This window comes from Globicephala melas, chromosome 17 (genome assembly GCF_963455315.2).
Source record: "Globicephala melas chromosome 17, mGloMel1.2, whole genome shotgun sequence".
NCBI lineage: Eukaryota > Metazoa > Chordata > Mammalia > Artiodactyla > Delphinidae > Globicephala > Globicephala melas.
In genome coordinates this window covers 72,644,945-72,933,302 of record NC_083330.1, presented here as the reverse complement: position 1 = coordinate 72,933,302, position 288,358 = coordinate 72,644,945, and the positions used below count along the sequence as shown (strand labels likewise).

Sequence of the window (288,358 nt, the reverse complement as noted above, 5' to 3'; positions counted from 1 at the left end):
TGACAGTCCTTAGACCTTGGGTGTTCCCCTGAGTTTGTCACTCATTTTAATACATCTGTCATTATTACTGTCTGAGTATTCATAAATACCACCGTGTATATGGAACACCTGTTACGGTACAGGTACTTATTACTTTTGTAATGTTCTCATCTAACCCTTGCAGCAGCCCTTTAGGTTTAGGGTAAGTGTTATTAGTATACTTTACAGTTCAGGAAACTGGGGCTCAGGAAAGTTAAGTTGCTTATAATCACAGAGCAGTTAAAGTGATGGAGATCCCTGACCTCAGAACAAGTGTCCTGAGTACCATAAGTGGTTCATATATGCAGGCTGTGGGTCTCAGGCATTTGTGGAGATTAAAGAAATAAATGCATGGGAGAGATCTACTCTCAAATATACAGTCAATCTAGAAAGGAACATCTATAATTTTTTAAAGGCGTGTGATTAAATGTGTGATTCTAATTTTCATACCTTTCAGAACCAGTGTGTGCTGTGCTACCAAATAAATGCTCACTTTTGTCATTTTCTTATCAATAAGTTTGCTGATATTCTTTGACTCCTGTCAATTTTCATATTGTTATTATTGTAGAATCAATAGAATTTATAATTGGGTCTTCACTTTAAGGTGGGAAATAAACGCAGTAGTACCGGGAATGTTGCACATCCATTCTCTCCATCTGTATGTTGAACCTAAACCACAACAGGTTTACTGTGCTCATGCGCACTAGCCATGAGCAGAGTCATCTACATTAGAATTCCAGTCAGTCTTCGTTTTGTTTTTTTTTCCGAAGTCTTAATAGTCGTCCACCTTGAACCTTTAAAGTATATTTTAAAAACTGCACATATAATAAGAATGATAGAGTTTTATTATGACCCTAAGGAAGTTATTTCAGCTTTTTGTTTCCACACAAGCATTTAAAGTTTTCGTTTCAAACTAAACAATGAAAAGTTTGTACTGTTTACTTATGTTTAAAAAAATGATTGAACAGATCCCAGGCAGCTCAGACAGGGCAGGTAGAAGGCTCTGAGGGCTGACATTAGGAAAACTAATCCAAGTGCTTAGAAAACTTGATGTAGCCATGCCATACAGGAATGTGTACTGTACAGTTGTAGGTAGAGCTCTGGGTAGACCAGAGTACAAGTCTTTTCTGAAGTTTTCAGGATATCTGGGATTTGAATTCATGCCTTGTATTTGTTTTCGTATGTAATAGGTTGAGTATGTAAGAAGCAGTGTTCATAAAAGCTGGCAAACCTGTTTTACTTGTTTCTCAATCTTTTCAGATCATTGCTTATAAAACACTGACATTTACAGTAAATATTTTGTTTTAAATACAGGCTTACACTATCAAACCGTGTGTCCTTGCGCTGCACTCATTTAATGACCTCGCCCTTTGGTAAGTTGGCATGTGGTTTGAGGTGGCTTTCGGTGATGGAGAGTTTGAAGGAGTTAAAGGGAAAAGCAGGAAGAGAATAACATTTTCAGGGAAATGTGATCATACAATGGACAGGCCCTTGAGAGAATAAGAGATTATCTCTATCTTTATTATGTGACCTTTGGCTAATTCCTGAAGCATACTCACTTCATATGCCTTGTATGTAAATGATAACATTACAGTTTTATAAGTCCCTTTATCTCTGTGACTCCAGTGATCTGTTTTATTGTGTGTTTGCGTATGTCAGTAGCTCACAATATTTAGCAGATTGAGTTCTAGGTCAAACCACCTGGATTCATCTGTAAAATGGGGTTACCTATCTCCTAAATTGCAGTGATAATTTAATTAGATAATCCAGATAATCACTTAGCACACTATCCGGCACATACTAAGCCCTCAGGAAATAACTCACTCTTCAAAACTCAGTTCAAATGTCTTAATATTACCTGGATCTTGGACCTTCCAGGTAAAAGGGAGGGAGGGTTCTTATCTTTGTGTCATAAATATGTCTTTTACTATCTTCTAGTTTAGCACTATCACTGGTACTAAAATTATCACTAATTTATTTACATGTGTATTTCTCCTCTTAAATTATGAGCCCCTTGAAGACAGAAACAAGTTTATCTTTATAAATTCAGTGTCTGACATGATAAATTTTGTTGAAAGAAGAAAATTTTATTCTTGTTTTTCTTTTATTTTTATTATTATTATTATTTTTTAATTGCGGCATGCAGGATCTAGTTCCCGGACCAGGGATCGAACCCCGGCCCCCTCCATTGGGAGCGCAGACTCTTAACCACTGGGCCACCAGGTAAGTCCCTATTCTTGTTTTTAAATACGGTCCCCTCCCTCTCTCAATGGAAGATAAGCTTGGAGCAAAGGTGTCCAGTAGAAATGTTCTCAGAAATCCTGGGCATGTTCTCAAAACACTGTTTTTTTAACAGCTATTTAATTGCCACTGTACTGCCAAGGATTAAATCAGTTTTTTACTTTGCTTCTTCACAGTGTTTTCCTTATAAAAAATTAAAGTAAGAAAATGACTGCCAGGTGGAGAAAACTGTCCACTAAGGAATTGTATAAAGGCATCATAATGGCAGTATAAAAGAGTTGATCTTGGAATCAAGGCCTTGGGTTCATGTTATAGCATCTGCTACTTTCTAGCCATATGACAGTGATCAATGATTTTATCTCTCTGGCTCTACAAAGTGGGAGTACTTCATGTTACTTGTAATAGCAAGAAAAATAGACCATAGGGTGTGAGGGGTTACAGTTAGTCCTCTGGTAGTGCTCTGGTTTCACAAGTCTTTTCTAAAGTTCTTAGAATGATTAATAGGAGGTAATATTCATGCAGTACCAGCACTATGCCTGCTTAATAGAAGACACTCAATTATTTCTTGAGTGGAGTTAGTTTCAGTTGATACTATATATACCCTTTAAGTTTGAAAAAAGCCAACTTATTTTATCATGTACACAATTGTTCACTGTTAAAAGTGTTTAAATTAATTGTACCCTTGGTTACATGTTGAAAAACAGAACTGAAATGTTAAGTGGTGACCAAGTAACTATACTTCCATCATGCTAATGTTGTAGGGAGGAATAAACAAAAACAGCAAAGGCATACCCAAGAATTAAGTTGCACAATTAAAGGTTAATATTTTCTCAACACAAAAATGCAGGTCTCTACTTCATCCTACTCTCCTACAGTTAATTTTTGATAACTCGAGACACACACTGAAAACATTAAAGCCAACTAGGTCTTCACTGATTACATTTTCCTTAGAAAAGGTGGAAGTGTAGAGAGAATTATTCTTATTACTACTGATGCAGATAAAATTGGCTGGTTATTAGATGCCTTTCAGTGTAGTGGTTATGGTATATGAAGCTCTGTTGCCTGTGAAAGTTTTGTCCAAATCACTTCACAGTTGACTCAAAATCCCCCACTTGTAAGTTCTCCTTTCCCTGTTCTTACTGGTTTTCTACCTTCATACCTTTTTATGAAATAAACATTTTCTTCCAACTCTCAGTTTGTGTTTTCTTCATTTGTTCTGCTTTTCAAAGTGCACCAATTAGTGATTGAGTTTTACTGCAGTGTAATAGAAAACTGCAAATCAGTGGCTTCAAATGGTGGTTTATTGTTTTACCTTCTCACATAGTTTGTTTCCAGGAATCTTGGTGGCATGGCAGACTGAATTAACATAAACCTTGCTACCACCACCATCCCATAGCTCCAAACTCAGAAAGATGCCAAATAAAACATAACATATACACGCAGCTGACTGCAAAAGAAAAGAAAGGAAATACCAATTGCCAGAAGTGAAGAGAAGACAAAGCCAAAGTAGTAAATGGAGGCACTGAAAGCGGCTCTGACCTGCAGGGTTATCATCTTGGCTAAGAGCCTCCCCAGTGAACTCTGGGACTTTTAACAGTGAGACGTGACCTGACAATTCAGGGAAGGTGGGACTGAGACCTCTGCAGGAAGCCAAGACCCTAGAAGGCACTGCAGCCTCAGGAAGTGGGGCGCAGAGCTCTGCACAGCAGCCTGGGGGCTGCAAAGCAGCTTCTGAACCTAAGACTAGGTGGAGGGAAAGGAAGATTTCCGTGACAAAGAGCTGAAATGTCAGTTACAGTCTTGCTCTCACAGTATCCAGGCTTAGCTTAAAAATTATTGTGACCACCTCCTTAATGTGCAGGGCACAGTAAGGTTCTGGTGGTAAAGCAATAAATAAAACAAATTTCTGCCCTCTTGGGGCCTCTCTTCTAGTGTCACTGGGAAGAAATTTACTATTTCAGACACTTGATAATTTTTGAAATGACAGGAATAAGCTAGAATACAGCATAAAAGAGATGGGAAAAAAATGAAAGATTCACACAAGTAAGATCCAGTGTACATATATATTTTAGGAGTTTTAAGCAGGAGGAAATAATAGAACTGGGGGTGAGGCAGTTGTGAACTGACCTAAGGCAATGTATTCGTGTACAACCCTTGGTAGATAATAGTACCCACTGAATGCCCACCCACCCCAAACACACTCCTGCCCCCAGATTGCCCCCTAACAGCCAGGTTATAATGAAGGCAGTTTCTCACCAACTTCTGTCACCAATACAGATATTAAGTAAGACAAAAAAAAAAAAAAAAATCTTACTGCCTGTTCTGCAGGCTTAAGGAAGTTGTTCTCTGCCCTTTGAGATGCTCTAACCACCTTGCCTGAAAGTTCCCTTCAAGAAGCAGAATTCTGTTACCCTGAACAAAACCTGTGTTCATGGCCGGACACTGAGGACCTTTCAGGGGATTATATTAGGACATCTTCCCAAATGGTAAGGGCTACAGACCAAGCTGGATTCTTTGTCCTGCTCTTCCAGGGTGGGCGTGCAACTCTACTTTTAGCCAATCCGCATAATCTTGAAAACCTTTAACCATCAGGAGCCAATTTTTGCAGTTCATCATTCTAGTTAACAGGCCACTAATTACACCAATAAAAATTTCTGACCTTTAGTATGTAAATTAGCAAAGCATTATATGTTGGTCAAGAGACAGACAACAGTACCTAGGGAAGTTGCCTCTGGATTATGGTTTCTCTAATTAGAGTGTGAGCTGATCATCCTGGACCGTACTTTCTTGGTCAGAATACTAGCAGGACCTACGTGACAACTTTACATGAGTAACTCGTGCCACAAATGCTGGATTATTTAACTGTAAATTACAGATATCTTAACAGCTACATTGGAAGAGATAAGTGGCTAAGAAGCTTCCAGAATTGATTAAAGACATTGTATCAGGAATGATATTTGTCTTGTAACAGAACCAAAGTAAGAACGGTGCTTAAATTGTTAGGGTTTACTTTTCTTTCACATGTTGGCCGTCCAGGTGTCCAATACAGTAGCTCCACAAGATCAGTGGGACTCCAGGCTTTTTCTGTTCTTTCCTTATGACCCACCATCTTTAGTGCGTGGCTTCCGTCCTCGTGAAGAGATGGCAGCTGCAGTGCTCACATTCCAGATAAGAAAGAAGAGGCAAGGGCAAGATACACTGCAAATATGGCAAAATAAAGACTTTCCAGGAAAAATAAGAATTTGTCACCAGTAGGCATACACTGGAAGAAATGTTAAAGGATATTCTTCAGGCGGATGCAAAATGACCCCAGATAAAATCTAGAAGTGAGGGAATAAATGAAAAGCAATGGAAATGGTAGATGTGTAAATGTAAATATAACTAAAACTGTGGGATTTAAAATATCTGTAGAATTAAAATACATCATATAATAACAAAAGACACAGGGAGAGTAAATGGAGTTAGTTCTCTCAGGTTGTAGCAATTGGTAAGTGATAAAATTAATACTGTTATTAGACTGTAAAGTCAAGGAGGCATGTTATAATCTTGAGTTGAGCACTAAAAGTACAATAGAATGTGTATCTAACACTTTAATAGAGGATAAAATATAAGAAGGCAAGAATGGAAAAGGGAACATAAAACAGGTAAGTCAGATTTTTAAGTTGCAGAATGTAAACCCAAACACGTAAAGTGATTCATTACTTGAATTAAAGTTGAAAAATTATCAGCTGAATCAATATCCCACTACACACTTCTTACAAGAGACAAAACTCTAAGATCACATAAAACAACCAAATGGAAACAGTGTAACTATAGTTTTATCCCACACAGAGATTTAAGGCAAGAAGCATCTCTAGAGATAAAAAGGACATTTTAAAGTGGTAAAGGAATTAATGCACCCAAACCACACAATCCTAAATGTGTTTGTTCCTAGGACAAATGTAAAATATATAGAGCAAAAGTGATAGGAGAGGGGAAATAAGTAAATCCTGAATTATAGTTAGTAACTTTTACACAGCTTCTGCAATAGCTGATAGAATAATCAGACCAAAAGAAAAAAGAAAAAAAATCGGGATACAGAAGATCTGAACAATACCATTACTAAACTTCAACTAATTTATGTATGCTGAACACTTGATCAAAAAGGCATAATTCAGTTTCTTCAAGTAAACGTTGAACCATCTACCAAAGTTGACCCTTTGCTGAGTCTTAACACAAACCTCTACAAATTGTGAAAGATCAAAAGCCTTCATTCTGTATTCCCTAACATGGGAATTAAGCTAGAAACCAGTAACAAGAAGATGGCTAAAGAAACCCCAACTTGGGATTGGAAATTAAGTAATACATTTGAAAACAGTATCTGGGTCAAAAAATTTTTTTTAAATATGTTGAAGTGAACAGTAAGAAAGCTATCAAAACTTGTTTCAGCTAAAGCAGTGTTTGTAGGGAAATTTATAGCCCTAAGTGTGTATATTAGAAAAGAAAAAAGGTTGAAAATCAATGACCTAAACTATTTTCAGGAAGCTAGAAAAAGAAGAAGAATGAAAAATAAAAGGTGTAAGGTCAATGAAATAAATAGCATACAACAGAGAAAGTCAACAAAGCCGAAGTTTGGTTCATTGAAGTCTAATAGCAATAATAACCACTATTGTTTAACATTATATTCGAGATCCTAGCCAGTGAAGTGAGGCCTGAAATAACAGCATAGGTTTTGAAAGGAGGAAATAACACTATTTATAGACAACTGCTATTTGTGCATAGAAAATTCAAAGGAATTTATGAACAGAATAATTTAGCAAGGTCGCTGCATACAAAGTCAGTATACAGAGACCAATTGTATTTATGTCAGAAACAAAGAAATAGAAGTTGTTAAAATGATACAATTTACCCTAGCGTAAAATATCAAATACCTAAAAATAAAGTTTTGAAAGAAAATCATAATATTGAGAGAAATTTGAAAAGATCTAACTTCACAGTTATCAAAATCCCAGCAGGGTGTTGAGAAATCAACCAACTGACAGAAATGCAAAGGACAAGACTATCCAAGGTAAACGAACAACAACAAAACTGAAAATATTTCACCAACAGATATTAAGACCTGTTATAAAGCTATAGTTATAATTATGGCTGTAAAGTTGGTTGGCATAAGGATAGATAAATAGACCAATGTAACAGAAAGCCTAGGCACAAATCCACAAATATAGATGATCTGATTTATGACCAGGGGACATCATTGCAATGGGTGAAAAGATGGTGTTTTCAATAAATAGTGCAGAGTCAGATATCCATATGAGAGAAAAAAAAAATTATCTAGACCCCTTCCAGACACAAGGCAGAAAAATCAGTTCCATATGGAATATAGTCTAAATGTGAAAGGAGAAATAAAACATAGGAGAATATCTTAATGATTTGGGGCAGGCAACAATTAAAGTACATAGAAGCATAAAGGGAAAAAGGTTTTAAACTAATCTATGGTGAGTTACCACTACCCTGGCAAAAAAATTTTTTTTCAATAAAAAAGACAATATAGGCTTCCTTGCTGGCGCAGTGGTTGAGAGTCTGCCTGCCGATGCAGGGGACACGGGTTCGTGCCCCGGTCCAGGAAGATCCCACATGCCGCAGAGCGGCTGGGCCCGTGAGCCATGGCCGCTGAGCCTGCGCGTCCGGAGCCTGTGCTCCGCAACAGGAGAGGCCATAGCAGTGAGAGGCCCGCGTACCGCAAAAAAAAAAAAAAAAAAAAAAACAATATAAAAGAAATAAGATATGAATAAGGATATAGTTAAGATTCTTTTAATGACAAAACATGAATTTATGTGGATAAACTTGAAATTTTAGTTATTTTTTAAATGAGGATCGTTGTGTGTATATAAAATAACACTAAATCTGAATCTTTTTAAAAATCTACTCCCAAGTAATCCACGAGATCTAAATGGCTTATGATGTGGTCTGTTAAACCTTCAAGAAACAATCTTTTTAAATATAGCAGTAGACAATTTTTAGAAAGGGGGAAGGATGGGGGAAGCTCAACTATGATACTAAAGTCAAATGGGATATGTGAGGGAAAAAATACTGTACTTCAGTCTCTTATGAACATGGCTGAACTAGCCTGAATATTAGCATTTCAAATTCACCAATTAAAATTCACTCATTGTGACAAAGTAAAATTTATTGCCAAAGTGGGAGAATGGTATGCATTGGAAAAGCTTTTCATATAATATGCACATTAATAGATGAAAGAGAAAAATCATATTATCATCTCAATGAATGCAGGAGGAAACAACAAAGTGCAACACTCATTTTAAAAATCAACCAAATGGGGCTTCCCTGGTGGCGCAGTGGTTGAGAATCTGCCTGCCAGTGCAGGAGACACGGGTTCAAGCCCTGGTCTGGGAAGATCCCACATGCCGCGGAGCAACTAGAGCCCGTGAGCCACAACTACTGAGCCTGTGCGTCTGGAACCTGTGCTTCGCAACAAGAGAGGCTGCGATAGTGAGAGGCCCGCGCGTCGCGATGAAGAGTGGCGCCCGCTTGCCGCAACTAGAGAAAGCCCTCGCACAGAAACGAAGACCCAACACAGCCAAAAATAAATAAATAAATTCATTAATTAAAAAAAAATCAAATGAAACATCCGCTTGGTAGATTATGAATAGACAGAAGCTTCCTTAGTATGATAAACGATAACTAAAAACCCATGTTTAACATGACGAGTTAATGGTATAACTTCAGAGATGTTCCTTTAAAGTCAGCAGTAGGACAAGGATGGCTACTGTGCATCTGTTTCACATTGCACTGAGATCTTGTCCAGTGCAGTAAGATTAAAAGAAGAAATAGGCATATGGATTGGAAAGTAAGAAACAATTACTGTTAGTGGGCAAGAAAATTATTTGAAAGTTCAAGGGAAATTACAAAGTATTATAACTAATATGAAAGTTGAGGGTTTGGGGATATAAGACCAATATGCAAGAATAAGTAGTGCTCGTTTCCACTCGAAACAGTCTATTTAGGGTCTTCTCTGGTGGCGCAGTGGTTAAGAATCCGCCTACCAATGCAGGGGACACGGGTTCGAGCCAGGGTCTGGGAAGATCCCATATACCGCGGAGCAACTAAGCCTGCGCGCCACAACTACTGAGCCTGCGCTCTAGAGCCCGCGAGCCACAACTTTTTTTTCATTAGTAAAATTGAAATTACACATTGTTTATAACAATAGTTCCACATGTAAGTCTTTTTACAACACTAAAGTTCTGCATCATACTTAGGTTTAGAAATTATTGAACACTTGAAGCTTGTTATAGACATTTGTAGCGGGGAAGTAGAAGATTGAAGTGCTTTTTCCAAAATCTGGGAAATCACACTGATGTTTTCATTGATTAAAAAAAAAATACCTCTTGATAGAAAAAAGTCTAATATTTTTTGTTTTAAATCCAGCTACCTTTGAAGATATTAACAATAAATACAGTTTGTGAACTACCAGTGTCTCCTACATTGGTCATGCTTTGACTTTCCACAATTATGTAAGACATTGCATAACTTTGACATTCATTCAGACGAAGGTTCAGTTCAGATTAAGAGAAAATATGTGTACAAATTAATTTGACAAAAGAAGTTCCTTCACATTTAATAGCAGAATAACACAACAGAGCAACATGTTGCTTGTGATAAAATATGTATACTCAAATATAATATCTCTTTGAGACCTTTGCTTTAATCTGTTAGTATCTAACACAGATTTTATATTTAGTTCACTAGTTGTAAATTCACTTTCCTTATTAAGAAAAGCAGAGATTTTATAGTCCTACATCTAAATACATAATTTTTATTTTATTTATTTATTTTTTATAAATTTATTATTATTATTTTTTGGCTGCACTGGATCTCTGTTGCTGTGCACGGGCTTTCTCCAGTTGCGGCGAGCAGGGGCTACTCTTCGTTGCTGTGCGCAGGCTTCTCATTGTGGTGTCTTGTTGCAGAGCATGGGCTCTAGGCACGTGGGCTTCAATAGTTGAGGCACGCAGGCTCAGTAGTTGTGGCTAACGGACTCCAGAGTGCAGGCTCAGTAGTTGTGGCGCATGGGCTTAGTTGCTCCGCGGCATGTGGGATCTTCCCAGACCAGGGCTCGAACCCGTGTCCCCTGCATTGGCAGGCAGATTCTTAACCACTGTGCCACCAGGGAAGCCCTAATTACATAATTTTTAAGTCCAAGTGATAAGCATTATAGATTGATTTCCTTTTTAAAGAGAGTCACATATTTCTAATTTCATGTTTTTATTTCTGAAAGAAGTTACCTATGTCATTATTCCCACAATATGTTGTATACTTATACACTAAGACATCCATAGGGATGTTTCTTACAGCAATGTTTGAAGTAACAGGGGAAAAAAAAAGTAACTTACATGACCCTAGCACTAGAGTCTCCACTCAAATCAAGTCTATGGTATGGCCTGTAAGCTAAGAATGGTTTTACAGGTGTGCAGTGAAGGACTTAGCAAGTCTGGCTTACTCAAACCCTGCACATTCCAAAGATAAGTCTGCCCGTTGACCAAGTCCCTGGGGGATAACCTTTAAGCTCTTGGAATATCCTGCCTTCTGTGAGTGCCTGTGTTTACCTGGGGCCTTGAGCCACATCAGATAGATTATGCTAACAGTGATTTCTGGTGTGGGCATTGCAGTACGCAGGATCAGTTTGATCTCTGGAGGAGCTGGAAACTGAATAACTAAGGTCAGCCACGTGGATGCTCCATGCCTGTGAGACCTGACCCTCACTGAAAGCCCCAAGCATGAAGTCTCAGGTGAGTTTCCCCAGTTGACAAGAGTCTATATGTGTTGTCCCACGTCATTTCTGGGAGAATTAACTGCTGTCTGTCCACGCACCGTCTCCAGAGAGGACACCTGGAAGCTTGTGCCTGGTCTCCTGGACTCTTCCCTATGTGCCTTTTACATTCGCTGATTTTAACCTGTACCGTTTTGCTATAAATTGTATCTGTCAGCATAACCACTTTTCTGACTTCTGTGAGTCATTGAACTAGAGGGTGGTCTTGGAGACCTTGACACAACATTAATTAAAGGATTCCTTTTTACAAAACTAATATGCGGGGGTTTCCCTGGTGGTGCAGTGGTTAAGAATCCGCCTGCCAATGCAGGGGACACAGGTTCGAGCCCTGGTCCGGGAAGATCTTAGGATCTTAAGTAATCATCAAATAAGAAAATGGTTTTTTAAATGCTTTGTAAACTGTAAATTAGGGTAAAGAGGTACTAATGTGAACCACACTGAATTCAGATTTCTAGTATATAAAATTTAATGATACCTTCCCTACCAACATTCAGGGAGTTACTGGGAGAATCAAATGAGATAATAAATGTTAAGAAACCTTTTATAAATGTCAAAATACTATGTAAATGAGTCTTATAAAAAAGTATTACCACCACCCTGGCTGTGATGACACTCATGTGGGCTAATTATAATTGTGAAGGGGAAAAAAAAACAAAAACAAAACATGTTTTCTTGGTTTCCTGAGACCAGAGGTGAGCTGTCAGCTATGAATAAGGAAAAGTGATTAACATTCATCTAGCTCTGTCTTTGTAGTCCATACGAGGTTACATGAGAGATGAAAGAAGACTAAAACACAGCTCATGCCCTTCTTTTCAATTCAACATTTATTGAGCACCTACTATGTGTAGATGGGGGGGTAACCAAGAACTTGGTATATTAATTGTCCTCATATTTGCCTGACGAGGTATTATCCTTGTTTCTCACTGAGGCCCAGAGAAGTTAACTCAAAATCGAATAGATCCAGAGCTAGCATTTGAATCCATTGTTTCTGGCTTCAAAACACGTTTTGAAAAACAACCTACAAGGACTTCCCTGGTGGCGCAGTGGTTAAGAATCCACCTGCCAATGCAGCGGACACGGGTTCGAGCCCTGGTCCGGGAAGATCCCACATGCCGCTGAGCAACTAAGCCCATGTGCCGCAACTACTGAGCCTGCGCTCTAGAGCCCACGAGCCACAACTACTGAGCCCCCGTGCCGCAACTACTGAAGCCCGTGTGCGTAGAGCCCATGCTCCACAACAAGAGAAGCCACCGCAATGAGAAGCCCATGCGCTGCAACAAAGAGTAGCCCCTGCTTGCTACAACTAGAGGAATCCCGTGCATAGCAATGAAGACCCAATGCAGCTAAAAAATAAATTAATTAATTTAAAAAAGAGAAAAGAAAAAAACAACCTACAAGAAAGCTAGGATCCAAAAGTTAAATGGTCTGGGGAAGGGAAACAATAGTAGAGGAGATAAGTGAAAGAAGACACTAGTGTGGGCAGGGGAGCAGTTAGGAGAGGCTTCTCGAAACAGGTAGGACTTGTAGGTAGCCCTGGAGGATAGCTGGAAATAGGAAGGTGAAGAAGAATGAACATTGTCAGCAAGGGAAAGTGGTAACTATGGTGACCACTTACTGGGTTCCCTACCTAGTTGTGCCCAACAGTGTGCATCTTTGGGATGAGAACACTCACAAGGTGTGCTGACTCTGCGGTCAGTTGATTCCAGGACAAGAAATAGGCGTGGGTAAATGGGGGAGTTACTGAGGCAGCAGGGAGGAATGACGGAAGATTCTTCTCATTTCCAGAAGTCAAGAACAAGGCCTAGCCTCAAGGTCAGGACAGAGCCTATGCTGTAACTCTCATAATTTTGTAAACACACCACATCAGAGAACCATGTAAACATTTTGTGGATGGCAACCGACTTGAGTGTTTGCTTAAGTCTGTCATTTTATTTTTTAATTTATTTTTTCTTCCAGTTTTATTGAGGTATAATTGATGTCCTGCACTGTATGAGTTTAAGATGTACAGCATAATGACTTGACTTACATATACTGTGAAATGATAACGACAATAAGTTTAGTTAACATCCCTCGTATCCTATAAATACAAAAAACAAAAAAAACCAAGCTTTTTCCTTGAGAACTTTTAGGATCTACAGTCTTAGCAACTTTCAAATGTACCATACAGCAGCGTTAGCTATACACTGTACATTGTATCCCCAGTACTTATTCATCTCATAAGGGAAAGTTTATACCTTTTAGAAAATCCTTTATAAAGTAGTTATTGATGTGGGGTGGACAGGGGTTGGGGTTTGGAAATACTGGGGTAGAATTCAGTAGACTGGATACTATACCTTCTCCCTTAGCATGAGTCACTGATGATATGCATTTATTATATGAGTGTACTGAGCCTCAGTCACATGTCCTACCTTTTGGCTCATGAATGTAAAATAACCAACATATGAATACTTTGAAATATATGAAGTTTGATGGAGGTGTTGAGTTCCATGTTCCAGCAGCACTGACATCGTTCCTATTGCAAAGATGATAATAGGGCATTTATCGTAATGTGCTCTAATATGGTTTTAAAGGCTTTTCCCCCTAACTTTAAAAGGCTTATGGGGGGGCTTCCCTGGTGGCGCAGTGGTTAAGAACCTGCCTGCCAATGCAGGGGACACGGGTTCGAGCCCTGGTCTGGGAAGATCTCACATGCCGCAGAGCAACTAAACCCGTGCACCAAAACTACTGAGCCTGCACTCTAGAGCCCGCGAGCCACAACTGCTGAGCCCATGTGCCACAACTACTGAAGCCTGTGTGCCTAGAGCCTGTGCTCTGAAACAAGAGAAGCCACCGCAGTGAGAAGCCCACGCACCACAACAAAGACCCAGCGCAGCCTAAAATAAATAAATTTATTTTTTAAAAAGGCTTATAAAATAGGTATCTATATTTTTCATTTTGTTTGGCAACGACTTTTAAAGAGAACTAAATCATGTTCTGGCAGCCCGACTTTCCAAGTAAAAGTGGTACCTGGAGCCAAGGAAAACCTCACTTTGGACATAAGGCACTGTGAGTGTTACAACTGCTCAATTTTTAGGTTTTCAATGACCAGATTAATGAAAGTATAGATGGTAAATTCCCCCACCCTGCGTGTTCTCTGCTGGTTACCAGAGTCAGGAGGGTATGTGAGTTACCAAATGAGTAGATTCCTTCACCTACAGCGTACCCTGCACTGTGTTTACCTGTCTAGCAGTGCTTTGTTACATTTTAACCCATGTTCTACCAGCCAGCGTTCTTTATTTTTGTTGTTTTTGTTTGTTCGTTTTTTCCATCAGCCAGTTTTGTCAGATTTCACTTCTTGTAGTTTGTATTGTTAAAAACAGCCCATAGGTTTTTCATGATCTAAACTTGTGTTGAGACTCATTCCTGCTGAGATTCACTGTCCTGTGGGGAATGAGACAGAAACGAGACCGTCTCTGTCACTCAAGCTTCTGCACGTTGGAGGCGAAGGACCATACTTCTTGACTTAGCACAGACGCTTCATTATCTAGACCAGTGGTTTTCAAATATTTCTTATAACAGAACATATTCTTTAAAAAGAAATCTTTCACCAAAGCCCCAACATAAGGCACATGCCTGTGAGCCCACCTGCTAGGCTGCTTCCCCAGTCGTCCCTCGCAGCATGGGAAGGGCACGACTTGACCGCCATTAGTGTAAGGCCACCTTCCTCACTCTCTGCTTTGGCCACTGACCTCAACGATCTCTCCAATGCAGCCATTCTTAACCACGTCCACTCCTCCAGAGAGTCCTTCTGTTTTGCAGTCCTGTGCCTTTGCATATGCTGTTCTTCTACTGAGAGTGCTCCCACACCCTCCTGAATCTTTATTTTAATGGCATTTACTCATTCTTGATACGATCTTTTCCTAGAAGTCTTCCCTGATATCCTTGTCCGGGCATCCAGACCATTCACTTCATTCCTCTATCATAGAGGTTACTACACTGTAATAACAGTTCATTTATTTGTCCAACTCTCCCACATTTAAGGTGTGTTTTTTTTGCTTTTTTGTTTTTTAATTTTTGGCCACATCCCATGTGGGAGATCTTGGCATATGGGATCTTAGTTCCCCAACCGGGATCGAATCCGCACCCCCTGCACTGGAAGGTGGAGTCTTAACCACTGGACCACCTGGGAAGGCTCCCTGCAGGTGTGTCCTTTTTGAGGGCAGGAACACATTCTTATTTGATCTTCGGCCTCTTGCGTTAGCACGTGGTTGGTAAGGTAATGAATAATGTTTACTGGATGGATGGATGGATGGATGGGTGGATGGGTGGATGGGTGGATGGACAGCCAGGAGTATGGGCAGGTAGAAGAAGGAATTTACCAACAGACTAAGTGAAGTGTCCCAATACCTTGAACCAAGCAGGGGGAGTAGAAGGAACTGACAAGAGAATTCCCTTCATATGGCCAGCTGCTTTGGAATTTGTGTGTAGATTAAGAGTGGACCGGACACCACTTCCCAGAATACAGTCATCACTGGGTTAGCCCTAGGGAACAGTCCAGCATGAGTCACATGCCTTCTCTCCATATCTGGTGCCGTGTATTTATAGCTAATGATGGTGGTTTGTCACTTGTTAAACAGCACAAGAAAAATGACTGCATGAAAGCCAAGCAAAAGACTAATGGAAATGGTTTTAATAATTAATTTTTAAGAGGCATGCAAATGACAATTCAGCTGGGAAGCTATAGAAACATGTAAGCTGAAATTTCAGCCGAAGGATGCTACTCTTTGGATAGTTCTGAGGTTAAATGGGGATAATTTGAAAGCTGGCAGGAAGAAGGCCAGTGATACATCGTTTTGCCTGCTTTTTATTTTTTTTCCTTTTACACAGCAAATCATATCCTTGAAAGGAAGAGTGTTCTACATTTGAGTTCCAGAGGATGATGAGAGTCAATGAAACATGGAACGGCATGAATTGGAAGCTGTGTTACCTAATGTATATTATTATTTTATTGTATAACACAGTTTTCAAAATCACTCAGATAATATTTAAGCTTCCCTCTTGTTTTAGTCTAATTGGCACATTACTTCCCCCAGATAATTATCACAGAGCAGAAAGTTCTATGGAGGTTTTCTACTTGTTTTCCCCTTCCGTATGTAATTCCACTGATGGGCCTCAATGAACACTCAATAAAAGGTTAACACAATTAAATTTGTACATGCAGCAATTCCCCTCTAGAAAAGAGAGAATGGAACTTGAATTTATTGAGCATCTACATTGTCCAAAACACTGTTAGGTACTTTTTCATAAGGTGTCTCAGGAAATCTTCACAATTACCCTAAAAGGCTATCCCCATTTTATAGATACAGAGACAGTCTCGGAGAAGTTAGGCAGTTTTGGCACTCACACAACATGTGGCACAGATAGGGGTTGGACCAGGTCCATCTGGCTTAAATCTCCATTTTTTTCCCAATATTTTACAATGTTTCAATGAGCAGGCAGTCGGAAACCTGGTTATCAAATGTAAATATACTATAGGAAGCAAAAGAAGTGCCCTAAAATGTTCATTTCTTCTCTCTACCTCTTTCCTTTCCTTCCTTTGGAGAAGATGAGCAAACCTGCATCCCTGGCTACCCCTCCCACCCCTCACCCCCATCACTAATCTATTCAGTGTCTAGATGGATGTTATAAAACGATGAGAATTTACATTTGAAGAGTAATTCAAGAGTTTACTAAGAATCTGCAACATCTCATTTCATCCGCATTTTTCAATGGAGAAAATTAAAATCCAAATAAATCTGTGACTTAAAGTCACAAAGCTAATTAATAGCAGAGGACTAAATCCAGAATTCCTGATTCCAGATACTCCTTTCACTACATCCTCAAGTGAGAACATGCGTGATTTTTCTTTAAGGATGAAGAGGATTTCACTCTGCAGAGCTTCATTTGTTTCTTCTCTTAAGAAAACTTATCCTTCTAAGACATGAAATTTATTAGCCTCATCATATGCCTCACTCACAAGCCTGTCCATATGCTGCCGTAATTATCTGGATGTGTAGATACTATTCTCCGTCAAAAAATGTCAAAGCATTCCACAAATGGGCGTAGTGGAACACATGCAAATGGTTTAAACCATCATCATTCCAAAAGATATGAGGGTGGTCCTCCGCAGAGCAGAGAGAGGAGGTTTAGATTCGAATTCCAACCACCAAAAGAGAGTGTCCAGCCCACTTTTCTCCCTGAACTTCTTATGTAACTGCTACAAAAGTCCACCAGCTAAACAAGCCCAGGTCTTTTCCAGAAGGTATCAGAACAGGAGGGGGGACTGTAGTGGTTGCATTGTCTCCCCTTCACATTTTACTCTAAGAAAATAAGGAGGAGGGCTGGCCTTGAAATGACTTGCCCAAAATGAACAGGTGAAATGGCAGGGTGTGGAGAACACTGGATTTGGATCCAGGGGCTCGTGTTAGAGCAGTCTGCTTCTTTAAGGCTCATTTTCCATGTCTATCAAATGAGTACTCTAATGCCACACAACGGTGTCGAGCATGTTAAGTCAGATGATATATGGACAGAGGAGCTTGTGTTTGTACCCAAGAAGACTTAGGGGTAACAATTTGAAAAAGAGCTGGAAATAGCATTTATATAAATAAGGTCAAGAAGTGTGACCTATCCATAGGAAAGAAGGGGGGTAGTGTTAATAAAGTCCAGGAGTTGGTTTAAAGATTACCATTTTTATTGGAAAATATTTGTTAACCATAATGCTTTATTCAAGTCACAGCTTTTGCTATTTTATTATGATGATAAAGAAGGCAAAACAAGGCGAGTCTAAAAATCTCCTTTTGGACTTTCCCAGTGGTCCAGTGGTTAGGACTACGTGCTTCCACTGTAGGGAACACCGGTTCGATCCCTGGTCGGGGAACTAAGATCCCGCATGCTGTGCAGCCAAAATAAATGAATGAAATAAAATCTCCTTTCATTTCTCTTTGTTACTCTCAACATCAAAGATGCATGTTTTGATATATTATTAGAATAGAGAACAGTTCTTTATCCTTTCAAAGAATTTTAACCATTATGGGCTCTGGGAGGAGATAATAATAATAGAAGGATTTTCTCCTTCTGGTAAATGGAAAACTCAATGACTTATACCAATCTTCCCACAGAAGACAACCAAAAAACCTGGACCAAAATAATCCTTTAAGTCAAAAAAGAACTACTAATACAGTGAAGAATTTCCAGCTGAGATGAGAGCTAGGAAAAGGTACAAGCTTAGAATGGTAAACCCAGCATCCACAGCTGTTTTTTTTTTGTTTGTTTGTTTTTTTGGTCGTGCTGCGCAGCATGTGGGATCTTAGTTCCCCCAACCAGGGATGGAACCGGCACCCCCTGCAGTGGAAGCACGGTTTCCACATCATCTGAGAGAATCATTAGTCCACTGGACCACCAGGGAATTCCCCACAATCGCTTTTGTCTCCAATTTGCCAAACTAGGGAGGAAGCTAAGAGTCACAGCTGCATATTCATGGCACTTTGGGGCTATGGGTACAAAGTCCATGTTTAGGACTTGCCCAGGTGGGAACCTTCCTATAAATCCCCATTTTGGTCTGGAACTCAAAAGGTTAATGTCCTAGGAACTAGAGGGAACCAGAATTAAGCCACTCATCAATCTATTTAACCAGGCTTCATGTCACATGGGTCACTGAGAACACAAAAAATCTTGAAATTTGTAAGTACCCCAGATGTCTACAAGAAGCAAACAAAAATCCTCTTATGCATCAAATTATTTCTACAAATGAATTTGCAATTACAATGTATTGCATACAATCAGAAACACAAAACAGACCCACAGAGACTTCATTATTAGCATTATCAGACTCCAAAAAACAAGTGAACTAGGTTCTAAATAGAATTCTAGAAGTCATTGGAGGGGTTTAGCAGCAGATTAGCTATAGTTTAAGAGAGTTGGTGAATGAGAAGATAGATTAGAAGGAATCATACAGAATGAGGATCGGAAAGACAACCAAATGGGAGGTGGGGAATAAACAGAAGAGAGTGAGTGTCTTAAGGAATACAGTGAGAAGACCTGCGGTGTGTTTAATTGGAGTCCCAGAGGAGAGGAGACAATAGGGAGGAGTCTAATTTGTATGATGTAATACCTGGGAATTTTCCAGAAACGGAGAGAATCATTAGTCCACAGATTCAAGCAGACCATACACATGTGAAGCAAGATAAATAAATGGAAGTCCACAACGTACTGAAATTGTAGAAAACTAAAAACAATGAGAAAAATCTTAAAAGCTGACCAAAAGAAAAAAGGGGGTGGGTGGCAGCACTTACTTTTAAAAAAGTGAGAAATAAACTTCTCAGTAGCAATAGGAGAAGCCAAAAGACAGTGATGAAATGGGCTAAAAGAATGCCAAAGTTGGAATTCCCTGGCGGTCCAGTGGTTAGAACTCTGGGCTGTCACTTCTGGGGCCTGGGTTCGATCCCTCGTGGGGGAACTGAAATCCTGCAAGCCGTGCGGGGCAGCCAAAAAAAAAAAAGAATTCTACCCTTAACAAAAATATTTATGAAGAAGGAATAAAGACATTTTCAGATGACAAAATCACAGTTTATCACCAATAAACCTGCACAAAGGAAATTCTAGTGATGATCTTCAAGTTGATCGAAGTTTAGTGATGCAGGAATGATTGAAGACCAAAGAAAGTGGTAAACGTCTTGTGGAGTTAAAAATATTTAGAACTAAAATCCACTGCAATGCTAGCATACAAACCACAAAGCAGGTAAATGAAGTTCAAGTGTACTAAAGTCCTCACATCATCTGAGAAGAGGGTAAAGGTATTACTTCACGCTAGACTCTGGTATGTCAGCAATGCATGTTTTGCCTTGTGGGACCACTAAAAAGATAAAAATGTATTACTTTCAACTAATAGTCCAAAATAGAATGATTGAAAAAGACAAAAATCCAGGGGGTGGTGGGACATAGGCAAGACAGACAGGAAACACATTTCATAAGAGTGGATTTAAATCAAACTATATCTTTAAGATCAAGTGTAAATGGAATAAATGCTCCAATTAAAAGATAAGAATTGTGAAACTAAATTTTTAAAAGTCCAACATATGAATACCAATAGATTGAAATAATGGAATTAAGTTATCCCATGGTAGGTATTATCACATAAACTAGAATGTAAGGCAAAAAGCATTACTAAGAAGGTCACTTTATAATGATAAAAACACCAAATTACCAGCGAAATATTCTAATTCTAGATTCTGCTTATAATATGACTTCAAAACACATGAAGCAAACATTGATACCTCTACAAGGAGAAATATATAAATCCACAATCATAGTGAGAAATTTTAACACATAAACTCCCAGGGGCAACACTTACCTACTAGGGGATGAGAACCAGTAGAAAAATATTCACCACATCACCCTCAAGTGGCTGATTCTACATGAATCCTCAGATGGTCCCCAGAAATATAAAGCTGATCAGCAGTGATCAGCTCAATAAAACACCCTTGAATTGGATTGTCCTTCCTTGTTTTACTCTTCCAGACCCCATTCTTTTTTCTTGGAATCATATTCCAAAATAAACTCATGCATGCAAGTACTTCTCTGAACCTTGCTACTTTGGGAACCCAGGCTAAGACACTTGGTACCACAAGCAGCTCTACAAACAGACATTCCAGATGGAGTCTAGTATTGGACCAATTGGATAGTGATAAGTATCCCATTAATGTTGGTAAATGGGGTGATCTTAACCCCTGGCATGCAGCAGTATCACAGTCACTGAGATTTTCACCAGCAGTGAATTGGAATGATGAAGAAGGAAGATGAAGCATTGATTTATGTAGTCGCAGCTCATAAAAAAAATATGGTCAATGTTAATTATAAGGAATGTAGAACTGGCTGACTTTAGTTGCTGGTCTTTAGAAGTCTTGTTAAGGGAAAAGAAAGTGTCAGACTTGGTTAGCCGACTGTCAACCTCAAGGAGTGCTGTAAAACTGGGAATGCTGGGAGTACAGCACGGTTACCAAGGAGAACAAACACAGCCTTAACAGTCTCTGATATCAGTGTCAGGGCCCAGAAAAGGAAATGGTAGACCTTAAGACATGGGATAGGGATATTTGAATGGACAAACCTGAGGACCTTGAACCCCAGAAGCAGTGCCCTCCCTCTTCCTAAAGGACAGTGGGGTTTTCTGGGGGGCAGGGGGTTGTTTGTTTGCTGTTTTTTAATTTTTTGGCCTTGCCAAGTGGCATGCAGGATCTTAGTTCCGCAACCAGGGATCGAACCCACGCCCCCTGCAGTGGAAGTGCAGCGTCTTAACCGCTGGACGGCCAGGGAAGTCCCGACAGTGGTCTCTCTTGCCTGCAGACACTGCAGAGGCGCCACCAGCAACAGGAGCCTCACAAGATGATGTTTGTCCTAAGATTTGTCTCTACCTCCCTTATTTCCTCCAGATCAGCAGTCAGGTCAAGCACAGCCCAAGCGGGGCGATCCAACTCCTTCTCTAGGGAGAAATACTGTATACACCCAGAGAATTGCAAGCTTTGAGCAACATGCACTAGTGTGAACCAGGAGACCTCATGAATCAAGGGACCTCATGTTGGAGGGGATCTTAACGAACTGCTGAGCAGTAGGACCTCTTTGTAGTTCAGTTTCTTCATCTGTCAAATCTGATTAATAGAGCCTGTCCAACCTACTTTATATGGTTATCAGAGTAAATGAAGAAATTAATATTTATAGTGAACTCCGCTAGCCACTGTATTGGGCACTTCACATAAATTATTTAATTAGGATAAGATAAGTGTAAACACTTTTAAAATTAGTAATCTTGTTTAGAACACTTATAAATGTGTTATTTTAATAGCGTGCCCTAAGAGAAACTCAGTTCTAAGACTTGTGAAACCGTGATGGGTAATAGTTAAAGAAGAAGAAAAGGAAGCTAACATTTCAAAATTACAAATATATTAGAATATGGCTTTGAGTAAGTTGTTATTTTGTTTGGGGGAAGGTGGACCACCCAAAGAGTGTTTTAAGGACAGTTCTATTCATTGATCTTGGGAAAAGCAGGGCAGGAAGAATTTTAATGCAGAAGCTCTGGATAAGCAGTTCAGTGTCCAGTGGAGCAATGTAAATTCCTGTTGTGATACACTGTGGTGTCATGGCTAAAGGCACAGCCACCGAAACCAGACTGCCTGGGTTTGAATCTCAGCTCTGGTGCTTAACCCACTGGGGGATGTGCTTTAGTTCTTTCATCTGCAGAATGGTAGTATCTATTGAGTAGCATTATTGGAAGATTAAATGCCTTAACTTACAAAATGAATGGTGGCAATTACTATAGAAGCACCAGAAAGCCTGCTTGCTCTGGTGGAATCATGTACGTAGTACACTGTCTAGAATAGAGGATACGCTTAAGATATATATAAATGGGATAAATGAAATGCCCAGGTATTGGGGGGTATACGTGAAACACAATTGGCTGTGCGTTGAAAACAGTTGAGGCTTAGTAGTAGGTACACAGAGATTTCTTATACTATATTCTGTACTTTGGTGTACCCTTGAAATTTTCCTTACTAAAAATACTTAAAAATATATATATCAGCCTAGGAAATCCAGTTGTTTCATATCTATATGCCCTCACTTCAGTTCATCTTTGTACTTAACCATTTAGCGGTCTGGGAGGTTGAGAACTGATGTAATGATAAAAAAAAAAAGTAATGTTCATCTCATATTCATATTTCAGAGAGAATTTGATGCATAAAAGTGTTGAGCTGAGTCATGTTAGAAATAGTTTGCTCAACTTTCTGGTCTCAAGCTGTGGTTGACAGCTTGTTCTCCTCTCAAAGTCCTTTCTTTCCTTTTTCTTGGGCCTAGAGCACCCCAAGTCTCCCCTATAGCCAGGTATGGCATGTAATCAATGGAATGGAAGCAGAAAGGGTGTGTGCACATCCCTATGGCCTGAACACGGGCATGCCTGCAGCTCTTCTTCAACAAATAAGGCAACTCTCAGGAATGCCAGAACAGCAAGATGGAAGGAACCTATATCTCAGAATGACCTCACAGAGCAGTTATCCTGCCAACTGGGTTGGCCAGACTATTAGTGGAGAGAGAAATTTCCATTTTCTCGAAGCTACTGTATCTTTTTTTATAACAATCTAGCCTTCACTCTAACCAATACACAAGATGAAGAGTTTGAGTCCCAGATAGGGGAAATTTCTTCTTGTTCAAGGTCACACAGTAAGGAAGCAGCAGAGTCAGAAATTTAACCAGTGCCTACGAATATTCATTGCGTTGTACGCTTTCCCTTGCTTAATTGATAAATACGTAGTCTAATCTCTGCCAGAGTAAACCTCACTCAAGCTAGATGTTTCTATACTCGTTTCTTTGGTACAGGGCCCAAGTTACCATTTCCTTGGCCAAAGAGACCCAATACTGTCCTGAGGTTCAGTTTATACTATGAAATTAGTTATTCTATGCTATGGTCTGAATATTTGTGCTCTCCTCCCCAAATTCTTACATTGCAATTCTAACCCCCAAGGTGATGGTGACAGGAAGTGGGGCTTTTGGGAGGTGATTAGGTTACGAGAGCAGAGCCCTCATAAATGGGATTGGTACCCTTATGAAAGAGACCAGGGAGCTTGCTTGTCCCTTCCACCACGTGAAGACACAGAGAGAAGTCGGCAATCTGCCACCAGGAAGAGGGCCTTCACCAGAACCCAACTATGCCGGCACTTTGATCTTGGATTTGGCAGCCTCCGGAACTGTGAGGAATAAATGTCTGTTACTTACAAGCAGTCTGTAGTATTTTGTTATGGCAGCCCGAAGGGACTAAGACATTCCCATAGCCTTTGTATTTGCCTTTATCGTGGGCCTTTAATCACAGTTCCATGTTTAAAATGTATGTTTTTCATGCTGGACTGTTAGCTTCTGAAGGTCAGGGACATATTTTATTGATCCTTGTTTCCCCTGTGTTTTGTACATAACAGGGGCTTTATAAAGGTTCTTTGAGGGCTAACTGAATGACTAAATGAGGGAGGGAATAGATATTTGACAATGAGAACAAAATGTGGCTAAACTTCAAGTTGCTCTCCAAGGAAAATTTAGGAAGTAACTTTCACGTATGTAAACACACACCAACAGGCAGGGACAGGGTCAAGGCCTAAGGCCTCCAGTGTGCAGATAGTATTACTTAACAAATACTATAAGGTTAAACAGTAGCTAAAATAGCTTAACTGTGGTGTCCGAATGATTAGTTTATGCAGCTTCACAACACAAACATGAAGAGCAGCTCGTTTATTTTTCATCCGTACTGTTAGCAACAGCACCTGTGTTTTGGGACAGAGCTCTCACGTGAGCAGTTAATGACACCCACTTGGTAAAAGCACATGTTTCTAGAAACTCTGCTTTCCTTGATTTCACACTGTACCCAGATACTGGCAGCCAATAGTTTTTTTGTTTTGGTTTTAAACTAAAAATATAACTGCCCTGGTGGTGATAAGGTAAGAATTGTATAGTCCAGGGCTTCCCTGGTGGCGCAGTGGTTGAGAGTCCGCCTGCCGATGCAGGGGACACGGGTTCGTGCCCCGGTCCGGGAAGATCCCACATGCCGCGGAGCGGCTGGGCCCGTGAGCCATGGCCGCTGAGCTTGCGCGTCCGGAGCCTGTGCTCCGCAACAGGAGAGGCCACAACAATGAGAGGCCCGTGTAGTGCAAAAAAAAAAAAAAAAAAAAAAAAAAAGGTATAGTCTAAATGGTATAACTCACTTCTAATTTTCATCATAGTACAAAGTCTGAGACAGACCTGGGTCTGAATCCAGTCTCTCCTACTCAAAAGTTGTATGATTTGGGGCAAGTTTCATAACCTGTCTGAGCCTCATTTTCCTCATTTGGAAAGGAGAGATAATACCAGTCTGCAGTGAACTGGTAAATGTTTAACAAATGGCTCTCAGGGGAAAAAAAAAACAAAAAAAACCCTGGTTTTAGCGTTTGCTAATTTTCATGGTGTAATTATTACGACAGTGGCCTGTTTCATCCTGCCAATGTGATGTCCCTGAACACAGGGGAAGAGATGGACAGTTGAGTACAATATGATAAAGTATTTCCACCATACAGTAGATGTCATCACCTCTAGGGCCTAGATGACAGTCAGACAGTGACTGATAATAAAAAATTAGGAAGTGATGAATTTTAAGTACTTATTACCTTTGGTTTTAATATATATTTAGATATAACATATAATATTTATATAATTTGATTTTTAATAATGGCTGAATATAGACACCAGCTCATCAAATTCCTGAAAATTTAACAATTGTCCCTTGTGAGCTGCATACCAGTTTCCAGCACACAACTGCCCAGCTCCAGCTCTTGGATTTCATAAACAACACTGCAACAAACAGATTTCTCTATCGTACCTACCCACATCACAGGATGTATGACTGGCATGTGACCCAGTACTCTGCCAGATTGTTCTCCAGAATGGCCATAGCAGCTTACCTTCCTTCCCATCAGCAGTGCCCGAGGGCTTCCCCCTCGCAAGGTGCATCACTGCAGGGTGAGTAAAATGAGAATGGACACTGCTGCAACTCCATGCAGCGTTCCAAGAAACAGCCAAGCATCTGTCCTGGAACATGGACCCATCTTATACGCATAGTGCTTAGTGATAAAAAGTAAAAGCAGAAGGAGATCTATAGCACAATACTATTCATTTCAGTACATACAAAACAGCAGACTTTCTTTTCAAGAACAGACAAATAAAAAATGCACATCAGATATGTTTGAACTGTTGCCGGTGGAGGGCAGGGATTCACTATGTCAGCAATATTTATTGGGCATTATATGGGATTGTGTATCTACAAGCATCCGACATGGTACTTGCCACTTGGTCTCTTCCCTCACCCTGGCCGGCAAAAGCTATGCTGATTTTATGAGCCACGTCCTTTAATGAGCTGTGCAAGGTTGCACAATTAAAAAATTTTTCCAGAAAAATACATGGATCCTGTGTTTACTGTATTTCCACAGTTAAGCAATATTTTCAATATAGGAGGGACACATGGCAATCATCAAAGCGTAACAACATCATGGCCCATTTGTCTCTATGTGGCCGGCATTCATTTTAACAATTTCCGAGCAACAAGCAATTTCAACTCTGTCTTATGTATATTATCCCACTTAATCTTCCCAGAAAAGATTTGAAGCTCAGAGAAGCCACATTTTGCCCAAGATGAAAGAGCTAGCAAGAACAAGGGCCGCAGCTGTCTAGCTAATACAGGAGTGACCAGGTCCCCTGCCAGGGAGAACAAGAAGGCCCCTGTGGACTTTGCTGGTAAGTGTGGGACCACTGGGCTGCACCCTACATATCGATTACACTCTCTGTTCCAAGGCAGGAAGCAAATATAACAGCAATGATTAACTTACAAGTGTGAATTATTTGATATTGAAGTAAAGGTAAAGCTGGTAAGGACCTTGGAGGTTAAAAAAAAAACACCCCCACACAACAACCACCTTGCCTTTATTCACATGATTGGAATAACAAGGCTTAGAAAATTCAACTTCTCTAATTTGCCCAAGGTCATACAGAAAATTGTCCACATAGCCAGGAGAGGAAGCCCAGTTTCCTAACTCTTAGACTAAGTGTGATTTAATAGAATCAGATAGACGGGAAATCCTAGAAATCTACAGGGTGATTGATGAGCTATAGCTATAAAGCCTAGACGAGCTGCTGGATGTTCCCAAGCCACTGTTTCCTCAGTCATAAAAGGGGTGACACCTCATATGCTCGCATGACTCATATAGCTGTTGGCAAAGATCATTCATCCATCCATTTATGTATTCCATCAACAAGAGACACCTTCTCTGTGCCATGCACTGTTGTAGGCACAAGGATGCACTAGTGAGTATATCGAAATCCCTGCACTTGTCGAGCTTACATTCTAGTAAACGTATTAAAAAAATACTAAGAGTAAGGAGAGTGATGGAGAAGGTTAAGGAGGCCAGATATAAGATATGAACAGAGACCTAAGTGAAATGAGGGAGGAAGCCGTTCCAAAGTCTGGAGGTAGAACGTTCTAAGGAGACCAGCAAGAAAAAAGCTCCAAGAGAGTCATAAACTTGGCTTGTTCCCAGCCTCCCATGCAACTGAGGGTGACCATGCAACCTGATCCTGGCCAACGAGACTGGAGAACACATTTGCTGAAGAATATCGAGAAAAGCTGCCTCCAAATTAAAGAAGGGCCCTCTTTCCCACTCAATCTCTTTCTTTTCTTCCTGTCTTGAACACAGTTATGTGAAGACACGATGGCCAGAGCCGCGAAAAGCCATTTTGCAAATATAAGGCAACAAACAACTTCTACTCTCCTCCAAACAGAACCAAAGATTGGAGCCAGGAGTGTGAGATGCTTAAAGCTCTCTCCTAAACTGAGCACAGAGAGGTCAAGTAACTTGCCCAACATCACACAGCTTGTATGATGTAGAGCCAGGACTTGAACCCAAGTATTTTATCCCCAAATGGCTGCTTTTATTTTTTCCACTGCATCCTTTTCCTTGGCTACAGTCCTCCTCTCAGCCCTTTTCTCTTCCTACACTCTTCCTAGGCAATCATACCCAGGACCAAGCTGTCAACCATCACTTCTAGGAGAGAATTCAAAATCTACATTTTTAGTCCCGGGCTCTCTAATGAGAGCCAATCCCTCACCCTCAAATTTCTGCTAGATGGTCCCATCAGCTGTCTTATTTCAAGTTCCTTGTGCCTACAACTGAGCACATTTCCCCCTGTAGTGCCTTCCAACTATGTGTCCTCTCCTGGACTTAGTTCATTTTAGGTAATGAAAGCTCAGTCCTCCCAGTCACCACGAGGTGTTGAGGACAGAACATGGGTTTTGAAATCCAACAGGCTTGCGTTGGAATTGACCAGCCTTCAGTTGCAGAATCCTTGGGAGGGCTAAAGAAATAGATATGGCATGAACTTCCAGGAGCAATAACCAAAGCCACACTGTCAACCTGAGCTGCTCCAGAGCCTCAGTTGCCACTGTCCTGGTCGAGGGGGAAACCAGCATAATCAGGAAGCAGCCACTGCAGCTCCAGCCCCACAGCCTGTCTGCTGCAATTCACTCTGCAGAATAGGAGCCCTTCTCCTTATCTCATCCTGAAACTGTATCCTCTTTCCATCAAATCAGTGGTACTCTGTAGCAGCCAATTCCACTATCTTTCTAGTTACCATTTTCCTCATGCCTCTGTAGTGCCAGAAATATTATACCAGGAGTATGTCCCCTGTCACCGGTATCCCATCCCAATTCACGGCCAGTGTCAGTTTTCCCAACTTCTCCCTCCACCCGTTCCTGCCGTCGTTCCTTCCTTCCTTACAAACTTTCAACAGGCAACTCCCCATCTCAGAGTCTGTCTGCAGGGATCTCAGTCTGAGGCAGTTGGTACTGGAAGTGGTCCTGGGAAGCCGACTCTGAAATGGGATTTCCCTTAGCCATAAAAAAAAGAATGAAATAATGCCATTTGCAGAAACATAGATGGACCTAGAGATTATCATATGAAATGAAGTAAACCAGACAGAGAAAGACAAATATCATAGGATATCACCTATATGTGGAATCAAAAGAATGATACGAAGGAACTTATTTACAGAACAGGAACAGACTCACAGACGTAGAAAACAAACTTATGGTTACCAAAGGCGAAAGGAGGGTGGGGTGGAGGGGAGGGATAAAGTAGGAGTTTGGGATTAGCAGATACAAACTACTATATGTGAAATGAACAACAAGGACCTATTGTATAGCAGAGGGAACTATATTCAATATCTTGTAATAAACTATAATGGAAAAGAATCTGAAAAAATACGTAACTGAATCACTTTGCTGTACACCAGAAACTAACACATTTTAAATCAACTGGACATCAATTTAAAATAAAATAAAATGGCATTTTAGAGGTGGACCACTTGCTGTCCAGCTGGCAGTGAGGACCCCTTCACTGGTGGTAGGGGGAGGATGACAGCCCTTGACATATTGTGGTGGAGTTGTAGTTGGAGGGAGTGAATAATTAAAATAGCAAGAAAGCGGTGGTTCTGGAGTTTGAAACTCGGTCCCTGTGACTCTGAAGCCTGTGTTTCTTTTTTTTTTCTTTTTTTATGACAAATTGTATTCCAAAGTGGCTCTAGTAGTACCAGAGACATTGATGTAGAGTGTAAATATTGTTTCAGGTAAAGTGAAAATGGATAAAAGCGATATTTCTAGTTAATATATTTTTAGATAATGTGATTTTAAATATGAGTTAAAATGTAATAAATATTAATGAACTTATTTACAAGACAGAAACAGACTCACAGACATAGAAAACAAACCTACGGTTACCAAAGGGGAAAGGAGAGGGGAATAAATTAGGTAAACAACAAGGTCCTACTGTATAGCACAGGGCACTATATACTCAGTATCTTGTAATAACTATAATGGAAAAGAAAAAATGTAATAAATATTAAAAATAGATGTCTTACTATTTTATCTATTTTGAAAGGTTTATATATTCGGAATTACAGGGGAGTTTTTTTGTTTTGTTTTTTAAGGAGAACTACTTTATTTTGAGTAGTAAACAAAACTCCATTTATAACATAATAAAAAAATCTTCCATCAGTTTCTTCACAGTTAGTCCAAAGAATAAAACCTCTGACTTAGAGTTTACATTTAACCTTAAATATTCTGAAATCCATCCATGTCAACTTTGGAATTTTAGTCTTGCCTGATACTATGAAATAGGGCAAACCTTGATCAATGGGCAAATTCCTAATTTTTGCCGTTCAGCCACTTTTCTGGATCTTGCTCTCTGATTCCGTACATTCCAGAGTGTTCAATGGATTTGTAATGAACTTTCAAGATGAAGGGGAATCTCTTGCTCATTGTTTGCATGAAACCTCGGCTTGTGTTCATCTTTTTAAAGAAAAAATATGCTCCAAAAATGCCCACAAGTTCAGCTAGTAAAACTCCTTTAAAGATCTTCTTCTTTTTTTTTTTTTTTTTACTTCTATGAAGTATTTTTTTAACGTATTTATTGGAGTATAATTGCTCTACAGTGGTGCATTAGCTTCTGCTGTATAACAAAGTGAATCAGCTATATGTATACACATATCCCCATGTCCCCTCCCTCTTGTGTCTCTCTCCCACCCTCCCTATCCCACCCCTCTAGGTGATCACAAAGCACGGAGCTGATCTCCCTGTGCTATGCGGCTGCTTCCCACCAGGCATCCATTCTACATTTGGTAGTGTATATATGTCCATGCCACTCTCTCACCTCGTCCCAGCCCACCCACCCCTCCCCCTCCCCGTGTCCTCAACTCCCTTCTCTATGTCTACGTCTTTATTCCTGTCCTGCCACTAGGTTCTTCAGAACCTTTTTTTTTTTTTTAGATTCCATATATATGTGTTAGCGTAGGATATTTGTTTCTCTCTTTCTGACTTACTTCACTCAGTATGACAGACTCTAGGTCTGTCCACCTCACTACAAATAACTCAATTTCGTTTCTTTTTATGGCTGAGTAATATTCCATTGTATACATGTGCCACATCTTCTTTATCCATTCCTCTGTCGATGGACACTTAGGTTGCTTCCATGTCCTGGCTTTTGTAAATAGTGTCTTGGTGCTCCGGCCGGGTGTCAGGCCTGAGCCTCTGAGGTGGGAGAGGCGAGTTCAGGACATTGGTGCACCAGAGACCTCCCAGCCCCACGTAATATCAATCGGCGAGAGCTCTCCCAGAGATCTCCATCTCAACGCTAAGACCCAGCTCCATTCAACGACCAGCAAGCTCCAGTGCTGGACACCTTATGTCAAACAACTAGCAAGACATGAACACAACCCCACCCATTAGCAGAGAGACTGTGTTTCTATTTCAGTGTTAAACATCAACTGTGTGACTTTGGCTGAATCACCTAACCCCTTTTCTAGCTCTGAAATTCTACAGCTCTACCTTGAGGGAACGTATTACCCGATGAGCTATAATGGCACAATCCAGTAATGTCTTAACTAGTGCCAAGTATCTGGTTCTCTTTCTTTCCAGTGTTTGTTTCCAGGGAGGATAAGCACAGTTCTGCTCAGCCATCATACTGTTTAGGTTCCCTGTTTCTCATCCTGCTAATGGGAGATAGTGGATGATTTGTCCTGAAGCATGTAGTTCATTTAACAGCTCAAATCCTCTTCCTCCTTTACGCTGCTTCCCCCAGTTACCACGTTGTTCTGTGCTTCATTATAAAACACATCCTTCTTTCCACTATATTGACCCCAAGTATTTCATCAATTCACTTGTGTCACTGAAAGCCAAGTGTTTATTCAGGCTGGCTACGAACAAAGGCTACTCTGTGAGGTTGTGACTGCAGTCAAGCTGACCAGATTACCTTTCACAAGATGGGTTGCTTTTTATTTGTAAAATGGCAGTATCTTTTGTAGACATGATACGTCGGTGGTACCTAATTGCACCAACCTAACAAATAGGTTGATCTGTATTTATTCCTAGTTTTGTCCATCTTTTGTCACTGTATTTACAGAGTTGTACTATTGTGTAGTTATAATTTTATATTTTGTTTATTTGACCTACTTCAAGGGTTTTTCCATTCTGTTAACCTGGACTTCAGTGTTTTAATTGTCGCTTTATATTAGCAAGAATTTACTGGTTCACTCAACAAACATTTACTTAGTAACTACTTAAGTATTCCTTTGTGGATTTCTCTCAGTTTTTATTATTGTAAATAATGTGATAAATGTCTTTGTGTACATACCTCTCTTGATCTTCTGGTTTATTTTCTTAGGATAAATTCCCCAAAGTGGGGTCATTAGGATGAACATTTTTGTAGCTCTTAAAGCTAACAGCCAACCACGTGTGACTACATCATTGACTCTGTTTTTTCATGCTCCCAGTCATTCAGGAGATAAAATCCCTACATTTTGTAAACGCAGGAACCCCACCCCACCCCCAAACTGGCTTTTGCCTGTCCCTCTCCCTCATTTCTCAGCACTCCTCAATTTTGCATTTCCCTCGCTTCCACCCTTACAAAATGTACATAGATTTTTATGTGCAGGATACCTTGTTTTGAACATATTCCTGCTACTATAGGTGCTGTACTGGAGCAGAATGCTGGACAAATGGCCAAATAGTCATTATAAAACTTTATCCTCTTTGCTCAGAGCTATGGACTCAATTGTGTCTCCCAAAATTCATAGGCTGAAACCACACCCCCAGTGTGATTGTATTTGGAGATGGGCCCTTGAGAGCTGATTACTTTTTTTTTTTTGCGGGCCTCTCACTGCTGTGGCCCCTCCCGTTGCGGATCACGGGCTTCAGACGTGCAGGCTCAGCGGCCATGGCTCACGGGCCCAGCCGCTCCGCGGCATGTGGGATCTTCCCGGACCGGGGCACGAACCCGCGTCTCCTGCATCGGCAGGCGGACTCTCAACCACTGTACCACCAGGGAAGCCCGGTGACTACTTTTTAAAAAATTTTTTTTTATTGGAATGTAATTGCTTTACAATGTTGTGTTAGTTTCTGCTGTACAGTGAAGTGAATCAGCTATATGTATACATATATCCCCTCCCTCTTGCATCTCCCTCCCCCCTCATTCCTACCCAGCTGGGTCATCACAGAGCACTGAGTTGAGCTCCCTGTGCTATACAGCAAGTTCCCACTAACTATCTATTTTACACATAGTAGTGTATTTATGTCAAACCTAATCTCCCAATTCATCCAACCCTCCCCTTCCCCCTCTGTGTCCACATGTCCATTCTCTACGTCTGCGTTTCTATTCCTGCCCTGTAATAGGTTCATCTGTACCATTTTTCTAGATTCCACATATATGCATTAATACGATACTTGTTTTTCTCTTTCTGACTTAGTTCACTCTGTATGAGCTCATGCAGCTCAATATCAAAAAAGCAAACAACCCCATTAAAAAATAGGCAGAAGACCTAAATAGACATTTCACCAAAGAAGACGTACAGATGGCCAAGAGGCACATGAAAAGCTGCTCAACATCACTACTCATTAGAGAAATGCAAATGAAAACTACAATGAGGTATCACCTCACACCAGTCAGAATGGCCATCATCAAAAAATCTGCAAACCATAAATGCTGGAGAGGGTGTGGAGAAAAGGGAACCCTCTTGCACTGTTGGTGGGAATGTAAATTGATGCAGCCTCTGTGGAGAACAATATAGAAAAGCCTTAAAAAACTAAAAATAGTACTACCATATGATGGGGCCTTTGGGAGGTGATTACTTTTAGATGAGGTCGTGAGGATGGGGTCCTCATAATGGGATAGTGTCCTTATAAGGAGAGAACAAAGATCTCTCCCTGTCTCTCTCTCTCTCTCTCTCTCTGTCATGTGAGGACACAGCAAGAACACGGTCATAGGTAGAATATAGAGGGCACTCCTGGGGTGCAGAAGAGTCTGTTTCTTGGCCCAGGGGTGATTGCATGGGTGTTCACTTGACAATAATTTATTCAACTCTATATGTACATATTATGCTTTGTGTACATAATGTATTTTAAACTGCAAAATGCTTTAAAAACTACCTCAAATCCCAGATATTTTTAAGATGCAATGAAATATGATATTATAGTAAAATGGACAAATTTAACTATCCAAACACACCAGGCACATTCATTATCAGAAATAAGCTTTGATCATTGTCATCCGCCTTTCATTAATTCTGGACTTCATCCAGACTGAAGCCCAAGTGGCTTTCAACCAGCACCAGAGACCAGAAATGCTTCAGACTAATTTACATTTCCTTTGGTTTACTCAGAGCTTAATATAATGATGATGCCTCATTATGATAAAAAAGGAATTAAAAACACGAAATTCCAGGGCCCCAGAAAGAGTGCGGAAAAGATTATCTCAAAATAAGAAGTAAAACGAGTGGCCTAGATTCCATCCCTGCTGACCTGGAGGCTGTGATTTACCTGATTTGGTTCTTCACAGTTCTAAGTTCCATAACTGTATTTCATAAGCTTGGTATACTTAGCTATCTTTTGGAGGTATGTGTGTTATAAATAATAGTAGTCGGAAACCTTGTTAGGACTTTGTCGATTTGGTGTTTTGGAGAAGTGTTGAATTTTTTAGAAAATCTATTAGGAAAAATATTCATATAAGCCAATTATTTACATGAATGAAATTTCAGAAAGAATGCTTGAACAAGGTTTCCAAACAGTCTAATGATCTTTAGAAAAGTGAAGAAGGTATACTCCAGGAACAAATTATAATAGCATCAGTCCTCTAAAAGCAGTAGGCTATGAATGTTAGCAGATGGTTTGTGGTCATTAGTAATGATTAAAAATCAGCATGGTTTTTCTAGGGAAATTTTTTCTCATTAGTCTTATTTCCATTTTTAAGAGAGTTACTAGGTTCATGGATAAAGAGAATGTCACAGACATACCACATCTCAGTGTTCACAAGGCATGGGTGCTGGTTCCATTAAGCAGTTAATGTTTTTTAAAAGCTGTCAGGTTACTAAAATTGTCTTGCCAGCCTCAAAGAACTCAATGCTTCAGCCTGCCCATATGACACTTGATAAATATCTGGATTAAGAGGAAGAAAACGTACTTATCAACTGTACATGTGACCCAGAACTGGACGAAGAGTTTATACCTTGCACTGCAGACTCACACGTAGAAGGATTTAAACATGTTCCAAAAGAGGACTGAAACTGTTGAAAAACAGTAGGTTAGAAAAAGTTCAGCAACACAAGGTCAGCATTGAGACAATCTGACTTGACATCAGTGTAGTTGGAAAAGACCCAAAGTCTTAGCCAAGTGCAGTCTACATTTGAGCCAACAATGTGATGTGGCCACATGCAAAGCTAACGTGATTATAGGCTGTATTAATACAAGCATAGTGTCCACATCAAGTGGGTGATGTTCTCACAGTGTTCTAGACTCATTAGAGCAGAAATACTCTTCAATCTGGAGTGTCTCATTTTGAGAGGGAAATGATAAGCCAAGAAATGAGCAGAGGACAAGTGGGATTACGGGTGATCTGGAAATCAAGCCATGTGAGAAGACCTGACAATATTTCACCTTAGAGGGAATCTGGGAGCCGTCTTTAAATATTTGGATGGCTATCAGAAGGAGGAAGTTCTTTTCATTGGTTGGTTGGTTGCTTTTCCCACGTGCTGCAAAGGGTAGAATTCAGAGAAATTTCATAGAATGGTAGATTTCAAATTAAGAAAGAATTTCTACAGTTTGGGCCAATGCAGCATGGAAGGGGCATCCCTGTGAAGTATTGGACACAAGGGATCCAGAAGAGCACATGCACAGGGACTGAGGTAAGAACGAGGGATAATACCTCACGAATGGTAACTGGCAAGGGCTTTGGAACCATACAGACCTGCCATCAATCCTGTCTTTCTATACTTAATAGCTCTGTGATTTTGAGCACGTTACTTAACCTCTCTGAGCTTTGGTTTCCTTATTTATAAAATGGGAATAGTAACATACTCATCTCACAGGACGTTTTTTTTTTTTTTTTTTTTTTGCGGTACGCGGGCCTCTCACTGTTGTGGCCTCTCCCGTTGCGGAGCACAGGCTCCGGACGCGCTGGCTCAGCGGCCATGGCTCACGGGCCCAGCAGCTCCGCGGCATGTGGGATCTTCCCGGACCGGGGCACGAACCCGCCTCCCCTGCATCGGCAGGCGGACTCTCAACCACTGTGCCACCAGGGAAGCCCCGGGACTTTTTTTTAAATTGAAATGTAGTTGATTTACAATGTTGTGTTAATTTCTGTTGCACAGCAAAGTGATTTTTTATATATATATATATATAATACATACATATATTATTTTTTTAATATTCTTTTCCATTATGTTTCATCACCGAATATTGAATATAGGTCCCTGTGCTATACAGTAGGACCTTGTTGTATATCCATTTTCTATATAATTCAACAACTTTTTTGATGATTAAATAAGACAATGCTCTTATTGATAACCCTTGTGGACTTCAGTGGAATTACTTCAGATCCTCAAACCTGCAAGGCAGAAAGATTTTTATCCCCTGATAAAATCTCCTTTGCCTAGAAAGCACATTTGCCTATGGTGAATTTTTCTATAAAAATTGGGAGTACTTGGCACTTTTACTATCCAAATTAGGCAAAAAAGTTGTGATTTCATGTTATCATCAGCCCCCATTTTTGCCATTTCTGTTCTGAGACAGTAATAGGTTCAAAGCCATCTTTCACACTTACCTCGACCCTCTCCTTGCTGGAATATTTGCTCAGCTGTAGACTCAGGGCAGAATCTTTCTTCATCCATCTCCATAGCCAGGCAAGCTTGGCACATTGCACAACCCCTCGCAGCACAGTACAAGAGCAATGCAGGTGACACCCGGACATGACTTGGTATTGCATGTCATGGAGTAATTAAAATAGGGAGATGTGCTAGGCAGAATCCCAAAGTGGCTCAAGACTCTTGACCCCTGGGGTAAATCCTTGCAGAGTCCCCTTCCCTGGAGTGTGAATAGGATGGGTTTCATTTTGGTTATTAGGTAAAATGAGAAAGAGGTTTGGTGGATACAATGAAGGTCCCAAACCAGCTTGTCTTTGAGTTACTCCAAAGGAAGTTTATCCTGAGTGAGTCTGACCGAATGAGGTGAACCCTTTAAAGGGACCTGGCACTTCATAAGGAAGAGATTTAAAGTACAAAAGATTCTCCTGCTGGCTTTGAAGAATTAGTCTGCCACATGAGCCGGCCTAGAGAGGGAGCAACATGACAAGGAGCCGAGAGTGGGCCCCAGCCAACAGCCCCCAAGAAAATGGGGGTCTCAACCACACAATCACAAGGGGATGACTCCTGTCAACAACCAGTGAGCTTAGTGTAAGACCCCGAACCTCAGGTGGGACCCCAGCCCAGATGACACCTTGATGCTAGTCTGGTGAGACCCTGACCAGAGAACCCAGTTAACCCGTGTCCAGACTTCTGACCCACAGAAAGCGTGAGATAATAGATGTGTACAGCTTTAAGTCTCTAAATGTGCGGTAGTATGTTTCGCAATAACTACATGAATGCGAAGTGTGTGCAGGAGTGAGAAACCCGTTTGGCCATCCCTGTCGTTTTCTCTTGAGAGCCTGCATTTTCTGTGGCATTGCGGTAAAAAAAATCAGTGTCCTTCTTTGCTCAGAAGGGAAGGGAAGTGTAAATTTTGGCAGGGCCTCGTGGAGATATAGCTCCCCAGGTGCTTGGTGAGTAGAAAGAAGTAGATAAGTGGGTTCTATTATCTTCACTACCCTGCCGAGGCCAAGGAGGAGAAGCAGGCTCTGAGGTGTAGACCCACGTACCTCCCTACCAGTCTAGATCTGGAAGCTTCTGGGTCCAGAGCTAAGAAGAGAGGTCCAGACTGAATATGGCTTTAGGAGGCACCTGCATATGGATGGTAATGAATCTGCAGTGGATGTCTCCATTGCCAGAAAGATTGTGAATGGTGAGAACAGAAGATGTGGGGAAGAATCCTGGAAAACACCTACGCTTACATTTAAGAAACAGCCAGAAAAGAGCAGGCTGGCAAAGCCAACTGAAGTGGAGCCGTGCAGGGGCAGGAAGGCAATGGGGAGGGTGTGATGTCACAAGAGCCAAGGAAGAGAGGAGAGAAAAAGGGAGGATCAGAAGAACTAAACACGGCGGAGAGGCAGGTACGGTGCAGACCTGAGAAGGGCTTTACTCAACCTAAGGTTGACGAGGTTGTCAGAGATCTTGGCCAGAGCACTTTCAGAGGAGTATTGGGGCAGGAGCCAGAGCGAGGTGATGTGACGGGTAAATACAGTACGGAGTAAGGATGGAGCATCATTCTTTCAAGAACTTTGTCTGGGGCTTCCCTGGTGGCGCAGTGGATAAGAATCCGCCTGCCGATGCAGGGGACATGGGTTTGAGTCCCGGTCCAGGAAGATCCCACATGCAGCGGAGCAACTAAGCCCGTGTGCCACAACTACTGAAGCCCACGTGCCTAGAGCCCGTGCTCCACAACAAGAGAAGCCACCGCAATGAGAATAGCCCGTGCACCGCAACACAAAGAGTAGCCCCCACTCGCCGCAACTAGAGAAAGCCCGTGTGCAGCAACGAAGACCCAATGCAGCCAAAAATAAATAAAATTAAATCTTTAAAAAAAATTTTTAAAAAAAGAACTTTGTGCAGGGTGGGGAGAGACAGGAGGAGGAGGACAGTGAGGGACTGTGGGGGGAGCAAGAATTGGTTTGAATTCTGATGGGAAGGAGTCAATATAGATGGAGAAGCCTCCCACCAAGAAGGACTTTTGTTCCCTAAGCCCAGGTCTTTTACAATATCTGCAAGCCTTTTGAGACGATGGGGGAGAATTTGGGATTGGTAAAGGGATAGGTGGGCTCTAAATTGTTTCTAGAGCCACATTTCTGTTCTTGTGAAGACTTGATTTGTAAGACAGTACAGTTGTTTTTAATTCGTCAAAAAAAAAAAAAAAAAAAAACTGGGCTGCAACTTGAATGAAATAGGTGCTGACCCACTCATCCAACTACATATCTGAAATTTGCTTCTTTGTATCGGAGAGAAGGTCTTCAACTAAGATGGAAATCAAAAGAAAAAAAATAGAAACGTAACATATTTTTCTCTTACGTATTTATAAACTTTCCAGAGCACCTACTGTGTGTAAGGCCCCGGCTGCGTTGGATACTGTAGTTGGAGAGGGGTGGAGAAAGGTTGCAATTCGAGGTTAATAATTTTCCACCCTGTTCTTAGAAACATCTTCAAAGCCATGCTAACAGGTTGGCTCTGGTAGATAAAGTGCCATCAACCCTTGCCTCTGATGTTATTTGGTTCTCAGTCTTCCAGACATTGTTCCACTAATTGGCTTCCCAGAGCTGCTTGCTTGGCTCTGCCAAGGGGTGATTAACAGGCTATGCTGAGGCGGCTCCCAGCCCTCCTGAGGGGTAGCACGTGAGCTGGAGCCCTTGGAAAGCTGGGGGCCGGAGAGGGTCCTTCCTAAGGCCAGAGCATCCCATGGTTCCGGAGGCCTGAGGCTAAATTCCATGCAAGGCGCCCTTGTGCTTTATTTTTTCTCTGCGTTGACCTATCCTGGGAAAGACTTGGGACAAAGTACCGTTGTTTAGCTTGTGGACACAAGAAACAAACAAAAAGACATGGCTAAGAAGGGAATGGGGCATTCTAAGCTTGGGCTTCTCAAACTATCTGTATAAAGGTTTGTTTTGTTTAATTTCTTGGTGTAGACTCACTTCCTGTCATTGGACCCGTAACACATTGTTCATGGACATGCCTTGGTTCAACGACCTGGCTTTGCTCAATTTCTTCTTTTAATAGTGATGCTAATTTGGATGCCTTACCCGTGCCCGGGGGTTAGGGGTGGTCAACCGTATTTACCTTCAGAGCCCAGCGAGCTCAGGTCAGAGCCTTCATTCCAGAGACTCTGTCTCACCCCCCTTCCAGTGGGTTTCCAGGGAAACAGGCCCCCAGACAAGGATTTGAGTGCTAGGAGATTACTAGGTAATGACCCCAGAAAGAATTGTTAAAAGATTGGGAAAATGAAATGAGCCAGGGAAGGAGTCACTAAGAGGGGGCATGAAAAGCAAGTCATCATGGGGGCAACTGGCCTTGGTCCTGCTCGGGGAAGTTCTGAGAAATCGGGGGACACTCACCTCGCAGTCAGTCCACTCAGGGCACAGGGTTTGGTGTTAATGCAGGGCTGCCATGCACAGGTTGAGAGCTGCTGGTGGTAATCCTTCCTCACTTCCTGCCCCCAGGCTCTAGTGTGCAGAGAGCTTCCAGGCAAGAACAGGCAGGGAGCTCAGGCTGGAACAGCTGGACAAGGACGGAGTCAGCAGCCTGTGCTACGCGTGCAGCCTCCAGGTACAGTGCCACAATGCCTGCGTTTTCCTTTTGCTCCGTGCCCATCGCATTGTTTGGAATTATCTATTTCCTTGTTTCTTTCATAGAGTCTAGGACCTAGACTGTGAGCTCCTCTAAGGCAGAGGCTGTTCCCTCGATCTCTGAACCTCATCGTAGGGTGTGGTCTTTAGTACCCAGAAGATGAGGAATGCATAACTCTGACCCTCACAACACCCCAGGGTGGGATTGCTCTTATCCTCATTTTATAGATGAAGAGACCGAGGCCCTGACGGTGCTGTGACCTGCACAAGGTTATGTAGCTAACCAGTGGCAGACTCAGATCTCCCAATTCCAAATCCTGGTTCTTCTTTGTCTGATTACAGCTACCTAGAATTTTCATCTCCATTCCTTACCCCCATGCTACCCTAACATGCACACACCTACACACACTTTTGACTCCCAATCTGTACATACTTGATACCTTTTTTTTTTTTTTGGAAGCAGGCATGGCTTTCTTTGCAGAAGAGAAGCCATTTTTCACCTAAGCCATTTTGTGATCTAAGCCTGGCCACAGTGCTTGCCCTGGAACAGGTCTCAGTAATTCATGATCTTAAGGGAACAAAAGAATGCAGGAACAAACTGTTACCAGGCAAGAGAAGTAACAACAGCAAAGATAATGTATCCGGGGCAGGGGGGCAGGGGGCTTCCCTGGTGGCGCAGTGGTTGAGAGTCTGCCTGCCGATGCAGGGGACATGGGTTCGTGCCCCGGTCCGGGAGGATCCCGCATGCCGCTGAGCGGCTGGGCCCGTGACCCATGGCCGCTGGGTCTGCGCGTCCGGAGCCTGTGCTCCGCGACGGGAGAGGCCACGGCGGTGAGAAGCCCGTGTACCGCAAAAAAAAAAAAGAAAAAAGAAAAAAAAAAAAACACCTTCAGGAGATACAGGGTGGGTATGACTCCAGGGGACAGTTCCCGGTGAGCTTGAGGGAGATAGAGCTGAAGCCACTCTCCTTCCCTTCCTTTTATATTGTGAAGTCCATTGGGGGCCATCCTGAACGGCCTCAAGATGGACAACTCCATAGACCCTGGCCGGGTTTGCAACCTGTAAATATCTATCAAGAATATTCTTGTTACCCGAAAACTGGGTTCGCCTCTTGGTGGGTGTCGAGCCAAAAGACACAACCAAGCCAAAGAGTAGGAGAAGGAAGGATTTATTATTTTCAGCAAGTGAGGACAATATCGGGGGAACTTTCCCAAAGCCCTGTCTCTCCAAACAGCTGTATTGGGGAAGTTTTAAGCTTCATGCATGTTCATGTACATGCATGTTCATGAAGGAGCTGGGCTGTCAACAGAGTCAGAGCTTTAGTTGACTAAACTCAGGAGGGTCAGAAAAGGTCAACATCATCACCTCTTAGGTTCCAGTTGATCTGGGGTTGGGCGCTTCAGGCTAATCTTTACCATACCATTGAAACAGACTGAGAGTCTTCACAACTGATACATTATCTTTTTTTTTTTTTTTTTTTTTTGCATTACGCGGGCCTCTCACTGCTGTGGCCTCTCCCGTTGCAGAGCACAGGCTCCGGACGCGCGCAGGCTCAGCGGCCATGGCTCACGGGCACAGCCGCTCCGCGGCATGTGGGATCTTCCCGGACCGAGGCACGAACCCGCGTCCCCTGCATCGGCAGGCAGACTCTCAACCACTGCGCCACCAGGGAAGCCCCCTGCCCCCCTGCCCCGGATACATTATCTTTGCTGTTGTTACTTCTCTTGCCTGGTAACAGTTTGTTCCTGCATTCTTTTGTTCCCTTAAGATCATGAATTACTGAGACCTGTTCCAGGGCAAGCACTGTGGCCAGGCTTAGATCACAAAATGGCTTAGGTGAAAAATGGCTTCTCTTCTGCAAAGAAAGCCATGCCTGCTTCCAAAAAAAAAAAAAGGTATCAAGTATGTACAGATTGGGAGTCAAAAGTGTGTGTAGGTGTGTGCATGTTAGGGTAGCATGGGGGTAAGGAATGGAGATGAAAATTCTAGGTAGCTGTAATCAGACAAAGAAGAACCAGGATTTGGAATTGGGAGATCTGAGTCTGCCACTGGTTAGCTACATAACCTTGTGCAGGTCACAGCACCGTCAGGGCCTCGGTCTCTTCATCTATAAAATGAGGATAAGAGCAATCCCACCCTGGGGTGTTGTGAGGGTCAGAGTTATGCATTCCTCATCTTCTGGGTACTAAAGACCACACCCTACGATGAGGTTCAGAGATCGAGGGAACAGCCTCTGCCTTAGAGGAGCTCACAGTCTAGGTCCTAGACTCTATGAAAGAAACAAGGAAATAGATAATTCCAAACAATGCGATGGGCACGGAGCAAAAGGAAAACGCAGGCATTGTGGCACTGTACCTGGAGGCTGCACGCGTAGCACAGGCTGCTGACTCCGTCCTTGTCCAGCTGTTCCAGCCTGAGCTCCCTGCCTGTTCTTGCCTGGAAGCTCTCTGCACACTAGAGCCTGGGGGCAGGAAGTGAGGAAGGATTACCACCAGCAGCTCTCAACCTGTGCATGGCAGCCCTGCATTAACACCAAACCCTGTGCCCTGAGTGGACTGACTGCGAGGTGAGTGTCCCCCGATTTCTCAGAACTTCCCCGAGCAGGACCAAGGCCAGTTGCCCCCATGATGACTTGCTTTTCATGCCCCCTCTTAGTGACTCCTTCCCTGGCTCATTTCATTTTCCCAATCTTTTAACAATTCTTTCTGGGGTCATTACCTAGTAATCTCCTAGCACTCAAATCCTTGTCTGGGGGCCTGTTTCCCTGGAAACCCACTGGAAGGGGGGTGAGACAGAGTCTCTGGAATGAAGGCTCTGACCTGAGCTCGCTGGGCTCTGAAGGTAAATACGGTTGACCACCCCTAACCCCCGGGCACGGGTAAGGCATCCAAATTAGCATCACTATTAAAAGAAGAAATTGAGCAAAGCCAGGTCGTTGAACCAAGGCATGTCCATGAACAATGTGTTACGGGTCCAATGACAGGAAGTGAGTCTCTCAACCACCGCGCCACCAGGGAAGCCCCCTGAGGGAAGACTTCTTGCTCTGCACCCTTGCCGCCTTCACCCTCCACACCTGAGTGAGCCCTCTTACACTCCCTCACCTGGAAACTGTGCTACGTTCCTCTTGGCAATTATTCCAGCTTGAAAGTGGACTCTATTTATTGGCATCATCTGTGGGCAGGACAGCTTCCCCTTTTAGAGTCTAAATTCCCTGAGAAGAAGGGACAGTGGCTGGTTTTGCTCAGCACTTCATCTCCAGCTCAGAGCTGGTGTTCAAATATTTGGATTGCATGAATGGATTAATGATCAAATTAAAAGCTAATCCTCACCAGCTCCTCCCAAGATAGCCATTATTAATCTCATTTTATAGATAAGGAGACAGAAACTCAGAAGGTTTGGGCTTGCCTAAGGCCAAACAGCTTTTGAGGATGACAGCTCAGCCTTTGGATTTAGAGCTGCCTGATTTCAACAGCGTGGGGACCTTGGGGAGGAAGGCTGGATGGAGTCATTTAGGGAAATTTGAGTCCTACCTGTTTGTTTTCTTTGTTGATGCTCATGAAATTATTTAGTTCTCTGTGTTGATAGGAAACTGAGGTGCAAGCAACACTAGGCTGGAGGAACGAAGATCGTGACAAGGTGAGGCTCGGCCTCGGTCAGTCATGGGAATCAATGAAGTGGGGGGCCAGGTGTTTACCATTGTTCTACCAAGAGACCTGAACAGCAACACAATGCAGAGCGATTTCCTTGCCCCAAAATGGTTGTGTGCGTGTGTGTTGTGTTGTTTTGTTTTGCTCTTTTATCCTGAGGGAGCTGCATTCTTTGCTTGAATAATTGGTGGGATACCAAGTAAGCAGGCTGGGGACTTCCCTGGCGGTCCGGTCCAGTGGTTAAGACTCGGCACTTCCAATGCAGCGGGTGCTGGTTCGATCCCTGGTTGGGGAACTAAGATTCCACACGCCGCGTGGCGTGACCAAAAAAAAAAAAATAATAATAAAATAAATAAATACAAAGTAAGCAGGCAGGAAACTCACTGCTCTTGTAAGCAATTACTAGCCTAGGAGTTGAGAGATGGGGGCTCTGGGTGCAGCAGTGTCAGACCCCTCCTGTATCCACCACCCATCACCCTCGGTACGCATGTCCGACCCCAGACCCGTTCTGACTGGAAACTAAAATGAATTAATCAGCCTCAGCCCCTCACTGTCCTGCTCAGATTTACCCCACCTCCACCCCTGCCGCAGCTGGGCAGCCCCAACTTGCATGTGCGTAAAGAACCTAGATGATGAGCACTAAAAACCACGTGTCAGAAAGGGAGCTATTCCTTAAGGACTCATTACTTTGTAGACACAGTCTTTGACACCTCCCGCGCCCCAGCATTTTGTATCTGTTTAACTTTGTTGATCCCCGAAGACTGAACACACAGAGCCCTGGCTTAAGTCTGAAGAGTTGTCCCTATTGGGCTTAACAAGCCACTGCTTTTGACCGGCTTACTATGAGTGTCATTGCTTTCAGTGCCCCGTTCCACTGATCTTCACAGAATAATATTATGGAAAGATCAATAGAACTGTGTTTTTATTTTATTTATTTACTTATTTATATATTTTTAAAAGGTGGGTTTTTTTAAAATTAATTAATTTATTTTTGGCTGCATTGGGTCTTCGTTGCTGAGCGTGGGTTTTCTCTAGTTGCGGCGAGCGGGGGCTACTCTTCATTGCGGTGCGCAGGCTTCTCATTGCGGCAGCTTCTCTTGTTGCAGAGCACGGGCTCTAGGCACACAGGCTTCAGTAGTTGTGGCTTGTGGGCTCTAGAGCGCAGGCTCAGTAGTTGTGGCGCATGGGCTTAGTTGCTCCACGGCATGTGGGATCTTCCTGGACCAGGGCTCAAACCCGTGTCCCCTGCATTGGCAGACGGATTCTTAACCACTGTGCCACCAGGGAAGCCCTAGAACTATGTTTTCAAATTTAAAAAAAAAGTTGTTCTAACAGCAAAACCCTTTTTTTTTTTTTTTCCAAGTGATATCTTACAGGGAGCCTCAGTATAGAGGTCAATGTGGGCAGAACTGCTGATGTTGGAGGGTTTCAGGGGACCTGGAGGCCAGCCCAGGCCAATCCAGCCCTATGGAGCAGTGGAAAAGCCATCACTCTCAAATAATCACTCGAGTCCACTTGCAGCAAAGTTTGTAAACCAAAGGTATCGACTGTTGAAACTGAACTCTCATACAGCAGGCAGGGCCCCCATGTCCTGCCCTGAAATGTTTGTTTGTGATCCCCAAACCTTCTGATGTGTGAATATGTCTGCCTTTGCACATGGATAGTGGTCATGAGTGTCAGTGTGTAATTCATGAAAATGGACCCAGTGCTGGAAAGAACATACCAGCGAGGCCACCTGCAGTAGGTGGCCGGGGTGTGATAATTTTAAATTCTCAACCCGCATCCGTTCTTCTCTCCCTACCTACCATGTTCCCATTCTAATAACTGGGGTTCTGTGGCCATGGTCTTCACTCTCACCCTCATGGTGCTGTTAATGAATGTCAGTTCTAACATCTGGGGTCAGCTGAGCCCTGGTCCCTGCTTCTCAGTCTGCTTCTCAGCTGCCTGAGTCTCTCGGTTTCCGACTAAAACTGGAGGCTGGGCCTTATCTGTCTCTGCCCACCTCCTTGGATCCGATGCCTTGCCTCCTGAGATGGTTATAAAGTGCATAAATCAGGGATGGACTTATAGTCGGCATTCAATATCATTTGACATTTTTGTTGTTGTCGTTATTTTTACTTTTTAAAAATTCTGACTCCTATTTCGTGCAACCCTGGAACCAGTGAAAATCATGTTTCACCCTCTTGGGATCATGAGGTCAGCTTTACTTTACCAGTAATGGCATGACATGTCATGGTTGTATGCACTTAATCTCTATCACAGCCCTCATGAGGGATTTATTGATCTTATTTTATAGCAAACGAACAAACAAAACCCCACGCCCTCAGATTGCTCTGCTCCCTCAGTGTTTCATTTGCAGATTGGGTATGAGAGGAAATCCCTTAATAAGTAAAAAGGTAATACAATATGAAAACACACACAAATACATACGAAAAGGCCAATTAGAACTGCTATTATAATGGTTACACTAGATAGTCCAGCATTGTCAAAGATCACGTTTTATTTTGAATTTTAGTAAGCAAAGTGGTTTTTGAAGTACGTATTTATTTGATTGGACTTAGGATCAGCTACGCCCACTGTCCAACTTCAGTGCTGATCTCAACGCTGCTCCTCCTGTACTTACGTTCTTGGGAAAAAGCATCCACGGCTCTTGGGAGGTTTTGTTTGCCTTTTCCTCCAATGAAAAGGGCCTCAGAAGAAAGGGTCTCGTTTAACGCTCTGATAAAAGCTTGGGAGCCTTTCCCTGGGAAAAATGCCCATGCTAACACAATCTTGTACATAATTTCAGGATGTTGATACATTCCCCCAAAGCCATGGAACCAGATAAAAACTCCTGTTTTCCAGTCCGGACATTGGAAGATGACGATGAAGTTGATATATGAAGAAGCACAAATTGGACAGCTGACCTTAATAAATCATAGAGGAGGAACAGGTGACAAGCACACACTCGTACCCACGTGACTGTACTTCTCCCAGCTCGCTCCAGCACAGGACAAGCGGCAGGTGTGGCTCACCGCCCCTGTGGCAAGGCGCTGACACGGTGAGAAGGACAGAGCAGAGGCAGGACCGGGCTGTGCTGATCTGATAAGGGGATTAAGTTTCGGCTTCCCTCCCACCATCCCTAATGCCCTCGGACTAAGCAGCTGCCCCAGCTCAGCTCTTCCTCGGATGCAAAACGTCTCTCTGCCCAGGCAGTCGCTGCATGCTGGCCCCCAGAGGCACCAGCCTTTCCTGAAACATGGTGATGTTCTTTACACCTTTGCCCAGGCATGCCCTCTGTGGGCGATGCCCCGCCCCTCCGGTCAAGTACCCACTTGCTCTTCGAGACTGGCTCAGGTTTCACCTCTGAGCTGTTGCCCTAGTTCTGGGGGTGGGTTTAGCTGCTCCCTCCTGCGCTCTGCTCGCCCCACACCCACCCCTCTCTTTCCTGTGCTTACTATGCGGTAAGTGTGGGACTCCTACAGCAGTTACTTTTTCACATGATTGTCTTCTCCATCAAGAGGATGAGCTTCCTGAGGACAAAGACCAGCTTCTTCCAAGCGTCTGGCGCATAACAGTTACTTTATAAACATTTCTGGTCGGACTTCCCTGGCGGTCCAGCGGTTAGGACTCTGAGTTTCCACTGCTGGGGCCCAGGTTCGATCCCTGGTCGGGGAGATAAGATCCTGCAAACCCGGCAGCATGGCCAAAAAAGAAAAAGAGAAGTTTTGGGGATGCTATGACTGAGTGATATATATATGGTCAACCTATGAAAAGAAAGCAGTATGATACAGGACACGTGTAGGAGACAGACACACTGGAGAGGCAGCAAGTTCATGAAAACTTCTTTCCTAAAAGTAAAGACAAGTCACGAGGGTATATAAGAGCTGCCTGAAGCGGAGGGAGCAGTGTGATACGTGAGCAGCTCAAAGGGGACACAGACGGTGCACCTGGCAGGCCAGAGGCTCTGAACCTGGAGCCTGGACCCCAAGAGCCGCTTACAGCAGAGTCCCCGAAGGGCCTCCTGGAGCAGGAAGGTGCTGTGGGACTCCATCTGCCTTCCCCACACTCTGTAACAAGAGCAAGCGCTTTGTTTTGTTTGGTTTTGTTTTGTTTTATTTGGCTGCACCGTGGCTTGTGGGATCTTAGTTTCCTGACCAGGGAATCGAACCCGGACCCCCTGCAGCAAAAGTACCATGTCGTAACCACTGGACCGCCAGGGACTTCCCAAGAGCGAGCACACTGAAAGTTCATTTTCGTGCAGAGGTCTCATTTTCCTAGTGCATCTCACACACCTAATGTTTATCAGGCCCACATGCTTTCATTTTCTTTTAATAAAATCTCTGGGCCTTAACCCTGAATTGAGAGGGTGTGGGAGGAGCGGTGTGGCAGGAGGACGAAGCTGGTGCAGGAAACGAGGCAGTCCTGCACAGACGGGAAGGGATGTTCCATCAGCAGGAAACAGCCCTCAAAACCAGTCACATCAGAAATGGGTGACACCATGATGAACTGTTAGTGACGAGACATAAATGTAAATTGAGGGGTCTGACAGAGGGAACTTAAGAGAGACAAGAGATGTAACACCCCCTCCCCCCTGAGCAATCACCTTCAGCGGACACTGCCATTTGGAGCCTCAAAACCCTAGGCATCGGGTTAGCCCCGTGTTTGCACGTATGTTTAGCCACAGACCACTTTTCTGGAGTACATCCTATACAGTAAGTCCAACAGGTCCAGCAGATAAAGGAGAAGCAGCAGTGAGGGGGCCAGAGCCCGCACACTTCCCCCTCTCCTCCCCGAACCCAGTACCCCTGGAGGCAGGAAGGTCTCTGAGGAAGCCAGTTTGAAACCTATTGCACTAAATTACTGGTCTTAGTCTTGGCATCCCAAACTCCAATGACCCCAAAGTCCAGATGGACAACATAAAAAAGTGACACTGGCTTGTTTTGGCTTTGACAAAATTGGGGTGTCCTAATAGAGGGAACCCCAGAGGAAAAGCTGTGCTTCCTCCACGGGATTGATTGTTGCTAGACTCTGGCAGACCGAGGAATGCAGCCGGCTCTGTGTTCACAGACCAGATTTTTCCATTGAAGCCAGAAATCCAGATTTTCCCATGAACTCACCTGACTTTAAAAAAAAAAATTAATAGACTATTTTTTAGAGAAGTTTTAGGTTACAGAAAAAATGCATGGAAAGTACAGGGAGTTCCCATATACTCCCTCCCCCAGCCCCATTCCAGTTTCTCCTATTATTAGCATCTTGCCTTAGTGTGGTACATCGGTTACAATTGATGAACCAATATTGCTACATCATCACTAACTAAAGGCCATAGTTTACATTCATTCTTCGCGTTGTACATTCTATGGATTTAGACAAATGTATAATGGCGTGTATCTGCCAACACAGTACGAACCAGAGGCATTTCGTTGCCCTCAAACTTTTCTGTGCTCCACCTATTCATCCCTCTTCACTTACCCTCCCAGCAACCCCTGGCCACCACTGATCTTTTCACTGTCTCTGTTCTCTTCCAGAATGTTCATATCTTTGGAACTGTACAGTATGTAGCCTGTTCAGACAGGCCTCTTTCACTTTGGAAATATGCATTTAAGTTTCCTCCACGTAACTCCCGATTTTTAACTACTGAAAATAAATTGAAATAGTCACAAAATACTGAAAGGTAGACCTTCATCCTACACCTCTCTTGGTTGGATGAGGAGGTATGTTTCTCTCGCTTTTTACAACCGGTATTGGAGGTGGGGGATGGGGGAGAGGGAGAGGGTCATCTCAGAAATGGAGGCAAATGTGAGGGAGAAATGGTTCCTGAAGGAAGCATGGCTTCCAGTTTCCAGTTTTGCTTCTGCTTTCTGGTTCAAGCTCGCTCAGCTTGGGATGAGCCCCTCCACCTTCAGTGTGCCTGCCTCACCCAGAATCCCACCTGGTTCTCACTCCATCCTCTTTCTCCCCCACTCCCACCCACCCCACTTGATTCAGAGAGAGAGAGCACAGTGAAAATGCCCGTGGAGGCCCTATGTTCTCCCTCCCGGCTGTGTCCGTGGCCAGGGTTTGCCCAGAAGCATCCGGCAGAGCCATCCCCCAATAAGATTTAGCAGCCCTGGCTGCCGGCAGCCAAAGCCAGTGATACCTGGATAATATTTCTTAACATGAGGTTCACAGCTTGTTTTTATGCTCATGCAACATTCATATAAGAAGAACCATGTTTGCATTTAAAACTTGTGGAGCAGCTTAAGAACATGGGTCTGGAATCAGTCCTGGGCTCAGATGACATTTCTGCTGCTGCTAACTAGCTAAATCCATACCCACTCTGGGCCTCAGTTTTCTCATCTGCAAAAATGAGCACAATAATGCCTTCTCTGAGAGCTATTAAGAAGATTGAATGCTGCATGTGGCTTACACACAGAAATGTGCACTGAGCGTCAGTTCCTTGTCTGCTCCTTACGGGGAGCTAGAGACCTGGGTCTTAGTTCCAGCTTTGTTATCATCCAACTTTGTGTCTAGGAATTAGTCACAAATCGGAGACCACAAGCCAGCAGCTGCCCTGCTCCTATTTATTTTTTAACTTTTTAAAAATTGAAAACGCTTTTTTAAAATTGAAATATAGTTGCTATACAATATTATATGTTATAGGTGTACAATATAGTGATTCACAATTTTTAAAGGTTTTCCTCCATTTATAATTATTGTAAGATATTGGCTATATCCCCCGTGTTGTACAATATATCCTTGTAGCGTATTTTATGCCTAACATCAATAGTTTGTACCTCTTACTCCCCTACCCCTATATTGCCCCTACCCCCTTCCCTCTCCCCATTGGTAACCACTAGTTCTCTATATCTGTGAGTCAGCTTCTTTTTTGTTATATTCACTAGTTTGTTGTATTTTTTAGATTCCACATGTAAGTGATATCATACAGTACTTGTCTTTCTCTGACTTATTTCACTTAGCATAATACCCAAGTCCATCTATGTTGCTGCAAATGGCAAAATTTCATTCTTTTTTATGGCTGAGTAGTATTCTGTTGTGTGTATGTATGTGTGTGTGTGTGTGTATATATATATATATATAAAATATATATCACATCTTTTTTTTTTTTAGCGGTACGCGGGCCTCTCACTGTTGTGGCCTCTCCCGTTGCGGAGCACAGGCTCCGGATGCGCAGGCCCAGCGGCCATGGCTCACGGGCCCAGCCGCTCCGCGGCATGTGGGATCTTCCCGGACTGGGGCACGAACCCACGTCTCCTGCATCGGCAGGCGGACTCTCAACCACTGCGCCACCAGGGAAGCCCTCACATCTTTTTTAACTTTTTATTTTCTATTGGAGTATAGTTGGTTAACAATGTTTTGTTAATTTCAGGTGTGCAGCAAAGTGATTCAGTTATACATATACATGTATCTATTCTTTTTAAAATTCTTTTCCCATTTAGGTTGTTACATAATACTGAGCAGAGTTCCCTGTGCTATACAGTAGGTCCTGGTTGGTTATCCATTTTAAATACAGCAGTGTGCACATATCAATCCCACACTCCCAATCTATCCCTCCCCCCCACCCTTCCCCCCACCCCTGTAACTATAAGTTCATTCTTTAAGTCTATGAGTCTGTTTCCGTTTCGTAAATATGTTCATTTGTATCAATTTTTTTTTTTTAGATTCTGCATATAAGTGATATTTGTCTTTCTCTGTCTGACTGACTTAACTCGGTATGACGATATCTAGCTCTACCCATGTTGCTGAAACTGGCATTATTTCATTCTTTTTAATGGCTGAGTAATATTCCATTGTATATATACACCACAACTTCTTTATTCATGCATCTGTTTTTCTTTTTTTAACTACATGCATCCATTTATTTATTTATTTTTATTTTTTATTTTTTAATTTATTTTTGGCTGTGTTGGGTCTTCGTTGCTGCTTTCAGGCTTTCTCTAGTTGTGGCGAGTGGGGGCTACTCTTCGTTGTGGTGTGCGGGCTTCTCATTGTGGTGGCTTCTCTTGTTGCGGAGCACAGGCTCTAGGCACTTGGACTTCAGTAGTTGTGGCGTGCAGGCTTAGTTGCTCCGCGGCATGTGGGATCTTCCCAGACCAGGCATTGAACCCATGCCCCCTGCACTGGCAGGTGGATTCTTATCCACCGTGCCACCAGGGAAGTACCCATTCATCTGTTGATGGACACTTAGGTTGCTTCCATATCTTGGCAATTGTAAATAATGCTTCTATGAACATTAGGGTGCATGTGTCTTTTTTTTTTTTTTTTTAACATGTATCTTTTCTAATTCGTGGAAAACCTTTTTTTAATGGAACATCTTTTTATATACACTCAGAAAGTACACATATCAGGGCGTTCTCTGGTGGTCTAGTGGTTGAGATTTGATGCCTTCACTGCCGTGGCCCAGGTTCAATCCCTGGTCAGGGAACTGAGATCCCACAAGCTGTGCGGCGTCACAAAAAGAAAAAGAGAAAAGAAAGAAAGAAGGAAAATATACATATCATAACTCTGCACCTTGATGAATTTTCAAAAACTGAACACAGTATATACTCAGGGCCCAGATGGGAAATAGCATCCCCAGAACCTTCTCGCTCCCCCTTCTAGTCGCTCACCCTGCAAGAGCATGACTACCATCCTGACCTCCAGCACCCTCAATTGTAGCTCTGCCTGTGTTTGTACCTTATATAAATGGAATCCTGCAGTACGTGCTCCTGGGTCTGGTTTCTTTTGCTCAACACTGTTTGTGAGATTCATCCATATTGTTGGGTGTGGCTGTAGATTGTCCATTTTTATTACTGTATTGTAGGGCTGGCATTCTACGGCTGGCAGGCCAAATTCAACCTTCCATCTGTTTTCATAAATAAAGTTGTGGGGTTTTTTGTTTTTGTTTTTCTAAACATAGCCATGCCGATTAAGTTCTGTACATGTCTATGGCTGCATTCTGCACTGCACTACAGAGACAAAAGCTGAGAAGACCATAAGGTCCACAAAGCTGGAGATACTATCTGGCCCTTTATAGAGAAAGCTCTGGGACTTCTATATAGTATTCCATTGTGTGAATATACTAACATTTATTTATTCATTTCACTGTTAATGAGCAGTTGTGTAGTTTCCGAGTTGGGGCTATTAAGAGTAATGTGCTAAGAACATCTCTTAAATGTCTTTTGGTGAAACATGCGTGTGCACTTGTGTTGCGTCTGTTCCTGGGAGTGAATTTTTTAGATCATAGGGCAGAGGTGAGTTTAACCTTATCAGAAACCGTCCATCAGTTTTCCAAAGTGGTTGTGCCGTTACCTCTCCCGTGAGCAGTGTCCGGAGCTCCACTTGCCCCATACGCTCTCTGCACTGGTATTTCCTGCCCTTATCATTTTAGCCATTTTCCCTGCTCCCATTTTGATGCTTCTCCTCTTTCTATAAGTTATTTCTCAGTTTGTGGTTGGGCACCTCCAGGGTTAGAGCACTCACTGCATCTAGGGGGCAACTGTTTCATCTTTGGACACTTTGTTTTCTTAAGAAGCTCTTCTTCATTGGATCACCTTTTGGATATTTAAAGATCAACACATGTGTCCCCACTGAATGCTGTCTTCTCCCAGGGAAAGAACACTAAACATTTCCAGCTTCTTTAAAGTCACTTGGAAAATATGGTTTGCGTGCCCTCACCATCCTGGTTGCCTGGTGAACAACAGGCTTAGCATCTCTGGACCTCAGTTTACCCATCTGTAAAATAAGGTTTGATTCAAAGATCTTTAAAGTCATTTTAACTCCAACATTCTGTGCTAAACCTTAACTTGGGAACCCTTGCAGAGATACCCCTATACATTTCTAAACAGGGGCCACCCTCCCCTAAATGTTCCTGTTAATGTTTATCTGCTGACAGTAGCAAATGGAGACATTTATTCATTCCATTTCTCTTCCTTCCGACATAGTTTCTGAGAGCCAAGGATGTTCCAGTTGTGGCAGAAGGAGCTCATGGTGGTAAGACTGATGTGGGTTTCTCCTGTCACACACACGGCTCCAGCAGGAAGCAGGAAGGGAAAGTGGATTGTGTGCCAGAGGGACCCCGTATCGTCCATGGGAGGCTGTAAGTGTGCCAAGTGCACTTTAAGAAGGCGAGATCAGGGGAGATGTCGGCACTGATGAACTTCACCAGAGGCTGGAGGGTGACTGGGGGAGGGAGGAGTTGGTGCTTGCCTGAGCCTGGTCACTGGAGGACGGTAGACTGAGGCATCGGGGGAATGCAGGTTTCACCCTCAGCCTTCTCAGGATTTATTCGTTTGCAGCAAATGACTCCCAGGCCAGACTGCTCTCTGCTTTCTTTTTGACATAAGTGTCAGTGGTGTGTAAGGATGGAAGAATAGGTCAGCAAGTCTGGATGTCAGCCCCCTCTGATATTTGAATTTTGCAGAGACCAGCCTAATTTTTAAAAAATCAATTTATTTATTTTTGGCTATGTTGGGTCTTCGTTGCTACATGCAGGCTTTCTCTCGTTGTGGCGAGAGGAGGCTGCTCTTCGTTGCGGTGCGTGGGCTTCTCATTGCGGTGGCTTCTCTTGTTGCAGAGCATGGGCTCTAGGTGCATGGGCTTTATAGTTGTGGCCCGTGGGCTCAGTAGTTGTGGCGCATAGGCTTAGTTGCTCCACATCACTTGGGATCTTCCCGGACCAGGGCTCAAACCTGTGTCCCCTGCATTGGCAGGTGGATTCTTAACCACGGCGCCACCAGGGAAGTCCAAGACCAGCCTAATTTAACTGACCCAAACACTGTCAAAATGTGAAGGCAGGACAGAGAAGATGAAAATACTAATTAGGTTTGCAAGATATTAAATTCCGCAGTCTAATAGGAACACAGCTTTGAATTTTTAAAAAGAAAACCTAGCTGTCATGTGTTAATTCATTTAAGCCTCACAATTTAAGCCCATGCAGTGGAGAAGATCACCCTTGTTTTATGAATGGGGAAACTGAGACACTGAAAGCTTTAGAACTTGCCCAGTTTGTAAGGATGAAACCAGGATTACAAACTCAGGCTGTCTAGTTTTACAGGCATTGCTCATAATCACGATCCTTTTAAATACAAGTACAATCATAGCGCTTCATGTTTGCGAGGAAACCTTCACTTGCAGGTCAGAATTGGAGGCCTGGCAGCTTGGCTAACTGGTGTTGGAATGGTGAGCTGATGAGATCCCAGCGCGGGGAGCTACCTAATCTGACTCTCCCCCAGTTTTACTGATGGGCTTAGGAATGGATGTCTCAGGGTCACAGAGCTCACTAGTGTCAACTATACTGTCAATAATAATGACATAAAAAAAATTACTCCACGAGGGCAAGGAAGTTCCCAGAGGAAAGCTGGATGCTGTCACTGGGAGAAGGCAGGCCAGAAGAATGGACGTTTGCCATGGAGTGAGCATAACTTGTCCAAGGTCACACAGCCAACAAATGGCAGAATCAAACTTGAACTCAAATCCATCTTACATCGAAGCTTAAGGTAAAAATGATATCCCCCTTTTATACCAAACCTTGAATGACAGAATCTTCTCTTTTCTTTTCAGCCAAGCATGTGGTCAGCTGGTTGTTTAGAAAGTAAATTCTTGGGTACACTTTATGAGTATTTTCTTGTGGGCTCATGATGGAATGAATGGTAGATTTTATTAACGGTCCCAATTCTTCACTCTACCCTGTGGTAACACCCTTTGTCCTGGGAATTTATCTTCTCTTACCAAAAAGCTGAGTATATTTCCTTTACTGTTGATTCTGAATTTGGCCATGTAACTTGCTTTGGTCAATGGGATGGTAGAAGAGACTTGAAAAAGCACTTGACATTTCCACTTGCCCTTTTTGGCTTCTGCCATCACCATGAAAAGGACATACGTAGGCTAACTCGCTGTCCCAGGAGGAAGACGGAAGCCACATGGAGCAGAGCTGCCCCAGCTAAGGGGTCCCAGCCAAGCTCAGCAGAGTCCCAGTCCCCACTCAACCGGAACATACAGGTTCACCCCAACTTTCATCCCTTGATCCATCCTCCATCCTTCCACACTCTCCCTTCCTTTAATAACTGTTTATTGGGTCTCCAGATGGGCCTGACACCCTGCTAGGCTCTGGTAGTCCTCCTGTTTTTGTTTTTCTTTAAAATAAATTTATTTATTTTATTTATTTATTTTTGGCTGTGTTGGGTCTTTGCATGGGCTTTCTCTAGTTGTGATGAGCGGGGGCTACTCTTTGTTGCGGTGCGCGGGCTTCTTACTGCGGTGGCTTCTCTTGTTGCAGAGCACAGGCTCTAGGCACGCAGGCTTCAGTAGTTGCAGCACACGGCCTCAGTAGTTGTGGCTCGTGGGCTCTAGAGCGCAGGCTTAGTAGTTGTAGCGCACGGGGCTTAGTTGCTCTGCAGCATGTGGGATCTTCCAGGACCAGGGATCGAACCCGTGTCCCCTGCACTGGCAGGCGGATTCTCAACCACTGCGCCACCAGGGAAGCCCAGTCCTCCTGTTTTATCCTCCTTGTTGCTGGGCTCCAAGGCCACCCCTCCCCCCCACTTTTTGTTTACATTGCCCAGTTACTATTGCTTGCGGTTGGTTTACAGAATATTTATTGTACTTATAAATCTGTTCACTTTTTTTTGCAAACTATTTAAATGCAACTGATAAACTTAAAACCTTATGAATCAAATGTCCTTAAACATTTACACACTTGGTCAGATTATCCTGTTTCACTACAACTTTCAGTCTAATATAACTTCTCTTGAATGCTTCAAACACCTTAACAACACAAACGTTTTTACTGTACCCATACTTAAGCTTATTTGTAAAAATCAGAACTAAGGATTTGACCAATTTCTTTGTTAGCTATATAAAACATCTTTTCGTACTTTTCCAGGATTCTAATATCAGACCCAAAAGAGAAAGATTATCTCCTTCCCAGGTGCATGGAAATCACAGCCTCTGGATCAATGATTGATGGATTCTTAGCGGGAACACTGAATCCTTCAAGGTGAATCAGATGGCAGCAGGCATTTGCTGGTTGGGATGCCCTCTCTCAGATCAGGTTCAACTGCTAAGGCAACAGGACTTAGCAAGTTCTTGCAATCTTCACTTCTGTGTCTGTTGAATTTTGGGTACATGATGTTTGGCCTCAGTTTACAATTAACTTCATTATGCCTCATTAGCATTCATTATAATTAGCAGGGCCATAGAGCAGTTTAATCTATCAGCCATTCTCCTAGGACATCTGGCCAGTCCATTAACTTGCCACACCAATTATGAACGCTCTTTCTACTTGGTTATTTAGGAGACCACTGGTCTTGACCTGCCCTCCCTGGTTTGGGTACAGTTCCTACTCTTTCTGGAAATATTTGACTCACAGTAAACTTATCTGCTCTTCTCAACTTATATAGATATGCCATTTCATAAACAGATATACCGAACTTCAAGTAAGGAACAGATTCCCATATTATGCCGAACTTACCTACTTACTAAAACACTGCTTTTAGCCTTTCTTTGAGTTATAACTAGCTTTGTCATTACACATATTAACTTTTCATTTTTTAAAAAAAAAATCTATTTATTTATTTATTTTTGGCTGCGTTGGGTCTTTGTTGCTGCGCTCAGGCTTTCTCTGGTTGCAGTGCGAGGGGCTACTCTTCTTTGTGGTGTGCAGGCTTCTCATTGCGGTGGCTTCTCTTGTTATGGAGCACCGGCTCTAGGCTCATGGGCTTCAGTAGTTGTGGCACACGGGCTCAGTAGTTGTGGCTCGCAGGCTCTAGAGCACAGGCTCAGTAGTTGTGGTGCATGGGCTTAGTTACTCCGCAGCACGTGGGATCTTCCCGGATCAGGGCTCCAATCCATGTCCCCTGCACTGGCAGGCGGATTCTTAACCACTGCGCCACCAGGGAAGTCCCTAACTTTTCCTTTTTGATCGTTAAGGACCCATGGCTTTTCACAGATTCAACTTGTTCTGGTAAATCGACAACTGTAGACCTAGCTATTCTTTGTTATATCCAAGTTGTCACAACCTGACCAGAGGGACCCCGTTTCCTTTTCAGTCAACTCCTTTGTCCTTTCAGCAATAGCCCAGCACTTTTGACAGCAGCCTGGTTTTCTGGCAAGAGCAAGTTGTCTCAGGCCATTCTGACTTTCCCCTGCTTCCAGACGTGGACTCAGGTCCTTTGAAGGAGCCCTGGGTACCGCTAACGAAAAATGCTATTGAGATCAATGTGTGTGTGCTGAGGGTACACTATGTGCATGCTGGTGATGAGATGGCACACCATGGCCACTGAAAAGGAAGAACTAGAGAGGGTGTTGCTTCCTGAGGTCATAATTATGTTCTCAAATTGCTCAAATCATTCTACTATTACCACCTCTTCTTTTATACAGTTTTAAATATATTTTTCTCTATAACGTGCCTATTCAGATTTTAACACTTCACTCAGACTGTGATTATCCCAACCTCTGATTTTATCAACTTCTATGTGCCTCAAGGCCCATTATTTTGAGGTCACTTGTATGTATACTTTATCAGAACCTGCTTTCAAGAAAACATCTTATAAAATTATGTATCTAAATTTTTCTGTTGTCCTGTAAATGCTCATTTGTCATATACCTATTAGACATAACTATAAAATTATTGACACAAATATATTCAATTATGTTAATTTATTATTATATAACCAAATGCCATTTCATGGTGATACATTTCTGGCACAAATTCACTCCTGTGCTAGCCTTGAGAGGCTGATGGACACCAGAGGGCCAGCTGGGAAGCTCATCCCCTCTAGGAACTGTCGTTGAAGCAGGATGCCATTAATAATACAATTTTGAGGAATTTATATTTAATTCCACTAATGCGCCTTCATTAATTGAAGGCATTTGGGGATAGTACGCAAATGGAAAGAATAAAGGTTTTTGCTGACTGAAAATGTGCAAATCATTCAGCAAAGCCAGGGGTGGACTCTTCTCTCCATTTGCAGATCTGGTCCCATAGAAAGGGACTGGCTCTTCGTCATTTCTGTATGGCCGTGGCCAGGCCAGTTTTCAGTTATGATAGGTGCTCAGTGATTCTTCTTTGAATAGAGAAGGAAGAAAATGCCATGAGAATCACGGAGAAAATCATAACTGGCCAAATCATTAACCCGGGACTGTCATTCATAATCCACAATTTCTTTTTTTTTTAAATTTGACTTTATTAATATTCTGAGGCAATTGGGTTTTGAGACAAACTTTAAATTGCTTCATTTCCAAAATTTATTTTCGTCACAACATCCGGGAGCAATCCGTCTGCTAATCAATAACTAACATTTAAATGGCTGTTGCCAGAAAGGCAACCCAGCACAAAACCAGTACTGTCAGCAACTCAGAACAACTCTAATTTCCTGACAGAAATCGATTCACAGCAACATAGTGGTTACTGCAAATATTTATCGTTCTGAAAAGGAAAGTTCATCAGTGCAGCTTCTTGAGCAGTTCATTCACAAATGAAGGACTGTGATGGGCTCCACCTCGACATCTGTCTTGAGATGTAGGATGTGGTGGGTGGCAATAACCCTATGATTGCCTTGAAATTGGCCCTTTTGGGGGTGTAGTGGGTACTGTGGGCCCATCCCAGATGGCCATGTGGGGAGAATATTGGGCATGGAAAGTCCAGTTCCACAGCTGGGATTTCACTGGCTTGCTGTGTGATCTCAGAAAGCCAACTAACCTCTCTGAACATTCCTTTTCTCTTCAAGGAAAGCACGATAATCAGATCTGTCCAATTTAGCCCTCCAGTTGTTGTGAGGATGAAACAAAGGGGTTGGGGGAGGAGATATCCCTGAACATATATTTAATGGACTGGGTAAATTTGGGGTCTTATAATGACTCTATTTCCCAAGAACAGGATTAAGGAGCAAGGCAGAATATTCATGAGAAATCAGAGCGTCATCCTAAAGCTCAGTGTTCATGGGAGTTTTACTAACTGGAAAACAAGTGACAATGGGAACAAATGTGCTCACTGAGTGACACTTACTTCTGTGCAGTAGGAGCTGGGAAACAAGGATAAAAAAATCTGTGCTCATGAAGTTCATGGTCTAGCTCATGGGGAGGGGGCTGAGCAAACAGATAAACGCAACGGGTGTGGGGAGGATAAAGAGAGGTGTGAATGGGAGTGTGGGAACACACAGGCATGAACTGTGTCGAGTTCTCAAGTCGAGCAGCAATAGAGGGAAGGCTATTCCAGGAAAAGACAACAGGCGCAGATTAGCACTTCAAGAGAACCATAAAAATAAATCAGTATTTCCCAAATTTCTCACTTGAAGTTCACTTTTACATTTTTGGGGGCCTTGTCTCTGTACCACGTGCACCATTTTTTTTTCTTTTTTTAATTTATTGGCCATGCTACGTGACATGTGGGATCTTAGCTCCCTGACCAGGGAGCGAACCCACACCCCCTGCATTGGAAGCATGAAGTCTTTTTTTTTTTTTAATGCTTTTTTAAATAGTATTTAAAAAATTTTTAGTTTATTTATTTTTGGTTGCATTGGGGCTTCGTTACTGCGCGTGGGCTTTCTCTAGTTGCATCAAGTGGAGGCTACTCTTCGTTGCAGTGTGTGGGCTTCTCATTGCGGTAGCTTCTCTTGTTGTGGAGCACGGGCTCTAGGCACATGGGCTTCAGTAGTTGCGGCACGCGGGCTCAGTAGTTGTGGCTCACGGGCTTAGTTGCTCCGCGGCATGTGGGATCTTCCCGCTACAGGGCTTGAACCCGTGTCCCCTGCATTGGCAGGCGGATTCTTAACCACTGCGCACCAAGGAAGTCCTGGGAGCACTGAGTCTTAACCACTGGAACACCAGGGAGGTCCTGCACCATTTTAGGTTGACCAATTTTTAAAAATATAAGTTGGGTTTAAAAAGAAAACTTTATACATTACTACCATAAATGAAAAACATTGTTAAAACAAAAGCTAACCTTAAAAATACAGGCAACAGGAACTCAATTTATTCAATAAATTACTGTCAGGCTGTTCTAGTTTCTGGGACCAAAGGGGCGACAAAGACGAGATGGAGATAAATTAATGTCAGGCAGTAACTGATACTAGGGAGAAAACAGAAAGTGACTTAGGAGGGTCACTTTGGATGGGGTGGTCTGGGAGGGCCCACCAGGAGATATCGTTTGAGCAGAGATCTGAAGGAAGTGGTAGACCAAAAGGAAGACGAGGTCATTACATCTCAACCAGATACTGTTGCCTGCAGAAAGAAGACCGTGAACCAGATTCAGGGAGACGAGCAAGGGTTAGGGAGACGTGCTCACACCCAACTGAGACTTTCTGCAAGACAGGAGGACAGAGAGAAGGCAGTCAATTCTGTCGAGGCGGTTCCAGTTGTTTAATTCAGTATGGAAGACTAAATCAAGTCGGGTACTCCTAGCGGAAAGCATCCCACTTCAGGAAACACTGCAACCTTTGAGAGGGAGGCAAGCTGTTACCGCCCCGATTGACAAATTAGTAAACTAAAGCCAAGAAAAGTTAAATCGCTGGGAACTGGGACCGGAGCGCTGCCTTAACCTCGTACAGCCCGGTGGAGTGCAGGGGTGGGTTCAAGGATGGGCCGGCAGGTAGATGCTGGCTCTGGCAGCACTGTGAAGACTCCCAATCCTCCAATCTGCGTTCCACGCCTCTCGTTAGCCCCTTCCCAGGAGAGGCTCAAAACCCGGAGCTACGGAATCTGCGGAGCGGGACACAAAACACGACCGCCGGAGCCGAGCATGCGCAGTAGCCCGGCCCAGCCCGGCCGCTCTCGCCGCTGGGGGAGGGTCATCCAAGCCTGACGTCCGCGACGCCGTCGTCAGCGCCCTGGGAAGAGGAGGGCGAAGACTCCATCCGCCATGTTGGATGCCGCAGATTCGCCATAACCGCGCCGGCTCTTTTCTTAAAAAAATAAAAATAAAAAGCGAAGCATCAGCGGAGCGCCCCGCCTTCTCGGTCGGCGCGGGAGGGGGCCCAGAAGAGCCCGAGGCTTTTTTTTCCTCCGCGGTGGGGGCGTTGCCATGGAGACGCGGGCGGCAGGTGAGCCGGGCTGGGGGTTGGGGTGGGGATGAGGTGGGGGTGGGGCGCGGCGCGGCGCGCGGGAAGCCGTTTCGAGCTTGGAGTCGGGTAGAAGCGCGCAGGCCGCTGGGCGGCGGAGGGATCCGCGGCCCAGGGCGGAGAGCGGACGTAGCGGCGTCCTTCGACGGCACGTTAAATCGCTGGAAGTATCCCGCCGCCTTGGGTTTTTATTAAAAAAAAAGTAACGAGGGTGCTAGCGGAAGAACGAGCAAGGGAAAGCAGTGCACTCGCGCGTGCGGGGCCGTTTCCGGGGCAACGGGAGGGGTCGGAGCGCGCGCTAGCGACCCAGCGCAGGCGTCCTGGCGGGCGGGAGGTTCGAATCCGATGCTGCCGAGTCGGTGGCCGCGTGGGCCTTGGCTCGGCCTCCTTGTTGCCTGGTCTCAGTTTCCTCCTCTGTGAAATGGATAGTTCCTTTAGACCCATGTACTTGGCCAGGATGTTTTGGAGGGAAAGGGTTCCACCGAGCTGCTGAAGGAAAGTTTCTTTGTGTCCTGTAGAGGGAGCCATAAACACCAGGGATTAGCTCGTTACTGCTGGTAACCCAGTAATACCCCGTGGTAAATTGTGATTTATTTATTTATAAATTTATTTATTTTGGCTGCGTTGGGTCTTCATTGCTGTGCGCGGGCTTTATCTAGTTGCGATGAGCAGGGGCCACTCTTCGTTGCGGTGCGCGGGCTTCTCATTGCGGTGGCTTCTCTTGTTGCGGAGCACAGGCTCTAGGTGCGCGGGCTTCAGTAGTTGTGGCTCGCAGGCTCCAGAGCGCAGGTCTAGTAGTTGTGGCGTACGGGCTTAGTTGCTCCGGGGCATGTGGGATCTTCCCGGACCAGGGCTCGAACCCTTGTTCCCTGCATTGGCAGGTGGATTTTTAACCACTGCGCCACCAGGGAAGCCCTATAAATTGTAATTTAGCCTCTACCTGCCGCCTAGCTCTGTGGGCCCTTGTTCCTCACCCTTTAAAGTTAAGCTGACATGGCACCTCCTCCAGGCAGCTGTCCCTGGCTTCTTGGGCGACGCGGCCTTTCTGCTGGCTGGATGCAGGACCGCGATGGATCTTCCACTGAACACGTGGTCAAAGCCCTTAAACGTTGACCTTGGGGCTCCTTCCTCTGTAATTAACAGTAAGCATCCACACTGGGGCACTGACCTCATGCTTTTTGCTACTCAGTTTTCCCGACACCTCTAATTTGTGTGTCATTTACTGACGAGGAACAAAAGTTCAGAGAGGTCAACTTCATACAGTTTAGAAATGGCAGAGCTGAGGCTTTAAAAATCAACTTCCTCTGACTTGGGATGAAATCCAAACTTCTGGGTGACTGCCTGGCTTGTACTTCCAACCCCTGGATCGGTGCCTGGCCCCGGGTGGGTGCCCAGGGTGCCTTTATTGAATGGAAGAATGAATGAACTATCTGACCGCCTCCTGCCCCCTTCCAGCCTGGTTCCCTGGCAGAGCCCAGTGACTTCGGAAATATAAGCTTAGTGTTACAGGGCTTACCCTCCACAACTGCCCCTCCAGCTTCATCTTCTGAGCCTACGGGTTCATACCAAAGTAGCTATACTGAGTGTCCTGCATGCTGAGGGCTGCAGAAGACACCTAGAGCTTATGTTTGCCGGGTGTTCGGTGCCCAAACCCCGGGGGCACTTTTCTTGGCTTCTTCAGTTCAAGCCAACAGCTTTGCATGACACTCCTCTCGACATGCCAGGTAGGGATGGTAAAGAGGCCTTTGACCCTTGGTCCTGCCCTCATCCCATTGTTGTGTCAGATTCCTGCAAGTGAGTGTGTGTGTGTGTGTGTAGTGATGAAGCAGACCCAGAGCCAGAGTGGTGGGTCAGGAGCCCTGAACTATGCCAGGCATTCTTTCTGACAGTGATGATGTTACGAGTCCAAGCTCGTACTGTTTGCCGCACGACAGGTCAATAAATCGAGAGATGAGTCTTTTGGGCAAGGAATAGTGACTTTATTTGGAAAGCCAGCAGACCGAGAAGATGGTGGACTAGTGTCCCAAAGAACCATCTTACCTGAGTTAGAAGTCAGCCTTCTTTTATACCAAAAGTGGAGGGCGTTTGGTTGGTTGCTGCGAAGTTCTTGGTGCCGGAATCTGTTGTTCTCACAGCTGTGCACCTAGGTCTGGTCACAGTGTTCCTATAAACCTCCAAGACAAATGGTATCCTGTGTGTCGTGACTTTTTATCTTTGTGTGAATGGAGAAGTGTTGTACCTTTAAAAGTCAGAGCCTTGAGAATGGGCTAACCTGTATATTTTAGGCAACATTCTTAACTTGTAGCAAAAGCAATAGAATACAAAGTTTAAAGGAAAAAAAAACAGATCCAGTATGGAGCCAGATTTGTTCTTCCCTATTACACTCTCTTCTCTGTTTGGTGCCTTCCCTCTCCCAAGACATTGGGCTACTGCTGATGATACACGACATGCACTGCCCACCTCTCCTCTTCTGGAGTTTACTTAACAGTTTTGTTTTTGTTTTTTTTTTTAAACCTGGCACTCGTTGTAGTTTCCTTCAATTTTCAGCTGTGTAATCAGTGACCAAAAATCATGTTTTAAAATACGTTGCTGTTAACTTGCGGTCAGCTAATTCCTGAAAAGAGTCTCCTGTTTTGCTTGGTTGTTGGGTTAACGTAGGAGAGCCGGTAAAATAAATGACAAGATGGAGTCGCATTTGGTCTCTAAGGTCCAGCTTTTTGATGGTAAGCCAGCCACGATGGTCATTGCCGTGACCTGGAGATCTGTTACCGCACTGCTCCCTTCTCAGCCGGTTTCCCATTTACCTTGTAAAATGGTTTCTGTGTCTTTTCTCCCCTTACTTTACAATTTACATAACAACTTTTCAATGGCAGCTATCCTTCAGTAGAATTAAGTTTCTGCCTAGGGCAAGGGCAGTCAAGAATTGGGTATATTAAAAAGACTCTCCTTAATTGCATTTCCTTTGTAGACAGTTTCATGCATGCTGCTTCTGAAAACCTCCCCAGCAAGAGGGGCTGATTTAATTATGTAGAAGGGATTTAGCCTAGAGTTGTTTTCTCTTTGTTAGCAGCTGTTTATTCTGTTAAACTTTCACTGTCTTTGCCATTTCTCAAGGGCAGGTGTCAACTTTAAGGGCTGGAACAGTCTGGAGGGTGGAATGAACACGTGCTCTGGGGCCAGAGATCTGCTACTCACCAGATTCCTGACCTGAGGGAGTCACATAACTCGTGGAACCCACCGCTTCTTCTGCGGGAGACATGGTCCTGCCCACGACCTGGGTTATGGCGCACTGTAGATGCTGTGGGCACTGCTGTTTATCCCTTTCACCGAGACCCCAGTCTCTCTGCTGTGCAGCTTAGTGCATTGAGATCTACTTGCTCCTTGAAAACAGTTGTGGTTGGAAAATGTGATAGACTTTGATTGGTTAAAAAAAAAATTATTATTTATTTATTTATTGCTGCACTGTGCAGCTTGCAGGATCTTGATTCCCTGACAAGGGACTGAACCTGGGCCCCCGTAGTGAAAGCGCTGAGTCCTAACCACTGGACTGCCAGGGAATTCCCATTGATTGATTTCTTTTTAAAAGAAAGAAAAGTAATCTGGGGGTGAAACAAATTGTCATATTAAACAGCTATTGTAGGTTTGAAGTTACGTCTTTTTTTTCAAGGAACATAAAATATATCATTATATGCTTATAAACAGATTACGCTTGGCATGTTAATAGAAAAAGGATTTTAACTTGGGTAACAGATTTTTCTTCTTTTAAATCATGTAACAAATGGAGCCGCAAATTTTTGAACTCTGGAATCTGGCACGTTTGTGCCCCAGTTGGGTCTGGGCCGAGGCAGGATGGGAAGGGTGGGGACCGGACTTAAGAGTCAGCTGCTGGCCTTGCTGGTGTAGGGAGAGGAGGGGACCAAATCAGCCACCGCGTCTGGAGCCAAGGAGCGGGGGGCTTTGGGAGCCGCATTCTGGAAAAGGAGGGTCTTGGAGGTCCTGGCAACCTGGAGGACCTTGTAAGTCAGCCCCAAGCCTCCTTGTAGGGCCCTAGCTGGCTTCCTTCTTTCTGTTAGATATTTTTTTCCCATCTCTGCCAGCAGGCCTCTTTTTCTGAGGCCACCACCACTTCTCTGCCCCTTAGGATTCTCCCTTCCTCCCTCCCTTCCCAACTTCCCATCCTTCCTTCCTTCCTTCTTTCTTCCTTTTTTTTTTCTTCCAAGCAGATTCCTTGGTTCACCCAAATGTTTGTGCCAAAGTTTGTGCCGGAAAGTGAGAATGCAGTCAGATATGATTCGCTGTTTCCTCCTGAGGATCTCACACAGTCTTAGCCGTGGAACCGATCCTTTAGGAGATGGTGCCAGAGACTATGATGGAAGTAAGCCCTGAGAGTTGAAGGCTTGGGGGGGTGTGCTGCACCTAGCCCAGCCACTTAGTTACTGTGATCCTTTGTTGAAAATTACATGGGGGTCCATTTCTGAGCTCTCTGGTCTATTCCATTGATCTATTTGTTTATCCTTCATCAGCACCGCACTGTGAATTACTGTAGCTTTCTAGTAATTTCTGAAGTTATGAGGAATAAATAGGAGGACACTTTTTGGAGGGGCAGAGATGAGGCAGGAGCAAGACCCGGCATCAGGTGCTGTTACGGTGCACCCCAGAGATGATGACACTCACCCCACAGCAGTGGGTGTGGGAGTGGAGGTTTGGGGCAGATTTAGAGAAATGGGCCAGAGTAAAAACCCATAGGACTGGTGATCGAGTGGATTTTAGCTTAGAGACCAGCCAGCATTCATCTGTGTTTGGTTTCAGGGAAAGAGCAGTGATGAACCAAACAGGCACAGGGATATGAAACGTTCCAGGCTCCATACACACAGCTGGGGTCCATTATTCTCACATCCCTCCTGCAGTGGTAGAGAGAAGAGCTTTTGAATTCTGCTCCCTGTTTTTATTTCTGAGTTGGTGCAGGGCTTGCCGGGTTACTGGAAGCACCTCAGAGAGACCCTTCCTGGGGACTGAGGCCCTTCGCTCCACTCTGAAGAGGCCCCTGGAGCCGAAGTTCTGTGCAGCCCTGCCCCAGGACGGCCATGGGGCAGCTCTTACCCGTCGCTGGTCACGAGTCAGAGGACCAGAGAAGTTTTGGTTTTACCGGGATGTGGGTTGGCCGGCGGCTGACCCACCCTGAGCCACTCTTTCTTCCCCAGCCCTTAGTTTTGTCTGTTTCTCTGGGAAGTGTGAGTTGAACTGCCTTGGTTAACCTTAGCCTCGGGGGTTCTTACGTGAACGTTCTGGAAATGCTTTAGTCCTCACGACAAAGGAAATGCAGCATTTGTTAACCTTAAACATTGATCTCTTTAAGCTTTTTACTGTATTTTGAATTAAATGATATTGATATTTTTTGAGTTTACAGTCTTTTAGGAGGAACACGTTAAACAAATAAATACATCGTTAAATACATGATTACAGATTGCGGTAATTGCTTCAAAGCGGAGGATGGGGGGGGGGAGTGGGCAAGAGAAAATAATGGGGACCTAATTTATATTGAAGGGGATTTAAGAAAAGCCTCTCTGACAAACTGAGGTTGGAACTGAAACTTGAAGCATGAGGTTCTGGATTAAAAAAAAAAAAAGTTTGATAAGCAGAAAGCAGGCACTCGCCAGCCCTCTCCACTTTGCAGAATTTCAGGCAGCTCAGGACTAGCTCCCTGAGGCCGGAGTTCTCCTTTGCGCTTTATCGCCCCCTAGGGGACATGCATGGGAAAGGCCCTGCGGAAGTGGAGATAGCCTAGGAGACAGCTGTGCCTGCAGAGGGGGCGGCTGCACGTGGGGACTGGCCTGGCCACCGTGTAGGCGCTGTCCCAGCAGCGGGACCCGTCAGGTATGGCAGGGCATGGCTGAGACCGGGATGCTGGACCTGCAGGGAGGGAGGTCCAGGGGCCGCCGCTGGCTTGGTCAGAGGCAGTGGGAGGAGCTGGCCTCGCCAGGGTCACCTTAAGGCTGCACGAGCTGGAGCCGAGTCAGGGAGGAGGACAGGCTGCCTGACCTTCTAAAGGTCCCTGCCCTGTAAAAAGAGTGGTAGCTGTCCAAACCGGTGAGGGGCAGGTCGGGCACTGGCTGCAAGTCTGGACTCTCTGTCCTTTCCAAGGCAGCAGTCTATGAATTTGGGCCACGAATAAAACCACGGTCACTTTAAATTGTTTTCACGAGCAACATGGCATTATTTGTTTATGTTTCTGGAGTTTGTGTCTTACTCATTTCTAAATGTGCTTCGCTTACATAGTATGTGGTATATATTAGGCATTCATTAAATGTTGAATTGTGAGACTAAGTAAAAAACTACTTTTTTCCCTAGTGAAAAACCGAATAGCCCAGGTATGTGGAGAACACACCTAATGTTTACTTCATATATTGGTTACCAGGAAGAATGGACCAGATCATTCTGGTAGGCTGGAGCTGGGTGGCTGCTGGGGTTTGGAAAATTCTTCTTTTCCCTGTGGCTCTTGCTTAAATTTAAAGCTCTGTTCTGGAATTTGAACAGACCTTAGACACATCTGAATATTAGACAGCAGTTCTTTCTTCTTGAATTAATTTGCAAGTTCAAAATACTTTGTAACTGAGACGACTGGCAGGCTTTCATGATAAGTAAAGCAGGTATTTAAAATTTGATGGAAATTGGGCTTCCCTGGTGGCGCAGTGGTTAACAATCCGCCTGCCAATGCAGGGGACACGGGTTCGAGCCCTGGTCGGGGAAGATCCCACATGCCGCGGAGCAACTAAGCCTGTGCGTCACAACTACTGAGCCTGCGCTCTAGAGCCCGTGAGCCACAACTGCTGAGCCCGGGAGCCACAGCTACTGAAGCCCGTGCGCCTAGAGCCCGTGCTCCGCAACGAGAGAAGCCACTGCAGTGAGAAGCCCGCGCACCGCAACGAAGACCCAATGCAGCCAAAAATAAATAATAAATAAATGAATAAACTTATTAAAAAAATAATAAAATTTGAAGTTGTGTTTGCACGTTTCCCACATTTTCCTTCAGTTCCTGCCCAGGCTGTTATTTTATCTCCTTTGATTATGACCTCAGGAGCCTGGAGCAGACAGCCAGCGTCTAAAGCCTGTGATGGTAATAAATGGAAATGTCCTCATCTTCTGCCTCTTTTTCAACAGTGTGGACAGTAACTCTGGTCAGCAAGGTCTAAGCTTCCTAATTCCTTGTCTCCATTTTCCTAACTCTGTGGGTCCCAAAGATTTCGGGGTGCTGGAGGCCCTCTCCTGTCTCGCTGGCTGTCAGGGAGTGGCACCTGCAAACCACATTTCTCTGATCTGCAGTGAAAAAGTTGCCAGGTGTCCTGGAAATAATGTGAATACTGGATCTGTGTTCTACTCCAGACTGCAACGTGCTGGAAGTGGGAAATACACACCAGATTTTGAATACTTAGTACGACAGCAACATCAAAAGAATGTGAAATTTCTCATCTCTCTTTTAAAAATGGATTACAAGTGAAGCGATAATATTTTGGATATACTGGGGTAACAAAACATATTATTAAAATTAATTTTACTTGTTTCTTTTCATTTTAACGTGGCTGCTTGAAAATTTGAAATCACACCAGTGGTTCTATTTCTTTAAAAAAATTTTTTTTTAATTTAAATGTATTTATTTATTGTTATTTTTGGCTGCATTGGGTGTTTGTTGCTGCACGGGCTTTCTCTAGTTGCGGCGAGCAGGGGCTACTCTTCGTTGCGGTGCGCGGGCTTCTCATTGCGGTGGCTTCTCTTGTTGCGGAGCAGGGGCTCTAGGCACGTGGGCTTCAGTAGTTGTGGCACGCAGGCTCAGTAGTTGTGGCACGCGGGCTCAGTAGTTGTGGCTCACGGGCTCTAGAGCACAGCCTCAGTAGTTGTGGCGCATGGGCTTAGTTGCTCCGTGGCATGTGGGATCTTCCCAGACCGGGGCTCGAACCTGTGTCCCCTGCATTGACAGGGGGATTCTTAGCCACTGCGCCACCAGGGAAGTCCCAGTGGTTCTATTTCTGTGGGACAGCACTGGCCTGGATGGGGCGCTGGGCCTCTTGAGCCATGGTGGCTGCCCTCCCAGAGCTTCTGCAGAGAGCCACACGTGTGTGCGTCTCCCCATGCAGGGCAGTGACCCGTGCACAGGGACCCGCCTGCCATCTGCAGGAACTTGCCCAGTATGTACAGCAATGGTGTGCGTGCTGAGCTGCGTCCACCTGCCTGGTGGGCTGTGTTCACAAGCCCCTTTCACCCATTCTTCCCAGTTCTGCTCTGCACCTGCATCATGTGGAGCAGAGTCCACAAAGCCCTTTTCCCAGGATCCCTCCACATGGTGACCCCTGCCTCCACCGTCCTCATGAGGTCAGCAGGGCGGCTGCAGTTGCCACTGTGGGTTTCCAGCTAAGGACCTACGGGCTCGGGAAGGGAGAGGTCCCTCCAGCCAGGCAGATGTGGCCACGTGGGTGGGGTTTGACCCCGGAGCCTCTGTCCTGAGGCCCAGTGCTGAAGCCGGTTCAAGGCAGCCCTTTACCTTCTGAAGTTAGGACTAATGGTGCCTCCACCACAGAAAGGAACCAAAATAAACTTTAGAACAGCAAAAACCCCAAACCGGAAACTCAGAGGCCTGGTGATGTGGCAGCCCTGGGCATCGCAGTCCCCCTAAAATACATCGCAAAATGGGAGAGGATTTTGCACATTTTGTTTTTCCCATGGAAACGATCCCGGAGACTCGGTCGCTTTGGAGGCATGGCGTCAAGAGTTCTGGGGCCACCTCGGTGATTTGCACGAGGGGAGCTGTGGTGTCAGAAGCGTTCACGGGGGCTCCCACATCCTCAGAGCTTCCCACACATCTGCTGGGGCGGGGCGGTGCTGCCACTTAGACAACTGGGTGACGGGGGTGCAGTTTCTGTTTACGTAAAATTATTTGTTGTGCTTTCCGAAGGAAAGGGCCCTGGGGCTGCTCTTCAGCTATGATTATGTTAAATGTGAGTAGTAGACTCTACTGCCCGGGGCTCTCACTTGGAGAGTGCTTAAAAATAACTTAGAAAAATTACGTCAAGTTCCAACATGGAAGAAGTGCGTATGCATGAAATCATAATGCGGCTGCTGGCCCGGCCTTAAGTGTAGCTGCTGCTGAGCCTTCTCACTGTATTTTGTTAATCCTGTTTCAACAAAGGAACACCCATGGGCTTTCCCCTTTGCATTTAGTAGGAATGTTAACTGTGTGAGCTGTAGAAGGCACGCGCATCGCGCCTCATGAGCTGCGTGGTAATAAGACCACAAGTTAGGCTGTGCATTTATTGGGACTTCAGCTCACTGAACCTCAGGGCCGGGAGGGCACCTTGGAGGTGATCCACGAGTGGGGTAGCAGGCGGGAGGGCAGGTGCATAACGGCCCCCTCCAGGCCATGGGGGAGGCTGGAGCCGTGTGCACGCCCTGGCTTCTGTCCAGGCGGCTCTGTCTGTCTCCCTGTAAATTAGCCTCTGGGTGAGGCTCAGAGACCAGGTTCCACTTTAAACCATGCGAAGGCCACTTCCCACTGGGGCCTGGAGAGGTTCAGAGACTTACGCAGACTCCAGCACACTGGAGGTGGGGAGCTGGGGCTGGTTAGGGGCTGGGGACCCAGGTCCTGACCCAGACAGGTGCCCCTCTGTGGCTTTATGTGAGACAGTGCCTCAGAGGTGTCGGTCGCCGGGCTGGGAGTGTCCTGCAGTCCTCCTGCAGCCCCAGCAGATGTAGGAGCGGAAGCTCAGGAGGGAGGCCAAGAACACACGGCCAAGGTGGGTTCACGGCCAGGTCTGGGCTTCTCACCTCACTTCGTCATTTTAAATAAGAGATTCATTTGTGAATCAGAATCCCCTTTTCCCCCTATATCTTTCCCTTAAAAATTTGCTGTTTAAGTTTTAAAAAATTGATGTATAACCTACACATAGAAAGGTGTGTATCAAAGAGACGAACAGCTCTGTGAATGTTCACAGACTGAATTCACTGTGAGACCAAACGGAACTGGGGCAGAAGCCCCCGGCCCCAGCCCCGCCAGGGGAAACCCGGCCTGACTCAGGCAGTGCAGAGAAGTCGACCCTTTTGTGCATCAAGCGGTGACTTGTCACTTAGGACAGGCATCAGGCAGGCCTGGGCTGTGCTTGTGCTGTATGCTCACCTGCTCTGTGACCTTGCAGTCCCCTCCCTGGGCTCAGTTTACTCATTTGCAAATGGGGATAGCAGCCCCTCCCTCACTGGATTAATGTGAAGATTAAGTGGGTGGCTGGCAAAGCACAGCGTCGCAGCGTTACACCTCGGGGAACGGTAGCCGGATTTTCATTAGGGTCTGTCTGCTCAGTCTTGGGAATGGCTTCATCCTGGGAACGGAGGGTGTAGTGCTCAGACTGGCCACCAGGGGGTGCTGCTGGCACACGTATGGTGCCCACTCTTGCCTGAAGGCCCTGGGTTTACTGTGTGTGTTGGTACCCTTTTTTTTTTGGCCGAGAAAAGCTGATGCCCTGTATGTGGCGGTTCTCTGTCCCTAGTTCTGGATCTCTTGCCAGGCCGTGCAGGGGCACGCATACTAACTATGTGTTCCGGGTGGGCTGGTGGCCCTGCATCTGGCACTCTCATTTTCCAGCTTACGGCTCCCTGAAGTGAGGGCCCGTTGTAAATTATAATAGACACACAGAGAGGGTAGAGTTCCCTTTTTGGTGTAGTTACGCTTAGTTGTATCGAATCGTTCGGAATGTGTCTCTAGCCACGAGGCAGGGTGCAGAGTGGGGCCCAAGGCTCGTTGTGTCCCTCCCAGGGCCCCACTTCAGTACTCCCTCCTGGAGCAGCGCTGGACCCACGTGGGTGGGCAGATACCGAGGTCAACTTGGAAGGTCTTGGTCAGGTTTTGACTTTGTGTGTTGTCTGCCCGGGGCTCCTTGGCATCTCGCTAACTTCTCTGAGCCCTAGTTCTTTCCATTGTAAATGGGGACGACGATGATAGTGATGCTGATGGTCATGGTGGTGGTGGTGGTGGTGGTGGTGATGGTGTTGATGGTGGTGGTGGTGATGATGGTGGTGGTGATGGTGATGGTAGTGGTGCTGGTGGTGGTGATGATGGAGATGGTGGTGGTGGTGATGGTGCTGGTGGTGGTGGTGGTGATGATGGAGATGGTGGTGGTGGTGATGGTGCTGGTGGTGGTGGTGGTGATGGTGGTGATGATAGTGGTGATGGTGGTGGTGGTGGTGATGGTGGTGATGGTGGTGGTGGTGATGATAGTGGTGGTGATGGTGGTGGTGGTGGTGGTGGTGATGATGGTGGTGATGATGGAGATGGTGGTGGTGGTGATGATAGTGGTGATGATGGTGGTGATGATGGTGGTGGTGATGATGGAGATGGTGGTGGTGGTGATGGTGCTGGTAGTGGTGGTGATGGTGGTGATGGTGGTGGTGGTGGTGGTGGTGATGGTGCTGATGGTGGTGGTGCTGATGGTGGTGATGATAGTGGTGATGGTGCTGGTGATGGTGGTGGTGATGGTGGTGATGATAGTGGTGATGATGGTGGTGGTGGTGGTGGTGATGGTGGTGATGATAGTGGTGATGATGGTGGTGGTGGTGGTGGTGATGGTGGTGATGATAGTGATGGTGCTGGTGGTGGTGGTGGTGGTGATGTTAGTGGTGATGGTGCTGGTGGTGGTGGTGGTGATGGTGGTGATGATAGTGGTGATGATGGTGGTGGTGGTGGTGGTGGTGGTGGCACCATCTACTTGGTTACTCCAGGGATAGCGGGGAGGATCAAGCGCGGTCACTGACATGCAGATCTTTGTGAACAAAGCAGGCAGTCTAATGTTATTCTGCAGCTGGGGTGGGCAGGGAGGCCGGGGGTGCCGCTTCGGGCCATGTTGTCTTCATGCCCCCCCTCCCATGGCCGACACGTGGGAACTCTCTGAGGACACCCAGCTCTGGGAGCTCCTGTACCTTTCCATGCCTGGCCTCCCCTAATCCAAGGCCTTCTGTGCACCTGGGCCCTCTGTGCACCTGGGCGCCTGCTCACCTGGCCCACGCGTTCAAGCTCTGGACTTGGGCACTTCGAGGCTTGGCCGTCCTCACCTACCAGGTATCTTCTTGTAGCAAGTATTCTTGTGTCAAGAATGCCTTTTCCTCATCGATTCTAAATCTGTCACCTTTTCTTTTTTCTTTCTTTTTTGTTACCTGAACACTATGCACTTTTGGTGTCACCCTAATATATCCTTACGAGAGAACGACAGGGACAGGCGTAAGGTTTGATGTCCCCCCCACCTCACCCACACACACAAATGTCTAATCAGCCTCAGGGAGGAATATCAGAACACCGTCAGCTGGGAGACACGTTTTGTCTGTGACCAGAGTTTTCATCTCTGCCGAGTGTCGGCAGCTGTGGCCCTGCTGTCCTTCCTCAGCTGGTGTTTGGCCCAGAGCCTGTCAGACTGTCTGGGGCCCAGGGTGTCTGGGGATCAGTGTCTTTCTCCCCCAAGAGGGAGACCTTATTTTGTCACTTAGTGTGCCTCTATTTCTAATGTCAGTGTACATTTTTTAAATCTAATTTTTTCTTGGATCACACGTCAGCATCATTGTGGAAGATCTGAAAAACTCAGAGACTATGAAATAGGAAATAAGTAGCATTCAGAATCCGCCTACCCAGAGCCCAGCGCTTTGCTGGGTGCTGGGGAGCCAGAGGGGTGGGGAAGGGGTCTGGGGCCTCAGCTCTCTCTGTGTCTGTCCGTCTGTCTGTCTCTCTGTTTCTTCAGACCAGGCTCTCTGGCTTTCCTCCTGCCACTTAACAGTGGTCCTAGTCACCCAGGTGGAAAACCTTTTCTCAGAAGTTGCAAATTGGCAGCTCTCAGGATAGGTGTAACCTGAAGACTTGATTTGTTTGGCCCGCACAGTTTTTTGTTTTTTTTTTTCAGGAAAATCTCATTTAGTTGCCAAAATTTAAAAATCCACAGATTTCAAATACAGATTCAGCTTCTCAGCCCGCATCAGCGGGATGGGGGACTTCCCAATGGGGCCAGCTTCCTGGGTGCTGTGCCCCGTCCCCGGCCTTCTCGATGGGCCTCCTGCTCTGGAGGCTGGGTGCCCTTGCCTTTCTTGGGCAGGCTCCCGTGGTGGGTGTTCTGAGGACCAGACCTTGCTGCCCCCCGACCTTGACTTTGTCCCCACCTCTACACACTCAAGCCTCCCCGGGGTTGAGGCTCTCCCCTGTTCTGCTCGCCGCTCTCCTTACCTCCTGGATCCGTTCAGCTTCCCTCCCCTGAGAAGCCTACCCCAGCTGCCTCAGCCACGGGGTTTCTGCGTCCTCCCCATGCCCTCTGGTGGCATGTGTTTAGTATGTTCCTGTATAGACATCCCCACCGCCGCACACATGCATGAATACAACCTGTGTTTCTACCTGATTTTTAAGTCCCTTGTGAGCTGACCAGGTAGCTTTGAAACCATATAGGCCTGAACTTGATCCTCTTAGGCAAGTTATAGCTTCTTCATCTGTAACATGGGATAATAGTATCTTCGTGGCTGACTCATTAGGGCCACTGTGTACAGCTGTGCAGGTCGCACACTGCACAAGGGTACCGCCTCTAAGGGGACCATTTCACATCATAGATTTGTATATTCATTATGACAGTTTTCTGCAAATGGTAGTATCTTGTTCTGACAAAATCAGTATATTTGACCACTTTCTGACAGGGGGAACTAGTGTCTTAAGGAAAGGGTGCATTTTTCCTTTTCTCACAGAGGTGCCTTGCTAGCAGCTGCCCTGCCTGTCAGGGTTACGTGTGATAAGGAGTGTGAAAGTGCCTGGTACTCAGGAAACGTTTGTCTCCTTCTCTCTTGAAAGCAGGAGGTCATGGAGGTGAGCCCAGAGGCAGGGCCCCCCGGTGTGTTTGTTGTGGGTGCCGAGGGGGGAAATGGGGCCTTACAAGGAAAGAACGGGGGTTAGGAGTCCAGTCTCCCAGGCACTTTGGCCATGCCGCATCTCCATCGGAATCTGGAAATATTCCTGAGTTTCACTGATTCAAAGACTGATTTTAACATCCCTAAAATCAGGTGGTGTCTTACAATTGGTGTGATAAGAACCCAGTGTGTTTTAGTTTATTTGGTAGCATTTTAATCTTTTTCAGTGGTATGTAAAGTATCAGTGCCTCTTAAAATAGATGTTGTCTTAGATTTGAGGAGATACAATAAAGAAACCTATTTCATAGGATTGTTGTGAAGATTGAACGCTCTTAGCATGAGGCTTGCATGGTGCCAGCTCATGGTGAGGGTTTAATGGATTTCAGCTTCCTTTTCTTCTCCCTCTTCCTCTTTGAATGCCCTTATTTTGGTTACAGCAAGTTCTCAGTAAGTGTGATGGTGATGATGACGTTATACGGCATACCCACAGCTCATGAAAAGTTCTGCAAAATAAGCTAAATGGAAGGAAAGTGTTTTGTCCAAGCCCAGGCTTCTTTTCCTGAAGATAAAGGAAAAGCGTATTTTCGATGGTAGTAAGCTGCGCGATGCGTAGAGCTTCTCCATTACCTCGGTGTGACCGCGATCTGGCTGCATCTGCTAAAGTATTTCCACTCCTCTTGGGACGCTGCCAGCTCTTCTGAATTTAATAACTTAAGGGCAAGTGAACAACAAGAAAACAAAAACATAACTCCGAAAGCACTTGCCATCCTGTTCTTGTCATAAGGTAGGCAGTTTAATAGGGCCTTAATTTTGGCTCCTGAACTCTCTTTCAAGTTAATCAATCCAAGTAAAAGATGGTTGAAAAGCTGCGAAGGATGATGTATACTAATGAAGGAGAGGAAGGAAGAGTTGGTTTTACACTGTCACTTTTAAACAGAGGAAGTTAATAGTCTAGTAATGAGCATTTTGTCTTCTTACGGTTATTGATAAACGTTTAAGGCTATCTGTGATCGTCAGTTCCTCTAACACTGAGCGCCTACTGCGTCCCTAGCAGCAGCATCACTAAGAGGATGGATGACATTGGGCTGGGCGGGGCTCTGGCCGCAGGTAGTGAGTGCAGGTGGTATGGAAGGTGCTGGGGTGCAGAGCCCTGCTTCTCATGGAGGTGAGCACAGAGACCTGGACTGGGCCCTGGCTGCCCCCTGTGAGCTACCTTGCTCCACCTCTGTGGGACGTTTGGACCTCATAGGGTGGTTGGGATTCGACGGGATCATGGGTATGTCAAACAGTTATACCTGCCTCTCAAATTTAGTGCCTTTTCCAGAGACTCCAGGCTGGCAGCCGTTGGTATGTTTTGTTGGCTGGAGTATTTTTTTTTTTAACTTTGTATTTTGAAATAATAGTAGATTCACAGGAAGTTTCAAAGATTGTGCAGAGAGGTCTTATATACCCTTTTCCAGGCTTACTCCAATGGTTATGTTTTTGGGAGGGGAGTAAAAAAACATATATAACATAAAATTTGCCATTTTAACCATTTTTAGGTGTATCGTTTAGTGGCATAAGGACATTCACATTGTCGTGCAATCATCACCACCATGCATCTCCAGAACTCTTTTTTTTAAAAAAAAATAATTAAATTAATTAATTTATTTTTGGCCGTGTTGGGTCTTCGTTGCTGCGCACGGGCTTTCTCTAGTTGTGGCGAGTGGGGGCTACTCTTCATTGCAGTGCGCGGGCTTCTCATTGTGGTGGCTTCTCTTGTTGTGGAGCACAGGCTCTAGCACGCAGGCTACAGTAGTTGTGGCAAGTAGGCTCAGTAGTTGTGGCTCGCGGGCTCTAGAGCGCAGGCTCAGTAGTTGTGGCGCGTGGGCTTCGTTGCTCCGCGGCATGTGGGATCTTCCCAGACCAGGGCTTGAACCCTTGTCCCCTGCGTTGGCAGGCAGATTCTTAACCACTGCACCACCAGGGAAGCCCTTTCCAGAACTCTTTCATCATCCCAACCCAGTGGTTACATCTTGTGAAACTGTTGTGCAATATCAAAACCAAGAAATTAATGTTGGTACAATGGGCGTGTATGGTACATTTTTACCACGTGTGTAGATCTGTGTAACCACACCTGCAGTCAAGATGCCGAGCTGTTTGTTGACATTTTATCAGTTTGAGTGAAGTGGAGAAACCTTGTGTCCCTTTATTTATTTATTTATTTACTTTTTGGCCTTGGGGTACAGCTTGCAGGATCTTAGTTCCCCGACCAGGGGTCGACCCTGGGCCCTCAGCAGCGAGAGCACTGAGTCCTAACCACTGGACCACCAGGGAAGTCCCAGCCTTGTGTCCCTTTACCTCCCCTGTTTATAATTGTCATAAAAGTTTCTTCTGCAGACGTTGAGAACCGCATCAGACAGAGTTATACTTTTTGTTTAATGGTCAAACGTAATTTAGGAAATCAACAGGAAAAAGGAAATCTGATGTATTTGCCCATATTTTTACACTTTCCTTTGTTCATTTTACCTTTCTTGATGTCGCAGGAGTCATTGTTTTAGCATTTTCCTTCTGTTTAGAGAACTTCCTTTGGTCATTCTTGTAGGTTGGGTCTGCTGGTGACAACTTCTCTTTCTTTTCCTTCATCTGGGAATGTCTTGGTTTCTCCTTCATTCCTGAAGGATGGTTTTGCTGGGTGTAGGATTATGGGTGGACAGTTCTCTCCTTTTTGCACTTGAAAACTGTGCCACTTCCTTCTGGCCTCCATGTGTCTAAGGAGAAGTCTGCTGTCAATCGTATGGTTTTTCCACACAGGAAACTGGGTTTTTTGCTAATTTCAGGTTTCCTCTCTGTTTTTAGTTTTCAGAAGCTTGATTATAATGCGTCTTGTCATAGATTTCTCTGGGTTTACCCTGTTTGGACTTTGCTCACCTTCTTGACTGTGTGGCTTTATGTCTTTTGCCAACTTTGGGGAATTTTCAGTCACTATTTCTCTGAATACTTTCCCACCGCACTGTCCTTCTCCTTTCCTGGGACTCTAGTGACACAAATGTTAGACCTTTCTTTGGTTCCGGTCCCACAGGTCCTTGAGGCTGTCTTTGTTCTTTTTCAGTCTATTTTCTCTGTTATTCAGATTGTATGTTTTTTATTGTTCTATTTTCAAGGTCACTGATTCTTCTAGCAGGGGTGGGGATGGGCTGCAGTGTTGTCTGTGGGGTTTGAGTGTTGCAGGATGGCTATTGCCTAAAAGGTTTCTGTCTTGTGAGGCTGTCCCTTTCCTGGCCCGTTGGCCAGTGAGAGCAGGCTCTTGTTGGAGCTGTTTTTTCCTGTGCCTGTTGGTGCTTCTGCTTCTGAGTCCGAGCGGGTGAAAGGAAAGCCCCGGGCACTTACTGTCTCAGGTTGCAAGGTGGTGTGTTAGCTGCTCTGCCACCTTCTCTCTGACTTTCACAGTCTTATGTGTATTTTATCTGTGACGTCCAGGGTTTTGGTTGCACTTAGTGGGAAGAATAGGGAAAAGTGTATCTGCTCCATCTTTCTGGAACTTTTTGCCACAATATATAGTTTTAAAGACTTTATTTTTTGAAGGGAAGTTTTAAGTTTTCAGCAAAACTGAGAAGAAGGTACAGATCTCCTATATCCCCCCTGCCTACACGTAGGCACAGCCTCCCCTGTTATCAACATCCCTACCAGGGTGGTGCATTTGTTACGGTTGGAGAACCTACACTGCCACATTGTCATCACCCGAAGCCCACAGTTTACATTAGGGTTCACTCTTGCTGTTGTACATTCTGTGGGTTTGGGCAGATATGTAGTGACGTGTATCCACTATTATGGTATCATGCAGAATATTTTCACTACCCTAAAAATCTTGTGTGCTCTGCCTGTTCATCCCCTCCACCCCAAGTGTGGCCACCTTTTTACTGTCTTTTTACTGGAGATCTTTTTACTGTCTCCATAACTTTGCCTTTCCCAGAACGTCATATAGTTGGAATCATACAGTATGAAGCATTTTCAGATTGGCTTCTTCCGCTTAGTAATATGCATTTCAGGCTCTTCCATGTCTTTTCATAGTTTGATAGCTCATTTTTTTCTTTTTCTTTTAATTGAAGTATAGTTGCTGTACAGTATTATATAAGTTTCAGGTGTACAATGTAGTGATCACAATTTTTAAAGGTTATACTGCATTTATAGTTATTATAAAATATTGTCCATATTCCTGGTGTTGTACAATATATCCTTGGAGCTTATTTTATCCTTAATAGTTTGTACCTCCTACTCCCATACCCCTGTATGGCCCCTTCCCCCTTCCCAATAGCTCATTTCTTTTTAGTGCTGAATGATACTCCATTGTCTGGAGGTACCACAGTTTATCCATCTGCCTCCTGAGGGACATCTTGGCTGCTTCCAAGCTTTGGCAGTTAGGACAAAGCTGCTATAAATATTTGTTTGTAGCTTTTGGTGTGGACACACATTTTCAACTCCTTTGGGTAAACACCCAGGAGCACGACTGCAGGATTCTATTGTGAAGTACGTTTAGTTTTATAAAAAACTATCAAACTGTCTTCCAAAGTGGCCGTGCCGTTTTGCATCCCCATGAGCAACGTAGGAGAGATGTGTAACCACATCCGTGTACATTGGGAGCCTTCAGGCCACACAGGCCGCCACACCCCTCCATGCCCCGTTATCTAACCCCTGATGGCTTCTGCCATTTCTGCCAGTTGCTTTCCCACGTGGAGGGCCTTGCCGTGTATGACCTGTCCCTGGGGCTACCTTCCCGCCACTTCCTTTTCTTACCCCCATAATGCCCTGCTGGGTTTTTGTCAGCTTTCATTTGGATGAAGCACGTTTCAGGGTGTGGCTGGGAGTCCGTGTCTCTGAGTAGGTCCCCGCAGCTCTCCTCCCTCCTCCTGGTCTCCGATGGTCTGGCCTGGCCTCGGGTAGATGCGAGGGCCCTCGCTCTCTTGGTGCTTGGAAGGAGGAAGTTGGGATGTCGGGATCAGCTTACCTGTGCCATCTCCCTTCCCCAGAACCCTCTGATGCCTGTGTGTTTCCAGTGAATCTGGCTGCTGTGTTTGTGTCACGCCAGTGTCATTAAACCCAGACTGAAAAGCACCACAGGGCGGACTTCTGTCCTGGGCTACCTCTCCATCCCTTTATACTGTGAGTGAAGGAGTCAGTGCCGGGCCCACGGGTACGCAGCCATTCAGGGGCTGGGATCCCGGACCCTGCCCGCCCAGTCCCGGCTGTCCGCACAAGACCTCGCACACTTTGAGGCCACTTCTAACGTTGCTTCTGTCAGAAAACGTATTTTGAGTTTCTGCTCGGGGTCCCTGAGACCCCCAGGTCAGCGACACCAGATACCCCGTCCCTTTCTTATGTGTGGAGCTCAGCACTGGGGGGCGGTGGGAGGGAGGAGGGCCCAGGGCGTGGGGGGAGATGGGGCAGCGGGCAGCAGAGGCGTGTGCGTGGGGTGTCTCTGTCTCTTTCTGTTCCTGGACGCGCAGCAGAAGCTCTGTGCTCAATGACGCTGTTCTTCTCAGGGGGATGGGCAGGTGGTTGTCTCTGCTCCATGTGCTTCTGTGTTGCCTGTTACACAACGAGCACGGATTCGCCCTGCGACTTCTGTAATAATTAATAATAATAATTTACAAGGTGGCTTAAGGGCCGAGAGACCTGGAATGCCTGGATCGCGTCCTGCTCTGGTCGTCCCACCCTTGAGTCCCCGCAGGAGATGCACTTACAAAGGACAACAGCAAAAAGGAAAGGACGCCCTTGATTGTGTGCTGGGCCGGACGTCCTGTGAGCGGCCGGAGCACACGACTTCAGCTCAAGGCTGGACTGACCTTCTCGCCTGTTTACTCGAGGGCCTGAGAACGGGGAGGGGCCCCTCAGGAGCAGGCCAGCTCCAGCTGACGTGTGGGCTGCCCGTTGCCAAAGGAGGAGGGGGGAGGGAGGCCTGGCCACGCCATGCTGTGACCTGTCAGCTCCCGGTGGCCATTCCTAGGGTCAGAGGGGCCCAACCGCACTCCCAGGACCCACAGGCCCTCCAGTTCATGACCTTCCTCTGGGAGGAGTGGTCAGAGGCCCTTGTTCGTCTCTGGTTCCTAGGCAGGGGTGAGCAGGTAGGGGGTCAGAGGTTGCAGACAGGACCTGGCTGTTCCTGGCTGGGAGTGTTTGCAAATCAGAGTTCAGAAACGAGGACTTTATGCAGTTATTTTAAGATTTTTCCTTTTTAACAGTACAGAGTAGCTGATTAAAAACTGGCAAAAGTTCATGGAAATTGGATGCTCAGACCCCAAACCTCTGTGATTTTCCTTGTGCTGAACACGTCATTTTCCCTTTGAATCCTTTTGTTAAGGACGGGTACACAGTAATTGAACCTAAAGATGCATCCAAATTGTGGCATCTTCATCAGAATTTGCTGACAACATAATTATGATTATATTTCAGGGTATAAGATCCAGTTTTTTCATATTAGTCTACTATAAAGAAATGAAAAGAGCTGCTTTGTTGTTATTTTGGTAGGTTAACAATTCTTAATATTTGTGGGATGCGGCCTGATCCGACACTTTCCTTGCATGTTTTGGCATCTTGCTGATACACCGCTGTATGAACATATCTAAAGAGTGCACAGTTTCCCTCCTTGTCAGAGGCCTGGGGGCAGTTCGCAGAGGATGTTCCAGAGGGAACACTGCCGGGTCTTCTGAACAGGCCGCTCCTAGTACAAGACTGCACGGCTGGGAGCACAGCTGGCCCCCACTGGCCTGGTGCGGGAGGCTCCTGTAGTCCCGCTGGCTGTTGTGGGGCTGTGTTCCCTCCCAGCGCTGGCCCCGGAAGGACCGAGTGGCCCATCGGAGACGCTGGGCCTGGCTCAGGTAAAGCTGGGCTCTGCCTCGAGGTCAGCCTCTCCGAACCCCAGTCCTGCCCCTGTCGCGTGGGGACGAGAGTCCTGGCGGGCCGGGAGGTGGGGGAGTGCATGAGGTCATGTTGTGGGGTGTGGCCTGGAGCCGGAGTCAGGGCCGCTTTCACAGGCCATTCAGTGCCTCCTCCTGGAAGCCTTCCAGGCACTTTAGCCGAGGCTCCCTGCCTTCCCTCTTCCCACCGTGTCTGTTGTTTGCAGCACCCGTCTCGGCTGGCTTGCACATTCCTTGAACGCCTTTCCTGGCCGGGCTGGGGGACGTGGCCTTGAACAAGAGGCCGCCCTGCCTGAGCTGCTCAGCGCTCATCACTGAGCCGTGTCCTGACTCCTCTGTTTACCTGTTACCTCACTTCTCAGGAGGTCTAGCAACCTTCCTGAGTTTTAAAACTCATATAGGCTCATTGTGGAAAATCCATAAGTGCCTATAAAGAAGAGTCCGGCAGGCAGGATCTTGCTGTATTTCCTTTCAGCCTGGCCGTCTGTTCTTCCATCCATCTGCCCGTAAACCACGTCTCCCCATTGGGAACAAAGTCACGTACGTACCGAGTTGTGGTGTGTCCCACTCTGTAGAGCTGAACGTTTATTCTGAGCATTTTCCGTGTCACTCAGGTTCTTCGAAAATATGATTGTCAGCGGCTGCGTGGAATTTCTCTGGGCTGTGCCCTGACGTGCCCGCTGCAGAGCATGCGGGGGCTTCTGGGGCTTGACAGGGGCCTCCGTGCTGAGCATCTCTGCGCACAATCCTGTCCGCGTTGCGGATGCTCCTGAAGACTGCATCTCGAGAAGTGGAGCCGCTGCTCAGAAGACACGAGCGGGCGTCTTCGAGGGCTCCTGGCCCCTTCGCTGGTGGCAGGGCGTGTTCCTGTCAGCCATTCCGAGTGCGGGCCCCGCGGCGGGGCTGCTGAGCCGGGCTCCCCGGGAGCCGCTGGCTTCTGTGGTCTCAGTGCAGATGCCGGTCCCCCACGCTGTCTCCCTCGCATGCTCCTCTGTGACAGTTGTCCTTGCTCATGTGTGCTTGTCTCTGCCTGCACCTCGGGGACCCCAGGCCCAGCACTGGACGCACGGTGGGCATTCGGGAGATGTACTGATTGATGGCAGATGGCCAAGGCCAGGCGGCATTCCGGGCTGCTCAGGCCTCCAGGCTCTGTGGGACACGGGGCAGTAGGTTAGTTACAGCTGATGCCAACACTTGGTCACATGCAGATGCAAAAGTAGTTGTATTTGTTTGGTCTCCAGACAATGCCTGGTGTGCCTGGGAACTAAGGGACCCCTCACAGTAACCCTGTGGTCCCCGGCAGCGCTGCTCTGTTACGTGTCGCAGAATTCCCTTTCTCCTGAAAGCATAACGGGAATCAAGAATACGTCCTGGTCTGTAGGGAAATTGTTTCAGTAAAAACCCTAAAATGCCATTGTTCTGGGCATGTCTGTTTCCTCCGTGGGCTGGTGGCCTCCTCTGTGCAGGACCTCATGCCTGATTCATCTTTGTGTCCCTGGTGCCTGCACTGGGGCCCACCCTGTGGCCGCTGCTCTGTGGATGCCGAAATCACCAAGAAAGAACTTGATACGTGATTTGGGGATTATGCTCCGCTCTGTAATGATTTTCATTTCAGACTCAGTTGGCTACAGGGATAAGCGTTTTAGCTGTAACTTGGAGGCACTCAGCTCATGGTCTGTAGCCAAACAGAGTTCATGTCCACAGCAGGTGGCAGAGAGTCTGGGTTTGACCTGGGCAGGTTGCATCTCCTCCCCGTCTCAGTTTCCTCCGCTGTGGAACGGGGGTGACAGACCCCCTTTTGCCTAAATCATAGGGTCGTCATAGGATCAGCAGGGTGCACGTTGAAAACCACATGGCCTCTTATGAAGAAAAAAGCTATCACTTAGTCTCTTCCTGTTTTGGAAGCATTTTGGGTTCCTTAGGAATCAAGCATTTCTTGGAAAAAAATAAAATATCGATTGACGGTATTCATGAGAGATTTTCATTGACGAAGCAATGTTCTGCTTTGTTAAATTTCTGTTTCATGTGCCATTTGGTGGGAAAGAATTCTCGTAGGTCATTATCTCACCTGCTTGTTCATGGAGAAAACCCTTTCTCTGAAGGCAGAGAGGGCCTCATTTCTGCGACGGGGCCTCGCGGGCTCCATCCTCATTGTGGCGGCACCGTGTAGGTCCACTGCTTTGCCTCCTCGTCTCCTTTCTGGTCTTGCTGTAAAGAGGAGGAAAATGGGGTCGGGGAGATTGGGTGAGTGGCGATCAAGAGAGATTTTTGTTTGGTTTTGTGGTAAGATGGGAGCAGTCATGGCGTGCAGAGGGCAGCAGAGTATAATTGCTTTACAATGGTGTGTTAGTTTCTGCTTTATAACAAAGTGAATCAGTTATACATATACATATGTTCCGATATCTCTTGCCTCTTACGTCTCCCTCCCTCCCACCCTCCCTATCCCACCCCTCCAGGCGGTCACAAAGCACCGAGCTGATCTCCCTGTGCTATGCGGCTGCTTCCCACTAGCTATCTACCTTACGTTTGGTAGTGTATATATGTCCATGCCTCTCTCTCGCTTTGTCACAGCTTACCCTTCCCCCTCCCCATATCCTCAAGTCCATTCTCTAGTAGGTCTGTGTCTTTATTCCTGTCTTGCCCCTAGGTTCTTCATGACATTTTTTTTTCTTAAATTCCATATATATGTGTTAGCATACGGTATTTGTCTTTCTCTTTCTGACTTACTTCACTCTGTATGACAGACTCTAGGTCTATCCACCTCACTACAAATAGCTCAATTTCGTTTCTTTTTATGGCTGAGTAATATTCCATTGTATATATGTGCCACATCTTCTTTATCCATTCATCCGATGATGGACACTTAGGTTGTTTCCATCTCCGGGCTATTGTAAATAGAGCTGCAATGAACATTTTGGTACATGACTCTTTTTGAATTATGGTTTTCTCAGGGTATATGCCCAGTAGTGGGATTGCTGGGTCATACGGTAGTTCTATTTGTAGTTTTTTTAAGGAACCTCCATACTGTTCTTCACAGTGGCTGTATCAATTTACATTACCACCAACAGTGCAAGAGGGTTCCCTTTTCTCCACACCCTCTCCAGCATTTATTGTTTGTAGATTTTTTGATGATGGCCATTCTGACTGGTGTGAGATGATATCTCATTGTAGTTTTGATTTGCATTTCTCTAATGATTAATGAAGTTGAGCATTCTTTCATGTGTTTGTTGGCAGTCTGTATATCTTCTTTGGAGAAATGTTTAGTTAGGTCTTCTGCCCATTTTTGGATTGGGTTGTTTGGTTTTTTGTTATTGAGCTGCATGAGCTGCTTATAAATTTTGGAGATTAATCCTTTGTCGGTTGCTTCATTTGCAAATATTTTCTCTCATCCTGAGGGTTGTCTTTTGGTCTTGTTTATGGTTTCCTTTGCTGTGCAAAAGCTTTGAAGTTTCATTAGGTCTCATTTGTTTATTTTTGTTTTTATTTCCATTTCTCTAGGAGGTGGGTCAAAAGGATCTTGCTGTGATTTATGTCATAGAGTGTTCTCCCTATGTTTTCCTCTAAGAGTTTGATAGCTTCTGGCCTTACATTTAGGTCTTTAATCCATTTTGAGCTTATTTTTGTGTATGGTGTTAGGGAGTGATCTAATCTCATACTTTTACATGTACCTGTCCAGTTTTCCCAGCACCACTTATTGAAGAGGCTGTCCTTTCTCCACTGTACATTCCTGCCTCCTTTATCAAAGATAAGGTGACCATATGTGCCTGGGTTTATCTCTGGGCTTTCTGTCCTGTTCCATTGATCTATCTTTCTGTTTTTATGCCAGTACCATACTGTCTTGATTACTGTAGCTTTGTAGTATAGTCTGAAGTCAGGGAGCCTGATTCCTCCGGCTCCGTTTTTCGTTCTCAAGATTGCTTTGGCTATTCGGGGTCTTTTGTGTTTCCATACAAATTGTGAGGTTTTTTGTTCTATTTCTGTGAAAAATACCAGTGGTAGTTTGATAGGGATTGCATTGAATCTGTAGATTGCTTTGGGTAGTAGAGTCATTTTCACAATGTTGATTCTTCCAATCGAAGAACATGGTATATCTCTCCATCTGTTTGTATCATCTTTAATTTCTTTCATCAGTGTCTTATAATTTTCTGCATACAGGTCTTTTGTCTCCTTAGGTAGGTTTATTCCTAGATATTTTATTCTTTTTGTTGCAGTGGTAAATGGGAGTGTTTTCTTGATTTCACTTTCAGATTTTTCATCCTTAGTGTATAGGAATGTCAGAGATTTCTGTGCATTAATTTTGTATCCTGCTACTTTACCAAATTCATTGATTAGCTCTAGTAGTTTTCTGGTAGCATCTTTAGGATTCTCTATGTATAGTATCATGTCATCTGCAAACAGTGACAGCTTTACTTCTTCTTTTCCAATTTGGATTCCTTTTATTTCCTTTTCTTCTCTGATTGCTGTGGCTAAAACTTCCAAAACTATGTTGAATAAGAGTGGTGAGAGTGGGCAATCTTGTCTTGCTCCTGATCTTAGTGGAAGTGCTTTCAGTTTTTTCACCATTGAGGACGATGTTGGCTGTGGGTTTGTCATATATGGCCTTTATTTTGAGGAAAGTTCCCTCTATGCCTACTTTCTGCAGGGTTTTTATCATAAATCGGTGTTGAATTTTGTCGAAAGCTTTCTCTGCATCTATTGAAATGATCATATGGTTTTTCTCCTTCAATTTGTTAATATGGTTTATCACACTGATTGTTTTGCGTATATTGAAGAATCCTTGCATTCCTGGAATAAACCCCACTTGATCATGGTGTATGATCCTTTTAATGTGCTGCTGGATTCTGTTTGCTAGTATTTTGTTGAGGATTTTTGCATCTATGTTCATCAGTTATATTGACCTGTAGTTTTCTTTCTTTGTGACATCCTTGTCGGGTTTTGGTATCAAGGTGATGGTGACCTCATAGAATGAGTTTGGGAGTGTTCCTCCCTCTGCTATATTTTGGAAGAGTTTGAGAAGGATAGGTGTTAGCTCTTCTCTAAATGTTTGATAGAATTCGCCTGTGAAGCCATCTGGTCCTGGGCTTTTATTTGTTGGAAGATTTTTAATCACAGTTTCAATTTCAGTGCTTGTGATTGGTCTGTTCATATTTTCTATTTCTTCCTGATTCAGTCTTGGCAGGTTGTGCATTTCTAAGAATTTGTCCATTTCTTCCAGGTTGTCCATTTTATTGGCATAGAGTTGCTTGTAGTAATCTCTCATGATCTTTTGTATTTCTGCAGTGTCAGTTGTTACTTCTCCTTTTTCATTTCTAATTCCATTGAGTCTTCTCCCTTTTTTTCCTGATGAGTCTGGCTAATGGTTTATCAATTTTATCTTCTCAAAGAACCACTTTTAGTTTTATTGATCTTTGCTATCGTTTCCTTCATTTCTTTTTCATTTATTTCTGATCTGATTTTTATGATTTCTTTCCTTCCGCTAACTTTGGGGTTTTTTTGTTCTTCTTTCTCTACTTGCTTTAGGTGCAAGGTTAGGCTGTTTATTCGAGATGTTTCTTGTTTCTTAAGGTAGGATTGTATTGCTATAAACTTCCCTCTTAGAACTGCTTTTGCTGCATCCCATAGATTTTGGGTCATCGTGTCTCCATTGTCATTTGTTTCTAGGTATTTTTTTATTTCCTCTTTGATTTCTTCAGTGATCACTTCGTTATTAAGTAGTGTATTGTTTAGCCTCCATGTATTTGTATTTTTTACAGATCTTTTCCTGTAATTGATATCTCGTCTCATAGCGTTGTGGTTGTCAATTTTCTTAAATTTACCAAGGCTTGACTTATGACCCAAGATATGATCTATCCTGGAGAATGTTCCATGAGCACTTGAGAAAAATGTGTATTCTGTTGTTTTTGGATGGAATGTCCTATAAATATCAATTAAGTCCACCTTGTTTAATGTATCATTTAAAGCTTGTGTTTCCTTATTTATTTTCATTTTGGATGATCTGTCCATTGGTCAAAGTGGGGTGTTAAAGTCCCCTACTATGAATGTGTTACTGTTGATTTCCCCTTTTATGGCTGTTAGTATTTGCCTTATGTATTGAGGTGCTTCTATGTTGGCTGCATAAATATTTACAATTGTTATATCTTCTTCTAGGATCGATCCCTTGATCATTATGTAGTGTCCTTGTCTCTTCTAATAGTCTTTATTTTAAAGTCTATTTTGTCTGATATGAGAATTGCTACTCCAGCTTTCTTTTGGTTTCCATTTGCATGAAATATCTTTTTCCATCCCCTTACTTTCAGTCTGTATGTGTCTCTAGGTCTAAAGTGGGTCTCTTGTAGACAGTAAATATATGAGTCCATTTATATTTAAGGTAATTATTGATATGTATGTTCCTATTCCCATTGTGTTAATTGTTTTGGGTTCGTTATTGTAGGTCTTTTCCTTCTCTTGTGTTTCTTGCCTAGAGAAGTTGCTTTAGCAGTTGTTGTAAAGCTGGTTTGGTGGTGCTGAAATCTCTCAGCTTTTGCTTGTCTGTAAAGGTTTTAATTTCTCCATGAAATTTGAATGAGATCCTTGCTGGGTAAAGTCATCTTGGTTGCAGGTTTTTCTCCTTCATCACTTTAAATATGTCCTGCCAGTCCCTTCTGGCTTGCAGAGTTTCTGCTGAAAGATCAGCTGTTAACCTTATGGGGATTCCCTTGTGTGTTATTTGTTGTTTTTCCCTTGCTGCTTTTAATATGTTTTCTTTGTATTTAATTTTTGACAGTTTGATTAATATGTGTCTTGGCATATTTCTCCTTGGATTTATCCTGTATGGGACTCTCTGTGCTTCCTGGACTTGATTAACTATTTCCTTTCCCATATTAGGGAAGTTTTCAACTATAATCTCTTCAAATATTTTTTCAGTCCCTTTCTTTTTCTCTTCTTCTTCTGGAACCCCTATAATTCGAATGTTGGTGCATTTAATGTTGTCCCAGAGGTCTCTGAGACTGTCCTCAATACTTTTCATTCTTTTTTCTTTATTCTGCTCTGCAGTAGTTATTTCCACTATTTTATCTTCCAGGTCACTTATCCGTTCTTCTGCCTCAGTTATTCTGCTATTGATCCCATCTAGAGTATTTTTCATTTCATTTATTGTGTTGTTCATCGTTGTTTGTTTCATCTTTAGTTCTTCAAGGTCCTTGTTAAAGTTTCTTGCATTTTGTCCATTCTATTTCCAAAATTTTGGATCATCTTTACTATCATTATTCTGAATTCTTTTTCAGGTAGACTGCCTATTTCCTCTTCATTTGTTAGGTCTGGTGGGTTTTTATCTTGCTCCTTCATCTGCTGTGTGTTTTTCTGTCTTCTTATTTTGCTTATCTTACTGTATTTGTGGTCTCCTTTTTGCAGGCTTCAGGTTCGTAGTTCCCATTGTTTTTGGTGTCTGTCCCCAGTGGCTAAGGTTGGATCAGTGGGTTGTGTAGGCTTCCTGGTGGAGGGGACTAGTGCCTGTGTTCTGGTGGATAAGGCTGGATCTTGTCTTTCTGGTGGGCTGGTCCACATCTGGTGGTGTGTTTTGGAGTGTCTGTGGACGTATTATGATTTTAGGCAGCCTCTCTGCTAATGGGTGGGGTTGTGTTCCTGTTTTGCTAGTTGTTTGGCATAGGATGTCCAGCACTGTAGCTTGCTGGTCGTTGAGTGAAGCTGGGTGCTGGTGTTGAGATGGAGATCTCTGAGAGATTTTCGCCGTTTGATATTATGTGGAGCTGGGAGGTCTCTTGTTGACCAGTGTCCTGAAGTTGGCTCTCCCACCTCAGAGGCACAGCACTGACTCCTGACTGCAGCACCAAGAACCTTTCATCCACACGGCTCCTTAATTTGGGATGATTGGTTGTCTATTCAGGTATTCCACAGATGCAGGGTATATCAAGTTGATTGTGGAGCTTTAATCCGCTGCTCCTGAGGCTGCTGGGAGAGATTTCCCTTTCTCTTTGTTCGCACAGCTCCCGGGGCTCAGCTTTGGATCTGGCCCCGCCTCTGCATGTAGGTCTCCGGAGGGCGTCCTTTGCTTAGACAGGACGGGGTTAAAGGAGCAGGGGACTTGGGAGCTCTGGCTCACTCAGGCCGGGGCGGGGGGGGGGGGGGGGGGGGAGGGAGGGGCACGGAGTGCAGGGCGGGGCTGCGGCGGCAGAGGCCGGCGTGACGTTGCACGAGCCTGAGGCGTGCTGTGCCTTCTCCCAGGGAAGTTGTACCTGGATCCCGGGACCCTGGCAGTGGCGGGCTGCACAGGCTCCCGGGGAGGTGTGGAGAGTGACCTGTGCTCGCACACAGGCTTCTTGGTGGCGGCAGCAGCGGCCTTAGCGTCTCATGCCCGTCTCTGGGATCCGCGCTTTTAGCCGCGGCTCGGCCCGCCTCTGGAGCTCCTTTAAGCAGCGCTCTGAATCCCCTCTCCTCGCGCACCAGGAAACAAAGAGGGAAGAAAAAGTCTCTTGCATCTTCGGCAGCTCCAGGCTTTTCCCGGAGTCCCTCCCGGCCAGCCGTGGCGCACTAGCCCCCTGCAGGCTGTGTTCACGCCGCCAACCCCAGGCCTCTCCCTGCGCTCCGACCAAAGCCCGAGCCTCAGCTCCCAGGCCCTCCCGCCCCGGCGGGTGAGCAGAGAAGCCTCTCGGGCTGGTGAGTGCCGGTCGGCCCTGAGTCTCTGTGCGGGAATCTCCCCGCTTTTCCCTCCGCACCCCTGTTGCTGTGCTCTCCTCCGCGGCTCCGAAGCTTTCCTCCTCCGCCACCCGCAGTCTCCGCCCGCAAAGGGGCTTCTGGTGTGTGGAAACTTTCCTCCCTCACGGCTCCCTCCCACTGGTGCAGGTACCGTCCCTATCCTTTTGTCTCTGTTTTTTCTTTTCCCTACCCGGGTACGTGGGGAGTTTCTTGCCTTTTGGGAGGTCTGAGGTCTTCTGCCAGCGTTCAGTAGGTGTTCTGTAGGAGTTGTTCCACGTGTAGATGTATTTCTGGTGTATCTGTGGGGAGGAAGGTGATCTCCGCGTCCTACTCTTCCGCCATCTTCCCGGAAGCCCCCCTCTTCTGAATAACTAGGCTTTAAAGTGCTTAGGCCCTGGATTCTACCTCAGCAAGTTTCTGCCTAAAACTGAAGTGGATTTAGGCCCTAACCGGCTTCTGAATAACTAGGCTTTAAATGCTTGGGCCTTGAATTGTACCTTTGCCACATTCTGACTAAAACTGAAGAGAAGCAGAGTTTCGAGAACATGTCATTGAGGCGGTGGGAGAGGCTGGGGTTTGGAGCACATGGGACACGGCGTAGCCCTTTTTTTTTTTTTTTTTGGTACGCGGGCCTCTCACTGTTGTGGCCTCTCCCGTTGCGGAGCACAGGCTCCGGACGCGCAGGCTCAGCGGCCATGGCTCACGGGCCCAGCCGCTCCGCGGCATGTGGGATCCTCCCGGACCGGGGCACGAACCCGCGTCCCCTGCATCGGCAGGCGGACTCTCAACCACTGCGCCACCAGGGAAGCCCCGGCGTTGTCCTGTGCCTTCTCGGGTGAGGGCCGGCCGAGCAGTCTTCCAGGTGTAGGCGCTCGGGGTGCGTTGTATAAGTGAGAAAGCATCAGCAGCGTTTCCGTGCTGGTCTGCTTTCTCTCACCTCCGCGAGCTGCTGGAACGTGTTCGACATTCTGCCTGCCCCGGGGTGAACCACGCCGCATTCAGCCCCCTTCTGTGCCGCTGCTGGGCCCTCTCTCCTCCCGGCAGGAGCGGCAGGTGGGCGGCTGCTCCAGGAGGCTCTGGCACCGTCTTCTGGCCGCTTCAGTGAAATGGGAAAACAGTCGGCAGCTGGCTGTGAGCACGGGGCCGAGGAGGGAGGAAGAGGCGCGATAGACTTGTTCGCCATTGGCAGAGTCGGTGGCCTCGACGCCTTGCACGAGGCCGTGTTAACAGTCCCCGTGAGGCTGGCGGTGGTGCGTGTCGGGGGCCCGGCAGCGTGGGGTGGATTTTCAGCGGTTACAGCGGCCGGGCGAGAGCACTGGGTAGGTGGAGGCTTGCACTGAATCAGGGCGTGGCTTACTGAGCCTCCTGGGTTCCCGCTGCAGAGGAGACTTGTTACCTGCATGTCCTGTTCAGTGTTGCAACAGAGATCATTACTACCTCTCCGAGTTCATCCAGCTTTACAGCATTTAGGGTCTGGAGTTGGAAATTGAACCTTCAAAGCCATCATACCAATTCTTCCTTTCAGTGTGAATGTGGGAAAACAATCTAGCTTTTGTTATTGGATCCTAAAGTTAATATTCCTATATGTGCCTGTAATTATTTTATTGGACTCAAAAATGAGTTGCTTTCCCCATATGTCTTCCAGCCTAGTATAATGGGATGAACCATAATGGACTGTTAATAAATATTTGTGAACGGTGGTAATGCTTTAAATAGGAATCAAATGGCTTAAGCAAGCAACAGCTTCCCATTCTCCTTGTTCTTAGTTCCTGTGCCCGCCAGTGAAAGGTGCTTGGCTCTTCAGAAGTGCTGTTTTGATCATTTTCTCCTTGCACCTAATTTGAGTGAGTCTCACTAGAATACTTCATTGTTGTCAGTGTGGTTCATTCATTTGAAGGTTGCATTAATTTTCAAGTTCCATATTCATTTCTTACTTTGCTATGTGAATCCCGAACCTAGGCTCTTGAGTGGATTAGGGTAACAGGGAGGTCCATATTAGACCCGGTCCAGAAGGACTGAGGTTTTGGAATATTGAAAAAAGAATTTTCTGGCAACCGGGGCCACCTGAAGTTAGAAGTGAGCTGCCTGGCTGTGCAGCGTCCACCAGAGGGACACACCTGTTGGTGCCTGGCGATTGCTCAGAAGAGCAACCTTCAGTATTTTTCTTTGGCATTTGGATGTAGTCACTGTTTTGGTGAAGATGAAATAACATATTTTGCTTTCTTTTTCCTTACAGAAAACCCAGCCATCTTCATGTGTAAATGTTGTAACCTTTTCTCACCAAGTCAATCGGAACTCCTCTCCCACGTTTCTGAGAAGCACGCAGAAGAGGGGGTTAATGTGGATGAGATCATCATTCCCCTGAGGCCTCTGAGTACCCCTGAACCCACCAACCCAGGCAAAACTGGAGATGGTAAGGGGGCTGGGGTGCTGGGCGAGAGCGGCACGCCCATGGTGTGCCTGAGGGCGATGATGATGCTTATTTGCTCTCAAATACTTTGATTCTCAGTTTCTGTCTGGTGGGCATAGGGTCTCATAAAAATCCAAATCTCCAACCGGAGGTCACAATAATTTCCATTTGTAGATCTGCTCAAGTAAGATTGTGTGTTTGAATTCCCTGTACCCAGGCTCTGTAGGTGCTTCTCCAATGCCTGGTTGGTAGATGGAGGGATGAATGAGTGAATGAATGAATGAATAAATGAAAGGAATTGACACCATCCAGCCGGGTAAAAAGCACGAGCTTATTGTCAGACAAGCGTGCTTAACCCAGCGCCAGCACCTGCTACTGCATTACCTGAAGCAAATGATGTTACTCCTCTGAGCCTCACTTTGCTCATCTGAAAAATGAAGACAAATCTGCCTGTCGCAAGGGGGTCTGTGAGGATGAAGTCAAAGATATGGTGACAGCACCAAGGATGATGCCTGGAACAAAGAAGATGAGAGGGAATCTGTTATGATAACATACATCATGAATGAATAAGGATATATAATCTTCGAAACAGCACGGCTGGACTGCTCATGTGTACCTGCAACAGGGATTCCCATCGCAGAGCTTTGATTCGCAGAATCCTTCAGGTTCATAGTCAGTGTCAGAAGTGAGACACATCTTGTTTGCAGTGTCCAGACACTTCCTACTGAATGGCATCAGATGCAGCAGGTGGATGGATTAGAGAAACCATCCAGGCACTGTAATTAGGTCCCTGCAGACGAAGAAATATATAGTATAGGAGGAGCAGCTGAAAACCAGAGTCAGAAAAAGTCCCCACAAAACTATTTTCATACGATGAGAGATGATGGCCAGTCTCCTGTGCAGAAGCTCGATCTGTGGCAGTAAACGTCCCGTCGCAGGATTCGTTAGTCACACTAATAATCCAATTGCTCTTTCTTGGGAATATTTAGACTGGCATTTCTGAAGAGGCTGGCTTACTGATCATCTGTCTGACACCGTTAACAAGGAGAGACTCCAGACACAAAATGTTTTGTTTGAGTCCCTCTGGCCGTTCCCAGGGTACTCAGAGAAACATGCCTGACAGAAGATTGAGTTGTTGAGAAGTTAGGAGAAATTCTACTTGTTACTGTTAGTGGCATAAGGTGAAAACTCTCCATTCTCAACATCTCGGCACTCACGGGAGTTTCCTCCATCTCCTGGCTGCTCCTTCAATTGTTGGGCTGCATCCTGCAGGCCTACAGGGCCTGTGCTTGCCCAGCTTCAAGGCCGAAGAAAGAGCCCAGAGTCAGCAACAGAGGCATCAGGGTTTTAATGGGTGGGGGAGCTTACAGGTCTGAAGCAAAGTCCGGGAGGGACACCCCACCGTGTGCGGGGCGTGGAGGGCAGGACATGGGGCAGTCTTTGCTCCCGGGGGAAGGGGAGGTTACCAGGTACAGGGGAATTGATGTCAGCTGGGCTCATTAGTTAGGAGGGAAACCAGTCGAGGGGCACGCCCCTCACCACCCCTTTGATAAGCTATCACTAGCTGGGGCCTGGGGCAAGACAGAGGAAGGGCAGTCATGTGAGTAGGGTGTAGGTGAACCAGGCCCTGACCGGGCAGGGGATGGACAGAACAAAAGAACAGCCATCTGAGGGGCCTGGTCATACCCTCCACCCTGCGTACCCTGCACGACCCTTACAGTCTTGGTCCGCTCATCTTCCTTGATATCCCTGGGGTCAGGTATGTAGGGGACACTGCAACCAGACACCACAGTACAATACGGCCAAAGTATCATGAGTAAGATACCTAGAACTGTATGCTCAGAGCAGTCATTTGCCACGATGTGGGCAAATTTTGGAGCCAAGTGCGTATAAGGTCAATGGAGAGGGAGTCAATGGCAGCAGTGCCCTGTCCAGTTATGAGGAAGGTAAGGCCATGTCTGGTTTTCACAAACCCAGAGCCACCCCATGGGGAGGGGAAGGCCCGGCTTTAAGGGGAACATTCTGGTGGCCTAGCCAGGAGTCAGCAGTCACAGTACAGGTCTGCCACCCATGTTATGTTGGGTGCAGTGAGGGGTGGACCCATTAGGTCTTTCTAACCAAAAAGCAGTTAATCCCACTAGTTGGACTTGTGTGTCCAGAAGCCAGCCTATTCCACTCCACCCAGCGTAGCCCGGGGGGGGCTCATAGGCAGTCAGTTGTACAGTAATGTTTACCGATGGGGGTCCTTCTGATGTACTGGCACATGGGACCAGAAGAGGTGAGTCGTCTTCCCCCATGGTCGGTAGTCCCCACATAGTCGCGTTAGCCAGGTCGATTTTTCATGGAAGCCTGGGGGAGGGCGGCAGCGGCATCTCGCTGGACACTCAGCAACTAGACTCATTTCCTTCGCTCAGGCTAGGGACGCAATGTAAGACATCTAACAGGCACAACGCAGGGGAGATCATGACAATTTAGCACAATACGAGCAGTAACCACATCTGAGATACAGTTCAGAAAACTCTCCAGTAATAGGAGAACGTGTCTAAAATCGTATATACAATGGCCACCTAGTTTTACCTTGGATGTCTGAACCGTTTTGGCTTTCCATTGCATCCCCTTCCTCAATGGCCAAAGCAGATGTACAATGCCTGTCTGAAAGGCCAAAAGACAGGCTGCTCTGGTCAGTAAAGTTTAAGTTAAACCATGTATAAGCCGGAATGACTTCCCCATACTGCAGTATGTGCAGATTTTTCCATCATTTCCCCTTTTGATTGCACATCTTCCAGTAGAAAGCACTGATGATCAAAACATTTGTCCCGAGATGCTGGGGTGCTTTCTCCTACCCCAGGTTCAGATCATGTGGGTGCTAGGCCTCCTGTATATTCACCTAGTCGTTCACATTGGGGGAAAACTAATCAGATCTCGTGAACAGGCTCAGGTATGTTAATGGGGGAAACACTTTATAGGTTATACATTTTATTACTTATACCCAATTGTCACACAAGCATTGTACATGTGCTTTTAGCAGCAGACTTAAAGCAAGCAGTGTCGTACTTCATGAGTGATTATACTCTGTGACAGTTTCACTAGATCATTTTCTTTCAATCCAGAACATCAGGGCAAAAGTATGGCTAACACAATAACTTTCATAAATACAGACCTCAATTAACAGAACTAGAATTTAACATCCACTGAAACATAATATTGTTCTTTCTAAAATTACCCTCATCTCCACCAAACTCAGCCAATCAAAATTAATTTGTTGGCAATATAAGTCTGGTCAGTTGACCACATAGGCTCCTCCAAACTGGCTGAGGGGGAACTCCTCAGGAGGCTCAGACTGAATTCCCAAAAGGCCTCTCAGGGCCAGGAAAACAGTGCCAAAGGCCTGCCGTCAGGCTCTGCCTCGATGGATTTCTCGGTCCCTAAAACATTGAGATTCCTGTACATGCCAGGAGACGGTCTTTCCCATTCATCTGATAAGGCTGCTCAGAACCCTAGAGTTCCCAATTTCTGGAGGGACCAGGCAGAGAGAAAAGAAAAATGTTTCAATTCTACAGGTGTAATTTACCCAGTTGCTGTAAGTCATAACCAGCTTGAGGGGAAGGGTTTCTCTCTATCTGCAAAACAGATCAAACCAGGAACATTCCAGACAAAACCCATAAAAATTATAACCATATTGACCAGTTCACTCAGTAAGCAATCTTTCTGTTAACTTTTAATGAAGCCATCAGGTTTTCCATTAGGATTCTTTAATTTCTTACCCAGTTCAGCAGTATATTCTAAAGTTTATCAGAGACCTGTTACTGTCAAAATGTGCTTAACTGTGAATCTTCTTGAAGATGAAACACTTTTGCAAAAGCATCAGAGTAAAACAATAACTGTCTATAAAAGATGAAAGACTTAAAAAGTCATGGTTAAACACCTGATTACAATGTAATCGATAAACTTGGTTACAATAACTAGAATTATGACTGATTATAATTTTATCCCTTGAAAACCATAACCTCTGGCAAAAACCAATAAGCAAGTCATTCTGCATTTCCTGATTGGAAAATTTAATGCTTTAGTCTTCCTCTCCTAAGCAGGCATAGGTAGATAAGCTTAGACCCACCCAGCAATTAATGTTCTAATATTTTATCCTATTTGAAATGACCCATGAATTTTTTTCTTTTAACTTAGTTTCCAAGTTACCGAAATCTGGAGAGACTATTTTAGACAGACATTCCCAAAACATAATTATTTCTATAGAGTTTACCTAGAGGCTCTTTTTTCTCCTTTACTCTTAGAGATCACAAAAGATGAAAGTTCCCGGGAGCCTAGGTAGATCATTTCTCAAAGGCACAAGAGAAATACCAGTTCCTTCTAGAGAGCTAGCTTAACCAATTACAAAAGGCTCACTTAGATACAATAGCAGAGCCATTAGAGGGCACTGTGCTCCAGATCTCTCGGCAGCCTTCGCTCAGCAAGGACAGCCACCCTGGGATTTCCCTGCAACTTTGGAGCCCACGTGTTAGTGGACACCTGTCCCGAGATTACGCCCGCAGTTTTCGGGCCCCGCATGCTAGTGGACGGCCTCCGCAGCTTTCCATTCCCGACATTTCGGCGCTCACGGGAGTCTCCTCCAGTTGTTGGGCTGCATCCTGCAGGCCTACAGGGCCTGTGCTTGCCCAGCTTCAGGGCGGAAGAAAGAGCCCAGAGTCAGCAACAGAGGCATCAGGGGTTTAATGGGTGGGGGAGCTTACAGGTCTGAAGCAAAGTCCGGGAGGGACACCCCACCGTGTGCGGGGCGTGGAGGGCAGGACATGTTGGTAGCCCTCGTCCCCGGGGGGAAGGGGAGATTACCAGTTACAGGGAAATTGATGTCAGCTGGGCTCATTAGTTAGGAGGGAAACGAGTCGAGGGGCACGCCCTTCACTGCCCCTTTGACAAGCTATCACTAGCTGGGGCCTGGGTCAAGTACACAGGAAGGTCAGTCGTGTGAGTAGGGTGCAGGTGAAGCAGCCCTGGTCAGGCAGGAGATGGACAGAGAGCAAGAGTACAGCCATCTTGAGTGGCCTGACCGTGCGGTGCTCTTGTGGTGCTCTTGGTATGATCAGGTTCTTACCTTTGAACTTCTTTTAAAAGTTATTTTCCTTTATTAACTAATTTACTTTTCACTTAAATTCTTCCTGAATACATTTTCTTTGGGTGTGTGGGTGCGTGTATATACTGGAAGATTAGTTGCCTGTGTAATTTAATTTTAAAAAGTATTTCTTAAGACTTTAATTAGACTTAGACTGTTAATATGAGAAAATTTCTTCAAAAGTCTTTCATTAAGAACCGCAAGTCCTTTCTCTCCTCTTTGTCCAAGTCTATAAAGTTTGAGATTTCCAGAATCTTAGTTTCTCTCTAATGATTTCCATTCAGGTTTAACCTTCACAGTTCATTTCAAGTTGAGAGATGCTTGAAATGGTTTAATTAAACCTTTAACTGAGTAGTAATTGATTTATTATTTTGGCCTCCCTTTATAACATGAAGGTTCCTAAATCCTCTGGTTTATTTTATAGCCTTTTAATCTCTTTTGCTCGTGTTGGCAAAGGTCTGCAGAAGAGCCTTTTATTTTTCTCCCTTCTTGCTAATCAAATCTCTGGCTCTGGTCCAAGGAAAAAATTCCTTAATGGACCAAGTTCATTCTCCCTCTTGTATGTATGCATGAGTGTGTAAAAGAGAATGTGTGCATGTGTATCTGTGAATGTGTGTTAGTGATGGGTGAGTGTGCACTGGGTGTGTGTGTGTGTGATGGGTGAGTGTGTGCACACACTTGCTCATCCTGATGGAGGCGGGGACACTGGGCTTACCTGAGCAGGAATTTACGTGGGTCTGCTGAGAGCCGGGTTTTGGTTCTTCCATCATCTTCCCCTTTCATACTTCCAATAGGAACTCTGCGTTTCTCCTTTTGCTCTCTCCCTTCTCTCCCCTTCCCCTTCCCTCCTTCTTAATTTATTCCTTAATTGCACCTGCTGTATGCCTGGGTGCTGTGCTAGGTGCTGGGAGCACAGAGCAGGCCCAGGCACTGTCCTGCTGGTGCTGCCTCCTGGCTGGTGGGTGGCATTTGGACAAAGAGGAGGTTTCAGTGCAGTGGGGAAGGTGCTCCTCTGGGATTAGGTTTGGGCTGCTAAAGAGGGGGGACGCGTGGTCTAGTTGGAGGGTGAAAGGAGGCTTCGCAGGGGAGGTTGCCGTCTAAGTTTAAATCTGTGTTGTCTCTTCTGGGCACTTACCACGAATAAAGTCACTCTGAGTGTGTAGGCATCTTGGACTCGCTGTCCCAGGAGCCTCTGAGCCCCGAGCCCTCTTGTCTGCTCTGGCAGGCAGCCTGGGGGCAGCGGGCTCCGATGGACTCAGGTTTCAGTGCTGGGGCTTTCATGGGATGCTGCGGCTGCGCTGGCGCACCTGCTGCTTTTGTGGGGATTACAAAAAGGTGTCTCCATCCTGGGCTGATGAGTTAGCAGTGGGTGTTCTTTCTGGGTGGCTGAGGATAGAGTGCTCAGGGCTGACGCAGGCAGTGCAGGGCGCTCCGCCTGCTGGTGGAGCCTGACCTGGGACAGGGACAGGGATGGGGACAGGCCCCCGCCTGCCCTCTGTGGCCCTCACGCAGGGGTCAGTCTGCACCACAGCCGCGGAGGGGCTGCTGGTGGCTTAGGCAAGTGGCTTTTGTTATCTGTTAAAGGGGGATAAGATATTAGCCTTTTAAAAAACGGATTCTGAGACAAATGCATGTTAGTACCTAACGTCTTAGAACCTGGTGTGTGCACGGTGCCCTTCTAGCCCTCCCACCCACTGTGTATCCATCGGCTGTTCAGGTCGGGAGTTGGGTCACACTGAAGCTTGAGGCTGGGTGAACTATCATCGTTTTCCCGCAGAACTCAGAGTAGAGGTCAAAATGTGCTATTTCTATGCTCCGATATTAACCTAACTGGCGTGGATGTGAGGTTCACGGACTGAGGCAAACAGATCTGGGTTCAAATCCTAGCTTGGCTACTTCTGGGTCTTGGGGCAGACTGATTCATTTTCTTTTTTTTTTTCTTTCAGTTTTTTTTAGAATAATTAATTTATTTTTGGCTGCATTAGGTCTTCGTTGCTGCGCGCGGGCTTTCTCTAGTTGCGGCGAGCGGGGCTACTCTTTGTTGCGGTGCACGGGCTTCTCATTGCGGTGGCTTCTCTTGTTGCAGAGCATGGGCTCTAGGTGCGCGGGCTCAGTCGTTGTGGCACGTGGCTCAGTAGTTGTGGCTCACGGGCTCTAGAGCACAGGCTCAGTAGTTGTGGCGCACGGGCTTAGTTGCTCCGCAGCCTGTGGGATCTTCCTGGACCAGGGCTGGAACCCACATCCCCTGCCTTGGCAGGCGGATTCTTAACCACTGCACCACCAGGGAAGCCCTGATTAATTTTCTTAAGCCTCAGTGTCCTCTGTAGAATGGGAAATCCTCAGGGATTTGCTGGGCAATGCACGTGAAGGGCTTAGCATGTGCCTGAGACATATGTGCCTAGTGATTGTTAATTGTTGCTGTTATTTATGTGGCATTTCCACATGATCGCTGCTAAAACCACAGGGAGCAGTCTTGGGGTGCCCTCTGCCTCCCTGGAGCTTTGCATTATAGGGCAGGCTGCAGCCTGTCCTGTAGAGGGGTGCTGCGTCCCTGAAAACCTAAATGCCCCTAAAAGACCCACGGTCCCTTGCTTCTGACATCATTCACTGTCCCTCTGTTGCTGCCTGGGCTCCTGGGAGCTAAATGTTGGGGAGGCTGACTGTCAGGGCCTGGCAGTGTTAGTGGTTCAGGATATTCCTAAATTCTCGAGTTGGTGTGGCTGGAGGCTGAGCTGCAAAGTGGGAGTTGGAAGGCTGGCTTTATCCTTGGTCTTAGGCAGAGTGGAATTTATACACCTCTAATTCTATATTGGCTTTCTCGGTGTGTGAGACGTTTTAAAATGAAGAAATCGAGTCAAAAGTGCCTTAATGAACAAGAACGGGTGTACGTCGAGGAATCACACGATCTAACAGCGGACGGACTGGGAAGGTAATAGTGTCTTCAGAGAGACAGTCCAAGTCAGAACACGCACGCCTGTAGCCATAACAATGCGCAGTCACCATATGTCGATCACCTTCTAAGTGCTGTGCTCAGCATTTCAATGGACTGCTGTTTATCAATGGTGACTGTATAGAATAGAGGCAGTTTTGTGTTTATTTTTCCTGTTAGAAACTGAGGCTGGCGGGGATTTGAACTTAGGCCTGCCCAACTCCCAGCTGCTGTTCTCTGCAGTGCACCCCTTGGCTCCACTACCATGTCCAGAACTGACCCGAGGGCCACCAGACTCAGCAGAAAGATCTGGGCGGTGAAGAAGGAACCCAGATCCTGGGTCTGCCAGCTCAGTGGAAGGTCCTGGAAAATGTGCCAAGTCCCTTCAACCTTTGGGTCGGTCCTTCGTTTCTTTTCCTATTGAGGAGTTAGATTTGCTGCATCCATCTCTGAAGGTTTTTATGAGGATAAAATGTGATAGTAGCTGCGAAAGTGCCTCACGAACTTGAGTGATGTACACATAAAGGGCTTATGTTATTAGATTTTTGATAATGTTGAGGTTTCTTTCATGATGCTCGTGTCATCTTTTGGGCTGATTCTTTCCGTCCCTTGCTAGGTCAGGTCTTGGCTCTACAAGGATAATTTTCTGCCTGTGAGGAAGTTGTCCCCAGTAGTGGATTTGGGACGGGGTCGAGATGCACCGTGGCTTGCCCCTTTCTTCCTGTTGGAAACTTGGGACCTAGGAAATGCCTTGTTTTCGAAATGCATCTTTTCCTATTAAGCAGCCGATCAACGTGTGTATTTCTGTATTAAGTATCTGCTACGTCTCCAGCTCTGCCCGAGATCCTGTGGGACCTCAGGGTGTATGATGGAAGGTGGGGAGAGAGCAACACAGTCAGGAAATGGTGTGGGTGAGCTTGCACACGTGTGTGCCTTACACGCAACTGCGGGGCCAGCCAGGGTCGGCCGAGCTGCCTCACAGAGGAGGTACTGAGATGTGAACTGGGCCTGGAGTTAGGGTTCTGATTGGGGTGCAGGAGGGCGCACAGCACAAGGAAGCAAAAAAGAGGCAGGTGTTCCCTCTGCATATTTAGGGAGGCCTAGAACACTGCCCTGAGTGGTTGAGAGAGAGAGCGAGCACGCATGCGCGTGTGTGTGTTTCTGTGTGTTTGTGCACGCGTGCGCACGTGTGTAGGGTGAACTGTGCGATAAAGGGCCTGGAAAGCCAGGTCTCAGAGTCGTGGGGCAAAGTCCTCAAGAACAATGGAAAGTTCTAGAGCAAGAGAGTGGCAGTGAGACGGGGTGGAGGCTGAGAGAGACCAGAGCAGAAAGCTGGACTCTGAGATGCCGTGCAGGGGTCTAGGTGAGCGGAGACGGGGTGTACGGGCAGGTGTCTTCAGGACAAAATCCACAGAGTTCAGTGATGCCTGAGTAGAGGAATTCAGGGAACAGGAGCAGGAACTGAAATTTCCTCCATTCAGACGCCATTAAAATGTGTCAATTTAGAGGCGACAGGATTTTCCTCGCCCCGTTTTGCCTTCTCCGCTCTTCTGTACCGTGGGGGTAGTTGACAGCAGCAACTCGTTTTCGGGGCTTAAATGGTGCCAAGTGCATCTATGCCTGTTTCATGTTTAGCTAACTAATTGGTCTTGAGGATCTGGACTATGGATGCAGCAAGATGTAAGCTTAGTTTTGTCACCGTCGTGTTAGAGGTTTTCCAGAGCTTTCAGGGCTGATTTTATGTTTCTTCCTTGACGGCAGATTGCACCCTGCTTGTTGGGGTGCAGTCACCACGATTTACGGGGTGCCCACTGGGTGGGACACCGGGTCACATGCTGGGGCATAAAAAGCCATCGGGACAGGACTCAGTCTTCAGGGGGTCCTGCCTGTGGAGAGGCACATGCATGACTCTTGGGTCCGGCCGGCCGTGCTGCACTCCCGCTGTGTGGGGAGAGGGGTCGCACCCGTGGGCACCGCGGCTGCCGCCTGCTCTGGGCGTCCCCAGGGAGAGGGCGCTGGGTACCCTGCTGCCATGAGTGCCGAATCTGAACCTGAGGGGAAGGGCACGGTTTCTGCAAGACTTTGACGTCTGCCCAGGATTGCTGACGCCAGCCACAAATTTGAGGGTTCCCAGGGCCACCCACGCTTCTGCAGCTAGGTACGAGCTTGAGGCACCCAAAGGACTCCCTCAGGTTGGATAATTTTCTAGAATGACTCACAGAACTCAGGAAAGCACTGTACTTGTGATGACAGTTCTAAACAAAAAGGGTACAGGTCAGAACGAGCCAAAGGGGGAGATGCCTGGGTGAGGTCGGGATGGGGGAGGGGGTTCTAGACAAGGGGCTTTCGGTCCCCCTCCCACACCCGTGGTGTCCTGGACGCCGCTGCCTTCTTCTGGCTACATTACATGACAGGACTCGAGTATTTCCAACCAGGGATGCTCACCCGAGCCTTTGGTGTCCAGAGATGTTTGGGGCTCGATGACACACTGCTCACGTGGCTGTCCCCCAGTCTCCAGCTTCTCCTGGGGGTCAGACTAAGACCTCTCTTCTCCAGTTCATCCAGAGGTCGGAACTGATCTGACCTGTTGCAGAGCCCCTGAAACAAGTCACAGCGTTAGTCCTGTGGCTAAAGCCCCTGTGCACATGGGCACTGCTGTCAGGCAGGGCCTTCCAGGGGCCTAGAGCTCACCCTCAGTGGCTGAGGGCAGACCTCTCTACGGGTAAAGCCCCTTCTTCACTACACAGCTGCATCCTCAGGACATTTCAGAGGAGGACCTCAGTCTGCGTGGCGGGGTGCGGAGTCTGGCATCAGGGTTGGGACCACGGTCTCCTACAAACTGTTAAGCAACACGTTTCTGCAGCTCAGCGGATGGGACACGAGGTGGGCGTTTTGTAGCCTCTTCGCGAACTCTGCTCCTCTATTAACTGCTGCTTCAGTAAGTTGCTGTTGTAAAGAGTAATAAGGAGGAGAATTTTAATGACTTCGAGGTGAAGAGTTTGTCCTCACTGCACCTCCCTTTCCTCACCTCCCCCTCCAGCCTCCCTTCCACATTGGCTGGGCCTCCTGTCCACACAGCTGACATTCTCCTTGGTAAAATTTCAGTGTGGCCAGAGGGATCCAAGGGGCTTGTGCCCTTGCTCATTTGTTCTGGTCTCTTCGTTTGCTTTCTTGTTGTTTAGTACTTTTTTCTCCCCTGTTCCTGACCACCCCCATCCTCGTCTCCGACATGTCCGGTGAGATAGAAGGAAGGCAGTGACTGTGTGTTGGGCTGGGCTGCCCTGGCCACGGAAGGCCCTGGTTCGGAGCTCTAGGTCAAGGGGGAGCCATGCTTAGCACTGCAGCTCAGTGGAAACTCTGCTCTGCAGGGAGCTCCCCGTCTCAGCTCCTCCCCCATGCTGGTGCCTGATCCCTCTGAGCTCTTGGGGACCCCACGTCACAGCAGGCTTCTCTGTCCAGAGCCCTCATTGTCATGCTGCTCTTTCCCTGCAGACTTTGCTCAGGAACCTTCCTGCCCTCTTCGCCCGCCCCATGGCTTTCCTGTCTGATTTGGGAGCACAAGTGACCCACTTAAGGGGTCCTCACGGTGGTAGCAGTGGGCACTGTGGCTGACGTTTTCTGGGCAGAACCGTAGCCTTGGGGAGAGCAGGAGGGACCTTGAACGTATCATAATTCCGCAGATGACATTCCCTCAAGATGGTGCTAGAAGCTAGGACCCTTCCTCTGCCCTGATGTTCAGATGCAAAGAGGGCTGCTGACATGCCGTGCCTTAGCCAGACAGGTGGCTCTCCAAAGATGGCATGGCGGCCAGGCTGTGCTGGCCCCCTGCTTGGCCTTCTCTGGGTACCCCTCAAGTCACATCACCTAAGACACACCACTCCACCTTCACACAACGGCACGATGCCTCCTGACCCCACTCACCCATCTTAATTCCCACCTTCCCTTGGAGACAAGTGCCTTAACAATGAATGCTAATTAAGAAGAAATACAAGATGAAAAATGATTTGAAACTTACTCTGAAGCAGCTCTGATCATGACATTTAAATCATTTTGTTTCTAGGAAACTTGAAAAATATTGTCTTCAGTCCTGTAATTGGTGGCTTTAGATTGTAATTATTTTTTCTCTTTTTCATCAGAACAATTTGCATCTAATAATTATGATGCCTTGAAATAGTCTGAATAGTTGTGTAGCTCATTAAGAGCATGAAAAGCCAAGCAGCCTTTGAGAACGCTTTGCAAAGAAGTCCTTAGCAAGTTTCTGAGAACTGGATTTCAGTGGAAATGGTGGGTCATAAGGAGCCTGGTTTGTGAACTGGGGGCTGATGGTCACAACTTAAAATCCTCCCCGGGACTTCCCTGGCGGTCCAGTGGCTAGGACTCCACACTTCCACTGCAGGGGGCATAGGTTTGATCCCTGGTCGGGGAGCTAAGATCCCACAGGCTGCTCGGCCAAAACAAAAACAAAAACAGAAACGTCCTCCCCGCCTTACAGAAGAAGCACGTGCAAAGGTTCTGATAAAGTGATGTTCTTTTTTTTTTTTTTTAAATTAATTTATTTTAGCCGTGTTGGGTCTTCGTTTCTGTGCGAGGGCCTTCTCCAGTTGCGGCGAGCGGGGGCCACTCTTCATCGCAGTGCGCGGGCCTCTCACTGTCGCGGCCTCTCTTGTTGCGGAGCACAGACTCCAGATGCGCAGGCTCAGTAGTTGTGGCTCACGGGCCCAGTTGCTCCGCGGCATGTGGGATCTTCCCAGACCAGGGCTCGAACCCGTGTCCCCCGTGTTGGCAGGCAGATTCTCAACCACTGCGCCACCAGAGAAGCCCTAAAGTGATATTCTTAAGTCACATTATTACAGAATTGATTATATAGTAGCATAGAGGTGCAGAGATATTAGCAGTAAAGATTGTTTGCAGCTGTTCATTTCTGGAACTGCTTTAGACTTTCCTCTTTTAATAAAACGTGGAACCAAACGTATTTCCACACTTGGAAATTGAGTGCATGCCCTGCACTGTCGCCTCCTGTGACTACATGGTGCCCTCTTGCTTCCTTCATAGAGTTTTCGGTCATGAAGAGGAAGAGAGGCAGGCCAAAGGGGTCCACGAAGAAGGCCAGCCCCGAAGAGGAACTGGCGGAAAACAACGTTATTCCCAGCGGGGACAGCCCGCGGGCCCCCGAGGGAGGGGGCAGCCTGACTCCCAGCAGCCTGGAGTGCAGCAAGTGCTGCCGGAAGTTCTCCAACCCACGCCAGCTGCGGAAGCATATCTGCATCATCGTGCTGGACCTGGGCGAGGAGGAGGGAGAGGCCGGTGAGTGCTGCCCGAGGGCCGACCGCGTCACCTGATAACTCACACGGATGTCGCTACTCACATCCGTGCTTCCGTGTTCACTTGTTACTTGGAAATCACACATATTTAGACATGTCCCACCTATCTGGAAAGTGCTCATTTTTGCAATGATTACTGACTGTTACTGTACATCATCTTGGAATCGAGTGTATCACCTGGTAGCTGATGCCCCCAGAGCGCAGGTCACGGTGGGTACTTGAGTTAGACGCTTGCGGGGGCGTTGCAGAGAGGGTCAGACAGTCTCTGTGCTCTCGAGCTTATGTTTGGGGTAAGACAATGGGCTTTTAAAATGCAAAGTGTTACAGGATAATAAATCAGGAGTTGAGAAAGTGTTCTGATGGGAATTCCGGACTGAGCCTGGTGTCGCAGTTTGGGTGGCATTTGGAGTAAAGGAGGGAGGGTGTCTCAGTGGATGAGTGGGACCATGTGAACAGAAGAGCAGACACTGGGATGCTCGAGGCCCCAGTGAGTGATCTTGATGGCCTAGATTGTGGCAGGTATTCTTGAAGAAAGTAAAGAATACCAGGTGCTTCCTCCAGGTAAGTACTTAGCAAGGCTTCAGCTCTGAAATAACTTCTAAAAGAGGCCGAAGGACATGTGAGTGTGAGTAGGGAACGTCACCTAGACGGCTTTCTAGGAGGACCGAAACGGCAAGATTGCACCAGAGAGCTGAGGGCCTCTGCTGTCGTGCTGCTGTTTTTGTTTGATTCTTGCACCATTTTTGAAGTTTTCAAACCACGTCTGAGAATTTAGGAAGTTCTTACTGTGTTTTGTATCACGCTAAGCATGCAGTTCTGGTTACGGATTTGGGCTTTGGACTATGGCTGCCTGGGTTTGAATCCTAGCTCTAGTACTTACTAACTTCATTCTGCTTTATTTTCCTCATCTGTAAAATGGGAATAAAAACAGCACTAGCTAATATGATTACTCTGAGGATTCAGTGAGACAGGACTTCGTACAGTGCTTAGAACGGTACTTGCCGTTTCAAAAGCACCCCATAAGACTGACATGTGCACACTGCTATACTTAAAATGGATAACCAGCAAGGACCTACTGTGTAGCACAGGGAACTCTGCTCAATGTTACGTGGCAGCCTGGATGGGAGGGGAGTTCGGGGGAGAAAGGATACATGTATGTGTATGGTTGAGTCGCTTTGCTGTGAACATGAAACTGTTACAACGTTGTTAATAGGCTGTACTCCAATATAAAATAAAAAGTTAAAAAAGAAACACCCCATAAATGTTAGCTGTTACTGTTACTCATAGCCATATGGACTCAGTGCTGTTGCTGGCCTTCCTGTTTTATAGATAAGAGCATTCAGACACTAAGACATTAAGCAATTTGTCCGGGGTTCTTTAGCTAGAAAGGGATCTTGGCCTTTGAACCCAGACTGTCTGACTCTGAACCCCAATTCTTAAGTCCTAGAAACACCTCCCAACAGTGGAGCAAGACCCTTGGTGTGTAAAATCCTAGCACAGATTGGGTGAATTATTGAGATGAGACATCACCTCATATTTATCAAACATCTAGGTAGGTGGCCAAGGCTCATTGCCAACACCTGTTGCAAGTTGTAGACAACACAAAGTGTTGTTCTTTCCTTTAAACTGCTCTTAAGGTGACCACGTGAGCTCTTACTAGGCTGCAGGGGCTGATGCAAATACTGGACACGGATTCAAACAAGGTAAGGCAGCGGGCTGGCCGCCGTCCCAAGATAGAGCGTGAGTACTCACCGTGTGAGAGACGGGGCAGGAGCACGGTGGTTTCGGAGGAAGCAGCATCTTGCTTCAGAGCCTAATGTCCTTTCGGCAAATACACAGAGTTCTAGCAATAAGGTGGCCGATGGCGGAAGGGTTAGGAGGCCACGGCCCTGCACCTGAGGCGCTCATCTCCAGGGGATTCGTTCCCTCCGGCCCTGCTGATGCAGTTGCTCCCCTCCTCTCTCCACCCACGTCACCTGCCCTCTGAGTGTGTCGCACGCGCCCACACACGCACCCCGCCCCGGCCCCCGCTCTCTTTTTCTCGCACAAATACTCAATGGTTGTCTCGTTTTAACCAGAGGGGCCAGATCTAGCCATCAGGGCAGCTCTGCGTGTACTGGCCCGAGTCCTTGTGAGAACCCAAGTGTCTCTGCTCATTCAGGGCTGTCTCGTTGAGAGTCTGTTTTGGTGTTGTGCCTTCACACGGCTGGCTTGTCCTGTCAGTCCCCCTCTGAGAGACTCCTGGGCTTTCTGCACAGTTGTGGTTAGAAATCAGGGATATCCTCTTCAGCAGCACCGAACATTCTGGCTGTTGATTCCTCCAGGCCTTAGGCCTAGATCTAACTTGGAGGGCGTGTGAGAAGTTCAGCCCGGTCCGTGGATGTTCCCCCAGGCTGTGCTGCCCTCGGGGGTTTCTTCCCAAAACACACTTCTGCAGTGTCTCCCCTTCACAGGAAAGTGCAGACTCTTCACCTGGGTATTCACGGCCCTCACTGAAAGGATCTTTCATGGAGCTCTGCGGCGTCACTTTTCCACACCATATAGTATTCCGTTGTTCATGCCAACCACGGTACATTTAGTGAAATTTAGGTTATTTCCATATTTTTTGCTGTTATAAATATTGCTCTAATAAACATTCCCTTATGTATATGTATGCGTTTGTGTATGTGTATATATGTGTATGTGTGGATTATTGTTTGTTATTTTTGTAGGATAAATTTCTAAAAGTAGAACTACTGGGCCAGAAAGTGTATTACATATAGCCAAATTGCCCCCTAGAAAGCTCACACCAATTTAGATTCCAAAAGTATCCAAGAGTACCAATTGGATATTATCATTGTTATTTGTTTTCTTTTTTAATACCTGGAATGATATAAAAAATACTAAGAAGAAAGTAAAAATAATCCAAACTTTCACTGCCTAGGTATAAGGTCTATTACACTGTGTAAAAAAAGTGAAGAAAGGTCTTTCTCACTTCTGTGTATGTTCATATACATTTTTCAGAAATGAGGTCATATATAATGTTCTGTGATCTTTTTTCACTCAGTAATGGAGCAGATAAATTTTTCATGTCAGTATTTTTTCTTTAACAAGCTGTTTTGTAGCACATTCTATGTTGCAGATACTGTTCTCAGTATTTTACAACTATTATCAATAGCTCATTTCATTATCATGGCAACATCATAGGCACTATTATCATTCCCACTTTATAGACCAGGAAACTGAGGCACAGAGAAGTTCAGGAGTTTGCTAACATCACACAGCCCGTAAGGGATGGAGCTGGACTCTGAATGCACATATTCTGGCTGCAGGGTCTGTGCTTTTGATTGCGATGCTCTGCTTTCTGACTGAAAACAGTCAGTAAATGTAGATTTTTGTCATTTTTAAAGGCCACACAGCATTTCATTGTGTGCATGGGCCATAAGTTTTCCTTCATTGGTCTCCAGTTGATTGATACTGAATATTGTTTTAAATTTTTCTCCCTGATTAAAAACAAACAAACAAAAAACTACCGGGGTGTACAATTGAGCATGCATTTTTATTTTATTATTACTATATTTGTACTTGTGTCTTTATTATCTTAGGTAAATACCTAGTAATGTAATTCTCGGGTTAATAGGACATCTTTTAGGTCACATATTTTATGATTCCATGTATATGTAATATTCAGAAGAGATAAATCCATAGAGACAGAAGACTGTTGGTGGTTACCAGGGGCTGGAGGAGAGGGGAGAATGGGGACAAACTGCTTAATGGGTACAGGTTTTATTTTGAATGATAGAAAAGTTTTGGAACTAGATAAAGGTGGTGTTTGCACAACATTATGAATGTTCTAAATGTCCCTGGATTGTTCACTCTAAAATGGTTAATTTTATGTTATGTGAGTTTTATCTGAATAAATCATATGACAACTTTAGTTGATAAAATAACAATAAAACTATTTGAACAAAACAAACAAACAAAAAATAGGGCATCTTGGGCTTCCCTGGTGGTGCAGTGGTTGAGAGTCCGCCTGCCGATGCAGGAGACATGGGTTTGTGCCCCGGTCTGGGAAGATCCCACGTGCCGCGGAGTGGCTGGGCCCGTGAGCCATGGCCGCTGAGCCTGCGCGTCCGGAGCCTGTGCTCCACAACGGGAGAGGCCACAACAGTGAGAGGCCCGCGTACCGCAAAAAAAAAAAAAAAAAAAAAAAAAAAAAATAGGGCATCTTTTATGTTTTGACACATACGCATGTTGTCAAGCTACCCGGTAGACTGTGTCTATCTGTTATTTTTCCGACGTTGGCTGTGTCCTCATATCCGCCTTTACCCTCTTTATCCTGGGTTGTGTCAGTCTTATCCTGTTAATCTCTAGTGTGAACAATTTTCTTTAATTATTTTAATTTGCCTCTATTTGGTCACTCGTGGACTCTCTCATTGCAGTTATTAGGGGTTTTTGTTTTGTGTGTAATTCAGGGCATTCCTCGCTCATGCCCTTTACTTGTTACACTTTTAGATCACCATATATTCTGAAAATATTTTCCAGTTTTATCATTTTTCTTTTAATTTCATTTGTAGAATTGCTTCCTTTGTCTTTTGCGTTTTACTGTAGTTTTAAATATCAGCATTGTCACTACTGTCAAATATTTCTTTTAAATTTCTTGCCCTTTTTATCATAGATTAGAACACTTACCTATACCCCAAAATAATAAACAACCTTCTATATATTCCTCTGTTATTTGTATGGTTTCATTTTTTATCTATATCTTTGATCCTTCTGGAAATTGTATTTCTGTGAAAGTTGTGACGTAAGACAGTTATATATATTTGATCAATAACTAAGGGGAAAGGAATGATCTTCATAAGCACAATTTGAGAAAGTAATAAGGGTCTGCTTCCAAGTCTAAGAAACGCTTTAAAAAATAAAGCTTCATATTTTGAAACAATTACTGGAATAATAGGAAGTTGCAAAGATGGTAGGGAAAGGTCTCATGTACCCTTTACCCTCTTCCCCCCAGTGGTGACGTCTTACATAACTACAGCACAATGTCAAGTTCAGGACCTTGACAGTGAGATACTGTGTGCGTCATTCATCATTCATCACACGTGTAGGTTTGTGTAGCCACCGCAGCAGTTGGGAGACAGGACTGTTCGTCACCACAGATGTCTCCCTTGTATTCCCACTTTATAGTCACCCTACAACCACTGATCGCCAACCCTGTGATTTTGTCATTTCGAGAATGTTACACCAACTGAGTCATACAATATGTGACCTTCTAGGATTGGCTCAGAAAACCCCCTTTTCAAACCAATTTCATAATTTTATAATTGAGGAAGTTGAGATCCAGAAGTGATGATTATCCAGAGTCACACAGCTCCTCGGACGTAGGGCTGGGTACCATCCCATGTGTCCCCACTCCTACCCTGTGGCTGGCCCAGCTCTACCACGTTTGTGTCTTAAAACAGTCTCATTTCTACTTCATGGATGTTGATTTTGTTTATTTCAGTATACCTCTCTCAGCTTTTTCTCTAACCTCATGGGAAATGAAAGTTCCATCCTGTATGGTCCTGATGTTTATTTCCTATTCTGTAATTAATTAGGCAGTCTCTTCAGCAGTGGCAGACAGGCACAGTCCTTTCTAAAACGATTATCAGCTTCCTCCAGTGCTAAGCTGTATAGAAAGTGGCCTCGTAGTCCATTGATTTGAATGACCTAAGTGCACTTTAATTTAACAGATACCAAATGGAAAGGTAGAAGCTCTGGGTGTTTTTCCCTTTCTGGCCACTGCTGAAGCTTCTAAAATATGCAGAAATGACCTTACGCCCAGCTGCCTCATGGCTGACGTCGCTGTGATGATTGCTCCACGTTCCTTAGTTTGCCAAGCACAATATTACAATTTGGAAAATTCTTGCATAATTGTTTTAATTCATGCTCTGTAAAGAGCAGTTTAGTGACATTTTAAAGAATTGACCTTGACTCTTTTGCTTGTTAAAACAATTAGAAGAAAACAAAATAAGCTTTCTCCCTACACTGAACCATGGCAAGTTAAAATAATACTTTTTTTTTTTTTTTTGTGCTGTATGCGGGCCGCTCACCGTTGTGGCCTCTCCCGTTGCGGAGCACAGGCTCCAGACGCTCAGGCTCAGCAGCCATGGCTCAGGGGCCCAGTCGCTCTGTGGCATGTGGGATCCTCCCGGACCGGGGCACGAACCCGCGTCCCCTGCATCAGCAGGCGGACTCCCAACCACTGCGCCACCAGGGAAGCGCCCTAAAATAATATTTTTGATATATATTAAACATTTATTTATTTACTTACTTTATTTATTTATTTGTGGTACGTGGGCCTCTCACTGTTGTGGCCTCTCCCACTGTGGAGCACAGGCTCCGGACGCGCAGGCTCAGTGACCATGGCTCACGGGCTCAGCCGCTCCGCGGCATGTGGGATCTTCCCGGACCGGGGCACGAACCCATGTCCCCTGCATCGGCAGGCAGACTCCCAACCACTGCGCCACCAGGGAAGCACCCTAAGATAATATTTTGATATATATATTCAACATTTATTTATTTTATTCTGAATTTGAATAATAAAAGAAACCAGGAAAAGAGATTTTTTTTCCCAATGACATTATGTGGAACAGCTGGTGTTTTTGAAAAACACTTTGCAGCCTCTACAGAAATCAATACATCAAGTTTAGAAAAGTGACTTCTGAACCTTTCTAAGCTTGTTATTTCTGGGGTCATTTTATGCTAGGAGAGTTGCAAAAATTTGCTCTTATTCTTGTTAAATCCTCCTTAAAGAAGACAAGGCATTTATTTTTTATTTATTTTTAAATTAATTTTTAAAATAAATTTATTTATTTATTTTTGGCTGCGTTGGGTCGTCGTTGCTGCACGTGGGCTTTTCTCTAGTTGCGGCGAGCGGGGGCTACTCTTCGTCAGGGTGCGCGGGCTTCTCATTGTGGTGGTTTCTCTTGTTGCGGAGCACTGGCTCTAGACGCGTGGGCTTCAGTAGTTGTGGCTTGCGGGCTCTAGAGCGCAGGCTCAGTAGTTGTGGCTCACGGGCTTAATTGCTCTGCAGCATGTGGGATCTTCCCAGACCAGGGCTCAAACCCGTGTCCCCTGCATTGGCAGGCGGATTCTTAACCACTGCGCCACCAGCGAAGTCCCCAAGGCATTTATTTTAAGATCTTCTTTAAGATGCATCTATAATCTTCATGAGGATTTTTTACAGCAATATTTCAAGTGTCTTCTACTATATTTGTGTTAGCAAAACAGCTGACTTGATAAGTAGCTTCTGTGATTGAAAACTGTTTTGAGTGAGTCGGGTTTGAAAATTTGCAGGTGGAAAGATGGAGCAGTGTCAGTCTCTGAGTAGAACACTTTTCTCTGTGGAAAGATACAGAATGGTAAATTCTGTTTCCTCTCGCTGCCTTGTGAACCCTTGTTTTATCTCTGTGCTAATGAGGGGAATGCATAGTGCAGTGGCCTCCAAACATACATGGTTCTCAGCATGCTTGGAAATGTGGGACTTTGGGACAGTTAGTGTCACCTTTCATGGACCCCCCTCGTCCCACTTTCCTCCTGCCCCACCTGCTTCGTGAGCTTGGGCCCGTCTGTTTAGCCCTTAACTGTCGCGGGTTCTGTCGATGTGGGCCAGGGTACGCCCTTACAACCAGTCTCCCCCATCGCGGTGGCCACACAGAACCAAGCTTTCCTTCTTGTTCTGCTGCAGATTCTCAGGAGGCTCTGCTCACCCAGGGACCCAGGCAGAGAGAGCAGTCAGCATCCCGAACACAGCTGGTCACCGGGCAGGAGGGGAGGAGAGCCTGAGGGTTTCATGTCAGCCCAGAAGTGACCTCTGTCATTCCTGCCCCTGCAGTTCATTAGCCAGAATTGATCTCCCCCAATGTCAAGGGCCCATGGTGGGGGAGGACTGGAAAGGTTTGGTGTCTGTCACTAGTGGCAACTGCATGGCTCCTACCATTTCCATGGATTTGCCCACAACTGTGGTCTGGGGATCTGCAGATGTCCTCCTTGCCCCGACCATGTCCTGAGCTCAAGGCCTGTGTCTCAGTCTGGGGTCCCACAGGCTCCTTATAAATGTTCCCCTGATCTTCCGTCCTGGTGACTGGCCACCCCGTCCACATGTCTCATCCAGAAACCTCTTCTTCACCTGTCACATCCGGCCACTTGCCATAGTCAGCTGACTTTTCCTGCTAAATATTCCTCTGATTCTTCTCTGCATCTCTGCTGCCATTCTTGTGGGTCAGGCTCCCACATGGACTCTTGTAACAAGTCTGGTCTGCCCTCCCTCTCTGATCCATGCTAGATGTGCATCAGTGATCTGCAAATATATCCCCAATAAATATTTACTTATTTACTAATAAGTTGCATTTTTACAATTTAATAATCAGGACTTCCCTGGCGGTCCAGTGGTTGAGACTCCATGCTTCCACTGCAGGGGGTGCGGGTTCAATCCCTGGTCGGGCAGCTAAGATTCCACATGCCACGTGGTGTGGCCAAAACTTTAAAAATAATTTAAAAAAATTTAGTAAGTATCGATGGAGTTCTTAATGTGGGTCTATTCTGAGTGTCTTGCAAGTATTAATTTATTTTCTCTTCACAAAAATCCTACCAGATGGTTACTGTTTTTATCCTCATTTCACAAACTGGGAAACTGAGGCAAGCATGCTGTTCAGTGTGACACGGTAGGAAGCGGTGGACCTGGGATGGGAACTCAGGCGTGGTGGCTCGAATACATACACTGCCGTGTGCGTGTGTTATAGGCATTATGAAGCATACGTAAGATATACATTTCAAAAGGAAGAGGTAAGAAAAGTAAAGAGGAATTCTGCTCCTCTCTTCCCAGATTTCAGTGGATGGTCCTAGGCATCCCCTGGATAGGTGCCTTCTGCTTTGGAAACCATGCCTCTCCTTGCCATTAGGGCCATCTTTCTGAAATGCACACCGGTCACATCCCTTCCCTGAACACAGCCCGCCCTGATGCCCACCGCTGCTCAGAGACAGTCCAAGCTCCTCAGGAACCTTCTAGGTTGTTTATGTATGACCTGGCAGCTGCCGCCCTGTACCCTGATTTCTTACCCCGTCCCATGGTGCCCACCTACGACTCTGTAATGAACATCCAGAGGCCACAGTGCCCTGTGCTCTCTTGGTTTCTCGTGCGTTGTTCATTTTGCTTGGCAGGCCCTGCTTCCCTTTGCCCTCTGAAAAACTACACTTGTCCGCAGCCAGTGCTCGGTAAATATCATGTGAATGAAAGCATGAATCTTCAGAGAGCAGAAACTAGGACTGTGCAGTGTCTAATGGGGGGAAACTCAGCATGTTTCATCACTTCCATTTGCGTTTCTGTGCGGAGTGGGTCACGTGACACGGGAGAGGTCCCAGGTTCGTGCTGCTGACTGTCTGGCCATTGTACTGGCTTCCACTCAGCTTTTGCCTCTGTAGTTGTTTTCCTTCTTTCCTCCTTCTCCCCTGCTCTTCACATTTCAGGTTTCCGCTGTCATTCTTTTCACCTGTGTTTGAGGGTTGCCTGTGAAAGTTACCTCTCCTTTGCTCGTGCTGTGGAGTCATCTGAGCTAGAGTCTGGAGTCATCCTTGCGTCCTCCTCTGGCTCACTTCCAGCCTGCCGACTCCCCACGATTCTGGAGCCCTCGGTCGGTTTCCTCTTCGGGCGTCCTCCCTGCCCTGGGTCTGGCCTTCTCATCTCTCATATGGACTCTTTGCCTAGCAGACCGGCTGCTCCACTTGTAGACCTGCTCCCCATAAGCTCGCCCTTCACAGAAGGATGTCACGTGCTAAGGTGACACGTCATGTTGTTGCTGAGAGTCCTCCCGTGGCCTCCCCTGCTGCGTGGAGGGGCCTCACCTCTGCCTGCTTTCCGCCCCACGTGCCCCATGGGCTCTTTTGCACAGGCAGCTTTTTCTTCTTGGAAAGCTGCCCTGAACCCTCTAAGCCAGCTCCCTAGCTGTTTCTCATTCTTGAGGCCAGCACGGTGCCCAGGTGCAGGCAGCCCTGCTAAACGTCCACTGAAGGAAAACACCTGCATGTGACCTTTCTCTCTCCAGTAGCTCTTGACACTTGGAATAAAATTCAGATAAATGAGAATGGGATCCATTGCCAGAGTTGTTTATGGAAGGAAGAGAGTGTGAGATCTGCAGCCTTGAGCCCTGACAGGCCCCCGAGACGGGCCCTGGGTGAGCAAACTGTGGGTACGGCTCAGGCTGCTAAGTTTGGCAGATGTTTGTTTACATGCTCCCATAATTCCAGAGGCGAGCTGGTCCAGAGCTTCCTGTAGGTCCACAGAGTCCTAGACCCAGATCAGCGGGAGCGTGATGCTTGTGGGCCCCAGCTGGGCCCCGCAGCGGTGGTGGTGCCTCCTCTTACCGTGTGCCCGTCTGTGCCAGCTGCTGTCAGGGTGCTGAGCCTCTGTTCTCATCCTCCTGCTGGGTGCTGAGGTAGGGCTGCCGGCTCATCGCTTAGATGAAGATACAGGCTCTGCTAGACAAAGGAAGCTGCCCGACGCCAGCTAGTAATTACATGAATCCTGGTCCCTTCGACTTCCGAGCTCCAGCTTTTGTCACGTGGATCCAGCTCTCTTTGAGTGCTGGTCCTCTGATTCTCCACCTTGCCCTGGCCCAGAGTCACCTGAATTAAACCTCCAGTCCCTTTGGTGACTACGTGTCCCAATGTGAGACACGTGACATAAGTCAGATGTGGAGCCGGCCCCGTGCTCTCTACTACAGACCTGCTGCGACTCTCAGGTAATCAGAGGGCACTCAGTGCCATTTTTCACGGTGGGGGGCGGGGCTGGGGGAGAAGAGGAGCTAACTAAATCCCACCCAAGCAGGGCTTTATGGAATATCTTGTCCAGCATCTTGGAGGCCGGCCTCTTGTGCTGCAGCCCCTTTGCGTCGTGCTGTCTGCAGTTCAGGGGGCTGCCTGTATCCCGCCTCGAGGGACGTGATGGGAGGGATGGAGCCTGTGACACGGGGGCCTTTGCTCCAAGTGATGGCTCTTCAGACAAGTAGCAGCTACTTATTTCCCCACCCCCCATTTTGAAAAGGAGTCTCTCTCTCACCATTAACAACCCGAGTACTGAGAAATGCTGCAATGAATGGCCCGTGGCCCAGCGGCCTTTAAAGCCGGACTTACTTCTGTGCCTGGAGCTTCCCAGCTGCTGAGGAGCTGTCTGAAGCCAAGGGCTGAGTGAGATCCCTGCAGCAGCCGATCCTCTTCTCTTTTTTCTCCTCCTTCCTGAGCTTGTTGCTGGGCACTAAGCCAGACTTTGGAGATCAAAGCGAGTAAAATGAGTCTCTTCCCTTGAGCAGCTGAGCCTGGGGAGGAGGACCAAGGGGTGAATGGATACAGTATGATGGAGGGGCCAGCCCAATGCAGAGGGGGCAGGGCAGGACCGCGCCCCCGCGGGTGTATCCTGGAGGGCTCCCTGGAGAGAGGGGCCGTGAACTCCATGTCTAAGGCTGACATAGGGGGCGGGGGAGGGGATGGGCTAGGCATTTCCATCAGGATGGCTGCTGCGAAAGCCTGCAGGTGCAGGGCTGGGGGCGTGTTTGAGGAATGCTGGCTAGTTCACTGTGGTGAGTGTGCAGTGAGGACAGAGTCACAAGGAGGCTGACGGCCTCATGCTCTGCAGGTGCTTATACTCATAGTTTCCTGTCTGTGGGAATGCTGTGCTCGGAGCAGGTGCTCGCCTGTCCTTCCCTCGGAGCAAGAGAGACAGGAAGACTTGAGAAAGCCTGAGGGGAAGAGGGAGGGTGAGAGTGATGCACAGTCAGCAGGTTCGATAGAATTATCTTGGGTTAATAAGTTTCTTAAACTGCTGCATCAGCAGTGTGGCATGACTCAGTGGCAGAGCCCCAGAATATAATCCCATATCAGGCTGCTGTTCTGACAGCTGTTCTGGGCTTTTTATTAATGTGGCTGATAACACTTGACTCTCTGGGGTGTTCTGAGATTTAATTAGCTCTTGGGCAATTTGGAATAGGTACTTTAGAATATCAGTGCTGTGTTGATTATAAATGAGTGTGTGTGAACTAACTGCTACAAATGTGTGATTGCTCCTGTGGTTAACACTTTATCTGCCCTTTCCTAAATCAGCGTGCCTTGCTTGCATGTTATTCCATGTCGGGGACTCTGCGAAGTCCCTTGGGGAGTTACAGGGTAAACACAGACACAGATCCCACTGCTAAGAGTGGGGCGTTGGAAAATGGAGCAGTATCCCTCCCAAAGGAACTCCTCTAGGACAGGAGGGCATGGTGAGCAAAGAGCAGGGAGACTTTGAGATAAAGGGCACTTAGTTGAGAGTTTTTGTATCAAGTGAGCTTCGTTTTTCTTAGTGAAGTCAGAGAAGCTCGTCAGAGTTAAAGGAGTGTGTGTGTGTGCATGTGTGTGTATGGTTAGGAGCTGAGAAAAGTGGGAATATTTGTGAACCCCTGCTGTAGATCTTTCATTAATTCATCGGAAGCATTGATTGAGCACCTACTGTTTGTGTACCAGGCGTGCGGTGGTTGCTGGGCTATGTGATGTCAAATGAACGGAAGTTTGTGTAGTAAAGTTGTTCAGAGTTTGGTGGGCGGGGCAAACAGATGACACTGACACTTTGGGGTAAGTGTGATGAGCACCCGCAGAGGCCACATGGGATCTTAAGGGAGCTCAGAGACGGGACTTCAGAGGCAGCTTGAGAGAGCAGGGCAGGTCAGGAAGGGCTTGGGCAGAGCTTTGACGTCCACATGGGCCTGGTGTTCTGTAGAGTGGGTGGGGCTGGAGGTGAGAGGAGGCAGAAGGCGGGGGAGGCATGTGGAATGCAGCCTGGCAGAGGGAGTAGCATCCCGTAAGGCCCGGAGGAGGCTGCTGGCCGCATGTGCTTGTGGGGAGACTGTAGGAGGCTGGTGCAGGGCCTGGTGGAGGGTCTGCAGTATCTGGTTTCAGCAGTGGCAGTGGGCGACAAAGAAGGGGGTGTATTCTAGAGCTGCTGAGGAAGAGTGATTCCCAGGCCCTGGGCACAGGTTGATGTGGACAGGAAGCAGGAAGTTGTGGGAGGGAGAGGGCCAGGTTTTGGCTCAGGTGCTGGGGTGGAGGGTGGCCCCTGCCAATCCGGAGAACCCAAGGGAGAAGCAGGTTTGGGGGAGAGAGGATGAGTTTGTTCTGGTCACACACTGAGTTTGGTGGACTCTGGGTGTCCATGGGGGTGTCATCCGCCTGGGTGTGGGACCGGCAGGAGGCCCCTTCGTGGGTGAGGGCACGTGTGGGTGGTCAGCAGGGGTTGGGATGGAACCGAAGCAAACAGCCGCGTGGCTTCCTGAGGACCCTGGTGCCGAGCATCCAGAGGGAGAGAAGAGCAGGAAGGCCGCCTTAAAGGGGGAGAAGGACGGGATCAGCGATGGTCAGTGACGCAGGGAGAGTCAATGAGACGAAGCTGGGGTAAGAGTCCTTTGGTCTTGGGAATGTGCCTTGTGCTGGCCTGAGCAGGAGCCGTGTCAGTCGGGGGTGCTTGACACGGCCGGGGTGAAGATGAGATTTGGGGGCCGGAAAGAGGGGTCATGTAGAGATGACTGAAAGCGTCGCCCCGTGGAGCTGGCAGCAAACACGTGGCGACTTGAGAGTTTACTAAAGGGATTATTTGTACAGTGTGGGCAGGTGTTGGTCCTGGGGGAGGCTGGGGACAGTGGGGAGTCGTTGTCACCCGAGGTGTAGAGGCAGGAGAGAGCTGCAGGGAGAGCTGCAGCCTTTGCAGGGAGGGGACCTGGAGAATATTGTCCCCTACTCCCCTCCCTCCCTCCTGTCTTCTGCTGGTCATGGAAGCCAGAGGGCGATGGAGCCCCTGTGTGACCCGTACAGGTGAGCCTCCGGGAGCTGGGTGGAGACAGATGAGGGTGGGCCTGGAGGGACAAGTGGAAACTTTCTAGAACACCGGGGACACTGGATCTTTGCTCATTCCCCTTAGAATGGAGCACATGCTTGGTCTCTGCTCCTTAAGCAGGGCCGCCTTCAGTTGAAGTCAGGACGCCTCCCCGCGTGAGGGCCCCGGGCGCTGTCGTAGGAGTCTCAGCACCGAGGGGCGCGTGCACCCACCTGGGAACTCCCGCTTCCATGTTGCAGTGTCGTCACTTCTTAAACGCCGTCTTTTCAAAAGGAAATGAAATGTAAAGAATTCTGTCAGTGTGCTGTGGTTGAAGAGCAGTGAGGCACAGATGTCACGACGTTGAACAATACCGTTCCCAGGACGTCAGTGACTCCGCAGAACATTCCGGGCTAGGGGGCGGGGTGAGGCGGCCCTTCCTGCGCCTCTCCTATTAGCAGAAACCAGCCAGAACCACCGCGAAGCCATGACCCCAGCCCAGCCCAGCCCTGAGCTGCACATGTGCATCTTCAGGCAGGAAGTCACTGGCCCCAAACGCGTGCAGCCTGGGGGCGACTGCGATTCCCGCCGCCCCCCTGTGAGAGGACTCTGTGACCTTCCCTCACTTGAACCTCACAATGACTCATTTTGCAGATTCGGACCCTAGGTTTAGAGAGTTCCAGACTGGTCCAGCTCGAAGGCAGAGCTGGAGTGTAGCTCACACACCCTGACTCTGCGCTGGCCACTCAGAGCAGCGAAGGTGGTGAAAATGGTATTTGACAGTCCCTCCTGCATCCTCATCTACTTGTTTTAAAGCTGAGGCACTTGCGGCTGAGATGGAGGGCTGGGAGGGCCGTGGAGGGGGTAGCTAGTGGGGGGCTGGCTTGGACCCTACCCACTTTAACCAGAGCAGTCATGCCCTTTTATTGATTGTTTATGTTGAAATTGCTTAAAGAATTCACTCAAAATGTCCTGCTGCTAAAAAAAAAAAATGTCTGAAAACCACATCCTGATGCAGTGGCGATCACAATTGGATTCAGATGGTGGTGCAGCACGGTGTGAAATTTGCTGGACAAGGGCACTTCAGCCAAGCACCGCATATGCCGGAAAAGCACATTTTATTAGAGCCTTGGAGGAGAAAGTGAAATGTAAGAAGGTTGATTAAAAAGGCACAGTGTGCACATGCAGTAGAGTTACAGGTGCTAGTTAGTGCTCATGAAAGTGCTTTGCAGACTGTAATGTGCCTCTCAGAAGATAACGTCGTGCTATTACAGTGGTACAGGTTACCTCCCTCTCATGACTATTGACTAAAGGAAAAACACCAGACCGGCCTAGACGCTGTCAGATATTTCAGTCTGAAACCCAGTGTTGCTGATGAGATTAACACTGACCTTCCTTCCTGTGCCCTTGCTGGTCTACCGGGGGCGGGTTGATGGTATCCCATCTCTTCTGCCTTTTAAGCATCTCAGACAGACTTCCACTCTTGATCTCACTTAAAATCACATCCTGCTTTCTTTTGGATAGAGTCTTTTGTAGAGCTCAGTGAAGATATTACAGATGTTTCATACAGTTTGAAGATAAAATACTACCTTAACATTCATTGCGTAATGAACACATGAAAGTAGCAGCCTGTCTGGAAGGCAGTTCATCTGGAAAGCACTACCTAGAAGACGTGGAGTGGGACCCGGGTGCTCCCTCACGCCCAGCCCCCCTCACTGTCTTCATTTTCCATGCTGGGTGTATTTATTGAAAGAGATCCACTTGCTGTCCGTTCCTCACCAGGCACTGTGTCAGCCCAGGGAGTCAGCTGGGCGTTCTCTGAACCAAGAGTGAGTAAATTACCCCAAATTACCCATTGGCATCAGCCCGGGAGCCTGGGTGTCAGCTGGGGTTCTCCGACTGTGTCAGAAGAGCCACCTTCCGTTAGCCTTGTTCATTGCCAGAGGGTTTAGTCTGTCTCAGTGCAGGGAAGATAGACATTTACCAGTTTGAACGGAACAGAAACTCTAGTTTTCTTCACTTTCCAAGAATTGCTTCTTTGTAGCAAGGAGCGCGGCTGCAGAGCAGAACTGGGCTGCCATCGCCAAGCATGACAGGACTTTAAATGCCTGGCCCTGGAAGCGGGGGCCGGAGCGGCCGTGTGCTGCACCAGGGCTGCCAGCCGTGCAGTCCCTGCATGGTGTGCGTTCATGCGGGCAGGCGGGCGCCCAGGTGGGCCGTTCATCAGCACAGTGATCAGGAGCAAATGGCCTCTTGCTGCTTCTGGGAACTCAGCTGAGGACGCACTGAGCAAGTGCCGCCCTTTATGTTCTCACCAGCCTTCAGCACAGATGGACCAGGGCCCTGTCAGAGAGGGGAGGGGGGAGGAGAGGGGCTTCTTAGAAATAAGACCAGGCATCATGGTGCATGAAGAGCCTTTAAGCTGAGCACCATTCCCCACAGAGAAAGCAGAGCACTGGTCGTGGACCTCACTTCTCGGCTGACCAGCCAGACCCACATGTCCTCTTGGTCCCCGTAGGACAGTACTAGGCTTTGCCACTTGACCACTGCCTCTCACCACGGGGCCCGCTGTTTGTTGGTTCCTCTCTGGTCCTTTGTCGTCCAGGGTCTTCACGCTCTGCCCCTGCCTGCCCCTCTTCCACCTCTCGGCTCCCCTTTCTTATACGCGGTGTTTTACCCGGAATTACCTGCTGTTCCCTGCACGCACACGCTTCTGTTCTGTAGCGGCTGTGTTCTTTCCACTGTGCTCCAGTCGTCGAGGAATTGGGTTAAGATAACTCCAAGAATCATTTCCAAGGCTGCTTGTACAGTGTCTGCCACGTGGTGCCTGGATCAGTGGGAAAACTTACTGTGGAAACTTCTGGAAGCTCTCGAGAGTGGAATGTAGCTGAATGGGCTGTGGATCCATGTCGCATGGGGCCACAGGGAATTGATGGAGGCCGTGGGGGCTTGGAGGTGCGCGTTTGGGACAGTTTTGAATGGGGTTGACTTTGCTTATGCTCCCTGCAAGCTGCCCGGCTGCAGGCAGTTACTGGGGTGGGGATCCCAGGAAGCAGGAGTGAGGTGTGGGGAGGGTGAGACAGGGAAGGGGGAGAGACAAGGGTTTGCTGCTGGGTTCCAGCTGTGGTCACTGGGCGTTCGACTCTGCCAGGATCTCGAAGCTTCCAGAATGTGTCCCAGAAATGTGCACTCAGGCCGGGAGCCCAGAGTGGTTGTGCATTGCTTCCCATTCCTCCTTGGTTGAGGGTCGTCCCCACCACGTTGACCCGTCTCCACCTCTGGGCAGCAGGGGCCTAGCTCGAATGCTTCAAGACACCTGTGCAAGCTTGAGGTCGGACGCTGGGGTGCAGGGTGAGCCTGAGTGTCCACTGTAGCTGCTGCCAGGGTCATGTGTGGGCCTCGGGGACATGGTGAGAGCCCCGCTGGCATTTGCTACGGGGAGAATCAGAGCCCACGCGGGCATGGAGGGTGCTGGTGGCTGCCCAGGAGGTGGAAGGTGCATCTTCTCCCGTCGCCCGCTGTCTTACTCCGCGTTTTCTTTTACTGTCTTGTACTGCCCGCCCCTCCGCCTCCTTTCTCCTGCCGTCCTTACATAGCAGCTCCATCTCCCTGTTGGGAGGGTCTCAGAATTCAGAGATGCAGAGCTTGTCTGATATGACACCCCATGTGGTTCAGTCTTTCTCACAGCATCACGATTGCTATGTGAAGCTCCTCGAAAACCCTCCTGAGAAACGCATCTCTAAAGCCACCTCTCCCTCGTTGGATGGCTCTGACTGCTGGAAATTTCTTCTTCTGGTGAAGTCTGTTGCTGACCTCTACCCATTGGTCCTAGCTTCGCCTTTTTGAGCACAACAGAGCAGGTCTTCATTGTGTTCTAGGTTAGGTCCTCTGCTATCGGTCTGCGTCAGGCTCAATAAAATAACAAGAAGACACAGACCCAATTTCCTGGAGGTCACAGCACAGATGAGGCATCCAAACAGATAATTGCAAAGCAGTGTGGGAAATCCGACCGTTGATAATGTTTATTTCTTGGTGTGTGTGTATGTGTGTGTGTGTGTGTGTGTGTGTGTGTGTTTGTGTGTAAATCTGAACTGCCTTTGTCATCTGGACAAGCAGGGGCCTGTGGATTGGGTGTTAGATGTTATGGGGACCTGCATGCAGTTCCAGGGGCTGTAGTTCAGTATAGTTGGAGCCTGAAGGGGTGAGCAGATGAGTACACCTGGATGTGTACTTGGGGATCTTGGCCTTGAGGGTGCAGGGGTCGTGGGAGAGATGATTGATGGCGAATCTTGGAGGACTTTATCTAGCACTTTCTGCTCATGGAGATGGGAGGGAAGCCATTGAAGAGTTTTAAGCAGGGGAGTGACAGGGTCAGATTTGGGTTTTAAAAACGATTCACTCTCTGGTCAAGATGGAAAATGGTTTGGAGAGTGTGTTAGTCGAGATACTTTCAGTAGAGGCATCAATTAGAAACGAATTGGAAAGTGGGAATGTCCATTCTCCCACATCACAGATGCATGGGGATCGGCGGTTCCAGGGTCGGGTCGGGTTGGGTCGGGGGGGTGCAGATGTACCATTGCCGTCCCAGGGTCCATCCTTCATTCGGACCCTCAAGGTGTCGACCTGGGCTTTCCCTTGATCTCTTGTAGGTTCTGGGTGATTGCCTCAGTTCCAGGCAGTGGACAGTAGTGATGCCCAGTGAAGGAGAGGTTTTCTTAGGGAAGGAAACTGTTCCCAGCAGCCCTTGGCAGCCTTCACCCCAGACCCTGTTGGCCACGCTGGGGTCCTGGAGTTCCCGCTGCCAGGATGGCTGGAGCGGCTTCCTCTGTCCTGGGGACCGGGCCGGGTGGCTGAAGCAAGGACACGAATAGGAGCTGTGGTAATCGTTGGGCTGAGAGACCGGAGTCCCATCCAGTCTCCTCATCTCCACCTGGGTCAACTCCCATGTCTTTAGCGGGTTTCAGTCCTCCAGACCTTCTTCCACTCCTGTCCACCATCCTCGTGCACCCAGTTCTGCAGTGTATTCTTAACGTACGATGCGTAAAGCTGAGTCCAGATATGGTCAATCCAGTGCAGAGTGTGGGGAGTGTAACCACGATCGCTTCAGCTACTTCGTGGTCATGCCGGCTGACATCGTGTGTATGCTCTTGGCTTTTGTAGTTGATTCATGATGTAAACCCAGATTCACCTTATGGCAAGCTCTAATTCTTGTTTTTTTTTTTTTTTTTTTTATATAAACGTTATCTATTCCTGCTGTGTCATCCACGTATTGAATTGTAATCTGTGGTGAATTCTCTTATAAAGCGTCATTTTTAAAAGCAAGAAGTCCTATAGAATGTTTCTACCTCTTTATAGCATCCAGCATATTCTATATTTATGCACACCTATCTCTTAAAACTACCCGATGCAGATCAGAAATCAGAGAACACCAGGTAAGCGTCGGCAGTGACTGGGGATACCGTGTTTTGCCCCGTTCTTCAGCTTTTTAGGAGTCATTGTGTTCTTCAAGGGGTGGAGGTATGTAACCGTCTTGACTTTTCCCTTTGGCCTTGCAGAGTACACTCTGAATCATGATCTCATTTACTAATATTTCTTTTCAGTTTGCTGTTACCATGTTTGGTGCTGACACTAATTATATGACTAAAGACCTTTTTCCAGCAGTTAAAAAAAACCCATGACTGTTTCTACCAGATCTAAAAATGTTCAAGCACCTGGATGATTGGGACAAGCGCGAAAAGACTCTCATTTATAGAACACAGAAAATTGTTTGTTTCAATCCACCTGCCCCATTAGCCAGGTTTTTTCCTGGCCTCGTCTTGCGAGAGATTTCCTCCAGCCAGCATGCCGTCCTAGGAGCTTGCACTTCTCCATTTTCTATCTTCCTTCAGGCGTCCATCGGTGGGTTTCTGTGTGGGTCCGGCTGTGGACAACTTAAATCACGGGGAAGCACAGGCTTCCTGAGTTGCCTCAGGCTGTCTCCCTCTGGTTTCTCCCTTTTCTCTGGCTTCTGCTTTATTACTTCCTGGTTCTGACTTCACCTCCCTGACAACCCCTAGTCCAGCGCTTTCCAAGCCTGCACCATGTGCCTGTCCCGTGACCATCCACCCACCCCGTGTTCATCTCTAACGCAGGGCTGTACCAAGTGGGTCCTGTCTCTTTGTTAGAATGTTCTGAAGAAGTAGTTCTTGGGCAGGCTACTGCAGGTTTGTGGCTGTGATTCTTGGAAAGAGACAACTCCTGTCCTTTCCTTCCCCGTATTTCCTTCTCACTTAGGAATTGGGAATAGCACGCACTCCTTTATGCTTCACTTTGATATGAAGTGTCTCTTACCCCTCAGGCTGCAGGGCTTTCTAGAGCAGGGTCTGGGTCTGTGCCCTGTCAGTCTGCTTTAGGTTACTTTTATTTATTTATTTATTTTGTAGCTAAGCTTGTTTTCTTTTTTCTTTAAACATCTTTATTGGAGTATAATTGCTTTACAATGGTGTGTTAGTTTCTGCTGTATAACAAAACCCTGTCAGCCTTTATATCCACCGTGCCTGGCACATGGAAGGCACCTACTAACTGGAAGTTGAGTAACTGAACAACTTCTTAGGCTGTATATCTAAAGAAGACCATGTCTTCTCCGCAGTGTTGATTGATGATAGATGACACTGTGGGCTGGTTGGCTTCACGACAACAAGATGAGTGGCTCTGCCTGCCGTGTCAGCTGTATCCTCCGTGCCCATGTGGTGGCCTGTGGCGGGGGATGATATTTACTGATCACGTGAAAGACTGAAGAAGCAAAGATGCTGCCCGAAGTGGTAAAGGGGCCTGCATGGCACCGTGGACCAGTGTCTGTATCACATGTGTATGTTTCCTTTACTGTCGTCCCGTAAAAGGGTTGGGGCTGTGTGCACTCCCTGACTCCATCACTGACATAGGAGGATATTCTATGCATCTTGGTATTTGCTCCTTAGGTAACGAATCTGACCTTGAGCTGGAGAAGAAGTATAAGGAAGATGATCGAGAAAAGGCCCCGAAGAGACTGCGGACTCAGAGAGTGGAGAAAGTCCAGAAGGTCTGCTCGGGAAAAGAGGCCGCGCAGATCTCCGGAGCCAAGAAGCCCATCATAAGTGTGGTTTTAACGGCTCATGAAGTGATTCCAGGTGAGCAAAACAAGCGGAGGGGACAGAATGGGACTCTGTGGGCGGGGCTGTGCCGCAGGCAGCCAGGCAGCTGGGGCTGTGATCCTGAGCGGCTTCCTCACTGTTGGGCTCTCCACTGAATTACCCAGTACCTTGGGATGATGGCTGACCTGTCACTGCCCAGGGCTGTGGTGGACGAGCGTGTCCAGAGGAAAGGGAGTGAGGGCTGCCCCTGCTGCTGCCTCCGCCACCTCTGCAGCCACGACCTGTCCTTGTCGTTTGAGTGGCCGCTCACAGGAGCAGTGGCCAAGGAGAGTGTCTTTTTCTTTGCCCCCTCACCAGCCCCTCTCCTGGAAGTCCTCCCCGCCCTTACCGCCCCATCCTACGTGTAAGACCACTCGCACCACATGGAGGTTGGCGGCTTCTCCAAAACCCTCCACCTCACTTTTTTTTTTCTTTTTTTGCATTTTTTAGTGGGTTCATCATATATTTTATGATACTAGAAATTCCTGTCTCCTCTTCCTTAAACATAAAATAGCCAGTGGATTTCTTATACTACCCTTTTTAAAAAAGTCTCTTCCAGGAAAGGATACTTTAGACAAAAAGCAGTATGATAGTAGATTCCAAAGTATGATAATGGGTTTTTTCCTATCCATTTGAGGTGATAGCTGTTAAATAAAATTTTGAAAAATCAAGTTTAGGATTTTGAGGACAGCTAGAGCCTTTTTAAACATCTTTTTCCAGTGCTAATAGTATTGATAACTCACTATTTAAAATGAAAAGGCTGAATAAATGCCTCTTGATACTTCAGTGCAGGGTAAGGTAATCAGCAGAGAAAAAGCCGTATAAGATTATGTGACTAGAAGTTGTTTCTGGAAAGTCACTTTGTCTGCCCCACCCTACTTCAGAGAAGTGTTATTCCGGGAAATGGAAATGCCAGGAGAGAGCTTCCTGGGTTTAGCTATCTCTAGAGAAAGTTTCTATAATGATTTCTTAAGAATTGATGGTAGTATTCTGAGATTTCTGTAAGGGGGGGTAAAAAGTGGTTAATTTCCTTTGCTATTCCAGAAACGAGAGGTAGATTGGAGCCTTTTCTTTAGTGCACTTGATATATAACGTGCGTGTGCGTGTACCCTCGTGCACATACGCTGCTATAAACGGTCTTTGATCGTTTCACATCCTGGACTTGCACGAATAAAGGTAACCTTTGAGTTTTCCACTCCAGACCTTTCATTTCACAGGGTGGACACAGAGGTCTGGAGGCGGGAGGGTGATGTCATATTTGGGACCAGATCCCAGGCAGCTTAGATTCCTGTTCACAGTTGATTCCACTGCTCCATTCTGTCTTGACGCTGTTTTACATTTGCGTAAAGTTTAACACATGTGGATCTATGTGAAATCTTGCAGGAAGCATATATGTGTATATGGATCTAGTTTTTTGTTTTTTAATGAGATCAAGTGAAAATGTATCTCAGAAGAAGGTTTTGATTATTGGAAAACTTGCCCTTTCCCCCCAAACATACACATGCACACACACACACACACACACACACACACTTACACACACATGCATACACGTATACAAACACACAAGTTAAAGGTGTGAACTGAAGGAAAACTAGTCCTTTGCATGGGTGCCACACAGTAAAGAAATATGCTTCCCAGGCTCCGTCCCCTGCTCTGGGGGCAGGGGGTGGTCAGGGCCCTCACGGCGCCTCTTTAATACGTGGTGCGTTATGCCTCCATCTCAGGTGCTACCAAGATTGTTCCGGTGGAGGCTGGGCCCCCGGAAGCAGGAGCCGCAGACCCCGAGGCCGCGGTGGCCGACCTGGCGCCCCGGAGAGGGTACCAGGAGTACGCCATCCAGCAGACACCCTATGAGCAGCCCATGAAGTCGAGCAGGTAAAGCGTTCTGTTCTGTGCGACTCCAGCCACCGCTGCAGAGGGCGAGAGATGGGCGTGTTAGCTTATCAGGACGCTGTGTGCAAACCCATCTATGAAGGGTTTCGGTTTCTTGACTGAACCTGAGAACTAGCCCCTCCATTATGGCCCTAGAGTGCTGGCTGAGCCCAAGCAGCCTCTGTGCGATGCGTGGCAGATCAGCAAGATGCTTGGGAAACGCAGCGCCTCGGCTTAAGGAAGGTGGAGCGTTCTGCTTAAGGCAGATGTGTGCTTCATCTGAATAAAAAGAGGTGTGAACAAGGCCTTACTTAGTAAATTAGCTGATTTTCATAGCTCCACAATTTATAATGAAAAAGAAAATCTCTCTTTCCCCCCTACTTTCAAAAGTAGCATAAGCATCCTGTAGAAGGTTCCAACATCCGTGTGATGTGCAGTTACAGTAACACATAGCACCTCTTCTGGTCGTGGTCACTACTATAGACATCGTGGTTCACAGGCCACCATAAGTTTTTCATGATATACTAAAATATAGCACTTTAATTTTGTTATTTTTTTTCCTAGCATAAAATACCAAAGGCACTGTTATCAACCTATTTTTTTAAACTTACCACACCTTGACTTTTTCCTTTTCAGTACATATTTTTTTTAAGTGTGTTTGCTGTCATGTAGATGCACTAGTTTATATATAGCCAGTTTTTGCTTGACGGACAAGGTTTTGGTTCCTCCCTCTTTCAATACTTCTTCAAGACTTCCTGTGAGATAAATTGCTAGAATTGAAATTGCCCTCTTAAAGGATACGAGTGCTTAAAACTTGAATCGACACTGAAAACTGTCCTCCAAATACATTGGGTGAGTCGATGTCCCAGAGGGGACTAGCCTGCATGTCCCCCCACCCTCCCTGTGGTCACCAGCTCAGCTGTGATATGTACCTGCTGACGTAGATCAGCAAACTCTCATCACCTGAGTTCTGTACACATTTCCCCAGCTGAGGGGAAAGACAAAATGCCAGTGCAAGTGGGCTCCCTCTGTTTCTGGAAGAGGGGGAAGTGAGGTGTTCTTGATGAGAGCGTAAGCTCTAGCACCAGGCAGACCTGGGTTGGCTCTAGGCCCTTCTACTGGACTTCAGCCCAACAGATTAAACACCTTCTATGTGCCAGGCACTGGGGATGTGAGAGAGATTAGGACAGACATGGCCACTGCCTGGATGAGGCTCTGCTGTGAATGGACACAAATGCTTTTGCCTCTGAGCCTCTCTTACACCGGCCACAAGACTGTCCAGTAGAATCTGACTTAGTTTAGTGGTGGGAATAAATGATACCATATGTGGAAAGTGCTCTTGTTGAATTATAACGTCATGTCATCTGGGTGCTTCATTCATCTGTAGCCTCACTCCTCTCTTCTTGCAAATGTGAGCAACTGAATTAATCGATAAAGCTGTAAAAATATGCACCCCTTTGGCCACACTGAAATGGAATTAATTTTGAGGATCTTTCTTGTCTCAACGCAGGTTGATCTGTAGACCTTAGTTAATTATCTTCATGATATTTCAGGGTCTGTTGGGGAGGGTTTCAGTTCAATGCTAATCTAGTTACAGGTAAATATACTCAGTATTTAATCAGTAGATTGAGGCTGTATTCCTGTTGTCAAGCATTCTATTAATATTTTATAGTCTAAATTGTAAAACAGTTACGAAAGAGGCTTTTCGTGTGACGAAAGTCCGGAAATCTATAAGGAAAAAAATTATTTGTAATCTTACTACCCTAGGATAAGCACTGTTAATATTTTTAATGTTCCCTAAGATAAGCAGTTAGTATTTTTAATGTTATTTCCTTCCAGCCTTTTTTCAGCCCATATATTTTATAAAATCGGGTTTATATTTGGTTTTTTCTGTTTTTTTTTTTTTTGCGGTACGCGGGCCTCTCACTATTGTGGCTTCTCCCGTTGCGGAGCACAGGCTCCAGACGCGCAGGCTCAGCGGCCATGGCTCACGGGCCCAGCCGCTCCGCGGCATGTGGGGTCTTCCCGGACTGGGGCACGAACCCGTGTCCCCTGCATCGGCAGGCGGACTCTCAACCACTGCGCCACCAGGGAAGCCCTCGAGTTTATATTTTATGTGCAGTTTTGTATCCTGCTTTTAATACTTAATCCCATTATACTTACTTTCCTTTGTTACTCAAATTATTCACAAACTCTGTTTTGTAGTGACATGTTGTAGCATCGTGATCCACGACTCAGCTTTCCACATTGCAGCCAGTGAGCTCTTTGTAAAATGCCCATTTGATTGTACCCTTTAAGGCTTCACATTGCTGTTAGGAGAACTTGGCCTACAGGGTCTTCCACGGCTGCCACCTCTCCAGCCTGGTCCCCCTCCTGTGCTCCCTCTGGTTCTCTGGGCTCCAGCATCTGCTCCAGCCATCCGGGTCCTTTTTATTTCCTTGATCTCTCCTGCACGTGCCTCTTCCTCATACTGGATGCCTCCCCTCCCCCTCACTTGGTTAACTTCTGTTCATATTTCAGCTGTCTGCTCAAATGTCCAGTCTTCAGGGTGGCCTTCCCTGTCCCCCAGACAGATCAGTCCGCCTTGACCTGGGCTCCTAGAGCATCCTGCCTTTTTCCATCACAGGGAGCTGGTGGTCCTTATCTGCTCATTTATATGGTTACCAGGCTGGCCCACCACTTACTATAGAAGGTGCACTACAAGGGAGCATGAGTTGTGTTTGTTTTTGTCCCCATTGTGTCCCCAGTGCCTGGAATACTTTTTTGAAAGAATGAATGAATGAATGAGTGAGTTTAAAAAAAAAAGAAATGTCCAAACTAGTTCCCTACGTTGGAACCTTCAAGCAGCTTCTACTCTTAAACTATTGTGAAAACTCATGCAATGAGCACCTTTGCTTGAATTTCGTATTCTTTCTTTCGCTAGATTCCCAGTAGTGGAATAACTGGATCAAGGGGTCTGATCTTTTAAAGCTCTGGCTGAATGCTTTCTAAAATGCAGTGGGAGAGAGTGCCTCTCTCAATGAATAGGGGACATTCGGAGTGAAATAATGTGGTAGGAATCACCCGACGTCGCAGCTCTGTGCATCAGCCCACGGGTGCAGGCTTGCGCTTGAGAGCCTGATGCCGGCGGCTTGGCCACTTCTTCCGATTCATCACCCTTGGTGGGAGGCAGCACTGAGGGCTTGGCCAGGTATTCGGGTAATAATACGAAAAAATCAGAGTCAGAGCTGCTCCTAAGACCATTTAGACCTTGCATTAGAGAAGGAAATACTGTGACTTGTTTAATTAATGCTGTGAAACCAGAGTTTCTTCCTCCAGTAAAATGATCACCTTCTGGGTATCTTTGCCATTTAAGAAAGGTCCAAATTAGTTTCCTTAAATTAGCCTTGGGTTTAGCATGCAGGCATAGTACTGCCTTTCAGATTTGAATGTTTCAATTACAGCATGGGACTTCTACCCTCTGGTGTTTATGGACCGCAGTCTGCTTAAATATTTTTCATTTAAAACATAAGGTAACCTGTGTTGGTCAAACACAGTTGTATGGATAGTTCCATAAATATAGACTTTACCGTTACAGTGGGTACAGCTTAATGGTGTCTGATTAATGGCACTAAATGATCGTCAGTGTTTCTGAGGACCTACCTGGATAACCTAGGCAGAATCCCGAGGGAGCAGTTATGGAGAGAGGAAGCCTCACCCGCCTCACAGGAGGTCCGCGTGTATGGTCCCACCGGCAAGGGGGGTTGGTGTTCACAGTGTTTCCAGGCAGTAGGAGGATGTGGAAGAATGTGCAGGTTCTAGTCTGCTTGGGTTCAAATCCTGGCTTCACCACTTACTAACTGTATGACCTTGGGTTATACTCAGTTTTCTCACCTGTAATATGGGCATAATGATAGGGTTGAAATTAAATACTTAGCAAGGAGTTTTGAGTATTGTAAGTACTCAGTAATTGTTAGCCGTGATTACTATTACCATCTCATTCAGCATCCACGTCGCCGTATTGAGAGAGAAAGGACCCGTGAGGCAGACCAGGCTTTCATTCTCTATCGCATACACAAAATCTAACACAGTGCTCGAAACGCACAGGCGAGTGGTAATAAAATGGCAATCACTTATTAATTAATGATGTCTGAGTTTAACAAATGGCAGTTGAACAACCTTATTTTCCCTGTCTGAGTTCTGAACCAGACATGCTGGAGGAGGAAGAAGACGGGGGCTCACACGTCAGGCCCATGACTGGTGGAGCCATGGGAGAAAGGAGCCTGGGGCAGGTCACACTGAGCTCCCGCTGGCTGTCCTGCACGTCTGCCTCCCCCCACCTCGGTCCTTGACTGCCGCCGCCAGACTCTCCTGGCTAAGCGCCTACCGTGTCATGTGCTGTCCACAGGCAGATGCCTTCTCACCAGAAAGGCAGGAGTGAGCACGGCTGTGGAGGCTTGGTCCTGTTCTAAAGTCCCCGCTCAGATACGCCAGTTCCCTTTTCTGGGGAGAAGTGAGGATGTGGAAAAAGGCCAGGGCTCTTTCACGAAAGAGTGGCCCTCACGTGGAAACTTGCAGCAGAGAGAAAGAGTGTTACCCTGACAGTTGATGGAATGAATAGGCGAATCTGGATGATCAAAACTATTGAACAAACCCAAGCAGGTCGTATCTAGTTTCATGGAGCAGACTGAGTTCAGTCCATTAAGACTGGTCCTGTTAGAATACCTCAGAATTCGTCCGGGTCAGCTTTGGAGCACCGCTGGCTGCCGTGTGCCTAGCAAATGACACATCCCTCTGCCTTCTCTTGCCTCCCTCTTCCTTATTCTGCATCCCTCAACTCAGGCATCGCCTCTGCCCAACTACCTTCATCTGTGTTAGAGGGCGCCTTCTCTTTTGCCCGCACGTGCACCTGTCGCCGCTTGCCCACTGTCCTGCAGCCGTGTGCAGACCTGTCTCCTGTCTCCCAGCACCAGGGCAGCAGGGGCCCGGTCTTCCTCTCCGTGTGCGCCTGGTCCGCTCTACGTCTCCCCGTCCTGTTTGTTGATGAATGAATGCATGCGTCCGTCCTCAGCCCCTTTTAGCTCACTTTTAAGCCTTCGGTGTTCGGCAGCTGGAAGGAAGTAGGGGTCATCAGGAAGGTGCCGGATCTCCACCCGTAATGGTGCTGTCTTCTGTTTCTAGGCTTGGGCCCACCCAGCTCAAGATCTTCACCTGTGAGTACTGCAACAAGGTCTTCAAGTTCAAGCACTCGCTGCAGGCCCACCTGCGGATCCACACCAACGAGAAGCCGTACAAGTGCTCCCAGTGCAGCTACGCCAGCGCCATCAAGGCCAACCTCAACGTGCACCTGCGCAAGCACACGGGCGAGAAGTTCGCCTGCGACTGCTGTTCCTTCACCTGCCTGAGCAAGGGCCACCTCAAGGTGCACGTGGAGCGGGTGCACAAGAAGATCAAGCAGCACTGCCGCTTCTGCAAGAAGAAGTACTCGGATGTCAAGAACCTCATCAAGCACATCCGCGACGCGCACGACCCGCAGGACAAGAAGGTCCAGGAGGCCCTGGACGAGCTCTGCCTGATGACCAGGGAGGGCAAGCGGCAGCTGCTCTACGACTGCCACATCTGTGAGCGCAAGTTCAAGAACGAGCTGGACCGCGACCGCCACATGCTGGTCCACGGCGACAAGTGGCCCTTCGCCTGCGAGCTCTGCGGCCATGGGGCCACCAAGTACCAGGCGCTGGAGCTGCACGTCAGGAAGCACCCGTTCGTGTACGTCTGCGCCCTCTGCCTCAAGAAGTTCGTCAGTTCCATCCGCCTGCGCGCCCACATCAAGGAGGCGCACGGGGCCGCCCAGGAGACCCTGGTCTTCACCAGCTCCATCAACCAGAGCTTCTGCCTCCTGGGGCCCGGCGGGGACATCCAGCAGGAGGCCCTGGGCGGGCAGCTGCAGCTGGCGGAAGAGGAGTTTGTGTTCCAGGGGGTGAACGCACCCAAGGAGGCGGCCGGCGCTGGGGACGCTCGTCCCGAGGAGGGGTCCGAGGCCCCAACAGAGATGCCCGCCGTGCCTGTGTGCTCAGCCGCTGCCCAGGCAGACAGCGCCGCCCCAGCACCCTGCGAGCTGGCGGCCTCCGCGGTGTCCTCCGACCTTTGTCGGCACGCGGTGGTTTCCGATGAGTTCCTGTTGAGGAGTGATCCCTCCTCTGCCGAGGCTCTGGCTGCTCCGGAGAAGACCTTGCACACCCAGCAGGGAGGCTCCAGTCCAGCTCAGGGCCAGGACGTCGCACCACTGCTGTCCAAGGCCAAAGGCGCCGCAGCAAACCTGGAAGCCCAGGGCGCCAAGAGCCCCCCGGCTGAAGGGCAGCAAGTGGCTGACCTCCCATCCGATGGCCCAGATCCCAGCAGGGGTCTCAGGGCAAACCCAGCCGAGGCCTCAGACCCTCCTCCGGGAGCTGGTGGGAGGGACGCGGCCCTGTGCCGGCCTGACTCTTGCACGCCCCTCCCCGAGCACCGGGCGGGCATCACTGCGTTCATGAAGATCCTGGACAGTTTACAGAAGAGGCGCATGAATACCGGCCTGTGCGAGAGGATCCGGAAGGTGTATGGCGACCTGGAGTGCGAATACTGTGGTAAGGGGGGCGCCGGGGCGCGAGGCTGGGGGCTGTCTTCCCAGCAGCCCCTCCCGTCCCCGCCTGGCTATGGGTCACCTGGTGTTTGAGTTGAGCTCGTGTCTCTTTGCACAGAACGCCTTCTAAGTGAGCTAGCCGTCATTCGTAGATAGCGATGTGCACAGTGGTGCGTGCAGTTCAGCACGTGAAGCCTGTGAAGGCAGCCAGGATGGCGGACAGCTAACCGTGCTGGCTCCGTCAGGCGTGCAGGCGGACGCTTAGCCCACGGCCTCTGCCAGAACCTTAGCCAAGAAGCACCTTTCTTGTGGCACGTGACGTTTAAAGTCGAGCTTTAAGCTGTGGCCATGTCCTAGATGAGCAGAGAGATCACAGAAGTGGCTGCAGCTCTTTGTAGGGAGACCCCGAATGCAACCCTCCCAGCTTGCCGTGAAAGCGTGGCCTCTGGTCTCGTGGAGAGCTGGCAGGACAGGATGTAGATGGCCCAGGTGTCAGCAGAGTTTAGAGCCTCGTTGATTTCACGCGTGTGCATAAAGGTAGTTGGCACCGTAATTGGTCCTCGATAAACATCCGTTTCCTCCTCTTCCAGCTGTGACATCATGCAGAAGTAGTAGCACCCTTAATATTTGCCACCTGCCACCTTTGAAAAGTCATGTCCAGCCAGAGATGTGGTGCAAAGTGTGAAGGGTGACCCGGACAAGCATGAGAGGGAGAGAAATATAGTAGTTAAAAAATAATACTGATTAAAAGAAATCAACTTCAGGATAAAAGAAACTTCCTTGTTCTCATGTGAAAATATTTTTTTAGGCAAACTTTTTTGGTACCAAGTGCATTTTGACATGCATGTCCGCACCCACACCCGGGAACATCTGTATTATTGCTCCCAGTGTCATTATTCTTCCATCACCAAAAACTGCCTTAAACGCCATGTAATTCAGAAACACAGTAACATCTTGCTGAAGTGTCCCACTGACGGCTGTGACTACTCGACTCCAGATAAATATAAGCTGCAGGCACATCTTAAAGTTCACACAGAGCTGGTAAGTAGCGCGCCCGAGCGGCAGCCCCGTCTCCCCTGGGTGCTCCCTGCTTCCTCACAGTGATGCATACGGAGGCGCCCGTGCTCCCCGAGAGCCCAGCGTGTGCGCGTCTTCCCTGGAAAATGGGGAGGTCCTTCTCACGAAGCAGGCCCTCCACTTTACAAAGGCCTCCATCCCAGGGGTCACAGGGACAGCCTCACATATGTTGGAAAAAAGATTACATTGAATCAATTTGCTTTTCTATGCAGACTTTTAAGCATCGGAGAAAGTCTGCAGAATAGGAGTAAAGCAAGGGTTTCTTAAATGACGTTTTAAAGAACCCTTAATAACAGGGATGATAATAAGAATAGCCGCCACTAAAAGCTGTTGAGAGAGTGAGTTAGATGATGCCTGTCAAGTGCTAAGTACGGTGTTCGGGTCATAGTGAGAGCACAGTAAACGCTGATGACCACTGTTGCCGTATTACTGTGCTGTTTCTTGGAAAGTCTATGGAAGAATGTCTGTAAAGCACTTTTAAAAAAAGTGATATGTTAATTCAAGGTGCTGTTAATATTCATGGTGGCAAAATGTGTTTAATTCTCTGGTGGGTGTTGAACATGTGACACGAGTGAATGTTTATTTTAGCAAATGCTACTCTAACTTGAGAGGCTGACACCTGAGAGTGATTTGAGACTCTCCAAGTTATAAAGGAGGCGCACCTGGCCCCAAGGTGTGGTTCTGCTTTAACTGCATTCCTTTCTAGGCCACAGACTGCGCACCATGAGGCTTCAGAAACTTGATGCGCCGCCTCCGTTTTCTGGCCTAAAAATCACTAACGCTCCAGCAGTTTGTTACCAAGGGTGAAGTCAGGGTGTTTTGGGTTTCGTGGGTAGGTAAGAGCCTGCGCTTTGGGGTTGGATACCTGGATTCAGGTGTTGTCTCCAGTATCTGCACAGGCTGTGTGGTGCTGGACAAGTCACTTGTCCTTTCTGAGGCTTGGTAGCCTTCTATATAAAATGTATATTAAACAGTATATCAGCTTTGTACACACACACACACACACACACACACGTATATATACACACATATGCACACACATCCACCCATGCAGTCTACACATGTGTACACACGTACCGCACACACACACCCCTGAGCACATAACGCACATGTATGCACGTGTATGCCTTTGTGTATGCGTATGGGTCTCCTGGGTTATTGGGAGGTTAAAACGGAGTGCTCTAGGTAAAGAACCTGGCTCAGAGCTTGTGCAGGTGACTGCGTGGCAGCAGCTGTACGTCACTTGGTACTTCTTAGTCCCGTTCTCCTCTGTCTCTCTCTCTCTCTCTCTGCGTGCGGGGCGTGAAAGCTGTGCTATTCCTGTTTACTCACAGGCAGCACACGCATTTACCTGGGGCGTTGAATGGCGACGCGCTCTCCCTGAGGCAGGCAGACTGTGTTGCCGATGTGGGAAGAGAGCATTCTTTATGAAAACACGTTCCAGTGTTTGAGTTTAGACCATATTTGTCTTCAGAGCCTGTCAGTTATGTCTGTGATGAAGCCACAGGCACCAAGGGGATGGTGACACGGTGGAAAGACCTCCCATTGTCTGTCATCACTTATTTCTCCTCCCTGAGTTCCTAGGCAACGACCTGTCTACTTTCTGTCTCCGTGGATCTGCCCATTCTGGACGCTTCGTGTAAAAGGAGTCATGATATATATATATATGCAATAATGGTGTGCATACCGCACCCCACTTTCTCAGGGTGGTGGTGAGGCTCCAAGGAGAGAGCACAAACGAGCTTTGTGATGTGAAGGTGCCTAAGGACGCTGGTCAAGCGTGGGGAGGCGTCTCTCCGGCAGGGAGCCCGGTGCTGTTCTGACCTGGGTCCAGTCCCCACGTCCGTGTGGGCCTTGGTTTCCTTGCCTGTGACCCAGAGAGATGGGGCCAGGTGTGCTGAAAGTCTGGTTGGGCTCTCACATTCCATCCAACACTTACCTCTTTGCAACACAGGTTCCCACGTGGTGAAAAAACTAAGGAAATTTAAAGTAGAATGCATCCCCCTCTGTCCCTCCCCAAATGAGCCTCTAGTCATGTCCATTCTGGTTGCACTAGGACTCCAGGATAATTTGGCTGAGTGCCCGTTTCTGTGACTCTCAACAACCGTTTCTTAGCTAAAGATACACCTAATGACTGGAAGGTGTGTGTACATTTGATGTAGCTTCTTCCCACCTCCTCCCTCCCATTAGTAGCCAGATGGCGTGACTTGGAGTCAAGGATGTGTTGGCATCAAGGAAACGTGGGACCTGGTCAAAGGAGTTAGTCAATGACCGGAGCAAACCCATTTTATTTACAGCACTGTGCAAACTTTGTGAAAGGGAGACTTGAGAAAACATGGTTTCTGTACAATAAAAGGCAGGCTTTGGGTTCTAGCATGTTAGAGTTGAGACCCCATATCCACCTCTGTGATCCTGGGCAAATTGCTTAGCTTCCCTAAGCCTCAGTTTTCTCATCTGTCAAATGGAGATATGGAACTCTCTCCGACCTCTCAGGATTGTGAGGATTAAACTAGAAATTAAGTATAGAACAGCCAGGTCAGTGTTTTTTCAGCCCCCAGGTCATGATCCATTATAGGTTTGTGAAATTAGTGGATTACAACCAGTTTATCTTAAAAATGAAATGGAATAGAATGAAATAGAAATGATCAGCACTATTTACCCATGACAAGGTAATAGGTATTGTTTTCTGAGACCTTTTGTCCTGTGTTTCAGTGTGTTTATATGCCACTGTGTGTGCAAGTATGTTCTGGGTGGTGATGTCAAATGGGTGACCTCCTGTGTAGGTCCCATTAAATAACTTTGTAAGTCACTGACCCCGATGATGTAAGTTATGACATCCTGAATCAGAATTACTTGGGGGTACACGTTATGAATGAGATTCCTGGCTCAGACCTCCACCATAATTTGGGGGGCGGACCTGGGAACCTGTTGTTTAAATAAGTTCGCCCTGATACAGACATTTGACATAGCAGGAAGTCGAACTTATGATGTATGTTCAGGATATGTCAGTCTGTCCCGTTTGTCTCTGGCTCGTGTCCCTTCTCAGAAGATCTCTCAGGCACCCAACGCTCAGGGCACTGTAGCAGTTACAAGTCCACACTTGGGAAGAGCGGGCACATTTTGGCGTTCAGACTCCACCATCAGCAAGTGGTGTGGCTTCACTGCCTAACCTCTCTGACCTCTTGTCTGTAAAGTGGGGTGGCAGTCCCCGCCTCCAGGGTTGCTGTGGGAAGTTAGTGAGATAACGATTGTGAGGGACCCAGCACAGGTCCAGGCATGGCGGGGAGGCCGGTCTACACCAGCTCCTCCTTTTTAGTAGTGGTGGCAGGAGGAGGGAGGAGGAATAGTAACAGTGGTGGTGGTGCTTCCATCCAGGGTGAGGTGGCCTTTCAACAAATGTTTAAAGTTAATGCCTGTCTTCGAGAAGTGTGTAGACTGTATTTGGCTATAAAGGTAAATGTATTTATGAAATCTTACGTGTCCTTGCTGGAAGTAAACTAAAATAATATATTGCCAACACAGAGAAGTAGATGGAGCGACCTCCAATATCTTTCTGGAAATAAATGGGTCTGTCTATAGTTTTTTTTTTAAAGTAGAGTAAAATGTTATTCAACTAAAGCAATTGGACAAAAGGTTTTTCCTTTCTAAGAGCTGCAAGAGTACGGTCTTTTCTTACGTGGTCGCAGACTGCCTGTTTCTGTGCTGCCCTGTTTGAGCATCTATCCGCAGTGCTGGGGACCTCTGGCAAACGGAGTTTCCTGGGTCTAAAACAGCTGCCTGTTAGCAAGCCCGAGGGCCGGAAGTGAGGGGCACGGCCTGCAAAGCAGAGCAGCGCTCAGCCGCGCTCAGTAGACAGGAAGAACCTGGAGTTGAAATCCCACATGGAGCACGTTTCTGGCTCTTTTCTAACTTGTTAAATTAGCCACGATGGAAGTGTCAGTTTTCCTGACTGTCACACCTTCTCTATGTCCCACGATGATTAGTGGCCTCTGTGTGCTGGCAGTTCTCACCAGTTTATGAGCCCCTTGAGGGCAGGGCCAGAGTCTCCCACGTTTGTCCCCAGTGCTATGTCCGGCACAACACAGGGGCCCCAGAAGGTTTGAGGAATAAATGAGTGAGTCCGTGGCCTTTTTATTCCTGAGAAATTGTTCAGAGTGGAATCTCCCACCTTATTTTTTTAACCTGATGTCAGATACTTTATAGGTGTACTTATGTGATCGTTAATACACTTGGTGGCAGGGTAGAGGTAGATTTGATATTTTCCACCCACCGCTGGTTTCAGGCTTGAGAATTGCCCTGTGGCTTCGGGGGCCGAGGAACCTGCCACAGAGGCGTAGGCCAAGGCGGGGTTCATCCAGAGCTGCGAGCCGTGCTCGGAGCTTCAGCCCCGGAGCTGCTCCCGCCCTGCCTCCGCCCCACACCCCATGGCACTGCCACCTGCTGCCACCTGCCTTCTTTCAAAGAGTCCTGTGTGGCTTTGAAGGCCATTTCCATCAGAGCAAACAAACTGCGAGGGCTGGGCTCTTTTACCGCCATTACGGCGCGGGGCGCTCTCTCCTCCTCTGCCGAGAACTCTTTTCACCACTGTGCTTTTTAAGTTTGCTGTGTCAGTTTGGGTTTTCATCTCCGGTCGGGAACTGAGGTTTCTGCAAAAGAAATAAATGAGTCCTTAGAGTGCACCCTTCTCCAACACCCTCTCTCACTGCCTCCATCCTTCCGACAGGCTTCAAAGGCATCAAGAAGTGAGGGACCCTGATAAGCTCTAAGATAAATTGCTTTCAGACTATCAGAGATTAAAAGAAAAAAAATCAAATAGCAAGGGCTCAGGAGAGATCAGTGTAAACTCCTTCAAAGCCCTTCTGAATGCCTCCATCAGCTCTGATGATGAGGACACTGGGGCAGCCAGGGGTGGCGACAGGCCTCCTCCAGGGTGTGTGCTGCCCGGGACGTCTTTCAAAAGGGCGTGAGAGCACCAGTTCCTGTGTGCAGGTGCCGGGAGTGATGGGGTGACCTGGAAGGTCAAGGGCATAGGAGGTCACTGATGGGAGTACATTGACAAGCCTGGACCCTGTGATGTAGCCTGGGTGGAAGTCGGTGGCATCGGCCACTGCAAAACTGGGCAGAAAGTACGGAGGTTTCCCTGTGTACCCACTGTCGCCACACGTGCACAGCCTCCTGCACTCTTGACATCCCATACCTTAGCGCGACCTTTGTTACAGTTGATAAACCTACGTTGACACGTGAGTAACACCCAGAGTCCATAGTTTACATTGGGGTCCACTCTTGGTGCTGCACATTTTTGGGATCTGGACAAATGTTTACTGATGCATACCCCTCATTATAGTACCCCACAGCGTAATTTCACTGCCCTGAAAATCCTCCTTGCTCTTCCTGTCCACCCCTCTCTCCCCACTACTCCCTGGCTACCACGGATCCCTTTACTGTCGCCATCATTTTGCTGTTTTCAGAATGTCTTATAGTTGGAATCATATAATATGTAGCCTTTTCAGATTGGCTTTTTTTCTCCCAGTAATATGCATTTAAGTTTCTTTCACATCTTTTCATGGCTTGATAGCTCATTTCTTCTTAGCACTGAATAACAGTCCATTGTTTGGTTGTACCACAATTTGTCCATTCATATACTGAAGGACATCTTGGTTGCTTCTAAGTTTTGGCAGTTATGAATAAAGCTGCTTCATCCGTGTGTAGGTTTTTGTGTGGACATAAGTTTTCAGTTCATTAGGATAGATACCAAGGAGTGCAATTGTTGGGTCATATGGTAAGAGTATTTGAGTTTTGAGACAAACTGCCTTCCAAAGTGGCTGCACCATTTTGCATCCCCACCAGCAACGAATGAGAGTTTCCATTGCCCCACATACTCCCCGGCACTTGGTGTTGTCAGTGTTCTAGATTTGGATCATTCTATAGGTATGTAATGGTACCTTGTCGTTTTGAGTTGCATTTCTCTGATGACATATGATGTGGAACATCTTTTCATATGCTTACTTGCCATTTGTATATCCACTTTGGTATGGTGTCTGTTCAGGTCTTTGGCCTATTTCATCAGATGTAACTTTTGAAAATATTTTCTCTCAGTCTGTGGCTTGTTTTTTCACTCTCTTGACAGTGTCTTTCACGGAGCAGAAGTTTTTAATTTTAATGGAGTCTAGTTTATCAATTCTTTTCTTTTTCAAGGGTAATGCCTTCGGGGTTATATCTAAAAAATCATTACCATACTCCAGGTCATCCAGGTTTTCTCCTGTGTGTTCTAGGAATTTTATAGTTTTGTATTTTGCATTTAGATCTGTGATCCATTATTAGTTAATGTTTGTGGAAGGGTGTAAGGTTTTTGTCTAGGTTCATTTTTTTTCTTTTGCATGTGCCTGTCCAGTTTCAGCATCATATGTTGAGATAACTATCTTTTTAAATTAATTATTTATTTATTTTTGGCTGCGTTGGGTCCTCGTTGCTGTGCGTGGGCTTTCTCTAGTTGCGGCGAGCGGGGCCTACCCTTCGTTGTGGTGTGCGGGTTTCTCGTTGCATTGTCTTCTCTTGTTGCAGAGCATGGGCTCTAGGCACGCGGGCTCAGTAGTTGTGGTGCACGGGCTTAGTTGCTCTGTGGCATGTGGGATCTTCCCAGACCAGGACTCAAACCCGTGTCCCCTGTGTTGGCAGGTGGATTCTTAACCACTGTGCCGCCAGGGAAGCCTGAGATAACTATCTTTGAACCATTGTGTAGCATTTGCTCGTGTGTCAAAGATCCATTGACTGTATTTAAGAGAGTCTATTTCTGGACTCTGTTCTGTTCCATTTGATCTATTTGTCTGTTATTTCACCAGTATCACATACTCTTCATCACTGTAGCTTTATAGTAAGTCTAGAAGTTGAGTAATGTCAGTCCTCCAACTTTGTTCTTCTCCTCCAGTATTTTTTGTTGGCTTCTGGGTCTTTTGCCTCTCCATATAAACTTTATAATCAGTTTGTCAGTACCCACAAAATAACTTGCTGAGGTTTTGATTGAGATTGCATTGAATCTGTAGATCAAATTGGGAAGAACTGACGTCTGACAACAATGAGTCTTCCTATCCTTGAACCTGGAATAGCTCTCCATTTATTTAGTTCTTTGATTCCCTTTATCAGTTTTGAAGTTTTCCTCATAGAGATCTTGTACATATTTTGTTAGATTTATACCTAAGCACTGAATTTTTTGTGTGCTAATGTAAATAGTATTGTGTTTTTAATTTCAAATTCCACTTGTTCATTTCTAGTATATAGGAAAGCAATTGACTTTTGTATATTAACCTTGTATCCTGTAACTTGCCATAATCGCTTGTTAGTTCCAGGAGTGTTTTTGTCTGTTCTTTTAGAATTTCTACATAGGTGATTATGTCATCTGCAAACAAAGACAATTTTAATTTCTTCTTTCTCAGTCTCTATATATTTTATTTCCTTTTCTTGTCTTATTGCATTAGCTAAGACTTCAGCTATGATGTTAAAACAGAGTGCTGGGAGGGGACATCCTTGCTTTGTTTCTAATCTTAGTGGGAAAGTCTCTGGTTTCTCACCGTTAAGTATAATGTTAGCTATAGGTTGTTCGTAGATACTCTTTATCAAGTTGAGGAACTTCCCCTCTATTCCTGCTTTACTGAGATTGCTTATCATGAATAGGTATTGGATTTTGCCAAATTATTTTTCTGCCTCTATTGATATTATCATGTGGTTTTTATTTCTTAGCCTGTTGATGTGATGGATTACATTAATTGATTTTAGAATGTTGAATCAACCTTGTACCTGGGATAAATCCCACTTGGTTGTGGTGTATAGTTCTTTTTAAATATTTTGGGTTTTATGTGCTAATATTTTGTTGAGAATATTTGCATCTATGTTCTTGAGAGATACTGGCTTGTAATTTTCTTCTCTTGGGGTGGGTTTGGGTATTTTCTCTCTCCCATGAAGACATGGTGTTCTCCCTCTTGCAGGTCTCTGTCTACATTTCCTCTTTTTAAAAAATTTTTTATTTTTCAATATCTTTATTGGAGTATAATTGCTTCACAATGGTGTGTTAGTTTCTGCTTTATAACAAAGTGAATCAGCTATACATATACATGTATCCCCATATCCCCTCCTTCTTGCGTCTCCCTCCCACCCTCCCTACCTCACCCCTCTAGGTGGTCACAAAGCACTGAGCTGATCTCCCTGTGCTATGCAGCTGCTTCCCACTAGCTATCTGTTTTACATTTGGTACTATATATAAGTCCATGCCACTCAAGGACACTAGTCATATTGAATTAGGGCCTGCAAACTCATCTTAACTAATTACATCTGTAATGACCATATTTCCAAATAAGGTCGTATTCTGAGGTACTGGGGGTTAGGACTTCAACACATGAATCTGTGGGGGCAGAATTTAACCCATAACACCCACCCTCTGAAGAACTGTCTTGTGAAATGGCATTACTCTGAGAGGAAAGGCGGATGAGCAATGGCGTGATCCTTCACAAAAGCTTCTTCCTAATTGAGAACGTGGCACTGCAGGCAGGTGGGTTGACGAGCCAGCAGATGCACAGATGCACGTCCCACCCTTACCTGCAGCCTGGGTGGGACGTGGCCTTGGAGTGGTCGGAGCCTGGGGTGGGTGTCGTACCCTCGGGTTCCGACGCTGCCTCTTTCTCGCAGACCTGGGGCTCTTTGCCCTTGGTCTTGGTTTCTTAATCTGTAAAAGCGTAATAATGCCTGTCCTTCAAGAGTGGTCATGAGTCTCAATAAGATAACTTATATGAACCCCTCACACACACCATGCCTTGAGCACTGGAGGGCAGAATACGTGTCGGGCTGTGGAGCAGCCCTGGTCTGCGTGGTAGACCTCGAGGCCGAGCCCCACAGGTCCGTTGTCTCTAAGGCCCGTCCCTCCCTCCTGAAATGCAGGTGAGGCCATTGCCCCACTGCCCTTGAGCTCCCCGGGCTGTGCGGGGCCAGCTGCGGGCTGCATGCCAGGCGCTGGGGAAGGCGCGCTGTGCATCTAGCTGTGACGGTGATGGTGGTGGTGGTGGTATTTTTCCACAGAGCCTGAGTTTTAAACGAGACAGTCCATTGATTATGCTCTCTTTCTGTTAAGGACAAAAGGAGTTATTCTTGTCCTGTGTGTGAAAAGTCTTTTTCAGAAGATCGACTGATAAAGTCACATATCAAGACCAACCATCCCGGTAAGGTTATGCATCTTAGAGTGGGAGATTGATTTTAAGATGCTTATGTTTATTTTAAGACACAGCATTATATATCAACTGTATTAAATGGAAATATAAGAGGGAATAAAGATATGAGTAAATTCAAGGGCAAGAATTAACTTTTTTTTAAAGCTCAGGAGTTTATATAATCATGTGCTTCATTTTATCCTTTCATCTGGTCTTCAGATACATCTGCCCCAGTCTCATGATTCCCCCCACCTTTTGTAAAAAATTTTTCTTAGAGTATAGTTGATTTACAATGTTCTGTTAGTTTCAGGTGTACAGCAAAGTGAGTCATTTATACATATACATATGTCCATTCTTTTTTTTTTTTTTTAGATTCTTTTCCCATATAGGCCATTACAGAGTATTGAGTAGAGTTCCCTGTGCTCCCTTCCTCTTTTAATAGTAACTGTGACTGCCTTTAGATGGGTCCCTTACCCAGTGCAGACCCGACACATATTCTACTTCCTTGGCCCCCTTTGTAGGTTCCTGAACCAAGTGATGGTTTACAAGGGCTGTAGGCTCCCTCCCAGGCTGAGGAACCCAGTGAGTTGGAGTGACCATCACCTTTAGTGTCCTCAAGCCCCAAACTCCCTGGGCATCACATGCCTTGTCACTTTTGTTCTCACTGCCTGGGACCCTGCTCCTTGGTTCTGCCCAGTCAATTCCTGGGTATTCTCGACGTCCTCCCTCAGAGCCACCTTGGGGAGCCTTTGGTGGCCGCCCCCTCCATGCAGACCGTCACGGTGCACTCACCCCTGTACTCTAGGCACTGGTATTCTCCTGCTGCCCAAGAGCCTTGAGGCAGGGCCGCCATCCTCAGCGGCTTGTCCCCAGACCCCCGGTGCCACGTCGCTCGGGGCCCATGAGTGCAGATGCATGCTGTGTGTGCATAAATGGAGAACAGAGCAGCTAGGTCTGTGTCCCTTTTCTCTTTCTCTTACTTTGTGTCTACTCCTCCTATTGGGGAACTGACCCACTGATTAAAGATGATACTGGAGAAAAATGAAGAAATAACGGAAGTGTGCTAACCCTCATGTTTCTTCTGGGATCGGGGAGCCTTGTGGCCTTCCTCCACGTGGGGACACGTGGGTTATGTGATTCTCTGACCGCCCAGTTCTGTCCTCCCCGTGTTAACCTGCGTCCTGTGTAACCTGTGTCCAGTGTGGGCCAGGGATACCCATTTAACCCCTTCAACTTTTGCTTATTATTTTAAATTTTTTATTATGTAAAATTTCAAATGGGTACAAAATACGCAGAATAATATAAAGAACAGCCAGGTACCCATAACTCGGCTTCCATAGTTGTCTACGTTTGGTCAAGCTGCTGGCAGAAACTGACCCCCACTTTTTTCCCTCAAATATTCTACGGTATATCCCAACATGATGTGATTTCCCCATAAAAAAGCTTCAGCCTGCATCTCCAACTAACAAGGACTTTTAAAAAACAGAGCTAACACATCACCATTAAAACAGCATTAAAAGTAGTTTCTTATTATCAGTTAGTATTAGTCCATTTAAAGTTTCCTCAGTTGACACAGACTTCCTTTTTACAGTTGGTTTGTTTGAATCGAGTTGTTATGTCACCTAAGTTTCTTGTGTTCTGCAGGACACCCCCAGCCCTACTTTTTTCCCCCATGACGTTAATTTGTTGGGGAAACTGAGTCTCTTTTCCTGAGTGGTTTCACATTCTGCCTTTGTCCTACTGTGGCCTCGTGATACTGTTTCTCCATCCCACACATTTTGTGTTAACAGAAATTTAGCTCTGAGACTCGCTTAGATTCTGGTTTGACTTTTTAGGCAAAAGTCCTATCACGTGACGCCACGAGGCACATGGTTAACTCGCCTCCTCAGAGCTGCTGGGGTTGAGCGGAGGTGCAGGTTCTGTCAGGAGGCTCACTGACGTCTAACTTGAACCACGGTTCTTTGGCTGCTTCTAGTTCTCATCCTGCTTTTCTTCTAGAGGTTTCCATGAGCACCATTTCCGAGGTTCTCGGGAGGAGGGTGCAGCTGAAAGGGCTCATTGGAAAGAGAGCCATGAAATGCCCGTATTGTGATTTCTATTTCATGAAGAATGGCTCAGACCTTCAGCGTCATATTTGGGCTCATGAAGGTGAGTATTCCTCCATCAAAATGGAGCCCCTTTGTGATTTTGTGTTTCCTTTGGGAATTCTTTAGGAGGAAGCTATATCTCCACATCCCCTGTGGTTAGAATTTCTTTAGTGTGCTGAGAAATGTGTCCGTCGGCCAGATTTAAAGCATTACTCAGCTGCAGTTGTGGTGCGCAGCGATGTGCATTCTTCACGGCTCTGGTTGGAGCTGTAGTTAAGCCAATCACCACAACTCCTGGGCGGAAAGCAAGCTTCAGGAGAGCAGCAACCGCGCTGGCTTGGTCACGGTGGTAACTCTGGTGGCCGCCCCCCGGGCGCTGGTGGTGGTAGGCGGGGGGTGGGGGGGCAGTTGCTGGTGTCTCGGGTGAAGGAAGGCCAGGAGGACGGCAGAGTCCTCTGATTCCGGCTGGGGAAGACTGGGTGGAGATGAAGCCGGGCGAGGAGGAAGGTAGGCCATGCCTTGGGGTGCTTGCCTGTGAAGGGAGATGTGGGCCGCGCTCTAGGACGCTGGGCAGTTGGAGGTCAGGGTGCTGTTAGGGACGGCGGGGCTGTGCCTCTGCCCCGGAAGAGGACGCTACTCTCCTGGTGATGAGGCTGGGAGGCCTGGGGCCAGGGAGGGCCCTTCCTGTGAGTTAGGAACCTGCGGTGCTGGTGGCAGGCAAGCAGGACGGCTCCACAGGGAGAAGGAATAAGTATTTTCTACGATCTGGGATCAAGCGAATGGTTCAGTAAAGAGAACAGTAGCTGATGGAGTAGGAACCTGGACACGGCAGGAGGAGCTGGGCTGCTTTTTCGTTGACCAGCACGCACGCGCCTCCGCTCTGTGCCGCTGGGCACACCCCACAGCCTCGTTAAAGCCTGGGCCTCCTCGACTGCAAGGTCGCAGGTAGTACAGACGAGGGGTGGCCGTGCTGGGTTCACTGAAACGTGCCTGTCATACCCCGTGTTCAGGTGCAGGCACAGCTCCCCTCCCCCATCAGCGTGTCGCACCAGGTGGTAAGGGCTCTTTGCCGGTCCATTCCCTCTGGACAGGGAAGGCCGGGCCAGGCCTTCGCGCCTTGAAATCAGCCCTCGGTGTTTACTACAGAGTAGGTCCTCGGTACATGTCTGTGGAACGAAGGAGGAGTAGCCAAAGGGTAAGACGCCCCTGCAGTCGAGCCATTAGCCCAACAGCGGCGACTAGCGTGGTAAAAAGCTCTGCTTATTTTGTGAACTGAGATACGCTCTCATGTGTGATCCTGCGCGCCTGATCCTGGTGGCTTTTGCCAAGGCCCTTGGTTAATTTCTGTCACTTTAACTCAACTCAGGTGAGTAAACGTCTGCTGCTCCAAATGCTCGAGTCTGTGCCCTCAGAGATTCCAGACTGTGGGGAGAGGAGGTGTAAGCTACCCACTGTAAAGTGCTGTGAGCAGTGCAGCAGTAGTGACAGGCGGGATTTGGGTGCGCTGAAGGGGAGGCAAGGAATTCTACTGCAGGCCCAGGAGGAAAGGGCTTCCTAGTTGGAAGACGTAGCACGGGTAGGAGTGTGGCCTGGGGAAGTGTGCGGCGTGTTTAGGGACCAGCATGCACTGCTTTATTCAAAATGGACAAGGAGACGTGTGTGTAGATATGTATACATATATGTTCCTTCTGATACACACACGTATACATGAATACACGTGTATATCTGTTTTTTCTCCTCCGGTAGGTGTGAAGCCCTTCAAATGTTCTTTGTGTGAGTATGCAACTCGTAGCAAGAGTAACCTCAAGGCTCATATGAACCGTCATAGCACTGAGAAGACCCACCTATGTGACATGTGTGGCAAGAAATTCAAGTCAAAAGGGACATTGAAAAGTCACAAGCTCCTTCACACTGCTGACGGTGAGTGAGTGACCCCACAGGGAGCTTTTCCTCCTAAAAGTGTGGTTGGAATCTTACATCCCGAGTCCAGCAGAAACCGTGGCTGCACCTCGAGCAGGAAGGAGCCTCTGTCTTTGGAACTTCCGTTGCGAAGGAGAGCAGAGTGAGCTCGCCTGCTTCCGTGCTCAGTGCTGGAGCCGTGCTGACCCCACCAGTGCTTGCTAAACACTCGCTCTGTGTGTGTGTGTGTGTGTGTGTGTGTGTGTGTGTGTGTGTGTGTGTGTGTGTGTGTGTACGTGCACGCGTGCACTTGTTGGGGGTGAATGTGGAGGGGGCGCTCCTTCAGGGAATAAGGTATCCTCAGGAGGCCTTGATCTGGAAGTTTCAGTCCTGTTCAGCCCTCCATCCCCGAGCCTGACGGTCCTGAGGGGTGGCCGTGACCACACCTGACTTGATGCTTCAAGGGCGTGCTCTTTATCATCCAAGCTACCTCAGGGTTCCCGTATTCAGTCCAAAATGAGACTCAGTCTAAAATACAAACAGCATTTGGGCAGGTTTGACCTTGATAAAGTACACCTCAGTGGATTTCAGGTTTCATTCATTCACCAAGAACCACTGACCCAGTTCTTCCTGTGTGCTGCCCTCTGCCTGGGGTACAGGGTCAATAAGGAACAGTTCCTGCCTTCAAGAAGTTTCTAGGCTATAGCAGGAGGAAGAGAAGCTTGTGGGCCATGGGGAAGGTGGGTGCTGTGACGTGAGGGGCCGGGAGCTCTGGGGAGGAGGGTGTGCGTCTCAGTGACCGGGAAGGTCGCCTTGAGAGGGGCCCGACAGAGAAAGAAAGGCTGAATCACAAAATTATTTTAGGAAGACAGGCAGCCAAACCATAAAAGACCTAATATAACATTTAAAATGTTCCTTTAGACCCCAGTTCTGGGAGGGTCTTGTCAATATCACATGTGATGAGATTAATAAACTATACCAATGAGTTGTTATTTTAGCACAATGATATACAAAAATTGGAGTCCACTATGAAAACTGAAGTGATTTCAACAGAGAGTTTTGATTTCAGAGCGTAGAGGATGATCCAGCCATTAGGTTCTACCTTTATTTTAAGATTGTTCCAGGGGATCTCGTCCTGTGCGCCGTCAGGGAGCTCGAGGGGCTCGGCCGAATGCTCGGCCTGGGATTCATCAGAATTGAGGACCAGGGCTTGCCTCAGGCTGAACCAAAGCCAGAGCCCTGCTGTTCAGACTTAAGCAGTGTGCTGAAAATTTAAAAATCCATAATCAAAGTAATTAAAGATACAATGACAGCAAAGCAGTCGTATCCTGAGTAATGAAAGCATTAAGTCCTGTAATCATTCGTGAATTCTTACACCTCTTCCAGCAATAAGCCTCACTGGTATTTCTTGACATGGTCGCACAATATTCGCTGAAATCCCTAATGATACAGCGCCAGTTATGAGAAGCGGCCGTCCCCAGAGCCAGGGAGGTGTGGCGTGTCCACTGGGCTGTGAGGGCAGGTCTGGAGGGCCGGGAAGGGCACTGTGGCCTCGTGCCCGGCTCCGAGGTCTGGGCTCGGTGCCGAAAGGCTCTGAGAAGATGGGGCACGTGTCTGATCAGGGATCATGGACAGGCCGTCCTGGGTCGTGCAGGGATGGGGTTGGTGTAAGTAGTGGTATCACAGCAGGCATCCCAGGGACACTCAGCCTGTCCCGCTTGTCACTTCACTTGCTTCCCTGAGCTCTTCAGCAGGAAGGGGAGTTCAGATGGACAAATATGTGTGTGGAGTCAAAGCAGTAACACGACCTTCCCAAAAGACTTTATGAAATATTTTCTTAACAAAGCAGGAAGTTTGCACTGTTACTCTTCATTTTCTTTCCTGACATTCTTGGGAGGATGAGGTATTTTGTAAAGTCGTGTCTTATTTTCAAGCACTCGCCAGTCTGTGAAGAAGGGCATCAGTTCTTGGGTGTGACCACCAGGAGGACAGTGGGACAGGGGCATCCTCGTGGGCCAGCTTCTTCCCTACTTGGGCCTCGGTCTTGTTATGCTGCAAAATAAGGACGTGAGCCCTTAACGTTTCTTGGTTCTCTTTAGCCTTGATGCTCTGTGATTCTAGGAGGCAAGTGTGATGGAGTGCTTCAGATGTGGGAATGTGCGGTGCAGTGTCATTTTCTCTGGTCTCACTTTGGGGTGACCACTTCTTCCCCAGGCCTGCTGGGACTCCTTTGTGTGTCTGTTTTGACACTTGCTGTGGTGTCATGCCTTCTCAAAGGCCAGCCTGGTGAGTGGAGTCCTGGGTTGTAGACCAGCTGTTCATCTCCATTGGTGATCTGTTCTGTAACTATAGGCTCTTCTTTTCCTTTTCAGTTTTAAAAAAGCTCTAAACACCTTTAGTTACATCTCTCACCCTTTTTTGGTAGTGCTCACGTTTTATTTTGCCGACTTCTGAAAGCTTTTTGTATCTCAGTGGTTTGCCATAGTGTGCAAGTATTTCCCTCCAACTTACCATTTGCTTCTATGTTTTTAGTGTATCTTTTTATATAGAGATGCGAAATAAATTAGCATATTTAAATTGGTCAGTCTCTTCCTTTATGTTTTTTCCTATTTCCATTTATTTCTCTATGTTAAAAGAAAGCTTCCCCATCTTAGGGGAAAATTCTTTTGTATTTTCTTCAAGTTTTATTTTGTGGGTTTATAACATGTATGAAATTTAATATTCTTGACATTTATTCTGGTACAAGGTCTGTCATAGGATTCTTTGTTTCTCAACAGCTATCAGTTGACTCAACATATTTATTGAGAAATCAGTCCTTTCCATTTTGTTTTGAAATGCCAGAATTTCTCAAGATGTTGGGTGTATTCTGGGATTTTGGTTTGTTTTGATGATCTTTGCTCTAGTACATTGTTTTGCAAGATACTCTTTTAAAAATTATAATATTATGCATACACATATTATTCCTTTTTCTTCTTTTTTTTTGTGGACATCTAGTTTTTCTCATTTAATTATTATTTCTTTGGGTAAACTGGACGGCTTCATGAGCTGTTTGACAACAGCAGAAACATGCTTTGAATTCCTCGGGGAAATGTGCTCATACTAGGGGCCTGGCTACCTTGATGAGGCTCCCAGCCTGTAACCATAGAGTTAGCTCTTTATTTAGAAGCAGGCATGGCTTTAAAGCCTGCCTGAACTTATTTGGTTTTCCGTGCAGTTGTGTCAGTAATAGTTCAGCAGGTTGCTCCTCAGAGGAGCTGCGTGAAGTAGGCAGAGCTGGGGAGGCTTGAGTCTCGCCTGCCACTGCCTGGTGGGGTGGCCTCGGCTCAGTGACTCCTCTGAGCCTCAGTCTCCTCCTCAGTGAAGTGGGGATAATTACACCCCCCTCGCCTAGTGGCTGCAAGGTTGGAAGGGCAGGCGCCGCGCCCCCCTCGTCTGGGCTTCTTCCCATGCTTCTGGCCGCCCCTCAGTCTCCTTTCCTGGTGCCGCCTCAGCTCTGACCTCTACGTCTTGCCAGGCCGCAGGGCTCCATGCGAGAACCCTTCCCTCTGCACCCTCACCCTAGGTGATCCTCTCTGCCTCATGGCTTTACACACCATTTACGTGAAGGCTTCCAAACTTCCATTTCCAGCCCCGTCCTCGCCCCCAGCCTTCAGCTCTGCATCTGCCGCTGCCCACTCAGCATCTGTGCCTGTGTCTGAAAGGCCCCTCAGACTTAGCACGTGCGTCTCCTGTGGTCTAGGGGCCACCAAACTCTCTAAAGACACAGTACATTTTTTAGGTTTTGAGAGCCACCTAGGGCTTCCGCTGCATATTCTTCTTTGTTTTAGTTAGTTTGTTTGTTTTCACAAACCTTGAAACATGTCAAAGCCATTCTTAACCCCCAGCTGTTACAAAACAGGAAGCAGGCTGCATTCGGCCCGTGGGCCGCAGTTTGCCGACCCCTGCTCTACGCCATCTCAGTAAATGCAGCTCCTTTTCAGGCGCTCGGGTCAGAAACTTCGAGTCACTCACTCCTGACTGTCTTGCTCACACCCTGCAGATGGTCCTCCAGCAAATCCTGTGTGTTCTTGCCTCGACGTGATCCAGAATTCTGCCACTTCTGGGTGTCCTCACGGCTTGGCCACCGTCCCCTCTTGCCTCTGTTCTTGCAGTAGCATCCCAACTGCTTTTCCTGCTTCGGCCCTGTCCCCACAGTCAGTTCTGTTGCACGCGCCTCAGAGTAACTGCCAAAATCCTAACCGTGATCTCTCTGACCCCCTCACCCCGCCCCCATCTCTGGCCTCATCTGCGCTGCCCTCTCCAGACGGATCCGTCTCCTCCCTGCTCTGCAGGTCTGCCAGGTACATGCCCACCTCAGGGTACTTGTCCTCCCCCTGCCTGGTGTGTTCTCCCCGCCAGATGCCTGAATGGATACTTCGTTCATGGCCTTCAGGTCCCACTCGAGAGTCCTTCTCTCAGGAAGGCCTTCCCTTGGCTACACTGTGTGTTTATTTATTTATTTTTTATTATTTTTTATTTTTTTACATCTTTATTGGAGTATAATTGCTTTACAATGGTGTGTTAGTTTCTGCTTTATAACAAAGTGAATCAGTTATACATATACGTATGTTCTCGTATCTCTTCCCTCTACACTGTGTGTTTAAAATCTCAGCATTCCACCAGATCATCCCAAATCCCCTCGTGTTTATGTTTTTCTTTTGGCTTATCTTTCTCTAGTGTACTGTATAGTTTTCTTGTTTGTCTTTCTTTTGTCTCTACCACTGGAACTCTCCCACTAACTTCATACTTTCTTCCATGTTTCTTACTGTTTCTTCTTAGAGCTATCTTTCTCTAATGTGCAATATATATATATTTTTTCATGATTTTCTGTGTCTTCCACTAGACTGTAAGCTCCTCAAGCAGGGAGTTTTGACTTACGCTATTGGTTTTGTTTTGTATCCCCAGCACCTAACAGTGCCTGACTTGCAGTAGGTGCTCCATGAAGTTTTGCTGATTGATGAGTGAAGGAACATGCAAAGTGCCTTACATAGAGTGGGTGGAACGTAGGAGCGCTCAGGAAGTGCTCTTTTCTGCGTCTCATCCCCCAGAGGGTTCTAGCAAATCAAATGCTTGTGAGTTAGAGATCTCAGAATACGGTAGAGGAACTCACTGTTAAATGAATCTTCCTGGGTATCTTTCAATGAAGTAGAAAGGAATTGAGTAATTACCCTCTCCTTTACCTGATTGCGAATCTCATTTTTCACTTGTATTGGCTTCTTTAAAGTGATCTATTCCTGTTTATTCATTCCTGTTTCCCAGAGGAGCTCATTACTGTGCCTCAGAAGATATAGGCCAGAACGGGTGAAGGTTTCTGCTAGAAAGGTTTGCCAGTTGATAATGTACGAAGAGAGGTACTGATCTATAAAGGGCCCGATTAAACCCTTTGCATGTATGCCAGCGGGTGCAAGAATTTAACGCAGAAATCACGCTGGTAACACATCTCCCCGCTTTGGACTTGAGAGGGTCTAGACACGTGGTGTGTGGTCTACAGTTTTATACGTGATTCTGCCCACCCAGAGCAGATGAGGGAGGTTAAATGGTGCAGTGCCTTTAGGTTACCTAATCAAACAAGAATTCTCTAATCATGAAATAAAAAGCTCTTTGAAGTTCAGTGCTAATTCCTTTGGGTCCCCTCCTTCTCCCAATCCAACCTGCCCTCATACACTGGAGATAAGAAGTTTTCTGGTAAAATTTACAAAGAGGAATTATCCAAGCTTCAAGCACTCTTGTGTGTGTAATAACTGGACAAGTGGAGAGCTGAATGTGGAAATTAGGTCTGAGTGGAGGAAGTACCACTTTTTCCCTTGCTGCTTCGATTTATAATAAGAGATCCCATGGCTACACATTGAAATATTCTAGGAGATGTAAGTATGGAGTTTCCTCTGAAAAACACAGTCACTCTAGCATAGAGTAGCTGCACTCATCCGTAGTCTTTTTACTTCTATAAACATACACTCTAGAACCAAGAAGTTAAAAGAAAATGGGACCTGAGCAGCCAGATGGTTGATCTTACCAGGTTCATTTACTAGGCTTCAGTGAGACTGGTCTCATCCCTCTTAGCCTTCCTCCAACTTACTCCTGGAGAAAAGGTCGAGGGTCAGGGGTGGGAGAGGGGCAACAGCAGTGAACACAGTAGGTTTCCGTGGCTTATCTTCACGGGCTGGTGTCTGGCTGATGGGCAGGAGAGGGGAGGGCTGACTTTAGGACCCAGGAGTCCCAGTTTCTGTGTGCACCCTGTCTGGGGCCACCTGAAGCTCTTCTTCTGAGGTTTTTATAAACTGTAAGAATATATTAACGCATATATGTGGAATCTAGAAAAATGGTACAGATGAACCTATTTGCAGGGCAGGAATAAAGAGGCAGATGTAGAAAACAGACATGTGGACACAGTGGGGGAAGAGGAGGGTGGGACGAATTGGGAGATTAGGATTGACATAAATACACCACCATGTGTATAACAGATAGCTAGTGGGAACCTGCTGTATAGCACAGGGAGCTCAGCTCGGTGCTCTGTGATGATCTAGGTGGGTGGGATGGGGGAGGGGTGGGAGGGAGGTCCAAGAGGGAGGGGATATATATATACACATAGAGCTGATTCACTTCGTTGCACAGCAGAAACTAACACAACATTGTAAAGCAAAAATACTCCAATTAAAAAAAAGAATAACTGAGCTCATACTAGAAAATGAAGTGTACAGCTTACTGAACAGTTAGCTTAGACTAATACACAGATTAACTGTGGAATAAGGCTTGGTTACCTACAACCTCACCTGGGTAGAGGGGTCTCGGCTGCACATACCTGGCACAGAGACTCTAATTTAATCCTTTCTGGTGCCTTGCTCTTTCCTGGTCTTTTATCGAGCTCTGCCTTCTGTTTCTTTCTCTGTCTAATGCTGATCCATTCCTCCTTGTATCAAAACTGATGTACTAATTACAGAGAATCATCCGTCCCTAAGCTGCTTCAAGTTCAGCCGTTAAAGTACAGAGACTTCTTAAACTGCCTGTTTACCGCTGCAGCTACTTCTGTTCTGAGTTGCCGTCGCACAAATGACTGCAGATGCCGGAACTGCAAAGATGTATGTGTGCTTTGCAGAACACCTGCTGCCAGATGCCTGTTATGCTTCCTGCAGGGTGCTCTGGTCTCTTTAGGCGGCAGACCCGTGTGTACCAGGCTATGTAGAGAGGCAGTACGGCAGAGTGAGTAAAACCTTGTGCCCACAGGGGCAGTCCCAGGTCGGAACCACTTCCTGTCCGAATGACCTTGAACAGGTGCTCTAGCATCCCTGTTTGTAACATGGGGGTGATGAAGTTTCCTGTGGCTGCTGTGACAAGCTACCACAAGTTTAGTGGCTTAAAACAACACAGATTTATTATGTGACAGCTCTGGAGGTCAGACGTCTAAAATCAAGCTGTCAGCAGGGCTGCATTTCTCCTGGAGGCCCCAGGGGAGAATCTGTTTCTGTAACCTCTCTGCCTTCTAGAGGCTGCCTGTATCCTTTGGCTTACGAGCACGCCCTTCATCTCAAAGCCAGCACCATAGTTCTCACCCCCCCTCTCCCTCTGTTGTTTTCATCACATCTCCTCTCGGAGTCTGAACCCCCTGCCTCTCTCTTATAAGGACCCTTGCGATTTCATTGGGCCCACCTGGATAATCCAGGCTCATCTCCTATCTCAAGATCTTTAACTTGAGCACATCTGCAAAATCCCTTTTACATATGACGTAATGTTTATAGGTCCTGGGGTTTAAGACCTGGGTATTTTGGGGGGAGGGCATTATCAGCTTACCGCAGTGGGGTTCTGGGGAGGTTTATTGGGTTCACACTGAGTGTGGGTTAATTCTAAGAGGTGTACGTATACCTGCTCCGTTAGGGATCAGTATTCTCATGTTCCCAGCCACTCTCGACACAGTGTACAAATGAATATTTGTGGTGATTAATCTACATCGTCTGTGTCATTTAGGAAAGATCAAATTACTCTTCTCTCAAATATCCCTTCTTTAGGAAGGCACAGTGCAAGAGTTAATATTTAAAGAGTATCAGTGTTGCAAAGGGTAAAGGCAGTTTTCTGAAAAATTTGCTTATGCAAAATACCACCTTTTTCAGTAAGACTGAATAAACAGTCATAAGAAGGCATTTTCACTTTTATGCCTCCAGATATTACGAGTAATAGTTCATATTTATGCAGATTTCTTTCTTTAAATATTTTAGCGTTCCTTCAAGTTTGAGGTACACATGAAGTTTGATTTGGCAGGAGTTATTTAATTTAGCAGATATTCCAAACATGTTGCCTTAAAACAGAAGTTTTCCATCACTGTCTTTCTTTGGTTTCTGATGGAATCCAAATGCCAGAAGACAAGGGGACAGTTTTATTTTCTTCTGATGGTTTAAGATTTTTCTGCCATTCCATTGGGCCCTGGTTTTATATAGAGCTCTATTTAAAGAAACTAAGCAGCTGGAACCATCCTCGGGGACACTCATCGAGCAGATGAGGGTGCAGCAGGAAACAAAGGAAGCCAGCAGGTGGTGTATGTTACCCTTTTTTTAAAGTTTTTTTGCAGTTTTATTGAAATACAGCTCATATATAATGTATCAGCTTAAGGTGTACAACATAATGATTTGATATATGTATATATTGTGAAGTGACTCTACCACAATAAGTTTAGTTAACATCCATCACCTAGTTAAAATTTCTTTCTTGTGATGATTAAGTATTTTTTAATTTTATTGAATATATTTGACATACAACATTAGGTAAATGTAAGGTGTATAACATGTTGCTTTGATGCATTTATATATTGTATCAATAACATGATTGCCATTGCAGTGATATCTATCTCATTACATAGCTGTAGTATAGTATTGTTGGCTATATTCATTATACTGTGTGTTAGATCACTATGGTGGTACTTCCCTGGTGGTCCAGCAGTTAAGACTCTGTGCTTCCACTGCAGGGGGCGTGGGTTCGATCCCTGGCCAGGGAACTAAGATCCCACATGCTGTGTAGTGCAGCCAAAAAGTAAAAAAAGCATCACTATGGCATATGTACTACTTGTTGCAAGTTTGTACCCTTAAATAACATCAGTTTTTATCCCTCCCTCCTTCTCTCCCTCATCCCCATTAACCAGTATTTTACTCTTTGCTTTTGATTTTTTAGATTCCACGTATAAGTGATATCATACAGTACTTGTTTTTCTCTGTCTGACTTATCTCACTTAGCATCATGTGCTCAAGGTCCATCCATATTGTTGGAAATGGAGGATATTGTCCTTTCTCACGGCCAAATAATATTCCAGTGTGTGTGTGTGTGTGTGTGTGTGCGCGCGCGCACACCACATGTTTTTTATCCATTCATCTGTTGATGGGCATTTAAGTTGTTTCCGTATCTTGCCTATTGTGAATAATGCTTCAGTAAATGTGGGAATGCATATATCTCATTGAAATCCCATTTTCATTTCCTTTGGGTATATACTAGTAGTGGAATTGCTGGATCATACGGTAGGTCAGTTTCTAATTTTCTGAGAAACCCCGTATTATTTTCCATTGTGGTTGGACCAGTTTAGATTCCCGACAACAGTGTATGTGTTCCCTTTTCACCACATCCTCGCCAAGGTGCTGTGCATTTTCTAAGTGCTGGTCACGAGGCTGGGGGCTTTGTATATCCTGGAGTGAGCACCCCACGCGGCTGCCAGCAGGCGAGGACGTCTAGTTTTAGGAGCGGAGCGCATCTCCTCTACTCAGGAGGATCTCCTGCTTGAGCACAGGGGCCTCAGCCAGGCAGGGGCTCCACTGCCCCCTCCGCAGCCCCGTGCTCTTGCACAGTCACCTTTCCTTCCAGAGCAGAAGGAAATTTAGTAGGAAGGGCAGTCCTAACCCTCCCAGGGTTGGGGGCACCTCTCGATGTCTAACCCAAGGCAGTATAACAGGGACTTCTGTTCCTTTTCTCCCCCATCCCACCTCCAAATCCTGTCCCCTCTACCTGGCAGGACAAGCTGAGTAGATTTCTGCCTAAGACCTGAGTCAAGGGCTGAGCTCAGGATTGCCTGCCTCCAGACCCTGGGCTTTTTCTGGTGGTACCTGATTTAGCCAGCATCCCACTGCCAGGCGCAGCCAGTGTCCACAGGTCAGAGATCAGCTTTGTTCCGTCAGCCAGTTGGCCATGAAGCACTGGCTGAAGAGCTCAAGTTAGAGAAACAGAATCCTCCCAGAGGAAACTTGAAAACGGAGATTCTGCAAAGATGGTACCTCACCTATTGAGGGATGAACAGAAGTAGTGGAGGTGACATTTATACCCCCCCCCCCCCCGATCTCCCATCTTTGAACGGGAGTTGCACCATCACACATTTTGAGGAAAATAGGAGCTGCTGGTGGAACATCGTGTTTCCAGAACGGGCAACAATATCCACAGTGGAAATCTCCAGCAAACCCAGCACTCGGAAGGATGCCTGACGGGAAAGCACAGGTGCAGAGACTGCCGATCGTGTCTCTTTTCTTACCACCTGCAGCAGCAGCCAGGGTCATTCACACACTGCCATGCAGTCCTCAGACTTTATCCTTGAACTACCCGTCACATCTTTTCTTTCCTTAACTAATTTGGTGCCAGTTCCTGAGCCCCTTCTGGGGAAGGTAGCCTGACTGTTTCGTTCTTGTACTGTTGTTGTTTTCACGTTTTTAAAGTTAAAGTATCACACACATACAAAAAATGCATAATTGGTAAGTGTTCCACTCAGTGGATTATCACAAAGGAAGCACAGCGTGTAACCACATCCTAGGATGAGACACGAACATTGCCAGCCCCTCAGGAGCCCTCCTCACCCATCCCCCCAGCTGTTCCCCTTCACTACTCCTCAAGGTAGCTACTACCCAGACTTCTAACACCGGAAGGTGATCTGTCCTGTCTTTGAACTTCGTATAAACTGATTCATATAAACGTGCTCTTCTGTGTCTGGCTTTTTCCTTTGCACGTTAAATTTGTAAGGTTCATCTGGGTTGTTGTGATTTTGACGTTTAACCTCTGGGCCTCTGGATCAAATAAAAATTTCATAAGTAACTGAGATTCTAAATTCTGTAGTTTGTAACGGGGAAGACTTTGTACCTTCAATTAGCTTTTCTCATTGTGCCGGTGTTTTTGCAGTAAGCTTGGAGGGCTTCCCTCAAAAGAGTGTTTCTCCAGAGGGTGGCGTGGCTCTGCTTTCTTTTGTTCTCCTTACTGACGAGGATTGGCTCAGAATGACTTCTGACTGTTTAGAAAGGTTCAGTCCTAACTCAGAAGACAAGAAATGACCACCCTGAGATGATTCACAAAATTAGGCCACTGTCTTTTCTGTGCAAAGAGGAGGGGCAGAGATGCCTCAGTCAGTGTACAGCTAGTCAAGGCTGGCCGGTGTTTTAAAGACAGTGCACTCTTTTGAGCTTCAAGTTTGGGAACCACTGATATCACTTTATTGTTCCACATTGAAAGACCCGTCTTCTGGACTATGGGCAATAGCAAATGGGATCCAACATCCCAGCCTTTCAAAGATGGGTGCTAATTTACCAGAAATGCTTTTCTGTTACACAGAAAACATTAAAACCACAGTCACAAAAATCTAACCCCTTCCTACAAGTATGCCCACAATTCTATCACACAACAAATGAATTATTCTTTAAAAAATTTTTTTCAACCTTTATTCCTGTTCAGATGGAATGATTACATAGTTGTGATTAAAGGATAAATATCATTCTTTTAGCTTTAAAATTACTATTAGTTTTTGTTGCTGTGGAGTCCATGAATAATACATTTAAGAGGTGCATAATGTTCCATTAAGGTGGTGATCCATGAGTTACGTAACCATTCTCTTATTTTGGGGCAATGTATTGTTTTCTTTTTTCCTCCCGTTATTACAGCTTATGTTGCAGGGAATGCTTTCTTGCATTAATTAATTAATGCAAGAATTAATTCCTTAGGACATATTTCCAGGAGCAGGGTGGCTCTTTCGTTTTGGTGGTTTGAATCACGCATTGCACGGCCAGCTTACTTTTCAAAAAAATTGTACCAGAAACATGACAGTGTTCTCACTGAACTCTTTCATTTTTGCATGAAGTTCAGTTTCTTAGTTTAATGGATATCAGTCCTTACCATTTTATTATACTTTTTAGGGATTTGATAATCATGAAATCGATCAGGTGAATTAGAGGATTAGCTGGATTACAGGAGTAACGTGCATGAGGAATTTGTAACATTGACGGGTTCATAGCGCTGTGTGCAAGTGTTTGCTGTCATTGGACTTCTTTTGATTAATTAAGTCGGATTTAATCCTCTCTTGAGTGCATTGTTTGTTCGTGTCCTTTTTTATGTCTTTGCCTTGAGGGGTCTTGGCGTTTTATATTCATGCACCCACTGATTCATTCAACAGCTGTATTTGCTGGGACTCTTGCTTGCCATTGTCAGAAACTCATTTGAGGTCACTGAAACAGAAAAGGGACGTTTATTATATCCTACAGAGACAGCGATCCTTGCGTTTTCCGTTGCTTCTTCACAGGACTGTCCTCACCTCCTCTAACTGTGGCTGGACCCCGTCGACCTCTCACCTTCACTTGACCACAGAGGCCTTCCCTGCTGCCTCAGCCCCGTGGCCACACCCTGTCCCGGCCTCCTCACCCTCCACGGCCCCGTCCGTTTCCCCCATAGCCCATTGTGATTTGTAGTGATTTATTTGCTTCTTGTCCTTATAGGCTGTGAGCTCCATGAGGGCAAGGGCTCCGCTGTCTGCCCGCTGCTGTGCTCAGGGATCCGGCCTGGTCCCCGCACACAGTGGCCCCTCAGGGAGTGCTTGCTGAGTGGATGTCTTCGTCACTCACCTTTGCTCATCTCTGCCTCCTTGTTCTGACGTTCTGTCTCCGTCTCCCTTTGCAGACTGGTTTGTGTTCTTATTTCATCCACAGATTGAAAATATAATGACCAATAGCTTCTGAGTTACATGCTTCAGATCCCGACAGTTCAGATTCCTGGCTCAGCTTGGGTCACTGGTCCACAGCGGTCCCATCACCTGTGGCTGGGAGGGCAGGGATGGTGGGCAGGGCCGTATACAAGGCTCTGGTGGTGCCCTGTGTGATGGTGGTGGCTGTGGGGAGGGAGAGGGCACAGGCTGAGCAGACATCCTGCTGGGACGGCCCCGTGAGTTGCTGCTAGCCTCATAGCTGGCATGCTCTCGCTGCCGGGCACAAGGATGTGGAATGAGAAGTCTACTGTCCCTGTCCCCAAAGTACCTGCAGCCCACCGAGGGTGCCAGGTGGACCAACCAGCGATGAATTGGTGAGCCACTTGGAATTAGGCACTTCGGATACAGCAGCGGGTAGTACGAACAACAACCAAAGCAGAAACGAAACACCCCACTGTCATGAAGCTGAACGAGAAACAAGATAAATCAATAAAATAGGGGGTATATTACAGTTGAGATATGAAGAAATATCTTAAATATTGAGAAAATTGAGATATGAAAATATGAATGTGAAACGGTTCAGTTTCAATATGAAAATGTTACAAGATGAGGGATGTCACAAATGAATCAGTAAAGGAAGATGGGGATGGTCATGGAAGAGAAACCAGCCAGCAGAGCATGGAAGGAAGGGCACCCCAGGCCCCAGAGCAGCAAGTGCAAAGGCCCAGAGGTGGCGTGAGTGTGCTCTGTCCCTGGGGTGGAGAGAGGGGGGCGAGGGTCACGGCTGAGCGCAGGAGGTAACGGGGAGGGTCCCATCAGCCATTGCCAGGTGGTCACGGCTTGCTGTGGGTGGAGACAAGGCCAGAGCAGTTGCTGGGGGCAGGGTGCGGAAAGCCTTCTGTGAACTCTTTGATATTATGTTACTTACATGTTATCATTTTCCTTTCTCTGTTTGTATTCTTTCTATTTTAAGGAACATTATCTCAGGCTGGCTTAACTGGACCTATCCTTGGATTGTCCCCGAGAGTGTCAGGGAGGTCAAAACACTGGGATTTGAGGGGTGCTGCCCCAGTGGCCGTGGCAGAGCAGGGTCCGCTGCTGGGTCACCTGCACACACCCTCAGCCTCTTCTCTCAGGGGACCGCTTTTCGGGTGCTTGCCGCCCAGAGTCTGAGCCCATCCTGGCAGCAGGCAGAGGTTGCCTCCCCATTTTTCTAGTGGGGACACACTGAGCAGCAGGGAGGAATGAACCCCGGGCCTCACAGGTGAGCTGGCCGGGGCTGCAGGAGAGCACCCCTCCGCTGCCACACTGGTGCTTCCCGGGGCCGCCACCCTGCGGGACCAGGCTTTATGCGTGTGGTTCATATGTGCCCCTTTTGCTGTTGGAAATTCTTTGTTCCCTTTGGGGGAATCATGCCATGTCCTTCTTAGCCAAGAGGATTCTTACGGAGCCAAATCAGAGCTTTGGGGTCCAAATCCAGGCTCTGCCACCGACTGCTTCACAACCTGGCAAGTTGCTCAGCTTCGTGTTCCTAGTCCCTCATCCATAAGAGGGGTGCCCTGCCTTGCCTCCCCAGGTTCTGGGCAGCGCGAGGAGATCAGACACGCCATGTCCTGGCACAGCTGCTGATGGCCAGCAGCTCGCTACGTAGAGCTAGCCGGGCACATTGTGTGCAAAATGAATTAAGTTTTTTAAAACGTCCACCTCATTTTTTCTTTGTCATCATTCCCTTCTTTTCCTGGGCTGCTCTATGACTCACATCCAATACAGCCATTTGCTGTGCACCTACCAGCCCTCTGAGGTCACTCTAACCTCGGGTAAATACTGCGTTTTCTAGACAATTCTCCCTGTGATTCTCAGGAGTATCTTGATAGAAAACAGTCTGATAGTCTCAAATCATTACATTTTTATGAGTAGTCATGCATCTCTATTGCATTATTTTAATTAGGCAGCAAAAGATTATGTCAAGCGCTCTCCCAGCCTGTTCGGTGGGGGGGCGTCATTGGTCGCTGAAAACATTTGTAATATTTATTGCCTGCGCTCTGACGCCTCATAAGGGATGGCTTTTAAGAGCTGCCTTCTTTCCTTGTCTCTGGCGAGCCCCGGGAGTATATTCATAAAAGGTTGACTGTGGACCTCAAACGAGGTGATGCCATTTATTCATTTCAGGCACTAATCATTTTTAGCTTAATCTCCTACTCTTTGATCCAAGTGTATTGGTAGTGAGTGAAAATATTTATCGACGTGGATATCAGCTTTCCTCCCTGCATGGTGCCAGTGGGGAACCTAGACACCATTCTGCTCAGGCTGCCTGGCACAGTCATGATGTATTTAGGCGAGTCACACACCAGTGGAGAAGTATGGGTGTCCGAGTTTATACACGAGATGTGTAGCCATGCATAGCCCTTCTGTTTGAAAAAGATGGTACTGTGTTCAAGGGAAGGTGTTAACTGCGCTCTAATTATGACTTTTCTGCCTTACACATGAAAAAGTGTTCCTCATACTTTGGACTTGCAGAATTAGTGGAATCTAGAGTTTGGGGGTCCTTCGCCTGGAATGGTAGGTACAATTGCAGTATTAACATGTTTATATTATTGTTTCCCTTTTGCTGCTGCTATTGAGAGCATTGGTCAAGTAAGATGTACAAAGTTTCCTTTTTGCTTCTTGCCCAGCTCAGTTTAGTAGAATGCACAGAATATGTTCAGTGTGTGCCAGGTGCTCAGGCACTAGGAGTGCCAAGATGACTTCAGACATGGTTCCTGCCGATGGGAGGCCAATGGCAGGTCATGACCATGCTGCAGGGCCAGGGCATGGACAGAGTGTGTGAGAGTGTGTGTGGGAGCTTCAGGGGGCTGGCTCTTAGCCCGCTTGTACCAGAGATGTTGTTCAACTGGAGTTTTGAGTTAAAGTGAAGAATGCCCACATGGCAAGAGACAGTGCATCTCAGGCATGGAAGATGTTAGCAGAGGCTCAGGGCTCTTGGACTGCAAAGGCAAAACAGGAAGTCAGAGAGAGGGATCGGGGGGAGAGTTACTTTGATTTTGGGTGCCTTCCATGCCATGCTTTGGAACTTCAACTTTGATCTGTATTTGGAGTCATTGGTGGGCTGTGCAGCAAGGGCTGTGGACGAGTTTGTGTGTTAGATCAAGGATGGAGGATGGGGCATCAGGATGGATGGATGATGGATGGAGGGGGGGGGCAGTGGGTGGGTGATAGATGGATGGGAGGGTTGCCTGAAAGAAAGGAAACCAATTCATTTGAGCAATGGCTTTTGCCGTTGTCCAGGAAAGAAATGAGGAGGGCCTTAACCAGTGTGGAGGTTTTAGAAACAGAGAGAAATAGAAAAATACTGGGAGTTGAAATCAGGTGCTTAAAAAATAAGGTGAGTGAAGTTGGGGTCATGGAGGTGTTGAGGAAGGCTACTGGGTCTCTGACTTAGGCGATCAGGTGGGTGATAAACTAGGAATGCTGGAGGTGGAACCCATGTGATGGGTGAGGCAAAGAGTCCAAATTAGGACATTTGGGACAGCTAAGCAGTAGTCCAGCAGACAGTTGAAAACTCAAATCTCAAGTTTAGGGAAGGGTAGAAGGTGTAAAAGTATGCGTAGAAGGTGTAGATTTTGACCTCAAAGGTTTACATGCAAGGATGCCTGTAGAAGAAGAAGAGCAGGTGTGTGGGCTGGAGCAGTCTGGGACCTCAGTGTGTAAAAGTTGTAGATGGGAGAGAGTGTTTCCGGGATACACAGAACGAATAGAGAGGCACGGAGAGGCAACAGTGGCGTGGCGTCAGAGGAGCAGAGGGTTTCCCAAGCGCGGTGTTAGCAGAGCCACGTGCGGTAGAGTCCTGTCAAATAAGGACTGAAGTCTGCCATTGGCTTGGCGTCATGGAGGTCCCTGGTTACCTTGGCGAGACAGGTTTTGGGGCAAGCTGGTGTCACCTGCCAGTTTTGGGGGGTGCTCAGGAGTGGATAGAAAAGGAGCATGGAGGCTGCAGAGGTGGACAGCTTTTTCACCCAGCTCGTCTGGGAAGGAAAGGTGTGAGAGGTTCCCAGAGGGAGCCAGTGTTTCTGTGGCACCACGTGCAGTGACTGCGGTCATTGCTGCCTCCGGAGGCTTAGAGCCATTAGAAGCTGCGTGGTGAGCATCGCTGCTGTGAGAAGTGGGCCATATTTTTATTTGGTTGCACGTTTGTATTATTGCAAGTTGAGGTTTTATTTTTGCTCCTCAGGGGTAAAAAATGTAGCCTGCCCCATATATCCATTGATTTAACATGTGGGCTTGGGCTTCCCTGGTGGCGCAGTGGTTGAGAGTCCGCCTGCCGATGGAGGGGACACGGGTTCGTGCCCCGGTCCGGGAGGATCCCACATGTCGCGGAGCCGCTGGGCCCGTGAGCCATGGCCGCTGGGCCTGCGCGTCCGGAGCCTGTGCTCCGCCACGGGAGAGGCCACAGCGGTGAGAGGTCTGCGTATCACAAAAACAAACAAACAAACAAACAAACAAAACATGTGGGCTCGTTTATCACATTACTGAATGTTTATAAATTGCTGAAACATTAATCCTCTCAGAAGACCCACGTTTCACACACTTCTCTGTCGTTTTCTCTCTAGCATCTCCTGAAATCTGCCTTTTACACTCCTACGAGTTCCAAAACATAGATCTCTTCTCTTGCTGAAGGGCATTCTGCAGGTGCTGTTGGCTCTCGGGATGGCGTCCACACTCCTAGGGAGACACTGAGGCCCCTGGCGTCCGGCCCCCCAGCCTCCCCTGGGCTAGACGGAGCATACTGCTTTGCGGCTGTGCACTTCCTTGCCGGTTCCCCCTGACGTTCTGGACACCCCCGACGGCACGGGGCCTCTTCGTGCCTTCATGTACGCTCCACTCACACGCAGGGGCTGCGAGCCTGACGGTGCTCACCTTCTTCTCCCTTCTTTTCAGGGAAGCAGTTCAAGTGCACGGTGTGTGACTACACAGCAGCCCAGAAGCCACAGCTGCTGCGGCACATGGAGCAGCACGCCTCCTTCAAGGTGAGTGGGCTCGGCGCTGGAGCGGGTATTCAAGTCGGAAGCGCACCGCTCTTCAAAATAAAGACGGAGGGAACCTCCTTTCATTGTTTTGGAGCGTCCCCTTCCCTTCTGGGCCTGCTCAGCCAGTGCACGTGGAGTCTGGGACGTGGCTTGGCTGACTGCATGCCCTCTCCTTCTGCAAGTGTAGCGCTTCTCTGTACTTTGGGGACCAAGTCCAGGAACAGAGTGTAAGAGGACGCAGACTAGAGAAAGGCACCCTCTCACCGTAAAAAAATGGAGTGATTTAGAGCAAAGAGTACGTGCTTTAAGGACAAGTGTGTGCTGTCAGATCCTGGATTGTCTCAGGTGAACCCCTGATACGGCAGGTGTGATGATGCCCGGTTGGCAGGCGCTTGTAAGAGCTGGAAATGGCGCTCATGTGCCCGCCACGGTGCTAGCGTGTAACAGGGGCTCGGGAGACCGTGGCTTTCCTTATTCTTTTAATACCTCCAGTTGATGTCTCTTTCATGTAGATGGTAATATGCCCTTGGCCACTGCTTATGGTGCAGTTATTGACAGCAAGAACTCTGGTCCAGTGAATTTGTTTAATAATAAATTCTGCTCAGCCCTCAGCAGCTTGACCCTTAAAATCGATGCTCTTGCTGCTGGCACGTGCATGTGAAGGTGGGAACACGACGCTCTGAGATGTTTGTTGAAATCGTGTCCACTGCTAAGTCCCAGAGGGCGGTAGGCAGAACGTGGAAGGACCCTGGGCCACCACACTCAGAGGTGCATTTATATTTATTGAGCATCTACTGTGTCCCTGCACTGTGCCAGGAGCTTCACCCCCCTCAACTCTGATCTCCACACAGTAGATATCATTGCCTGGATTGGACAGCTGAACAACCTGCATCTCACATAAGTTCTGTGACCCCCACGAATCTTTCCTCGATGCCCATATCCACGGGCTTCAGTCGCCGTTATAATAGTGGCCAGCCTATGCCGTCTGTCACCCCTTCTGAGGTACGAGGACCCTCCCTGATGACAAGCTCATCTGATGCTCAGAACAGCCTTGGGATGAAGTGACTTGAAGCCTCATGATCTCTCCTCTTGTAGTTAAGAAACCAGGTGGCTCGGGGGGGATGAGGGCTCATGTGCTTTGACTATCCAGGAGGTGAGGGAGTGAGAACTGGGGCTTTGCCTCCGAGCCCTAGGTCTGAGCGTCTCTTACCAGATCTTCTCAGTCCCTCACTGATGGCAGAAAGGGGGCAGTTGGGGAACCTGAGGCTGCTGTGCCTGTCGCTTCTGTAGCTGCTTTCAGGTCTGCACTGAACACGAGTTTCTCAGGTGAGACCCACGCGTCACCCAGCAGGAGTGCTAAGTGTCTCAACTGGGATGTTCCATGTTTGCATACTTTGCACATAATTAAAATTAAGAGCTTAATGTCGCATCCCACCTCTCATAGATGTGTTTCTCTGGGGGACTCTGGATTTTCTTAGACTAGTGCAATTGTAGGACTAGAGGATGCAGAGTTAGGGCAACTCTCACTTTATAGATGAGAAATGTAGACCCAGGGAGGTTGATTTCTGTCCTCGCTGTTTCAGAATCGGAGCTAGACTTCTCATTCATTCCTCAGTTTCCATGTGGAGCGTCTTCCCTTCCTAACCAGACACAGCAGACAGTCTCTCTGCCCTGAAGTCCTCATTGACTTGTTCCTCAGATTTGTGGAATCTTTGGTTTGTGTGCAGAAGTGCATTTGGGGGTGATTTGATTGAAGGTGTCCCTCTCACGTGTGGTTCTCAGCTTTTTCCTGCCATCACATGGTTGTACTCTGGGGCCTTGGGAGCCCGACTAAGTTGGGCCCTGGGTCATGGCCGGTTTCCCACGGCCTCTCCGTGGATGTAGGGGTCCCCCTGCTGAGTGGTGCCCCAGCTGCGGATGAGATTCAGCCTGAATGAGAACCACTAATTCAGCCCTGGGCTTCTCCCTTCCTCCAGATTGGGATGCTCTTCTTGTACACATGCGTGTAAGTCGTGCTTCTCGGTTAACTGGGGCTGATGAGGCAAAATGAAATTGGTTCCTGCCAGCCACCCTCATCCTAACTGTAATTGCCCTTTCCCTTTCCTCTCTGTCCACCCCTGTAGTAGTTTTCCATTACTGTTGTGATAAATTACTCCAGCTTTGTAACTTAAACAGCACAAGTTTATTGTCTTATAGTTCTGTGGTTCAGAATTCCAGCACAGGTCGCACTGAGCTAACACGCAGGTGACGTGTTCTTTCTGGAGAGGCTCTAAGAGAAAATCCATTTCCTTGCTCTTCTCTGGCTCCTACAGGCCGTCCGCACTCCTCGGCTCGTGGCCCCTTCGTCTTGTCTTCAAAGCCAGGTGAGCATCCCTCATCTCTCTCCTCCTCTGACTCTCCTCTTCTGCTTTCCTCTTCCAGTTTGAACGGACCCTGTGATTACAGCACACCCACTTGGATAACCCAGGACAATGTCCTTATCTTAAAGTCAGAGGATCAATAACCTTAATTCTAGCTGTAGTCTTAATTCCTTTTTGCCACATAAGGTTCCAGGGATTAGGACATGGTCATCTTTGGGGAGGGCATTTTTCTGCCCACTGCATTCCCTCACTCTTTTTTCTTCCTTTCACATCTATCTGTGTGGTAGAAATTTTCATCCATATCAGAAAATATGCAGTATGCATCTCCTGCCTTCCCTTTTCCTACCCACAGCAAACATTATGAAGAAATCAAGCGTCACTATTTTACTGATCCGAGATGAGACTTCAACATCTTGGGCAAATACTGCTAATCCATTGCAGTTGGCTTCCTAGAGGAAACCAGTTTGCCTTTCCAGATCTGGATATGTAATTTTCAATATATAATTTGTGTCAGGAAACACTGTAATAAAGGCAAACTCCTGTATTGCCTTTTAAAATTACATGGTGTCATTCATGTGTTTATTTTAAGAATGAAATTAAAATGTATTCACTAAATAAGATTTGGAAATGCTTTTTGGTTCTTTTCCTTGGGGGAATTTTTGGATATATTTTTAGACATGGTTGAGGTCACACTGTAAATGAGCATTTTTTTTTTGATGGAGATTAAAATGTCAGCTTTATCAGTGATGAAGCTCTACTGGAGAATGTGGCTTAGATGAGTGGCCAGATGGTTTGCTGAGAATACTTCACTTCTGAGTTAGAATAACCTCACAGTGAAAGGCCAGACGGGGGCACCTACATACTTTAGGCATTATAAATATTGCCTTTTTTCTTTATCCTCATTTCATAGGCCTTTTTTCATTTTATGAAAATACATTTATTAACTACTTTTAATGGCTGCATAAGGATGAGTATCATAGTTTAACATTCCCCTCATAATTGGGCAGTTTAGTCGTTTCCAGTTTTTGCTGTTATAAAGAACCCTACAGTGGACATCATACCAAAAGCATTTCCATGTCACCCTAAAATCCAAAGACTATGAAACACCGGGCAAAGCCCACCAAACCACTGAGGGTTCACAAACAGTGAAGGTGTTATATGTGCTTCTTAAATAACATGCATTCCCTAGGGTGGGGTTGACACAATCGACCTTAAAGATGTGCCAGAGAAGATGCTCGGACGAGAGGAGCCAGTGCTGAGCCAGGAGTCTCTAAACAGGAGCAGTCTTGTTCCCTTGGCCCAGCTGTTCAGCCCTCTGCTTCTTGCACATAAACAAGCCGCATGCCGTTCTGTAAGCAATGTGATCACCAGGCAGACTCACTTGTGGAGTTTTCTCCATTAGGCTCATATGAACCCATAACTCTGCTGATAGAAATGTTCTCAGTCATAGGGCTGGTGGATTCTGTGCCAGTCTCCTTGTACATCAATAATAAAAAGTGGCTTTATTTAATTTAAAAACATTTTGAAATAATTTTAGACTCACAAAAAGTCTCGGAGTTCCTGTGTACCTAGCACCCACCTTCCTTTGGTGATAACATCTTTAGCTATAGTATATTGTCAAAAGTAGGAAATGGACTTCGTGACACTATTAACTAAACTGTAGACCTTATTTGGATTTTACCAGTCTTATCTATTTTTTTAAATTTAGAAACTATTTTTAAAAGTAGTTTTAGGGGAATTGCATGGTGGTCCAGTGGTTAGGACTTGGTGCTTTCACTGTGAGAGGTCCGGGTTCAATCACTGGTTGGGGAGCTAAGATCCCACAAGCCATGCGGCACAGCCGAAAAAAAAACCAACAGAAAAAACCCCCCAAACTACTTTTAGGTTCATAGCAAAATTGGGAGGAAAATATAGAGACTTCCTATATACCACCTGGCTCCACTCCCCCTCCACATACAGCCTCCCCCATTTTCAACATCCCTACCAGTGTGGTACATTTGTTACAATTGATGAACCTATGTTGATATATCATAATCACCTGAAGCCCGTAGTTAATATTTGGGTTCACTCTTGGTGTTATACATTCTACAGGTTTGGACAAATGTATAATGACATATATCCACAATTACAGTATCATACAGAATAGTTATACTGCCCCCAAGATCCTCTTTGCTCTGCCTATTAATCCCTCTCTTCCCTCTGCCTCCTGGCAACTTCTGATCTTTCTGCTGTCTCAATAGTTTTGCCTTTCCCAGAATGTCATACAGTAGGAATTGTACAGTATGTAGCCCTTTTAGATTGGCTTCTTTCACTTAGTAATTGCATTTAAGGTTTCTCCGTGTCTTTTCATGGCTTGATAGCTCATTTCTTTTTAACACTGAATAATATTCCATTGTCTGGATGGACCACAGTTTATGCATTTATCTACTAAAGGACATCTTAGTTGCTTCTAAGTTTTGGCAATTATGAATAAGGCTGCTGTAAACATCCATTTGCAGGTTTCTGTGTGGTCATACGTTCTCAGCTCCTCTGGGTAAATACCAAGGAGTGAGATGGCGAGATTGTATGGTAAGAGTATGTTTAGTTTTGTAAGAAACCCCCAAACTCTCTTCCAAAGTGACCATGCCTTTTGTACCACGGTAGCTGTGCCATTTGGAAGTTCATTGAGATTCTGTTTGGCACTTGAAAATTTCTGAGAGCAATGAGATCTTGCAGAAAAACACAGGCTTTTAGAACAAGACAGATTCAGGTTTAGAACTAGACAGACTGTGCCACTTACAGGCTGTGTTATTTAACTTCTTTATACAATTTTATTGTTTGTAAAATGTTGATGGCAATATCTGTTTCCTGGTATTAAAGATATTAAAGGCAATATCACTTTTATGAGAAGTGGATCTGGTACATGGTAGATGATCAAAAAATGTTGGCTCTCTTTTCCCTCCCCTGTCTCTTAAAAATGACTCCAATTCCTAAAAGAACCAAAGCAAGGATTATAAACCAGTCTAATCATGCTTTCAATTTATGTTTGTAAATCACTCATTCTAAATATTTCCCAGGTGTTGTGTTTTCCTTATATATATTTTTAGATGTTGGTGTTGTTTTACTTTTGTTGTTGCTTATGGCTTTGGAATTAGGCAGATAAGGATCAAAATCTTAATGCCACTACTTACTAACTAGCTGATCTTTGGGGATTTTGATCCTTCGCCTTTTTGGGCCACTGTCTCCTTATTTGAAACTTGGGAACAATGATACCATTATTTCAAGGGCTACATTAAGAAGGAGAGGTTGATTTGAGGGAGCAGATTAGAAGGAATGTGCCCCCATTGCTTTGGACAGACCTGGACCATCAGCCCTGTGCAGGCCAGCTCCAGCGAGGAGGTGCTGTGAGGGCCTCAGGCTTGCTCTCTTGGTAACAAGAGCTGGGGGGCTTTCTTTTTAATGGGAGCAGCTCTGGCCTCCTGCCACCCTTCCCATCAGATTAATTCTTCTCTTTCCGTAAACCTGGAGGCCAGACCAGCATCCTTGACTATGCCACATTCCCATGTGGCTCTGAGGCAGAGGCTCTACAAATCATAATCTGCCAGCCACTGCACTGGGTTTTGAACTGTGTGAAGGAAAGGTCCTATCTGAGTTTTTATATAAAGTGTGTTCTTGTAAATAGCATATAGCTGGATCTTGTTGTTGCCTGTATGTGTGTGTGTGTGTGTGTGTGTGTGTGTGTGTCCACGTGCCCGCACACAACCAGTCTGACAATCACTGCTCTTTAATTGGAGTGTTTAGTCCATTTACATTTAATGTAATTTTTGACATGTCTCACTTGAAAAGTATGGTCTTGGTGTTTATTTTCTCTGTCATGTCAGTTCTTTGATCCTGTCTCCTCCTCTTCTGGCTTCTTTTGGGTGAATCAGGTAGTTTTTAGTATTCCATTTGACTTTTTCCCCTGAGAGTAGAGCTTTTCTTTTTCAGGTAAATTTTAAATTTTAGAACAGTTGTAGAATTACAGAAAAATTGTTATGGTAATATGGAGAGTTTCCGTGTTCCACATACCCAGTTTCTCCTGTTGTTAGCATCTAACATTTACAGTAGTACCTTTGCTACAACTAATGAACCAATATTAATACATGATTAACTAAAGTCCATATTTTATTAAGATTTCCTTAGGTTTTACCTAATGTCCTTTTCCTGTTCTAGGATCCCATTAGGGTCCCATATTACATTTAGTCATGATGTCTTCTTAGGCTGCTTTTGGATCTGACAGTTTCTCAGACTTTCTCTGTTTTTGATGACCTTGGCAGTTTTGAGGAGTACTGATGAGGTATTTTATTGTATAGCCCTCAATTAGGATTTGTTTGCTTTTTTATTTTTAAATAAATTTATTTATTTTATTTATTTATTTTTGGCTGCATTGGGTCTTCGTTGCTGCACACGGGCTTTCTCTAGTTGCAGCGAGTGGGGGCTACTCTTCGTTGTGGTGCATGTGCTTTTCATTGCAGTGGATGCTCTTACCTTCTCTTGTTGCGGGGCATGGGCTCTAGGTGTGTGGGCTTCAGTAGTTGTGGCACACGGGCTCAGTAGTTGTGGCGCATGGGCTTAGTTGCTCCATGGCATGTGGGATCTTCCCGGACCAGAGCTCAAACCCGTGTCCCTTGCATTGGCAGGTGGATTCTTTACCACTGTGCCACCAGGGAAGTCCCTGTTTGCTTTTTTTTTTTTTTTTCTGTTTGCTTTTTAACTATACTTTCTTTGTTTGTTGTTGTTGTTTTTCTTTTTTCTTTTTAGTTATTGCTGTGGACATCACACTATGCATCTGTATTTTAACACATTCTAGCTAGCTGCAAATATACTGTTTTATGAACAATGGAAGAACCATGAATCATTATAGTTCACGTTACACCCCTCCTACCCTTTGGGTTCTTGTTGTCATGCATATCACTTCTCTTTGTGTTCTAAACTCCTCAATATAGTGTTATTTTTTGGTTTAGTCAGTATTTAAAATATATGTAAGAAAATATAATCTTAAAAATATCTTTTGTGTTTACTTACATATTTAGTCTTTCTGGTGTTCTTTATTTTTTTCCTGCAGGCCTAGCTTCCATCTGATAAATTTTCCTTTAGTTTGGAGAACTTCTATTGGCATTTGTTATATATATCTGTTTTGCTGGAGTTGAATTATCTCAGCTTTTGTCTATTCGGAAATTCTTTGTCTTCATTTTTGAAGAACATTTTGATGACTATACATTTCTAGGAGGACACCACTCTAAAGATGTTGTCCCATTATGTTTTGTCTTTCATTATTTCTAACCCTTATCATTTCCCCCTATATGTAATGGTTCTTTTTCCCCTCTCGTTTAGATTTTTCTCTTTTTCTTGGTTTTTTCATCATATTAACATCATTATGTTTAGGTGTGGTTTCCTAGTGTTTACCTTGCTGAGATTTTGGATCTGTGGGTTGATATCTTTCAGGGGGTTTGGACCATTCTCAGCCATTATGTCTTTACGTATTACTTATGCTTCATTTGCTTCCGTTTTTTCCTCTAGGACTATAATACCTCATATATTAAACTTTTTGATATCTCACAGCATTCAGATGATCTGTCTCTTTTTCTGTCTCTAATTCTTTCTCTTTGTGTTTCAGTTTATATGATTTGTATTGATCTTCAAGTTTACTTATCCTTTCTCTCATGTCAGTTCTGCTATTTAGATACTCAAATGAATTATTCATTTCTGAGTTTTTTTGATTTATAGCATTGACACTTAGTTATTTTTTATAATTTTTTTCTCTGCCAAAAATTATCAGTTTTTCACACGTTTTCCATTAGAGCCTTTAACTTATTTATCATTATTTAAATGTTTCTGTCTAATAATTTCAATATCTGAGTGATCTGTCAATCAGTTTCTATTGACTTTTTTTCTTGAATTGGGTCACGTTTTCTTCTTTGCATATATCATAATGTTTACCTGGATGCTAGATACTACGTGTGAAAGAACAGTAGAGGCTGTTGTCCATGGGAAAGTAAATGCCTCTTTGTATCAGGCCATTAGAGTGGGGACTGTACAGAGAATAGCAGGCCTGACTGCTGTCCTTTCAAAGCTGTAATTGCGAACTTGGCCCTTGGTTGGTATGTGGTTGTTGAGGCAGTCCTGTTTCTCTCCGGCTTTCTGCTCCTTGCAGAGCTTTCTCCCCTCTCTGCCCAGCCCGACCTCAGGAGAGCCTACAGTGTACTTGGTGAAGGCTTCGTACCTTTGATGAGGATGGTGGTGGACTTTCTCTTCCCCGACCTGCTCCAGCCCTGGAGTCCTTGCTGTGTTTTCTGTGCACCCACTGTGTGCCAGGGCAGAGGATGTTGGGATGAAGCCAGGTCTCTGTCTGCCCGGCTCACGGATCTGGGGAGAGCCACCTGTGCATAAAAAGCAACAGCAAGTATGTTAACTGCTGCAAGAAAGTTAGGTACTAAGCTCTGTAGGAACCCAGAAGACCAGCTAACTAATTATTACAACACTATCATATTTTATTTTTTTTATTTTTTTATTGGAGTATAATTGCTTTACAGTGGTGTATTAGTTTCTGCTTTATAACAAAGTGAATCAGTTATACATATACATATGTTCCCATACCTCTTCCCTCTTATGTCTCCCTCCCTACCACCCTCCCTATCCCACCCCTCCAGGCAGTCACAAAGCACCGAGCTGATCTCCCTGTGCTATGCGGCTGCTTCCCACTAGCTATCTACCTTACGTTAGGTAGTGTATATATGTCCATGCCTCTCTCTCACTTTGTCACAGCTTACCCTTCCCCCTCCCCATATCCTCAAGTCCATTCTCTAGTAGGTCTGTGTCTTTATTCCTGTCTTACCCCTAGGTTCTTCATGACATGTTTTTTTTCTTAAATTCCATACATATGTGTTAGCATATGGTATTTGTCTTTCTCTTTGTGACTTATTTCACTCTGTATGACAGACTCTAGGTCTATCCACCTCACTACAAATAGCTCAATTTCGTTTCCTTTTATGGCTGAGTAATATTCCATTGTATATATGTGCCACGTCTTCTTTATCCATTCATCCGATGATGGACACTTAGGTTGTTTCCATCTCCAGGCTATTGTAAATAGAGCTGCAGTGAACATTTTGGTACATGACTCTTTTTGAATTATGGTTTTCTCAGGGTATATGCCCAGTAGTGGGATTGCTGGGTCATACGGTAGTTCTATTTGATGTTTTTTTAAGGAACCTCCATACTGTTCTCCACAGTGGCTGAATCAATTTACATTCCCACCAACAGTGCAAGAGGGTTCCCTTTTCTCCACACCCTCTCCAGCATTTATTGTTTGTAGATTTTTTGATGATGGCCATTCTGACTGGTGTGAGATGATATCTCACTGTAGTTTTGATTTGCATTTCTCTAATGATTAATGAAGTTGAGCATTCTTTCATGTGTTTGTTGGCAGTCTGTATATCTTCTTTGGAAAAATGTCTATTTAGGTCTTCTGCCCATTTTTGGATTGGGTTGTTAGTTTTTTTGTTATTGAGCTGCATGAGCTGCTTATACATTTTGGAGATTAATCCTTTGTCAGTTGCTTCATTTGCAGATATTTTCTCCCATTCTGAGAGTTGTCTTTTGGTCTTGTTTATGGTTTCCTATGCTGTGCAAAAGCTTTGAAGTTTCATTAGGTCCCATTTGTTTATTTTTGTTTTTATTTCCATTTCTCTGGGAGGTGGGTCAGAAAGGATCTTGCTGTGATTTATGTCATAGAGTGTTCTGCCTATGTCTTCCTCTAAGAGTTTGATAGTTTCTGGCCTTACATTTAGGTCTTTAATCCATTTTGAACTTATTTTTGTGTATGGTGTTAGGGAGTGATCTAATCTCATACTTTTACATGTACCTGTCCAGTTTTCCCAGCACCACTTATTGAAGAGGCTGTCCTTTCTCCACTGTACATTCCTGCCTCCTTTATCAAAGATAAGGTGACCATATGTGCGTGGGTTTATCTCTGGGCTTTCTATCCTGTTCCATTGATCTATCTTTCTGTTTTTGTGCCAGTACCATACTGTCTTGATTACTGTAGCTTTGTAGTATAGTCTGAAGTCAGGGAGCCTGATTCCTCCAGCTCCGTTTGTCGTTCTCAAGATTGCTTTGGCTGTTCGGGGTCTTCTGTGTTTCCATAAAAATTGTGAGATTTTTTGTTCTATTTCTGTGAAAAATACCAGTGGTAGTTTGATAGGGATTGCATTGAATCTGTGGATTGCTTTGGGTAGTAGAGTCATTTTCCAATCCAAGAACATGGTATATCTTTCCATCTATTTGTATCATCTTTAATTTCTTTCATCAGTGTCTTATAATTTTCTGCATACAGGACCTTTGTCTCCTTAGGTAGGTTTATTCCTAGATATTTTATTCTTTTTGTTGCAATGGTAAATGGGAGTGTTTTCTTGATTTCACTTTCAGATTTTTCATCATTAGTGTATAGGAATGCCAGAGATTTCTGTGCATTAATTTTGTATCCTGCTACTTTACCAAATTCATTGATTAGCTCTAGTAGTTTTCTGGTAGCATCTTTAGGATTCTCTATGTATAGTATCATGTCATCTGCAAACAGTGACAGCTTTACTTCTTCTTTTCCTATTTGGATTCCTTTTATTTCCTTTTCTTCTCTGATTGTTGTGGCTAAAACTTCCAAAACTATGTTGAATAAGAGTGGTGAGAGTGAGCAACCTTGTCTTGTTCCTGATCTTAGTGGAAATGCTTTCAGTTTTTCACCATTGAGGACGATGTTGGCTGTGGGTTTGTCATATATGGCCTTTATTATGTTGAGGAAAGTTCCCTCTATGCCTACTTTCTGCAGGGTTTTTATCATAAATGGGTGTTGAATTTTGTCAAAAGCTTTCTCTGCATCTATTGAGATGATCATATGGTTTTTCTCCTTCAATTTGTTAATATGGTTTATCACATTGATTGATTTGCATATATTGAAGAATCCTTGCATTCCTGGGATAAATCCCACTTGATCATGGTGTATGATCCTATTAATGGGCTGTTGTATTCTGTTTGCTAGTATTTTGTTGAGGATTTTTGCATCTGTGTTCATCAGTGATATTTTCCTGTAGTTTTCTTTCCTTGTGACATCCTTGTCTGGTTTTGGTATCAAGGTGATGGTGGCCTCGTAGAATGAGTTTGGGAGTGTTCCTCCCTCTGCTATATTTTGGAAGAGTTTGAGAAGGATAGGTGTTAGCTCTTCTCTAAATGTTTGATAGAATTCGCCTGTGAAGCCATCTGGTCCTGGGCTTTTGTTTGTTGGAAGATTTTTAATCACAGTTTCAATTTCAATGCTTGTGATTGGTCTGTTCATATTTTCTATTTCTTCCTGATTCAGTCTTGGCAGGTTGTGCATTTCTAAGTATTTGTGCATTTCTTCCAGGTTGTCCATTTTATTGGCATAGATTTGCTTGTAGTAATCTCTCATGATCTTTTGTATTTCTGCAGTGTCAGTTTTTACTTCTCCTTTTTCATTTCTAATTCTATTGATTTGAGTCTTCTCCCTTTTTTTTCTTGATGAGTCTGGCTAATGGTTTATGAATTTTGTTTATCTTCTCAAAGAACCAGCTTTTAGTTTTATTGATCTTTACTATTGTTTCCTTCATTTCTTTTTCATTTATTTCTGATCTGATTTTTATGATTTCTTTCTTTCTGTTGACTTTGGGTTTTGTTCTTCTTTCTCTAATTGCTTTAGGTGCAAGGTTAGGTTGTTCGAGATGTTTCCTGTTTCTTAAGGTAGGATTGTATTGCTATAAACTTCTCTCTTAGAACTGCTTTTGCTGCATCCCATTGATTTTGGATCGTCGTGTCTCCATTGTCATTTTTTCTAGGTATTTTTTAATTTCCTCTTTGATTTCTTCAGTGATCACTTCGTTATTAAGTAGTGTATTGTTTAGCCTCCATGTGTTTGTATTTTTTACAGATTTTTTCCTGTAATTGATATCTAGTCTCATAGCGTTGTGGTCGGAAAAGATACTTGAAACAATTTCAATTTTCTTGAATTTACCAAGGCTTGACTTATGACCCAAGATATGATCTATCCTGGAGAATGTTCCATGAGCACTTGAGAAAAATGTGTATTCTGTTGTTTTTGGATGGAATGTCCTATAAATATCAATTAAGTCCATCTTGTTTAACGTATCATTTAAAGCTTGTGTTTCCTTATTTATTTTCAGTTTGGATGATCTGTCCATTGGTCAAAGTGGGGTGTTAAAGCCCCCTACTATGAATGTGTTACTGTTGATTTCCCCTTTTGTGGCTGTTAGTATTTGCCTTATGTATTGAGGTGCTCCTATGTTGGGTGCATAAATATTTACAATTGTTATATCATCTTCTAGGATCTATCCCTTGATCGTTATGTAGTGTCCTTCTTTGTCTCTTCTAATAGTCTTTATTTTAAAGTCTATTTTGTCTGATATGAGAATTGCTACTCCAGCTTTCTTTTGGTTTCCGTTTGCATGAAATATTTTTCCATCCCCTTACTTTCAGTTTGTATGTGTCTCTAGGTCTGAAGTCGGTCTCTTGTACACAGCAAATATATGGGTCTTGTTTTTGTATCCATTCAGCCAATCTGTGTCTTTTGGTGGGAGCATTTAGTCCATTTACATTTAAGGTAATTATCGATATGTATGTTCCTATTCCCATTGTGTTAATTGTTTTGGGTTCGTTATTGTAGGTCTTTTCCTTCTCTTGTGTTTCTTGCCTAGAGAAGTTCCTTTAGCAGTTGTTGTAAAGCTGGTTTGGTGGTGCTGAACTCTCTCAGCTTTTGCTTGTCTGTAAAGGTTTTAATTTCTCCATCAAATCTGAATGAGGTCCTTGCTGGGTAAAGTCATCTTGGTCGCAGGTTTTTCTCCTTCATCACTTTCAATATGTCCTGCCAGTCCCTTCTGGCTTGCAGAGTTTCTGCTGAAAGATCAGCTGTTAACCTTATGGGGATTCCCTTGTGTGTTATTTGTTGTTTTTCCCTTGCTGCTTTTAATATGTTTTCTTTGTATTTAATTTTTGACAGTTTGATTAATATGTGTCTTGGCATATTTCTCCTTGGATTTATCCTGTATGGGACTCTCTGTGCTTCCTGGACTTGATTAACTATTTCCTTTCCCATATTAGGGAAGTTTTCAACTATAATCTCTTCAAATATTTTCTCAGTCCCTTTCTTATTCTCTTCTTCTTCTGGAACCCCTATAATTTGAATGTTGGTGCGTTTGATGTTGTCCCAGAGGTCTCTGAGACTGTCCTCAGTTCTTTTCATTCTTTCTTCTTTATTCTGCTCTGCTGTAGTTATTTCCACTATTTTATCTTCCAGGTCACTTATCCGTTCTTCTGCCTCAGTTATTCTGCTATTGCTCCCATCTAGAGTATTTTTAATTTCATTTATTGTGTTGTTCATCATCGTTTGTTTCATCTTTAGTTCTTCTAGGTCCTTGTTAAACGTTTCTTGCATTTTGTCTATTCTATTTCCAAGATTTTGGATCATCTTTACTATCATTATTCTGAATTCTTTTTCAGGTAGACTGCCTATTTCCTCTTCATTTGTTAGGTCTGGTGGGTTTTTATCTTGCTCCTTCATCTGCTGTGTGTTTTTCTGTCTTCTCATTTTGCTTATCTTACTGTGTTTGTGGTCTCCTTTTTGCAGGCTGAAGGTTCGTAGTTCCCGTTGTATTTGGTGTCTGTCCCCAGTGGCTAAGGTTGGTTCAGTGGGTTGTGTAGGCTTCCTGGTGTAGGGGACTAGTGCCTGTGTTCTGGTGGATGAGGCTGGATCTTGTCTTTCTGGTGGGCAATTCCACGTCTGGTGGTGTGTTTTGGGGTGTCTGTGGACTTACTATGATTTTAGGCAGCCTCTCTGCTAATGGGTGGGGTTGTGTTCCTGTTTTGCTAGTTGTTTGGCATAGGATGTCCAGCACTGTAGCTTGCTGGTCGTTGAGTGAAGCTGGGTGCTGGTGTTGAGATGGAGATCTCTGGGAGATTTTCGCCGTTTGATATTATGTGGAGCTGGGAGGTCTCTTGTTGACCAGTGTCCTGAAGTTGGCTCTCCCACCTCAGAGGCACAGCACTGACTCCTGGCTGCAGCACCAAGAGCCTTTCATCCACACGGCTCAGAATAAAAGGGAGAAAAAGTAGAAAGAAAGAATTAGTAGATGTAGAAAGAAGGAAAGAAAGAAAGGAGCGAGGGAGGGAGGGAGGGAGGAAGGAGGAAGGGAAGGAAGGAAAAAAAGAAAGAAAGAAAGAAAGAAGATAAAGTAAAATAAAATAAAATAAAAAATAATTATTAAGAAAAAAAATAACAGAAGGATAGAACCCTACAACAAATGGTGGAAGCAAAGCTCTACAGACATAATCTCACACAGAAGCATACACATACACACAAAAAGAGGAAAAGGGGAAAAAATCATAAATCTTGCTCTCAAAGTCCACCTCCTCCATTTGGGATGATTCGTTGTCTATTCATGTATTGCACAGATGCAGGTACATCAAGTTGATTGTGGAGCTTTAATCCGCTGCTTCTGAGGCTGCTGGGAGAGATTTCCCTTTCTCTTATTTGTTCTCACAGCTCCCAGGGGCTCAGCTTTGGACTTGGCCCCGCCTCTGCGTGTAGGTCACCGGAGGCTGGCTGTTCTTCGCTCAGACCGGGGGGGGGGGGGGTTAAAGGAGCTGCTGATTCTGGGGCTCTGGCTCACCCAGGCCGGGGGGAGGGAGGGGCACGGAGTGCGGGGTGGGCCTGCGGCGGCAGAGGCTGGCATGAAGTTGCACGAGCCTGAGGCGCGCCGTGCGTTCTCCCGGGTAAGTTGTACCTGGATCCCAGGACCCTGGCAGTGGCGGGCTGCACAGGCTCCCGGGGGGGGAGCTGTGGAGAGTGACCTGTGCTCGCACACAGGCTTCTTGGTGGCGGCGGCAGCGGCCTTAGCGTCTTATACCCGTCTCTGCGGTTCCCGCTGATAGCCGCGGCTCGCGCCCGTCTCTGGAGCTCCTTTAAGCAGCGCTCCTAATCCCCTCTCCTCGCGCACCAGGAAACAAAGAGGGAAGAACAAGTCTCTTGCCTCTTCGGCAGCTCCAGGCTTTTCCCGGACTCCCGGCTAGCCATGGCGCACTAGCCCCCTGCAGGCTGTGTTCACGCTGCCAACCCCAGTCCTCTCCCTTTGCTCTGACCGAAGCCCGAGCCTTAGCTCCCAGCCCCGCCCTCCCCGGCGGGGGAGCAGAGAAGCCTCTCGGGCTGGTGAGTGCTGGTCGACACTGATCCTCTGTGCGGGAATCTCCTCGCTTTGCCCTCCGCACCCCTGTTGCTGTGCTCTCCTCCGCGGCTCCAAAGCTTACGCCCTCCGCCACCCGTAGTCTCCGCCCGCGAAGGGGCTTCTAGTGTGTGAAAACGTTTCCTCCTTCACGGCTCCCTCGCAGAGGTGCAGGTACCGTCCCTATCCTTTTGTCTCTGTTTATTCTTTTTTCTTTTGCCCTACCCAGGTACGTGGGGAGTTTCTTGCCTTTTGGGAGGTCTGAGGTCTTCTGCCAGCGTTCAGTAGGTGTTCTGTAGGAGTTGTTCCACGTGTAGATGTATTTCTGGTGTATCTGTGGGGAGGAAGGTGATCTCCGCACTTACTCTTCCGCCGTTTTCCCGGAAGCCCCCTATCATGTTTTAAAAGCTATGTTTTAATTGAGTTAATATAGTATTATCTTATCATGCAAAATCTGTAGCTTTTGAAACCTGTAGCAACCAAAAATTTCTGATCGACTGATATCCACAAATCAAAGGGAATTAGTGTAATCCCTTGTTGTATTTTTGACAATGAGATGGGTCCCAAAGGCGTTCATAATGTGTCCATGTGAAGCAGAATCAAGTTATATATATAGAAGATGCCAGGCAGCTGAGCTCATAGGCTGAGTAAGGCGCTTAGATACTAAATTGAACAGAGGTGGTGCTTGGATGAGTGCAGCCAGGAAGTGAACTAATGTACTCCTAGTTTCCACTCTAAACTTAATAAACAAGGAAGTGAAAGTACGGAAATGGTCTCAAAGAAGCAGAATGTTTGGGACCACACATTTATAAACAGTTCCAGTTAATCCTCAGTCTGAGATCCTCAGTGTCCCCCAGAACGCTGAGCCACCCGGCATTGCTTTAGCAAGCATTCTGGCTTTATTTCTACTATAACTTCTTCTGTTACCCAGGAGATGGTTCCATCTTCCCATCAGAAACTTCCGCCACAGTGTTGGAATGTTTAAGTACCTTGTGTCAGAGTAAAAAAGACAGGTGGACCGATCCCTTTTATAATAGCCATCTGCTGGGCATTTCAACAGGTGTTTCATGTATGTTACCTTATTTTGCCCTCAAAACTACTATGATGTAGGTATTGATCTTCCCATTTTACAGATGAGGAAACAGGCCCAGAGTCCAGTTAAGTAACATACTCAAGAGTAACACAATTTGTAAGCGGAGGAGCTGGGATTTTGAGCCTTGTCTCTTTGTAGACAAACCTACCCTCCATGCGTTACCCTCCACTTTCCTACTCTCAAGCCCAGCAGAGGGACGTTCTGGCTCCCTCGTCTCTTTTTTCCCCTCACTGCTTTGATTATATAAGCCTGCAGTTAGATGTTTAGCTATCAAGACTCAAGCAAAATCTTTAAGCAGAATGCTGAGTGAGTGTAAACTTAGCAGCTATAGCGTTTCCCAAGATGAGTGGAAATTACTGAACCATGGGGCAAAGAGAGTGAGAAGTCCATTGTAGGGTTGCTGTTGGTGGTGTTTATTTTGCTTTTCAGCTCTTAATTTCCATGAAAGTGGAGAATCTGAGATTACATGTTTCCCTTTTTTCCTTTAAGCATGTGTATGCCTATGAGGAGGAAGAAGGGCCATGGCGGGGGGTAGGTGGTCAGAGGGGCCATTTATTAAGTTGTTTTGAACTGGAATGTCTCTGCTAAAAACCTGTTACACCATCTTCAGCTTCCTTGTATTTTAGATTTTTTAAGCACTTTCGGGGATAAAAAAAAGGAAATTGGATTGTCTTATGTTAAATTAAAATCCTGTCTGTCTAATAGTGTACAGTATATTCTCTGGAAATATTGCATTTTGACAGCATAAGCGATTACAAAAAGAATCAATAATTGGAGAACATTTGAAGAGTCATCTAAGCTCTTGCACGAGAAGCAATTAGTATGGATTGATTTACTGTTATTTATTGTGATGAGATAATTGCCTCAACGTAAGGCATTTTGGAACTTGTGGAACTCCATGGTTTTAAAACATTTATTCTTTTAAATTGTTTAATTTGTCTCGGGCCTTATTTTACAACAGAGGTGACTTTGTGCTTGGTGAAATATATGAAGACCTGGCTTTTTTCTCTCTGGATCCTTGGCCCCAAGCTTGGATTTGTCCCTGTTGTGGCCAACCCAGGAATGAAGTTCCAACCTTGTGCTCTCAGGCTTATAATCCTGAAGAGACAGGGCCAAAAACAAAAAACAAACAAACAAAAAAAACCAAATTACAAAACTCTTCTCTTCTGCATAGATGGTGCAGGGCAGCTTTGACTGAAGGCTTGGGTTGTAGACCACAGGGTCACCAGTGGGACAAGGAGACGGGGTGCTCCTCTCATTCACACGGACAGCATTGCTTTGAAAGCTTTGGCACAAACCTGTTTAAGGGCTGAGCCCGAGGAACGTGAGTCCGTGGACGTCCACTTGCCCCCGGCCCTCCTTGGGATGCAGGTCCTTTCCTTTCTGGTGTGTGTCTCTTTGCTTCTGCCCCTGTGTCCCTTTTCTCCTTGTCAGTCCCCTGTGACTGTGCATCTTTTGGCTCTTGGTATGTATGTGTGTATGTGTATGTGTGTGTATGTATGTGTATGTATGTGTGTATGTGTATGTCAGGTTGGGGCTTAGTTTACCCGTCCCCCCACTTGGTTCTGCGTGTGCGTCGTTCACTTCTACCTCTGAGCCCCGGCTAGAGGAGGAGGTGAGGGAGCCAGGATTCCAGACGCAGATGCTCTTTAGGAATTTCCCGTATCGGCATCACCGTGTGTCTTATAATTTACAATCTCCGTCCTTTTTCCTATGAATATGCATGTTTTTCTTTTTGAGTGGCTCACTTCCCAGCCCAGAGGTACAGATCCAGTCTCGGCGGTTGACCTGGCCCAGTGTGTTTTTCTCTTGCTACAGGGTGAGGGGCCTGCATGTGGCTCTGCTGAAAGGGTTCTCGGAGCAGCTGTGGGGATGCACTCTGTAAATCTGCGAAACATGTCAGTCTCCCAGCCCATGTCATCATCCAGAACGTTCTCAAAGGGCCACTAGCTTTGCTGGATGACCCTGTGCGGGTAATGGGACTTGGCAGTTCACAAATCCAATGTGATGACATTTCTCTGAGTGGAAAAGAAGTTTCTCATGGGCGCCTTTACCACTGAGTAGGGAGATTTTGAAGCCAGCGGCCAATCAGTCGGGGTTTTTGTTTTGCATGGTTTGTTCTGCGAGTCTCTGGTACCCACTGCTCTCTGTTGGCTACAGTGGGCGACTCAGCAGAAGTGTAAGGCATGTGGCTCAGGGGGACGTGGTCTACCTGGGGGATGGAGGATGGCATAAGGTGGGATTTTCCAGAGTGTGTTCCTTAGACCACTGTTCTGTGGGATGTTACAGGCATTGTGTGGAGGGGCGCAGTGTGCGGTGATTCGCAAACTTACCTCACCACAGAACCCCTTCCTCCCTTTTCTTCCCCCCAGTGTTCCCTCCCAGCACTTAGGTTTCGTGAAACAACTTGGGAAATGCTGGTTATCGGAGAATCAAAGAGTAGAAAAAAATAGCATATCGAACCCCACATCTGTCTGCCGTGCAGTGGCCTCTGATCACCCAAGTTAGAGCCCACACCCTGCAGACCACAGGTGGCTGCCCAGCCCGCTGCGCGCCGCGCATCCTCGCTTGGCCTCACCCCTGCCCTCCCCTCTTCTTGTTGCCCTTCTTCCAGAAAGCCACGCGAGTCTCCCTCCTCTTTCTGGTCTTGGTTCAAATGCTTTATTTTTTCCGCACTGTCTGATGACATCTGGCAGATTGTGTAGTTCCTTGTTTATGATGCTGGAATGTGCATCCTGTGGGAGCACTTTTAGCTTTTGTTCTAGTCTCAGCAGGGAGGCAACACTTAATAAACACCTGTCGCGTGAACAAATGAGTAAGTGAATAGAGTCTATAGAACTTTAGTGACTTAGGGTGATCCTGGAAGTCATCTAGGTGGAGGTGGGCCTCTGGGCTCCTTGGAAGGCTTGTAGTCACAAGGGCACGGGGTTCAGCGGCTCTTCATCACTGGGCCCTACTTGCCCTGCACTCTGCTCTCAGTTCACTGTGTGGCCTTGCGCTCTCGGCACTTCGTCCCTCAGTAGCGAGGGGCAGTGAGGTTAAAGTGAGAAAAGGCACATGTAATCAAGCGTGGTCCCAAGGTCATGGGGTTCTGTAGATTCACCCAGTGCTGTTGACCTCCTGCTGGGAGTCAGGCACTGCATGGGGTGGATGCCCAGTGCAGCCCACCAGGAGCTGTTCTCTTAGCAAAGAGCAGATTTAATATCTGGAAGCGTATTGTTTTCTTATGTCAGGCGTAGTGAGCCTCGCTTCATTATTGTGTTATGTTCGACATACATCTCAGAGGAGATTCCTGTCCAAGGGAGTGTGGGTAATCTTCTTCTGGTGTGTTTCTTAAAAATCTGTGGAAATGTAGACATGATGGACTTCAGTATGGCAGTGCTGTTAACTGTCTAACCTGCAGTTTTAGAGGTAGTGGTGGGTAGCAGGCAACCCCGTGGGCTGTCCAGATGGGGGGCTGTGCAGAGCCAGGTCCCCAAGGGGGGAATAGGGAGACAAGGGGAAGAAAAGTGAGTAGTTTGTGTACCAGAACTTTATGTGCTGGAAATACTACTATGAAAACAGTACTATCTTGTTGATCCTGTTAATTGGAAACACAAAGTCATTTGCAAAGCTGAAAATATACCATAATAGGGAGAACTGCAGAAATCATCCGTCTGATCCTTCCATGGGGGAGATTGTTGCTGAAGTGAGGCTTGTTGGCGGGGGGCCTTGCAGTCAGTACACCAGCGGCCAAGGGGAGTGGCACGTGGGCTTTGGGGCCCAGACAGACTTTGGCTCACACCCAGCTTTCCTGGTGACTGTATGACCTTCAGCAAGCCGCTTATCCTCCCAGGGCCTCTGCATCCTCACCTGGGAAGTGGGAATTGAGGTTTCTTTTCAAGGTGGTCGTGAGGCCTGCGGTAGGGACTCAGGGTTCACGGTCATTGTCACCAGTGCACTCTGGCTCCCCTCCTTGATCTGGCCTTCCCCCTGTGCTCCACATGTAAACATGGACATCCTCAAATCCCACATGCAAGTACGCAGGCCAGAAGGAATGCCCCTCCTCTCCCCTTCCCTTTCTCTCTTTCTTTCTTTCTTTTTCTTTTTAATAAGGCAGTTTGCCCTGAGTTTCTGTGTCTAAACTGTCAATGATAATAATCTGATAGCGTCTCCACGCAGGCTGCTCTCTTTACATTACCGCTACTCCTTGTGCTAAAATGAGGAAACATGCCTGGAGTTGCACAGCTGTGAAGCTCTAGATCCCCGCCTGAGCCCAGGTCTCTTTGCCCCCCCAAATCCCCTGCCACTCAAAGTTTGTGCGAAATATTCTGGACCACAGAGCTCTCCATGCCCAACGGTGGGGAAGCATCTGTTCTGATTGTTTCTTTCCAGAAATAAAATCCAGGTAAGACAGTTAGAAAAAGCTGTCACACTTCATCCTGTCCTTTCCAGGCTCTGATGAGATGAAACTGCCTCGTAAGTCTCAGACATAACTGAATTCAGTCTCTGAGGGAGGGGAGCCCTGAATTAACAGTGCTCGAGAACCCCGGGTCCTGCCCTGCCCCCAGCCCAGCTGCACGCTTCTCAGGGTGACTTGGTGCTAGCTTGCATTTGAGGGAATTGATGGCCACCTCAGACATTTATGAAAAAAAATTCCATCTTCCTGTCGGGTTTTCTCAGCTGCAGAAGCGCGGCTGTAAATCTTACCGGTGTTCTACAGCCCACGCCCCAGGGAAGTGCTTGCATAATCCAGGACCGTCTCTCTCCACCGTGTAACTTGATTTAAGTTTGGCGATGCCAGTGTTATAGTTAATATTTCCTCCAGGCCTGTGACCAGGTCTCTCTTTAGAGAGACACCCCGACTGCAGTCTTCTTCTTGGACATTTTGGGTTATGAAGGGCGGATATGCTAGAACCCAGTTCTAGTATCAACGTGATTTTTGTCACACCGATGAAAGAAAATAAGGGTAAAGGTAGCTTTACATGTCAGGGTATAAGTGCCTTTGCCATTGTTGTTACTAACGTTACTAATGGCTGCCACTCATTGGGTGCTATGTCATTCAAGGCATTTGATCTAAGTTACCTGTAATCCTCAAAAACCTTGTGAGGAGAGGTTTTTTTTTTTTTTGGTCACATATTTACCTATTTAATCAACCATTTCTTTTTTTACTTCTCTTGTTATGAAATAGAATGTACCTCCAGAATATTGCATATGCACGAGTATGTGGTGTGATGAATGATTATGACATGAACACTCATGTCCCACTGCCGAGAAATGGACCACTGCCAGTCCTCAGAGCCCTTTCATGGGGTCTTCCTGAGCCCACCCCCTTCCTCTATCCAGAGGTGACCTTTATCCTGACTTCGCTGGGAATTACTTTTTGGTTTCCTTTGTAGTTGTAGGTCTACCATCCATTTGTACATCCCTACACAAACTAACTTAGCATTGCATGTTTTTGAACTTTATATTATCTGTATATCTATATGTGGGCATATATCTATATATATGGATTCATATATGGAATTTATTATATTCTTTTTTCTCAACTTGGCTTCTTTACTGAGCGTTATGTTGGTGAGACTGCATGTCTCCATCCTTCATCCATCCTCTGTGGCATCGTACTCCCCAGTGGGACACAGCACCTGTTGTGCAACCCTTGTGGGAGTGTTCATGTGCTCAGCTCATCCATTTAGTCGTAGGTGGACAGTGGGGCTGTTTCTGTTGTGTTGCCGTTACAAGCTCTGCTGCTGTGCACTGTCTGTGTGCATGTCCTGGTGTGCTCGTCTACGAGATTCTCCGGGGTGAACACAACTGCAGAGGACTTGCAGTCCGTGGGCACCTCTTCAGCTTTACGAGGTGATACCCAACCATTTTCCACAAAGGTTGCACCAGGTTACACCAGCAGTAGAGGTGCATGGCCTGGAGCTTCTGTTGCTCCATGTCCCAGGGTGAATGTTCAGGGTGGCCAACCTCCTGGGCCTGCACGGGCCTCTCTGTGTGGCTTTATTTTCATTCTCACAGTGGTTAACGGAATTGAGCCCCTTTTCATATGTTTTTTGGCCATTTGTATTTATTTCTCGTTCCTTTTTTTAAAAAAAATATTGTTCAAATATTTTCTCATTTTTTCTATTGAGTGGTTTTGCTTTCTTATTTGTTTTCAGGAATTCTTTATATATCGGGGGTGTGGGTCATTTTTTTGGTTACATGTCGTGAATGCAGTCTCTCGTGCTGTGGCTTTTCTTTCCCCACACCCTATGTAATGTCTTTTACAGTTGTTAAATTTAATGTCGTTTGAAGAAACGTCCTATCCAGAGTTTTAGTTTTAGTTGTTGTTGGGAGGCTTACAGGAGTCAGTAACAGAAAGAGGAAGGTGGTTTGTCCTTTCTCCTTTAGCCACATGGGTATAATAGGGAGCCCACCTGTGCGGGACTGGCCTGGCTGCCGAGGGAGCACAGGTGAGCCTCGCTGGGACAGACTCTGCTCTCCGGGTGCTGTAGCCTGGAGCGGGTCGGGGAGGGAGGTGCTGGACCTCCAGAGAACAGTTACGCCGCAGCAGGATTCATGCCGCCGGGCTTTCCTAGGTGCTGAGGGGCACGTGGGAAGGAAAAGTCACATCTTCCCAGGAGTTAGGGAAGGTTTCAGAGGCGAAGGTGCAGGGAGTAGCCTGTGAGCTAAGACTTTTGCAGAATGAATGATAGCTTGTCTGGTGAACGTTTCCAGACAAAGCAGAGACATGTTTAGTGACTTGGGGATAAAGAAAAAGTTGAACTCATCCAGTTGGGCTGGAATCTGTGAAGCACAATAGTGTTGTTTCCTTTCAAAGCAAAGAGGCGCATTGTTTTAAGTGGGGGGAGGGTGGGTATATTCGCTGGTATAATCCGGTGATTCATGCTTTGGGGATCCAGGACTGGAGGCTTTGCTTCGAATGAATGGATCAGTGCTGAATCTAACTGGACCAGCCTGCTCCTTCGGATGATGGACTGATCTGCACTGTCATGACATGTTTCGCTGAGACAGCCACATCCCCTTCTTGTCTTGGCTCGTGCAGTATTAGAATCAATCGGTTCTTTCTCGAGGTTACTGAGAAAAGGAGAGATGGAGCCTGATGCAAGGAACTCAAGTAGAAGGGGGCGCCACATCAGAGGGCAGGGATGAATGCCTCATACAGCAGTCTGGAGGCCCGCCGAGGGACAGGGGCAGCTCACCTGGGCCCCAGAAGTTGTCCTGGAGGTTTTAGCCAGGTAGAGGAGGGCAGGTGGGGGTGTTGCTGAGAAAAAGGAGCAGCCTGACAGCGTGAGGAGAAGCAGAGGAGAGACATGGAGGAGGCCCTGGGCGGTACCTGGCCCGGAGCCTGGCTCACCTTGCGAGAGAGGCGTGGCAGGTGAGGCCATCTGGGGCTCTGTACACACGTCAACACCAAGGTCTCCCTCTGGTGCAGAGCTGCCACTTTCTAATAGCCTGGCTTCTACCAAGCAGCGTCTAAATTGTCTCGTACCAACCAGCCCACTTAATTTAGGTTGTAACGATTATATAATCTTTTCCAGCATTTTGGATCCAAATTCACCTGAATACCACTTAGACTTGTGGTTTATCTCCTTCTTTATCTCTGTCTCTCCATTGACCGGGTTGTTAAACTAAGGCTATGAAATCATGACTCGTGGCCGTAAGTTTTACCCACAGGTCGTCTGGAACCTTCTCCCTTGCCATTATGCTTCCCCATCCTCTTCAGAGAGCATCAGGCCCATCACAGAGGGAGAGGCTCACATTCTGGTCTCTGAGCCCGTGGATGTAGTTATAGGACCGTGATGCTGCATGTGGTTCCACACAGTGGCCCGCAGGGTCCTGCCAGGTGAGAGCCTTCCTGCTTGCTGTGGACGGAAGCCAGCAGGGCGCCCTCTCCTTCTACCAGAAAGCCATCCTGTGCTCTGTGATTGGTTACCGATGTCACGACCTTGGACATCACCTCCTCACCAGCTTCTCATCTGTTTTAAACATTCCTCTGAGTCCGTCTCTTGACGCCCATGGGAGATTGCATTAACCTGTCTCGTGTAGTTCGATGTCTTCTCATCAGGTTTGTCAGAGCCCGATTTCACAGGTGAGATAGGACTTCCTGTCCTCTGCTGTTTTCTTTCTTTCTGTCTGAAGAACCAGAACAGCAAATCCTCAAATTGGGACAAAGTGTATTTTACTTGCTTTCTTGACGTAAGTCTGAGAACTTAGAGTTCCAGCCTCCACAAGTTCAATTGTACTTTTTCTTTCAACTCAAATGGTTGGTTGTCAGTGTACGTTTTGAGGAGGATCCTTTGATGCGCCTTTTGAAAAAGGCATATCGTTTGCATTGTTGAAATGTCACTGACACCTGACTTCAAATCCAGCTTCTGCCCCTGCCTTCTCTCCATGACATGGCCTTTGTTCTTAGCATGTTCCTGAAACCAGCTCTTTTCAGTCAGGCCACAAGCCCACCTCCCCGATGGCCAGTCCCTGTGGTCACTTTTTAGGCCTTATCGGATTTCTTAGTGCACTTGACTCTGTCACTCCCTCCCTCCATGAAGGACATTCGTCTCCAGACACCCCTGATTCTTCTGCCTGCTGCCGTTCTTTCTTGTCCTTCCTCACGAGCTCCTCTCTTGCTGTTCCTGTGTTCCCGGGTGCTGTTCTAAGGCCGCTTGTCTTATCACTTTGCACACTCACCGACAATGGGTGTGTTCTGTCCTAGGGCACTCTCTGGCTGCCCGTGCTCACATCTGTACCTCTAGCCCAGAACTGTCCTCTGAACTTTAGACTCCGAACACCTTATACCTTCAAATGCTTTCTGGACCTGCCCTGCTGGATGTCCAGGGCTCTGCGTCCTCCCTCTTTCTCTCCGTATCTGTAGAACTTCCTCCACGGCTGCCCGGATACCTTCCTCCTGTGTCATCCGTGCTGGAAACTTGGGAGTCATCCTGAGGCTCTCTGTCTCTGTCTTCTCACACTGCATCTCCATCTTCAGGTCGGCTGATCTTTCCTCCTCCATCTCTCTTAAACTCCCTCTTCCTTTCCCATATTTTTGTTCCACTCTCTCATTTTAGGCCTCTAGATCTTTTGTCTACACCCCTGTAGCAACTGGACAGTTGATTCCCTGCCTTCAGTCTTGTTCCTTTCCACCCTCTGTTAATTTCCAGAGTGAACACTGTGAAGTTGGCATGTCACCCCCTGCTCGATACCCACTGGAAACCCCATCTCCTAAAAACCTCATTTCCTGATTCAGCGCACGTCCCACTGTGACCTGGCTGTGTCTGCCCTCTTCTTGGCTTCCACCCATCCCTGCCTCATCCCTGCCCCCCAGGAACGGCCAGCATTCCTCCCAGCTCACCGTGGCGGTCCTCATGTGTAGAAGTTGATGGTGAGATGTGGGCTGCCTTATATCTAGAAAATCCCAGCAAACCAAACCATGCCCCTCCCAGGGAAGATAGATGTTCAGGAAATGACAGACGGGGAGTCACATCATCTCTTCATTGCTGGCTGGTCTTGGGCCCCAAATCCAGTGCAGACCAAGTGGTCAGGCTGGGAGACTGAAACTTTGGGCAAATTCCTTAACCCTTTTACATGTCAGTTTCTTATCTGTAAAATGGAGATAACAATTGTACCTACCACATGAGGAGGTTGTGAGATTTCCAGGAACTAATCCATGCAGAACTTAGAACTCTCTGGCATATGATAGCTATCAGTGAAGGTGAGCTAAAATAGTTATTATGTTAGGTCACGTTACTTAACAAATCTAGTGCAACACTGCGTTGTAGGCATGACAGCGGGTTTCTGCCTTGTTTTCGATCCACTTTCTTTTTGGATGTTTTGTCTCACGTGCACTACAGGACTATAGCCTGCATATATTTTCCTCATAACTCTTGGCTGGATTCTGGCCTGAGAGCTCTCGATAAATAACTTCCCTTTGAGATGTAGCGTCCTATGCTATCTGCAAGTAATTAGACTTAGGAAACAAGTTTTGTGATCTAGTTTGCCTAGATGACATTTAATCTTTGCAGTTGATATGTTAAGTCCCCACACTCTTGTGTATTCAGGGGATCACGAATCTCTCATTCATTTACTATGTCCCCAGGGTGAGAGAACAATGTCTGACTCATAGCAGGAGGTCAGTAAATACATGCTCCATAAGCAAAATCCCAAGATGTGCACTGTTAATAATGCAGTCAGACTCTATGCCTGGCATTGGGTGGGTGCAGGGGCGTCATCCACGCTTTTCTTTGCCTATGTCTCCTGCGCTACAGCGACGGCCCCAGCAGAACTCCCTGCTGGAACGTGGCAGTGCCCCACAAGTTCAAACTTGTTTGGCCTGAAAGGCCCAGATGCGGCTCAGCTGCACCTTTTAAAGAGAGAGGGTCCTAAGAAGAAGCTTGGTGGGGATTGATTTCGTGTGAAAGGTGATGGCGGCTTCAAGCGAGTAGAAGAGAACGGGAAGGTTTATCCTCCTAAACCCCTGGAGCCATTCAGCAGTGCAAGGGGCCAGGGGTCTGACCTCCCTGCCTCTAACAAAGGCTGAGATCACAGACTGTCAGAGGCTGCAGAAGGCTGTTTTGTCACGGAGGGAGGCTTGGTCAATGTCAGTCTTTGAAAGTGTCCCTTTTAACTTTAAGAATTGAAGATTTTCATAGAGATCAGTGGGTTAGAAACTGATTTCTCATTTGGGCTCACCTCTATATTTTTTGGCCTGTCTGCTGACGTTTTGGCCATTCTTCTTTTCATTAGCAGTTCTACCAAGGAGCAGGCGTGGGGAATTAAAGGAGTCGCAACTCTCATGAGGCAGTTTATCCGCTTTGCTAGAAGAAGAATGGAATTGGCTCTCAAGCCTGAAGTTAGGTTTGTAGGACCATTTCTCATTTTAATTGCCTCTTCCTGCCTCTGTGTTCACTGACTACCCAGCACCGGCAGGGGAGCGTTTTTTGGTGGTTCTTTTTGATTTCTATGCAAATGCTAATATTTGCAAAATAATTTAATAGAACTTGCTTTTATGGAGCTGAAAGCACTTAAGAAGGTTTTAGCTTTTATTTTAACTTTGCAGATAATCATATGTTGGCATTTTAGGTCTCTTATTCTCTGCTCAGTAGATAGGTGAGAAGCCTGGCTAATTTTTGCCTTCGTTCCAGGTCCTTTTGTTTAATAAGCCCTCATAGGCCAAACCACGGGTTTCTTCTCCATGAAGGACGGAAAGTGGCACGTGCAGTGTAGCACAAAGCATCTGGTGACCACGGTGTGCCCTTGACGGAGGGTGGGGTCCCTGCGGAAGGGTTCAGAGCAGGTTGGCTCACCAGAGAACACCCGCCCTCCCCCGCCCCCGCCCCCCCCCCCCCCCCCCCCCCCCCCCCCCGCCAGTCTTGCTGTCTGAGAACTGCTCTCCTGGGTGTCACAGCATTTCCCTTACAGGCCAGGTCAGCACTTTCTCTGTGCTGGAGTGATAGATGAGAGGGGCGAGGGGAGGGCTCTGGACACGTGTCTGAGGAAGCCTGGGCAGACTCGGTAGTTGGTTGGGTGGGAAGAGAGAAGGAAAAGTCTAGGGTGACGACCAGGTTTCTGTCTTTGCATGAATAGCTGATTCTGCAGAAAGATCGTGAGTCTGAAATTGTGTGTGTTTATTTTGAGGTGCTTCCAGAGCATCCCTGTAGAGATACCTGGAAGACAGTTGAAAATTCCTATCTGTGGTTTGGGAGCCATCACAACTGGATATATCAGCATGTAAAAGTGACCATTGGGACCACAGTGGAAGAACAAAACAGACCCCAGGGCAGAACCTTAGAGAAAGTCAGCATTTCACCTCAGGCCTGGGAAGCAGATCTAGTAAAATAACCCGAGAAAGTTCAGAGCGAGAAAGAGAACCTGGTGATACAGTGCTGTCACCATGTAACGCGTCACGGTGGGAGGTGGCAGCCAGTGGAAGGAGGTGAGGAAGGAGGGGGGCGAGGTCTGCAGAGGGAGCCCGGGCTGTACCCGCAGGAGTGGTTTGCCTGGGAGATCTGGGGGGCCTGAGAGAGGAAGGGGATGGTATGGAGGCGGCAGGCAGGACCGCGCTTCGAGAGCGTGGGGTGGGAGGTGGCCTGCAAGCAGGGAGTAGAGCGATTTAAACAGGGCCCAGGTAGATGGCTTTTCTTGTCATTTTCTTCCCTTCCTCCATCTCTTTCTTTCTCTCAATGGGGAGACTTCAGCACATCTGTAGGCTTGAAGAACCATGGAAAGAGAGGGGCCGATTGGAGTGTCAAAGAGAGGACTTTTCCCGTAGTCGGTGCATCCCGCTTCAGAGATGCACGGTTCTGCTTTAGCTCTTCCAGGTGGCAGTGGAGGAATATTGATGACTTGGACAGTTGAGAAGGCGAGGTGGATTTGAGGTCTCACCAGACACAGTGGTGCATCAACTCCCACAGACATAGTAAGGGTCGTGTAAAATTGCTAAAACAGTAAATGTAAAATCGTAAAAACAGTATATGCTTTCTGTGGCATCTTAGATACCAGTTTATGTTGGATCATTTAACTCTCACAGCAGCCTTACCAGGTAGTGATATCATCCCCTTTGAATTGATAAGAGGCTCAAAGCTTAGAGGAGTTTCACTACTTGTCTGAAGTTCCACGGCTAGGCCGTGCTGGGGGTCAGTTGAACGTGCCGCATCTGAGTCCCCTGCTGTCCTGTGGGCCGCTCTGTGCTCTTCCGTTCCCGCTGGGCCAGGAAGCTGCTTGTGTCACCAGACAGGCCCTGAATGCAAAACTGGGATTTCCATAGCCCTGTGCTGTATAGCTGTGTAGCACATGGCTCAGAGGGACACTTGATTTTGTCCTGACCAGGAGTAAGGGCCTGGGAAGGACGAGGATCCGGTTGTCCGTCCATCGCCTGGCCGGTGGATGGGTCTCAGTGGGCCTCCCAATAGACCTGAGCAGGTGCCTCTTCCCCTCACCACTCTCTGCATTCCCCGAAGCAGTTGCAAGTTGGCGGATAAGACTGCACGAACGACCCGTTGGTGCCCTGATCCTAAAAGAGCCTTGTCTTGCCCAGGTGGGGGTGTTGGAAATAGATTTTATCAGGCAGGTTTCCCTAAGGGGGGACAGTGATGTATATACGTGGTGCTTGCAGGTAAATGCTGTGGAGGAGTCCATTTAGTTAAAGAAGCAGGAGCATCAGGGAAGTAATGGTAAGGGGAGATGCTTGAATGGCATTCACTTAAAAAAAAAAAAGAAAAGAAAAGTGATAGATTCCTGGGTTGCTTTTTGTTATTTTCTTCTTAAACAAGAACTATAAATCTGGGTGGACAGCAAAGAAAAGAAATCAGAGCAGCCTCATTTAGCAGAGACCCCTCTGACCCTGACGACCCCTGCCAGGTGACTTGGACGGTCCCTGCAGAGGCAGGACTCAGCCGCCCCAGGTTGGCTCTTTTCCTGGAGCATTTCCCAGCAGGCGGTTTCCCCTCCCAGGCCTTCCAGGAAGCAGATGCTCCCAGGTGGGAGAGTCGTGGAGGAGGACTGCGGGGTGGGTGGGTGGGAGGGTGGTGGGGGAGCTGGAGCTCGATCGCACAGGGCTGGCCTGGCCCTAACCCTCCTCCTTGTCGCTGCAGCCTTTCCGCTGCGCCCATTGCCACTACTCATGCAACATCTCGGGCTCCCTGAAGCGGCACTACAACAGGAAACACCCCAACGAGGAGTACACCAACGTGGGCACCGGGGAGCTGGCGGCCGACGCACTCATCCAGCAAGGTAGGCGAGCAGGCCGCTCCTGTCCTGCCCGGCCGAGCCCCACGGGGTGGCGCTGCGTGCTCCTGCAGCGCCGCCCCGATCCCTGAACGGTCCTCAGCGTAACTGCTGTCCTCCGCCTCCTCCTTGCTGTTTATATCATGTTACTTATGCCAGGATTGGATTGCAGTGCCCTTAATGGAACTCTTAAATGGACAAAGCGATAATTAACCCACAGATTTTACCACCCTTCCCATAGTGTTCATTTGTCAGTACAGTCGTCCCTCAGTATCTGCGGGGGATCAGCTCCGGGACCCTCACGGATACTGCAGTCCGTGGACGCTCGATCCCTCGTGTAAAATGGCAGAGAACAGTCAGCATTTGTATCTGCAGCCCCACGTTGGATGCGGAACCCGGGGGATGCGAAGGGCTGACTGTATTGCCTTCTGTCCTTGGTCCGTGCACACATCTCGCACAAATGAAAGTTCATGGCTTACTTAACAATGATTAACATGCACATTTTGTTTTCCTTTGGTGCACTGTCTTCCTGCTTTAACCTCTGAGGGCTTTTCCCGATACAGTATCAAGTATTATTTAACTATGCTCCTGTTGTTATAGGGTTTCCAGATTTTTCTCTTATTGCAGTTGTAAATAATGCTGTACTGATCGCATTTATAGGTGGGATTCTTTAGATTATCCAAAGATGTTTATTGAGTGCCCAGATTACTTATGCATCTTGAAAAGGAAAAACTATTTAGAACATTTAAACTAAAGAGAATGGATGAAAGCCTCTAATGTCATTGAAAAGTTTGGCGGGGTTTTGCTTCTTTTTTTAATAAATAATCGCATTCCCACTTGAGAGGGTTTAGCTCACTTGCTGTTGCCACACAGAGAAATGCTGTTGTATTTATATCTGCGCTTCGGTAATTCAGCTGAAGAATGATTGCAGCGTGCCATGCGTCAGTTGCTACTCTTTCCTGAATCCTGTGACTCTTTGAAGCTGAAGACCATTTTAGAAACCTGCCCCCGTAAACAAAGCTGTGGGATTGTAAACTCGGCTGCAGCCGGGGCCGCTCCTAGTTTTCCGATGCAGCGTGAAGCTCCACTTGCTGTAATCGCCATGAAAGGCATCTTAATGTAAAACAAATGAATTGACGGTATCCTTCAGCACTTTCGGTGACAGGGCTGATGTACAGAAATGGATGAGCGGCAGAAAAAACTCGGGATAATTTTAAGCCATCCATCTGGGGTAACGGGACCGTGGGCCTGGCATTGGCTTGAATGGCAGTTTCACGGAGCTGGAGGGCAGGAAGGTGCGGTGCCATTTGGGCAAGTCACCCTCCTCTCTACCTGAGGCCCTGCACCTCAGGTGGAGTTCACAGCAGCCATCCCTTGTGATCGCGGGGAGAGTGAAACGAGAACACTTGAGTGTCTGGCACTCAATACATTTTTATTCCTTTCTTTTGTTTTTATGTTTTGTTTTGTTTTTCTGAAAATATGCCAGTCCTTCTAGAGCTGGTGCATCATTTTTTTTTTTTTTTGCGGTATGCGGGCCTCTCACTGTTGTGGCCTCTCCCGTTGCGTAGCACAGGCTCCGGACGTGCAGGCTCAGCGGCCATGGCTCATGCGCCCAGCCGCTCCGCGGCATGTGGGATCTTCCCGGACTGGGGCACGAACCCGTGTCCCCTGCATCGGCAGGCGGACCCTCAACCACTGCGCCACCAGGGAAGCCCTGGTGCATCATTTTTGATGACTCCCCTGTCTAGGAATCACAGAGGAGAGGATAGATCGCCTTAGAGTCACAGTAAATAATTGGAGTAGCGGGCTAGCGATTCGTTTTAGCATCCTTCACACTCTTGGGTTGGATTGGCAGGAAATAGACGTTTACTGTGGCAGTTGGGACAGGCGTGGGGATCTGACTGATGACACTGTCATAGCTCCATGCTTCCAAACTTTCATCGTTGCCTTGCAGAAAATGTGCTGAGGTCAAGTTGCTTCATGCCCTAAGTTTTCACTTAACTTTCCAAGACTCTCTGTAATCAATTGGCATTCCCTGACAGGGTCTGGGTTTTATTTCTAATCTTTGCAGGGCTATTTTTGGCCTGTGTGTGTGTGTGTGTGTTTATTTAGTTTTCCTATGCCCCCCTTTAAGAGACATATTGTGGAAGGAAACAGCTAAATGTCTCTTGGCTCATAGGAGACATTGTGCCATTGTGTGTTGGCGGGAAAACTGTCTCTGAAAGCAGAGAGCCAGTTGACGGTGAGTGCAGCTCAGAGATCTCAAGAGCACACAGCGCTCGCTCTGGAGAGTGAAGGAGACAGGGAGAAAGTGGAGCTGGATAAAATGACTGTCTTTGGAAATGATGAGGTGTTTGGTACCACTGGAATTTTTCATTTCCTTTTGATTAATTCCATGTAATTCTCCCTATCCCCACTTGGTTTTATTTTCGTCTTCACATCACTCCTCAAAAGATATCTTTGTGGGACTTTATAATTTCTTGTTTTGAGATAGAGGAATATGTGTTAAAATGATGATGTGATAAAAAACCCACAAATAAAATGCAGTTTTATCAAAACGATGCTAGTCTCCTGAAACCAATGCAGGGACTCCTTGTCCATCAGCTGTGTTTAAACGGTGTCGCACTGTGACCCAGGCAGAGCCATCAATTGCTGGGAAGGATTCTCCTGCCCCCATGCTCAGGGGTTTGGGGAGGGTGTCCGTGCACAGCACTGCAGGAGAGGCGGGAAGAAGGCCGAATAGGCTGAGGTTTCTGATGGAAGGCACATGGTGTTTTCCACAGAGTTTGGGTCATTTTCAGCGAGCTCTGGAATGGGGGCTGCTAGGGCCTCCACTCGTGTTCTGTGAGTGTTTACCAGCTGGCGCTCCCGGGGCAGGGGGAAGGGAACCTGATTCGTAGCATTTGCCAATTTCTGTGCCGTGCGTATTTCCGCCAGGGCCAATTTTAAGCTTCCAGTGTGAGGTCGCTGAGCTGGGAAGAGATGGTTCCAGCGGCCCCAGCACACCTCTGGTCCTGGGGGCACAGGTGCCGCTTCCAGCCGCATGCCAGCTGGGCCCCATCAGGAGGCAGCAGTCCCCTCGGGCTCCCGTGCTTTTTGGCAGTTAGACTTGTACTCAATGCTACTTAAGTGTTTTATTCCCTGCTTATGTTTTATGTACTTCTCATATTTTGAAAGCAGATCAGACAATCTCTTGTTTATTCTTCTCAGCCCATCACTTGTTCATTAATATGGATTCGAGGCGTTTTCCCACAAAATACACATTTTTCACATTGTATCGCTTCAGTGGGTCTGCCCCCTTTCCTCCTTTTAAAATGCCCCTGATGAAGCTAGCTCAGGAGCTGGTTCACTAAATCACAGGTTGTGAAAGGCATCCGATGCTTTGATGCTAAGTGTCACAAACTCTCAGCTCATTCCTGGAGCTCACGGTGGGCTAACGATGGGGCTTAGCGGGCTGGTCCTTTTCCGGTGACCTCAAGGCCCTCCTTCAAGTCGCCCCAGGCAGTTGGCACGAGCGGAGGGTTAGGAGCACAGACCGTGGAGGCGGGTCTGTGATCACTGTGGCCCCTGGACCAGTTACTTACCTTCTTTGAGCATCAGGTTGCAAAGATGAGATCTTATTCTTGAAGATTCCAGACCATGCCTGACATGTAACAAGTGCCTGATAAATGGTTCCAATTCCCTATCATGTTTATTCCCAAAGTCCTTCTTCATGGTGCACCTTGAGCCCCTCATGTGTCCCACACTGTGCAAGGCACTGGGCTGTGGTAGCATTGTTGCCCTTCCTGCCTGGGTTGGAGACAGAGGCTGGGCAGTGCCTCCGTGTTCTTATCCTCTAACAGAAAGTACACGTTCCTTTTAACAGGCCCCATGCTGCTCATGGGAGGAAAATCATCTGCTTCTCCTGGGTGGTGTGCCTTAACTCAGGCTCCCCGTTAGAGGGGATCATTGAGGAAGGGTAGGTAATTAAGATAAGATGTGAGGAAGCGGACCAGGAGAAGGCTTAGTTTTGTGGCATCTGCTAAGATCTTTGCGTTATTTTGAACAATTGTATTAGAAAAGTATAAATACGTGTACATCCGTACCTTAGATGTACATTCACACCAGATTCAGGGAAAACGGTATAGAAGAAAATCCAGAAACTATCAGTTAACCCAAAGTCCTTTATTTGACTTTTGGACATTTTTATTTTAAAATTGTTTTTATTAGGGCCTAGATCCCATACATTATTGGCAGGTGCTTCCAGTGCTGTGATGCTACACTGTGTTGTTGGTTGTTATTTTATATGTTATCTTCTCTCTCACGAAGCCCTGTGGGGTTGGCGTCATCATTTCCATTTTAAAATGAGGAAGCGTAGGGAGGGAAAAGGACCGGCCCCGGCCACAAAGTGAGCCGGTGGTCAAGCCAGACCGGGGTCCTGATTCAGAGTCTGGCTTTCACCACGGGTGTGCTGGATCTCAGATGCCAAGATTCTGAGGAGTGTGTGAGGGGACCAGGAGGGATGGGGGAGACCTTGCTTAAGCTCCGTTTACCAGTTCCTCACTGGGGTTTGGAACGTCAGCCTGGCTTATAGTCAAATGCACTTGGTTTTTCCTCTGCAGTATTTCCCAAGTCCGATTTCGTATTTCACTTGTTAATAAAATCAAATTACTCTGTATCCACTTTCCTTTGATAATTAAGCTGCTTTTGGTCCAGTTACCCTTGAGTGCCTGTATTAGTTTCTTATTGCTGCTGTAATAAATGACCGCAAACTTGGCGGTAGTTTAAAGCAACACGGATTTATGATCTTACCATTCTGAAGGTCAGGAGTCCAAGATGGGTCTCACAGGCTGAAGTCAAGTTTGCTAACAAGTCTGTATTCCTTCTGGAGTCTCTAGGGGAGGATCTGTTTTCTTGCCTTTTCCAGCTTCTAGACACTGCCCACATTCCTTGGCTCGTGCCCCGTCCTCCAAAGCCAGCAGTCTTTCTCAGGTTACGTCACTGGGATCTGCTCTCCCACTCCCCTCTTAGAAGGACCCTTGTGATTACATTAGGCCCATCCAGATAGTCCAGAATAATCCCCCATCTCAAGATCCTTACGTGAATCCTACCTTTGAGATCTCTTTTGCCATGGGAGGTCGCATAGTCACATGTTCCAGGGATTAGGATGTGAATATCTTTGGAGGGCCCATTGTTCTGCTGACCTCGCTGCCTTTTATAAGGATACAGGCTTTAGCATTTTTACCTTGGTAGAAGAGAAAACCAAGACCCAGAGAATTTAAGGAAGTGGTTCTGAGACACGTGAGCAAGTGCCAAATTCAGGTCTTCTGACTGTCCAACCCGGTGTCCCCTGCCATTCTGGGAGTTATATTACTGAAAATGAAATGGAATTTTCCATAATGTCAGCCACTGCAAAGGAGTGCAAATAGTTTAATGCTCAAAATTCCTCCAGAATATACTGCATCCCAAAAAGAACAAAGGGTTCCATGATGGAATTTTAAAATTGCTCCTGAAATTCTATCCTTTGGCCTGGTTTGTCTTTCCTCAGGAGGAACTTGCGACTTGGGCGGTGGGGGGATGTTTAGGGTTTTATGGTGCACACTTAATATCGATGCTGCAAGCAAATTCAGCAGGCCTCCCCGTGACCTTTACTGAGTGTGGCCTAAGCATTTAATGAGTTGAAATGGAAATTAATATTTCCCAGCTTTAATGTCAATTAACTGGCATAGTTACACCTTGGGTCTAGATTACATATTTCCATTTGTTGTTCTTTAATTAAAGCCACCATGGCAAAGGTGGACGGATGTTTTAATTAATGTGGAGGCATTCTCATATTAATTTTAATTTAAACATAATATAAGGATGTTTTTCTCCCTAAATTAGTTTCTGTTAAAGAATAGCCCAGAAGGAACCTTCAGTTTCATTTTAAAGCCTAAATTTAACCTTAGGTAGTTTGCTTGTGTTCATTGCCTCGTATTAAGTCTTTATAGAAGCAATGTCAGCTTAACCAAAAGAAAAGGTAGTGGTTCTCATACCTTGGAGGGTTTTAAAAGATGATTGTAGGAAAATATTTCATTTTAGATGATTAATAAGCAATAACAAAGAAGGTTAAAAAGTAAGTTTAATTATCCTCTGGGCAAGAAAGAGCAAGCCCACTTGATTTTGCCTAAAAAAAGAGTGCAGCGTATTTGAGTTTCAGAAAACAAGCATCTGTTTGAGCTGCCTTTTCTGTAGAATGTTCTGGAAGTTCAGAATTGGTGTCTGTTGCTGGTCTTTGCGCTGACTCTGGTCCCTGTCTCTGTTGGACCTGCTGTGCTCTCCTGTGCCCTCCCGGCGTGGGAGGCCGAAAGTTTAAGGGGCTGTGCTGTCGGCCACCTGGGTTGGCTTCCGTTCCTTCTCATGACTTTCTGGGGAATCGCCCACCACCTCAGGTGAGAGACAGGAAACCCCGGTTACAGAACGGTGCTCTCTGAGAGTCACTGACATGGAATTGATTCAGGAGAGCTAGCACATCCCAGCTGCATCTAGGAGATACTTAAATTAGGTGATGTGTACCATGAGATTTGTCTAGTTCTTATATAATTTGTTGACACCTTGTCATGAGGACAGAATTCCTCTCCCTCCCTCCTTAGTGCCCCAGTGAGCAAGAAATAAATACTGACGCTGGCAGGGCACAGGGAAGCACAGCAGGTCAAGCAGAGACAGGGGACCGGGTCAGCAGACAGACTGACAACAGCAGCAGGTGTCCTGAGAAGAGAAGGAGCTTGGGGAATGCAAAAGACAGAGAAAGGCGAGGATGGGGGGGAAGGGGAGGGGACAAGCCTGGAGAGGGAGGCAGGGACCAGGCCACTGGGGTCACAGGCCACAGCAAGGAGCTGGGGTTTTATTCTGGGTGTGATGGGAAGGCAGTAGAGGGTCTTACACCTATGTGAAATGTAATTTTGTTTGAGTTTTTATTTGTGTGCTGGGTGTAGAGCAGACAAACAGTGGCTGCGGGGAGACCAGTAGGTGCCTGGTGGTCCCATCTCACTGCCCCGGCCAGCTGAGGGTGCACACCTGAGGGTGCCAGCACTTAGCCTGGCTCTGGCCTGCTAAGTGTCTGGTAGATTTGGAGGCCTGATGCCGGGACTACAGTTAGCCTCCTGAGGGGCTAGAGTTTGCTTCTGGAAGCACAGCCTGTTAAATCACTTTGCTGTACACCTGAAACTAGCACAACATTGTAAATCAACTCTACTTCATATAAACAGACAAATAAATAAGTGATTTTTGTCCAGCTCCTAATTTAGTTGCTGCTTCTGATATAATTTTAGAAAGATAGTCTTTGTGTGACTTTGTGTGTCGGTTTTTTTGGTTCTTCTTTTTTTATCCTACAGTTTTATATTCTCTTAACGAAAGCATCCAGATACTTCCTGGACCGTGTGTAAGATTTAATCAATTAAATAAATAGTGACATTTCAGAATGTGACCAGCTTTTTCATTTGTCCTTTAGCGGGATATTTACATGGGAATTTATATCACTGTCTCCCCTTCTGATGTGAAGGAGACTGAGAATCTGGCCCTTGGTCTTAGTGTTTTAGGATGAAGGAGATTGAGAAAAGCACCCATTGTCCTTCAGTTATTTTTTGCTTTCCAAATGATTTGTTATTTTCGAATAAAAACATGGAAAAATCATTTAAGCTGTTCAGCCACTTGGCCAAGGGAATTATGTTACTCATCTTAATTCTCTCTGGCACCTAAAATATTACGTGTGTATTAGGCTCACTGCAAATTCTCATTTAATAAACGAAAAGAAATGCATTAAGTTTTAAACCTTTGCCCTGAAAAACACATATACTGTTGCTATTCTGTTTAATATTAAGGTAAGCTTGGATTGAAAGTGAGTACTGGAGACAAAAAATACATCCCTTAGATTTGGAGCGTTTGAATGCAAGGCAGAATTCATGTGTTGTGAATGCTTCTTTTTACCTGTGTCTGTGCTTTCAGGTTGTTTGAAGTGTCCTGTGTGCAGCTTCGTCTATGGCACCAAATGGGAGTTCAACAGGCACTTGAAGAACAAGCATGGCTTGAAGTTGGTGGAGAACGAAGGAGATCCCAAGTGGGAGGTACTTTTAAAAGCATGGTATCGATTGTGCCTTTCCTAAACGCAGATGACAAACCAGGCAAGCCCAGTGCAGTTCCTCAGAGCAGTGGGTTTTCTGGTTGGGAAACTTGGAAATCTTTTCAAACGCTGTCTCATATCTGAGGGGTGCCACTGGGTGAGAGCCAGGCCACGCATGTGACTTCTTACTCTGGGTTGCGTTTAGGCTGGTTTCTGAACGTCTGTGTTGGACTCGTGGATATTTTCACTTCTGTTATCACGAATTCAGAGTTTCAGAAGTTGCATCTGAAAGCAGAATGCACACAGGGCATATCCTGGCAGTCCTCACCCAGAGGGCAGGGCAGGGCCCATTTGCTGCTTCTAGGCCCTCCTCTCCTTCCACCGGAGGCATGTGCTTCTACCCGTCACCTTTGTTTTCCCCTCAGGTGTTGGAACCAGTTTCCTGACTGAATTATATAAAAGCCAGTAGCTGTATTTTAAAAGCCAATAGTTGTTTCTCTTCTCAAGTACGAGGGGTCACACCAGATTGCAGTTTACCTTAGGCAGAGCCTCTCAAACTGAGTCCTGCTAAAGTTATGACCCGGATAATTCTTCGTGGTAGAGGGCTGTGCTGTGCATTTTAGAATGTTTCGTAGTATCACTGACCTCTACCCACTAGGATCCATTCGCATACCCAGCTGTGAACACCAGACTGTCACAGACATTGCCAGTGTGCCCCAGGAGTCAAAGTCACCCCCAATTGAGAACCACTTCCTGAGAACTTTCTAGGGCATTAGAGTATCCAGTGGGCTTACTCCAGTTAAGAATAAGGGCTTTGAAACAAATCCAACACCCCATGAAAAACAATAATACATCATGACAATGTGAGAAGTGTTCCAGAATTCAGGGGAAGGGTTGTCCAGTAGGAGGGAATGTGTTAATGTGTCCATGTAGCCCATCATAATGAGAGGACTAGGGAGAAAAGTGAAATGATCATCTTCATAGATGCAGAAAAGGCATCTATGAAAATTTGACAAAATTCAGCATCCATTGATTAAAAACAGTCAATAAAGTAGAATTTGATGAATACATCTTTAAGATGAAAAGCAAAATGTATGTGTTTCAGCCCAAAAGCTGTCATCCTAGACTAGGGGGTTTCTTGTTAGAGTTGGGAACAGGATGAGGGTGCCCCAGGGGCTCTGGTTTTTAGCATCACGTGGGAGGCCTCAGCTGGTGTGTTGGACAAAGGCAGAGTAAATAGAGACATAAGAATCGAAGAGAAGAAATAAAGTATCTCTGTAGACACAGGATTATGTTTTTGAAAATCTACTACACACAATAAGCAGCAGATTAAAACATCAATATACAATAGTCAATGAGTTATCTATAGAGAGAACCTAGAGCAAAGGAACAGAGATTTAAAAAAAGAGATATTTTACAAATACGAGAAGAAAACATAAGTGAATTCATTTATAAATTGGGAGTGGAGAACTTTCCTAAGTGTAACTCAAAATCCAGATTCAGTTAGGGAAAAGACTGAAAAAAAATTGACCACGTAAAAAAATTTTAAAACTACTATGTAAAAGAACTCAAGAAGTAGAGGGGCAAATGCCAAAAAAATATTTTCAGTCATATCATAGAAAAAAGGGTGAATATCTTTACATTGTAAAAGGCTTCTAGAAATACTGATGAAAAAGATCGACAGCCCAGTGGGCGAAAGATAAGAAAGGTTCATAGAAAAAGAAATGCAAATGACCTTGAATATCTGAAAGCACGATCAACCTCCCACATAATAAATGTAAGTAAAACTTGACAGAGATAGAATTTCTTACCTAGTAGACTGGCAAGAATCCAAAAGTTTTGACATCATCTCTGCTGGAGAGGCTGAAGGGAAGTATGCACTCTCATGCATTGCTGGTGGGAATGCAAAACGATGTGACCTTTATGAAGGGGAATTTAGCAATATCTACTAAAATTACATATGTGTTTCTTTTTCCATTAACTAGACGATCCCACCGTTAGAAAATTATCCCAAAGTTATACTGACAAAAATGAGGAAAGGTGGGGCTTCCCTGGTGGCGCAGTGGTTGAGAGTCTGCCTGCCGATGCAGGGGACACGGGTTCATGCCCCGGTCCGGGAAGATCCCACATGCCACAGAACAGCTAGGCCCGTGAGCCATGGCCGCTGAGCCTGCGCGTCCAGAGCCTGTGCTCCGCAGCGGGAGAGGCCACAACAGTGAGAGGCCCGCATACTGGGGAAAAAAAAAAAAAAATGAGGAAAGGTGATTGCACAAGGCTATTTATTGCAGCACTGTTATATATAACATGTAGATAGATTTTGTGTGTGTGTGTGTGTGTGTGTGTGTGTACACCAATAGATTGATGTAGAAATAATTCCAGATATATGTGTAGACGTGGTTAGTATACATACATGTATTTCTTAGCTTTTCGTGCTTAGAGGGCTTAGAAGCAGTGACATGCCGCTGGCAATGAGTACACCTAGAATCCAGATCTTGGATTCTCAGGATAATCCAACAAAAGGAACCAGAGTCCCTTTGAAAAGTGGTTGATTCCAGGGCTGAGGCAGAAATTATGTAAGTTGACCCTGGAGCATTTTGCAGTACTAGAAAGTAACAACGTGCTCCACAAAAATAAGATGGAGGCATGCCGAAAGGACACACGAGACAAACCAAGGAGTTCCTAATGGGCCAGAGCTGGAACAATTTGAGTAACAAAGTAACTCATAATGGTGTTGGACTAAAACTGAAAGAATAGAATAAATATCTCTGCATTCATACTGACATAAATAAATGATTGAATAAATGGTGGAGAAGGAACAGTTCTTCCCCGCAGAAGAATGCTGATTAATAAATGTAGAAAGAATGAGGGAAATAGAAAATCACCATTGGAACACCACAGTAATAATTGCAGCAGGCAAGATCCATTGATGAATGCTAGAAATAGTAGACAGAAGTTTAAGGAGAAATACAGTATTTGTGTAGCCTCAAAGTATCTCCCCCTAAATAATTATTAATTATAGAGGGAAAAGTAGTAACTTTACAGTGGAGACACCTGGCAGGCACCACCTTAACCACGTGATCGAGGTCAGCATCCTCAGTAGTAAGACGTAGTGACTTCATGTACCCCCTGATACGATGTGATCAGAAGGGCAGTCACCTCGTGGTGCTCTTCAAAACATCCTCAGCCTCCACCTGGTCATGGGAGACCATCCGACGTATCCAGCTGATGTGATGATGTGGATGGCCAGATGCCTGACCAGTTCTCTTCAGGAGTGTCTGAAGAACTGTCAGAGGTTGGAGGAGACTTTGGAGTTGTGACTGCTCAATGCACTGTGGGGTCCTCAGAAAAAGGATGCCAGTGGAAAAGCCAATGGAATCTGGTATTGTACCAATGTTGATATCTTAGTTCGATCATTGTACCATGGTTACAGCAGATGTCAGTATTAGGGGAAGTGGGATGAAGGCTATGTGGGAAGTCTCTGTATTTTTTTTGGAACTCTTTTGTAAATCTAAAATTATTTCAAAATAAAAGTTATAAAAAGGGAGGAAAGCACAGGTAGAAAAGGCAGGGAGATAAGATGGAGAGGGTAGGAGAGAAGCTAAACTTGTCTTAGCAGAGACCGACTGTGCAGATTTGACTCTGGAACTCTGATATAAATATAAGAAATACATTTCTTATGTAATAATAAAAACAAAATTACACTTTAAAAAGCAAACCCTAACCCTAAAAATTGAGAATAGAATGAAATAAAGTATCTGAACTATATATCAAAACGATGGCAGAACTACATAGAGAAGGACTATTTCAAGAGACTTTAAGATAGAAATTTGATTGTTCCTCCCTAGTGGGATATAACCTAAGGGCAAAAAGAACTGCAAAAAAAGTCCTGTTTTCAGTTATTCCACCGTCAGTGGTAGGGTTGATATTGTTACTCCAAGGCTGTTGTTAGTGTTTACAGACTGGAGTGAAGCACATCAAGTGTGTTTAAATCCATGAGTTTATAATGATACTGGGAGAAAAATCCTTAGTCACCTTTGTAGGATATTAGGGAATCGACTCTATTTTGATAAATAAAACTGTTTTGGTAAATAAAGGCTCAGAATCGAACAGTTTTTCTACCTCATCTAAATAAACTATATCTCAGGGTAACCGAATGTTTGTGAAGAGACGTTTTTTATAGAAGTACTCCAGCTAACAAATGAAGATTTACAGTATTGCCATTTTGCAACCCTCCACTGATGTCATGCCAACATGGCAAAAACAGAGACACTCAGACATAGTGTCTCCTGATGGAAGGACACTGTGTTAACCCGTGGAGCCTTCTTGCCAGAAAGGGAACTGATACCTAATTAAGCTTCTGCGTCTGACTTCCAGTTTACAGGAAATACAGTGGACAAGGGGACATATTCAATGATTCCATGTTGGTGCAGTCAGCAAAACCCAGACTGTTGGAAACGCTGAAGGCAAACGACCACTTTTCCCAACAAAACTATAAGCAGGGGAGAAAGAGTGGAGGGAGAGCCTATAAATACAAGTCTTATGAGACTTTTATCAGTCAGTTCTAATATATGGATTTCAATAACTTACTTAAATATGATTTGTAGAACAAGTTGTGAAAAAATGAGGTAATTGGGGAAACTAGAACACCATTTAGATATGTGAAGATACTAAGGAACTACTGTTAAGTGTGGTTTTTTTTGTTTGTTTTTTCTTTTTGTGGTATGTGGGCCTCTCACTGCTGTGGCCTCTCCCGCTGCGGAGCACAGGCTCCGGACGCGCAAGCTCAGCGGCCATGGCTTACGGGCCCAGCCGCTCCGCGGCATGTGGGATCTTCTTGGACCGGGGCACGAACCCGTGTCCCCTGCATCGGCAGGCGGACTCTCAGCCACTGTGCCACCAGGGAAGCCCTATTAAGTGTTTTGAGTGTGACGGTGGTGTTGTAGTTATGGTTTGAAAGAGTTTTACCTTTTACAGATACATTCTAAAATATTTATAGATAAATTGATATGACATCCACATTTGCTTCAAAATCAAAGGACAGTTGTGTGGAGTGCATGGGGAGATAGGCAAAACAGGACTGGCCATGAGGTGATGATTGTTGAGATTGGGTGATGTGTACACGGAAGTTCACCTCTCTGTCTTGTGTATGTTTGACATTTTCTATAAGAAAATTTAAGGAGTATGTTAAAGCACTGTCTATAAAACGCCGGGGTTACTGTCCAGTCCCCAGTAGGCCTACAGTAAATGGCATGGTTATTGGAGGTGGTGGTGCCACCAGCATCAACGTCACATCCTCATCTGTGGGAAACAGTCAGCCCTCTGGTGTTCCAAGCTCATACTTGCAAGGATTTGCTCTCTGTTACACATAGACATGGGAATGCCAGTTCCTGATGTAGACCACCATCTCTCCTGGCCAGCTGGTGCTTTCGTTAGTGCAGTCATGGCGCTCTCCTCTGGAGGTCTCACTCCTTACAGATCCTGACACCTTCAGCAGAACTGTGACTCAATAAAAATAGCTGACACCAAGCCACGCACTGGACTCCAGAAGTGAGACAGTAGAGCAGCTAAGAAGCTGGGCAGGGGGTGGTCCCCGTGTGACGACAAGCTGCCTGTTAACAGCAGCTGGGCTGTCGCCAGCCTCCCAGGAATGCCCTGTAAAGCACTGTCCTTCCCACAGATGGTTATTACAAAGAGTACCCCAAAGAGGGGAAGCCAGTCCATGCCCATCCTGTTCATCGCAGGCTAAGCCATTCCTCGGATCCAGTCAGTGTTGGCCACTGTGTTGCTTAATGGTACTTAAAAGGAAATATGCTTCTGTTTGTTCATTTATGCATTCATCAGACATTTATTGGGTGTCTACTAAATGTCAGGCTGGAAATGCCTAAATGAACTTGACCACTTGGCTGTAAAAGAATAATCACATTCTATTCTGAACCTGTGTGAGTAACTGATAAGTGCTTGTAGAGAGTGATCGCTTTGGCTCCTATAAATTGTATGTAAAATCCCCTTTTTGTTCTTCTTTATTGGTGACATCCATGTTTCCTGCCTTGCAGTTCCAGAAGGAGGTGATTATCAATATCTAGTTCTTGTGAAAATTCCATCCCACCTCTTCTCTCCTTAGGTATAAGATACCTGTGACTGTCTCTTTAGCTTCTCGTACTCTCATGAGTCCTGATTTTGCACAGCTGTATTTTCTCTGGTCAGTTGTATTTCTCATATCCTTCCTATAATCAGAGCAGCATGAGTAGCTAAGATTTGCCGAGATCTCGCTCTGTGCCGGGACCCGTGCTCGAAGCTTGCCGAGTGTTATGTGATTACCCGTCCTCTCCTCCCTTCCACCGTCACCACTGCTGTGCCTTCCTCTCGGCCTTCCTCACGGCAGGAGGCCCGGGCACAGGGGAGATAAGGGCAGTGTTGGTGGCCATGGGAAGAGCAGAGGAGACAGCAGAAGAGCACACACGAGAACCTCTGAGCGTGTGTCATCTCTAGTTATGAACAGCATACTCTGTTCCCTACGGCAAGAACGTGTTGCAGGAAGCTTTCCACCGACGCTGGTTTTAAAAAGTCTCGGCACTTGCAAAGAGAAGTTTTGTCTTTGGGAAGTAGGTTTTTACTGGAGCACTGATTTCTCAGGGGTGCCTGCTTAATGAGCTGCTGCAAAAGCATTGCTTATGTGCATTTGTTTTGTCTTAATCCATTATCCTGGGACTTCTGGGTAATAGGTGATCTTCTAGAAGGTCACATGGATGATGCTGTGTTTTTATTTAGCCAGCAACAGAAACTCCGGAGGAGCCCTCCACCCAGTACCTGCATATCACCGAAGCCGAAGAGGACGTCCAGGGCACACAGGCAGCGGTGGCTGCCCTCCAGGACCTGAGATACACCTCAGACAGTGGTGAGAGCGTGCCCCCCGCCTCCCTCTGACACCTCAGAACTGGTCTTTGATAGACACGCTGAATGAATGACTTTACGGATGAATTAGGTCTGCCAGTTGCTCTCCTTCCACTGCATTCTGACCACTGGAGCGGTCCCATTGTCAGGCTTGGAGGTGGAGCTCTCCTGCAGTGTTCTAGAACAGGGCCCCAGCCAACGTGGTGCCGCCTGACGGAGTTGCCGGGTGTTCACACGTAGGATCACCTCTCAGAGCAGGGAGAAGCAGGTCCTACTGCCCTCACTTCACAGATGCGGAAGGTTGCCTCCTTGTGACGGCTGGCTGAGGATCGTCCACTTGTTGAGTGTTGGAGCTGGTCTTGGAATCGAGGTCTCCTGACTTCTTGTTGGGACTGCCCACTTCCCAGTTCTTCTGAAAAGCCCCAAGTCAGGATTTTTATGTCAAATGTCATCAGTTTCAAATGTTCGATCAATTTGAAAAAACAAACCACTGTGCCAGCCTAGTGGCAACTGGGGCATTGTGCTTAGAAAACATTTCCTTGATGCTCTTTTCCAAACAGGAAAGGAGTACGAGTTAATATAATGTACCACAGCCCTCTGGGTATTTGGGGGACAGAGGTCAAGCAAGTGGGATTAGAGGAAGCATAAGTGAAGTCAGCTGGTGATGGGAGACAGGAAATTGCCATTTCATCCAGCTCTTACATCCCTAAACCCCAGGTTGTAAGAAGGGTATGCAGAAAACCCCTTGGGGCCGGTCACTTTGGGGAAGATTCATTGCCGGTGCTGTGCTCACCGGGGGATTCGGGAGACAGCTCTGCAGTCTGTGAGAGAAGCAGGCTCTGCAGATGGGGCGTCAAGGTGCCGGCTCTTGGTGCGGTTCCCAGAGCTGACGCCATGTCTCAGTGCGTGTTTCCTTCCTCATGTCCAGTGACTTCAGTGATTGCTCAAGCCCTGCCAGGACAGCCTGTCCATCTTCATCCCCACCAGCGCTCACTCACTCACTCCTTCAGCCCTCGGCATCTCCTCCTGGCTCTTAGGAAACACGGCAGACTCTGCAGCTCGGCATTCGGGCCACTTGCTCTAGGCCCTGGCCTCCCTGCGCTGCATCTCTGGCCACCTTGGAGCCGTGCCCTCCTGGGCCAGACTCTGCCGTTCTCGGCGTGAGCTGTGTTTCTCACCCACACGCTCCTGTGCCCTCTGGGGCCTGGTCTGTTCCCCTCCCCGCACAGCACTTTTTCTGGCGAACACATCTTCGTCTTCAGTATTCAGATGGTGTGTCATCTCCCGGGAGCCCGCCTGACTTTCCCACAGAGCTCCCTAGTCGCCCCCCTGATATGGAACCGACCAGGGGCTGTATGATTTGCTTACGGTCTGTCTCAGTCACCTGTGAGCCCGGAAGGGGTGGGGGGAGGCAGCGTTAGATCTTTGTCTGTATCCCAGTTGTCCCCAGCCTTTCTGGCACCAGGGACCATTTCTGTGGAAGACAGTTTTTCCAAGGATGGAGGGAGGGGATGCTTTCAGGATGATTCAAGCGCATTACATTTATTGTGAACTTTATTTCGATTACTGTTACATCAGCTCCACCTCAGATCATCAGGCATTAGATCCCGGGGGTTGGGGACCCCTGCTGTATCCCACTGGGAACCATGTTCCTGGCTGACAGTTTGGGCTTGATAAATGGTCATCGAGGGAGTAAATGGATGAGGAATTAAAATCTTATTTCAGTACATTTTTTAAGGTCAGTATTTTGTTTAGTGTTTAGATGTTTAGAGTGGTTCGCTGCAAGGCAGAGTTGAAACCTGCCCCCCTGCTGAAGGAGAGTGTGTGTGTAAGTGTGAATAGGTGTGTGTAGGGGATGCTAGGCTGGTGCATGGTGAACAGGTGCTAATGTCATTGCCTCAGTCGTATGCCATGTCCTACCCTCTGTGAAGAACACGTTGAATTCCCTTCCCTCATCACTTACTGATTTGCATTGGAACGTGGCCTGCAGAAAGTCGTCCAGGAGTATGTAGACGTTGGTGGAGACTTCATGATATTATGCTAGCCTGGAGATCAATCAGGTAGTAGTTTCCCTCTTAGTGAAGTAATGATCAGGGTCAGAGTGCTGTGTTCCAGAGAGTCACAGATGGCCAAGCAGATGGTGAGAGCTGAGTGAGAGGGTACACTCAGTAGCTGCCCTGATGATATGGATTACAGTCTTTTGAGATGATTAAAAGAGAATCCTCAGCTTACATTAATTTAGAATTCTAAAGCCCACTGGTTTGATGACTGAGCACCCTTTGGTGCTCTGCCGTATCCTGTGTAATGTATCTGGCACACGCTCACTGACCACCTCCCATGCCTGTGCTCAAGGAGAACCAGCTCTGTGGTTTGACGTCATAGCTGGTGCTTCTCAGGAGTTTCTGTTTTGAGAGGCAGTCCTGTATCAACAAGTTTGGATTCAGAACATCTGGGCTTGAGCCCTGGCTTTGTGACATAACTGACCCAAGGGCCTAAGACAGTCCTCTTCCATTTTTTTGCAGTGAGGTGACTGATCTATAAAGTGGGGATAATAGTGTCACAATGTCGTCCCCTCGCAGGTTGTTTGGAGTTTTGAGATGTTCTTATAGAGACTGCATTGTTGGCTGTGAAGTACCATGCACATTATTTCTGTGGTCAAAATGAGCACTTACTGGGAACCCGTGCATCCCTGGACCAGGCGCCGCGCAAGAATGGCCTCTGCTAAGGGCTGCTTTTGCGTTCAGTGACCTTCACCACCCACGGCCTTACCGGTCTCCTGTTTGCTTCTTCCTGGCAAGGTGACCGACTTGACCCCACGGCTGTAAACATCCTCCAGCAGATCATCGAGCTGGGCACCGAGACCCACGACGCCACTGCCGTTGCCTCGGTGGTTGCCATGGCGCCCGGGACGGTGACTGTCGTGAAGCAGGTAGGACCTTGCCCGCCCCATTAAATACTGTCTCCTTGCGCTGACACACACCCTCTCTCTCCCCTGCCCCCTTAGGTTTTCAGGGCTTTAACCTGTCTAAGGTGGAATTTGGAATGAAATCGGTCTAGTCTCATGCGGTTTCTTCTTATTATCATGGGATTGTATCTGCGGTAGCGCCATATGTGAGGCTGTGTTGTAGGGGGAAGGTGTAGTATATTTCAAAAAGTTCTGGAAACTTGATTCATTGCCTTTCAATGAAAGGCATCCCAGAGTGAAACGAGCGTGATATGGATGCATTTGGACGCATCTATGGTCAAAAGCAGCCTCGGTCCCTAAGGCCGGCGTCTGTGGAGCAGGGCCACTGGGGGGACAGCCAGGGAGGCCAGGAGGGACTGGCCTCTTAAGTGTTAAACATCATCAGACGGAATCAGCGCAGGATGACTGAACGAGACTGATAGGAAGAAGCTGGCCAGTGTTTGAATAAGGGTTACTCTAGTTAATTGTCATACTGTTTGGTTCATTTCCTCTCCTTCTAACCTCAGGGGAGACTTTGCCATCTGTTAGGATGCGGCGTGTGTGATAATCAGATCATCCTTTGTATCTGTCTGTACCTCTCTCTCTACTCTCTCCTGCTTCACTGTACACAAGATTTGAGCTGGCTTAACACAAATACTTAAAAAAGCAAAAACAACAGAAAGCACATCAGAACCAGGGCAGACCCCGGGTGTGTGGTTTAGAATCAAACTTCACGTTCATGGAGAGGTTGAATTGCAGAGCACAGAGTTTTACACGGTTATCCATCTTTCAGTGATTCACTCAGGAAGCGTGTAGTTAAGTGCCCGCAGTGTTCTCATTGCTGGGGTTCCAGGAGAGAACCGATGTTTGCCATCAAAGTGGTTGCTTTCCTGGGAAAAAGCTAAGTAAGACAGAAAGGCTGTCAAATGGTGAACAGGAGCAGTGGAAAAAAGTAAAACAAGAAAGGGGGAGGGGCGTGGGCCGAGGAGCCGGGGTGTTGGGGACTGTTTTATGAAGGGCTGCTGGGGCAGCTGTCTGACATCTGCTCACAGACCTGGGAGAGGTGGGCGTTACTAGAATGATCCCAGTTCTGCTGTACACTTGGTTCCGAATCTGAAAACAAAAAACAAGAAGGAAGCGTGAAGCACTTAACAGCGGAAGAGGTAAGTTTTTCTTGGCAAGTAACTAATAATCTCTTAATTCGGCTCTCGCATCCCTGAGTGACATGTCCCCCGCGACCTGCCTTTGATGACTCGGTGGACTTCCCAGGGCTGTCTCCATGACTGTCCCCCAGGTGTGCCCGGGCCACAGCACAAAGCATGAAATTCAGGCTGAGCAGTTCGCGGGGGAATTAGTACATATGCTGGTTCACCTCTGGATTTCTGGATCCCCAGACAAGACTTGGCGCCTCTAGATGAACGTTTGGACCGCGTGGTCTGGAAACCCTCCTCCATTAGTATGCTTTCTGTCAACGAGACCCTGGACAGAAGTCAGGACAGTAGGAGTTTGATGTTTCAGGCTGCAGGGCCCTGGTGTTCTGCACTGTTTGGGAACAGACTCATACACCTCTAGGCCAGACACTCTTGCAGCTTTTCTTTGTATTTATTAGACTGCAATCTTCAGATTGTCTTGTAAATCTCTTCTGAAACGCCTCGTTTACATCACGGCATGTGGAGTCCTGAGCTAGACCCGGCACTTCAAGAAGGGTATAGGAGAACTTTGGATGTTTCGTACACGCCAAATCCTTTAGAGAATTGTAGGGAGGCGCCACTGATTGTGACTTGTATCTTCCTTCTAGGAAGTGGATTGATTTGCTGTTACTTAGAGACGTGATTTATTGCACGTCACAGGCGATGCGGTGATACATGAGGTTGCGGGTGAAGGGTACAGCTTAGATGTGCTCTGAGACGCTAGAGTGACAGCATGACAAGGGATAAGGCAGGTGAGCCTCTGGCGCAGCCAGTGTAAACAGGTGTAAAGTGCTTGCAGTGGCAGAAAACAGTGGCACGCTTCAGTCTCGTGGTTTATTGGGAAACACAGGGCTGAGAGGAGTGGCACTGTTTAGCACAGTCTTGAGTAACTACATTTGGAAATGTTCCCGAGGACGTGTGTCCTAGTCATTCTCCTGTCCACCTGGTTGGCACCTGGTGCACCGAGGCTGTTGATAAATGATGGATGGGAGATTGGATGAATGGACCGACGGGCGGGAGACGTCAGACGCCCACTCCGATGGCAAAGGGATTGCATTGTGTCAGGCTCTCCTAGGTGAAGAGATGCCCTCTGGATTCAGTTGTCTTATTTCAGTTTAAATGTAGCTGTTTTTATTAGAGAAATGAATCCATTTCAACTTTTTTTCTTTTCATTAAACTGTGGTTTAGGATTTTTCAGTAGAGAAATTATATCTGTTTATTGAGTGTCCTTAAGCCACTCAAATGTGGACCCTGGTGCACCTGTTGGGAAGCAGTAATGTTGTCCCTTCACCCTGTGGGGAGCCCTTGATGTTGGGGACTTCGTCCTTCTCCAGCTCAAGGTCTCACACATCGTAGTAGCTCAGTAAATGTTTATTAAGGAGGATGGAGTATGCTGTGGGCTTTATGTTTTGATTCTCCAATTACATCCTGTAGAAGAAATAGCAAGAACACATTGTCATAAAGTTTGTACTATATATTGTAGAAAAAATGATTTTAAATTACTATTGGATAGCATATTTTGAGATCTTTTAAAAGTTTCCTATTTTATATCTATCTATCTATCTATCTATCTATATCTCTTCCAAAAGGCCACAAATAAATTCTGGGTTGTATGTGAATCCATTCTGGATGTTTAAAAATTTCAAGATTTCTTTCCCATATAAAAATTAGTTATATGCTGTTTATAATTTTTTCATGATATATTAATGTAAATTGAAAAGAATCTCACATATCAAAGTTTATCAGTGGTAACTGAAAGTTATTTATTAATCTCCAGTCTTTAGAGATTCTCATTTTCTGGGATGAAAATACTAACAGGCCTGGTAGGTGGGCTGAGGGGATTGGAAAGCTAAGAGCTGAGGGTGTTTCTTAGGTTGTTTTCTTCTTAGTTGTTAATGAGACATGGGAAGGATTTGGCCATAATTCAGACCATTTAAATTTTCAGTTGGACACAGAAATGAGTCCTCAATGATTTCCCATCACTTCTCTCTTTCCCCAAGTGTCAGCATTAAAAATAGATTCATGGGGATGGAGCATTTGGAAATGTTCAGAAAGAAGAAACCTTGCATGTGCCTCACCAGCCTGGCCTGAGAAGTCACATGACAACTTTGAATGCAGCTACTTACTTATTTGTTAAGACCAGTTTTCATTAAATAAATTGGTTTCTTTAAAAAAATTTTGCTTTAGGGTTTTATGAGGAGGAGACTTATATTTGATTAATAAAGCTGCCTAAGTGGGTTGAATTTGAATGTAAGACGTACCAGCAGAGGGGAAATATTATCACAAGCATCTCTGAGTCAAAATTAGTTATCAAAAGGAAAAGAAAGACCAGTGAAAACAACAACCACCATCACCGTTGGCTCATGGCTTAAATCACTCTTTGCTGTCCTTGTGGGTTGAAATTTATTTTAGAGACTGAAAGTGACATTTTACTGGAAATTCCCGACCTCCGTTTAGCAGACATTCACTGCCCAGCTGCAGTGTGTTCAGTCCCTGGGGGTGTCCGTTTCCTATCCCGGCTGCAACAAATCACCACAAACTCAATGGCTTAAAACAACACAAATTGATGATCTTCCAGTTCTGGAGGTCAGAAGTCTGAAATGGGCTTCACTGGGCTGACATCAAGGCGTCGACAGCTGCCTTCCTTCTGGGAAGAACCCCTGTCTTGCTTTTTCCGGCCCAGGGACCACCCAGTATTCCTTCACTGCGGTTCCCTTCTTCCATCTCCAAAGCCAGCAAAGGCAGGCCCGGATCGTCCCACATCCATCGCTCTGACCTCTCTCTGCCTCTGTCGTCACATAGCCCTCTCCAAGTCTGACCAACCTCCTCCCTCCTTTAAGGACGCTTGTGCCTACCTTGGACCCACCTGGATAATCCAGGATCTTCTCCCATCTCCAGGTCATCGACTCAATCACATGGGCTAATGTCCACGTAAGGGAACCGTTCTCAGGTTCCGGAGGTTAGGACATGCACTCTTTGGGGTGGGGGCATTATTCTGCCTGCCACTCTGGGTTACAGGGTTAAGACGGTCCCCGATCTCAAAAGGCAAATAGTCTAGTGAGGGAAATGCTTTATTTTTTTCATCCAGCACACAGCCCCCGAGCTGCTTCCACCCGCCAGGTTGTTGCTCTCGGTGCTTGGGATATTGCAGTGAACAGAGCAGATGAATGGTACGGTTGAGGAGCTTACATGCTAATTTAGGGAGCTAGCTAAGCCCCAGACATATAATAACTAAGTAAGTAAGATAGTATGGTAGAGGTGAGATGGAAAAAAATGAGCAGAACTGGTCCAGAGGTCTGGAGAATGTAGACCTTAAGCAGGAAGTTCCAACTGAGAGTAATGGATGCTTCCGGGAGGTTGGCCAAGAGCACTCCGGGGTGCTGGGGGGTGGCCCAGCCTGACTCTGGGTCTGGGGTGGCGGCAGGTGCTGGGCCGGGCGGCCTCCGTGGATGTGCTGATTCACGCCCAAATAGAGTCTTGCAAGGTAGCTGGGAGTTGGGTGGGGCAGGGCTCCAGCAGAGGTGGGAGCAGGAGCTGGTCATCGATGCTGCTGGAAGCGGGGGAGGGGGCGATGAGTCACCACTTAGGTTAAATGACACGCCCTGTCCTCACCTGGGGGGGCGGGGGGCGCAAAGGGCTGGGAGGAGGCCTGGTCCAGGAAGCGCCTCAGCCTGGTCTCTCTCCCTCCGGCTCAAAGGCCAGTGGAAAAGGGGTGAGTCCAAGCAGCGCACGTCTTCCTGTTGCTTCTCCAAGCCCGACGTCCTTCCCCTATCGGCTTCCTGACCTGTGCGACCCTCCTGAAAGCCTTGTTGGTATTTTTAACAAATCACCGTCTCCACGTTCTTCCAAGCAGTGAGTCTGCACTGAGCAGTCCTGCCAGTTGGCGTTCAGCAGAACAGCTCGTAGCTCTCCGAGACCACGGCTGACGCTGGCCATGGTGTCTGGGGTCTGGACCCAGCAGGCCAGCAGCTGCACTCAGGGTGTTTGTCTGTGAATAATAAGGAGACCTTATAATCATACAGCATCTTCCTTTTAAGAAGGTCAGGCTGATTCAACAGATTACCGTTATGATGATCCAGGGTCTTTTTGAGTTAAACTTGAGTGCTATTTATTATTGCTGAGGGTACCCCTATACAGTAGATGGCGGAGCTGGGTGCACTGTGGGGTGTCACCCCCTGGGGGTGCGGAGCAGCCTATCTGGGAGAAGATCCGAGCAAGTGAAGCAAGTGAAGTGGTTCGGGTCATTCATTCATCCGCGTTGCTTTTAAAAAACACGATAGCCTTTCAGTCCGTGTGCCATGTGTGAACAAGCTAGGGTGTCCCCTGCGTGGAAGGGCCCGCCTGTTGTAGGTTTAGTCCAGAGGAGGCTGTTCAGGAGCTCACGCTGTGTCAAGCCTGCTTCTCTGTGGCTCAGTTACGCTTCCTACGCTGCTGAGACCCCGTGAGAAAACACACTGTGTTAGTGTCGTGCAGAGAAACAGAACCAGTGGTGTGCGTGTGTGTGTGTGTGCGTGTGTGTGTAGAAGATAAGGAACTGGCTCACTGATTCTGGAGGTTGACAGCCAACAAGTCCCGAGATCTGCAGTCAGCAAGTTAGAGACCCAAGAGCCGATGGTGCAGGTTCTACTTTGAGTCTGAAGCCCGAGAACTAGGAGAACTGATGGTGTGAATCGCAGTCTGAAAGCCAGCAGGCTTGAGATGCAGGAAGAACTGGTGTTTCCCTTAGAATCGAACAGCAGGAAAAAAAGAAAAAAACCAACGCCCAGCTCAAAAGCAGTTGGGCAGGAGGAATTCCCTCTTATTCAAGGGAGAGTCAGCCCTTTTGCTCTGTTCTGACCTTCGACTGATCGGATAAGGCCCACCCACATCAGGAAGGACAGTCTCCTTTACTCAGTCTGTTCATTTAAATGTTAATCTCATCCAGAAACACCCAGAGTAATGTTTGACCAAATAACGTGGGCACCCCTTGGCCTATTAAAATTAGCCATCACACATGTTCATGTAGTACATGTCAGAGTATGTACTCTTTGTCAACAGAGGGTTATTGGTAATCCAGGTTGTTGTTTACTGAGATACTCAGTTGTCATAGAGACGATTTTGAGTCACAGATTTCGGGGCGATGTGGTAGTTTCTGGGGAGCACGTACACCTTGGTATATCCTTACTTCTAATTGCAGTTGACATTTCCGTTCATGGTTCAGGAATGAGCGCCACCTTGCAGGTCCTTGAAAGAGTCACGGCTGAGGAGAGGCCACCCCCAGGGCGCCTCCACTGAGCACCAACGCTCCACTTTCATCCCCAGTTCAAGAGCAACCAGATCATCCTTAGTGGTCCTCCTCCCGTGGAGTAAGGTGTTCAGTAGCGACTGTGATTAGTGCGACTCTCCGTCGGCAGGCCTGTGTCTCTGTTCTCGGTCCTGCTTCTCTGCGGCGTCTCCTGGGATTGCCACTCTCCTGCTTTTGTTTTCCCCTGAGGTGCCGGGTGCTTCCAAGCTGCCAGCCAGTGCGCCAGTGGTGCGGAACACCAGGAAGGAGCATTTAAGGCCGCCCAGAGCTGCAGGCACCCTGCCCACTCCCCCAGCGCAGACCCTCAGCCTGGCAGGCCCAGAATTACGCTGCCATCGACTTGTTCAACATCCCAACCTTTCTTCCCACTTGCTTTAACTTCTGGTTAAAAAAATAAACAAAAAACAAACCCCAAAGCAGAAGTTCTAGCTTTGTCAAAAGCAACCCACCTCTCCTGGCTGCTTCCCCGCACCCTTTGTCACCTTCGGGCAGGTCCCCTGTGTTGGCTGGCACTGGAGGGTGAGGTCAGGACATGCCAGCCTGGAGGAGAGGAACTCGCCAGCCTCCCTGACAGGCTGAGCACACAGTGCCAGTCTGAGAGGCACTTTCGGTAGCAGGTCTCACTGGAAGACGTATGTCGGTTGGCAGCCAACACTGGAATTGCTGTTTGTTATTTGCGGTTCATTATTTTTGCGAGGAAATGCAATCCACTCCTGTGGCTGACCACGTACCTCAGTTGCCTGTTTGCAAGGAAACTCGGGTCCAGCCTGTCCTGTTTTTCGTTGAAGGCCCTGAGTAATGTGGTCCCTGGAAACTCTTTCACACTGTCTGTCTGTACAGGGGCATCTGGTTGGGAGAAGCCGCTCTGCAGAGGGGACCTCTCATGTGCAGCCTGTGGCTTGAGGGGGAGCCTCGCTCCTGTGATCCACCCAGAAGGGGAGCCCGGAATGGGCCTCCTGCCCCTCTGGGGGTGGATGTTGAACATCTCATAAGATTTGTGGCAAAAGAATGAGGAGGGGGATCTGGAACGTGATTCGTGGGAGGGTGCAAAATCTATTTTCATTACTATTTAAAAACAATCACTCCATTCCATGAATTTGATCATTTAACTACACAGCAAAAGACCTGACAAGAATCACGTCCAAGCGGGATACTCTTGTAGTCCTTTGAAGATCATAGGAGATATTGGCTGCCCGCATTGCTATAAAGTGGGACTGAGTTGAGATCTCCCCGCTTGTCCTGCCCACAGACAGGATCGCGTGAAGCCTCCCTGTTCTGTTATCCTTTTAAGCTCCAGTAATCGGTGAGTTAACGGGATGTCTTTTTCTTGTTCCTGCAGAGGCTCTGTTGGACTCCTACTGTTAAACAGACCTCTCGCTGACTCTACCGAAGGCGTGGAGGTTACAGGAGAGCCACCCATTCTTTTGCCTCTGCTCACCTCTCTCACTCAGAACCTCATTTGTCCTCAGATCACTTGCCTGTGAGTGTGGCAGTGACACATAATTGTGACATTATAATCGCTGATTTTTATTCTTTTCCTCATAACGAAACCCCAGCATCTTCAGTTGTCTCGTTTATTTATTCCACTTTCCCATGATGGTGGCTCTGCCATCGTTGTGGTTCATCTAAGGATTCTTTCCCAGAAGATTAAGGATACATATATAATGTTAAAAGAACTGATAGTAACTGCAGCTTCTGTCCTCTGGACATAACTGCTAGTGTTTTCTATCCGTCCTCAGCATGTGATGGGAATGGCACGCCCACTTCACCCTCACTGGCTCCGTGGTGTAATTACAGTCATGATGGATTCATGCCTTTGGAAGGCCCGTGCAGGGGAGCCACATGTCTTTTGTAGGTGATCAAATCCGATGCATATTGCAGGGCTGAGGGTATAGGCGTCCCCCGTGCTTCCCGACCCTCAGATGATCTAATTCTGGATTCTCTGTTAGTGGTAGAGATGCCTGCAATCCAGATAGACATCTTTTATCTTTTAATTCCCAGTTCTTTTGATTGCTATATAAATATGGAAGTCTCACTGACTCCTTTCTCTGTTTTTCCCTCTTATCCTGCCCCTTCCTGTGAGAACCCGTTTTCAACTGCGTATTTTGATTAGTGAGGTTTGAGTCCTGCCTAAAGAACTTTGCGGTGCAATCCTGGGGCCCTGCCAGCCTTAATTATATCAAACTTCTAATTACACACACAGGTAGCCTCTTCAAATATTTGCGTACTTCACATTCCTTATAGAGCGTTTGTCCTGCAGTGACTGAGTGGTGACCTTCAGCATATAGGTCCAGACAGTTCCCGCAGGGTCTTGGCGACGGGTTCCTCTCCCCTGTCACTTAACGCCAGCTCTTGTCCTTCGTGAGCCTTGTTTAATTCTCCCTTAGCCATTTGAATCTTTTCTTTTTCTGTCTTAAATAAAACTTCATTCAGAGATTTCTGTTCCTGATATGATTTCTGATGGCTGATACTCAAAACTACTTCCTTTCATAGCTCTTTTATGACTTGCTGAGCCCCTTTACTCCATGGCAGTGACTGAAAATTCCATTTCTTTGTGAAATTTTAAAAGTGAAAGTACATTCCATGATATATCTGTGGCCATATGGGAAATTGTCTGAAAAAATAGAGAATAAAGGCTTTTTCCCTATCCCATTCTGACACTCTTTTTCATATAGAACATCTTTAGCTGACCTGAAGATCTCAGTTATTGAACTTTGCTTCTCTTTCCCTTTTTCTATGACCCAGTTTTCCCATTACGCCCCAAGAAGCTGCAGCTCGGTTGGTGCAATTTGCAGAATCCCACTTTACTTGAGTTTTAACACTGCTGTGCTTGTTACTGTTTGCTCGGGAGCCCATTTCCTGGTCCACGTCCTTGGCCAGGGCAGGTGGGTTTTATTTGCTTCCTCCCCTCTCTGCAGCTTCCCCTTGCTGGCTGACATCGCTCAGTCTGCTTGAGGTTGGGGGCAAAGGCAGGGCTGTGATGGCCCTGGTCGGAGAAGCCAGAACTGTAGTCACCATCCGAAGGGCTCTGGTCCAGCCTTCCTTGGGTTTGGCCCAGGGCAGTGCTGCCGCAGGCTGGCTCTTGCGCTTCTCTCCCCCGGGGCAGTAGCCTCCATGCTAGCCAGAGGCGTTCCCCTAAGCAGGACTCTTAGTGTCCTGCGGTGTGGACTCCACACCTCTTCCCCGCCCCCCCTCCATCCAGTTTCCCCATCTAGTAAATACACGTACTGCACTCCAGCTGCCGGGGGTCTGTCTTCCCTCCTCGGCCTCTCTCAGCCCCACATCGATCCATCAGCAAGTTTTCTCCCTGCTCTGGGCGCTCCCTTCACCATGCACCTTAAATCACCCCGGCCCCAGGCTGCCACCTCCAGCAAGCCCTGACTACGGAAAATGCAGTCCCCGGGCGGGCAGCATCAGCACAGGGGGCTGGTTAGAAATGCAGAACGTCCGGCTCCCCCTCAGACTTGCTGAATCAAACTCTGCATCGCACCGTCGTCCCTGTCCCCCGGAGGGGCTCTGCTCTGAGCTGTCAGCCTTCCTCCCTGGTCACAGGCCTCGCTCTTCACCTGGCTCCTACCATCTCGCCTGCTGCTCTAAGATGCAGTTTTCAGACAGAGCGATCTTTTCAAAATGTAAATCAGATCCCGGCATCCCTCCCTGAAAACGCTCCAGTAACTTGAAAGTCTCCGGTAAGCTGGGACAGGACCTCGCCCTGGCCTCCCAGCCCCGCAGCAGCTGGCCTCCCGCGGCATCTCCTCGCTCTGGCTGCACCGGCCCACCAGGCTGCTCTGTGCCCACCTCCAGGCCTCCGCGCCGGCCGTGCCCCGTGGCCCAGGCGCTCCTTCCTCCCCTCAGCGGGGCTGACTCCTGGTCCAGGGCTCGGCCCTCTCAGGTCCTGTCGGGCCCGTCCTCCAGAACCGCCCTGTGTTGTGAGCTGGCACAGTGGAGTTGAGCCGGGGAATGGGCCAGGGGGGCCTGATCCAGTGCCCTGAGCCCTTGAAGGCAGGGCACTGCCTCACCTGGGGGCAGGCGTCAGTGCGATTAGAAGCTGAAGGATTTGTGTTTTGAGCCTAGTAGTTTTATAGGTGGTGATAGAAAGCGAACATGGTCATGGACCGCGTGGGCAGAGAAGCGCCCCGTTGTTAACAGCTGCGTGCCTGCGGCACCTGCCCTAGCCGCTCTGGTGCACCTGCAGCCCGGAGGCCTCAGGGGGCTTCCTGCTTCTCCAGGAGCCCCAAGTCCACCCCCCTGAGTAAGCAGAGAAGTGGGTGGAGGCGTGGCCGTCCAGCGCAAGAAGACTGCTCTGCCCCTTCCACGGAAAAGCAGAGGCTCAGAGAGGGATCCCCACTGTGGGCCTGTCATGGACAGTGGCCTGGATCTGAGACTCTAGGCCGGACCACCTGGTCCAGTTGTGGCCCTGCTTCCCCAGTCGGGGAGTAGGAAGAGGATGTTTACAGAGGGGCTGCCCTGGTCAGGGAGCTGAAGCTCGCCTCCCGTCTGTCTAGGTCGTGGGGAGAATGGGGGATGGTGGGCAGGAGTCAGTTCTCAGAGACTCTGCCACCAGCCGTATCTTAGTCAGCTGGTTTGCCCACCCGCCTTTTCTCCCCAGCAAGTTGGAGGAGGTCTGTAGCACTTAGCTCAGGGCCTGGCACATTGTAAAGGCCTCACGAGCGTTCAGAAGCACCGCTGGGGCATCAGACTCGGGAAGCCGAGCCAGGTGGGCTGGGGCTGCCCTCGTCGGGACCCAGCTGAGCAGCCTAGTGATTTCCAGCTGCTGTGGGTGCCCCGCCGGGGGAGGCTCAGGCCTCTGAGACAGGGGCCCTCCCTGGATGAACAGCGCACGGGGGTCTCCTGAGAAGCCCATTTCGGGGGTCGCCCCGGGCCAGGTCACAGTGCATGGAGGAGGACACAGCTCGGGGCCAGATGGCCTGGGTGTGACCCCGCGTCTGTCACTTCATAGTGTATGACTAGGGACAAAGCACTTCTCCTCTTTGAACGTCTGTTTTCTCATCTGTAAAATGGGAAAATAATAGAACCTACCCCATGGGGCTAATGTACGGGTTATGCATAATTATACGAATGAAGCAGTTGGCAGGGATCCTGGCGCTGGTTAGGTCTAATCTTAGCTCCTGTCATAGGAGTGACATAGCTCCTTAACCTCTGTCTGAGTTCGAGTTGCTCCTAGAATTCAGCCATAACTGCTTTGCTTCTGGAAGCTTCTGCTCAGCAAGCAGGTACTGATGCAGCCGTCCAGGCCCTGTGCTCAGCAGTAGGAGTCCCAGGGTGGATGAAACACTGCCTGCTTCATAGGAGAGTCTGTTGCTTGGTCCAGGCAGGTGGTTGCATTATGTAAACTGCCGTGTTTGTGGCTGGAGGCAGTTTGACCCCTTACCACGTGCAGTTGTCGTGACATTCTGGGTCATTCCCTGGAGAAGGCCCTCGAGGAGGCTGATCTGGAAGAGCTGGAGCTGAGTGGCATCATGCAACCGCTTGGCCACAGTAATGGGCAGTTGGATGAGGAGCTCTGAGCCAGAAGGGGCACCAGACTTGAGAGCAGGCAAAGGGAGAAGGGCCAGAGAGGGTCGAGGTGGGCAGGTCTCCCTACTCGGAGAGAGAAGTACAAGTAGGAGGGAAATGGGCGAGTGGCTTTGATGAGCAGGAAGCGGCATCCACGCAGAGCCTCAGGGCGGAGTCTTAGGCTGCTCACATCAGCGCACAGGGCGGGTGTCAACACTGTGTTGGCCTCAGAGTAAGACCATCGCAGCCCCTTGTTCTGTTCTTAGACCTACTTTGCCACTGATGAACTTACCTGGGTGGGTTTGAGGGGCGATTGAAGTGGTGTATGTTTTGTTATGATAAACATTCTTTAAACAGAACGTGGATGTGCTTCATCACTGGGAATTTAGCCTGCCTTTCTCCCTTGGGTGAGGGCAGCGGCTTGGAGGTCCAGGGAGGAACAGGGTGCGTCCTGCCAGCTCCATGTCCTTGCCCATGGGGTCTTGTGGAGGCTGCCCGTCATCTGTGTAAAAGGACAGGGAGAGGAACTGCTAGAGGAAACAGTTTGTTAAATCGGGGGGAGAAGAGTCTGCACCAGCTGAGGAGAGAAGCCCGTACCTCCCCAGCACAGAGGGGGTGGCAGAGGGAGGGGGTCCACCACCCCACGTCTCCATGGAGCACCTGCCGGTCAGGTTGGGGGGGGCGGGGTCTGGTGAGCATCAAGAGCGTGGAGGCCTTTTGTCCTGAGCGCGTGCAGAGAGAGATGGTCGCAAACTGCCATGCAGGGGAGTTCAGTGAAGCCCTGCCTGACCCCGGGAGTGGCCCATCTGGGCCCACGGGCTACTGGGCAGAGGTGAGGCTTTTGGAGAAGCATGGCCCCCTGGGCCAGGTGCTTGACAGGGGTGCAGAGCCCAGGCAGTGCGTGGTACTAAGTGGAATGCAATGTAGTGTGCTGAAAGGTCACCAGTGTGCAGCATTGTGCACAATAGACCTGTCTAAATATCAGAAGATATTCAGAGGCGGTCAGAAGCTACCTCCTGCCTCCTTCCCTGTCGCTGTGAATATGCTCTGTTTGAGCTCTGTTTGAAAAGATCTCCTGGGGCAGACATCAGAAGAATTCAAGTCAGGCATGTGTGGAGTGCCTACTATAAACCACGTGCTGTGTGGACATCGTCTGGGAGTGGGTGTACTAATCATGCACCCTGAGGGGCAGTGGGGAGATGGGGCTGGTGGGGACACCGCCCCTGGAGGGGATGACACCGCTAGCAGTGAGCACCACACACTGCTTACCACTCATCTTGCGCCAGGCCCCGGGCGCCCCACCATCTCTTATTCTCACATGTGCTGAGACAGACCACGCTGCCCTTCCCATTGTACCACCACTTACAAGAGAAGGAGGGATTGTTCTTTCCTTGGTCACGTGGTTATCGAGATCACACTCACCTGTGCTTGGACTCCTGAGAAACACAGGGTGTCCTAGCTGTGCACACCCTCTTTTCGCTGCTAAACTCAGCTGCCTACCGAGTTGGTTTGGCCAACGGGCAAGCCTTTCCATCCTCATCCTATGATGGGCTTGGGGCCAGTAGGAGGCACCTCTCTTCCCGTTTCCAGACCCCTCTGTCACAGCAAAGAGAGTGAGTCCTGTCTGTCCCCTGCAGGCCAGGACCCCATGGACAAGGCCGCCCTGTGCAGGGGGCTCCCGGGTACTCTGGGGCCTCAGCATGGGGTGGCCGAGTGTCGGCCAGCTGGACCCTGCAGCGTCTCTGAGAGCCAGGACATACACGTGGGGACTGGCAGGGACTGTTTTTAGTGAGCTGTCTTTACAACCCGGGCTTTGGACTGTTTATGGGGTCTACAGAAAAGAAAATGTCTGCTCTCTCCTTACAATCAAGAGAGAATTAGGGTGGAGGGGAGGCATTATGACGTCTCCTCACGAAAGATGCCTTGCCTGACATGGGCATGCATCACAGCCCTCCTCACTTCCTGTGCATTCTTTCTTTTTTTAAAAAACGCTTTAAATCTTCATTGATGTATGGAATGGTTTCTTCCTGCCTATGAATATATTTTGTATTTCCACAAGTTTCTCGCACATAATATTTACCCCTTTTTTGGGTACCATATATATGTGTACAGTTTTAGAGTTGGGAATTTATGATGCTTTTTTATAAACCACATTCGTTTATAAATTCAGGATAGTATTTACCATTTCCCTTTGTTTCTGACGTATGCAACGCCACACCTGACCTAAGGTTGTGACAGTAAATGTGCTTGCTTATTAACCTTGTGAAATGGGTCTGCAGTCCCCTTTTGAGAATGCTAGAGGAACCTCTGGTTTGGTTGTAATTAGAGCAGTGAGTGAAACCCTAACTGCTGTAAAAAGTAAGGCTCCAGAGCTTCAACACAAATAGCGGAATATTTCACATGAAAGGACTGACTGCAGTGTTCTTTTTTTTTTTAAATTTAATTTAATTTAATTTTTTTATACAGCAGGTTCTTATTAGTCATCCATTTTATACACATCAGTGTATACATGTCATTCCCAGCCTCCCAGTTCATCACCCCCCCACCCCCACCCCCCTGCTGTTTTCCCCCATAGGTGTCCATGCGTTTGTTGTCTACATCTGTGTCTCAATTTCTGCCCTGCAAACCAGTTCATCTATACCATTTTTCTAGATTTCACATCTATGCGTTAATATAGATATTTGTTTTTCCCTTTCTGACTTACTTCACTCTGTATGACAGTCTCTAGGTCCATCCACGTCTCTACAAATGACCCAATTCTGTTCCTTTTTATGGCTGAGTAATATTCCATTGTATATATGTACCACATCTTCTTTATCCATTCGTCTGTCGATGGGCATTTAGGTTGCTTCCATGACCTGGCTATTGTAAATAGTGCTGCAGTGAACATTGGGGTGCATGTGTCTTTCTGAATTATGGTTTTCTCTGGATAGATGCCTCGTAGTGGGATTGCTGGATCATATGGTAATTCTATTTTTAGTTTTTTAAGGAACCTCCATACTGTTCTCCATAGTGGCTGTATCAGTTTACATTCCCACCAGCAGTGCAAGAGGGTTCCCTTTTCTCCACACCCTCTCCAGCATTTGTTGTTTGTAGATGTTCTGATGATGCCCATTCTAACTGGGGTGAGGTGATACCTCATTGTAGTTTTCATTTCTGTTTCTCTCATAATTAGTGATGCTGAGCATCTTTTCATGTGCCTCTTGGCCATCTGTATGTCTTCTTTGGAGAGATATCTATTTAGGTCTTCTGCCCATTTTTGGATTGGGTTGTTTGTTTTTTTAATATTGAGCTGCATGAGCTGTTTATGTATTTTTGGAGATTAATCCTTTGTCCGTTGATTAGTTTGCAAATATTTTCTCCCATTCTGAGGGTTGTCTTTTCATCTTGTTATAGTTTCCTATGCTGTGCAAAAGCTTTTAAGTTTCCTTAGGTCCCATTTGTTTATTTTTGTTTTTATTTCCGTTACTCTAGGAGGTGGGTTCAAAAAGATCTTGCTGTGATTTATGTCAAGGAGCGTTCTTCCTATGTTTTCCTCTAAGAGTGTTATAGTGTCTGGTCTTACATTTAGGTCTTTAATCCATTTTGAGTTTATTTTTGTGTATGGTGTTAGGGAGTATTCTAATTTCATTCTTTTACATGTAGCTGTCCAGTTTTCCCAGCACTACTTATTGAAGAGACTGTCTTTTCTCCATTGTCATAGATTAGTTGCCTCCTTTGTCATAGATTAGTTGACCATAGGTGCATGGGTTTATCTCTGGGCTTTCTATCCTGTTCCATTGATCTGTATTTCTGTTTTTGTGCCAGTACCATACTGTCTTGACTAGTGTAGCTTTGTAGTATAGTCTGAAGTCAGGGAGTCTGATTCCTCCAGCTCTGTTTTTTTCCCTCAAGATTGCTTTGGGTAGTCAGGGTCTTTTGTGTCTTCATACAAATTTTAAGATTTTTTGTTCTAGTTCTGTAAAAAATGCCATTGGTAATTTGATAGGGATTGCATTGAATCTGTAGATTGCTTTGGGTAGTATAGTCATTTTCACAATGTTGAATCTTCCAGTCAGGAGCATGGTATATCTCTCCATCTGTTTGTGTCATCTTTGATTTCTTTCATCAGTGTCTTATCGTTTCCTGCATACAGTTCTTTTACCTCTTTAGGCAGGTTTATTCCTAGGTATTTTATTTTTTTTCTTGCAGTGGTGAATGGGATTGTTTCCTTAATTTCTCTTTCTGATCTTTTGTTGTTATTGTATAGGAACGCCAGAGATTTATGTGCATTAATTTTGTATCCTACAACTTTACCAAATTCATTGATTAGCTCTAGTAGTTTCCTGGTGACATCTTTAGGATTTTCTATGTATAGTATCATGTCATCTGCAAACAGTGACAGTTTTACTTCTTTTCCAATTTGTATTCCTTTTATTTCTTTTTCTTCTCTGATTGCCATGGCTAGGACTTCCAAAACTATGTTGAATAATAGTGGCGAGAGTGGACATCCTTGTCTTATTCCTGATCTCAGAGGAAATGCTTTCAGTTTTTCACCATTGAGAGTGATGTTTGCTGTGGGTTTGTCATATATGGCCTTTATTATGTTGAGGTAGGTTCCCTCTATGCCCACTTTTGGGAGAGTTTTTATCATAAATGGGTGTTGAATTTTATCAAAAGCTTTTTCTGCATCTATTGAGATGATCATATGGTTTTTATTTTTCAGTTAGTTAATATGGTTTATCACATTGATTGATTTGCATATACTGAAGAATCCTTGCATCCCTGAGATAAACCCCAGTTGATCATGGTGTATGATCCTTTTTTTTTTTTTTTCCTCTTATATCTGTGAGGCAAGAACTGTTAACTTTTATTTTACTCTCATTAAATTTTCCTATTATGGTAGTATTTTTTATAAAGGAATTTATAAATTGAATTAAAAGAAACTTCCACTGAAGAGACTCAACATGTAAAAATAATTACTGAAATAATCGTTTAAAGAAAGTATTTCCCCAGAGAAGTCTTCACCAAGTGTATGATCCTTTTAATGTGTTGGTGGATTCTGTTTGCTAGTATTTTGTTGGAGATTTTTGTATCTATATTCATCAGTGATATTGGTCTGTAATTTTCTTTTTTTGTAGTATCTTTGTCTGGTTTTGGTATCAGGGTGATGGTGGCCTCATAGAATGTGTTTGGGAGTGTTCCTTCCTCTGCAGTTTTTTGGAAGAGTTTGAGAAGGTTGGGTGTTAACTCTTCTCTAAGTGTTTGATAGAATTCACCTGTGAAGGAATAAAGACACAGACTAAGACAGTGGACCTGAGGACATGGGGAGGGGGAAGGATAAGCTGGGGTGAAGTGAGGGAGTGGCATGGACATATATACACTACCAAATGTAAAATAGATAGCTAGTGGGAAGCAGCCACATAGCACAGGGAGATCAGCTCAGTGCTTTGTGACCACCTAGAGGGGTGGGATAGGGAAGGTGGGAGGGAAACGCAAGAGGGAGGAGATATGGGGCTATATGTATATGTATAGCTGATTCACTTTATTATACAGCAGACACTAACACACCTTTGTAAAACAATTATACTCCAATAAAGATTTTTTTTTTTAAAAAAAATGCATGGGAGCAATTACCAACAAGTTACTGCGTAGTTGGGGCTTTGATAAATGAATGATTTAATTGAACTGAACTCAAAGGCTGCATTTACAGTGATTCTAAGTTTTGGAATTCAGTGCTTGATTTGCATTCTATAGTAAAACTTTTACTCTGAAAACTCTTTTAAGAGGATAAATATTGCTACTGAAATTCCACTAGGAAAGGTAAAGGCAATGCTCTCAGTGGTTTTCTGTACGTGTGAAGTAAAACCTTTGAGACATACTGTATCGTGACTTTTGTTAACAAGATACTGTGATGTGTTTAGGCGGCCTTGAATCCAGAGATAGTAGATCAAAACTCCACACATCAGTGACTCATAGGTTTAAGAAACTTTAGACGTCCGGCATGTCATTATTTTTCAGAAAAATTATTATTTGTACTATTTTGGAGGGGGACCCTGAGGCACTGATTTTACCTTCTTGGGTTATGTAATATTTTAACTACCTTAATGAGCTTTTTGTTAACAGCAGCCCCAAAATATGACAGTACTGTATCTAAAAACTCAAGAACTAAAAAGTTTCCAAATATATTCATTTAAAAAATATTCTCTGTGCTATGAGAACCAAATAAAATGTAACACATTAAATAAAGTTCTTCCTATTCAAAAAAAAAAAGAATTTACCTGTGAAGCCATCTGGTCCTGGACTTTCATTTGTTGGAAGATTTTTTATCACAGTTTCAATTTCGTTACTTGTGATTGGTCTGTTCATATTTTCTGTTTCTTCCTGGTTCAGTCTTGGAAGGTTATACCTTTCTAAGAATTTGTCCATTTCTTTCAGGTTGTCCATTTTATTGGCATAGAGTTGCTTGTAGTAGTCTCTTTGGATGCTTTGTATTTCTGCGGTGTCGTAACTTTTCCTTTATTCATTTCTAATTTTATTGATTTGAATCCTCTCCCTCTTTTTCTTGATGAGTCTCGCTAAAGATTTATCAATTTTGTTTATCTTCTCAGAAAACCAGCTTTTAGCTTTATTGATGTTTGCTATCGTTTTCTTTGTTTCTATTTCATTTATTTCTGCTCTGATCTTTGTGATTTCTTTCCTTCTACTAACTTTGGGTTTTATTTGTTCTTCTTTCTCTAGTTCCTTTAGGTGTAAAGTTAGATTGTTTATTTGAGACTTTTCTTGTTTCTTGAGGTAGGCTGGTATTGCTATAAACTTCCCTCTTAGAACTGCTTTTGCTACATCCCATAGGTTTTGGATTGTCGTGTTTTCATTGTCACTTGTCTCTCGGTATTTTTTGATTTCCTCTTTGATTTCTTCACTGATCTCTTGGTTATTGAGTAATGGATTGTTTAGCCACAGGTTTGTGTTTTTTACATTTTTTTCCCTGTAATTGATTTCTAATCTCATGGTATAGTGGTCAGAAAAGATGCTTGATATGATTTCAGTTTTCTTCAATTTACCAAGGCTTGATTTGTGACCCAGGATGTGGTCTATCCTGGAGAATGTTCCATATGCACTTGAGAAGAAAGTGTAATCTGCTGTTTTCGGATGGAATGTCCTATAAACATCAGTTAAGTCTGTCTGGTCTAATGTGTCATTTGAAGCTTGTGTTTCGTTACTAATTTTCTGTCTGGATGATCTGTCCATTGGTGTAAGTGCGGTGTTCAAGTCCCCCACTATTATTGTGTTACTGACGATTCCCTCTTTTATAGCTGTTAGCATTTGCCTTATGTATTGACGTGTTCCTGTATTGGTGCATATATATTTATAATTGTTATATCTTCTTCTTGGATTGATCCCTTGATCATTATGTAGTGTCCTTCCCTGTCTCTTTTAACATTCTTTATTTTAAAGTCTATTTTATCTGATATGAGTATTGCTACTCCAGCTTTCTTTTGAGTTCCATTTGCATGGAATATCTTTTTCCATCCCCTCACTTTCAGTCTGTATGTGTCCCTAGGTCTGAAGTGGGTCTCTTGTAGACATCATATATATGGGTCTTGTTTTTGTATCCATTCAGTGAGCCTGTGTCTTTTGGATGGAACATTTAATCCATTCATATTTAAGGTAATTATAGATATGTATGTTCCTATTACCAGTTTCTTAATTGTTTTGGGTTTGTTTTTGTAGGTCCTTTTCTTCCCTTGTGTTTCTCACTTAGAGAAGTTCTTTTAGGATTTGTAGAGCAGGTTTGGTGGTGCTGAATTCTCTTAGCTTTTGCTTGTCTGTAAAGCTTTTGATTTCTCTGTTGGATCTGAATGAGATCCTTGCTGGGTAGAGTAATCTTGGTTTTAGGTTCTTCCCTTTCATCACTTTAAATATATCGTGCCTCTCCCTTCTGGCTTGTAAAATTTCTGCTGAGAAATCAGCTGTTAACCTTATGGGAGTTCCCTTGTATGTTATTTGTCGTTTTTCCCTTGCTGCTTTCAATAATTTTTCTTTGTCTTTAATTTTTGTCAGTTTGATTACTGTGTGTCTCGGTGTGTTTCTCCTTGGGTTTATCCTGCCTGGGACTCTCTGCGCTTCCTGGAATTGGGTGGCTATTTCCTTTCCCATGTGTTCCACTATAATCTCTTCAAATATTTTCTCTGCTCCTTTCTCTCTTCTCCTTCTGGGACCCCTATAATGCGAATGTTGGTGCATTTAATGTTGTCCCAGAGGCCTCTTAGGCTGTCTGCATTTCTTTTCATTCCTTTTTCTTTATTCTGTTCCGCAGCAGTGAATTCCACCATTCTGTCTTCCAGGTCACTTATCCGTTCTTCTGCCTCTGTTGTTCTGCTATTGATTCCTTCTAGTGTATTTTTCATTTCAGTTATTGTATTGTTCACCCCTCTCTTTTTTTTTTTTTTTGGTACGCTGGCCTCTTACTGTTGTGGCCTCTCCCGTTGCGGAGCACAGGCTCCGGACGTGCAGCCTCAGCGGCCATGGCTCATGGGCCCAGCCGCTCCGCGGCATGTGGGATCTTCCCGGGCTGGGGCACGAACCTGTGTCCCCTGCATCAGCAGGTGGACTCTCAACCACTGTGCCACCAGGGAAGCCCTCTTTGTTTGTTCTTTAATTCTTCTAGGTCTTTGTTAAACATTTCTTGCATCTTCTCGATCTTTGCCTCCATTCTTTTTCCAAGGTCCTGGATCATCTTCACTATCATTATTCTGAATCCTTTTTCTAGAAGGTTGCCCATCTCCACTTCATTTGATTGTTTTGCTGAGGTTTTATCTTGTTCCTTCATCCGGTACACAGCGCCTCTGCCTTTTCATCTTGTCTATCTTTCTGTGAATGTGGTTTTTGTTCCACAGGCTTCAGGATGGTAGTTCTTCTTGCTTCTGCTGTCTGCCCTCTGGTGGATGAGGCTATCTAAGAGGCTTGTGCAAGTTTCCTGATGGGAGAGACTGATGGTGGGTAGAGCTGGCTTTTGCTCTGGTGGGCAGAGCTCAGTAAAACTTCAATCCACTTGTCTGCTGATGGGTGGAGCTGGGTTCCCTCCCTGTTGGTTGTTTGGCCTGAGGCAACCCAGTACTGGAGCCTACCCGGCTCTTTGCTGGGGCTAATGGTGGACTCCGGGTGGGCTCAAGCCAAGGGGTACTTCCCAGAACTTCTGCTGCCAGTGTCCTTGTCCTCACGGTGAGACATAGCCACCCCCCGCCTCTGCAGGAGACCCTCCACCACTAGCAGGTAGGTGTGGTTCAGTCTCCCCTAGGGTCACTGCTCCTTCCCCTGGGTCCTGATGCACACACTACTTTGTGTGTGCCCTCCAAGAGTGGAGTCTCTGTTTCCCCCAGTTCTGTCGAAGTCCTGCCAGCAAATCCCAATGGCCTTCACAGTCTGATTCTCTAGGTATTCCTCCTCCTGTTGTCAGACTCCCAGGTTGGGAAGCCTGACATGGGGCTCAGAACCTTCACTCCAGTGTGTGGACTTCTGTGGTATAAGTGTTCTCCAGTTTGTGAGTCACCCACCCAGCAGTTATGGGATTTGACTTTATTGTGATTGTGCCCCTCCTACCGTCTCACTGCAGCTTCTCCTTTGTCTTTGGATGTGGGGTATCTTTTTTGGTGAGTTCCAGTGTCTTCCTGTCGATGACTGTTCAGCAGTTAGCTGTGATTCCGGTGCTCTCATAAGAGGGAGTGAGCGCACATCCTTCTACTCCACCATCTTCTTTGCAATGCTCTTTTTTTCTCTTTTCCTTTGTGCATGGTCTAGTGTCACTTGCTCATAGGGTGCAGCATGCAGAGGCCTCGTACAGACCTTCAGACCACTGTTGCTCCTGCGAAATGGCTGCAGGGCCGCCTCAGCTCGGTGGGCCATGCAAACACCACCAGGTGTTCTTTTCATTCTTGTCTGGTTGTAGTATTTGGATTTTTGTCTGCAGCTCTCTAATTCTTACCGTATCATAGAGGCTGAGAATTTCCGCAGTGGAAGGGACCTTAGAAAATGTTCACATTCTTCTGATTATTGGAAATGCTACCGTGTTCAAGACCGGGGCATCTCCTTCAGGAAACCACCCCTGACCACTGTCCAGTCTGCCCCCTGCCCACCCTGGGGGTCCAGGAGAAGTGTCCTGTCTGCCCCCTCCACTAGTCTGCAAGCCCTGTCAGGATGGGGGCATGGGGGGCCCATGGTTCTGTTTCCAGCTTCCAGCAGAGTGTCTGACACATTAAATTCTCCTTAGAACAGGAGGCGGAGAAGGCATCTGAAGTACATGGGGACTCGGCATATGACAGATGAGAGCCAGAGGCTTGTCAGGTGGCTTATTCAGTAAATGGCTGACCACTCAGAGTTGTCCATACAGAGGCCACGGTCTGTCTGTCTTGCAGCACAGGTGCTAATGTAACTGCACATCCCTGCTGCAGCCACGGTAGCACCTTTCCTGGCCAGCAGACCATTGCAAGCACTGGCCTTCAGATCTGCTTCCGACTTTAAAGCTTGTCTTCTGTCCCTCTTCTGGTGTGTCACTCGCTCTGGGCCTGGTAACTTTTGCCTGCCTGCCTGCTGGACATTATCATCAGGTGATGCTCCGTAGGGCCTGATTACACGTGAGGACCCTGGCCAGCAGCACTTTACGCTGCCAGCTCTCTTCAAAATCAGACCTTGTCTTCCTTAGAAAACCGGCCTTGCTCCAGTGTCTGCACCCACGTTCTGCAGGGTTTGCTGCATTCACTCTGCGTAGTAACTTTCATTCCTGCTGGTACAGGAGGAAATGCTGACTTGGGACATCTTGCCTCGTCTTTCCTTGTGGTACAGGCTGAGTGCCTACCCTCTTCTCACCTCCCCCTGATGCGCCACTCTGGAGAGTTCAGTTTCTCCGCAGCTTTTCAAAGTGCCCGCTCTGTGCCCAGCACGGCACTGAGAACCATCCTGTGCTTCTGAGGGAAAATGTTTTCTCGGCCAAAACACCTTGTGGCTTTTGGAAGAAGCAATTCTGCGTCTTCCTTCTTTTTCTTTTTTCCTCTCTTGCTTTTTGCCTCATTTTTCCCAATTATTAAAGGACTGTATTATTTTAAAAATTTAGGTGACAGAAAAAAGAGAAGAGGGGCCCATGATTGTATAGCACATAGATGCCCACGAGGAGTGCCGACCCCCCTCTGGTGCGGGTGTGGAGCCCGATGCCGTCTGTTCAGGGGGTACTGGCTAGGCCCTTCCTCGTGCCAGGCCACATCACAGGTGCTGGAATAAAGTGGCCAAAACACGGCCCAGGTCCCTGCTTTCATGAAGCTCACGATGGTGAGCAGGTAGATGAACAGGTGATGGGATTCCCAGGGGCGACAGTGCAGTGAAGGAACGAGGGCAGGAGAGGCTGGAGTGTGCCCGAGGCTGCTGCTGCTGCTAGGGGGGTGGCTCTGGGACGTCCTGTTGGACGCGGTGACAATGGAGTGGGAGCCCAAAGGGAGTGAGGGAGGGACTCCGAGCAGGGCAGCCACGCTGGGGGAGGACCCAGGAGGCCGGGAGGGCACTGGGCATGGGGCGGCAGCTCCGGGCAGGCAGGGTCTGGCCGGGCACGGATGCCCAAGGGGCTGTGCTCAGTGAGGGGACACACAGTGTGGCACATAGGGTTGTGTGCTGCCCTCTTCACTCATTCACACATAAGTCTTTTCTCACTTATCGCAGAGCCTGTAGGGCACGAGGGAGGTGCTGAGCATCCACGTCTTAGATGACAGGGCCCTGTCTGTGTATCTGGGAGCCGGTGCAGCGGAGCAGAGGTGTGCAGACTGGGGCACAAGCACCCCCACCCACATCCCAGCTATCCCTTAGCCGCCGTCATCTCCGTGGAGGAGATGGGGTCTCGGTGGGAAGCTGCTCTCCCACGAGTACAGAGCCCAGCAGAGTGCCCTGGTCTGTTAGAGGTCTGGTCTAGATTCTGGAACACTTGAGGTGGGCAGAGCTGCAGAACTCAGAGGCTGACTTAGTGAATAATTTGCACAGTCCTGTAGGTTAAGGTTTTCCATTAAGCTCTCTATGCTGCCGATAATTTAGCTGGAAGATGTGTTAGATACAGCACTTGGGGAAAATGGAGTACCCATCTCAGGGGATAATGGCACTGTGAAGCCAGATTATTTCTACCGTGGAGAACAATTGTAAGCCTGTGCTAGTAGATTAAACTGCTAGAGTGATCGTTTTGAACAAAGAGAGTGGTTGAGAGCTATACAGCCAGCCATAAACTGATAGGGGTAGGTAAAGAGTAATAATTCAACCCTGTGGATCTATGGCATGTAATCCCTTTAGATGCTGCCACGCTACAGCTGCTGAGGAAGGTGTCCGGACCTGAGGTCACCCAGACTAACGTCCAGATTTTGCTACTTTCCAGCTGTTTGACCTTAGATGAGTCACCAGACATTAGAGGTTTCATTCAGAGATGCACAAGCCACGAGATGCTGTGCGCAAATGATTGGGATGAGGCTGGGAGAGTGTCCACTGGGTTTCACGGGGACAGGGAAGAAATGCCATGGTTTGCAGAAACACAAAGCCAAACAACAAACAGAGGGAGAATCATGTAACAGGTAGAGTGCGGGAAGTGGGAGGAGGGGCTTGCTCTGCAGGGAGCCTCTGTGCCTCCCTCTGTAACGCAGCCCTCCACCACCCCGGCTCCTGTTTCTCCAGCCGTACGTGAAGCGGGGCCTCTCCGGGCCTGGCGGAGCTGCTCACACAAGCTTGTGAGAACGTAAACTTGTGGTGAGTTAGGCTTTGGACGCCCCGCCTGTTACAGCTGTGCCATCTGGAGGGCCACTCTTTGCAGGACTTCTGTGAACTGGACATTTATCTTTGTCACTCTGTCTGCTGAATTAAGCCCAACGGACCGTGTTTGGAAAGTTTATTTTACTCTTATAATTAGCAGTGAGTGAATTTAACTGGTGATTCCGGTAGACAAATCCCTAGAGCTGAAAATTGGGAAAAAAAATGGAGAAAGGATTATGTTAAATAGACTTAATACGTAGAAAAGGTAATATGGGCAAATAAATGTAGCTATTTCGAGGGAGAGACAGATGATGCTAAGTCTTCTCTTCTCATGTTAGGCAAGTTGCGGTTCAGGGGCTGCCGCCGATTGGGTGATGCAGGACGCTTCCTGGGAAGCCGCCAGCGTCTTCCTTTGTAAAAGCAAGTCTCAGTCTCTCAGCTGGTGAGCGAGGTTCTTCGGGATGTGGTTGTGAACTTCATTTCATGCCTCGCCCGCCCCCGCTCCCCAGCACCGCCTCTCCTATGACTCATGCACTTTGGACAGACACACAGCCCCTGGGAGCCTCCGCTGTGCAGACACACTCGAGGTCTGGGGTCCCTCGCTCAGCTAGGAGCAAAGCCTCAGTGCAGACGAGGGGCCCGTAGGAGACGCAGGATGGGGATGTAGGAGTCCTCCGGGCTTTGAGGGAGGGCACGAGAAGCGTGATGGGGAAGCCTGGAACCGGAGGGTGTGGAAGCAGCGAAGAGGGCGTCTCAGTGAGTAAAGTTGAGGTTGGCTCAGCAGCGTCAGACAGCAAAGGACCGTGTGGAGAGGTGAGGATGGAACTCTGCCCAGTGGGCTTGGTGACTGGGAGGCGGCGGTGGCCCTGGTGGGGCTGTGGGCACATGCCTGCCCTTTGCCGCCTTCCCTCGGCCTGCCATGCCTTTTCCCACCATCTGCAGACAGCGCCTTCCACGAAGTGGCCCCGGGCCCTGATGTGACAGAGTTAGCATGTAATTGCCCTTATTTCGAGCACGGTGGCCTCATGTTGGTTTCTGCCCTTCTTCCACATCTGTGGGCAGTAGCCACGCCTCAGTCGTCCTGGGACCTCCTGGGACGGCTCCTGGGTGTGTGTCTACCCTGCTGCCATGGGAACAGGAGCTGCAGCCTCTGCTTATCAAAGCCCTGGGCCTGGCAGGGATCTCTTTGTCCGGGGCAGTAGTGTCAGCCCTTGTCAGTGCTCAGCCATCGAGGCGCTGGAGTTGTCCAAGAGGAGAGTGAAGTCTTAGGCTGGACGTCCTCCTCATTTTAGGCTTCATTTCTGATGATGGCAATCGCTGTGTGTGAACGACAGTGCCAGGAGGGTGTCTCAAAGCTCGTGTATTGGTTGATCTCCCCCTTTTTCTTTGTCACCATTGTGCCATCTGTTTACCTGAAGTGCATCAGCTTGTTTTGCACACCTGAGGCTGGGACCGCAGCATAAATCACCCATGCCGCCTGACTTCTTGCTTCATGTAGAATTTACTGACAGTTAAGAGAAAAGCATTTGTTGAGTATTCCTTCCCCCTTTTCCACCCTTCTGTCAGGTACCTTCTTTCAAAGTGAAATAAATCAATATTTACTTCTAAAGTCTCGGTTCACAGTACATTTTCCCATTTAAATGAAATTGAAACAAACAGTAAAAGAAGAAAAAGGCCTCCATCTACTGCAGAAAAACAGCTCAGGCTAAATGGATTAATACTTTCCACCCAGGGTATCTCTCTAGCTTCTGGTAAATTCCATCAGTCCAAGTTAAAGGTTCCTTCCAATCAGTAACTTTGTGTGGAGCCCACCCCAGACGTGCCTCGTCCATTTTCTTCTCTGCATTAAACATGACCCCGTCTGACACAGCCCTTCCTGCTGTCAGGGAATGACACAGGCACAGGGCCGAGGGAGACCCCTGGAAGCCCCATGGGGCGTTCCCAGAGACGGCATGGGGTCGTGGCTTGTTATAGAGGGCCAGGCAGGGAGGAGGCCGTCCCACGCCAGGCTCCAGCTGGGAAGGGAGTCAGAAGCGTCATGAATGGGAGCTCACAGAGGCCACCTGAGCAAACCCACTGCTTCCAGTCTCTCCTGGGGGTCCTGGGAGTCATTGCTCCTTCTGCCCTCTCTGCCTGGAGTCCCATCCCATGCCTCCTCCGGAGGCTGCCCTGGCACTCTGTCAGAGCATTGCTCGGTTCCTGTGTCTGCCCCGCTAGACTGGTTTTCCACCATGTGCTGCCTGAGCGCCCATCAGGGCACCTGCACCCAGTGGAGCATCGTTGCACAAATACTGGGTTCTTGCTCCGTGCCAGACATCCGCCCTGCCCACCTGGCTCTGGGAGAAGAGCTTTGCCGGGGCAGTGCCGTCCTAGCCCTCACGGAGCTCAGTTCACTGGGACCTGATAAAATGACAAAGGTTTTGTTGAATGAATGAATAATTGACATGCCGCAGTACCTTAAGAAAACGTTGTTCAGTACACGAATGAAGACACCAAAAGCGCAGTGACGTTATTAAGCACCCACTTTGCATACGGAATCTTCTTCAGTTCTCCTAGCCATTCTCTGAAGTGGGCATTTTCGTCCCTGTTTTACAGATGAGACACCTGAGAGTCATAGGGGAGAGTGGGCAAGGCTCACAGCTAACTGCGGGGGAGCTGCTGTGTAAGCCCCGCGAAGTGCAGAACAAAGTTCTTTCCACCTCGCCTTTCGGACCCCCTGGGGAAGGCCGGTCTCTGTGACATCCCTCCCTACATCTGAGGGCTCTCGTTCCCCAGCTCAGCAAGTCCAGGCCCCTTCACTGTCCTCCTGGGCTGGTTTTCTAATCCTTCAGTCATTTCTGCAGCTCTTAGGGTCTCAACACTTTCTAAATCTTTCCCATATTGTTTGTATCATTGCTCTTCTCAAAATCAAAGACAGTTGTAAAACAGACCAGAATGCACAGTCAGGGAGCTGGGGCCTTAGCACCAGCTGGAATTTGGCCTTGTCTGGAATCGGCCTGCTTGGAGCTACAGAGAAAGGCCCGCCCGTAGGAGTGAGCAGGCCCCTCCACTGACAGAGCCCCGGGGCAGTGAGTGCCCATCAGCAGACCCCTCCCGTGGCTCTGAGGCACTAGTGTTGGTGGACGACACCTGGGCAAAACCAGGCGTGCAAGGGCGTGTACTCCTGCCTGGTGTGCTGTTGATCTTCTTCATACACAGAGCTGAGCTCCCAGAGTGTGTGGAGAGACAGATAAGCCAGGATAAACTAGTCCCTTTTCCACCACCAAATGGACCAGCTATGAATTTCCAGGAGACCCCGCACCCAGCCCTCTACACGGTTGCAGGAAGTAACTCCTAGAGTGCCTCGGCAACTCCCACGCCTCTGGGAGGCATCACGAGAAGAGCTTGGACTGGGTGTTTGAACTTGGGTTCCACCATGAGCCCCAGCTGGGGCCCCTGACCACGTTACTTTGCACCGGTGAGCGCCGCTCTCCTCATCTGTAAACCGGGGGTGAGAGCAAGCGTAGAGCATTGCTGAGATGATTCTGTGCAGGAAGGACCAGCTCCTGGAATGTGCCAGACGCTCCATAGGCAGTCGCTGTGATTCTCTTGTCCTGCTGGACCTGGAAGTGGGGCCCGTGTGACCTTTCTCTTGCCCTCCTGCAGGTCACGGACGAGGAGCCCAGTTCCAACCACACGGTCATGATCCAGGAGACCCTCCAGCAGGCCTCCGTGGAGCTGGCTGAGCAGCATCACTTGGTGGTGTCCTCCGACGACGTGGAGGGCATTGAGACGGTAACCGTCTACACGCAGGGCGGGGAGGCCTCGGAGTTCATCGTCTACGTGCAGGAGGCCGTGCAGCCCGTGGAGGAGCAGGCCGTGGGGCAGCCGGCCCCGGAGCTCTAGAGGACACGCAGTGTGGGACAGCGCCACGGGGCAGGGCTGCCGGCCTCTGTGCAGCCCCCGGGACAGCCAGGGCGGGGAGGCCCCAGAGAAGTGCTCTCCCAGGCTCTCCTCTGCGCTGTCCACCCTGGTGGCCGCGTGGGGCTCTCCTGGCCCAGCTTTGGGTGGGCGAGGGATCGGCATCACCAGCGACACAGGAGCGCTGCCCACAGCACAGGCATACGCACCTTCCCCCCACGTCGTCTGCTTCCAGAAAGACCTGTGCCTCAACTCCCCAAACATGGCCCGTACCGCATAGCCCCTTTGCTTCAAGTGTCGAACAGAGACCCCCAATTCTCATCGGCATCTTCCCTGAATCACAGCCTAACTCCTTGACCCCTGTCTGGGTGCCGAATCTTTACCTGGGACTGCTCTGCAGCCTGGTAACCAGGAGACAGCTGTCAGAGAAAGTGACCTTACGGTGTTTGAATCACCTGTGAGAGAAAAGAGGGGAGGGGTTATCTACACAGTTCTACCCTCCTCAGGCATCAGGGGCGCTTATTATCGTGTGAAGTAACGATGGTTTGACGGCCCTCCCGCTCCCATCACACATGGTGGTCTCAGCTTACTATCTTGGAATTCTTTTGCTTTTAAAATAAATGCACTTTCTCCTATTCACCTCCTACTCTATGGAGGTGAGTTGGATAGAATAAAAGCATTCTCTGCCTGAGTACTTCTGCTCCTCTGTTAGGTTAGTGGGTTTACCTTTCCCCTTCCCAAGTCAGAATCTGGGATTTGGACCCCACCCAGGACAACCCTCTCTGAGACCCAGGCCCTCAAAATGTGACAGTGATGCTCGTTCTCCCTCTGAAGCATTAGCCTTGCTTTGGGGCCACTGTTTGAGGTTAACGGTCTTGGCGCCCCACGTCCTGGCACCTCGCATTGGGTTTGCTGCAGCCCCTTCCCACCTTGGGAGGAGAAGTAAACCGACAGTCAGGAGCCTCCGTGATGCTCTCTAGTCCGACTGCCTTTTAGTCCAGGTGCTCGTGATAAATCCCGTACCTTTTGGCGCCTCTGCCGTGTGGCAGCTTTGTGGAGACACCGAGGCGAATCCTACTGCCCCCTGTCCAGCCCCGGGGTCTCCTGACATCGTCACCCAACGTCCAGCTCACTGAGGTCAAGATCTTTTTTCTATCAAATGAAATTTTATTTAATTTATAGTGATTCTAACCAATTGTTTGAATAAACCATCCTTTTAAGTTGTAAAATACCAAGCTATTGCCTCATGGTTTTAGATTTTCACATTTCTAGACTAGACAATGAAAGCATCTATATTACATAGGACGGTTCACAAAACTGTTCATCTGAAACAACGTTTTTGATGCTCTTTGGGCACTAAAAACAGCCAAAAGTTTCGATTCAGTAACAAATGAAGAAAAAGCTTGAGAATTATTTTTAATCCTACAATGGTTTGCTGTCCTTTGTTTCCAAGGAAGACATTACTGACCCATTTTCAGTAAAGAATGAACTTTGAGTTATTTCTCTAATAAGGGTGGTGGATTTCTACCAGTCTTGGTAAAGATAAATGGTACAACGAAACGATGGATTTTTTTTCTCTTAATGTTTAGAAGCCTGTGTGTCGTGTTTGTTTGTTTGTTTCTTGACATATAATTGACCTACGACACTACGTTAGTTCCAGGTACACAACATAGTGATGGGATATTTTTATACATTACAAAATGATCACCACAGTAAGTCTAGTTATCGTCCGTCATCATACAAAGTTACTACACAGTTATTGACTATATTTCTCCATCTTGTACATTTCATCCCTATGACTCATTTGTTTCGTAACTGGAAGTTTGTACCTCTTAATCTCCCTCACATATTTCACTTACCCCTCCAACTCCTCTCCCCTCTGCAACCACCTGTTTTGTTTGTTTTGTTTTTTGGATTCCACATATAAGTGAAATCATAGGTATTTGTCTTTATCTAACTTATTGCACTTAACATACTACCCTCTAAGTCCATCCATGGTGTCACAACTGGCTAGATTCCATTCTTCTTTTATGGCTGAGTAATGTTCTATTGTGTAGATATACCACATATTCTTTACCTATTCATCTGTTGATGGGCACTTAGGTTGCTTTCATATATTGGCTATTGAAAATAATGCTGCAGTGAACATAGGGGTACATATATCTTTTTGAATTAGTATTTTTGTTTTTGTTCTGAAAAAATACCCAGTTGTGGAATTGCTGATTGTATGGTAGTTCTATTTTTAATTTTTTGAGGAACCGGCATACTGTTCTCCATAGTGGCTGCACCAATTTGCATTCTCACCAGCAGTGCACAAGGGATCCCTTTTCTCCACGTCCTCACCGACACTTGTTATTTGCTGCTTTTTTGATAACAGCCATTCTGACAGGAGTGAGGCGATATTTCGTTATGGTTTTCCTTTGCGTTGCCCTGATGATTAGTGACAGTGAGCATCTTTTCATGTGTCTGTTGGCCATCTGTATGTCTTATTTGGAAAAATTCCTATTCAGGTCTTCAGCCCATTTTTTATTGTTTATTTATTTTTGATGTTGAGTTGTATGAGTTCTCTGGATATTTTGGATATTAACCCCTTATCTGATATATTGTTTGCAGATATTTTCTCCCATTCAGTAGGTGGCCTTTTCATTTTGTTGATGACTTCCTTTATGGTGCAAAAGCTTTTTAGTTTGATGTATTCTCATGTGTTTATTTTTGCATTTGTTTCCCTTGTCTGAGAAGACATATTAAAAATATATATATATTGCTCTGACTGGTGTCAGAGAGCATACTGCTTATGTTTTCTTCTAGGGGGTTTATGTTTTCAGGTCTTAGATTTAAGTCTTTAATCCACTTTGAGTTTATTTTTGTATACGGTGTGAGAAAATGTTCTAATTCTATTCTTCTACATGCAGCTGTCCAGTTTTCTCAGCTGGAGGTTTCATTTATTTATTGGAGAAATTTTTTCCCCCATTGTGTATTCTTGCCTCCTTTGTTGTAGATTAATTGACCATCTATGTAAGTTGGGTTTATTTCTGGGTTCTCTGTTCTGTGTCATTGATCTACGTGTCTGTTTTTGTGCCAGTACCTTACTGTTTTGATCACTGTGGCTTTGTAGTGTAGTTTGAAACCAGAGCGTATGATACCTCCAGCTTTATTGTTCTTTCTCAAGAGTGTTTTGGCTCTTTGGGGTCTTCTGTGTTTCCATAAAAATTTTAGGATTATTTATTCTAGTTCTGTGAAAATGCCATTGGTATTTTGGTGGGGATTGTATTGAATCTGTGGATTGCCTTGGGTAGTATGGTCATTTTAACAATATTAATTCTTCCAATCTATGAACATGGTATATCTTTCCATCTGTTTGTGCTGTCTTCAGAGTCTTAGAGTTTTCCAAATACAGGTCTTTTACCTCCTGGTTTAGATTTATTCCTAGGTGTTCTATTCTTTTTAATGCAATTATAAGTGGGATTGTTTTCTTAATTTCTCTTTCTGATAGTTCATTGTTAGTGTATAGAAATGCAACAGATTTCTGTATATTAATTTTGTATCCTGCCACTTTACTCAATTCATTTATTAGTTCTAACAGATTTTTGGTGTCATCTCTAAGGTTTTCTATATATAGTATCATGTCATCTTCAAACAGTGACAGTTTTACTTCTTTCTTTCCAATTTGGATTCCTTTTATTTCTTTTTCTTGTCTGATTGCTATTGCTGGGGACTTATAATACTATGTTGAATAAAAGTGGCAAGAGTGGACATCCTTGTCTTGTTCCTGATCGTAGAGGAAATGCTTTCACTATTGAATATGACGTTAGCTGTGGGATTTTCATATGTGGCTTTTATTATGTTGAGGTGTGCTCCCTCTATACCGACTTTGTTGAGAGTCTTCATCATAAATATATACTGAATTCTGCCAAAAGCCTTTTCTGCGTCTATTGAGATGATCATATGATTTTCATTTTTCAATTTGTTAATACGGTGTATCACATTGATTGATTTGGAGATATTGGACTATCTTTGCATCCCTGGAATAAATCCCACTTGATCATGGTGTATGATCCTTTTAATGTATTGTTGAATTTGGTTTGATAATATTAGGTTGAGGATTTTTGCATCTAAGTTCATCAGTGATATCGTCCTGTAATTTTCTTTTTTTGTGGTGTCTTTGTCTGGTTTTGGTATTGATGATGCTGGCCTCGTAGACTGAGTTCAGAAATGATCCTTTCTGTTGAAGTTTTTGGAATAGTTTGAGAAAGATAGGTGTTAACTCCTCTCTAAATGTTTGATAGAATTCACCTGTGAAACTATCTGGTCCTGGACTTTTGTTTGTTGGGAGTTTTTATTACAGATTCAATTTTATGACTGGTAATTTGTTCATATTTTTTATTTCTTCCTGATTCAGTCTCAGGAGATTGTACGTTTCTAGGAATTTATCCATTCCTTCTAGGTTGTACATTTTTGGGGTGTATAGTCATTTTGTGGTTCATAGTCATTTCTTGTGGTCCTTTGTATTTGTGCGGTGTCAGTTGTAACTTCTCACTGAGGTCAAGGTTTGTTTCCTCCGAGAACCCTTTCTTCAGATGAACTCTCATGCAGGTGTATAAGCAGATGTACAAACAAGTGAAGTGGTAGTTGTTCTGGATGAACAGGGTGGAGTCCATAGCCCCATGCACTTGGCTTTCATTGTCACCACCCTCTCACCCCAGCCAGATCTGAGGGGACCTCCTGGGGGAAGCTTAAAAGCTGCTGCTCTGATACAAGGAGGGGAGTGGCTGCTTTCCCTAAGCCAGGAAGGCAAGAAGTGCCACTGGAACTCAGAGGAAGCAAGGACACTTCCCACTCAGGATAAGTTAGGGAAAGCTTCGTGGTGGAGGTGGCCTGTGATCGGGGCTTTGTAAACTAGATAGACTTTGCACTTGCAGGGAGTGGAGTCGGAGGAGAGGGAGGGGATTCCAAAGAAGAGTAACAGTGGCGCTAACCCCTGAGGGTGGGACAGCATGGAGGATGAATGGTGAGCCATGAGCGTTTCTGTTAGGCTGGTGGGTCCTCTAAGGGGGAAGACAGAAGGGTCAACCAGAAGCCAGAACCTAGAGGAATAGGTTGGATATTGGAGATGATGGATATTGATTTTATTCAATAAACGTAACTCAATAAAATTAAATGGGGACACAGTGGCCATTTAGTAGACCCAGGGTGCAAAGGTCAGAGTGGTATTCCGGAGAGATTAATCCTGCCCAAGTATCCGTGTAAGTTCTGTTGAGATGGTTGAATCCAGGTCAGAGACGGAGAGTCTGGGCTCGGATCCAGTTCTGTCACTTTTCTGAGTGACCATGGCGTGTTCTATGCCTGTCTGAGTTTTAGTTTACTGATCTCTGAAAGGGGTCTGACGATAATTGCTAACTCCTAAGATTACTGAGAGCATTAACTGAACAGAGCCCAAGAAGCCATTAGCAGAGCACCTGGCCCACACTCTGTAATTATCCATTATTATTTGTGCTCCTAGTCACGGGGCCCACAAATATGAACACCCCTCAAACGATGCACTCAAAGTGGTCATGATCTCGTGGGAAAGATGCAACATGAATGCACAAAAGGAAAAGTCTAACTGCGTGTGCTCGGTGTAAGCCGTGGGGTGAGGCTGGAGGGAGGAGGCTGCCCTTCCCAGGTCCCCTGACACAAGGCCTTGGACCAGAACTGGTGGGATCATGTGACATGGAGGGGCAGGTGCCCAGGCCACTCAGCAGGAGCTCTCGGCTGTCTGCACGAACGACCACAGAGCTCAGAGTCTGGGTGCCGTCAGGGCTGGGTCGGTCCTACATGCCGCTACCCTCGAAAGCTGGTTATTTCTGAGGGTCCCATCCAACATGCGCTTTCTTTGCCTCCTCAGTGACCCTGAAATCATTAAAAGATCTTATTCTTCTAATTTATAAAACCCCCCGAAGAATGGTAACAGTGCTGGGCTGCTGTTCAGTGGGCGTGCGCCAGGCATCTGCTGGGTCATGTGCAGTCCTGGGTACTTATCAACACAAGTGACTTTAAATGGTCATGGGGGCCTTGTGCTTGGGAGGCAAGGTGGGCTTCGGTTTGAATCCTGCTTCCCCATTTATGATTCACTGTGATGTTGGTTAACCTTTATGAATATCAGTTTCATCATCTACACAATGGGGTAAATGATTTCGCCCCATTTGCCTAGTTCGTTTTAAGGGTTAACCCTGACTGCGTACATCTGAGCATCCGGCACATTGTGTTACACATAGTAGGAACACAATACACATTTGTTCTGCTTCCTGTCGTTCACGGTGGTTTCCTGGTAAAGTCCCGGGCAAGTGCAGAGGGCAGCGTGAACAGGGATGTGTCATTTGCTCGCCTGTGCGCAGGGTGAGGCTCCCATGTCAGGCCGTTGTTTACTAACCTGGGAACATCCTCGTTCATCTGCCTCTCCTGGGCCTGTCACAGCCTCGTGGGCACCCACTCGCCCCTGATTCAGCGAAGACGAATGGACTGCCTGCAGTGGCCTGGCGCTGGCCGTGAAGCTGTGGGAGCACAGCTTCGCAGCGACACGTGGTCCCGGGCTCAAGGAAGTCACCACCAGGTCCGCGGGCAGAGGCGCGAACAAGGGATGGGATGCCGCAGGGACCCAGCGGGGCCGCTGGTGTGGCTCCAAGGGGTACACGGAGGGCCTCGCTGCAGCCTCAGCTGAGCCCCGGATCCAGGCAGAGAAGGGGCATCAAGACACCAGGCTTGACCAAACATGACCTATTGAGAAATGGCGAGTCACAGAGGCCCAAGGGCCAGTGCAGACGCGCGGGACACCGATTCCCACACCAAGCCTCGGGGGGCAGCTTCCCAATCACCCTTATCTGACCAAGAGGGAATGTGTCTGGAGGTCGAGAAGCTTGCCCACAGGCCATAGCTTGTAAGAGGGGAAGCCAGAAATGGGGAGGGGGCTGCCTGCTTCAGATCCCACCCCCAGCCAGCCAGATCCCCGAGTGGGGGCATCTGGCCTGGAGAGAAGGCCCTGGGCGGGGCGCCTGCTGGCGAGACCTAAGGCCGCACAGAAGGACGTGGGGGAGGAGGCGAGAGGAAAGATGAAGGGAGAGACTTTCGCCATTTGATGCCATTCACGGTATTCTGCTGTGTCGGTAAACTGCTTCTCTCCATCTGTGTCATTACATCGTCTGGCCCTTGTCCCCCCCGGCAGGGTTGTCCCTGGAGAGCGATTGCTCTCAGAGAACCACCTATCTTGACACAGCAGACCATTTATTTTAGCACGGCTACCCGCCCCCTGCCCCGGAAACACAGAAAGGTGGACCCTTGTCTGTATTACAGGATCCCCGTGGAATTGGGCGGGGCAGGGCAGGGGGCGTGGTTCTGTCTCATCCTTTCCTGACTCTGTTTCTTAGGCACCCCTTCAGCCAGAGTTACGTGCTGGCAGCCCTAATACCAGCCCTGCTTCCGGATGGCCTTTCCTTCCTCCTGGGTTGTCATCTGTTAACGCAGGGGGTGAAGGCCGGGCTCTGAATAAGGAGCCCAGCCCAGACAAGAAAGACCTGACTCCACCTCTTGGCATTTGTGTCACTTTGGGAAGTTAGGTTACGTCACCTCACCATTGCCCTAATGTGGATGATAAAATAATCGCTGCGAGGGGTTAACGACTTACTGTGTCGGGGCCTTTGCATCTGTCCTTAGGACAGCGCTGGGGGGTGTGGGTGTTCTTGCCCCAATGTACAGATGAAGATCAACTAGCCTCAGAGGTAGTGAGCTTCACCACGATAATGTCTGTGAGGTGCTTGACACAGTGTCGGGCAGAGAAGGACGGCTCTGGCCCCTCAAGACAGTGCCTAGTAAGGAGGCCGTGACCTTCCAGCATGGCCGTGGTTGTGCAGCCCCAAGTCTGTGCTGCATTAGTTGCTCTGAGCTTCGCGTGTTTTGAGGAGACAGTGACTTACTTTATAACCTGTATCTACAGGGCCAATTTAGCAAATTAATTTTTCTTGTAATAAGTATTTAAAATTCATTAGCTGTTGTCACTGATGATTTTCTCCCTATTCTTCGGTTCCATCTTTCAGGGTTGGAGAGAAAGGACTGTTTGATTCCAGATCCATCACACCACCAACCCCTTTTACAATTTCAAAATGAACTGTCCATCCTGCTCTTGGATGAAATCCAGGTCCGCATACCTCTCCTCCCAGTGGTAATAGTTGTAAGTCATAGCAGGAAGTCTTTGGGAATCAGTTAAGTGGACTAATACTTTGGAAGAGGAAAGAAAAAACAAAACGTATCCTGAAGGGAGGACTTAATTTACCATGCATCACAAAATTTTCTAAGTAAATTATTTTCAAGTCAACTTGGCCCTTAGCCATGACAGGGACACGTTTGGGTTTGATTTTTAAAATTCTTATCTATCACTGTCACCATTCCTGCTGTAATTTAAGGCTTTGGGGGTTTGTGGTGGATAACAGTTGTTACACTTCCTGCAGGCTAAGAAGGCAGTGATGGTTTGGTATATTAACTATCACAAAACAGACAAAAAAGGGCAGGGCAGGTAGGTGTAGACAGAAGAAGGCGTGTCAGGCCAGAGTCGCCTGTGGTATTTGCTGCCCTCACTGGTGCTCAGCATTGGTCCTTCCATTCTGCACCTCTTTTTGGACTGTCCCAGAAGCAGACCTACGGGTGATGGAGAGATGCAAACTGGGGAGTCACCCGTAGCCTCGGGTGATGGAGAGATGCCCCAGACAGTAGCCCCGCCCTCGGGGAGCTTGTGATGGACCAGGAGAAACTAATAAGGGAACCACAAGTGGCCACCTACCTGTGGTGGGTACTTAGGTCACATGCATCCTGCCCGGGTACCTAGATGGAAATTAGCCTTGAAAGACAGCTTCTGCCAGGCCTGGAGGGAGGCATGCTCACCTGGTTTCTGTGCCTTGTAGGTCACAATGCATTGACCGTGACAATCAGTAGAGTTGGCCCCATCCAGGGGTCTCTGTAAACCTATCAACTGGCGTTCTGTGAAGGGTGGGTACGCTGTGAACAGCTGCACCTTTGTTACGTCTGAGGTTAGACTCCCAGGTTGGAGCCAGGGGTTCACCGCTTACTAGCTGGTACATCACACGTTCTCTCTGAGCCTCAGTTTTTCCGTCTCTAAAATGAAGATCACGATAGCACCTTGCTCATCGAGTCATCGTGAGGCTTAGAGAAGACGATACCTATGCTTTTCCTGGCACGGCACAAGCGTCCAACCTGGGTTAATTATTACCATCTCCTCAATTATTGTCATCATTTTCTTCTATCGTAACTGTGTTGAATGCATGAATGGCAGAGTGGCTGGAGGATGGATTACCACTAAAGGAGCCCCAGAGGCTGGGTGAAGCTACAGGTGACTCCCCAGTTGGCAATAATCAAAAAGGACAGCAGAGTCTATGACCCAGGCACAGGGTGCCAGAGCTGAAGGAACTTGAGGGAGATAGTCAGCAGCCCCACTTTGCAGGTGAGCAAACTGAGGCCCAGAGAGGGAAAGGGACTCCTCGCATTGCACGGAACAAGTGGGCGTGGGAAGTGCTGCTAGGCTCCATTGGTGACGCAAGCATCCTAATGGTGCTGAGATACCCTCCCCGCTGCTGGGGAGGCTGTCCCTGTGGCTCTGCCCCGCTGGGGGCAGCCTTCATCCTTTGATGCTGTTGACCTCACCACCCGGACCTTCTGTCAGGAGGGGGCAGGGGGGTCATGGCCAGTTCCCCCCACTGCAAGGACAAGCCCCTGCCCGTGCGGGGAGTGCTCAGTCACTCTGCATACATCACCTCCCAATCCCTGCAGGTGACCTGGGCTACCCATTTCACAGAGGTGGAACCGTGGGTCCCAGAGGTCACGGGGCACTGAGAGGAGCACGTGCCTTTGCCGGAGATCAGAGCCTGTGGGTGACCCGCAGGGATTTGAACATAGGCATGCCCAGCTACAGAGCCCTTTGCTTCCAGCTCTCCTCCACGCCCGCATGGTCTGTGTGCATTTTGGTTGCACCAAAGCCTGTGGAATCTCTGTAACCTGCAAGTACAGGGCAGTGTGGGACTGAACCCTAGTCCAGAGCAGGTTTTTGGCTAGAACAACAGAGAAAGGGAGCTGTGGGAATCACACACCAGCAGGGGGAGCTAGGAGCCTCCAGGACGACCGAGCCACTGACCCGGCCTTGGTGCTGGCGGATAGTGGGTTCCACGGATCAGGACTGCCCTGGAGAACAGAGTGGGCGGCCCTTCTCTGCTTCACTGGCAGCTCCAGTTCACCCGGAAGCCTGGAACCGGGGCTCCAGTTCACCTGGAAGAAACAGACTTGGGACTCAGGGGAACCCGTGTTCGTGCCTGGGCTCTGCTAGCTGGACGCCCTGGGATACTTCCCTTTCTAGTTCTGAGCCTCAGTATCTTCATCTGAAAAATGGGATGATGACACTTGTATTCGTCACTCCCGTGTGGCTGGAGATCAGGCCTGGTGCCTGCCTAGTGCCTCACCGGGCTCGGAGCAGGTGCTGCAGCATTCCTGCCTTTGTGTCACCTCAGCTCAGCCTGACGGGACGGATGGAGCACTGTGTTGGGAGCCGAGAGCCTTCAGCCCTTTCCCCATCTCTGAATGACCTTGGAGGGCTCTTCCGCTGTCTGGGCCTCAGTTCCCTGCCATACAGTGGGGGATTGGGGCTGGAGGACCCCTGAGGGCCCACCCCGGGGTAGGAAGGCATCACTCGGTGCGGAGGAGCTAGCATCAGGTAGCAGTGTGGAGCAAGGCTCTGTCCTCGGCTCACGGCTCCGTGGCCTCTGCGGCCCCTCTGCCTCCCTGAGCTTCCGTGAGCTCCTCCGTGAGTGGGGACGTCTCACCCATCTGTAGGGTCAGCGCCAGGATTACCCGTGGCAATGTTCTAAACGCCGTCATCTGATTTCCTTGGCATGTAGCCCGCCCTCTTCTGCCCGGGCTTGGCAAGCATTTCTTGTAGAGAGCCAGATAGATATTTTAGGCCTTGTGGGCCATCCAGTCTCTGTTGCAACTATGCAACTCTGCCAACTGTCACCTGAGAGCAGCCATAGATAGCACAGAAACGATAAGTGTGTCTGTGTTCCAATAAAACTTTATTTACAAAAGTAGGTGGCGGGTCAGATTGGGCCCACGGACCATTATTTACTGACTCCTGTCCTAGGTGCCTGGGTCTACAGGGCCAGCTTCTTAGGAACTGCAAAGGCATTTGTGTTAATGTTGATTTCCAGCAACCAAGTACTTTTACACTCATACCCTAATTTAACTTTCATGAATATCATGTCATTTTAAAGAGGCATAAACTGGAGTCACTAGTTGAAGATTACAGCCCTTTATGGAGTGGATGGAGGGGAGATGGAAGGGGATGGGTTTGTCACGATCCGAGTCTGCCACTAGTTCCTCGTGTGACCCCGAGGATACCCCTTCTCCCTGGGCCTCGATTTCCTGCTTGGGGTAAGGGGTTGGGGGCAGTGGGCATCTGAGTCACCCTGTTGTCCCCTTTCTGTTCTGACAGGGAAACAACCGCAGTCTGATCAGCTTTAGTGACTCCTAATTCTTTGAACGCTGCTCGGTGGAAAATGAGACATTCTTGTAAGGGAAAGATCCTTTAATGAAATCGCTGGGAAATTAGAAGGATTGAGCGATTGAGAACAGAGGGTGATGCAGAGGCCAGGGCGCTCTCTGCGGATTAATCAAGATGCTGCTGCGCTCCCTGTTGTCCAAGATCACGGACACCCGAGGCCTGACCCCCAGGAACATTTAGCGAGCCCTTCGGTGGGGACCACTCCCCCTCTGAGTCCCTTTCCTCTGCCCCCACTCCCAGCTGCCCTCCTGCTGCTGCCACACCAACAGCTGATGGGCGGATCCAGGACGGGCCAGTCTTAATTAAGATGGATGATCTTTCCCGAGTTTAGAAAAGCAATGAATGCTTTCTGCCTCAGCCAGCGCTAGGGGTTCAGTGTGGTCTGGGTGCGCCTCCCGGAGAGGCTGGGGAAGCGTCCTCCCCAAATACAGGCTCTCTGTTGCTAATCCTGAGCTCTGTCGTCTGACCCCTCCCCCAGCCTCTAATGCATCCACCTTACCCCCAGCCCCCATCAGAGCGGGATGTGCATTTTGACCCGGGCTTTGGGGTCCCATTAAACCAGGAGTGTGTTCTTCATGGCCCTGAATCTTCCCCACCCTCCAAGGCCTTTTTCCTCCTGGAAGCCTTTCCTGCCTCTGGTCCCCTGACGGCACCTTGACCACATCTGTGCCAGCACCATGTCAGGTCAGCATGGAGCCCCTTGGTGTTTTCCTCTCCTCACCTGCCGTGATTGCCTCCTGCGGGTGAGAAGCCAGCTTCCCCCGGATGCGGATGAAATAGTCTAATTAGCGTTTTCCCCATGGACTCTCGCACAGTTAATCCAACTTTGTTTTCTTTTTAAAATGTATTTACCGAGAACTCATCCTGCCCTGAGACGCGGGCGTGCAGAGGTGAACGTGAGTCCATCCAAGCCCCACCCAGTCTCCCCATCTGGTAAAGCAGGTCACTGGGCAATGTCAATGTCAAGCGATGGAGGTGTTTCCAAGGGCTGTGGAGACATTGCAGAGGGAGCCCCAACCCGCCTTGGAGGGCCAGGCTTCCTCGGGGTGCTGGACATTCTGCAGCCAAATCCTTGAAGTTGTCCAGACTTTAGCCAGATGAAGGGCCTGACAGGTGCCAAGGCCAGTGAGAACATGGCCGGGGGTGGACACGGGGAGGGGAGGAATCAACAGATACCTGTGGATGAAAGAAAGAAGTCAGACAAGGGAAGGCAGGTAGAGAAAGAAGAAAAGGAAGATGGCGGGTGTGGAGCATGTGAGCATCTGCAGGCACCTGGGGCTTAGTGTCTCCCCCATGGATCACGAAGCAGCTGGTGTGGCCCTAGTCTCTGCCCCTTCCCTCCCCTCAACCCCCAAGCCTCCAGCCCCCCAGGCACTCCCCCTCCTCAGCCCAGGCTCGAGAGGACCTGCCTGGAGAACTACGGAGCCAGGTCTGAGGACGAGTTCCCAGTTACCAACCACTGGTTACCATTCAGGCCAGACCTGGCTGCAGGCCAGAATGTAAGTTGACTTGGTCATCAAGCAGGCTGTTCATTCCCATTACAGAACTTCCGTGTTTGTTCCGTGTTAAGACTTTTTCCGTGAAGGAAGTGGGGAAGCTGTGCGTTGATTTGTAATGTCTGTATTGTAGCACAAGCTCCTGGCGGATTGCAGGTTCAGGCAGCATCGCCAAAGAGAGCAAGTTGTATGTTTCCATTCAACCTGACTTTGAGCCTAGCTGTGCCTCGGTCATCTGACCCCCGCACCTTTGCTCACACCGTTCCCTCATCCTGGAACCCTCTTACTACTCTCCTCTCTCCTGCCCATTCTTCAGTTGCCAATTTATTTTTTTATTTTTATTGTTTCTGGCTGTGCCGCATGGCGTGGGGAATCTTACTTCCCCGACCAGGGATGGAACGCGTGCCCCCTGCAGTGGAAGCGTGGAGTCTTAACCATTAGATCACCAGGGAAGTCCCTTCAGTTCCCAGTTTAGATCCCTGTGAGCTCCCAGAGAAGCACCCCTCCTCCTACGAAGGACTCATCACAATGGACTATAATGGCCTTTTCCTAAATATTTGTTAATGTTTAATTTCTCAAGTAATCCAAGAAAACATTCTCACTGTACACAATTTAGACATTACAGATAAAGCTAGAGTTTCTCTTCCAGAGCAACTCTTGTCTCCTCCCAACATGCGACTACTCGGTGTGTTTTTTTTTTTTGGTGTTTTTTTTTTATTGGAGTATAATTGCTTTACAATGGTGTGTTTCTACTTTATAACAAAGTGAATCAGTTATACATAAACATATGTTCCCATATCTCTTCCCTCTTGCGTCTCCCTCCTTCCCACCCCTCCAGGCGGTCACAAAGCACCGAGCTGATCTCCCTGTGCTATGCGGCTGCCCCCCACTAGCTAGTGTATATATGTCCATGCCTCTCTCTCGCTTTCTCACAGCTCACCCTTCCCCCTCCCCATATCCTCAAGTCCATTCTCTAGTAGGTGTGTGTCTTTATTCCTGTCTTACCCCTAGGTTCTTCATGACATTTTTTTCCCTTAAATTCCATATATATGTGTTAGCATGCAGTATTTGTCTTTCTCTTTCTGACTTACTTTACTCTGTATGAAAGACTCTAGGTCTATCCACCTCATTACAAATAGCTGAATTTCGTTTCTTTTTATGGCTGAATAATATTCCATTGTATATATGTGCCACATCTTCTTTATCCATTCATCCGATGATGGACACTAAGGTAGTTTCCATTCATTCATCTGTTGATGGACAGAGCTGCAATGAACATTTTGGTACATGACTCTTTTTGAATTACGGTTTTCTCAGGGCATATGCCCAGTAGTGGGATTGCTGGGTCGTATGGCAGTTCTGTTTGTAGTTTTTTAAGGAGCCTCCATACTGTTCTCCACAGTGGCTGTATCGCTCGGTGTGGTTTGCTGTCTATTTGTTGATTCATTTAATTAATATTTATGGAGGACCTACTATGTTCCTGGCATTCCTCTAAGAGCTTATGTTCTAGCTGAGGGAGTGAAGCTGTAAGTGAGCCTATGCAGATGAGATTAAAACTCATCAGAGGATGATGAGTCCTCTTTAGACAAGTGGAGCGGGGCAGGGGAGGGAAGCTGCTGGGGAAGAAGTGTTATTTTAGACCAAGACTCCTTCCATGAGAGACATTGCAGCAGCAGCCTGCGAGAAGCGAGGGTGTGGGCCAGGAGGACACCTGGGGAAGGTGTGCCCGATAGCAGAAGGCAGGTGCGGGCTTTGCCGACTCACCTGGTCCAGGGGCAGCAGGAGGCACTGTGGCCAAGTGTGCTGCGTGGGAAGGGCCTGGGAGGCCTCGGGGTTGGGGAGGAGTGGGCGAGAACATAGAGCACCTTGCGGGCCACGGAAAAGACTTTGTGTCTTGTTCTCTGTGAGCTGGGAAGCTGCTGGAGCGTTGGGAATGAGGAGGGCATGAACCAACTCATGTTTTAAAAGGACTGCTGGGCGGCTGTGTGCAAAATAGACCCCTTTTCAATGTGTTTTATGTCTATATGTAATATATAGACATATACCATACATAAAAATGTATATGTTATATATATACACACACACACACACACACACACATATTTGTATCATTCTCCTTTAGCACACATAAGCACTGTTACTCTGTATGCGTTGCTCTGCAAACTGCCTTTACATATCCACGTGTGTGCAGAACTAGAGAACTTTATGCATTGCACACTGGGATCTACCTCATCCCTGAAAGGTGGCACAGTCTTCCATGTACTGGCTCCTTGTAGTTCATTTAGCATTCCCCTCTTGATGGATATCAGGTTGTTTCATTTTCTTTCACTCTTACAATCAGTGGGTCTCCCCCTCGACAGGGCCTTGCCAGTGGAGGCAAGTGGGAAATGCCACTGAACCGACGGGCTGCCTCATGTCCGTCCTGCAGTGGAACCAATGATGGTTTTCACATGGGCATGCAGGGAATCAGGGTAGCTGTATGCACACAGCCCAGTTATTCTCCACCCAAAGGACCACTGAAATCCAATCCAATCCAAGACTAGATCGTTGTTCGGTGATGAGGACTTGAAGAGCATCACAGTGGAGGGGGTGGAGAGGGGGCTTTGGAAGGTTTCCAGACTAAGCCCACATTTCCCACACAAGGAAACAGAGGCCAGGGAGGTGTGTCTTGCCCAGGGCAACCGATGAGTTAGGGCAGAACCAGATCCGGAAACCAAGTCTCTGCTTCCCCCTGGCCACGGCTGCGTTGGGACTCCATCCAGTCAGTACACAAGGCGGGGCCCTACGTGATCCCTGGGATCTGTTCCCTTTAATCCACTCAGATGCTTTTTGCCCAACCTTTGGTAGTCTTCTCACATGCATGAGTTGATCAGAATACTCAAGGGGGTTGAATTCATTTTTTATCGCTGCCGTAACAGATTACCACAAGCTTAGCAGCTTACACAACGCAAATTTATTGTCTTCCTGTTCTGAAAGTTAGAAGTTCAACATAGGTCTCCACGGGCTGAGACCAAGGTGTCGGCAGGCTGTGCTCCCTCTGGCGACGCTACCCTGGCTCTGTTCTAGGATCCTCTGGATTCTGGAGCAAGTGGAGAATCCGTTTTCTGCTCACTCAGATTCTTCAGAATTCAGTTCCTTCTGAGGTCCCCGTTTCCTTGCTGGCTGTGACCCGTGGGCCGTTTCCGTCCTCTGGGGCCTGCCCACCGTCCTCATGGTCCCCTTGCTCTGTCCTCAGAGGTAGCAGTGGTGGGTTGAGGCCTCTCACACTTCAGATCTCTCCTTGTCATCTCATCTCTCTGCCCCAGCTGGGGTCAGATCATCCAGGTCCATCCCCTGTTTTAAGGTCCACTGATGAGCAGCCTTAATTCCCCTTTGCCGTTTAAAGTGACGTGTTCACAGGGTCCGGGCATTAGGACGTGGCCGTCTTCAGAGGCTGTTCTGCTGCTGACCGCAGGGCCCGCTGCAGGTCTCTGGACGTGTTCACAGGGTCCGGGCGTTAGGACGTGGCCGTCTTCGGAGGCTGTTCTGCTGCTGACCGCAGGGCCCGCTGCAGGTCTCTGGACGTGTTCACAGGGTCCGGGCGTTAGGACGTGGCCGTCTTCGGAGGCTGTTCTGCTGCCGACCGCAGGGCCCGCAGCAGGTCTCTGGACGTGTTCACAGGGTCCGGGCGTTAGGACGTGGCCGTCTTCGGAGGCTGTTCTGCTGCCGACCGCAGGGCCTGCTGCAGGTCTCTGGGCATCTCTGTGTGCAGCCTGCTCCTCTCTCTGGCGCTCTGTCCTGTGAACTCTCTGTATTCTCAGCTCCCTTTTCTCAACTGAGGGAGTCTCTTCGGTTCGGCTGAGCTTGTCCCTTGCTTCTGTGGCGTGGAAACACTTTGACGGCAGTAAAGGAGCAATTGTAGAGGCTCACTTTGGCTGACGTGGGAGCAGCAGAGGGGGACACAAGTATTTGACCTGAGACAGTTCTGACCTCCCTCCCTAGTGGGAGAGTGTGACAGCCTCTTGGGGCCATTCTGCTAAATGGAGATGATACTGAAGCCGAATTCGGCCTCTGTACCCCGACACTGAATTAAACCTTGGAGACAGAGTTTTGGGTGAGGTAGGAGTGTGTGGATGTGTAAAGGCAGTTTGCAGTTTATTGCTTTGCCAGGCAAAGAGGGCCACAGCGGGCTAATGCTCTCAAAACCGTGTGGCCCAACCTGGAGGGGGCAGTGAGGAGTGTTATAGTAATGGTTCAAAGAGGGCGTGATCAGCTAGTGGACACTCTTCTGATTGGTTGGTGGGGAGGTAAGTGGGAGTCGGCATTATCAACCTTCTGGTTCCACGCGGTCTGGGGTCTCCGTGCTTGTGGGCAGCACACAGTTAACTTCTCCCACCTGGTGAGGGTTTCAGTATCTGCAAAACAGCTCAAAGATGTTGTTGTGTGTATCCCTTGAGGGGGAACCAGGACCCTGCCCCAAGGCTGCACTATTGTTTCTTTTGACTGTTCCTCGATTGTCTCTGCATCCCCTCCCTTCCCTGATTAGCAGCTGTTTGAATCTGCCCTTTGGAACTCAGGGAAGGTCATGGAATGAAGCCTATTTCCTGTAATCAAGAAATGGGGGACACAGAGAGGCTTTTGTGCCCAGGAGCCTGGCGTGTAAGAGCAGAGCCTTGCACAGGGTGTTGGAGGCCGGCAGACGAGGTGTGGAGTGGAAGGGATGCAGCCAGGGATCGGCAACAAGAAGCGTTTAGCATCCTGTCCTTGACCCCAGCCTCCACCTGAGCCACTTCTCCCTGTCCTGCCTCCACATGGCCGCTGACCTGGCCCTGAGCTCCTCTACCCCTCGCCTCCCTCCAGTCTTGTCTCTGGCCTCACGAGCTCCCTGTGACCCTGACGTTTGTCCAGCTCCTCAGCTCAGACTCCAGCCCTCGGGTGACGATCTGGCAGCACCCAGCACAGTGGCCCAGGGCCATCTCCCCACCCCACCTGGGGCCAGCACCCTCAGCTTCCCATCTCCCCTCCGCCCACTGAAGAGAGTCCGCGAGGGCCATCAGCCCAGCCTCTGGAGATGGAAAGTCACAGAGCAGAGGCCCAGAGGTGAGGGGTGAAGGGGACACAGGAGAACAGTGTGGTTTAGGACCCACCCCACGGATAAGGACAGTCTCCAAGGTGCCCCTGTGCGAACCAGTGCAGGATCCTTCCAGGCCAGAACAGTGCAGGCCATCTCGTCTGCCACTGTCCCCTGAGGTGTCCCAGGTGATCCCAGGACAGCCATTCCAGATGTTCTTGGGCCATTAGTAGTCACCTGGCTGTGATTGGACCTCTGGGCCCTTCTACATCTGGCTAGCAGTGCCCAGCCCGTGCACGGCGCAGCACACAGGCTAAGATGTGGAGATGAAACCAGAGATGTGTGCATGCCTCCATGTCAGCTTCTGCCAGCCCTGGAGACCCACGTCCTCAATGCCACACCACACACATACACACACATACCACACACACACACACACACACCCCACACACACCACACATACACCACACACACACCACACACAAACACAACACACACACCACACACACACACCACACACACACACCACACACACACCACACACACCACACACACACCACACACACACACACCACACACACACCACACACACACCACACATACACACACACCACACACACCACACACACCACACACCACTTACCACACACACACACCACACACACACATACACCACACACACACCACACACACCACACACACACCACACACACACACACCACACACACACCACACACACACCACACATACACACGCATACCACACACACACCACCCACACCCACACACACCCCACACACATACACACACACACACCACACACACACACACCACACACATACACACACACACACCACACACACACACACACACACACACACACACACACACACACACACCACATGTCTACACCCTTGCAACACAAGCAAGGGAGGATCCTGCTTCTTCCCTGAGGAATGTCTCTCCATATCCGGTGGTTCCACATCCGGTGGTTTGTTAATTGTCCTGGGCCGCAGGCCTGTTTATCATCTTTCCCCAGTGCTTAGGCACCAAATGAAGATAGATTCCAGGAAGCTTTGAAATGTTCTTAACACAGAAGCCTCAGATTCACAGGCTCTGAAGGTTAGAACAAGTTTTAATTCTCCTGCGCCCACCCTGGCTTTTGAATTATTTAAAACATATTTCTCTAAAACTGCTCTGCAAGCTGTGATTTTAGAAGCAGTGCAAGCCCATTGTGAGAGCCATCACTCCCTCAGCTCTGGCCACCGGCCTGAGTGCCATCCGCAGTTCCCCGGCCCTACCCCGCTGGGTCCTGTTAACAGCCCGAGGATGGAGGAAGGGGTGTTATTATGATCCCCATTTTATTTACTTATTTATTTATTATTTTAAAAATTAATTAATTTCTGGCCGCGTTGGGTCTTCCTTGCTGTGCGCGGGCTTTCTCTAGTTGCAGCGAGCGGAGGCTACTCTTCACTGTGGTGCGCGGGCTTCTCACTGCAGTGGCTTCACTTGTTGTGGAGCACGGGCTCTAGGTGCATGGGCTTCAGTGGTTGTCGCTCGTGGGCTTCAGTAGTTGTGGCTCGTGGGCTCTAGAGCGCAGGCTCAGTAGTTGTGGCGCATGGGCTTAGTTGCCCCGCGGCATGTGGGGTCTTCCCGGACCAGGGCTAGAACCCGTGTCCCCCGCATTGGCAGGTGGATTCTTAACCGCTGCGCCACCAGGGAAGTCCTGATCCCCATTTTAGAGAAGAGAAAGGAGAGGCCCAGTGAGGACGAGAATTGGCCCCAAATCAGATGAGTTTGTGGGCCCAGGGATGAATCCAGGCTTCCCGGTCCCAGGGCCCATGTTTATAAACCTCATGCAATAATGCTTCCTATAAATGGCAGGTGATTTGGAAAATATAGAAAAGAACAAAGAAGAAAATACAAATTCTAGAGAATTAAACTGTTTAGATTTTTGTGGATTAGTTTTCAACCTATTTATGTAAGCATAAACATATATTTTGTTCTATAAAATGAGTTTACAGCATATATATGATTTTGTATGCAGCTCTTTTCCCATAAAATTGCTCCTTTTCAAAGTCTTAAAACCAAAGGAGGAGGAGAGAGGAATCGGGGAAGGAACAGCAGAGGGTGTGTCTTTGAATCAGTGAAACAGTTGAGAGAGAGAGGCTGACAGCTGGTGGCGTGAGGGCCTTTCTATACCAGGACCAAGAGAGAGGAATCCAGAGTTTTCTTAAGGGAAAAGGGAAGTGGCTTGGAGTCAGATGGTGTGAGCCGTGACTCCCTGCCCCCTGCCTGCCAGCTCCTGTAGCAGAGACCCCGCAGGGCTGTTCCCGGCCCACACTAGTCTGAGATGTCAAGACACCCCATCTGTGAACTGGGGACCCTAGTACAGGTCAGTTGTGAGGACTGGCTGAGGGTGTGTAGCAGAAGGCCTGGCCTTGCTGCCACACACAGTAGGCCCTGGGCACAGGGAAGGTTCATTTCCTTCTCCTCTGAGCTTAGCCCTTGGGGAAGATCTCACCCAGGTCAGAGCTCATCTGGTGGCTCAGGGCCCAGTGGGAGTGAGCTGTGGGCAGCAGGCAACGCCCTCCTCCAGGTGGAGAGAAGGGTGTGGATTCCACCAGGAGGAGGGGCCTCTATTCACTCCACTTCCAGTCCGTCAGCAGACCCAGCACTCTCACCTGTAGAGCCATCCAGAGGCTGGTCCCTGGGCCCGTTCACAGCCACCAGACAGGTCCCAGCACCATATGGCCTGGGTGTTCTGCTCCCCCCGGCCGACTTCCCTTCTCCTGCCCGTGTCCTTTACATGGGGCCGTGACGACACCGTCAGGTCAGGGGGAGCCTCTGCGCAAGCCGTCCACTGCTGCCCCCTCCGTCAGTGGGGGGACGTCCCCGGTTGCGTCATCGGGCCAGGACCTCTCTGAGCTCGCCTGCCGCTGCCTTCTTCCTCCGGCCTCCCAGCCTCCTGCTGCCCCTCCTGTGACCGAACCAGGTTCGATGGCCCGACACTCAGCAGACCAAATGCTGAGACGCCGAGGTTCGCAGCAGAAAAAAGGTTTATTCGTAAGGCGGCCAAGTGAGAAGATGGGAGGACAAAACTCCAATCCACTTCCCTGAAGGTGAGGGGCTGGGATATTTATGGGATAAAACAGCCAGGTGGGCTGAGGCTTGGGGAGCTTGGGGAAAGGAGATTGGAGACAAGGAAAAGGTGAGGGTCATCGTCATTCCACACAGGCGCAGCTAAGCTACATGCTTCTTCATGGGACACATGTTCCGCGGTGGAGTTCTTGGCCCCGTGATGTGGAAAGGTCACTGAGCGGACACTAACATAACGCGTGCCCAGGTGGCGGGTTGGTGGTCACAATCAGTCTTAGCCTCTTAGCCAGCTGGAGCTTGAACCGGACATAGTTGACTCCAAGCTCCCGAAAAACAGCTTGGGCAGAGATAGCATCTACAAAGGTGGTGAAGGGTCCTTGTGACTCATTTATTCCCTCCCCCCGCAGTGCAATGCTAACATCTGTATCTGCAGTCTGCATCTCCGTCTCTATCTGTACCCACACCCATATGTTGTGATTATCTCCCCCTGACCCCAAAACACACGCACAAGCTCCAGCAGCTGGATTTCGCTCCCTGCTCTACCCCCAGCGCCTGGTTCAGTGCCTGGCATATGGTACGCAGTCCCTAAATAGTTATTGAATAAAAAATGAGCCCTCAGGAGGTAAATGGGGAACGAAAAACGGCACCAAGAAGTAATTGTGTGAGATGTGTGGGTCTGCTGTGTGATGTTCACAGTCTCCGCTCATCCCCAGGGCATCTGCAGTAACACAGCTGTGTCCCACCCCTGCCTTGCGGCCTTGGTTTGATTTATCGTGGGCTGCATGGCTGTGCTAAGCCCCGACTTCAGGGGACTGTGGGGTGAGACGAGAGGCTTCCCCTTGGGGCTGCGGCTGCACCAGCTGTTGGGGGCCTGAGTCAGACCTCCCCTCCCCGCTGCGGGGACCGCATGCCTACCACCATGATAACGTGTCAGGCCACTTTGAGGAATGGAGTTGGGCAGGGACAGGAGATGTCCTGAAACCCTTTTCAGGTGAGGGATGGGAACGTCTGTCCAGGGATGTGCCAGGGCAGACTGCGCCAAGAATTGGATAGGGGGGCAGGAGGGGCGAAATAATACAGCATTCGTCACCCCCTTTAAAACCTGCCCAGCGCCTCGAAGCATCTGGGTATCACTAAAAGCTTGTCCTAGGGCTGGATGTCCAGGCTCACATCGGATAGGCTGCTGCTGCGGGGCAGGGGCCAATGGGAATTAAGCTTGTGACCCGGGGGACCTGTCCAGCTGGCCTGCATCCTCTGAGGGGCAGGGGTGAGGCTGAGGACAATGGGAGGGAGGATAAATCGCCACATTGTAGCCTGTTTGATTTTGGGTGGCTGGAAGGAAAAGCCTGATGCAGGATGTCAGCGTTTGTCCCGGGCGTGTCAGGCGCTGCATGACACAGCAGGCAGGCGCTTCTGGTCCCAGGCAGAGAGAGGGACGGGCGGTCCCCCAAAGGGGTCGGTGGCGGGGAGCTGGTGCTGGTGCCTGGGGGAGGGTGCTGAGGATGGCTCCGACCCTCTCGTCATTTAGCTGCGGCATGAATTATTAATGGTTGACTCTAAAACACACACACGCACACACAGAGCTGAGCATCCGTTTGCCACCATTCAGCTCCTGCTCTGTTCTGCGCTGTGATGATGGAAGTGCTCAGATCGGAGTGGCACAGAGATGCCGCCATTGCGCCTTAATATTTGCCAGATACGACAGGAGCCCAGTCTGTGTGGGTTCTTAGCCTTCCTCGGTGCTCTCGTGTAAATGGTTGGCCCTCTCCCCACCTTTCCTGATTTTCTTCTTCTTTCCAGCCCTTCTCTCTGCCTGAAGGAAGGGCTTTGCCCCCTCCCTGGGTGGTGTGCTGGCCTCTGGCAGCTCCCATGTCCTTGGCTGCCTCCGGGCTGACTCTTTGCAAAGTCTGGGATGCAGCACCTGGACCCGCTGCTTTGGTGCCAGGAATTGGATTTCCAACTTCGGTCTCTCTTGATACATTGTCAGGGAACGAGAAAAAAGAGAAAGAGAGTCTTTTCCAGCACAGTCACAGAAAAAAGTGTAGAGGGGTGCAGACTGATTTGGAGGCAAAATCCCAGAAAGTTCCCAAACATTTAGGGCTGTTCCTGTGGAGGGAAGATTGGAAGCTGAAAGTTTCCCACGAGACGGCTCAGTCTTTTTAAACACCTCCCTTCCCCCTTGTCTTTGATGCTCCGATACCCTCCCGAGAGGTGGACATTCACAGCCCCTTCATTCATCCCCCCACCAGGTAGTTCCCAGGCATCTTCTCTGCACCAGGCTCTGAACGGGGCAATGATCCCGGCCAATGCAGCCCTGTCTGCTGTGCCACTCACTGCCTTGTCTACAAGAGTGTCCCAAACTTCTAGGGCCTGGCATGTGGTGAGAACTTCAAGTTACCCACCATTACTAATTCTGGATCTCATTTCCTCATCTGAAAGTAGGAAAAAAAACAAAACAAGAAAACAACGTTCTGCCCTGAAAGATGACTGAAATTTAATTGGGATGATATATTTAAAATAGAAATCACGAGCTTGAAGAGATACCTCTACTTCCATGATCATTGTAGCGTTATTCACAATAGCCAAGTTTTAGAAACATCCCAAATGTCCATCGACAGACAAATGGATGAAGAAAATGTGAAATGTACGTATATAGAATTCACCCTCAAGAAAGAAGGAAATCCTACTGTTTCCAACAACATGGTTAGACCTGGAAAACATTATGCTAAGTGAAATAAATCAGTCACAGATACTGCATGTGCTATGGACTGAAGGTTTGTGTTTCCCCCAGATTCATATCTTGAAATCCTAAGCCCCCAACCCTTAGAGGTGGGGCCTTTGGGAGTTGATTAGGTCTTGAGAGGATGGCCCTCATGAGGGATGAGTGTTCTTATAAAAGAGACCCCAGAGAACTTGCTTGACTCTTCTACCTTGTGAGCACGTGGTGAGAAGACCGCCATCTTAGACCTTGGATCCGTTTATCTTGGACTTCCAGCCTCCAAAACTGTGAGAAATGCATTTCTGTCGTTTGTAAGCCACCCAGTCTCTGGTAGTTTGTTATTGCAGCTCAAACAGACTGAGACAGCATGGACTGAGGACGGTGGGCAGCTCTGGAAGTAGGAAGGGGGGTGCACAGGTTCTCCCCTGGAGTCTGAAGGAATGCAGCTCTGCTTGCACCATGACTTTAGCCCAATGAGACCCATTTTGAACCCCAGACCTTCAGAACTGTAAGGTAATACATTCGTGCTGTTTTAAGCCATTCTGTTTGTTATAATTTGTTACAGCAGCGAAAGGAAACTCAAGACATATGTGAGTTGCCTCTACTGGCCCCCTTGCACTCTGGTCCGGCCAGTGGGGAGCAACAGGGAGACGTCAGGAGGAAGAAGGAGAGAGAGGTTGGGGTGTTTACCCCACTACAGGGTTACTGAGGACTTTTGTATCCCTTGACCGTAGGTCCCAGCTCCTATAGGACGCACAGCTCTCTGCTCTAGTGCTGGGAATGGCCCTTCCTCTCCCTGCTGGGCTTCAGGTCAATAAAGGTGCCCACTGTTACCAACCGCCATACCTTGCACTCTCCCCTGTGGTTTCTCCACACCCTCCCATCCCCTTTGTTGATAACTGCTTTATTAAATCCTCGGGTACCATGCTTGGGTGGCCCCATGTGGGGTCCTCACCCACTCTTCAAGGAAGGCTTATACAGGCCGGGACCTCCAGGACTCCAGCTGAACCCCTTTCCTTGTCCTCTTCTATCTATAGCACTCAACCCAGCTCTCCCTCCCTTTCCTTCTCGCCCCCAGGGTTCATCTTTGGATAAATCAAAGTGTCTCATGTGAACCGTAGACAACTCTGATTTGAGAGGGCAACCTCCTCTGATACCTGAACTGAGTCAGGTACCCAGGAGATAACGGCAGTGTCTGCCATGCTGGGTAGAGGTCCTTCGATGTGTGTTGGTGGGTCTTCTGTGGGGAGAGGGAGTGAGGGCGGCCTTCAGTGTTCTGTTCCCAGTCTCTCCTCAACTCTGAAAAACAGGGGTCCTGTGGAGGATGCTAAAATAGGGACAGTTCACCCCCAAGCCATTTTGCCAAATACTCAGCCTGATAACAAACACAAGGTTACAAACCAAAGTACCACCTTTTAATGAGGATTTATTATAGGAAAACCGATGGGAAAAATCCTTTTCAAGAATTATAGAAGGGTGATGAAAAAATAATAGGATATCCAAATAGAAGGGAAAAAACCCTACATGAGGATGGATTTTAGCTGAAGGGGTCATTCGGTACGTGGAACAATGTCTGCTTTTCTGTGGAGCTTCCCCTGGGCTTGTAGGAACATAAATTCAATCCACGGAGCAGAGCGTGTCCGGCTACTGTAGCTCAGGCTTCAGAAGACTCAGCCCCGAGGCAGCCCGGACGTGGGAATCCGAGGACGGTGTCAGTGGGCTGCAGGAATGGCTGCGTGGCCTCCACGTGGGTGGTCTCGGCTGTGTTTGCAGCAGCTGTAGCCTGGGAAGCCAGCTGCCTGGGCCTGTCTCCTGGCATAGGAATTGACCACGTTCTCCAAAAATGCAGCCTGTATCCTTCTGCTTCCCGTCACCTCCCTCCCCCCTGAGTCGCCTCCCTTCCTGCCCAGCTGGATGCCCATGCAGCCCTAACTGCCCTCCCTTCCTCCGTGCCTGACCCCTCCAATCCAGTGTCCAGTGGTGCTCCAGACCACGCTGCAAACCCAAATGGAATCACCTCATTTCCCTGCTTAAGACCATTTCGCCAGCTTCCTGTGATGTTTTCAGTCATATGTGAACTTCAGCCACTGGCCTGCAGGGTCCAGCCCCTGATGCCTTCCTCCCACCTCTTTCCCACTTGCTCACCAACATCCAGCCTCTCTAGCCTCCTTTCTGTTTCTGGAACATTCCAAGCTCTCCCACGCCTCTGTAATTCCCTCTGCCTGGAATGCCCTCCCTCCTCTTCCTCTTTGCAAGTCTGCCTCATTCTCATCCTTCAAGCCTTGCCTCAGGTGCCACCCTCGGAGAGGCCTGTCCTGACCACCCCATCTGAATAGCCTCCACCCGCCCTGGTCACATCATTCACGTCAATCAGTTTACTTTCCTCACGGTGCAGAGCACACCTGATGTCATCCCAGTCATTGATCACCTGTGTCCTCTGCTGCCATGTGAATTCCGGGGGTGGGGGGCAGGGGCTTGGTCTAGTCCACCTCTGCATCCATCCACAGTCCCTGGCCCCAGAAGTGGCCATCGACTGAAGAGACCTTCAGTTGATGTTTGATGAATGAATGAATGAGTGAGTGAATCCTTTAGCACGAAGCAATGTAGGCAAGGCCAACGGCACACCCTTTCCTGAGCTGAGGTTGGACCAGGGTTGGGGCACCTTGCAGTTGTCCTTGGCTGTGTCCATATGCCTGCCCAGAGCCGGACCTGGGGATATGGCAGGAGCTCCCTAAAGCCTCTCCCACAGACGTCCTCAGCACGTTAGCACTCTTAGCTGAGAAAGAAAAGGAATTTATGTGCAAAGCCACTTATCTGTGTAGCTCCTTGAGATAAATCTAATTTACGGGTGAGCTGACATCCTGCAAGAGCCAAAATCAATGCACGTCACTGTGAATCCAAGCTGGGCCTTGACGTCGACTCACACCAGCCAATGGATGGCCTTTGCTTTCGCACTGGGCCTGACTGGTACACAGATGGGGCAGATCCTGGCGAAGAGCTCCCGGAAGTCCCCTGGGAGCCTCCACACTGTCTCCCCAGCTTGGGTCCTCCCACCTCCCAGACGCCATTGTGCCTCCAAGGCCTTGCGGCAAAGCCCCTCCTGTTCACTTGGCGGTATTCCCCGCCTTGTTCTCAGCCAGCTAAGGTGCCCCCTGCTCCTAGGGGGCTTGTTGGGCTTGCCCACTTGGAATTCACTTTTCCTTCGTGTTGCCCTGGGGGTGTGTCTGGGCAATGGCACTGTGACAACCAACTTCAAATGATAATGAGGCACGCACTTGCCACTTCTAAAAGATGGGAGCACTGTGACCGGGGCTGCCTCTCTCTCCCCTTTCCTACGCACTGGCACGGGGCCCTGTCTGTGTCTCATTGGTTCATTGAGCACCTACTGTTTGCCACTCACTGTGCTTTGGGTCCAGGGACAGATAAGGTACAGCCCCAGTCCTGGGGGTGCTCACAGTCTAACCAAGAAGGAAAATGAGAAATTAGACATCACAGTGTTCCAGGAGCATGGGAACTTGGGGTAGGTGTCTATGTCAGATGGAGAGGTTGGGGGTACCCGGAGGAGGCTGAGGTTATGCTGCGATCTGAAGGTGAGTAGGAGTGGCCACATGAACAAGTCAGGGGAAGGGCCACCCAGATGCCACTTGGTTCCTTTGGTTGGCAGACCGGGAGAGTCGTGCAGGCACCTTAAGAAGAGGGGGACGAGGGAGGGATGTGTGAGGCCAGGGCAGGGTGAGGAGTGCAGGGAGCCTCAGTGAGCCTCTTTCTCTTTCTCGGCCACGTGGCCTTGTCCTCACAGTGTGTCTGCTCCTTCTTCTGCCCCCAAGCCCTTGCCTGACCTGATCTCCTCTCCCCAGCACGTCTTGCCTGGAATGCAAGGCTTTTGCCTGCTTTTTGTCTTCTGCTCCCCTGTAACCTCAGTGTACACAGGGTTCAGCTGGCCTCTCCAGTCATGAGCTTTCAGCCTCACCTCCCATCGCTGGCATTGTAAAAGATGAATAGCTTATCCTTGGTCACACAGCAAATCCACGGCCACAGATCCCAGCTAAGAACCCTGGGACCCCAGCTTTCACCCCAGCAGAGAAAGTCACCCAGAGTCTAAGCATAGAACACATTCCTTTGGGTCCCAAAGTCCCTTTTCTTTCCAACAGTCCTCCACTAAAACGTAACTGCTTTCAGGACATGGGATGATTTGTTTGCCCAGATCATCAAATACCTTAAGAAGGGATCAGTGGTCAGGTTGCTGGGAGACCAGTGGGCAGTTTAACCTTTATCTCATGTTGGGTTCCCTGGAAGCAGAGCCTGAGGCAAGGGTTCAGGTGCATGTGATTTAATGAGGGTGTGATCTTCAGGCAAAACTTGTGAGAGAGTGAAGAAGGTGGGTGTATGATGGGTTAGTTTAAGCTGTCAACTTGGCTGGGATATAGTACCCAGTTAGTGATGTAATTCAACACTAATCTAGGTGTGAAGATATTTTGTAGATGTGGTTAATATTGATAATCAGTTGACTTGAAGCAAAGGAGATGACCCTCAATAATGTGGGTGGGCCTCACCCAATGAGTTAATGGTCTTAAGAGCAAACACTGAGGTTTCCTTGAAGAAGAAATTCCACCTCTGGATTACAGCATCAGCTCGTATGTCCTACTGGTCTGTTCTCTGGAGAACCCCTGACAGGTAGGGAGGGGGAAGGAGGGGAGCAAGGATGTGGTCCCAGGAAAGGTGGCAAGTCTAGCCTGGGCCGGGTCCACAGAGGGGCTCTGGAGTGTAAATTTTGCCACAGAATTGTCCCCTCTTGAGACAAGAGGGCTGGGCTTTTTTATGTCCATCATAGTCACTGGCCACCTGGGGCAGGTGTGTAACCTCCCAGGCTCTTGTGGGGTAGAATTCCCCGTAGTCCTTGAAGCAGCTGGGGGTTGGGTGCACCTGTGGTAGAAGGGATCCAGGTGGACCCTAACAGCCTCTGCTCCCAGCTTCTGGATGTCCTGGAAAGTGGAAGTCGTCACTATCATTCCGCAGACGAGAAGCCTGAGTGGTACGGCCAGAATTTGGACTCAGGTCTGAGCACCAGAGCCAGGCATCTCCTCAGGGCACTGGAATGAGACAAAGCTCGGCTGACAAATGTCCCCCAGCCAGCCCCCAACCTCCCCAGGGTCTGAGCCCCTGCCCAGATACATTCATCCTCACTGGCACCTGGCTGTGTAAGCAGTGTCTCTGTTCATAGCAGTTGTCCTTGACTTTGAGGGCAACTTTCGGGGGGAAACGCAGCTCTAGACGTTTTCAGGTCTCAGCCTGGAGGCCTGGATTTAATTTACCGCTGTTCCTGGGTCTGGATGCTGTCAACGAGGGGACAGATACAGCCCAGCCCCTGAGCGTCCTGCATTTTACTTGCCCCCCTCTCTATTCCGGACTCCGGGGCGCACCAGCACCCTCCACGGGTGTCTCCAGGGCACACAGAGCTGCTCTCATTTCCTCAGCCTTGGGAACCGAGTACTCACAGACTCAGCTCTGCGCTAGCCCTTTCCTCTGTGATTGGAAGGAGAGTCGGCCCTTGAGGGTGTGGCGCTTGTTTCATTTCTGGCTCTTTCTCTAACCTCCATAGGTGGATGAACGCCCCTGAGTTTCAGTTTTCTGTACTAGGGATGGGGCTGTCCACCTTACAGGGTGTTGAGGGGATGGGATGGTATCGGTGTGATGTGTAGACTGGGTCGTTGGCCCCCGTCTTTCACCCCTGGCCCCGCTTCCCCACCCAGCCGAGCATCCTCCCTCAGGCTCAGCGTGTCTGTCGCGCTGACTTGACTTGCTGATTATTATCACTCCCAAGCCAGTGGCAGGCGGGGTCTGGGAGTCAGTGCACCTCAGCCCGACTTCAGGTGCACAGAAGTTGCAGAAGTGATACTCGTACTCACAGGTACACCAGCCATAAGCTCTCAGCACCATCCCAAGGTGCACGCTTTTTTGTAATCAGAGTTTTGCCACAGTTCCTGTTTGTTTGCCGGCTCTCTGCTTGCCTTGCAGCCCAGGACTGAACCTCAGCATCTCAGCAGAGCCCTGACCACCTGACTAGCCCTCAAAGCCCCAGTTGCTGAGGCCAGACCCTGGCCCCTGTGAACTGGGGTGCCTTTCAAACTGCACTGTGTCTTCAGCTCGTAGCCCAGTGCCCTGGATCAGTAAATGTTTATGGAACGAATGGATGAATGAATGAAACCAGTTAGAATGCCATGGCTTCTAGAATTGTCACAGTGTGGGTGTTGCTTGCCATGTTCAATCTACTTGGGAAATCAGCTTCTATGTGACTCAAGCCCGCATTTTCCAGGCTCCTTTGGACCCTGAAGATGGGGTATTTGGCTACCTTTAGTTTTAAACCTGCTCCAGCTCCATGGGCCAGTGTATCTCTTCCAGCCTCCTGCCTTTGCCAAGTGCCCAGTGCTGAAGTTCCAGGACCATCTAGAGCTATGTTGTTGGTACCCAAGATGACTGGGTGACAACCGCACTGGCCATGATTTTATTGCTTGTAGGGAATCAGGGATGCACCACCTTCCAATGTGCCCATGAAAGACCCAACACCATCACACAATACCACACCCATTGCCATTCGGGGTTTTATACATACCAATTTGACTGCAGTGGTATTACTTCAGGCCTGTTGCCCTGGCATAATTATTACTAGAAGCCCCTTCCACTCTCACAGGTGCCCTGTTTTGAATGATAAACTATGTGGTCATATATTTATATCCAAATACACTAGGACATTTTCCTTACGAGAATATGTCTTCTGGCTCTCAGAAGCTCCAAACTGCAGTGTTCCTTTATTGCCTCTTGCAGCCTTCCCTTAAGTTCTGTGAGCTTCTCTGACTTTCCTAAAGGTGTTAGAATTGTGGCAACTTGTTATGGGAGGGAGGTGATTTTCCAGCCTGGTTCTGAGCAAAAGCATTCCATCCTCCCAGGTCCCTTGCTCTTTGGGCTCTCAGGACTGGCGCACAGACATTTCCTGCAGCACCAGTCTGAACAACAGTAAATAAGCCGTTGATTAGAGCCATGTTACAGCTGTACAAATCAGTCCCTGAGATCCCAGCATTTGTTGTTCAGTTTAATTCAGCAACATCGATTGAGCGAACACTAGATGACTTCCAACTTAGAGATTCTTTTGCTTATCTGAATTCAAGCTGCCATGCTGGGAAGAGCTGTGGTTCTATCATCTCATCAGATGTCTATTGCTGAAAGTTTGCTTCTAGTAACTGTGGAGTCATTTGTAACGGACCAACGCTCCTTCTAACAACAATTGTAAACTCTGGACAAAATATTTTTAAAAAGCACTATGTGAAGGCCTTGGAGAGTGACAAAAACAGGTAGAAATTAAAGGGGATCTGACACCTGAAGAAGGAATCATCCCTGACTGAATTTCCCATTTCATACCTTTGCACCTGAGAGCAAGTTGAAGTTATAGCGAAAAATTCAGATAGATACTTGAAGTTTTACTCTTTGAGGGATCGAGAGGACTGAGTTTGAGACAATCACCACATCTCTAAAGTGAGAGGAGAAATCTGTAAAGGAGAGAAACACAGAGGGGCCAGCCTAAATTCTATATATAACCTCTGCCTAAATTTCTGTCTTCAATTATGCATTCTTGGGGCAAATCCAGGTAGTCCAGCTAAAATGAAAAGAACTGGGTAGAAATTTCTCTGCTGGCTCCTGAAGGGGCGACAAGGTTTGGAGTTTGAGATCAGCCAAGTTAACTGCCTGCCTGCTAAAATGAAAATCAATAATCTAAAAGGAACATAACGGAATCCAGAGTCTCTACAGTGTATCTTTAGTAATGTCTAGGATGCAATACCAAATTAGTAGACATAGAAAGAAACAGAAAAATGGATTCATAGCCAGGCTGTCTTTTGCTGCAGCATTGCACGTAACAACCAAGCATAGAGCTTGGTAGCATACAGCAATTAACGTTTACTTTTGTTCACTGACCTGTAGATTAGCTGACTGGTTCTACTGACCTGAACTGGGCTTGGCTGGGCTCACTTGTATATCTGTAGTCAGGTGAGGTAGCTTTGCTAAGGTAGCTTTGCTAATTTTGGCTGGACTCTCTCTCTGGTCCTCAGCTTGGGCAACAGGGCTGATTTTGGTTTTGCTCCAATCGTCTCATACTCCAGCAGGCTGCATGTCTGATGGTGAAGGATTGAGAAAGAGAGAGTGGAAGTGCACCTCGCTTCTTGAAGCCCAGGTTCAGAAATGGCCCACTGACCCTTCACTGCGTTCCACTGACGAATGGCATCCGCAAGGCTGATGGGAAGAGCTGTGAAGTCACATTGTAAGGGCTTGGATACAGTAAGAGATGAAGCACTGGGACCAGTTTTTGGCAATCCATCCATTATAGCCATGAAACAATGATTCTGCTTTGCTTGGTGGGAGATGATCCCAGGAAATAGCAGTAGGGGAGTAAGGAAAGAGAGCCGAGAAAGGGAAGAAAGACAATCGAGGTGTGTTGAGCAGATTATTTCCAAGGGAAACTGGCAGGTAATTCTTCCGGGCACCTTGGGGAGACCGTGAGAAACATGCCTCAGAGTTTGCCTACCTAAGGGGTGAGGAAACTGGAATACTTTTTCCACTGAATCCCATTCATCATAAGAGCTGCTTCCTGGGGCGTCGGTTCCCTAGTACAATCTTTTTGACTCTTGTTATTTTGCTTGGTGGACTATTCTTGGGAAAGGGCTTCTTGGAAGTTGGGGTTTCTGCCCAGGTCAGGCCAAAGCTAAGCCAAAGCGACAAGCATGCAGGGGGAAGAAGTGAATTGAATCCACCAAGAGGAAGACAGGGCAGGGCTTCACCAAAGCTCTGGGGAGGGCCCTGGGTACACATACTCCAGGCAGAGGGGTGTTTAGGCTAAGTTTACCTCTATCTCTAGGTGAGGAAAGCCCTGAGTGACACGTGGGCTTATAATGCTAAGACTAAGCTCTCAATGGGGGAAGTGGGGAGGCCTAAAAATATTTTCAGAAGCACATTTTCTAAATATACATGCCTGTCTCACATCCCCTGTGAATTAGATCTAATTCACCCTCTTTTTTTTTTTTTTTTTGGCCCTCACCACATGGCATGTGGGATCTTAGTTCCCCAACCAGGGATCAAATCCACGCCCCCTGAAGTGGAAGCGTGGAGTCTTAACCACTGGACCGCCAGGGAGTTCCCTAATACACCCTCTTCCAGAAGTCTGCTGGTAAATGTTTAATAAGTGGCTCTATGGGAAGAATGTATGCATATACACACACACATAAGCTTATAAATTTTACTTATATAAAAGATGCGTGGCACACAATTTATAAATAATAGTAAAATATACAATATATTCTTTATTATAAATTCCATATAGCCAGTAGATTCTTACAGAACGCTGTGGATTTTTGCCAACTTTTTATAGTTTTTTTTTTTTATGTCATTACAGCTTTACTTTTTATTGGTTTTATCTGTAGGCAGCCTATCGTTGTAATTGATGAATGAGTTGTCTTAACACGAATGTTAGTTGATGGTTTTGCATACGTTAATGAATAAGATGAACGTGAAACAATGGAATTGTGTGTCAAGATTTCACTCAGTTTTCAACGGCATGGGCAGCTTCTTTGCTGAGTCAGATGGATAGTAGTTTCGGAATGCTAGACTATTTCCTCAGATTCTGTGCTACTCACAACAAAGTATTTACAGACACGATATATGATTGCCATTTTCTCCATCACTTTTCAAAGTCTAAACAATCAACAAAACAATAAGTCAAGCACCGATTTGTAGAGTTTGCTGACTTCTGTGGTGTAAACACTCCCACCATGACTGATTTCAAGCTACCAATATGACGCCACTGAACTTGGAGTTGGGAAGAGATGCATCACTAGTAGTTTTTCCACCAAGCAGGCAATAGATGCAAATTACCTTAAAGCATAGATGCAGTAAACTGTAGCAAAATAATTAGCAAGTGGTGAAGTTTTATAGTTTATTATCTTTGTTATTAATATAATTAATTATGTTTCTGTAATCTAATTTTCAATAATGGCTGGCTTTAACAACCACCTTGCAAATTTCTGAAAATTTAATAATCGGCTTTTGCAAGCCCATGTGAGCTGGCTCCAGTACACCACTGTAGCTTCTTCCCTTTTTCTACCCACAATTAGGAATTCGAAGAGACAATGAATTTATGGGAGAAATTTACCTGATTCCCCCATGATTGTATACCTAGTGCTTGGCCTGACACCTGGCCCAGAAAACGCCCTCAGTAAAGGTTTGTTGAACAAATAAAATCCTAGGCTTTTTCTTTCTAAGAACCTGTGATTCTTCTGCTACCCTCATTATTACACTGGGAGAGGCAGTGGAGGTAAAAGTTAAGGCTGCCTGAATTTGGACCCCAGCTCTGCCACTGACTGGCTGTGTGACTTTGAACAAGTTATTAACCTTCCTTCTATTTCTCTTTTGTAAACCAGGCATAATAGTAGTAGTTCCTTCACAGGGGCTAATCATGACACATGAATGAGTGACTATTTCAAGTGCTGAGAACTGGTACCTAGCAGATCCTGTATTGGTATTTGCTGTCATTATTATTAGCTGTGTCATTTGCTGGGCATCTATCGTGTGCCAGATACTCTGCTCGGGGCTTTCCATGCTTTCTCTGTAATTTTTTAAACAATACTTTCAAGATGAGGTAACTGAGGTCTAGAGTGACTTTGTGACATTGTTACTGGGGGCAGAGCTGCCAACAGGACCCAGCCTGTTGGCTCCAAAGCGCAGATGCATCTCATGAGGACGGGAGCCCGTGAATCTAGAATACTGTGTTTTCTGAGCACGTCATTCAAAATAGCTGTTGGTGCTCTGGACTTCCTACATTTATCAACTTGTTTCAAGAGTCCTTTGTTTTACTGTCTTTAGTTTAGGGTTGTATGTGTGTGTGTGTGTGTATCCGTGTGTGTGACATTTAAGTGAAATTAAAATATGTTAGCGTTTCATCGGCGCTCAACTCTCTCCTGGTTTTAGTGCCCATATTCCTTATCTTTTTCTTTCTCCTTTTTTCCCCTCCCTCTCACAGCTGCTCCAACCTGTGGGACACTTGTCCTTCAAGCGCCCGGTGTTAGTCACTCTGCCCTGGGATTCCCTCACGATTAGGGCAAATGTGCTTTATCACAACTATTTATAGGTCGTCTCCTCCACAGACTGGTGATAACAATAACAAAAATAATACAATCATTATTGTGAGTAGCTGACACTGTTTGGGTGCCTACTATGTGGTAGGCGCTGTGCTAATTGCTTTATATAGCATCTCATTTAATCCTCACATCAACTGTGCCGGAGATACGGTTATTATCCCCATTTTTACAGCTGAGGAGAATGAAAGCCAGGAAGGTCAAGTGCATTGTCAAAAGCCACACAGCAAGGACATGGCAGGGAAGGCGTCGAATGAGCTCTGACTCACAAACATACGTTATTGTATCTAGCAATTGCACATATAATTGTACATAGCTCTTAGAGAACCCTAATAGATGTATACAATTACACGAACGATTACTGTTGTGGCCTCATTTCATAGGTGGAGCCCAGTGATTTGTTAAAGTTACCAAAGAGTAAATAGGAAGGTTGGCATTTGAACTCAGATGTGTCTGCACCAGACGCTCTCAAGAATCCTCAGAGCTTCATCGCAGAGCCCCTGCTCTCCTGGAGAGCCCCCTCCTCTCTGAATGCTGTGGGGACCACACAGGGGAGGAGACACCTTATACAAACACCCCAATTAACAAGAAGATGAATCTCGTTTGTCAGTGTTACAGGTCATTGAGCCATGCATTGGAGGAGCTGAATTAGGGTCAAGAAATCCATATGATTTCAGGTCTGATTGGTTCCTTTCTGTCCAGGTCCATGTCTCAATTCTCTATTTTCCTGGGATCTCCTTGGCTGTGGAGGGCAGCACTCTCTGCATTAGAGACCAGTCTTGGTGGGACGGTATTTTTGCTAACTCAGAAAGTCACTTTGAACACATTGTCCACTAGTGGGTGGGCAGGGGACTGATGTGGCTTGACGTCCTACAGTTTGTCCGGCACTTTGCATGTGGAGTCGGCTGTCGGACAGGAGGCTTCCCGTCCCTTGAGGTTTGGGCAAGCTTGTCTCAAACCTGCCAAATCCATGAACTGTGGAAATCCGAGGGTCCGTGAGTTCCAGTTGTGGAGGCATCCTCACCAGTGTAATATACCTAATAATTCCTGTTTCACCTAATTTGATCAGTTAGAATAAGGTGATCCAATCAGGAAATAGTTGGGAAATTGTTTTGAAATGTGCATTCCGGGAGCAACCACCTCTTCCGCCGTAATGTGCCGTTGTTTTCGTAGCTACCTGATGGTTTTCACTAATTACACGGAAGTGGTTTCCAAAACCTTTTGAATGACATCCCTGAGGCAATAAAATTATACATTCTGTTGTAAGCCAACTCAAGGAACACTCACTGATTGCACGGTGTGTCCCAGACACACTGACGTGCTTCGTATTCCTTAAGACAAAATTCAATAAACCGCCCGCAGAGCATTAAGTGGGGATTCGATGTGGAGAAATCATGTCTCCACTTCACAGAGGAATCCCTCATGTCCCTGGATCCCCCAGCAAGCTGCGGTTGGGCAGCATCGCCCATCGCTTCAACTCTGGTTGGCCTGGCGGTGGCCCTGGCTTGGCGTGACCGTGTGCTCCTGGCACGTGGTCTACTCCCGGCTTTGCTTTGCTGGATTCGCCTCAAGGATAAGCCGTCCCATTTGGCTGTCTCATCACTCCCACATAAAGAAGCACTTTGGTTATTTCTGAGAGGCCCCAGTGGTGTCTCACAAGTTCTCAGAAACAGTTCTTCCATATTACGCCGTTCTGGTCGCAGCACATCCCAGCTGGTTGGTTTCTGCTGCCACAGTCACTGTGAACATACTCAAGCGTCTGCCGTGGGCAGGGTGTTCTGGAGGCTTCCAGGTGCCCAAATGGTACCACACCTCTCCTAGAGCCACGCTGTATCTGGGTTTTATTCCGTGCTGTGGGCTCTCTCGTGAATCGGCGGTTAGCTGTGGGGGAGTAGCTGGGGCTGCTGCTCTGCATGTATCGTCCTATTTAATTCTCGCATTTCCACCACCCTACGAGGTGGATATTCTTTTTTTTTTCTGGTCTTTTTTTAAATTGAAGTATAGTTGATATACAATATTGTGTTAGTTTCAGGTGTACAGAATAGTGATTCAGTTACCTTTTTTCCCGATTATATTCCACTATAGGTTATTATAAGATGTTGACTATAATTCCCTGGACTGTACAGTAAGTCCTTGTTGTTTATTTTGTGTATAGCCGTGTACAATATCTGTTAATCCCGTACTCTTAATTTGCCCCTCCCCCTCCCCTTGGGTGACCATAAGTTTGTTTTCTATATCTGTGACTCTTCTGTTTTAGAGTCATTTGTATTATTTTTTAGATTCCACATGTAGGTGATATCATATGGTATTTGTCTCTGTCTGACTTACTTCTCTAAGTATAATATTCTCTAGGTCCATCCATGTTGCTGCAAATCTTATTATTCCTGTTTTACAAATAAGGAAACCAAGGCTCAGAGGGGCTCGAAAACTTGCCGTTGTCCGTCATTTAGAAGCCAATGGGATTCCAGCCTGTTTTCCTCCAACTCTGGGCCCCTGGCTTACCTTATATCACAGCCACTAGTTTAGCCAAATAAATTCAGCCTCTTCCTAGTACACTGTAGTTGTCTCAATGCAAAGTGTGTGTGTTTGCACGGAGCATTCTAGAGGGGCTGCCTGGACCTCAGTGTGTGGGATCCTGTGACCAGGTCTGTGTTATCAGCCCCGCCCCCTGGATGTGCCTTCATATCCAGGACGTACTACGATGACCTGTTCTGTTAGCTCATTCGCGGTTGGCAGGCACGGAGGATGGGATCCTGCTTGATTCCACCTGTATTAAAATGCTAATGCCAGGGGCCTGTCCCTGACGGTCCCAGCCTGCCGTCTGAGGTTAGGGCAGCAAAATCCTCAGCTGCTTCTGAGTTTGCAACAAATGTGTCAGACTGAGCAGAACCTGGGCTTCTTCTGTAAATACTGCCTTTTGGCTTCTCCCAGTTTATGCTTCTCTGGGGAAAGTTTAAATTGATAAAGACTCAGAGCTCGTTAGCATATACACTCTCTCAACAAGACCAAGGGACATGTAATCTTGCCTTTGAAAGTTTACGTCCAGGCTTGGAGGAATCCATTTTTGTTTGTCTACTGATTTATTTATTCATTAATTCATTTGACAGATAGGTACTGGGGCCCTGCACTTGCCGTGCTGGGAGAGACAGAGATGAAGGAAACATTACTCTTGTCCTTTTCCTGGTCAGGTTTCCAAGTCCCTGGACATAGCGTGATCCTGGGCCATACCGACTTCCCATTCACCCAGATCCCTTTAACACTCTCTATGGCCCTTGTCGATGACCATTCTTCGCTGGGACCATCCCAATCACTGGCACCATTTCCTCTGCCCCATTCCTGCCAACTCCCTGCCCCCCCCCCAACTCTCCGTGGACTCAGGCTCCAGCATGCCTCGGGCTCTGGCTTACTTTGGTGGTGCAGTTCGTGACAGAAGTTGAGGTCAGAAGGACGTCTTCGAGATGCAGAGGGATGGAGAACCAATCCTTTGACTGCCTGCCAGAGCCGTTTGTGTTAAGCACGAAAGGAAAGACGTGGGTGAGATTCTGAGTTGATCATGTATCCCTGAAGTAGCTGCTATAATAGCACTGTGCTGTGATTATTTTTTTTTCTTTTTTTTTTGTGCTGTGATTATTGAAAGCTTGAGTTAGCGATTGATTTCATGCTGAGAGATCAATAGAAAAAGAGATTGCAGTTCAGCTTTACGAAGAAGCTGTCCATGCTCCCTCGCTTGCGTCTGCCTCTACCACAGCCCTGTCACCTTATTGTAATTGTGCGTCTGCTCGTCTGTCTGTGCCACCGGGAAATCCTGGAGGTCAGAGGCATGGCTGACTCTTCCCAGACAGCAGCTGGCTTAGGGTAGGTGCTTGATCTGTGCTCACAGCAGGCCCTACTCTATAATGAAGAAACAGAGGCATAGAGCCGTTATATTACCTGGCCATAAAATGACTAGGGTGACAGAAAGCGGAATCTGAACCCAATTCAGTATCGCTGCAAAGTCTACGCCTGGAGGAGTTAAAGGGAGTCCATCCGTGCATGTGGGGTTTCAGCTAGATCAGTGTGTTATCAGTCAGCTCCAAAGACCAGCTTTGCTCCACAGTCCGGGCAGTTCTGGTGCCCTCTGGGATTGGAGGCATTCTCTATTCCGACATGATGCTACTAGGCATTATCACCCCCGCACACGATTATGAACAGGGTCCTTACAAGATCTGCCCCAGTCCTCACATACCTCCATTCCTTTGACCGTTGATTTCCTTTGCAGACTCCTTGCAATAAGAAATCCGTTACGGTTTTCTGCTCATTACCAGGTCTAAGGGGGCATGAAAAGCAACACGAAAGCATAGATGTGGGGCAGTTGTCGGGCTTCATTCATAAGGCCAGTGACTTGCTTTTATATGCAAGCCAGTATAATTCAAACTCAAGTCTGGGGAGGGTTATTTTCTGAGAGTTTTAAGTAACTTGCCCAAGATCTCATGCCATGGGTGAGATGACTCTTGAAGCCGGCAGTCTCTTGTTGTGGAGTCTGGGTTCTTAAGCACCAGGCTTTCCTCTTTCTCGAGAAGTTTCTACAGAGAGAGAAGACAGACCAAACCCTAAGGAATACAAATCACCTTGGCATCAAATAGCTCAACAGTAACAATGGGGTCAAGAAGACAGTGGAGAAATAATTTCAAAATGTTACGGAAAAAAAGAACTTGTAATGTGGAATTAGCTAAACTAGATTTAAAGAGGTTAGGTAATTGCACGAAGAAATACATATAGTAAGGGGAGAAGCAGTCTTGGCCACAGTCCCTTAATCTTTTAAAATACTGCCTCTGCTAAATGCGGGGAGGGTCATGATTCTGACAGCCATTTCTTTCTGGAAGAGTCTAATTGACGGCTTGGGAAGGAGGGCCGAGGATAAACAGTAGTCCACGTGGGCTTGAACTTTTACCCTCCCTGCTGAGCCAGGGCCATGGGACCGAGAGCAAGGCTGTCACTAATGTTAGATAAACCCAGACACTCCCTCTCTGCATAGGTTGGTGCAGAGACAAATTCAAGGGAAGGTACACAGATACATTCATTTTATGATGCACTTTCCAGGCCGTAAAATGGACAGGATAGAAAAGCTCCAGAGATGATTATAAAGTCAACGATTGAGTTTCATTTCTACTCAGGGTAAATATACTCAACTGGGCTTGTGCTGATCAACCTTGACATCAGACATGTGCAACTTCAGTGTCTGCATTATGGGGCTGCCATTAAAAAGTTATCCAATGGGGCTTCCCTGGTGGCGCAGTGGTTGAGAGTCCGCCTGCCGATGCAGGGGACACGGGTTCGTGCCCCGGTCCGGGAAGAGCCCACATGATGCGGAGCGGCTGGGCCCGTGAGCCATGGCCGCTGAGCCTGCGCGTCCGGAGCCTGTGCTCCGCAACAGGAGAGGCCACAGCAGTGAGAGGCCCGCGTACCGCACAAAAAACAAACAAACAAAAAAGTTAGCCAAGGGCAAGTCCCTTCATTCTCATGTCCCCCAAAGGCCCACCGTCATGGAAACATGCCATTTTGAAGTTAGATGGAATTGTTTACTAGGGTTCTTAATTTTTATAGATAAGAAAACTGAGACTCAGAGAACATGAGTGATTTTTCCCCACAGTCATCCAAATAGTAAAGAACAGTCCACACTTGAACGCATATGTATTCAACGATTCCATGCATATTCATTGAGAGTCTACTATATTTGTCAGGCACTTTCCTGGTTCCTGGTGTACAGCAGTGAACAAGACAGATATGGTCTCTGCCATCAAAGAGTTTATATTCTAGAAACGAGAGAGTAAATATAGGTGCAAACCAACAAATCCTCAAAATACTTAAGGTAGGGCTTGCCTGGTGGTGCAGTGGTTGAGAGTCCGCCTGCCGATGCAGGGGACACGGGTTCGTGCCCCGGTCCGGGAAGATCCCACATGCCGCGGAGCGGCTGGGCCCAGGAGCCATGGCCGCTGGGCCTGCGCGTCCGGAGCCTGTGCTCCACAACGGGAGAGGCCACAGCAGTGAGAGGCCCGCGTACCGCAAGAAAAAAACAAAAAACTTAAGGTGATGATAGATGTGAAACTAACAGAAGAGGGGAATGATACAGGAAGTGATGGGGCAAGGGTCAGACTACTTTAGACTAAAGAGACAGGGTAGACTTTTTGAAAAGATGTTATTTGGGATGAGATTTATTCATTTGAAAAGGGGGGTTGGGGGAAAAAAAAAAGCAATGCAATGGCCCTAAGGCAGGTACCAGCTTGGTAAGTTACAATGGAAGGAAAGTAAATGTTTCTGAAACAGGAGTGAGGGGAAATGGCACAAGATGAAGTGAGAGAGATGCACTTGGGTTAGATTGTTATAAAGTATTTGGGTTTTATTCTGGAGGCAATGGAAAGCTATGGAAGGGTTTTAAGCTAAATAATGTTATAATCTGATTTACATTTTCCAGAAAGGTCACTCTGGCTGCTGTATAGAGACCGAGCTATATAGGGGCAAAGGAAGATGCAGGCAAAAGGTAGGGGGAAGTTTGCCCAGCAGCAAAGACCGTGTTTCTAGCTAATCTCTGAAATTTTTCTCAATTCAGTTATCCCACGGTGATAGGAGATTTATCCAAATAAACCCATTTTGTTGTATCTTGATTTCCAGTCAGGTTGTTTTCCCGCCACGTCACCAGGTTTCAACCATCTTTCACAGTACTGGAAGAAATGTATAAAGCCAAAAATGTTAGTTTTTTTTTTTTTTTTTTTTGTGGTATGCAGGCCTCTCACTGTCGTGGCCTCTCCCGTTGCGGAGCACAGGCTCTGGACGCGCAGGCTCAGCGGCCAAGGCTCACGGGCCCAGCCGCTCCGCATCATGTGGGCTCTTCCCGGACCGGGGCACGAACCCGTGTCCCCTGCATCGGCAGGCGGACTCTCAACCACTGCGCCACCAGGGAAGCCCTAAAAATTTTAGTTTTAATGTTTACTCAAACAAAGAAAACTTTACTTGTGTTCTCGCTAAGTGCTAAGCATTCTGCCAGACGGTGGAGATACGGAGATGAAAGACTTGGTCCCTGCTGCCTGCTGTGGTGAGGGAGACTGACAAGTCAACAGTCAGAAGGCTGTGTGCACAGAAGGGGGATATGCAACCTGGCAGTAGGCTGGGGTACGGGAAAAGCCAGGTGTACTAGTATGGAAACCTCAGTGGGAGACATAAAACCCATATTTGAGCCTTGGAAGTGCTTTTGAGCTGAGTCTTGCATGATAGATACAAGTGTACCAGACCAAGAAGGGAAGGGAACTTTAAGCACGGGGATCAACAGTTACAATGACAGGTAGATGATAGGCTGTAGGGAGAGTTTAAATAGTTACCAGTCCTTTGATTGGCTGGAGCATAAGGTGAGGGTGTACAGAGAGAGAGTCAGGAAAGGTGGCGTAAGGAGTTAAAATGTGTGGTAGGTTCAGAGCCCAGTCTTTCTTCTGTCTGAGAGCCTGTGCTGAATCCCTGTTTACAATCTAGGTGTCTTTGGGAGATGCATTAGTTAGGACTCTTACTGCAAGAAAAGAGACTTACTTAAACTAGTTTAACCAAATAGGAATATTTGTCTTTAAGTTTCAGGGATATGTAATGGATTCCAAAGGGGGGGGCAGATATAACTAGGCCGCTGATATGAGCGCATG

General features: G+C 47.0%; 1 protein-coding gene and 1 long non-coding RNA gene across 3 annotated transcripts; both read left to right on the top strand.

Annotated features, from left to right (window-relative positions):
- The first annotated feature begins 25,653 nt into the window (after window positions 1-25,653).
- LOC115863262 (uncharacterized) lies at window positions 25,654-48,123 on the top strand. The gene is made up of 4 exons (XR_009559609.1): window positions 25,654-26,395; window positions 43,543-43,593; window positions 44,968-45,144; window positions 46,393-48,123. It is a non-coding gene; the product is annotated as an uncharacterized lncRNA (long non-coding RNA).
- Window positions 48,124-61,345: 13,222 nt separating this feature from the next.
- ZFAT (zinc finger and AT-hook domain containing) lies at window positions 61,346-246,870 on the top strand. Of its 2 annotated transcripts, XM_030875874.2 has the most exons (17): window positions 61,346-61,600; window positions 93,344-93,520; window positions 106,624-106,875; window positions 127,704-127,892; window positions 129,623-129,773; window positions 134,931-136,372; window positions 137,177-137,409; window positions 146,561-146,648; window positions 148,635-148,784; window positions 150,470-150,643; window positions 168,513-168,601; window positions 170,914-170,964; window positions 198,885-199,023; window positions 206,980-207,098; window positions 213,863-213,989; window positions 216,784-216,914; window positions 245,316-246,870. In XM_030875874.2, the coding sequence occupies exons 1-17, from the start codon at window positions 61,582-61,584 to the stop codon at window positions 245,553-245,555; spliced, it is 3,771 nt and encodes a 1,256-aa protein (XP_030731734.1). In that variant the 5' UTR covers window positions 61,346-61,581; the 3' UTR covers window positions 245,556-246,870. The 2 variants fall into 2 exon arrangements, with proteins under 2 accessions (XP_030731734.1, XP_060142925.1); XM_060286942.1 differs by lacking the exons at window positions 61,346-61,600; window positions 170,914-170,964 and adding an exon at window positions 65,888-65,993.
- The last annotated feature ends 41,488 nt before the right edge of the window (window positions 246,871-288,358 follow it).

Bases quoted from the DNA above. Each gene is read 5' to 3' on its own strand.
- ZFAT (XM_060286942.1), top strand. From the start codon at position 65,894: ATGCAGTCAGATATGATTCGCTGTTTCCTCCTGAGGATCTCACACAGT. The intron at 106,876-127,703 runs GTGAGTGCTGCC...TTTGCTCCTTAG, and splicing joins CGAGGAGGAGGGAGAGGCCG to GTAACGAATCTGACCTTGAG. The intron at 129,774-134,930 runs GTAAAGCGTTCT...TTCTGTTTCTAG, and splicing joins CAGCCCATGAAGTCGAGCAG to GCTTGGGCCCACCCAGCTCA.